Source organism: Schistosoma haematobium, chromosome 3 (genome assembly GCF_000699445.3).
Source record: "Schistosoma haematobium chromosome 3, whole genome shotgun sequence".
NCBI classification, from domain to species: Eukaryota; Metazoa; Platyhelminthes; class Trematoda; order Strigeidida; family Schistosomatidae; genus Schistosoma; species Schistosoma haematobium.
In genome coordinates, this window is record NC_067198.1 from 25,461,480 (window position 1) to 25,735,554 (window position 274,075).

Here is a 274,075-nt window from a genome sequence, read left to right on the forward strand (position 1 = left end):
GAGATAAGCATCTCACACAGATTTTATGAGGAAATATCCTAACTTCCAAAAACAAGGCTTAAAGCAAATTTAGATTAAGAACTTTGTATGCAACCGAAAAGACAGAGTTATAACAAACATGATACTATCGGAATGGGATGTTGTGCAAAGTGGTATGCAGAAACGTACAATACCAAGTCCTTCATTATTTTCCCTCCACGTTAAGGAGCTTCTGAGATGTTGTAAATAGTTTTCAGGCTTATTCGCAGGTGACATTATGATTTGGAGTATAGTGTGTAATGATATTATTGATTTTGATTAGTTAGGAAGCTTAAAAGGTGTAGCTTATAAATAAACTCCAACAGAAAGAATATAATCATACAGTTTGTGATGATAGTACTTTATTCATTATCTGCAGCATAGTGACGAAAACGAATCAAGTGAAAGAAATATGTTAAATTCGTTATCTACAACTTGGTGACCAAGCATGTGTAAATTAAGTAAGAATTGTAATACAAATGTTCTTGGATGAATATTTAAGTTATCAAATTAAGTAGCAAGCACAGTAGTTATTACCAGTCAAAGCATAAGTAGACTGAATTAGTACGGCTGGACTGAAATAATAGTAGTGTGTAAATGACTGCAGAATTAAACCTTTAATTGGTCGTGTAAACTTTATATCGACACGGATACCATAATCACGAGTAATTCTATTAAAGTAGAAATAACGCTACCAATAGATTACCCATTTGTACGATTTCGCGGGGTAGTTTCGCCCAGCATATTCAGGTGCACCCAAGATAGATGTCGAAGAGTTTGAAGTGTAGATATAACAGGCACTTTACACCGGTACCAAACTTTCATACCTTTGTAATATTTTCATATTTGGGGTCATAGTTGTGGGTCTTATCTTGTCTAGTGTGCCTACAATTTGTTGGGAGAGATCAGAGTCCTCGTGAATAACCAATTGAAGCATGTATATTCCCAAAACTGAGTATGTTTGGAACGATGAATAACTGCCTAGATTAGTTTAATTGTACACTATCACCTAGTTGAAACCAAAACAAGATAACTGGGTAAATAGCATTTCCAAATTCCATATTAAATTTGACTGCATATTAATATCTAAACAGATACTGCCACCCAGTCATTCAACCAAAAACTCTTCAACCAGTGATCAAATCGAAGTTACATTGAACAGATAAATTGATAAAGGATATAAGAGAATTCCCATGTGCAGCAAATAAATGTTATTCTATCCTCTCTGGATGGATCACGTACAAATCGTTCGAAAGATAATATTTAATTCCATTATAACACGGAGTGTTTTTATTTCTGAAAGAGTGCTCCATGTCGCAGTCAAAAATGTACAAATTCAGTCAATGCAAGGAACATGGATAAAATGAAGAATGAGTTAATATTATGGCCGCCGTAATTAAATATCGACTAAAACAACATAGATTTGGTCCAGGAAAAATATGGATATTTAGTGAAGACGTAAGAAAAGCAAAGTTTGGAATAAAATGCAAAACCTGCCACACCAGAAGGAATAAAAAAATCAACAAAACGCACATCTGATGGAATCACGAGGAATAACAGTGTAAGTGGAGTGGTTTTTACACACAAGATTTTCAAGGAAAATCTTACTGTATGGATGATATTCAGACAACCATTATTGCACCAACGAATGGAATTGGTTGTTTTTGTTAAGTAAACATGGTTCCGATGCCATTAGTCGCTTTTTCTGGTTTAATGGAAGGTGAAACTTAGCTGTATAGTACTTCGTTCTCAGTTCATCCCATAACTTCTCATTAACAAGGAAAATGAAATAGGGCAACAAGCACCGTAACCACCAAACTCCCGATATTCAATTAGAATACAGAACTAGCGAAACGACGTTTCTTCGATTAGGTCAAACTACGTTCCCCTATATAGCGTACGAAGCTGTTTTGAGTGACAAATTGGATTATATGAAAACGCAAGCTCTGTGTTTGAGGTAAACGGTTTTAATTTTAGAAAGAAAATAACATATATCAGAAGTAAAAATTGCATTAATCAGTACAGTCTGTGCTATACAGTCAAAGATATCTCTAGCACAAAATAACGTGCCAAACAACAAAATGAACACTTAACAAAAAAGAGTTGAATATCTGAGAATCAGTAAAAGTATTCCTAAAAAGATAAAGTTGGATATCTAGCTGCAAGGGTTCCAGAAACTTAAACAGACAGTCAAAGTTTAACAGTCTTATAATGAACTATACTGGTACCTCAGTTTTAGCCAAACATGACCTTATTGTTAATAGCTTGGCAACATGCAACGGCAAAATTAAGTAATTAAAGGTGAATCTTTAAGCAAGGTCAAACAAAAATGTCCAGATAACGAAGATTGAAGTACATAGAGTGTTATTAAAAGACCTGATTGAAGATTAGAATACACGACGAAGGAAAGGACGAAATAAATAATAGTACTATCCAATAAAGTGTTTTGAAGGGATTGTTAGCGCATTCTCTCCGTTTCACGTAGTTTGCGATCGATTGTTAATGATTTGTTTTGTCGCGATTTGATTAGTACACGGCCGATCCTCATTAAATCCAGCTTGTTCACCTCAAACGTGGGTGTCCGGTTATCCTCTTCTTCAATTCAGTAACACTGTCGAAAACTTTATGAACTACTGATAGCAACGTGATGTTTATGTATTCTTTATAACTACTGCTCTTTCTTCGGTATCTTGATGAGCTGTTCATCTTTTCAATTTGCTAATGCTCTTCTCCTCGTAGTTCATCCATATCCGACGTTAGTGCTTCAGTTAGTATTTTGTCTGATCCTGTTTGTTTGCCACTCCTGGTTTTCATTGTTGGTGGGGTAACATCTATAAGAAATTCTGCGGTTTCCTAAAATCACCAATTCGCAAATATACTAATAGACCTAGATGGGAGGATGATTTAGTAACATACCTAAATCCAACTATACCGAGAAACGATAGTGAAGGACAAATTTTGTATATTAACGTAGAAAACTGTGCGAAACATTGTAAATAAACAACTAAAATCACAGCATAAGAATACCATACCTGAAAACACTTTTGTAGCAGATACACATAACACATTTGTTCAGTTATAGAACATTAGGCGGTTCAAGGGTTAAGAAAATGAAATAATTACTTGACAGTTAGTAGGAAAGCTCCGCGAAACTAAACAACGATAGTTTTCCGTGGTATTTGTACGAACGTTTGTACTTGATGGCGCGCTGATTACGATTTTCAAATACAATACATTAAATTGTGTTTCTCTAATTCCACTTACTGTATATTGCAACATTTCAGTATTCTTAGTTGTGCAGTAATTCCAATACTATTAATTATCAAATTAATGTCGCGATGGAGTCAAATCTCGAACAGTTTGACGTTAATTTAAGTGGAGACAACTTGGAAGACTACATGGAGTGGTGCGAATCCTGGCACATGACTTTAAAAGATATCAAAGATGATAAATTCACAGCTTATTTTATGAAGTTCACCTGCCAAAGGTGTTGCTAAGACGCTTTTAAAACTATCGACCTCAAAAATTAAAAAAAGGATTCAGACGTTGGACATAATTGGGACGCTTTATTCATTCGTACAGATGCTGTTGTTACATATTTAGCTGCGAAGTTCTGTTTGATCATGGAACAAGTTTTAGATCCATAAGTCATTTTCTGTACAATTGGAATATGGTGAGATTCAATTAATTTCCGAAATGAAAGAACTTCTAAAAACTCACGGTGTACGATTGAAAGCTTTTGAAAAGCAAAATGATAAGACTGAGGTTAAAGAAACAAAAGAATCATTTCGTACAAATGCCACATTTTCCTCCGAAAAGATATAATACGAGAAACTCCAAAGAGAGCCAAATAAATACAAGATAATAATCATACAGGAAGTGCACGAAACATATGAGCAATGGTTGTTTGAAATAGCAACCTTTCCTGACATTTAAGGGGAGTCAAATCTTATCCAGCCAAGGATGGATCTGGCTAATCACCCAGATTCAAGTTAGACTTCTCTTTGCAGGCCTTCAAATCTGCATCGTCTACTCGTAGTTTAGCTAAAGCTTCGAGGCTGATGTTGTGATTGTGTACCATCATGTTGATATCCTTTCTAGATAGAGCGTCTGCGATAATGTTGGAGGAGCCTTTGATAACCTGGATGTCCGTAGTGAATTGAGAAATATAACCCAGTTGTCTGGCTTCCCGTGGAGAATGCTTGTCGTACGACGTGCTAAAGTAATAGCAAAGGGGTTTATGATCAGTCATAATAGAGAAATCACGGCCCTGTAGCAGGAAGTTGAAATGTTTTACAGCTAAATACATAGCCAGAAGTTCACGTCCGAAGGTGCTATAACGTTCTTGAGTTGGTGATAATCGTTTGGAAAATAACGCTATAGGAGTAATCTTGTCGTTCACACACTGCTGTAATACTGCTCCTACTGCTTTCTGGGAGGCGTCAGTGCAGAGGATGAGGTGCGCTGTGAAGTCGGTGTTTAGGTGCTGTAGCATAGTAGCATTGGATATCATCAATTTCGCTTTGGCGAAGGCCTCTCTGGCCTCGGGCGTTAACGTGAACGTATTCTCTTTTAAGGTCTGAGCTGCGGTTTTATCAGTCTTCAGTAAATCTGTCAAAGGTTGCAAAAATGGCCGCGCAGCTAGGGAGAAAACGTCGGTAAAAGTCGCACATTCCCAGGAACCGGTGTAATTCCTTTATAGACTTGGGCTCAGGAAAGTTGACAATAACTTCGACTTTTTCTTCAAGAGGTTTAATTCATTGGAAATCAATGTGATGTCCCAGGAATTCCAGAGTTCAGACGCCGAATGTACACTTCGAGGGATTGATTTCCACACCATAACTTTTGAAACGTTCGAAAAGTGTTTGTAATAGTTGGACATGTTCTTTAGTGGAAGAACTAGCGATTAAAACATCGACATAGACAAATACAAAATCCAAACCTCTGGTTACTTCGTCCATGAATCTCTGAAAAGTTTGAGCAGCGCTTTTTAGCCCGAAAGGCATCCTCAAGAGTTTAAACAAACCAAAAGGTGTGATTATGGCTGTTTTTTAATATCCTCAGGTGCCATCGGTATTTGATGATATGCTAGTACTAGGTCTAACTTTGAAAAAATCCGTTTTCCATGTAGGTTCGATGAGAAGTCGTGTAAGTGAGGAATGGGATATCGATGCGGAGTAGTCAGGTTGTTTAAACGGCGGTAGTCTCCACAGAGGCGCCAATCTTGATCCTTCTTCGGGACCGTGTGTAGTGGGGAAGCCCATGCGCTACTAGACTGCCTAATGGTGCCTAGTTGCACCATGTGATCGAATTCTCGCTCAGCAATTGTTAGCTTATGTGGGGGCAGTCTTCTTGGCCTGGTGCGTATTGGAGGGCCTGTGGTAGTAATATGATATTGTACGTAGTGGGCGGTGCATTCGCTTCGATAATCCACCCTGGTGATGCACTCAAATTTCGACAAAATGTCAGTGAAGATGTTGTTCACAGGTTTTATCATTCGAACTCCATGAATTTCGTAGTTGAAGGTGATTGTGCCGATGACCTGTAAATTCGTGTTCTTGTCAATTAATTTCTTGTTGCCCATATCTACTAGTAAGTTGTAAGCACTGAGGAAGTCGGCTCCGAGGATGTGTTGTTTGACTTGAGCTACGATAAACACCCATGTGAATCTTCTGCGGAGACCGAGGTCTAAGATTAATGACCGTTCTCCATAAGTTTTAATGTCAGTGTTGTTGGCGGCGACGAGAGATAATTTAGAACACTCAGAGTGCCGCCGTCGAGAGAGATGTAGTGGGAAGATGATGATTTCGGCTCCGGTATGGACAAAAAAATCTGAGCCAGAAATTCGATCCCTGATGTGAAAGAGACGGCTTTGATAATGGGCAGAAACAGGTGCCGCCATCACTGTCTGGCCGGGCCGTTTCCCTGATTCCCCGTATCAGTTGAAAGAAATGTGCACGGTCGTGTGCAACGCCGTGCTTTAGCGCCGTATTTGTTATGACACCAGCAGACTTCGGAGGTTTGTCTAGGAGAACGTGAACGTTGCCGAGATAAAGATCTCCGTCTAGAAGAGGATCTTTGTTGTATAGCTTGAACAGTTGCTATTGTAGTCTGCAGTGACACTAGTTGACTCGTTAATTGTGTAAACTACATTTGGAAAGAGGTTAAGCAACTGGTACCCACTGCTCCAGGTGGTTGCACAGAGTTCACGTGGTGACTTTCATGATAAACTTCCATCATTTTGTCCGCCCTGTCGGCCAAATCATCTAGGGCGACCGATTTCCACGAGACACTAAGGATTTGTCTAACGTTATGTGGTAGTCGTTGAAACCACACTTGTTTTAGGAGGGCTTCATCCAGTTTGTATGGGCCCACAATTTGTTTCATGTGTCGAAGGAGTTGGGAGGGTCTCTTGTCTCCCAGGTCACAAGACGTTAACAATTGTTGAAGTCTTTTTTCATATGAGACTGAAGTGCGTTGAATTACCGCTCCTTTTATCTTATCGTATGGTTCCGACTCAGGCACGTGGTCAATTAAGTCCCCAACCTCAGCAGCAATCTCAATGGGGAGCGCACCGACAACATGCGCGCACTCTCTTGCTTGTGAGCGTATGCCTCTGGCCATGAATAAAGCTACTATTTGCGCAAACCAGATTCTTGGATTATTAGATCCGTATTTCGGGAGTCTGATTCCAGAGATAGCATTACCTTGGCTTAAAATGTTCTCAGTAGGGTTTGACACTGAACCAGAGGTGGTTACTGAGGAGGATCTGTAGAATTATGGTCTACTATGATATTAGTACTGCTCTAATAATAAACCTAATCCTAAATTTGTAGATTTGTCATGATATAACTGCCTAATCTATAAGATCTTACGTGGAAGTCACACCATCGACTACACCAACTCACTGTATCGCATCAATTACCAATACATGGTGTAGAACAAGGTTAGGCTAGAGAAAGAACAATATATTTAATATGAACAGAAGATATAAGGTAACATTCAGCGGAGACCACGCCTGCATGGCCGAGCCATGCCACTCGATCAACTCCAGTCCGTTCAGTTCATTGTTCGCGCCTTCTCCATTCTTAGGTATTTCTCCGTGTTAAATATTGAATATCTATTTTCTGAGTAGTCTTGTGTTCAGCTCTGAAGATTGTATGGTTATGGTCCAATGCCACTACAGATCCATATCAATAAGTTTGGTTGGAGAGGACATTACATGAAAAATGAACCAGTGTGTCGTGTAAAAAAAATAAGCAATATAACAGTCAGAATAAATACGAGGTTCACCAAATACTCCATTATCAACAGGAACGGGAACAAGGAGACCATTTCTATAGACAGAATAAAACCAGCTTCCCACGAAGCTTCTCAAGACAAAGAAGACAACATTGCGAATAAACAATCCCTCCCATCAGTTACTGCGAAACATGAGGAGGATGAAAAACTTAGCACTACACCTTCTTGTTTAACACGTTCTGGTAGACTTATAAAGAAACCTAAACGTTATGTACATTTTGTAAACTAATAAAATCATAAACATTCAATGATACATATTACAACGTTAAATGTACTCAATTTTCTAACAAAACCTATTTCTTTTCTTTACATGTACATATAATTAATTACATTTCTTCACAACCACTTGTTTTGTCATTTTTTTTAATAATAAGAAGAATTGTCATAATAATAAACGGGTGAACTGTAGTTAATTATTCATTAACAGTACATAAAAATAAACAATCCAATCTTCATTTTATGAGTTATTAACCGTTTTGTACTGTATTACTATTAGCTAACCATCTATTGACCATATTTTCATTCCTTTTGTTGTGATTGAGTACATCAACACATTGTATATTTCTGCCATGTACTCCACTTTTGCATTGTTCTTTGTTTTTGTGTTTAACAACCTAGTGTTACCTCCGGACACTCTGGGGGGAGCTATGTGGAGATAAACTTAATAAACCTATTTTGTGAATAGTTTTTGATATCTTTTGCATTTATTTTGCCAATTCTCACAATCTGTACATTTGTCATTAACCGATTGCACTTGCTGTTTAAGTATATATATATATATATATATATATATATATATATATATATATATATATTCTCCCTTCCGTTTTTCAATCCCACATAGCATGACATTGTTAACTGCTCATAATTAAATATACTTTTATACATACGTCTCCCGTTCTATCATGTTTGTGGATGTGATTCTGGTACCAAAATCAACAAGACACGCGCCAACCTGCTGATTTAAGTAACGTCCCTAGACTTTTGTTTGTGTTATTATCCTATGCGTTGTTTGTTGCTACATTAACTTTTGGGCGGAATAACTTTATTGCCGTTTTTCGGTTAATATGCTTTTTGGTCCACCACAACGGTCCTTCTGATCGACCCAATTGTATTAGTCTATCCCCGTTGGGATAGATATTCGATTTCCTAGTTATTGGGAAAGTTTATTATCTTAGATAGTTGAATTCTACATATGGAGCTATTTTATTAGTGGTAATTTCACTTTCTTATACGGGAAATTATTTCAGGGTTGACAGGAACCTTTTAAATTTAAATCAATTTATACTTGATCTTACAAGTTTGCTATTGTGACGTTTGCTGTAACTGCTGAAGAGAATATAGTTCAGCCATAGTCTATTCTATTTGGAACAATATTTATCTATTTAGTAGCACTAGTATACATTGCTTTGTACAGTATTTTACGATGCTAAACAGAATCTGGAGTATATACCAACCTTTCTCCTGATATGCACAAGTGTGTGCGTCACTGTCTTTCTTCCGGTTTACGTCTGTTCGTGTTACTGAGATTTCTGGATTTTGCGAAAGACATAAAAAGTTCTAACTTTACACTTAAGTAGAGATAAAGAGTTATCTTCACGCGAAAATTAACACGTGGAGACTTTGAAGCAAATATTCGCAAAACCAAACAAAAACGGTCTTATGATATGCACTGCTTTGATGTCCTGTGAACTTAGTGACTTTATTCAAGAGTTCTTCAAAATGTTCTAACCACCTGTTTTTCTGCTCTTGAACTTCAGAAAGATGACTCAGAGAAGTTTCGCAACATTTACGTAAGGACGCAGTGGTTTGGGATAATCAAGACTAATTATGACTTCGTTGAGTTGTTTTCTGCGTTCAGACCGAATATTTGAATGTTGGTCGGTACAATCATGTACACAGAAAAGACCGAAGTTTCATGAATATGATCCTCTATAGTTATTGTGATAATTAGAAGTATTTGAATTATTATACGAACTAGGAATCCCTGAAATAATGCAGTTCATACAAACACTACAGTTGTCTCTGAAAGGAACTAACATCTTCACAAATATGGTGCTCCGATATCTAGTATGCAAAAAGAAAAAAATGTTCAGCGCACTCATGACGCTTCTATATGACCGTCAAAGTTATTTTGCTTTCAGAAGACACTATCGAACATTTCCAGCCTGAAGATTTTTGGAGCTTGCACGTTATGTAGAGTTCTAAGACAAATTTGATCATTTTTATAGGTTGAGAACTAAATGAAAACCACTGAATCTAATATTCAGTATATTTATCACGAACTCGTATAAACCGTTTGATTTCTTTTCGCTCGCTTGTTGTTTCGGTAACCACCTTACTTGATAAAATCATCCAAGAAACAATGGTGCTATGGATTAATCTTTTATATCACTGAAAATAACCAGTAGCAAAGCACTAATTTCTCTAAAACATCACCACAAACGGGAAAAAGCTTACTTGTCCTATCGTTGATCAAATTAAGACTACGCATTAGATTTCTGCTATTGTAGACATTTTAGTGTCCACCATTGGTGTGAACTTGTTAGAATATAACAAGTTGCTTGTCTACTCAAGCAAACGATCACTTAATGATAGGAACAGTGGATTGTCCATTTGTAATGTGTCCACTCAAATGTAAGTATACGCCAACTAGTTGACGGAAAGCTGAGAAAGGAGGCTATTATTATATCCTAGAGAAGATTTAATTTCCAGTAACATCTGAGACCTTCTAACGGACTAATATTATCTATGTATTCTTATGGTATAACTGTTCAGTAACTAGATTGTATATAACTATATTCCCCTTATTATAAGCTCCATTTTGACCTAGAGATTGTTATTGTACGATTTACTGTTCCTAAGTTATACTCAGTTTATTAATTACTGTCTCCCACGTTCACAGCCACTTTTGGCTATAATTTGTGCGAGTGTTATTTTTCATTTTATGGTACGTTGCGGTCTGTTTGTTTGGTATATAAACCCAGTATGTCTGAAATAAATGATTCGCTTAGTGGAGGCTGTTATTGGCATTCTGGACGGGCTAGACGAGCAACGGACCAATAGGACGCTAGGCTGATCGGACCGGTCGAACGTCATTGGTTCAGTACAGTATAAGGGCGAATAAGTCGTATTTTGATTGGCAGATAGACTACGTGATACACAAGCGGCTCATAAAGTCACAACAGCTAGAAATTGACTTGTCGAATTTGGGGACTGTTCATCCCGTAAGTGATGTACAGAGTTACACAAGTTCGCTAAAAATGACATTAACTGAATCGTGATTGGTGGCAGAATAAACCCACTTTGGTATTATGAGGGGGCTGATTACTTAAAGTGGGATACTCGGATAGAACAATATGCAAATTTTCGAGACAAATGTATAACCAATCAGACTTTGTAACATTCGGAATATATACTCTAGTTCTCTTTGCAGAATATGACTTAATATTAGCTTTAGTGGTATGAGAATTTTGTTTGATAGATTTTCCAGTGACACTTCCATTAAGTTTGTAAAATGTTATTTTCACTAGATATAGTTCGATAACATGTTACTAAGTAACTTAGAGACGATGGATATAAACTAGAATAGATCAGTTATTCACTGTAATAACTAAATATTATAGTAATAAACTGTATGATGAACTAAAATATTGACCTAAACATTTCCTTATGATACACAAGCATAGTCAGATAAAGACAACACTGAGCAGTAATCAATGTGCTTACCACTAAGTTACCAATCACTATAAAGTTCTCGGTTCCAAAGACTAATTACCACCTCTAACTGACACTAGTTGGTGCCTGTTACCCCCAAGATTGTATATTTGCTTTGCTGATAACTGCAATCTAGTGGTAAATCTAGGTTTAGGGTTTTGTGAGAATATCCTCTTAACCACTTAAAATCTATAAATAATGAGACTTCCTCTATTTCATTGTACTCAGCCAGAATAAGCAAATTCAGTAAAACGAGAAAGTTATCATGGATGGTCTACTCATTCTGTACATTAACATAGAAATATATGAACGAAGAATATTAACAATAATCACTGTTGCCACTGATCTAATGTTTACAAGAAAAAACGATGGTGACTGAAGAATTTTGTAAACTTAAATAGATAAGATAAGAATAGTTAAAATGTGCAGTGATTTTACGACATAATAGAAAATATTCCCGAAAGCAAATGATGAAAAATGATATTTAAAATCCATGGCAAAAAAGAGATTCTTGGTGCGAGAATGGAAGTTTAAAAAGTACTTACATCAAAAGAATTGGTCTTTTGAAAAGTCGGCGAATTAGTTTCAGCTATATTATCATTATTATTATTATGCATTTCGGTGGGAAGTATACTCGGAAATTAGAGTGAATTCAAATAGTATTCATGGTGGTTCAATCCCATCAGAATGACATACTCGCTTCCCATCTAATTCTAGTAGGAAACGATCAGCAGAATCTTGCCATGTTTCATTTTTCAACTTCCGTTCTTTCGCTTTAGCAACCTAACGGAAAACAAAAGTTATAAATAATGCCTTAATTACTGAAGATTTAATGTTAACAACTAAAATATGTCATAAACAGAAATGATGAACTATATAGCCAGTAACTCTACGACATATCACATTGTCTAGGATTTCAATGATAGTATGTGACGTATGAACTTTTATACTATATACTTTAACAATATTAAAACGTAAATATATTCTGAGGATTGGGGTGAAAACTTGATAGCTTCTAATTTATATCTCCTTCAATAAATATTTTTATTTCGTCTCAGTCGTCCAGTAAAATATTTGATTGGTAATTTGGAAATCAAACAGTGACTCAGATTCTTTTTATAGCGCAATTATCATCTGCTATTTATATACACAGAATGAAGTTGATTACATTGATGCTAGATTTTGTAAAAATATCCCCAGTTCACAATACAAGAAAAAGCAGATTTAATTGTTAATAATGCGATCAACTCAAAAAGCAGTACATTATTAGAGTCTTTAAATGAAATAAATCGCAGATTTTCTGTTTTATTTATCTCCGTTTATGTTAAATATCACTGGTTCAGTGAGCTGTAGTTTAGAGAAGAATGTTATGTAAAGTTAGGAAATAATTTGTACAGAGTGGTTAATCCAACTTAATAAAGAGTGACATATTCAATGCATATTCATTACAGGATAATAATTACCAATCTTTTATACAGATATCAACAAGAAAATTTAATTTGTAATCTTCCAAAATTATAAAAGCTTTGATAACGGACGAAATTTATGACAAAGCATTTAACTGTGAAATATATAAATACTAAATTGATAACAGTTTCTAAGACATTTATATTCTTGAAACTGGAGTTTAGTAATATTTCATAACATGCTAGTGAGGATGACATTTACTACAGCAAACATATTAATTATTCTCCTGACAACAAAGACTAGTTGGATTCGCTGTAAGTATTCGACAGTTCAAGTACTTTTGTACATCAAATATATGTTTAAGACAACTGTACCGAGATAATTAGGAACACTATTTTTCGCAATCAAACAAATGATATCAGATATTGAGTCAACTTAAATAAGGCAATGCATGTTAGTTATTGAGTTACATATTTAACCTATCATCAGGTTGTAGAGTTCAACTTTCAACATAGTAATTCCATCGAAATGCAACTTTTCGAACAGAAATAGTATATTCGAAAGTCATTTTTACTACAAAAAAGACCGAAATTGTATGATAACTTACTCTGAATAATATTCAATGAACAAAAGCCGTTGTTTGTTTTTTTTTTGAAAATATAAAAACTCCCATTGTTTACTTAGTAATTTCATTTCTCCTTTTAAATTATTACATCACTCTCCACTTCATTCATGTTGGGGACGTTAGATCCCCAGAACTCACTTGAAAAAGGTCCTAATTTTGTAATTTTATTTCGGCACTTTTGAGCGAAGGGGCTCCGGCACAACCATTCTTTCTCCAAACACCAAACAGTCGTTTACAATGCATAGTGAGTCCCGCCGCTGATACAACTGTTTCATGTCCCCATCAAACTTCTTAGACGACCAACCGTTGGTGACATAGTTCATCGCTATCTTGATGATGGGGTCGTTCCTGGAAGCGTTTCGGATGTCTGTTGCAGACACCGGCAATGCCCGTATTGAGATTGTCAGATAACATTCCACATGGTCTCCCGCTGACAGAGATGCAATTACCATGTTTTCCTCAGCCGCCAATTGATCGTTACCGAGTCGTGAGGAAGCATCTGCCTGACCGAATTGCCAAGTGCGTCGGTATTGGATCTCGAAATCAGACCTCAAGAGTACCAAGGGTCATCGCTGAAGACGATTTGCAGAATGGGCTGGAATGCCAGATCTGGACCCGAATATTGCGAGCAGAGGATTGTGATCCGTGAGAAGCGTAAATCTCCTACTGTACAGAAACTTGTGGAAACGTCGGACGGCAAACACAAGTGCGAGAGCCTCTTTTTCTATCTGACTGTATTTCTTTTCTGCCGGGGTTAGTGTACGGGATGCATGCATAACAGCCTTTTCTGACGCGTCTGGAAACTGATGTGAAATAACAACACCTAGGTCATACGCTGAAGAGTCTGTAGCTACGATAATCGGCATGGATGGACCGTAGTGCGTTAACAACAATCCCGAGTTAATTACGGACTTGAGTTTATAAAACGCCGCACTCTTTAGTCCATCTCCAAGTGTTGTTCTTCTCCAGCAGACGATTCAGTGAAGCGCGAATATCATGCATTGAAGGAACGAACGCTGCATAATGGGTAACAAGTCCCATGAAGGAACGTAGTGCCGAGACATTAGTGGGGGTGGGAATCAGTTTGATAGCTCGAATGTTCTCAGAATCCGGTCTGCGGCCTTCAGCGTCAAAAATGAACGCCAAATACTTTACTGACTGCAATAAAAACTAGCATTTCTCTGGGTGTAACCGGAGCCCATTCTGCGAATCGTCTTCAGCGATGACCCTTGGTACTCTTGAGGTCTGATTTCGAGATCCAATACCGACGCACTTAACAATTCGGTCAGGCAAATGCTTTCTCACGACTCGGTAATGATCGATTGGCGACTGAGGAAAACATGGTAATTGCATCTCTGTCAGCGGAAGATCACGCGGAATATTATCTTTTGCGGAATATACTTCCACGTTCGGACTTTGACTTCTCTCTCTAGTTAGCGGAGCCGGGACGCAACAGAATAGCTAGTTCATTGGTCTTTTGGTCACAAGTCTTTTTTCCGTTCGCAGACTAAGTGAACTCGTAATCGCTTCAAACCTAGCAATTCAATTACTCGTTTTCCTTACCACCATTAATGTAAGGTGGTTGAGCGACACGAGTTAAAGTTAAACATGTAAATTACTGAACATAGGCTAAGTGACCTAAAATGTTAAGCGCTTGCTGTGAGATCTGAAGGTGCGGGGTTTTGATCTACACAGTTGAAAAGTCTAATACTGGGAAGAAACAGCTATTCAATGCTTCTTGGATTTTAATGGTTATTTAACTAAGGTCAGTCCGGGATGTTAACTAAATAATTACCATTGCATTTGCACTCTATTATAAGTTACCACCATAAACTGTAGTGAGGAGCTTTGATGATATTTAGTTGAAATGAAATTATTCCAATGTTTAATTAGAATCGTTGCTTTGTTTACTTAGTTTTATGACGTGACTTAATTATGTGAACTTTGGTGAAACAATAACGTTGAGATTTTGATTTGTGCAAACTTAGTTTAAATGTTACCACAAACAGTAAACGTACAAAAAACTTCAAGTAAAACTATACAAGCAGTGTAAGAAAAAAAGCAACAAGTAATTTGATAGCTTGTATACTCTACTCTTAATTGACTAATTTGCATTTCAATGAATTCATTTACATAGTAGTTAGTGAGCATTAATGAAGGTTCCTCTTATTCACTGAGATTTTTGTAATGATGTAGATAGTACTGTATCTCTTTGAGACACAAATGACTTAAATAAAAGATGCCAATATATGAATGGATAACTAACTCCTTACACATGACGTTAGTTATATACATGTACAGTTTAGATTCTACAGAGATCTGGTTGAACTGTCTACACACTTAGCCAACTGAATAATCAGTTACGACCACTTTTATTTTAATCTATCAAATTAAGTATCGTAAAATCACCTATATACGTAACGTGTGATGGATAGATGAACCCACCAATGATAACACGATACACCCACCACCACGTTAACTTATTTTGACCTTGTATGACTATGTTTTGCTTATTCACCAATCATAAATTTATATTTATTATGAACGATATTAGGTTCGTTGACTCATTTTTCCTATGCTCTAGTTACTGTTCCGAGTGTTATTTGTCTCTCGATTCCCTTTTTAGTAGACTGTATTAATTGTTTATTTTGTATACCAATAGTGTTAATTTACGTTTAAGAAACAAATAAAGTTTATCTAACCAAATAGCTTACTTGTTTTGACTTTGGCTAAGCTAAGACTCTGTGCTCGACAGTCTAGGGAATAGTTTAGAATTACATCTGTAGGAAATTACTGTCTACACTATAATTGTATAATCACTCACAAGTTAGATTAGCTCAAGTATCGATATAGCCCATATTTTACAATGTTTCGAATCAAATTTAATTTATGTTTGTGTTAATGTCTTCCCTTTAAGTGTCGTTTCGTTGAAAAACTTGTCTATTGGTCAATTGTGTTGTCATCTAATATCAGTTCATTTGAAAGCTTGGGTTAATAGTAGGTATTTGTGGCCAATTATCCACTGACCACACCGCATCAATTAGCACTTAATTTAACTATTAAAGAACTTGAACATGTTCATTTATTTATTTGAACTCATAAATATTGGTACAAGAGTGCGCCAAATATATATGCGCCACACAAAACAATGAGAATTCGAAGAGAAAGAAAAAAAGGTAAGGAGCGTGAAAAAAAAGAGAACAATAACGAAGAGGTTGGTGTAAGGTAGTGTAATAATAATAATAGTAATAATGAGGGAACGGAAAGGTACAATCAGAAGAAATCTGTCAGTTAAGGGAGACACAACCACTTTTTACGAAGAAAGTAAAGAAAGGTTACAGCAGGATCACCACTGGCTTCTATTCTAATCTATATCTGATAACGTCTCTAGCCACTGTGTAGCACCATCTCTCGGACCCCAACCAGGGAGTCGTGAAGAACCAACACAAGCCAGTCCTTTGCAGCTTTCTTTCATGCCACGACACCATGTCATACACTGACCATCTCTCCGCTTTTTCCAACCAACCCCAGCGTCGGTAAATAATGCATGACGTGGAATTCTCTGGGACGACATTCGTAGAGCATGTCCAAGCCATCGAAGTCGGTGTTTCAAGATGGTGACACCAATTGAATTATCGTCTCTGTGCCCGAACACACGATGCCGAACCTCTGCATTACTAACATGGTGTGGCCACTGGATGTCAGCAATCCTTCGGAGACAACGACGATCGAACACAGAGAGTCGTCTAACGTCCTCAACTCGGAGAGGCCAGGTTTCATAAGCATAGAGCAAAACTGCTCTCAACGAGGCCTTGTAGATCGGACCTTTTACAGCCAGACTAACATTACGAAGGCGCCAAAGATGGTCCAGTTTGTTATCAGCCTCTCTAGCCCCCACTCTGTGTGAAGATATGATCAATACATTCTCGACCAGAATGAAAACCAGCCTGCTCCTCACCAGTCAATCTTTTGAACAACCTGCGAAGTATGACGGAAGTCAATAGCTTGGAGGCAATCGGAAGTAGACTTATCCCCCGATAGTTGTCACAGAAACGACGTGAACCCTTTTTAAAGATAGGGAAAACTATCGACTCATTCCATGACGTTGGTACACTCTCTAGCTCCCAAACCTTTGTAAACAACGTCGTCAGTTCCTTAGTCAGAAGGTCACCACCATCTTTAAAAAGAACCGGAGGTAAGTCATCTGGGCCAGGTGAGTTATAGTGCTTGAAGAGTTGGAGTTCCTTGCGGACTTCCGCCTCATTTGGTGGATCAGTCGTCACAAGCCATGGAGGGCAGGACAGTCTGACCAATGTTCCTGGGGCATCAGGTCGGTTGAACTGCCCTTCGAAGAATTCTGCCCACCGTCCAAGACGTCGATGGATGTTAGTGATTGGCATCCCATCATCCTCGCAGATTGTTTCGCTCACACCAGACTTCTTGCTGCCAGTGGCTCGGATGAGTTGGAAGAGCTTCCGGTAATTACCAGATGCAGCTGCTGCTTCCAGCTCATTAGCACGCTTCGACCACCAGGCTTCTCGGTCCTTACGCAAGCTTTGCCCAATTTCATTACGTAACATCCTTCGTTTGTGGTCAAACTCACGGTCACCCGGAGTAGACCGACGGGCTTCAATGAGTTGTAAGGAACCTGAAGAAACTCAGTGCTTATAAGCGGGACGTTTCGCGAACCCACAACTGACTGCACCCGCCATTTCCATGGCGTCATGCAATTGCAACCAATGCTCATCTGTACTTTTCGGTGGAATGGTAGCTAGCCTAGAAGCTAGCTTGATTCGATACTTACTTGCAACAGAAGTTGCAACCAGCTTGCTAATATCAATCCGTTGATGGCGGTCACTTCGTTGGCCACTGAAAAGTAGGGTAAGATTGGCGCAGACCAAAGCATGGTCAGAGTCCAGATAGGTACTCCAAAAGGAGCGACAGTCTTGTACACAACCACGCCAGCGGTAGCTGATCGCGATGTGGTCAATCTGAGTCCAGGCTTGAGATGTAGAGGGAGGACGCCAGGTGGCACATCGGCGATGACTGTGCCGAAAGTTAGTGCTAGCCAGAAACAGGTTGTGGCCTGTGCATAGTTGCAGTAGACGGTCCCCGTTATCTGACCTGCGATCAACAAGTCCCCATCGGCCACCTGAACGACTCTCTTCTGTGCCTAGACGTCCGACCTGAGCATTCAAGTCTTCGGCTAGTACTACAATATCTGTCGAACGCACTTTCTGGAGAAGAACAGATAACTGGTGGTAAAACTCATCCTTGATTGCATCCGGACTGCAATCTGTCGGGGCATAGGCGGAGATGACGAAAAGACATCGTTTCTCACGCCGATTTCTTCTCACTTTGATGGAACTTTCTAATCTAACATCACATAACTGACTGCTAATGGGGATCCAATCGATTAGTGCTGCCTTAGCTCTAGCACTTAGTGAGATACCAACACCAGCAAGACCAGACGAAGATGACACAGGGTCCCCGGATAAACGCACGTAAGACAAGCCTTTTGAAGCGACAGATGGAGAGCGAATTTGTAGTACCTCACCAGTCTCGGATAGACAACAAACATCGATATTAAGACTTTCCAAAGACATAACCAACCCCATCTGTTGTCCGACCTGCATAAGTGTGCGAACGTTGAAGGCAGCCAGTTTGAATGGTGCACGTAGTTTCAGAAAAACTGCTTCAGTATTCGTATTTGGTGGTAGCACACAATTTTCAACCAGGCAGTGACTCGAGAACGTTTAGATAGAACCAAGTTTCCACCATAGGCGAGCTGCTGTATAAGTCGAAAAAATAAGTAAAGACAGAGTAGGAATGGAAGAGGATGAATAGTGACATAGTAAATAATAATAATAATAATAATAATAATAATAATAATAATAATAATAATAATAATAATAATGATAATAATTTGAACCACTTGATTGTTAGTCGAAGCAAGAAAAGTTGTTTCCATAAATATAGACAGTTCACCATTTGTGTGGGCTGTGATACTGCCCGGGTGCCCAGACCGAAGCAGGTGGTTATGTTCATAGCAAACTCAAAATATTAAGCCATGACAATCGTGGTCAGTGCTATTCCTTTATCATTACTATTTAACAAGGTAGCTTAACGGTGTCTGTCCTGTTATCTAAAGTGTTATATTATGTATCTAAATGGTTCATATAGCTAACACGCTCGGTTAAAATAGGATACCTGATCAGATTCCCATTTCTTTTGATCTTCTAATTTAGACATGTGATCACTGGAACCAGCTGCCCAAACTTCGATTGCATTTAAACGTATTGGTAGACCAGAATTATATTTCAACTCAGTAAAATCTTCATTTATTTCAATTACAGGCGATATCAGTGGTTGGTGCCCCACAAAAAGACCACGTTTTGATGTTTTCGAAGTAAAATTTGCATAAAATATCCCCGAATCTGTGCCTAATTTACCAGCTTTTAAAATATAAGAAAGAAAAAGTAACGGTTGATACAGAGAGGAAAAAAGCAGAAGATAAATAAAAGACGGGAATATTTATACGGAACATCAAATGAAGATAAAAACAATCTACCATTTTTACAGTCAGTAATGCTTACGTGATCATCAGCTTGGATTCCTAATAAACTGTATCTCAGCTATTTTTAAATAATACTCGATTTTAATGAAAATACATCAGAACACATACCTGTCACTAAAAATCAATTAAACAAGTTAAAAGCTTTGTTTTAGTAGATATTACTTATATAAAATAATTTATTCGTGTTATGTCCTAACGAAGAACAAGCGAATGGTAACTGTTAAGAATTATTACGTATATTCTTATTATTTCAACACATAGATATTGGTACAAATAGGCACCAAATACATATGCACCACACAAATCTCATTCGATATGTGTGAGGGCTGTAATACTGCCCGGGTGCCCAAACCGAAGCAGGTGGTTTTCCTAGGGGGCCACTCCCCGAGCCTTCGACCTGAAGGTCTGATCCACAAGGCATAACTATTAAGTAACTATATTATTTGTATATTTATAGTCCTTTTATTATTATCTTTCATTCGACCTATTGGTTACTGTTATATGATTTACTATTCTCAATCTATTAATCACAGCCTCTCACAACCACAGCCACTTTGACTTGGTCTTGTGTAATTGTTATTTTCTATTTTATGGTATGATGCTATCTAGTTTGTACGTATATAAACCAAGTATGTCCGAAATTTATGATTCGTATAGTGGAGGCTGATTTTGGCGTTCTGGACCGAACATGATGGGTTAAGGGAGAAGCTACTATCTCAGAGGACCAACAGGAACCGTAGGTTGCTCGTACACGTTTATGCGTTGTTGGTCTGGTCGTATAAGTCGGTGTCTATTAGCGATCTTATCACGTGATAAATTAATGGGGTAACAAGTCATGACAATTAGATCATGTAAGTCTTGTTGCATCGTAAAGAATGGATGGATAATGAATTTAAGGAAATGGAGAAATAGTGAAGTTAGATCATGAACTGATTGATGTTAGACCACCATTGAAAACCTGGAAGCACTGAACGGCCGTTTCGTCCTGTTTTGGGACTCCTCAGCAGTGCGCATCCACGATCCCGCTCGCGGAATTCGGACTCAGGGTCTTCAGTCTCGCGTGCGAACACTTAACCTCTAGACTACTGAGTTGGCATCCAACGGTGTTAGTGTCTAATCTCAACCAATCCACGAAATTGCGCGACCATCTTCCATTGTACTGAGGTAGATACCTGTCTCTACTCGACACAGATTAGCTCCACTGGTCACGGCTTCTCACTAGAACTCTGAGAATTCCCTCACGAAGCTAGTCTGTGTGAGTGTTTGATAAGACGATAACCTAGTAAATGTATGTTAGTTGATGTCAAATAACTTATAAATTTTGGACAATCCACCTGCACTGAAGTAATCCTCTTTGGAATGTATTGAAGTGAAAATAATCATATTCTGAAAAGTTGCTTGTTAAGTAATAATGGGTGGTCTTGTGATAACGAAACTGCATAAGCGGTAACATTGATTCTAAGGTTTTATTAACTTTCAGTTAATTGGCCAGGAGAAATAGCTGCTTTTATTTGTTGACATCATAGGGTCTTTGATGGAAAAAATCTGGAATTTTGGTTTGAGCATAGTAACATAATTAGTTGGGAATTGCACTTAAAATGAAGCGAAATGGTTGTTATTAGTTGATATTTATTCATTCCATTCATTGTAATCCATACAAGGCGGCCTGCTTGAATATCTGGGCTACGTGTTCCTCCGATCTAGATATTTCATCAAGTTATCTGTTTTATTGTTTGTTTTAGCACATCATTATGTCTATTGTGCACACAATCTATTCAGGCGCGTTTATGAAAAGTTTACAACCTTTCGCTATACGGGATACAAAAAGGTACAATCAGCGACATCATGGTGACCGGCAATATGCATTGAAACGAATGAACATTAATCAAATGTGGATAACCGAACTCCTAACATCTAACTGGTCATCATTCAAAATTTATCGTCACAATCGATCAAGGTATAAGAAAAGGAAACTTGTTGAAATACTTTATGCTGAGAATTCTATGTTGTACCAAAAATATAATGTTGAATAAAGCTTCTAATAATAATAATATATTAAATTACTCATTTTAATTGGAAATAGTTTACATCACAAACTGATGGACCACCACTGAAAACGCGAGGGGCTGAACAAATGTATCACCCTTATATGAGGATCGTAAACGTGCGTCTATATCTTCGCCAGAGATCGAACCTAGAATATTTAGGACTAGTGGCGAGCGTATTACCTTTATAATACTGAATGAAAATCTGGTAGTTCACGTTTTAAAAATTAAAACGATATAGATGTCCAGTGATCCAAAACTACTAATTGTTGATGACGATCTATGGTAACTCGGTTAGAAATTACCAAGTTTTCACGGTATACACGTGTTCTAGCAAAATAAACTACTCGGGTTGTAACAGGTAAATAAACACGATTAAAGAGAGCAAGAACAAAGAGAACTATGTGTATGAAAACACGATTAAGTCGAATGCTTGCTGAATATTCTGTTTGCTATTGAAGAATTCCAAGTATGCTTCAATTTGATTTCGTCAAACCGATCAATTAACCTAGCGAAGCATTATGAATTTCAGTAAGATAAAAATTGTTTAAAAAGTTTGTTGGAAAATGTACATACACTTACATACAAGTCGAATAAATTTCGGTTGAATCTGATAGAGAAATGAATACTCTTTGCCAAACGTTTTTAATGATTCTCTATATAACAGAAAAGAAAAATTAAACCACTTTGTAATTTATCTAAGTTTATTAAACTGCATAGAAACCATTAGCTACATTCATTATTTGTTGCAGATTTACAATCAGCATTCGATGTAATTAATTAGACGGGAATTTTTTTGTCATATATTTAAATAACAATCTAAAATAACCTCGGAAATAGTTACTTCAGAGTGTTATTGTCTTAAAAATTGTTTTCGATGGAAAACAATGGATGTCGATTAAACAATTTTGACTGAATAACATGTGTTTGCATAAATAATCTTCATCAGTTTCTTTTGGAAGTGTAAAAACAAAGAAATGTATGAGAAATAATAATGACTGTATTATTTAAAATCTTACTTTAGAATTTGTGTTCCTGGGATGTTTCGAAAAGATATGTTTTTATTTTGGGAAAATGTGTTTAAACCAAACTTAATAAGAATGAATGGGTATTGCTAACTTCATTGAGAGTAGTATAGTTAACACATATATATACACACAGTCTACTCACTCAAATTATAGTCTAAACTTGAAACCACTTTCTCTATTAAAAAATTCTGAATTAATAACGAGAATTGACTGAACTACTCGATAAGATAATATAAGAGGTTATTCTCTTGAAAAGCACAAAGAGAAGTAAAGGCCTTGTGCTAGAGTTGAAACAGATAAACATTTAGGAAGATATATAAATAGTTTGCCAATGTTAATATTTACAAAGAACAAGTATACGTATAAAAATGGCGGTATATTCACACTGCTCAGCATTTAACGCCATAAATAAAAATAACTAACACTGAAACCAGTTAGTATATTACGTAACAAATATTTACAAAGAAATTCAAGTAATGTTCAGAGAAATTTAAAGTAAATTACACTTATGAATATCTTACTTTAAACCTTGGTCAGACAATAAACAGAATAAAAATTCTTTAGCTTTGAGAAAGACAATCGTTGGTCCATTGTAATCAAATACCAGTTCTAACAGTCTAAATAATGAAATAAAATTGGGAAAAGTATATGATGATAAACTGTTACACTGATCGATAGCTATAAGAATCGAATAAATTAGATTGAAGCAAAACACTGACTAGTACATGAAAAAAATTCCATAAAGTTGTTTAAATTGGAGAGTTTCGGTTATTGATATAGGTTGATGGATCGTTAAAGAGCAGGGGAATTGATCAATAAAATTCGATCAACAATAAACCACTAAGCAAACATGAGAATAGTCACTGCTCAATCATCGAACAATTTTAAATACCTCAGTTCCGTAGGAAATCAGTTGAGGTCAGCATAGCTCAATGTTAACGTCTCAGGTTGTAAAGTTGGATGACATGGGTTCGAATCCACCAGACAGTATCACTTGCCTTAAGATTGCAGGTATGACTTAGCGACAGGTCCCAGATAGTACAGAAAGTAGATCCAAATAATCCTACTGACTACCTCCGACCACCTGACATCTCATAATAAGGGATGCAATGTTAAGTCATTTTGACATGGCAACTAGATAGATAGAATCCGATCAGAGACAACAGAATAGACAAACATGACATTAGTCACTGCTCAATGATTAATCAATTATAAGATTGTTCTTTTTTAGTTTATGGTCCTACACGCAGGATGTATACTTCTTAAAAATACCGGTTTAAAAAATTGGTGTTTTCATGATTTGGATCATGTCAGTGAAATATATTTAAATACTCGATGTTTTTGCATTTTTCTAAGGAATGTTAAGTGAAGTTGATGGCTTTAATTGAACCGTAGACAAACAAGAGTTAAAACTTTGGGATCAAACATCGGGAAGCTACCGATAAAGTAGGATGAGAAAGTTTTTTTTTAACCACAGCTTTTTTACGTTTTATTATCTAACTTAGTGTACACTAAATTTCATCATAAATGGAATAAGGTAACGCTAGTATTTATAGTATGAATTACTTCAAATAGGGCTGGAATAAATTTTATAATTCACTTTAGGTTTCTTACAATTTGAAAGTGAGAGAAACATGATACAATAAAAAATGACTTAATAGAAGAGTAAGTTATAACAGTAAGAACATGTGTCTATGAAATATACATATATATATTAGACACGTCTTGAACATAAATAATAAAAATTATCGAAACTTTCATTACATAGAATGAAAGAAGCGCAATATTTAGTACACTTTCTAAATCTAAAATCATGGATACTTAATTTATCATATCAACTCCGCATGTAGCTCTTCTAGAGTTACTGCCGGTCCCAAGCCCGGGTAAAGGAGGAAGGTTTGGGATAGGGTTAGCGACCCCATCCCGTAGAAAACTAACTCGCTAAAAAAAGCGCTAACCAGATAAAATAATTCAAACCATTTAAACTCGGCCCTCCGATTTGAACCATCTTCATTCAAAAGAATTATGACGCTTCGTGGTGAAAGCCGAGCTCCTTCGGAAGCCACGAGGCCGATGCCCCTCCTAACAACCAGAGCAACAATTTTTATAGGTACATGGAACGTACGGACAATGTAGGAGACCTGGAAGACCAGTCAAATAGCAACGGAAATGAGGAGATACAAATTGGCAGTACTGGGAATCAGCGAAACCCATCGGACCCAAGCTGGACATCAAAGGCTAAATACGGGAGAGATGCTGCTAAACTCCGGTCAAGAAGATGAAAATGCTCCACACACTCAGGGAGTTGCTCTAATGCTGTCCAAAGTAGCACGAAATGCACTTTTAGGATGGGAATCTCACGGATTCAGAATCAGCAAAGCATCATTCAAAACAAAGGAGGGGATCACAATGAACATTATTTAATGTTATGCACCCACCAATGATAGCAACGACGACATTAAAGATCAATTCTACGAGCGGCTGCAGTCAGTCATAGAGAAGTGCCCAAGAAACGACCTCACCATTCTGATGGGAGATCTAAATGCCAAAATCGGAATAGACAACGCCGGATATGAAGATATCATGGGACGACATGGACTGGGACAGAGAAACGAAAATGGAGAAAGATTTGTAAATCTGTGTGCAATCAACAAATCGGTCGTAGGCGGCACAATATTCACACACAAACGTATACACAAAGCTACATAGATCTCACCGGACCACACCACAGAGAACCAGATAGATCACATTTGCATCAATAAGAAGTTCCGAAGGACAATGGAAGATGTGAGAACCAAGAGAGGAGCTGACATAGCTTCAGATCACCACCTAGTTGTGGCCAATTTGAAACTGAAGCTAAAGAAGGACTGAACAAACAACACTACAAATGTTCAATACAGCCTTCCTTCGAGATACTGACAAACAATGAATTCAAGATAGCTCTCAACAACAGGTTCCAAGCCTTACAGGAACAGCAATCCACTCTTAATGGCGAAACTATGGAAGATGTAGAATCCTTCACATACCTGGGAAGCATCATCGATGAACAAGGAGGATCAGATGCAGACGTAAAGGCGAGGATTGGCAAATCAAGGGCCGCATTCCTACAATGGAAGAACATATGGAACTCAAAACAACTTTCGACTAATATCAAAGACAGAATCTTCAATAAGAACTTCAAGGCAGTCAGTTCTACTGTATGGAGCTGAAACTTGGAGAACTACTACAACCATCATCAAACATGTACAAGTATTTATAAATAGTTGTCTACGCAAGATACTCAACATCCATTGGCCGGATACCATCAACAACAGCCTTCTCTGGGAGAGAACAAACCAACATCCAGCTGAAGAAAAAATTAGGAAAAGACGATGGAAATTGATAGGACATACATTACGCAAATCGTCAAACTGCATCACGAGACAAGCCCTAACTTGGAATCCTGAAGGGAAGCGGAAAAGAGGAAGGCCAAAGAACACATTACGTCGGGAAATATAAGCAGATATGAAAAAGATGAATAACAACTGGAAGGAGCTGGAAAGGATTGCCCAGGACAGGTTTGGATGGAGAATGCTGGTGAGTGGCCTATGCTCCTTCACGAGGAGTAACAGGAGTAAGTAAGTAATTTATCATATCAAGTAAGTATAACATAATAAAAGCCAAACAGAGCAAGCACAAGTGATTGGACTTTCATGGTACTAGATTAGCGAAACTATACTATTTAATTATATATTAATGATAGCTACTGTTTCTGAAATGGCATTTAATAGCAGAAAATAAGCAAATTCATAATTTTACATTGAGAAATGAAATTCCAGTAGTGAGTGTATATCGATTATACTTGTATTCAGTAATTATATAAATCGGTTAACTGAATATGATAGCTGTATTATGTTCGCTTTTTAAACGTGATTTCAGCAAATTTAGAAATCTCATCTACACATAAATGGTTACGGCAGGAGTTTTGATCATGTACAATGATAGTAGCAACCTTAAGAAATTACACGGGATGATATCACGAATACGAATATACTGGAAACATTATTGTCCTTCCATTTAGTCATACCCTTATGGCAGTAGTTAAAAACTTTGAATGAATTAGCACTTGTGAGTGTTATTTTATTGTTTTACGACAATAAGAAGGATCGTGGAACGATTCACATTTAAAAAACCTTTCGCAAATAGAGCTCTCACAGTCCAGACATTCTCAAAAAACAAGTGAATTTTAATGTCATTCAACACTGAAAGATTTAGGCTAAATGGTATATCTAATACTTAGCAAGGATAAGTCGAAAATAAGGCCAAATCACTGAATATTAGCTTCATAAAACTGATTTCTCTGATTAACGCATATACCTCTAGTTCATTTTACCTCTTTTTCCTAGCTAAATTTGAGCTGGATATCAAATGAAAATATACCTTATGCATGTTAATTCACTAGAAATAAACAGTAATCAACCTCGTTTGTTAATATTTGTTTATGTCCAAGCCATTTTATTGTAAGAAACAAAACTCAGTAATGTATCTTTTCCTCAGACTGAAAAAAAACTGTGAGTAAGAATAACAGAGACATTATTTATAGGTCCACAAAAGGGTACAAACTTGAAATAACGAAGTTAGGCTAAATAGATAAGTAGTTGTTAAAACCAGATGATTGACATGAACACAAATATCTAGAAGAAAAATTGTGAATGAGAAAACTAAAAGACGGCAGTTGAATTTATTCCTTTCATCTCATACTAAATCCGTCACCAGACAAAAGTAACTATTCTTCATCGCCATCAGTTTTAGCCAGACAAGTTACATGATCCACCCGAATATGATCAAAAATACTGGCACAACCAGATAGTTGTTTGAAAAATACCATCTTTGCTCTATACAAAAAGCAAATCACAAATTATGGTGCACAACATCCTAGATACCAAGTTCATACTTGAAGATAAGTGATCATGGATGGCATTCCTTGACCATGGTTTTCGGGTAGCTTAACATCATTTTACACCATATCGATTGTTTGGTTTTGACCAGAAGACCGAATACTCCAGTTTTTGGTTAAGTATATGATAATAACATAAGCTAGTATCTTAAAACAGCTGAGAAAATGGATATAGAGTAGTTAAAAACGCATAAATACATAATGTTATTGTTAGTAACTGTGAATTAACAAGACCTTTGTTGATGAGATCGATAAAAAATCCAGCATAATATTTAAGAATCCACAACACAATACCGAAGTAATTACCTGGTCAAACTCATCCCATGATTCGTACTGTCATACAAACAATGTAAATGTGACAACTGCTCCTGAAATATGCATTATTATGTATATGCACTAGTCGGTCAGAATAATATACATACACATTCTAATGGTGTTGTTTGAAGTAGACACGTTTTCGGTGCACGTTTGTATGGATAAGTGAGAAAAGTAGAGAACAACCACTGGAGATCCGACGTTAATATTGTTCCGGAAAGTGAATAAGGGTTGAAATCTGTCTAGGAAATAATAATGGTTTAAATGAACAGGTAAATATATATACATATATATTTGTTTCTGCACCTTACCAAATTAAATGAATGATTATCCTTTAAGAGTTGTAAAAGTATATTGACTAAGTCATTACAAATATCTGGACATAAGCGATTCAAACAGCTGACAATTGTGTGATGCTTGTATGTACCATTTTCATCCTGAGAAAACAGGATTAAAAAGAAAATCAAAAAGATTAACGATTTAACCAAGGAAAATGACTTGTTTAAAGTACATAAACTAGTATGATAAATGATTATCGTATAATACGGAGTAAGTAATTTACTGCAAAATACTATGCGTTAAATTGATAAACTCTACGGTAGCTTTCATCAACAGGACATGTCAAAATTTGAAACGTATGATCACTCTACGCCTTGAATTTTATATAGCAGTAAAGTGAAAACCTATACTGTTCACAGTGACTACATCACCTTCTAATTAAATTATTTAAATCCAGTGATTTACATCACATGACTACTTCCTTTTCTGTATAAAATTATCCAGTCAGTTGTTAGTATACTTCAGGTTTCTATGACGTTTTTCCACTTAATACTGGTCCATGATGAAAAATATCTCTAAATTGGACGAATTTTCACAAATCGCCAGATTCGAAGCGGTGATAGACCCTAAAAACATATGAAATGTAACATAAAATTCGAATCAATGCCCCTGTGAAACTACATTAATTTTGACTCTAGGGTATCTAGATAGTAACAAACTGAAATTATGAATGTTAATTGGGAAAGTGAATCCTTCAACGTTTATGATTTAGGTGTATTATACAAGGGTGCTAGGAATACTCAGATGATGACGGCCAAACAAAAGTCACTTCCCAATTGTAAGTAAATTATGTTGTAGGAAATCAGATAAACTAACAAGTAGAATAACTTAGGATAAAAGATGAATAATATAAAACTAAAAACTTTAAAAACGGATTTTCGATAAATTTGTGAAACAAACCAGTACATTTTATGAAATACTGGATAGTTAGTTGGCAGTTGAATGAGTCAACCTGAGTTCTATTGATTATCTTTGTATCCATTATAATATATAGTTTCCGAACTCATAAACGTGCATATTTTTGCGTACATATGATTGAATGTTTTGATTGCCTGTACGACTAAACAAACTAATGGTTGCTTAAATACAGTCCGATTACTAGAGTGGCGTGTGTTACTGATGTCAACAGATATAAGTAGTATGTATCACCAATCGAAAGTGGAATGCCTGGCGGCAGAAATTTAAGAAAACCGAAGAGAAGAGAACGAGAACAGAAAGCGATTAATATGGAAACGAAAGAACGGCAAAGTCTGAGACAGTTGATGGACATTTTGCAAATGAAGTATTTACTGTTCGGTCCCTAGATTTTAATACGAGATTCTGCAATTTTTTATTTGCATACATTTAATTGTCCCCATTGGTGTTCTCATTTACTATACTAGAACAGATCTTTTTCTCCATGAGTACAAGCATATGAAACAAATATTTAACTTTAACTTAAAGTGTTGAAATACATTTTAAGTATATCTATGTGCTAAAAAGATGTAAATGTTTCTGAAAACAACTCGACATTTTCGAAATACACAAAAGCTTTCAATATGAAAAGAATTGTAAAATCTCGTCAACTAACGAAATATCAAAATTAGAGTTACTGTTGAGATAAATAATGCTTATAAATAAATATACGTTTAATCTAGACTAGGATTTGAAAACCTAATTTTATGAAATAAGAATAAGGCGACCAAAAGGAATTCAAACTGAAGATTTTTAAGGTGCGACGTTCTAGACTAATAATATATGGATCACAGAATACGATTCACTAGACATCGTTTATGAGGCGAGACTATAATTTATGGACGAACCAATCAGATTTAGGACACAAGGTCTTGGATTTTGACGTGGAACTTATTTATCTATTTGATTAAATAGCTCTTTGGCATTTTAGCTAATGTCAGTTTGTGATAAAAACCCTAAGTCTAACTCCTAACGCTAACCACCAACAGTAAATTATAAATCTGATTCCCCACACTGATTTATAATCCTCATTTAACCTTAATTAGTAGATGGATATTTTCAAGGTCACCTTAGTGTCACTCAAAGTTAACCCATAAATTATAGTTTCACCGTTTATACTATAAAGTAATGACATGAAAAAGATAATTGATATATCTATACAAAATAACAGAAACAACTGGGAACTTCTAGCATTGATCGGTGGTGAAATTCTTAATATACTGAATATCCGAGAAGCCTTAAATGACTGATTTGCTTAGAGGAAAAATTACTTACACGTTGCCAAGGGAATTTCAAATATATCACCAATATTTAGTGATACGATAGTGATCCCAGCTTGTGACAAAACTAACTCATAGATGAAAGATGCTGTAAAGAGTACAATTTGTCAAGAATTCAAACTATCGAGAAAATAAAATTTAAAAAACAAGCAGCACGCTAGCAATGTTTAGTTTATTAACTATCACTTCAATTTTATGCTGAAAAATAGCATGTTATTTATTTCGAAAAATAATCTAATAAACAACCTTTGAAATATTTGTCGCACAAACTTTACAGTTCATCCACTTGTTAACCAAGCGGACTTTAAAACATTATCCTAACGATGAAAATATTGTATCTTCCCATGAAACGTGGTTTACAACTTATAGTAATCTGCAACTTAGTTTTGTACATGTAACCCACTTAGTTTACTACAGTGTCGTATGCAGTAAGAAAAGTATGTGAAATAGCACTAACAACAAACTAAATAAGTTTCATGAGCCAGTTAAAGCTAGACCATCATAGAAAACCTCAGTCAGTCAGTCAGTCAGTAACAACGTAGAACTTCGTACGTACGTACATCAGTTCGAGTTGCCACACCACATTAGCACAGAGATTCAGTTGTCGATTCAAATCCCGTAGTGGTAGAGGTAATAAGAGTATAAGCAGTAATCGGGAAGATTAGGGTTTGGAGATGTTATTTAAAGAGTATGATCCAGTGAAATAAATTTGGAAAGAGGAAAAAAGGGACATGAAGAATTCAGAAGATTAGAATTTGGGAGAACACAGAGAGTGGATGCACCTGCGCCATTGCAAACGATTTTGAGCCATGTCATTCAGGGTCTCTAAACATCGGTTGCTATCATCTCGCGGTCCCCAACCAGGTAGTCTACACCTACCTACATGACTCAGTCCACTTGTCAGTGACTTCATGGACTTGTGCCATGTTTTCGTCTGGCCGCCCCTAGCTTTCTTCCAATCTACTCCTATACCACTGACAATAGCACGTCGAGGTAGTCGGTGGTTGGGCATACGTAACACGTCCCAGCCATCTCAACTGGTGAAGTTTCACTACTTCATCAATTGATTTGCCATCCTTACCTAGTACTCGTTTCCTAACAACTGTGTTACTTACTCGATGGTCCCATGATATACGAGCAATGTTTCGAAGACACCTATGATCGAATACTAGTAACCTACGAATATCCTCTACTCTTACCGGCCATGTTTCACTGCCATAAAGTAGGACGGAACGAACTGCTGCGCAGTAAACGCGTCCTTTGGTTGATAGACAGATATCTCGCCTACGCCATAAATGAGGCAAGTTGGCGAAAGCTAGTCGAGCCTTCTGTATCCGTGCTGAGATTTCGTCACACACCAGACCACAAGGGCTGATGAGACTTCCAAGATAAGTGAAGCGGTCGACACACTCAACTACTTCACTCCCTATCACTAGTTCGGGTGTCGATGTAACCCAATCCTGAAGCAACATTTTGCATTTCGAGGGAGAGAATCGCATCCCGAACATGCTAGCATTGTTGCTTAGAGTGGTCAGAAGACTGCATTTTGTCAGCGTCTTCACCAAATAAAACTATGTCATCTGCATATTCTAAGTCAACAAGTGAACCTCCCGGCAGAAGTTCGACCCCTGTAAATTTAGATGAGGAGAGTGTTATCTCTAAAAGTACGTCAATGACAAAGTTGAACAAGAATGGGGAAAGTGGACAGCCCTGACGAACACCACTTGAGGTAATCAATTCTGATGACAGTTCGCCATAAGCTCTCACTCTACCAGTTGTGTTCGAGTAGAGAGCCTTTATAAGGTTAATGTACTTCTTTGGTACTCCTTTCAGTGACAAACACTGCCATAGAACCTCACGATCTACAGAGTCGAATGCCGCCTTAAGGTCGAGAAATACTACCATTGTAGGGCGTCTGAACGAGTGTCTGTGTTCTAGAACCTGACATAGTGTGAATATCTGATCTATACAACCACGTCCAGGTCGAAAACCGGCCTGGTTTTCTCTAATCTGCTCTTCACGAGCTTTGATTAGGCGTCGAAGTATTATTGAAGCTAACATTTTAGACACTATATTAGTCAAACTGATTCCTCTGTGATTGTCACAAGAGGACTTTTGTCCTTTCTTATAGACTGGCACAATCAGTGATTGAGACCAGTCAGATGGGATTACGTCCAGTTCCCAAATTCTACCTAAGACCTCAGTTAATCTCACTGCTAATACTGGACCACCATCCTTAAAAATCTCAGGAGTAAACCTGTCAGGGCCTGCTGCTCTCCCTCGTTTCAGATTTCCTATGGCTTTTTCAACTTCGTAAAGGGACGGAGGACCTACATTAACTTGCCATTCAGGTGACTAGAGATCGTGGGAAACCGAAGTGTGGCTGAAGGCCAGTTGAACTGATCCCTAAAGTGTTCTGCCCATCGATCCAATCTCCTGGATTCAGAATGAATAATATGTCCATCTTTCTCTGAGATTGTTTCGCTAACGGTCGGGTTCCTAATTCTGGTTTCCTTAACGAGTCTGAACAATTGTCTGCTATTACCTATTGCCGCTGCCTTTTCCATCTCTCTTGCTTTCGCTACCCACCACTGTTCGCGATCATTGCGTAGACTTCTTGTCAGCTTGCGCTTAAGCTGACTCCGCTCTTCATTATGTTCAGAGCCAGGTGGAATGAGTTTCCGAGCATCTATCAGTGCGATAGATGCTGCTGGGATCCAGTGTTGCTCCATAACCTTCTGGTTTATCTTACTAGCAGATATCACTGCTGTTTCCACAGCTTTTCGGATATCGTTCCATGCTGCCTCGTGGTGGGCATCACATACATGGCTGCCTAACTGTTTTCCTAGTTGTTCCTGAAATATACTCTTAGCTTGACTATCATTAAGTAGGCCCCTAAGAGGTTTCCTTGCAGCGTCTTTCCTACGTCCAGTAAGACGCAAGCAAATACGCGCTCGCACTAGAGCATGATCTGAATCTAGCATGTGCTCCAGAGTGAGCGACAGTCTTCTATCGAGCCCCTCCATCGGTGGCTGATAGCGATGTGATCTATTTGGGTCCAACGTTGGGACGAATTAGGGGTCTCCATGTTAAAAGATGTTTTTCCTTATGCTTAAAGTTAGTATTTGCAAGGAACAGGCGGTTATCTGAGCATAGCTGCAACAGACGGTCGCCATTATCTGTTCTTTGAGCCACGACACCATAAGATCCACCTAGGTGTCTTTCCCTATCGCTTAGTTTACCTACTTGAGCATTAAAGTCACCGGCCACTATTACTACATCCGAGCGCTTAGCTTTTCGGAGAAGGTCCGAAAGCTTTCTGTAAAACTCATCTTTTACATCATCTGAGCTGCAGTCAGTGGGAGAATAGGCAGAGACGACGAAGAGGCAACGACGAGTGTCCCTATCTTCCCGAGTCCTTACTGTTCCGTTCAGTCGGACAGCGCACAAACGACTGTCTACTGGGACCCACTCTAAGAGAGCTAGTCCTGCCCTAGGACTCAATGCTATACCTACGCCGGCGAGGCCACGGAAAGCAGAATCAGGGCTTCCAGATACACGAAGCGTAAATCGAGTCGGTTCTTTATTTTGGCATGGTGAGGTCAAATGAATGACGCTACTTGGATCCTGTATGCGCGTTTCGGAGACGCAGCACACATCGATGGCGCAAGATTCTAAAGTCCTAGCTAAGGAAGCCTGCTGTCCTATTTGGCACAGTGTTCGGATGTTAAAAGCTCCTACGTGTAGTTTAGAGCGTGGTTTCAGTAGACCAGGGATAGCGTTCCGCGTACTCGAATCGTTTGCCCTAGCGGTGCGAGGTGATAAAGAGACGTGAGGAGGGTCAGTCATGGAGATAAGAGAGGTATTAGGAGGTGTAGGAAGGATTTGAATGTGACCAACTTGGTCTCGTGTGCTGTTACGGGTATGAGGGCTGATGTCACTTCCCGGCTGCCCACACCGTGGAAGGGTATTTCTTGAGGAACCTGAAAAGGAAATTGGATTAGTGTTGGTCTTAACGACCTGGGAGCGTGACCGCAGAGCACAAGGGACAACTGCTTGAGGCCGGTCGCGCACGGGCTTTTTGTGGAAGGTTTTTGACGTGTTAGCTCCGTTCTTCAAAGGGCCTTACCACAGGAGACGGAAATCCGTGAGGTAAGGTGAGGTGTGACATTTTTAGGGTCGACCTTTTCTAACCCCACCCCTCCTTGTGGGAAGGCAGCATCGCTGTCATGCTGGTTGTCCGAAGGAAACACCTTACTGCTGTCACACCTCTCTACAGTTAGCAGTACGACTTCGCCCTCAGACCTTGAGTTGCTGCTTTTAGTCTTACCGTTCACCAATCGACCTGCCTGGCATGGTAGAACCTACAGGAACATATGTTCCAGCCAATATAGCTCAGTTGGGTCATCACGATAGGCAAGCCCGACCACCGCGTCAAGGTAGCAGCTTCGGTCGGGCCATGGAAAACCTGGAAGCACTGGACGACCGTTTCGTCCTAGTATGGGACTCTTCAGCAGTGCTGTAAAATGTGATCGACAGACGAACCCACCAATAATAAAGTGAAACGCCCACCACCACATTAACTCCCTTTGACCTTGTACGACTGTATCTCTTTATTAACCAATCGCAGTTTGATGTTCATTGTAAAACAATATTTGCTTTGTTGACTCATTTTTCCTGTTCTCTGGCTACTGTTCGGTATGTTATTTGTCTCCGTTTTTCCCTGTATTAATAGACCGTACTGCTTGTTTGAACACTAACGATGTTATTTTGTGTTTTAGAAACAGATAAAGTTTATCTAGCCAAATAGCTTGCTTGTTCTGACTTTGGCCAAACCAAGACTCTGTATTCGACGGTCTAGGGAATAACTCAGAATTAAACCTGTAAGAAATTGCTTCCCACAAGTGCGCATCCACGATCCCGCTCGCAGAATTCGAACCCAAGACCTTCAGTCTCGCGCGCGAGCGCTTAACATCTAGACCACTGAGCCGACATCGAACGGTGTTAATGTTTAAGTTCAACCAATCCACGATATTGCGCCGCCGTCCACCATTGTCTTCAGTGAGTTGCTATCTTACTACAAACCCGGTTTAACTCCACTGGTCACGGGATCGTGGATGCGCACTGCTGAGGAGTCACATGATAGGATGAAACGGCCGTCCAGTACTTCCAGGTTTTCCATGGTGGTCTAGCTTTAAGTAACTCATGAACTCAACTATTAAATTACTACAATCTCCACAAAAACCCCTTCCGATAATAATTAGGTTTCGTCAACTCTAATTATTGTAATAGCATGCAGTCAGAAAAATTACGCAGTGTTTTGAGGCAATATCACTAGTGAATCTGAAAGATCATATCTGATAAGATTAGTATAAAAAGACTGTAATTGCATGTTAACAAGCCATTTCCTACCCGAGTAATTTAGAACGCTTTATACAAGCCTTGGATGCCTTCAATGGTGCGCACATATCTAGTTTCACCTGAGAAACATCTTATCACATCAAAAGGAAAGGGATTAGACCAATAACTAATAAAGTACAACAATACAGAATTCGTATAATTAAAAGGACTTACTGAGGACAAGATAGAAGTAATTATTAATTGCCACGTGTCTGGTTTCAAATCTCTTCCCAGCAAGAACCACTTAAATAATGCTTTAACATCTTGAAATTTTGTGAAAATAAGTAATTTGCTAATTACCTGATTCACTTAGTGCACGTAGCTTAAACAAACCTAGAAATATCTCCAGTTTATCCTGAGCAGAAGACAAGTATTCAATTATGCTTTGATATTTTCTGAGAACCAGGAATTCATCATTGGAATTACGATCACCTTTGAAATTATCCCATAAAAGATCGGCCAAATCATAGAAACAGAGGTCAAACTTATTCTACACACAAGTACAAAATTCAAATAAAGAAAACGATGGACGAACTCGAAATGATTCCTTAGAAATAACTAGTTCATTATCCTATACGGAAGTTAGATAACGAGAAAACAGATTATTTACATGGTTTTCAAATCCTGTATACGTTTTTATTGGATTTAGATTTGTTTCAATACGACTATTTGTACTACCCATGATTGAAAGCGACAGCTAGGAAATAAGTTAAAAGAGATGTAAGATTATGGTGGTAATTGACAGAACGATTAAAATATTACAATAATTAACGCTTTCAGGTAAACAGAGTATAGGAATGATACATTAGGGTGATAATAAACTAGAACTGTAATTACCAGTCTACTGATGCAAGATTTGGTATGGCTACCGAGAGTGATAGAATTTACTAGCCTTATTATTACACAGGTAATTAGTATGGAGAAATGGTTAGGGCAAAGAAAAAATTATGTACTTTTGATATCTAAGCTTTTGAGTGACATGGATTTTTGATGATAATCATCCTAACAATAGATATACCGGAAACAGCCAATACTGTAGGAAACTTGTGGTGTAAATTCGGGTAAAACCGGACTTTAAGCCACACTCTTCCCTAGTTCGAGGGCAAACCTACATTTTCATAAAATCCACCCTGATGAATTAACATGATTTCCCTCAAAGGTCTACTCTTCCAAAAATCATTTATTCTTGGAGAGAATTTATTTTAGAACAGAGTACATCACCGCGGCCAACAAACGTTTGTTAACACTTCGTAAGTACAGAACTAAATCATATTCAAATCATATGAATATCTATTATTTATATCAAGTTAAATCACAAGGGTACATGATACAAATCTAAGGCTGTTTCGGATGCTTCACACAGCACACAACGTTACACACGTATTAGAAACTAAGCCCTATCAACCGGATTTTAATATTCGAATCTACATAGTAAACCACTGGTTTGTAACTACTTTGCTGGCGCAAAACACATCTTGAAGACATTTGGACACCCATTGTAGACGACAGTTTAATTACATGATAAATAACGATTTTTACCCAACGAAACTGTTAGTTTATCCGAAGTGCGCTGTCTGTTGTGTATAAAAAGCATAAAATGCATGGTCATTTTAAAACTCATAGTTTGGTCAGTATAACCTAGCATGACCAGTCCCAATTGGGACTTCCTTAAGGAACTGGTCAACATATTGAACCCTATAACACAAAATGAACTGTATTTTCCGCAGAAAAGATGGGATACATAGAACTTATTCTCCAGAAAGTTTAAGTGAACTTATGTCTGGAATTATGACTGAGAACAGAAACATTGTTTAGTAGCGGGATATGATTTTGGTGGTATATAATAACAGATTAGCGAAATTCAATTTAAGTTGCCCTCATATTACCCTAAAAGAGGTTTTTGCACTTACTCTAGGAATATACTTTAAAAATAAAGGACCAGCTCAGCTTCCCCTTTGGTCGATGGCCTTCAAGTCATATTAAGTTGCTTGCCTCAAGGCAAGTAATGAAATTAGTTAGTGAAGCCAAACAAATATTCGGATTTGACATCAAGAATTTTCGCTTCGTAAAAAGAAACGAAACGCCTTGCTCCAATCTATTTAACTGTGCCTTTGCGTGTCTCAGAGGTTCTTTCAAATTATCAGTTTTTAACCTATAGTTCGTGTTTTGGGTCTATAGGCTTAACTGTCTACATTTAACTACTTTGAGTAACATTTCTGTGCAAATGAAATGATAATTATGGCGCCTGTTTAATTTAATATTCTTGGTTCACGTATAATTAACTTAGATCGATCTAATTATACGGAAGTATAGTGCTTGAACATATAGTGAAGCATATCAGTTTAGTAAGTAGAACTGCTCACTCATATCCGTTAGCACTCCTATGTGTCGCAACTACAAAATAATCAGTGTGAAACTATGTATGCATTACAGAGTATATCGCTCCAGAAAGCTGAGGCTGAGAGCTTAGAATATGTGTAGAACAGGAGGAATGATATATTGATCATATTCCCATAAAACCTAACACTTTGTCAATAAGTTACACTTAAGATAGTGGTGATATTGCAGTGAAGGAGAACGCAGGTGAGGACAACCGAGTTGTATTTAGAACAAAATTACAGAGTTGCTTGGTAAAACAGAAAAAGCATATAGTAAATCGTTAATTTGCAAAATATCATTCCATCATATCAATGTTACCAGTGCAAGGTTTGCTCGGAAGGCATTTTTGTCACAGTTAGCATAAGACTTTAAATCGTAGGGCACCAGGACTCCCAAATCTTTTTCGACTTGGGATACTACTAGAGAGCAGTTACCTAAGTTATAACTGTAGTCTGCGACATGTCACAGATGGACTACTTTACACTTTGAAGTGTTAAAGGTAAGTCCGTTATCGTCTGCCCAACTTCGAAGTCGAGTCAGATCCTCCTGAAGTGCCTGTATATCGTCTTGGTTGTGTATCTCTCTCCAAAGTTTCACGTCATCGGAAAAAGTAATAAGTCTGACGTTACCTGTTAAGGAAGATCATTCATGTAGATCAAGAAGAGAAGAGGCCCTAGTACTGGGCCCTGGGGGACCCCACTAGGACATTCCATAGCCTGAGATAAAGTGAAATTAACTCTGACCTTAAAGTGTCAAATTTTCAGGTATGAAGTGAGCCAATCGATGAGAGGTGGTCTGATACCCAATCGTTTGAGCTTATTGATAAGACATGTATGGTTAACTTTATCAAAAGCTTTTGAGAAATCTAGGTAGATGATGTCAACCTTCCTCTTGTGATTGAGGATGTTTGTCCATCTGTCCACCGCAGTCAGCAGGTTGATAATACAAGAGTAACCCTTCCTGAAACCATGCTGTTGGGGTGAGAAGAAATTTAAGGACAGTAAATAGTCATTTATACCATCGCATATCAAGGACTCTATGATTTTTGAGAGTATGGAGAGAAGAACCACCGGTCGGTTACTTGAAGGTTCGCTGGGTCGACCCCCTTTGAAAATTGGTGCGATGTGAGCCAGCCTCCGATTTTCCGGTAGTTTTCCTCGACTTAGCGGGTGTGAGAACATCACGCTAAGCGGCGTTGCCAAGATTGAGGCTGCTTCCCTCAGTATGGCGGAATGGACGATGTCCGGGCCAGGAGAAGTGTCTAATCTTAAGTGCTGCAGTTTCCGGAACACCAAGTCAGCGCATAGGTTCACTTCGGAAAGTTCTGTGGAATTGCAAACGAGACTGTCATCAGTAAAGTTAATGTCAGTTGGTTGAAATGTCTGGGAGTAATGTCCAGCCTGAAGGTTAGCGGCGCCGCCATCGTTGTTGGTCGGGCCGTTAAGACCTACCAGTTGGGAAACTCCAGTTTTGGCTTCACGAAGAGAGACTGCATAACGGAATAAGCTTTTAGGATTGGAGGAAAATTTGTTCATAAGCTTTGTCTGGTACTGAAGCTTATCTTCTCTTATAGCCTTCGTTCATATGTTCCTGATATTTTTATATTGCCTGTACGCTCGGTCGTTGTCAGTTCGTTTGTACTCCGCCCAACAGTGCCTTTTGAGGCTTAGCAGGCGAAGGGTACGGTTCTTGATTATTGTAGGTGGCTTGTATATCACAATACTGTTTTTAGCACTAAATTTTATAACCACACATAATCCCATACACCCAGCTCACTTCTGAATCGCCTCCATTTGTCAGTTGTATGTCCAACCACACCTTGTTTACACTTATTTTCTTTAACCTATTAAAATGCTCTTGCTTAACAAATACCTTAATAAAAGAAAATTAGACTGAGTAATCTTACCTTAAACATTTCTTCATGAATATTGGCTATTCTGCCTCTCGTCCTTTCGTTTGCTTGCTCCCTCTTTCAGCTCCCTTGTGATATGGAACGAAAGATTTCATCCTGCACCATCCTCAAAGCCTTAGACATTCCAAAGGGACATAAGGTTGCGACGTTTAGAAGCTCCCACATTCAATGGACCTATCCTTGACCATCAGTTGCACATTCGCAACGCAACTTTCATGAAGCGCACCAACTGTGATACTGACTAAAACCATGTACATTCATATCTTATAAATTATCGACCCAGCTGAGTAATTTACTAGAGTGTATATTGTATCTTTTATAACAATTTGATCTTGCCTGTAAACTGGCATGCCTCATGTAACAAACTGCTATTTGAGAATAAATTATTATTATTATTCCGCAGACCTATCAATAGGACAATGACGTTACTCAGCAAGACTTAAGCATCCGCGTTGCAAATGATACATAAACACCTATGATCCGACTTACTGAGTCTGTTGTGAGCGTTTGCTATGAGATCTGTGCACGCCTCATGGAATCAACCTTCGCGTTTGCCGCACTGCTTGCCAGATGTGACGGCAAAACGGCACTCAGGTTGTTTGCGTGAATTTTTCATGACTACACTGACGTAAAATGTTTTATAGGTGCTAGCAAAAGCCTAAGACGGTAAAAAAAACAGTACAATAAAAACGGGAAAAATGGATAGAAACGAGTTACAATTAACTGAATTTAGCCTTTACATAAAAAAATGAAAAAAATCGAACAGTAAGGTGAGGCAAAACCACAGTTAACTATTAAGTTGGGTAAAAGTAAAAAATTAATCTAGCAAACGTATAGCTCAGAACAAATTCTTGAGGTCAGAAATGCTACTTTTGTTGCGTAAGAACACAGCAAATGTTTGATAAATGCAAATCACGCTAGGACTAAACTTCCCCTTCGATAAACTCCTTAAACTCCGTAAACAGTTCGTCCTGATAAACGTTTGTAGATAATGTCATAATGATGTAATTATTAGAAGATGGGTACGAAGTGTTGATCGCGTTTATTTTTGCACGACACACAATTCACCGGAACCACAGATTCGTGAAATAAGAATGAAAGGTTAATGCCGTAAAGCAAGCATGTGAGCGTGCAAGTTCGTGAGTCAAAATGGATAGTATCAAAATGTATATATATTTACATAGGGAAATGAGTGAATCATCGAATCAATTAAGCGACTAACATTAAAGCTAGCAGAATTAATATGTGCATAGGAAGCAAGCGATGCACAAGCACACATATTCATATGAGCGCAACAATGATAAAGGTACAATGATATAACTAAGTTGTTATTGTACGTATGACTCTGTCTGCTAAATAAGATAACAAAAAGGCTTAATCAAGTCAAATGTGAACAAAATCAATCGCACGTGATCTGCCATAATGATCTGGACTTCGCAGATGACCCAGCTCTTCCATACCATACACAGCAACAAATGCGAATGAGGACAACCAGTGTAGCAACAGCTTATGCAACAGTAGGCCTCAACATCTACAAGAGAAAATGAAAGATCCTCAAACACAACCAACATAATCACATTTGATAGAGAAGCTCTGAAAGAGATGGAAGCTTTCGCGTACCTGGACACCATCATCGATAAACAAGCAGGAACTGATGTAGACGTAAAGGCAAGGATCGGCAAAGCAAGGACAGCATTCCTACAATTGAGGAACACATGAAACTCGAAACAACTGTCATCCAACATTAAAGTCGGAATCTTCAATACGAACGTCAAGGCAGTTCTACTGTAAGGAGCTGAAGCTAGGAGAACTACTACAACCATTATCAAAAAACTACAAGTGTTCGTAAACAATTGTCTACTCAAGATTCTCAATATCTGTTGGCCGGATACCATCGGCAACGACCTACTGTTGGAGAGAACAAATCAGCTTCCAGTTGAAGAGGAAACCAGGAAAAGACACTGAAAGTGGATAGAACACACATTACGGAAATCGCCAAACTGAATCACGAGGCAAACCCTAACTCCGAATCCTGAAGAGAAAAGGGAAAGAGGAAGATCAAGGAACACATTGAGTCCAGAACTGGGGGGTGGGCAGAAATAAAAGGAATGAATAGCGATTGGAAACGACTGCAAAGGATCGTTGAGAACAGAGTCCAATGGAGAATCCTGGTGTGCGGCCTATGCTCTTCCACGCGGAACGACGGGGGCTGTATGTATACACATTATCAAGCTTATATGTTGAGGCTGTGGCTTATCACTGTCATTGAGTCTAATATCATGGTAAAGTATCTTGGTAGTATTTCTTATTTCTTGGTTTTGGTCTAGCTAGGATTTTATACTATTAAAGTCCTAAGATCTTTACAGAATACTATACTGTTAGCTAAATACGTCAAGGTTCTCCAGTTACACGTTTTGTCGGATTTCAGTGATGTCACATTCCAGAGCAGCAGTGTTTCTAGAATTAGCAGCTGTTATATTTCCACTGGGAATTTTAGTTAACTACAACCTAAAAGATATAAAATTTGGAAGCAAAGGATCTGTGAAGTGACAGTAAGAATAATCCAATAAGTCAACGAATTTGTTGATTGCTTGAACAATTAAGCGGAGATAATAAGACGCTAAATGGGTGGACATGAGATAATGCCATATGATAGTTTACGAGTCATGTACAGCTCGGTGAGGTTTTGGCAGGGTGTTTGTGTCGAAGATGGAATATTTAAAACTAGTTTCAGTTTCAGTTTGGGAAGGACAGGAGGCCCGGTGGCCTGTGTTAGTCCTGGCAATGGTGGTCCCTCAGTTCATCCAACTTTCTTTTGAAAGAATCGAAGGATGGAGCCTCAACCACTTGCTGAGGTAATGAGTTCCACTCGTTGATGATTCGATGGGAAAGTCGATAGTCAGCCGACAAGTAATTTGTTCTCGGCTTGTGAACTTTTTTGGAGTGTCCTCGTAAATTCTCTGTTTTGGAAGACAAGAAAAATGAGGGCATATCAAGTGCAAATTTGGCACTAAGCAATTTGTAGACTGTAATCAAGTCGCCTCTAGTTCTGCGATATGACAACGAGAAAAGGTTCAGCTTGGCCAGTCGAGATTCATACGGAAGCTTCACTATTACGGGGATCAGCTTGGTTGCCGTTCTCTGAACATTTTCCAGGTGCTCACTGTCTTTTTTAAGCAGGGGCTGGCCACTTGTATGCAGTACTCAAGTTTAGGACGTACAAACACTGTATACAAAGTCAAAAACGTCTTAGCGTCGACATGACTAAAAGCCCTACGTATTGACCATAACGTTATAAAACCTTTGGCGGCTATTGCACGGCAGTGTGCAGTAGTCTTTAAGTCTTGACTAACGATAACTCCTAAGTCATTATATGTCTGGACGACAGGTAGCTCAGTGTTATTCATCGTGTATGTATCTGTACCTTGATGACCGATATGCATCACAACACACTTGGAAGTATTTATCGGCAACTGCCAGGCTTCAGACCATTCAGATAATCTCTTCAGGTCATTTTGAAGTTCTAAGCTATCACTCTTACATCGTATCGTTTTCCATATCTTGACATCGTCAGCATGTAGCAAGACCGATAATGATAGGAGACAAGGAAGGTCATTTACATACAAGAGGAATAGCACTGGCCCCAAAACTGTACCGTAGGGCACTCCACTAAGCACAGTTTCCCAGCTAGATAACTTTGAGTTCACCCTTACTCTTTGTTGCCGCCCAACTAAGAAGTCTTTTATCCACATCAATAAATTGCCTCCAATCCCGACTTTTCTTAACTTATATAACAGCCGGTTGTGCGGAACTTTATCAAAAGCTTTACTGAAATCAATGAAGGCGACGTCTACAGGCAGCTTTTGGTCCTTAAGAGCGCACCAGCTTTCACGAGCCACTAATAAGTTAGTGAGACAAGAATAACCTATTCTGAAACCGTGCTGCTTCTCCGAGAGGATCCGGTTTTTATCGAGATACTTAAACAGGTCCTTCCGAATAATCTTTTCTAAGATTTTAACAACCATACTAGTTAGGCTAACGGGGCGGTAATTCTCAGGTTTGTGTTTCGTACCTGTTTTGAAGACAGGACTTACTATGGCGTTTTTCCGGTCTTTCAGCTTTTGATTTTACGACTACTTTCGCGGGGGTAGGATTACCTTTTATATCGCTACTTTTTTTCTTCCTTACAACCTGTACCCACTGGTCAACGGTGCTGGGACAGGCAACGACAGTTGCGTCGAACCTAGTGTTGGATTCTGGAGGGTTGTCGATGACCTGAGAGGTCAGGTTATGTTTACCGCTTGAAACCGATCGAGCTTTGCGATTGCGGCTTCTAGGCGTTTCCTGTGGGATCCCATCTGGGAGACGGGGAACAGAAGACCCTGCTTTCCTTGAGCTTTTGTTTAAGGCAGGTCCCTTTGGAGACTGCTTTTCCTTCTTTGACCGGCGTGAGTCATCTATTATCGAACTAACTTTCATTTGCTTCATTTCGATTTGCGTGTCGACAGATTGAGTGCTGTTTGACGCGTTCCGACTACGCTTGCTAAAACACTTCTTTGCAGCATCAACCAGTGAGATGGCCTCGGTTAACAGGCTGTTTGCATCCGAACAGCACTGTTGACAAAGCCATACGCAACTCTTCTTACTGAACCGTTTGAAAGACGCAGGCGTTAAAATCGTGCAAACTTCGTGGTACCAGCTTTTGCACTCGTCGCACTGCATGCCGCTTTCAACAGGATAACGACAACCCGGACGTTGGCAACTGCTTTATTACAGTGTCCGGTCATTTTCAAAAAGGAACGAGATGCGATGATACTCAGAAACAAAAAAATAATCAATAACCAAAAGTGAAGTACTGTAGATTGTTAGGACCAAATGTACTAACAGATACAATTGAAAATGAGGTACTCAAGAGTACCAACGACAAAACTAATTGAGAGAGCGGTAAAAACGGTACTCTAGTCGAATACTTTAACTGAAATGAATTTAATTAAAGTGAAAACAGTAATCTTGATACGTAATAAACGAACAAAACAATGAAACCTACTCAGCGAGGAACAATACCACTGTCCTTTTTAAATAACGCGGGGAATAAGAACACATTGAAATTATCAAAACAGCAAGTTCTTGTTAACATCATTGAGTAGTAGTGAGGATTGAGGGAGTGTACATTAACTACGTATCAGTGCCTCAGATTCTTTGAGTGTTTGTTTTAATTCAGCCACTAATGTTGCGGATCTTAGTGTGCGAGTTATAACTGAAGGTTATGATGCTGCTTCTAGTTCTTCTCCTACACGTTGTTGCATCTGAAGTGGTTAGGTAATTGACAGTGTATGAAAGTAGCTAAAACTTAGGATCCCTCTTCATCCGTTAAAGTCTGCTCAACGCACTCTTATTGAGTTCGAAACTTCTCTAGAAAATGTTAAGAAGCTCTGGTTATCCAGGGTATCTGGAGTTGATCCCCAACCGGAATACTTGAAAAACTACCTTGATGTATGATTTTTTAAATATAATATTTCTTGCTATAGGCTCAATACTACGGTGACATAACTATTGGTACGCCACCTCAGACATTCAGCGTTGTATTTGATACTGGTTCGTCTAATCTTTGGGTACCGTCAAAATACTGTAGCTACTTTGACATTGCCTGCCTACTGCACAGGAAGTACGACAGTTCAAAGTCTTCCACTTATGTCCCGAATGGTACTGAGTTCAGTATTCGTTACGGTACTGGCAGTCTCAGTGGGTTCTTAAGTATAGATTCCCTTCAGGTTGGTTGTTGAAGCTTTAGTTCATCATATTACTTAAACAGTTGGGTTCGCTCAGCGTAAAGCGACAAACGTTTGGAGAAGCGACAAAACAACCAGGATTGGTTTTCGTCATGGCGAAATTCGATGGTATCCTTGGTATGGCCTACCCCTCAATTTCTGTGGATGGTGTTACTCCTGTATTCGTAAACATGATCCAGCAAGGTATAGTTGAATCCCCAGTGTTCTCCTTCTATCTCAGCAGGTTGGTTGTCGTTTTAATATTTAAATTACACACCAACACTTGACTAATAGTTTTCATAATTATTATCAATGTCTTCAGAGATGATATATTTGAGAACAATAATATTTATTACCTGATATGAGTCTTTTGATTTCTGACCTTCGCCTTTACAATCAAATCTATGTTTTCGTTATACCAGCACTAACTTGCAGCAGTTAGAAGTTCTGGGTTTAAATATTTGAAAAACTACCAAAAGTTGAAATGGACATCTTTGTAGGACATAAAGAAGTCAGTTTTTCTAGTTTTTTGTGGTATCCACCGTTTGCAGCGTTTAGTTTGTTGTACAAATATCGTTTTGGGTCCATTTTAGCTAATAAAAGCGGGTGTAGTTAAGTGGTGGTTGTACTAATGTACAAGGAAAACGTGCTTGTTGTTAAGGAGCACTTCTGATTAGTATTCTAGTCCAAATAGGTATGTATATTTACACGTGACTGACTAACCATCCAGTTTCATAAATTCAAGCATTAGGTCTAATTATTCTATTTTGTGTAGTATCAATATAATCCAGAAATTTGCTTGTCTAACCAAAAGTTTCCGTATTCACAACTTTTCTATAAGCGTACAGGCATTACTCATCCTTAAACTGTTATAGGAGCCTAGATGCGTATGTAATTGTTTATTTTTATTATGTCGACTATGCACTCCTCGTGAACTCAAATTCTCATAGGAATTTAGAAATTAAAGCTTTCTAAATACCTCTAATATGAGCATAATTGTGCTAAATTTCGCATGATTGCGTCCTGTCGATTAGTGTGTATACTACATTTTCTTAGACGGATTTTAAATAACAAGACATGTAAACAATAGGGTCTCTCATATGCACCCGTTCAAGTTTGGACAGTCCACATTACTATTTTAGATCAGTGAAATAACATAATAGATAGATGACAATCCTCAGTACCGGTAGACAACAGTCATCAGGTTGGCTTAATGCCCTATGGTTTTCTCATTCGAATTGCTGGTTTTTAGTGTACGAAGACTATATACTAAGTTAGAAGTAAATAAACTATTCTCGTTGAAATGTTGCTTTACCATCATTCATGAAATGTACGTGCTCGTTAGTTTCGGAGGTAACACTCAAGAAAATCGGCTGTTCAGTTAGTGTTTATCCAGTGCTGTAAAATCCATCCGGGGCATTTCAAAGATTATTTTTCACGGGATGGTTGGACTCGTTAGTGGACCCCTAAATATTTTAAACTGTTCAACGGTTTAAATATCCAATTCTCTGATCAACTGTTGCAGAATTTAATAGGGTTTCTGAATCCAAAATAAACTAATGCTATTTATTCATTGAGTATTTTTCCACCATAACTTGGTAAAAAAATCCTATTATGGCCAATACCGTTTTCCTATTGCATTATTAGTTTCATTAATCAGTCAACTAGTCAATTGAAAAACAAACCAAACAAAATTAGTCGTTTCCATACTGCTACATTCTTTATTGAACCTTATGTTGTAAATATGATAGTTATTGGTGTATCAGTCAATAACGTTACATGTGAAGGTTTATTATTGTCCCGAAGAGTGATGTTTAATCTTTATAATTTAGGAATATATCAGCTGTACTGGGTGGTGAACTGATGATTGGTGGTATCGATGACAAGTATTATACTGGTGAAATCAACTATGTGGACTTAATCGAACAGTCCTATTGGTTGTTCAAAATGGACAAGTAAGCTAAAACTATGGAAATGTTCAGTAAATCTTATCATTTAAAGCCATTTAACTGGTTTCTTATTGATTAGTTATGTGACTTTTTTAAGACAAGTGGTTTACTATCCAAATAATATTTCCCAAACATACGTAGTGAAACATTGGTGTTAATTTAGAAGGCAAAAGGCTTTCCACTAGCTTTATTACAATGTAGATGTTTTTACTGACCTTGTGTTTAAAACTCAGATTTATGACCAGCCAAGCTAATATCACCTGATAAAAAGCGACGTTAGCAAAAGTATTGATGATATAACTTCTTCCCAAAATGCTTACTGGAGTGTTTTTTTATTTTTACAATGCAATGAGTACTATCCAAACCAAATAAATCCCTGATAAAACTGATACGTCTATAACATCAGTACCTTCTCGAATAGTTTATTCCATAAAACGTTTTGTAAAGCTCAGTAGACCAATTTCAAGTAATTGCTTTAATTTATGTGAGCATATAAACATAGGCTCAAAGAGGTACCGAAATATATATGTCACACATCAAAGATGAAGTTGTAAAGAGACAGAGAAAGGAAAGTGAGTATAATAAAAAAAGAAACAAAAATCTTTAAAAATTAATGTCTGAGAGTGAATTAACAATAACGGTGATAATAATAATAGAAGCAGTTCACTTAATAAAAATACGACCAGAAAGAATTCTTGCAGTTAAAGAAGTTACTCATTTATGAAAGAAGTTGCAGCAGGATTGCCACTGGCTTCTATTCTGAGCTATGCCTGATAACGCCTCAAGCCAGTGTGGCGCATATGTATCTAGTGCCTCCTTGTACCAATATTTACGTGTTAAAATAAGAAATAAATAAATGCACCACCTCTAGGACCCCAATCAGGGAGTCGTGAAGGACCAAAAGAAGCCAGTCCTGTACAGCTTTCTTTCATAACACGACGGCATGTCATGAACTAACCATCTCTTCGCTTTTTCCAAGCAACCCCAGCGTCAGCAAATAGTGCACGATGTGGGATTCGCTGGGACGACATTCGTAGGACATGTCCAGGCCACCGAAGTCGGTGTCTCACGATGGTGATACCAACTAAATTATTGTCGTTGTGCCCGAACACACGATGCCGAACCTCCGCATTACTAACATGGTGTTGCCACTGGATGTCAGCAATCCTTCGAAGACAACGATGATCAAACACGGAGTCACCTATCATCCTCAACTCGGAGAGGTCAGGTTTTACAAGTACAGAGTAAAACTACTCTCACCGATGCGTTGTAGATCCGACCTTATACAACCAGACTAACATTACGAGGGCGCCAAAGATGGTTCAGTTTGTTATCAGCCTCTCTAGCTCCCACTCTGTGTGCATTTATCTCATCACCATCAGCATTTACACAGCTACTCAGACGCACTAATTTTTCGACTACCTCTAACAGCTCACTACGAAAAAAGAATGCAAACAGCCCCCTGTCAGTCTTGTAAAAGTATTTTGCACATAAAGGTGCAAGGCGCATGCCATACCTACGGACAATGATTACCAACTGACTAAGTGCGGATTGCATCGCTTGGGTATCACCACCCAGTAAGCCAACATCATCCCCACACTACAGGTCGAAAAGTCTCCAGGCGACAGATCCACACCATTACTACCTACATCCAGTAGGGCTGTTTCTAAAACATCATCGATGGCAAAGTTGAAGAGAAATGGTGAGATTGGGGGACCCTGCCTAACTTCACTGTTTGAAATGAAACAATGGAGAGATGGTTATTTGCTTTCAGTCTTCCTGAGGTACTTGTATACAAAGCTTTCGATATGTTAATAAGCTTATAAGGAATACCTTTCTTCATTAGATAGTCCCAGAAAAGTCCTGTCCAACGAGTCGAGGGCGGCCGTGGTGTCCGGAAACACTATGATCGTTTACCTGTAGTACGGCGGTGTTTCAACATTTGCGGAGAATGAGGATATGGTTAATGCATCCCCAACCAAAGCAAAAACGGGTCTGTTCTCGTGAGTCAGTCTTTCTCGCGTTTTGAATAATGCGTATAACGGAAGCTAAGACTTTGGACGCAATCAGAAATAGACTTATCCCCCGATAGTTGTTGCATAGGTGATGTGAACCCTTTATAAATATAGGGACAACTGTTGACTCATTCCATGACGTTGGTACACTCTCTAGCTCCCAAACCTTTGTAAGCAACGTCGTCAGTCCCTTAGTCACAAAGTCACCACCATCTTTAAAAAGGGCTGGAGGTAAGTCATCTGGACCCGGTGCATTGTAGCGCTTCAAGAGTTGGAGTTCCTTGCGGACTTCCGCCTCATTTGGTGGATCAGTCGTCACCGGCCTTGGAGGACAGAACTATCTGATCGATGTCGCTGGGAGAGAGTAAACTAGCTAAACTGTCCTTCAAAAGAAAGTGCTTGTAGAAGCCTAGTGCTCATAAGCCTCAAGTTACTTTACTCACTATTTTCATGGCGTCATGCAATTGCAGCCGTTTCTTATCCATGCTTTCCAGTGGATTGATAGCTAGCCTTGAACCTAGCTCGGTTTTGTGTTTAGTTGCAACAGAATCCGTAACCAATTCACTGACATCGATTCGTTTATGACGATGAATTTGTTGGCCACTGGAAAGTAAGGTAAGATTAGCGCAAACAGGGACATGGTCAGATTCCAGATAGGTACTCAGACAGGAGCGACCGTTTTCTACACATCCACGCCAGCGGTAGCTGAGTCCAGCCTTGAGATGCAGAGGGAGGACTCCAGGCGGTACATCGGCGATAACGGTGCCGAAAGTTAGTGTCAGCTAAAAACAGGTTGTAGTCTGCTCAAAGTTGCAGTAGACGGTCCCCGTTATCTGACCTGCGACCAACGAGTTCCCACCGACCACCCAAACGAATCACTTCTGTCCTTAGATGCCCGACCTTTGCATGCAAGTCTCCGACTAGTACTACAATATATGTCGAACACTTTCTGTAGAGGAACATTTAATTGGTGGTAGAACTCATTCTTGATCGGATCCGGGCTACAATCTTCCGGAGCGTAAGCGGAGATGATGAAAGACATCGTTTTTCACACCGATTTCTTCGCACTTCGATGGAACGTTTCAATGTAACAGCATATAACCGACTGCTAATGGAAATCCAATTGATCAGTGCTGTCTCAGCTTTAGAGCTTAGTGTGACACCAACGCCAGAAAAGCCAGACAAAGATGCCACAGGGTCACCGGATAAGCGCACGTAACACAAGCTTTTCAAAGCGACAGATGGAGAGCGGATTTGTAGTACTTCACTAGAGTCTTGAATACGGGTCTCGGATAGACTGCAGACATCGATATTAAGACTTCCAATAGACATAGCCAACCCTATCTGTTGTCCGATCTGCATTAGTGTGCGAACGTTCAAAGACGCCAGTTTGAATGGTATTCGTGGTGGTTGCATTCAACTTTCGACCAGTCAGTAACTCGAGATCGTTTAGATAGAACAGAGTTTCCACCATAGGTGAGCTGCTGTATAAGTTGAAAAATAAGGATACACCAAGTGTAAATAAAAGAGTAGATAAGTAACGTAGTATGTAAATAATAAAAATGAGTGTGAATTGTCTGGATTTTAATTGAAATGAGAATAGTATTTCCAGTAATTATCGTCATTTCATTTGTGTATGGGCTGTGATACTGCCCGGGTGTCCAAAGCGAAGCAGGTTGTTTTCTTAGGGGGTCACCCGGAGTCTTCGACCTAAAGGTCTCATCGATAAGGCAATGGAGCAACGTCAGAAGATGCAGTCCCATGGTAGCCGGTGACCAACAATTGGTTCATACGCCGTTTGTTCCCTCAGGATCCAGTAGTCTGGCTCGGATATACTTTGGCCCAAGTTGCTATACCTTATTTAGACGACGAGATAAACGGCAAGTAATCGAAATAATGTTTGTTTCAGAAAGATGATGGAAGGGAATATGTGAAGCAATGTTGGAATTCAAGATGTAGAATAAGATGAAAAGTGGATGCATCTGCTTCATTGCTTCCCTTGCCAAACTACGTCACTCATAATTCATTTTCTATTGTTTGTTTGAATCCTCCAATTAATGTGTAGGACTGCAATTGATCAGTCTCTTATTGACATATGTGTATCCTGTGTGGACTGCCCTGATACTGTCTTAAATCATAAGCACTATTACCAGAGATGGATGACGACTGGCAGTGGGATCCAAGACGCTCGTTCCGTCCCATGTGGTGTATAACACCATAGCGTTTGAAGCTAACGGTAGTGTCCGAGTCCTGGCGTGAACATCAACACTGGCATACAGGTACATCTAGCTGACGAATCCTAAAGAGGACGAAACGCCCGTCCTGGATTCCACTGCTAGGCTTCATCCATTTCTCCTTATGCCACTAATTTTTTCTAATTATTGGTTACGACAATCATACGGACCTCAATCAGGTAATCTGCACCTACTTACACAACTCAGTCTAACTGTCAATTACTTCATAGGCTGATGCTACATTTTGGCTTGGTCTTCACAGCCTACTCCTACACCAGATATCACCCATAGTGGTAGGTTGTGGTTAGGCATACGTGATGCACGTCTCAACTATCTTATTTGTTGAGGATTCACTGCAATGCCAACCGATTTACCATCTTTACCTACTACACTGTATGTCCGACCTCATTCAGTAGTCCCAAACCACGCGAAAAGTGCGTCGGTGAACTGACTGTCAGAAATCTGCATTCTCAGTATGTGCTTTTAGAGTCCATGTTTTTGTAAGTTTATGATGTACATTGCCTAGTTCTATTCTGTAGTTTTTATTGGATTTTTATCTAAATATATGTATCTGTGTTTCTAAAATTCTCCTTCAAACAGATTGACTACTTCAGATATAACGGTTTGTCCTGATGGATGTCTGGCTATTGCCGATACTGGCACTTCGATGATCGCCGGTCCAACTGACGAAATACAAAAAATTAATGCAAGGCTCGGAGCCACTCGTCTACCTGGTGGTATTTATACCGTTTCTTGTGGTAATATAAACAATCTCCCAACGATTGATTTTGTAATCAACGGAAAACCTATGACATTAGAACCTACAGATTATTTAGTGAAAGTAATTTTCATTCTGTTTTTCCTTATACGTATAAGGTGTGTCTGTTTATTTCACCTATATCAATACACTTTTTTTCAAACTAAATATCAGTGAAAATTATTTTATTCTATATACTTGTCCACTCTACTTGGATTTCCTCGTTTATTGTGGCGAATGTGTATTTCAGGTCAATTTCTAACACTGATGTCTAGTTAGCATGAAAGTATATATGTCTGTCAGAGCTCAGAAAAAAAAAAATTCGTGCGGATAAAAATGTTTTTAATATTTGCATTAACTAACCGTTCAATCTTTTCTCCACATTTAAAACCAAACAGAATTGGATAGAGGTATCAAATGACTATCATGGATTTGTTTTACTTATATGTGTATCTGTTTTTGATTAACATATGCCAACATTTTATGGATTCAGAAAGCTCGATTGGCTTTCGTCAACTTGTAAAGTAGGTGAAATGACAGCCGAATAAAGAATGAGTTAAATGCACAGCAGTTTCCTCTATTCCACTTTATGGACTTTAAACACGACCATTGAAAAAGAGGATATTTGTAGGTTACTAGTATTTAATCATAAGTTCACCGGCGCAGTTTGGGATCACTGAATGAGGTTGGACATATAGAGTAGTAGGTAAAGATGGTAAATCGGTTGGTATTGCAGTGAATCTTCAACAAACGAGGTACTTGGAATGTGCATTACGTATGCCCAGCCACTGGAAGGAAGGTGGGTGGATCAAACCAAAATGTAGCATTAGCCTATGAAGTAATTGACAGTTAGACTGAGTTGTGTAGGTTGGTGCAGATTACCTGATTGAGGTCCGTATGATTATCGTGATCAATAGTCAGTGACATGGCTCGGAGCATTCATTCTTTTTCACCATTTAGATTCTGAACCCCGTAATATCCTTCTACTTATTTTTACTGTTTATACCTAATCCTTACTACAACTGATATTGTCACTACTTTTAGTACTTTGGTATTGGTCTTAATAATTTATCTCACTGTGCTAATGTTGCGTGACAACTTCATTCTGTGCAAATATGTACGAGGTTCTACGTTGTGTACGACTTACTGGTTGATATGATTGGATATAGAAGTTGCTATCATTTATAATAATGCCCTGTAGTTGGGAGAAAATTAAAATATACCGAGCGGGTGAATCTCATAACTTGTCTGGTAAAACGTGTATTGGGTGACTACTTATTAATTGGTGTCTTGAATCCTTGTTCTACTCAAATGTTCTTCCACGTTAAACAACTACTCTTATTTACGCCTGTTAATCCTCATAGGCCTCCCACCAGGATTCTCCATCGAACTCTGTTCTCAACGATCCTTTGCAGTTGTTTCCAATCGCTATTCATTCCTTTTATTTCTGCCCACCCCCCAGTTCTGGACTCAATGTGTTCCTTGATCTTCCTCTTTCCCTTTTCTCTTCAGGATTCGGAGTTAGGGTTTGCCTCGTGATTCAGTTTGGCGATTTCCGTAATGTGTGTTCTATCCACTTTCAGTGTCTTTTCCTGGTTTCCTCTTCAACTGGAAGCTGATTTGTTCTCTCCAACAGTAGGTCGTTGCCGATGGTATCCGGCCAACAGATATTGAGAATCTTGAGTAGACAATTGTTTACGAACACTTGTAGTTTTTTGATAATGGTTGTAGTAGTTCTCCTAGCTTCAGCTCCTTACAGTAGAACTGCCTTGACGTTCGTATTGAAGATTCCGACTTTAATGTTGGATGACAGTTGTTTCGAGTTTCATGTGTTCCTCAATTGTAGGAATGCTGTCCTTGCTTTGCCGATCCTTGCCTTTACGTCTACATCAGTTCCTGCTTGTTTATCGATGATGGTGTCCAGGTACGCGAAAGCTTCCATCTCTTTCAGAGCTTCTCTATCAAATGTGATTATGTTGGTTGTGTTTGAGGATCTTTCATTTTCTCTTGTAGATGTTGAGGCCTACTGTTGCATAAGCTGTTGCTACACTGGTTGTCCTCATTCGCATTTGTTGCTGTGTATGGTATGGAAGAGCTGGGTCATCTGCGAAGTCCAAATCGTCTAGTTGCATCCAATCTGTCCATTGTACTCCGTACTTCTCAAATGTGGAGGTCTTCATAATCTGGTCGACCATCAGAAGAAAGAGAAAGGGAGATAGTGAAAAGCCTTGTATGACTCCGATCCTCAGTTGGAATGCGTCAGCTGTCCTCCATGCATGACTTTACGGTGTAGTCCGTCGTATGAATCCGTATGGTGTTGATGATTTTCTCAGGTACACTGTAGTGTCGAATAAGCTTGCATAAGGTCCTCCTCCTGTACTCACTGTCAACCCGTTTCTCATAGTCAAGGAAGTTGATGTATAGTGACGGTTTCCATTCAGTCGATTGTTCAAAATGATCTGTGGTGTTGTCATTTGGTCTGTACACGATCGATCCTTACGGAATCCAGCCTATTGATTCCGAAATTGGGTGTCTATTAAATCTTTCATCCGATTCAATAACACTGTTGAAATCTTTTCCTGGCACTGATGCTAGTGTGATGCCTCTATCAGGCAGTCAGCTACAACGTAGGATCAGGCCCATATGTACATCAGTCCAAGTTGCCACACCTTATTAGCACAACAAGATGAACACCGGATTCATAGAAGTAGTTAATTCAATGGTGTTAAAATTTAAAAGAAAGACTGCATATAAGAGTAGGGTACAGAAAGAAAGAATGATATGAAGCTATTTTATTCGCATAGTTTAAAGGAAGACAGAGAGTGTATACACCTACGCCATTGTGATCGATTCTGAGCCATGTCACCCAGTCTCCAACCATTGGTTATGATAGTCACGCGGACCCCAACCAAGTAGTCTGCATCTGTCAACATGGCTCAGACTGGAAGTTAGTGACTTCAAGGACTGATGCCACGTCTTATTTTGGCCTCCCCTAACTCTCTTTCGCCCGCCCCCAACACTAGTCTGCATTGCGCGTCGTGGTAATCGGTGTTTAGGCCTACTCAACACATGGCCCGACTATTTCAGTCGATGAAGATTCACAACCTCATCAACTGATTTACCATCATTCCCTAATACCCTGCGTCTAACCTCACTATTACTTACCCGGTGATCCCAGCAGACGCCAGCAATATTTCTAAGGCATCTATGGTCAAATACTAGTAGCTTACGAGTATCTTCTACTCTTAATGGCCATGTTTCGCTGCCGTAAATTAAAACAGAACGGACTGCCGCGCAGTATACTCGTCCTTTTATTGATAGACGGATATCTCGCCTTCGCCAAAGGTGACGTAAGCTGGCAAAAGCCAAACGAGCTTTTCGAATCCGTGCTGAGATTTCGTCAGACACCAACCCATTAGGGCTGATCAGACTTCCAAGATAAGTGAAGTTGTTGACATGTTCGACTACTTCACTCCCTATCCTTAGTTCAGGTGTTGATGCAGGTCAGTCCTGAAGCAACAACTTGCATTCAGAGGGGGGGGGAGAAGCGCATTCCAAAAATTCTGGCATTGTTACTCAGGGCTACCAAAAGACTGAATTTTATCAGCGTCTTCACTAAACAGGACTATGTCATCTGCGTATTCTAAGTCAATAAGTTGACCTCCTGGTAGGTCTATGCCCGAAAATTCAGTCGACGAGAGCGTTATTTCCATCAGTAAATCTATGATGAAGTTAAACAAAAATGGAGAGAGTGAACAGCCTTGACGGACACCACTTGAGGTTACAAAAGCAGATGACAGTTCGCCATAAGCTCTGACTCGACTGATCGTGTTCGGGTAAAGAGCCTTCACTAGGTTTATGTACTTGTGGGGTACGCCTCTCAATGACAGACACTGCCACAGAATGTCGCGGTCTACCGAGTCAAATGCTGCTTTTAAGTCAAGAACGACCACCTCTATAGTTCTCACACTTGCTCAGATCTTTCTTCCCATCCTGTTGGCACTTGTGCTTCGTTTCGAATCTTTCTGAATAGGACGTGAAACATGTTTAGAGTCAGCTTCAAGTGGTATGTTGTCTGTTCCTTCTTTATTGTAGTCTTGATATGTCTGATGACCATGCTAATTTCTTCGATTGTTGGTGTGGTGACCTCTATAGTAAAGTCTGTACGTGTTGCTTCGAAACCTGGTGGGTTCAATGGGACTGGTCTATCACAGAGTCGTACGAAAATGCTCCACCCACCTGTTCCGATGTTCTTGAATCTAAGTGACGGGCTTGCCTTCTTTGTTCTTGACTATTCGCTGTGGTTTACAATATTTCCTTGCTAGTCTCTTCGTTGTGTCATATAGTTGTCTCATATTTCCTCCCTTTATAGCTTTTCCCACCGTCATTGCAAGATCTTCCGCGTACTTCTGTTTGTCGGTTCTACTGCCCCTCTTTACTCCCTTATCCGCTTCTGTGCATTCAGTCTGTGCCTCGAGTCCTGTTCAGATTATCTATAGGAATGCATTCTTTATGATGGTCCTCCTATAGACCCAGAACGTTTTCACATGTTGAAGTTAGTGCTTCTTTGGTTCCTTTCCAGTTATCCTACATAGTAGTTCCCTCTCCTTGGAGTAGACCTTGTCAGGTTTGGAACCTTTTATTGAGAGCTATCCTTAATCCACAGAGTTTGTCAGTATCTTTAAGAAAGGCGGTGTGTAACCTTTGTAATGCTGTTTCTCCATTTGTCCAGTGCTTCTTTAGCTTCGGTTTGACCTTGGCAACCACCAGTCACCACCACCAGGTGGTGATCCGAAGCTGTGTCGGTACTTCTCTGTGTTCTTGCGTCTTCCATTGTTCTTCTGAATTGTTTAGTGATACAGATATGATCGACCCGGTTCTCTGTAGTGTGATTCGGTGAGACTCACGTAGCTTTGTGTATGTGTTTGTGGGGGGAATGTATTGCTACCTATAACCATGGTATTGAAGGCATATAAGTTTGCAAATCTCTCACCATTCTCGTTTTTTCTTCCAGTCCATGTCATCTCATGATATCTTAATACCTAGTGTTATACACTCCGACTTTGGCGTTTAGGTCTATCAGGATGATCAGGTCTTTTCCTGATCACTTCGCTATGATCGATTGCAGCCTCTCGTAAAACCGATCTTTATTGTCGTTGTTGCTATCATTGGTGGGTGCATAACATTGGATAACATTCATTATGATCCCATCTTCTTTGTTTTGAAGGATGGTTTGATGATTCTGGATAAATGAGATTCCCATCGTAGAAGTGCTTTTCGTGGTTGTCTGGACAGCATTGGTGTTACTCCTTGTGTGTGCGAAACACTTTCTCCTTCATGAACAGAGTACAACCTAATCTCTTCCTAAGCTAATCTTTCCTGTTCAGCTTGGGTTCAACGGGTTTCACTGATTTTAAGAACCGCCAAGTTGTATCTTTTGATTTCCGCAGCTATTTGACTGGTCCTTTTAGTCTCCAACATTGTCTGGACATTCCATATACCTATAATAAATGCCGCTCTGGTTTTGAGAAGGGACATTAGCCGGTGACTTCCGATGAATCTCGGCTTTCATCATGAGGCGTCATAATTCTTCTGAACGTAGATCCTTTAACTCCCATTACATTGTATAGATTTTTTCTGGTTAGTGTTTTTTTTAGCAGGGTTGTTTTCTATGGGATGTGGTTGCTGACCCCATATCTAACCCTCCTTTTTTATCCGGGTTCGAGACCGGCAGTAACCGTAGAAGAGCTACAGGTGAAGTTAATGACTACTACTCCTTGTGTGTAATTATCTTTTATTGTGTCGCTACGTCTATATGCATTTCTTTTCAGTAAAACATGTTTGATTGTTTCTGTGCATGATTTTGATTTCGATACAGGTATCCAAAATGGGTTCTGAGATTTGTCTAAGCGGTTTCATTGGATTGGACTTGCCGAAGAGGAAATTATGGATATTAGGAGATATATTCATAGGTAAATTTTATACAGTATTCGATATGGGCAGAAACCGTGTCGGTTTTGCGAAAGCTCTTCATCCAGATTCTCTTCATCGTACAAAAACTTATATCCCTATGATGCGATTATTCCCTGCTCAATCAGTTCCACAAGCGGCTTTAGAAACCCCAAATGGGGTGTTCGCCTTTTCCAAACTTCTTTTAGATGAAGTTTGAGAAAATGATTACTCCGTTCCGATTTCTACCGACATGATGCATCTATTTTATTTAAAAAGAGAGTAATATTTATTATTCATCGTTGATAATCTACATTTTTAACTATTATGTGACTTTCCTCTATTATCCGGTTTTTTTCGTCTCATTATTGTCATCATTACCTTTTGCACCTTTTTGTTAATCCCAAAAATGTTGTATTACACCTTATCTAAATCTTGTCGTGTTCAATCGCAAAATTAAACGTAACTTGTTAAATCGCGTTTCGCTAAACTTGCAATAACCAAACTGTCCACTTTCTTAAAGCAATTTTTCATTCTAACTTCAGTCGTATTGTAGCATGGCTTAGAATATTTTCAGGTAGCTTGTACATAATACTCCTGCAGTGAGGTTTGTATTTGTAACTCAGACCTAGACATAGTCTCTCGGATGAACAATATGTAGTTCCCTTGGCCTCCATGCAGAAATAGTGTAGCTTAAAGTTGTGTATGAATCTGTACTGAGTTACATTACTTCTGTTCAGTTGTTTAATTTTAAGGTTCTATAACGGTAGGATTTTCAACAATGGAGCTTCCAATAACTTTCCAGATAAAGTTATCAGCACAAATTTCAGATAGAAATAGGGCATTCGAATCTATGCACAAATGATTAACACCTTGTTCTGTTGACCTTGGGTTTGGTTGGACAATGACGGCAGAATGTTTCATTTCTAAATACTTGTCACGTAGAGTAGTAACTAGTTGGTCAGTGATTATGGTATCGCTTTAGATCAAAGATTATTAATGAAGTTACATCACTACTATGAATTTACATTGTGTTATCTAATGTTTGGCGATACAGTTGTTCTGACGACTTAAATCAACGATCTCAGTAGGTACGGCTTGCTAAGTAAACAAAACTTCTACTTTTGCTTCACGACATTATTACAACGGATTCGTTAATCAACCCTTAGAAGCCAGGTTACACGACTTGGTTCTAAGGATTGGTGAAAGTCGGTCGAGTGACTATTCTGTACATTAACAATACTTTGTGGCTTCTAGAAGTTAAAATCCAACTTCGCTCAATGCTTTCCGTACTAATACTTGGTAGTTGAGATTGTGGTGTGTTTAATCTATCGGGTTATAATGTAAGTTGAGACAGTCTTTATATTGAATGCAGTTGAATTTTGTCAAAACCTCTGGACTATTTCAAGTAGTATTAAATCCTCATAGAAATAACGGTCGTTCTTTTTTGATGATTGTCCGTATTACAGTTGTCCACCTGAATTACAACAGGAGATTAGGTTTCATATGGAACATCAACAAATATTTTTTCCTAACCTAATGAAAATAATATTTTTGTAATATTTCTTATCAGCCAAGCCGGTCTCATGAGCTTTTTGGGGTGTGCTGGGGGTTCACTACTAGTCATTTTGCTTTAAGAGAGTTTTATCGACTGTCGCTTTTTACTGCTGACTTGCACATTTTGACTGTTACTTAGTATTTTCAAAATTTTCCTGGTTTTCGAAATCCGGTTTTTGTTCTAAGTCACTGTTTACGTTGCTGATGTTCCTCACTGTCACACAGTCTCTGATACTGAAAACAACGAGAGAATTGAAATCTAGTAGTCCGAAGTATCCACTAGCTCTCTAACATTTTTAACGGTTGTCCCCGTTCGTATGTATCGTTAAAATGAATTTAACGATTGTTTATCTATACTGTTACTTAGTATATGATATAAATTGTATTCACAAACAATTCGGAATTCCAGTACAAGTTTCGAAATATTTCACGTTTTATGAGGTGTGAATCATTCATAGATGATAAATTTCCGTGTACCCAAATAGTATTTGACAATGTTATGTAGTCATTGATTGACGAATATTCACTGGTTATTGGTATTTTTATATAGTACAAAACACATAGCGATTTCTCGTATACAGTCTGTCAATGCACTGCGGAAAAAAGTATGAGTGACTATGTTGTTAGATTAGCAGTAGATGAAAATGCTTAATGATATTTATGGAACACAACTGAAACAAGGCTTCTGCCGAGTGTTTACATTTTACTATTTCGTTGTTATTTTATTTCAAACAAAATTTGTAGTTATTTCCTTTTAGTTTTAAATTTTAATATGTTGTTTACTTAATTTTATTGTTTGCGAACGGAAATCAGAAAATTTTGATATCAGGACAAGAACTTTATCATTGAGTTGAAATTTCAGTAGTTAACATTGTCGAACTTTAAGCAATCAACAGTGATCTATGATACTGCTCACAATTTTTGCAACCAGAACCTTGTTGACTTCAGTAACCACTGATCATCAAAATAATAATTAACCTGTAGATTTCAATTGATCATTGGGAGTAAGTTAGGCCATATATGAAGAAAAAGGATAGTTACCCACATAGTACAGCTGCGTATTAGGACTCTAACTTCAATCGATGAAGTTTGGAAAATAATAATCACATATGTATGATCTAGTGGATTAGCAGTAACATAAGTACTTTGGGTTTCAAAAGATGTTAAATATGCCAATCAGCGACAACAAGTAGACGTACTTATGGACGTTTTAAGATAATAAGACATCTTGTATCGACTCTTGGTAGTTTCCGACTTTACGGTAAGTAATAGATAATAATTTAATGCGATTAACTGCAGTACATCCTGATAATCATAGTTGTATAACAATTTATACAAAATTGTAGTTTCCAGTGACAACAATGAATTTTGTTCAGAAGTAGCTCTTGTTTCTAAACTTATTTGATAATGTTATGAGGATATCAGCTTGACGATTGTAATGTTTTCAGATAGCCTTCATATTAACCACTTAAACAGAAATATTCTCATTAAAAAATTATTTGAACCAAAATCTTACGGTTGCTGGGGAACAAATGAAAACAATTATAAGATTTCAACATCTATTTACTTGAAAATACTGAGATAACTCTTTTTTTCTCTAAAAATGTAGTTTGTTGAATGAAAAATGAACAAAAAAAATTATAAGCTTCTATACTAGTTTCTAAAAAACAGATTGCATCCTTCAAGACGTGTTGTTAACTGATTCAAAGGTATAGATTGTAATGGTGAATCATTTGGATTAATTTTAAACAACCATTCTAAACTTGATTCGATATCAATCGATAGTGTATACTGTTGCTGTTGTGTTGTGATGGGTTTCCCACTTTTTGGTCTTACATTCAATGTGACAGCAGTGGATGGAGCTATGCATTCGATTGCATGCTTTACTTGAACTGATGTTACGTTGTTGGATTGTACTCCATCTGATCTGCTTGTTTTTTTTCACCAGATTAAAATAAACATGAAATGATAAATAACCATTTATAGTAAATTTGAAGATGGTTAAAGTATTGTACATGAAAATTTCCCACTTTTCGTCATATGTGAATAATTTCGAAAGTCTTGGTCATTTTCAAATATTTATACTTCAAACTGATACAAGACATAAAGACAAAGAAGTCTCAACTGCTTAGTCTGAATCACGAACTATATAGCATTTCGAAAGACCTATCTTTACATAGATAAATACCAAATTTGCAGGTCTGACACTGCTTATCTTCACACTGCAAAATAAAAACCCAGTAAATATTGTTGACAGATTTCCCAATGGTCCATTCACACTAATATTGAACATAGCTGTGTGGCGCCTATATATTTGGTGCGCCCTTGTACCAATATTTGTGTTCAAATAAATGAACATAGCTTACTAATTGTTTAAGTGTGAGAAATTGCCATTTTTACTCAGTCAGCTACAACGTTCGACCAGGCACGTATATGCATTTGTCCAAGTTGCCATACCTCATTAGCACAACAAGATGAACACCGAATTCATAGTAGTTAACTCAATGGTGGTAATATATAAAAGAACGATTGCATGTAAGGATATAGTACATAAATTCATGTTATTCTGAATAGTTTTGTCTCCCAGAACAGCTTAGGTAGCTTTTTATTTCGTTAGTTATTTTTGCGGGATTATATTTAAAGTTTTCCCAGATTCTTCAGCTCCACAGATCCCCATGTTTCTCATTCTTATGATTTGTCAATGTTTTAGTAACTTCCTACCAAATATAATGTAAATTTGCTGTTGTGTGGTGATTATAAGCTTATTTATTCTTCTGTAGCATTTAAAACAAATGTTCACACAATTTACGTACATACATTCATACATTTACTTTTCTTCACTTGACTCTTTAGTAACAGAATATTTTGAGTACCAGTTATTTATAGTCATGCATTACAGAAACATATCACTTTTTATCGTTTGGTATTCAACATAAAAATGGAGTCCTGCCTGTTCTGAATAATATGCATTTTATGATAAGGTTGCTGTTTCTGGTGAGATTTTCGGCGTTAATGCTTTCAGTAATCTATACATTCTTTGTAAACCGAAAATTTCTAATTTTCGTGTATGGATCTATGTTATTCTACGTGACATTCATTTGATTGGCTTTTCCAGTGATTTATTTTTCGACTCTGCTCTTCAGCTGATGTAATTTCGTGATGCAAATTAACTTCACACTGAATCGTTTCTACATGATCCCTATTAGGATAGAAATAATTAGTAGTAAATATAGTTTTTGCTATATCCCAATTTGTAGAAAAAATATATTTCAGAGCATTTACTCTGATGAAGTGGCTTACATTAAGTCACGAAACGTCAGGAATACAATTGTTCTGCTCATTTGGATATAACAAAGATTATATTTATTGCTAATTTTCTATCCTATGCCCAATTTATTTGAAACTATCAAGTCCAATCTTGGCAATAATATCTACAAACTCATTGATAGAAATAATTGTTAGGGCATAACAATCTTGCAGTCATACTGTACTTGCTTTCAGGATAACGAAAAATATTTCAGTGGAACCATCAGTTCAAGCGTTACTCGATCAGACAAACAATATGAAGAAAACTATAGCTAAGAAAATCATTTGTCATGCTTGTTGGGATGATATAATCTCTTACTTTAACTTCTGAAGTTCGGTGACAATTCCATTGACAAATGTTGCTTTTAAGTGTTTATATATTGAAATTAATTCTTTTAAGAATGGATTGAAGTCTTCATCATGTACCTATTTAAAAAACAAAGGAAACAAAATCAAATATGAAGATATTATTGCGATAATAATGCATTTGTATGATATCCAAATGAGTAGAAAATAGTATTTATTATGTTTCGTGACTTAATTTGATTTATTTCTTCAAACTAAATAAATGACCAAAATAAAATAAATAGTGCAGACGAACAAGCTTTCAACACTGGAGAAATATCTAGGGAGGTTTGTTTAACTTGGTAATTTCACTATAAGTACCATATTTTGTACCACACTACAGTATTTCAAAATACCAGTTTAATTGTTTCCTGATGTACATTATACAGAGGAAAAACCTGAGTTGAAATGTTTGTAATTCTTTTAAAGTAGTTGGAACTAAATACAATAGACTTCAGAGTTGTTCTATGTACCATGCTGTTCGTAATGAAATTTGACTATGTAGAATGTTCATTGATTGTACAGCGTTTAATATAATTTAGCTTCTGCTTCATAGTACTTACAGTTTTGTAACTCCACTAACTGGATTCATTGTTCACAATCGTCAAATAATTCCTTAAATGTAGTAATCGCTAATATCTATTAAATTATCTTTATACACCACAAAACACATTTTACAGTCATCTAGTGATCTAGATGGCATAGTCTATGGATAATGACAACGAAAGGGATTGGATTGTTTTCAAGAGCATGACCGATTTGTATCAGTTGTATTCAAACGCGACATTCACATTAGTTTTGAAAATATTTCTCACCAATGATCATTGCAAGAATTGTAATAAGATGACAAGTTCTCAGTATCCAGTAAATATAATAGTGATATCAGATAATATGAGCTGGGTGGTCAGACTATGAGGCTTTAGTTTTCGTTTTGGACAACACCATGAACACTTACTCTAGCTGAGATAATGTAACACCATAGCATCCACGCGAGTCTACCTTATTCCATAAGTGGAAACTGCATTGAAGAACTTCTCTTAATATCGCACTTTTGAGAAACTAGCAATAAAACCTATCGTTGATTTAAGCTGACTGAAATGCTTGTATCGTTTGAATTATATCACAAAAAACAGCATGAAGATATTATCAAGATAAGCTTAAAATTGTTGGTACTCTTACATTGTAGGTTTAAATAAACACGTAATTTTTAGTTCAATATGTACAGGCAAAGGTTTCACATGAAATGTAATTCTTTCTTGTCTGATCATTAAAACGTATTGAGCGTGATTAATAGCACTTTTTTAAAATACTTGGATCTAACACTTGGTCATCAAAACCGTAGGGTGTGGTAGAAGTATGCACTAGACCAAGTTGTCACTGCTTCCCATCAGAATGAAGTGATGATAAGATGACGAAAAATAGTGAAGGGTGAAACAATAATATGAATTTTGGATGGAAAGTTAAGAACTTAAGGGGGTCCAGTAAATCCAAAAAATAGATGGTATTAAACGATACTAAGCAGTGGGTTTTGAAGTGCTTTTGAATAATGTTGCTTTAAGTCTTTAATCTCAGATTACGATTCAGTCAGTCAGTAACAACGCAGAACTTCGTACGTACCTACATCAGTTCGAGTTGTCACACCACATTAGCACAGAGATGCAGTGGTCGATTCAAATCCCGTAGTGCTAGATGTAGTAAAATTATAAGCTGTAATCAGGAAAATTAGGGTTTGAAGATGTTATTCAAGGAGTATAATGCAGTGGAATAAGTTTGGAAAGAGAAAAAAAGGGACATGAAGAATTCAGAAGATTAGAATTTGGGAGAACACAGAGTGGATGCACCTGCGCCATTGCAAACGATTTTGAGCCATGTCATTCAGGGTCTCTAAACATCGGTTGCTATCATCTCGCGGTCCCCAACCAGGTAGTCTACACCTACCTACATGACTCAGTCCACTTGTCAGTGACTTCATGGACTTGTGCCATGTTTTCGTCTGGCCGCCCCTAGCTTTCTCCCAATCTACTCCTATACCACTGACAATAGCACGTCGAGGTAGTCGGTGGTTGGGCATACGTAACACGTGTCCCAGCCATCTCAACTGGTGAAGTTTCACTACTTCATCAATTGATTTGCCATCCTTACCTAGTACTCGTTTCCTAACAACTGTGTTACTTACTCGATGGTCCCATGATATACGAGCAATGTTTCGAAGACACCTATGATCAAATACTAGTAACCTACGAATATCCTCTACTCTTACCGGCCATGTTTCACTGCCACAAAGTAGAACGGAACGAACTGCTGCGCAGTAAACACGTCCTTTGGTTGATAGACAGATATCTCGCCTACGCCATAAATGAGGCAAGTTGGCGAAAGCTAGTCGAGCCTTCTGTATCCGTGCTGAGATTTCGTCACACACCAAACCACAATGGCTGATGAGACTTCCAAGATAAGTGAAGCGGTCGACACACTCAACTACTTCACTCCCTATCACTAGTTCGGGTGTCGATGTAACCCAATCCTGAAGCAACATTTTGCATTTCGAGGGAGAGAATCGCATCCCGAACATGCTAGCATTGTTGCTTAGAGTGGTCAGAAGACTCTGCATTTTGTCAGCGTCTTCACCAAATAAAACTATGTCATCTGCATATTCTAAGTCAACAAGTGAACCTCCTGGTAGAAGTTCGACCCCTGTAAATTAAGATGAGGAGAGTGTTATCTCTAAAAGTACGTCAATGACAAAGTTGAACAAGAATGGAGAGAGTGGACAGCCCTGATTCTGATGACAGTTCGCCATAAGCTCTCACTCTACCAGTTGTGTTCGAGTAGAGAGCCTTTATAAGGTTAATGTACTTCTTTGGTACTCTCTTCAATGACAAACACTGCCATAGAACCTCACGATCAACAGAGTCGAATGCCGCCTTAAGGTCGAGAAATACTACCATTGTAGGGCGTCTGAATATGTGTCAGTGTTCTAGAACTTGACGTAGTGTGAATATCTGATCTATACAGCCACGTCCAGGTCGAAAACCAGCTTGATTTTTTCTAGTCTGTTCTTCACGAGCTTTGGTTAGGCGTCGATTATGTCTCTGATTTCAACTACGATCCTTACGTTACGCAACATGGTTCACACCGAATATTAGAATATTGTTACGCCTTGGCCTGATCGACTATAGATTTTTCCAAATCTACTACTGTACTAGCGGTTATGGCAAACGGGTGTCCACACTGATTTGGCGATTGTAACACTTTCTATTCAACACAGTCAATGAAGGTTCATAGCTTTATCAACCGATTCTCTATCTATACTACTCACCCTACATCTAACCTAAGGAATTCATTATTATAAGGAACTAGTATTTTTCGATAAGTGATGAAACAAAATACAAATCGTGTTTACTGCAGTGATGGGAAAAAAAACCATAATATAATTAACGGGTCATCAAAAAGAATATGTAATGAAAAGCCTAAAAGCATAAGGTGTAAATATTAACATTTATTATTATTCATCTCTTAGTGTAAAAGTAATTTATGAATTGAGAGTCTAGTAGATTATATTCTGTAGCAAGTACTTCATTATGAATAAAGGCATCCTTTCACTCAATTATCAACACATGTTAAGTCTACAAAGTTCCACGTAACTCCTTATATAATACTATTAATTAGGATCATTTACAATAAAACTTGTTTATAATCTCTAACCCCTCAATTAAACACTAAATGGTTCAGAATACCAGTTATTCTAAACAAAACAACCTACATTATCGAATAATTTATTAAAATCAAGCATATTCTGTAAATTAGTCTGTATATTGTCATTATCTTTGCTTTCGCCTTCATCCATATTTGTTAACGATTTTGGAGATGAGTCTTTTATTTGTAAACTTGCATACTCTTCAGCTGATTCAATTATGATATTTAAGTTGTTTAAATCTTGCTGACTGAATATATTTAATAGCGCTTCATGTAAAGTTTGTTTTAAGATTACTTTTTGTTTTTCTTCAGAGTTTTCAGTAGTCGGCATTATGACTATTAATGATAATAACAAAGAAAAAACAAATTATTAAATCGAGTTGATTATACCACCCAGTCCAATAAACTCGCTAGTTGAGGTCTTAAAAGTTTTATTAAAAAAATTTAGGGTCCCTTCAGAATAATTCCAATATACTCGTTCCACTAGTGTCCCTTGGGACTTAGCAAACATTAGGCTGTTCAGATGCTTTGTTGTTTCATGTTTTGCTAGAATCGCATAGATAGACGATTCTCCAAAACTCAGTCGATCAATCATTATCTAGATGCTGCGTAGTTAATCATGAATCATAAGATGTTTTCATAAGTACAGGAGGTGACTAGTCGTTCTAGACTTGCGTCAACCGAACAGTCTTTATTACTTCCAATGACGAGCTTACTGTGAAAAGATCGATTTTTTTCGGCGGGCTGTCTTCATAAACAAGTGTCGATACTTCGCGAATTCTCTGAGTTCTTCGTTTATTTCATGTATTTTGTGTATTTATTGAATAGACCAATTATTTTCTCTTTGTTGGCGTCTGACTTTTCATTTATCACTTACCTGAACTATTATTACTGCTATCAATAAATATTAGTATTTGTTCTTTAATAAATAGTATCCATGATTCCAAGTGCCAATGACATTCTTCATCCATCTAAAGATGAAAAACAGTATTATGAAAACTAACTTGTTGGTTTATCTAGGTCTTTTTGTCGTAATTCTGTAAATTATGCAAAATGATATCTTTGAAAGATTTAGACGATAGAGCATGAAGTCAGTCATAATGAGGAGTAGATTCTTAGGATTTATCCACATGTATATTTCGAAAAATCTTCAATCTTATGCTGTGGGTGTATTTCCATCATTTGTTTTGTATTCTTCGTGTCATTTTTTTAGTATCTGATCAATTTTAATGTCATCATTTTGACTGTTTCTTCACTTCACTCTATGTTGATGTTGTTTCTCTGTTATAATGAAAAGTTTGGGTATTTAAACCTACATTAAACTAGTTTCAGATCCATTTATCTCTTTCCGTTTGTTTGTTAGTCATTTGTTAGGAAATGAAGAGAATAACAAGAGAGAACAAACTGAAAATATACAAGGTCGTCTGGATGTTTAGTATAAATTTTAAAAACTATTTGATATGAATCTTGAACAGAGTAAATATAAATGAATCAGTTGTTTCTAAACAGGAATCTAGGAAATAAAATAGTCAAATCAATTGATCATTTCAATTAACCTCCAAGATAATTCAGTATATATGAATTATTTGATAACGAATTTTGACCATGATTTCAGATGGATCGACCATCAATCTATACTCTTACTTATTGTATTTATTTAATCTATTTAATTGTTATCATTGTCCTAAATACTACCGTATTAGGTTTAATGTTTTTAAATATATTCATATCAATATTATTGTATATTCGAGTAAAGCCTGATAAAGATTTAATCGAAAACAATATCACCCGCTTATATATTCCGAGAAATACTGATTGTTCTAGATGCGAAAAAGAAGAAAAATAAACTTAGTAAAGAGTTCTTTTTCCGGGTGAATTCATACTCGAAACTTTACAATCACAAATATCTACCTTCTAAAAAATTATAATATCAAACTTGACTGTCGAATGGATCATTTAAGTTTTTATTGATTTCAATCCTTCACGTGTTTAGAAATAAAATTTCCTTTTTAGCATCGTTCATAAATTCAGTGACCAACTGTTATAAAACTATCCTACCAGTGTTAGCCAAAAGTTTTTGTTAAATAACATGTTTGTTAGCAATAATCATGTTAACAATAATAATCGTATCAGTGAAGTAAAATATTCAGAAATGCCATTTTTATTACGAAACTGAAAATGTATTTTTTAAGATCTTGAATATTCATCAGGAAAACAGATAAATATTGATGATTCTCAAGGACGGCTGGACAATATGATTAAGTAAACTGTTGAAGTTGAAATAACATTTCATCAGAAAGAGCATGGAAACGAAAATAACTCAACTGGGTCACAAGGCCAATAGAGAGAGAGATAGGAGAAGGTATAACTGAAGATTAAGAACAGGGTGGAAGTGGTTGAATAAGCTTCCTTTTATACTTAATTTTGACTTTTCTAGGTACCTTATGAAGGCTTCTGAATTGCTAAGGAGACAGTAACTCGGTGTTATTGAAAAACTTTCTGTTTGCATTGTAGGAGACTTTAAACATCAGATATATTTTAACTGAATGAATTATGCTCACAAAGTGCTTGATTATGGAGCTTTTTATGAATTTCCGCTTAACTCTTCTCAATCAAGCTGGTTAATATACTTGAAATATCTTATCATGTTATTCAGTCGTTGTAGAGAACATCAATCTTTATCTGTTTTCTTGGTAAATATTCAAGATCTTAACAAATACATTTTCAGTTTTCATAATAAAAATGACATTTTTGAGTATTTTACTTCTCTGATACTATTTTCATTAAATTATTTTTAACATGAATATTGCTAACAAACATATTACTTAGTATTTTGGAAAAAACCGTATATAAGTAAATACTTTAATAATTTTGCTGAAACACAAACCCTTCACTGAACCATACATTCTTGGAATTTATACCCTAACCCTTATATAAACCATGAAATATTCCTTTAGAATTTCTTAATCAAACTATTGATACATAATTTCAGATATCGATTAAAATGTTTTCAGTAGTTGGCTAGCATCAATAGTACTGTGATATCTGAGTTTAAAAATATTTCAGCAAACAGGTTATTAAAATGTTTCTCTTAAGTGTTTGGTCTAAAATAATTTAAAGTTTTAGTCTTTTACAAGTTTTACTAGTCTTGACTGAATTTATGTATATTAAATAAAGTATAAATATCAGTTGTTAAATCTGACTGGTTTGTTTTATAATGAAATAGTTTCTTACGACAGAATTATGTAATAATATTTAGATATATAACATTAACTTGATAAAGATATGTTTTTTGAAAAAACATGATTTATAGGTGAGCACGCTTTCCCCTTAATTCTTCAAAAATGAGATTTTGTGACAGGTTGAGTGTTAGAATGATCAGAACTTTCTTGAGTATTTTACGGATTGCTATTTCTATTTCTATTGTATATTCATTAAATGATTGAATTACTATTTTTCCATTCTCCTTTTATTGTAAACACCTATTGTTGCACCTATTGTCTGTGGTTATACTCGTTATTGTTTGATGGTTATTGTTAACTAATCATGTATTGTTTGCTCCGTTCACTGCCACATATGGTTTGATTGTGCGCAAAGGATGATTTTTTATTTGAATTTCGTTGAGGTCTGAAAATTCATATATATTAACTGATGAATATTCGAGCTAAAAACACTGGGTGTTTGATATGTAGTTAAGGAAGCTTGTGGAACGGTAGAAGTTATGATAACCTCGATCTCAACTGTAGGTTAATTGTGTCAATTCAAATGTTTCGTTTACCAAAGTCAATGATTCCATGATATAAACGAAATACCATTCACGTGGTTTATAAATGTAATAAGATTCTTGTTAGTAAATGTTCTCTATGCATACTGATCGCTCTGTAATTATAATACATTCAATATGAATTATGAAAACGACACAAAGAAAAAAAACCCATATGATTAGATGATCTTTAACGTCTATGAAAATTATTGTTAAATTGAAAAAAAAATAATAAAAGAAATGATATTCAATGATACAATTATTTCTACTATTGATCATTTTATCTTACCTTATTTTCAATAATCATTCTTAATTCATTAAGTTTATAATTATTATTTTCTTTGATTAACATTTCATAAAAACCATATACCCATTCAATACGTATTTGTTCAATACCATAAATTTGTTTAAAGAAATTACATAGAAATTCATCAAATGGTTTTGATACATTTTGAACAATTGTCGGTAATTTTGATTGAATTTTCATCTATATTTTATTGTAAAAATGAAATATAATAGTAAATGGAAAAAAAATTTTGTTTTTTCTTTTTCCTTTTCAATCATTTAGTCAATCATAATAAGTGTGGAAATTAACAAGATGAAAATGGATTATTATTGTTCTTTAATTACATAAGGGAATAAACCAAGAATTTAAATAATGATATAAAGGAATGTAACGTAATAGTGTTAATTTATAGATTTATAAAATAATGTTTTAGTTACTCAAAGGTAGTCATATTTTTAAACGAAGATAATTTACCATGAGTTAAAAGTTAAAAACAGTTTTACTTAAACATCAATACTGGGATTTACTTATACTCAGATAACAATTCTCAATTAGGAAAAAAACACATTTTGTGCTTTCTAGTGTTAGCCATGATCTAACTAGACTAAAATTCACTGAACAATTTATTGTTTGGTATGAAACATACTGAAATAAACATCTTTAAAGTCTATTTTTTTATAATTATGTAAAACGTTTAAGTTTCTTGACTAACAATTCATAACCAAATAAAATATTTACAACTATATTATTTAATCATTTCGTGTTGTTTTAATTGTGTCTTCCCATGGTTATTTAGGGCTGCAATTGATCAGTGTCATTGAGGCGATTCGCACAGAATGCACATATTCCAACATGAGACTGATCAATTGCAGTCCTAAATAACAATAGGAAAATACAAGTAAACAATACCAAATGAATTTAAACTTCACTACATTGCATAAGCAGGTGGCTATCAGGACTCAGTAGCTAAATGGGTAACGTAATGGCGTTCGAAGCGTACGGTACTGGGTAGACATCAACTGTGGGATGCAGGTACATTCAGCTGACGAGTCCCAAATAGGACTAAACGTGCGTCCTGGATTCTACTGCTAGCCACTATTCATCTTTGCTTACATTATTTATGCTTCTTACTAATAAATGTAACTCACTGTAAGGCAGAGACTGCCCGAAATCCTTATCACTAATCATTCAATTAATCTTATCTATTATAAAAGCCATAATCTTAATAGTCACAACTATTGTTTGAGTGCATTTATTTATGAATTACTTAGATTAGCTAATTTAAAATATAACATAACTAATGATTGTGAAAATAATCACTATCTAAACGGAATGATTTAAACAAAATTTAGATCATTTCATGATTTAAACTAAATAAGATTTGGTCACATCATATAATATATAGGTCAGCCATGTGGTCAACCAATGTATATGAAAATAATAAAATGATAAAAAAACAATCAAAACAAAGAGAAGAAAGAAGAAAAGTTAACTTCATAATAAAATATTTCATCAGATTATGTAATGGAGTGTTATATAAAAAGTTTTGAATAATTTAGAATATAATAATTTTTCATATTTTCCATCATCAGTATGTTAAAGATAAATCTCTAGAAATATTCTCCTTTTTTTGCAAGACTTGACTGAAAACATTATCAACTATATCTATGGTTATATATTATTGATTCGAACATTAAAATAAAAGTATTACATTAAATAGAATAGGCTAGAATTGTTAGATTAAGCAATAAATATTTATTAATATAATCATAAAAATGTGAAGATGAACAGCCAATACTGAATAAATCGATTATTCATTTAGTCAGAATTCATCACAACATATGTTTACTATAGGCTTCAAGTTATATGAATAAAAGTCTCTAAAATATGTGAATGAATGTAGAAAGAATTAACTGATCGTTTATTATTACCGAACTTCATTTTTATCTGATCTATAGTGCCAATGAAATCCTATCGACAAAGTTGTAATGTAATCAATTGTATAGATGATTTGATATTGGAATGATTAAACAGGAGGTAAATGTTTTTCTACCTTGTATTGTGATTCATCCCACCACGGGGTTTCAATAATCGTTTTTGGATAGTTTATTTACTTATTCAACTAATCGGTCTATATCATGCAACCCTTTTTTCCGTCGTAATTTTAATTTAGTTAAAAGTGGAAGTAAAGGGTTGTATGTTGACTAGTCCATCGATCAGAAGTTCAATGTTTATTCAGCTTTGTATGGTATAATACACCAGGAAGTGTAATAATCATTGTTGTTGGTTTGCATTCTTCATTACCATAACACCTTAGTCGATCACGTCAGTAAATGTGTTTTATTATTATGTTAGGTAGCATTAAAAACAATTGAGACTAGTGATAATACCATAAAATGCTAAGATGTACAACATTAGTTCTGACTATTAATATTAATGTATCTAAAATAAAGTTTTAATGACAGTTACCTCTGATGTACTCAAAAATCTAGTTTCTAAGTGATCATCAAACACCTTAGACGTAATATTTGTATATATAGCTACCTTTATATACAACGTAAGCTGAAGATTGAGTAATATTAAATAATTACAAATGGAGTTTAAAGAAATCATGATTGGAAAATGAAAAAATCAATGATTATCAATAGTTGAAATCATGAGTCAATTGAAGCTAGACCACCATGGAAAACCTGGAAGCATTGGACGACCGTTCCGTCTTAGTATGGAACTCCTCAGCGGTGCGCATTCACGATCCTGCCCCCCCGCGGATTCAACCCCAAGACCTTCAGTTTCGTGAGCGAGCGCTTAACATGTAGACCACTGAGCTGGCATCGAACGGTGTTAATGTCTAACTTCAACCAATCCACGATATTGCGCCGCCATCCACCATTGTCTTCAGTGAGTTACTATCTTACCATAAACCTGGTTAAACTCCATTGGTCATAGGATCGTGGATGCGCACTCCTGAGGAGTTCCATACTAGGATGAAACGATTTTCCATGGTGGTCTAGCTTCAATCAACTCATGATTTCAATTATTGAAATTTTTAAAATCTCCACAAAACCATTAATGATTATCAATAGATTTATATTTCATTTCACTTTAGAATATATGCAATCTTTCAGATTTAAGTATCGTTCTCTAGATATTATAAACAACTTCCAACGTTTCCCATATTCATTTGGATTGAATTTTATTTTTTTGTTTTGAAAATGATATGAAACAGTAAAATAAGGTTATTTACAACTAAACTAATTGTATTATTATTTTATTATATATTAAATGATAATTAAAATTAAATTAGGGTATCAAATTATATTTCAATAATTGATATTGATTAACTAAATAAGAATGTGAAATTAAATAAATGTTTTAAATTTGTATGTACAACATGTGATGATATGACAAAATATAAAGTACAATTTTTTCAGATTTTTTTTCCATTAAAAAATGATCACAATTATTATTACTATTATTACTACTATTATTATTACTATTATTGGTAACATTATTATTATTATTGTTCAATGACACAATGAGTCATTTTAATTAACTAAATGATCAATAAATTAAATAGATCGAGAATTTGTTTAATTTATAAAGTTTGATTTTTTAATGAGACCAAAGTTGTTAAATATATTAATTTAATCAAGTAATCATTTGGAAATATTATTCTTATTGTTTATTTATGATCTGATTATCTCAAGTACATTCAAATGTAATTTGATATATAATGAAATAATAATTCTGTGTCATTTCTTTTTGTTGTTGATATTTTAAATATTTATTAATCATAAATATGTATTTTTGTTATAACTTAAATGAGTAGAAAAATTGTATTCCTTTCGTTTTGTGACTTAATTTAAGCCATCTTTTTCAGAAAGACGCTTTACTCAATGTTCAATTCATTTGAAATCATTAAAACATTTATGAAGTCTGAATATGAGTATAATTTAATGTGTTTAACTAGTTAACAAAATGGGATAATAGTATGTTAACAGGAGGAATTAATAAAAATGGAAAAAAACGATATTTAAGATTTAACATCAAATTAAAAAAAAACTAGTGACATGTATGACGTAAAAGGCGTAGCAAAAATTACACTTGTAAACTACTCTAAATGGTTAAAATTATAACAAATTTTTTTTTTGTTATCGCAGAGTAAAAATTGTAGTGTTAAACGTATCAAATTGTTAAGTTTCTGAATTTAGATTGTTTCTTGTATGTAGATCAATTCAAACCAGGAATAATTTATTGGACCCCTAAAAACCTATTTACTTCCTTGTTAGAATTCGAAAAGATATGTTTTATAAACATTTAGATAAAATCATAAATTATCTCTTTTAAATATACAGACAAAAAGCCTGGAAAAGATTTTAAAAATTTACGAATTAAGTAAATGCTGTGTACCTTTTGTAATATTAGTTTTTCTATGAACTTTTCATTTACGGTAACTATTTTCTAATTGACTAATGACGGACTAAATTTCTTAGCGGTTATTTTTGAAACTGTTTAAACTGGTTTCTATACTATAATTTTGCCGAAAAACTTAACTCAAATAATTAATTGCTAGACATAACAGTTTCAATCTGATGTCAATCGAAACTATTGATGATAGTCTCTAGTTATTGGATTCTAGAAAACAAATAAAAAAGATGAATGGACTTATTTGTAAAATCTTGAAGATGTAAACGACTGGTTCTGTAGTATTAGCCTTTTCTTAAGTCATTGTATAATATTTGATTTCGATAGAATTAGAAAAAAATCGAGATATAACCGAGAAATAGTTGTTCGAATCAAATTTCATAATGTTCTACAGATATAATTCTGATCTAACGATCAAAATGGATATTCATGCTTAAGGTGAATCAAATTTCAAAAGAGTTTGTGGCAGTGAATTTAGGATTATCATTAAAACAAATTTTCAGAATTTATTTAATGCATTAGATCACATGAAATAATCGAGAAGGAATAGAATTATAGTGAGTACTTCACAAACTATTCAAATACAAAAAAAAATTAAATCAGTTTAAGTTATGAAAATTGAGTGGAAGAAGTTGTGTATACAAGGAGTACTGATTAATTTTCCTAATAGAAATGACTATGGGGCAATAAATATCACTGCTGACCCGCGTAAGAAAACGGGTTGAAAAGGATCGTTGAGATAGTAGATATTTTTTAATAATTATGTCGTTGGAAAAACAGTGACTCTGGAAACATTCAACAGATTTCTCTACAAGTGTTAAATAAATGATAAGGACTAGTTAATTCTGACTTTATGACCCGTATGGGTTAAGTGGATTAGGACAGATCGCGACTGCTACTTTGCTTAGACACTCTGAAAGGTGCTCGATAAGGCTATCATTGGAACGCTCATTACTACATTTCTAGCTGATTTCTAAAACCTCAGACTATTAGTACATGTTTACTTGAACAATGGAGAAAAGGCCCAAAATATGAGAAAAAGCTTTACTTCAGGGTTAGTTCATGTGTTGAAAACTGAGGACATTTCCAGAGTTTAGAACTTTCTGCAGACGTAGTGAATATGATAATAGTGTTGTGTGCTACTGATGTCGATGGGTATTAGTAGTATGCATCATCATTCGAAAGTGAAATGCCAGGTGGCGGAGGGTTAAGAAGATAGAAGAAAGGAGGACGAGAACAGGGAATGAATGCTATGGAAACGAAGGAACAATAAAGTCTGGGACAATTTATTGACATTTTGCAAACGAAGTATTTACTATATGGTTCTCAGATTTTACTAAGATGTTCTGTAATTTTGTATTCAAATACATCTGATTGTCCCAACTTGTGTTTTCGTTCACTACAGTGTGAGTGATTATCAAACCAAAAATGTGACTCATGATCTCCCACTTTCCAGGTGTTTCAGAAAGACTTTTGTTCAGTGATGACTGAATAAAACAAGTGATGTAGCCTTCTGGGCTTTTAGAGGCTTGGACGAAGGACTCTTCTATAGGGCTCTCGTGAATGGAAAATTAGATTCCTAGAAAACTGGGAAAAGTAGTTTACCGCATAAAATTGACCGAATTGGTAGATAGTGGGTTTACACAGATTACTTCGAAGATTTTAAGCAGAAAAACTGCCACTGATTTTTTGGACACGTCTACTGATATCGCTGAGACTTGAAGATAGATTATTTAAGTTAACCAGCTCATTTATAAATGTCTCATTTTTCGCTCTCATTTCCCGTAATGCTAATGCAGAAATGGTATAACAACTGACTTATAAGTATCTTTCCATTACCCAAATAGTGTACTGTTTCAACATCCCATAGTTTATTCTCACTATGGACGTGCATCATACAATTATTTTTTTATTGACCAAAGCTATGAACAACTGATTTCAAGAAATTAATCAAAATAAACACTTTTAATTAATATGCTTAAACGTGAACTAATCTGAAAGACAAATGTAATGATCAAATCTATAAACATGAAGTGTATTATGACAATTCTTTTAACAGGCGAATGCCGTCTAATCAATTGTTATCGCTAATTTCAAATATCTGTAGCTGACAATGTGTAGCAGTGCATCAGGGGAAAGTGCACAGTGCTTTAGTGCCTTAGTGCATATAACAAAGTGATTTATCAGTTATAGATCTATCCCTTTGTTAGCTTTATTTTTACCTGTGAAAGCCGTCTCGATGCAAGTGATCGTCTTCGTTGTTCTACAGAATGTTCCTTAAGATTAAAAATCAATATATGTAGAGATAAGATTTATTTAAAAATCAAAAGGGGCAATAATAAATTAATTTCTCTTATTGACCCACAAAAAAAGCATCAGAAATAGAACATACAAATTATTGTAATTAAGTTCACTGACAAATGCTTAGTCGTATTCAATGTTAATGTTTTTTGTTCGGTTTTATGTATTGGCAAAATTTTTTCAATCAGTTTGGGATTTCGTTAGTAAGTTTAGTGGCTCTGATGTCTCGTCGATTTTTGTTCAATATAATGTGTAGTTGAAAGTGTTATTATTAAATATTTTCATTATTTATCAAAAGATTAAGTCGGTGTCGAAAGGACAGATTTCCTCAAAGTTTATAATATTGATAAAGTTCACTCTACTTAAGATTCTCCAATCTTATGTACTTCCTTCGTGCATCAGGAGTTATTGATGTTCCTCAAAATGGTTATAAAAAATTAAGACTATGTAACATCATTAAGACCTTCCCTATAAGTTATGAAAGCTCATTTTCTCGAAATAAGTTTAAACAAAGCACTATTCTTAACGCAACTAAAGTAGATAACTTTGTATATCATTAAACCTTTTGAGGGTTGACGCGAATCAATATTTTAATATGTATAGACTATGAGAATAATAATTATTGTTGTAAGTTTTTGTATCTCCTTGTTATCTTGACATCAAGAAACCATTTAAATGACACCAATCCCCATAAATTACCTTGGCTTTTAACACTGTTTATTTATAATTATTGTTAAATCAACTTATTTTAATGTCTTTTCTGAAGAAACAGAAAGCTCTCTTGAAAAGTTAGATTTTTCAACCTTTTATAAATGCTTGGGTGTCATCGTTGAAGTTCCGCGACCACTTTCTATTTGCTGTCCTGTTTCAACAATCTCCAGTTGTTAGTATTTTGAACTGTGAATTAGAAACTCTAACAAAATCCTACTGTAAATAAATATTGATTTATTATATTCAACAGCTGACCTTCCATAATTAACATGGTGTCAAACATAACAAGGCATTCATCATTCGAAAGAGTATTCACTAACTGAAAACTAAGCTGATTTATACATTTTCTATTGTACTTTACAAAATGCGTTGATATTTTGATATACCCATATCTGTATGTATTGATTTATTCATTAAACAAGTAATACTGTGATTTGGTTTATAAAACTGTAACAGATTATTAAATAATAAAAATACCAATAGGCTGTACACTATGCATAAACACTCAGTTAACATTATCAATATTTTATCCACACAGAAATCAAACAAACTGGTGGTATAGATTTACAATAAAAATGGTTTAAGCGAAACAGGAAGTATTACCATAGATTAGTTAATAGCGTAACCAACTAAGCCGACAGAGAGATGCTGAGATTATGACGTATTGGACTATGGAACTTAATGTTTGTTAACAGTGTCTTAACAAAGAAGCTAATGTTTTATTATTTCACATTTTCATATCTATTTGAAGTGGTTATGTTTTCATTAGTGGTTGGTAGACTATACTATAGAAGAGTAAAATCCTTAATCGATTCTTAATTTAAGTTTGGATTACATTAAATTCCTATTGTCCAGTCCGAACATAAGTAGGTGTCATTTTTTTTCTCTCTGAAGATGAGACTTACACTGAGTCGCGAAATGTAAGGACTTTAATTTTGTGCTCATTGGGATATGATAAATATCGAATAATTTTAATTCCTATTAGGATTATTTTTATTTATTCTTACAAATAAATGAAAATTTACAACTACTAAGGTTATTTAACATGATTTATAAATTTTCATATATTTTGTATAAGTTTTTATTTGAGTAAAATCGAATCTTATCCATATAACTGTATAATATTGAATTTCTAAAGGCTATATATGGTCATCAATAGTCACTTGATGATCCATTACGAATGGTGCTTAATTCTTTATTCATTTTCTTAGTATTTTGCTTTTTATAATTTTCCTATTAACAATTCACGTCCATCTAATACATAAAATATTTACCTTCTTGTAAAGAAACAAAAAAACTGGCTGAAATCGAGAATAGAAATAGGAATAAAAGTAGTACGAATTAACAACCAGGAATTAATTAACTGACTCAGTTTTGATCTTCATATTTTTAAAAGCCAATAGTACTATTTGATTTCTATAAACATTATAAGATGGATGGGTTTAAAATCAATAACGCACTGGTTAGAACTCAAATGTTTTGATCACTGACTCATGATTGTTAAAATAAATCATTTACTTACCTTCAATGAATCTTTTTCATTCTTCCTAGCTTTCCAAAGTTCATGTGTCAATAATAAACAATCTCGAAGTTGTATTGATCTGGATATTATAACATCAGCTCCAGTCGTTTGTAAAAATGATGGAACAAAATTCAGTTCTTCCTAATAATAAGTAAAGAAATGTCAAAAAGACACACACATATGCACAATTACAAAGGAAATTTATACTAGCACTTACAATTTAAACGATTAAAATTTATTAGAAATATTGAGGAAACAAAAGCGTTCCCCAAATTATTCCTAGATAATAAGTTTCCATTGAAACAGAATGACAAACTTTGATCGATAACAAAAAGAGAACTAAATCCGGGTTGGGCTATCTAATCAGTTAAACATTTAACACAAAAAAGCTTTCATTAACCCTGACAGAGCCTTAAATTATGAACGTGATGATCAGAAATCAGTTATGTTGTGTTTATAGCATCTGTAAGTACGAAGAACTCAAACGATTATCAGCACATGTAGTCGCACAGATTTGATTTGAAGATTTTAAGCAAACTAATTCTTGTGATGTCGATAGAACATGGAAAATTATGAGAAGTAAACTATCTTTAAAAAATTACGAATTTATGAAAATATGTTCTTTTCTATACATGGATTAGATACAATGGAAATAGATAATTACTTATGAAGTAAACTGACAGGAGTGAGAAGTTAACTAATCAATTATAACGTAAATTGACCGGTTTTGAAACGTAGATTGCAGATCATTCTGCAAATGAAATAAATATTCTACGTTTGCAGGTCCGGATGTTGACCATCTATGGAGTTTTAAATGAGCAAGACTAAAATGTCCTATACGAGTAAAAAACTTTTCATTGCCTTCTAATATACAATGTGTACCCATCGAATGTTTATTCATAATGTAAACATTACTTTTAAATCTACGAAGATTTGATTTATATTCATTCTATATTTTAATTGTTTCTATAATACATTATTAGATTATACTTGTGGTTTTCTTTAATTTACCAGTTAGTGTAAACTATTACTAGTCAATAAAATCACTACCAAATTACTTTCATTTTAATCAATGCAATCATAGTGACATAAATGAAACCATCTAAAAAAGGATTATTAAGTGATTATATACATATTAAGGTCAACAAAAACAAAATCTTTAAAAACCGTGCTCCAAAATCACACAGAAATACGAACAATTGCCAATGGATAAATGATGGTAGTAAAATTGACCTAGATATACTACTATCACTGAACAATTGTTTCCGACCTAACTGGTACCATATTAAAATAAACTGAACAATGTTTAATCAAGTGAGATAAATAAAAACTGATATTTAACATGAAACGTAAAGTTTGGCCCTAATCATTTACTTTAGATAAAAGAAAACAAGAGATCAACGTGTATCGTATAACAAAATAAATCCACCTTTTTTATTCATATTTAGAGCTAAGCTAATAACGAGCTATTAGAACTTTTAATTTTATCAAAGAAAAAAACGTTAAATGGAAGTCCTCTAATTCAATTTGCCGGTGCATGAATTAAATAAATTTATAAATTTCATTTGAATTCAAGATAATTAAAACATTTATGAATCAGTTAAGGCATTTACATTTTTGCATGCTGACGTGCTATGCTATGTACATGGATTACACATTTATGATATAAAGCGATGAAAGTCGAATCTCAGAAAACGTTTTTTATTTTAATTTTAATTACAAAATCATAAAAAAGATTAACTGAGAATAGGGAAGTTAGGACTGGATACTGAAAAGGCTATTTACAAAAGAGTGTAGTCTTTGAAAAATTTCTCTTAAGTTTTGAGATTTTTGAATTTCACCAAAAAAATCGAACAAAAATGTTATGAAAGATGTGACCATTACAGCGAAAATTCAATTAATAATTATTTGAAAATGACTTCTAAATGAAACTAAAATAAAAGCTTTTAATTTATTTGTTATGATCAATAAGACGAATTTCTACTGATTATAACAGTTTGTAATGTATCCTATATTCATATATACGTATACAAACTTACTCAAGTTTCCAAGATAAATACAGAACGTTGGGTTTACATGAATGTTTTGAACATTTCTTGAATAGTTTGAAACAAAGTGTGTATAAATCTTTTTTAAGTCTAATTACTTAACAACTAGTTGACTAATGAAAGGTTTTGAATATTTTTATCTACTATCATAGTAACATGTCAGTCAACACTTCGACTTTTTTTATTGTTAGATAACTGGAAGGTACTGTCGCAAAATTATGTTCAACCTAAGTCAGCTTTTAAAATTCAAGAACAATTACTTACCAATCAAGAGTCGTAAAGACGACCGAAATAAACAGCTAACAATTATACTTTTATAGAAATAAGTTAAAATATTTTAGATTTGTAACCATGCAAAGTGTAGTTGACCTTAATAGAAATATAACATTTTCAAAGCTGCTAGTGATAACTTGAATAAAAATAACTATGTTTTTGTTGTGGTTTAGTTTCCTTAATAAATGTACTTACAAACCTGTAAGAATAAATATGTGTACGAAAACTAAATATAATCCGACCTCATCCAGAAGACTTTTATGTATTCTAGTGATAGAGTTAGATAAAAGTATTTACGATGAATATTAAGATAACAAATAAGACCTAGCAAGAATATATATTTATTAAAGTTCCATGTTTAAAATCAGTACATTGTTCAAAGAGGCTGACAGAATAAAATATTGTAACGAAAATAATAACCATTGCAGTGGAACGTTAAACATATGAAACTCTAGTTTCATTCATGTGATTCATTATATTGTCTTGAATCATTTCCTTTATCTTCAATGTTAACTATTCTTTTAAGACCAATGTTCAAGAAGGGTTTGTTATAAATTAGAATTTTAGTGTGCGTATGCGTTAAGTGAACAGGTTTGTTTACGAAATTCAAATAGTCTCTTTCATGAGCCTAGAGAGATATTACAAAACAATCTCAAATTGAAATGTCTTTTCTTTTCTAAAAACATAGCGTCTGCACTGAAAAAAGTTGTTATCCATAACGTTAACTTAATACGCTCAACAACAAACATATTTAGGACTATTTTGCTTACTTGATTCATTTTTGTATTGGTTGCTTAAATCTTCCCAATAATGTTTAGGACTGCGATTGATCAATATCTTATTGGCATATGTGCATTCTTAGTTGATTGCCTCGATATTGCCTTAAATTTCAAGCATTTTAAGCAGGGATGATGGTGGTTATCAGTGAAATCCAGGACCCGCGTTTTGTCCTACTTAGGACTCGTCAAATGGATGTCCCGCGGTGAACACCAACTCTGGGATACAAGTACATCCAACTGACCGGTCCCAAATAGGATGAAACGCGCGTCCTAGATCTCACAGCCAGCCAACGTTTTCGCTGCTTTCATTGCTTACTAAATTTCAATAATTAAATATGGTACAAACCGTCTATAATTTAATCGCTTGTTTAGTATAATAATGTGGAACACCAAGGAAGACAAATGGAAACTCTTTTAAATTTGATTAGATCACTCCAATTTATAGAGTTTCATCTCCATATGTATACGAACTGAAAGAGAAGTTAACTGACGATTAAATCACTTTTGTTTTGATTATCTTAAAGATAAGTTTATCGGCTTATTTAAAACGAAATTTATGGCGTCATTTAGATTTTGCCAGAATTATCTTAGATACAGTAACGTGCAACTGAGTTTGATAATAAAGTTAAGAGAGTAAGAATAAGAGTAAATCAGTTTTTATTACCTTTATGTATGCATTTAAATTGAATTTGATATTTTCAGAATTTCGTGCTGTCACCTGATTGACAAGGAAATGCATTTTCTCTTGAGATGACATTGACGCAGTTTCTTCCAACCATCGAGTTAAACCTCCAGGTAATTTGCGTCCAACTTCATTCCATTCCGGTCTTGAATATACAAAAAATGTATAAAGCATAGGATCGTTTATTAGATAAGCGACGAATTTTTAAAAAAATTATGATGAACATACTAAATAACGAATAGGTTATGTGCCTAACACTATAGTGGATTTGTAGATTCATTCTAGAACTAATAACACTTGTAAAGACTACGTCAAAAATGATTTATCAATACAGTGGGACCAATTTAATTCTTAGGGTTGCAAATTATTTCTGTCAGGATCTTAGTGAGTTCAAGAATCGATTGCCAAATGAAAATCTGTGCTATGTTTTATTTTTTTGTCAAACAAACATTTCCCAAACATTAATTGTTTTCCTTTGATTGAAATAAGTGATTTAACATTTTGCTAGCGTTCGTGTGTAAACAATATAGCTTGATTATACTATCAGAAGCGCTTAGCATCGACTCAAGTACGTTGGATACGATAATCCTCTATCTTATTCCTAGTCTCTGCTAATCCAAAAGACAGATCCTCTGACGTTTTATCGTGAGACGTCAAAAATGATTAGTCCAGTAAATCAGGAAACGGGTGAAAATATATTAAAGATGTCTTTTACAGTAGTGAAAAAACAAATAATGATCAATTAAGAAAAAGCATAATAGGTTGTAAAAAATTTAAAAGATGCCTCCTTGTGAAGAGTTTCGGTGCTCAAAAGAGAAATTAAGATATGTGAAAAGAAAAGAATAAGGTAGCAAGAAAGTAAGAGGCGTTTAATAGTATGACGGTGTTTAAGTATCCTTAACAATGTGGAATGGTTTACTGGGATTTATTGTCGTTTTTCAATGATAATTTCTATCTGATAAGTTTCAATTTAATATTTTGAATAAGATGATATTTGTGGTCGTAAATCAATAAATTTTGAAAAGCTTTTAGTAGAACATGAAATTAGTTTTATACTTTCTGTTTGTTTTTCAATATGATAAAAAATATGGGTCCAAAATCAAGTATTTTCTTAAATAATAGAGGGCTAGTGGGGAGTTTGTTATCATGTTATGGTTAACAGACATAAAGCACTAAAGTGACTGAAGTGATCCAATCTCTAAGTTGTTCACTTAGCGAATCCCAGTGAATAAATATTAGAATACAGAATTTCTAAACAATCAAGCAAATATCTTAGAGAATTAAATCTGTTATTCATACTATAAAATGAAATGATTATTAGGAGGAAGTTATTGCGTAATCCTTGCTGAAAATGAATGTTGCCAAATAACCATTGAAACTTTCATTGTTCCGGTGGTATCAGTTTTTACATAAATATACATTTTCTAAGCTTCTTATTATACTCTTAACAGTTAATTTTCCAAAAGAACTTACATTTCATGGTTTACTAAAGTGAGGATTGTGAGCAGCCGTTTACTCTCGATTATACTACAGCTCTAAAACATCATCTGTAGGGGTCAAGATTTTGATCATAAATGAATCCAAAGCATTGCATGGGGATTTTCGGACCACCAAGTAAGCACTGTTGAGGTCAGGCTTAGGTTACTGGACAAACATACCAACTGATTAACGAGGCTATGAATTTTCACTAACTGTAATATCTAGGACATGTGTCATGTAAAGTAAACTATCACTTACCTTAATATACAATGTTATTTGTAGTAGACGTAGTTTTAAAGAAAGCTAATAAGTGAAAAAAGCAAGACATTGGATCATTTAAGAAGTCATTAGTTGTTGAAGTGATTTGTTTTGGTAGATGAGCGCTCCTGGTTGGGGTCTTTACAAAAACTTCGATCTACAGACTGGGATGTTGGACAACTTATCTCAGACGCATTCACTCTTTATATTCCTCTGAATCTTGAATTCTATTTATTCCGTTTACTAGAATCATAAAAGTAATGTCTACTTTTCTACACTATCAGTGCTACCTACTTTACTAACATGTATATTTTTCTAATTTCACTTCGTTGAGTTAATGTGGTACGGTAACTTAGAATAAAGAATATTTGTGTCCGGCTCTAGGATGTTGATGAATGATTGAATAACTTACAGTCATTTAAATATAGCTTACATTTATAAATTTTAATGATTGTTAAAATAAAAGTTTCGAAACCGATAAATATACATACCACTGTTTTATTGACCAGAAGTTGTTCATAATGTATATGAAAACCGTTAAATGAATGTTACAAAAATGAAACAACTAGGTGACTTAATTTGTTCTTGGTTTTTATCATGAAGTGATATTAATTAGAGAATCATTGAAGACCAGGGAATACTATACATCCGTACATTCTCGTTTAGAACTTATTGATGGCTCTCATTTCAATAAGACAGAATCGAAGTACTTCTAATCCCATTTATTCGAAATCCAGTCCTTCACATGTTGAACTTAAGTGATAATCTCAAATTAAGATATAGGTGAATTCATGATTGTGGTGAAATTGGTTTGCCTGTAGGGTATTGTTTGATTACGATATAGTTTTCGTCATGTAGGGCCAGTGAAATGTCACTGAGCCCTAGCCAAATCATCCGGCAGTTGGATCACTGAATGTCGAACAGATCATCGCTCCCTGCCAAGGTCATGTACAAGCAACGCGCATTAGTTAATCATACGCCATGGACTGGCCCATGCGGCAGTGGTCTTACTTTCGCTTGTATCTACTTTAACTAATATATTTCTGTAATAACGTCCTTTGTGTTGTACAGTCTTCAAAGCATCTATAGTACCTTGTTACGTCAATGGGGGTAGTCCACGTAAGGTGCTGACCACGAGGTGTGACTTCGACGTTAGTTGGTTCGTCACACCATTCACGTCTAACTCGAGTAGGCCTCCAATCATTTCGACATAGATCATCTACGCTGGTGATTTACACTGGTGAGCAAGACTTCGAATAACGCAGTCTATCACTATGATCTTTATTTTTGCATTCTATACTTATTCTTTTTCATTTTTATCATCGCCTATGTTAATCTGTTACTGTGAACTTTCGTTGCTTCATGTCAATGTTGATTAGTATTTAAACTTAGATACTTAGTTCGATCGACAGAACTAACCAATCAACTACGATTACAATCGGCTATCATGGTTCTTTAACAAGCATTAGCAGCATGTAAATGCTCCTGTGTAATATGTCTTTTAAAATATCAACCACTCGTGAGTATAGCCACAAGACAACACAAACGCATATCTTTTTGTACCTTATCCACCGGTATAAATAAGACAAGATTAACTATCGACTATAAATTCATCTTTCTGCTTAATCACTATCCACTAGAATGTTCTGCTTTTTTTACCACTGCCTGCCTAATTTCCAATTGCTGAGTTCCATGGCCAAACAGAGGATACGAATGCTAGAAATTCACGGTGAGTTTGAACTATAAATTTCCTGCGATCTTAGATCTCGTTTAGACTGTTCGTCAGTCTACAACGCTGTGTTAATCGAAAAATTTAATCAACAGTACCTCGTACATAATCCAGATTCAAACTATTGCCTACTTCATTACTTAAAGGCAAGAGTAACCCAGGCGAGTTCCATAATTTCATTAGATTATTTCGTACTATATTTATGATGCGTGATAACATTTCGTAGTTTCTTTCACGTAAACAAATCATATATTCTGTCACTGCCGTCAAGTTTTAGTCGAAATCATGTACATTTATGACTCGTTAGTCGACATACTGTGGTAAAACATATTGCATGTACACGAGCACGCTTAGTCCGTGTCCCAAGTGCACACGTTGTCGTACTTAATATGTCGCTTAACGCTAGGTAATAAGCTCTTTGTATCAGCCTTTTACGAAATGGCCACGTTACCTGGGTCCTCTAAACCTTAGTTACATTGGTGGTTACCATTTTAATTAATGTTTACTATACCCCTTGTATTTGCCATTATTTCACACGGTAAATCATGGCTCGATTTTCATATTACACGACAGTCATTCCAATTCCATTTTCGGTATATTTGTATACAATACGGGTTTGGAAAATATCTAAACGTCCTCGAAAATTCTCCACGAACCCAACCATAGTTTTCGTATATGTTTTTATTCACACATCCAACTGTTACGCTAATAATACCTAAACGACCGTTCAGTGCAATTGTTAGTATACGTAAGAACGATGTTATTTAAACTTGACTTTATAATACATCAGAACTATTGTAGTTATTCTACTTCGACGTCGTACTTTATTTTATGAAGTATTGTTTCCTCGTGGCTGTTATCTCACCGATGATTTCGGTACATCAATCGGTTGTTCAACTACTCGACGATTTACAACCTGTCCAGTTCAATTGGTGGTCTGACGACATTATCATTCGCGCGAATCATCAGTTTATGCAGTCGAGCGAATCTCCTACAAACTGAAAACGATATTGTCGCCTCTATCCCAACACTGACAGCGTTTTTAAGGGTATCATTGACATGAGTCCAGAGTGACACTTTTGTTTTCTTATGTTCTTTTCGATATTTTTCTGTTTACTAACCGAACAAACACGCAGCACTCACCGTTTATCATCTTTTAGAGACTTCATCGTGCCACCTTTGCTGTCGATTTGTAGCCTTCAACCCTTACTAACTGTAGCAGCAGTCATCGACTTTTCAAACTGTGACTACAAGTTGGCCAATAGATTCGCACAATGAAATCACGACCACTCTTCACGGTTATACTTCTGTACTTACGGTTAGTCTGTTAGATATAGATATAACTAGAATTTGACACTAATTAATAGCTGTCAACGACACTGTCCGACTTACAACTTTAAACTAATGACAGTACAAACAAAGACATCGATTGATAATACACTTATCCTACTATCGCTATAGCATCATTACTCTTGCGACGGACTTAACGTTTGTCATCGGAGGAACTGAATTGCTTGTCAAAGCTATATATTTCAGCGCGACTTGATAGAACAATTAAACGCTTTGTTCTTTTCATTATTTCTATGGTTAATCGCTTTACGTTTAACCAACGTCCTACTAACATATTATGACTCGCTGTTTCCCGACCAGTTTCTGCCGCCTCCTTTCCATTTCTTTTACAGATAAGCAATACCTGGAGGATTTATAATATTCGTTTGGCACTCTCTGGCGCGCGACTGCTCCCAACATGTTTGGTACCGATTCAAACGGCCGTTGAATCTGGTGGGGGAGTATTGTAGGGCCAGTGAAATGTCACTGAGCCCTAGCCAAATCATCCGGCAGTTGGATCACTGAATGTCGAACAGATCATCGCTCCCTGCCAAGGTCATGTACAAGCAACGCGCATTAGTTAATCATACGCCATGGACTGGCCCATGCGGCAGTGGTCTTACTTTCGCTTGTATCTACTTTAACTAATATATTTCTGTAATAACGTCCTTTGTGTTGTACAGTCTTCAAAGCATCTATAGTACCTTGTTACGTCAATGGGGGTAGTCCACGTAAGGTGCTGACCACGAGGTGTGACTTCGACGTTAGTTGGTTCGTCACACCATTCACGTCTAACTCGAGTAGGCCTCCAATCATTTCGACATAGATCATCTACGTTGGTGATCTACAGTCATTTATCGACTCCCTGGAGCCACAGATAGTTGTTTCACCCTCATGTTTTAAATTCAACGAAACTGAACAATAATTGGTGAATATAGTTAAAAACAAATATCAATCAGTAGTCATGTATTACAACGCTTATTTATTTGTTTTTTCGTATACTGTCAACTAAATTATTAAGTAAGCTAATAATGACTAAATATTTAATTATTTACCTCGGTGTTGATACTCTTTGTAACTGTTGAACTGTTATTTCTGATTGATCACGTTGTTTCATAACTTCATTTAATTGATTTTTTAGAAGTCTGTGAAAGAACGAAATTTGTTTATTGATGACGTAATTTAGATATTAAAATTAGAAATGTTTTCACAAGTGAATAAATGACTGATAACAAATTATTCAGTATGACAGTTCATTAATTATTTTATGTCATATATGAAAAAAAATCAAATGGTAGGTTATCAAAGATATGTTATTCTGTCCTTTTGTGATACCTGTTTGAATGAAATTTTGGAAATCTTCAGGTGACATGAATGATAAATATTAGATGAAATCTAATGCATAACAGTTATTCGAATATTATAATTCACTACTTAGAAGTGATTAGTTAAGTAAAATCATTGTAGTGATTTGACTTGTACATATCATATTTTTAATTATTCTCCGAGTATTGTCTTAGAAGAGGATGAGCTTTAAGAACTATCAAATGTATTATATTCATTTCACCTTTAAACAAGAAGGTTTCTGTGATATATTGTATTAGAAACTTATTTAAATGTCGTTAGAAGCATTTTTATAATTATAGTAGTCCAATTTATTACGCTGTAAATACTGCTGTCCGGCTTAATCAACCGACGAGCTATCTGAGATTGTTGCTCTCTTATACATGATGCTATGCTTTTTTAATCGGTAACAAATACGCGAGATTTTTGTACAAGTATTATATGACACAATTAAAACATAGAAGTTTATATGATCGTTAATTTTTTTAAATTGAAGCTTATAGTAACAATTATACTAGTTGCTGACTTATTTTACCATCTGACTTAATTTAAGATGAACTGTTAATTAGTTTGTAGATAACATTCTACTGAGATTAGTAAACACAACTTAAATAAATTTGTAACCTGAGAAGTTTGTTTTTGACAATGTTTCCCGTTAAAAGTAGTTTGAGGAGTGAAATATTTGTCTTACTATTGAAAAGTGAAAAAGTAGGTTGTTATGAGCTCTCTATTTCTAGACAACTGCAAACGCTAAAAGCAGCATTCAAAACAGTCACTATAATTCATACACTCATATCACATTTTGAATAACACCTGAAAACGTAAGAGCAATTGTTTCTTATTAGACTTAGACGTAGAATGCAATTCATTAGAATGCTTCTTAATGAGCTTATTGATAATAATGAATCTCTTTTCAAATTGTGTCCGAGTAATACTGAAGAATAAATTATTGGTTGAATTAATTTATTTTACCAAGTTACTGTTCACAATCACTTTTAAAAAGACCAAGTCAAAATTCAAAGACACTAAGTGACTAATGTATTTTATGATGAATTTAATGATTTTGGTTATAACGGGGTTGATATATAAATCCTGCTTTAAAAGTTATGAACTCACATTTTTTAATAGACATTAGTGGGAAGGAGGCCTAATTTCAAAGTTTTTTTTTAATAAAACCAACCAAAACATCAGCAGATGGGTAACAGGATCTTAGACGTTGCTTTTAGGAAGGTATTTAATTTAAAGAACGTATCAAATGATTTTTCATAACCTTTTACCAGAATCTTGGAACAGTTGAGACAAGTACAATCAATAAAGATGAGCGATGACCGTATAATACAACAAGTGAAGCAAGTTCGATAGTGTTAGCTTTTATAGACATCACAATAGTCTAAATAAAACGTTGACTCCTGAACTTGATTCAACTAGTTTAATAAAATAACCTTGATTCTAAACGACAAGGAGTAATTAGATAAAATAAGAAACTCAAGTTCTTTTCTCTGTCCATATTCTTCAGTTCACTAAATTGAATCTTCTGACGTGTGTTAAATAGCATGCAACACAGTTTATTTAGAGGTGCCCGTCTATGGATACCAGCCTTCAAACCTTTCTTAAATAAAATTATTCTGATAACAGGACTGGTGAGTTAAGAAAAAAACGTCAGCTATACAAAATTACAAAGCACTTACTCCCACCCTTGGATAATCATGAATAAAAACAAACTTGAATTAAAGTTAGTAATATACATACTCCAAAGATTCATTTAATTCCTCATTTTCTTTAATCTTCATGTCATAATCGTTTTTTATTTTATTATTTTCTTCCCATAAGGCATCATACCGACTTTTAGGCATAACATTCACGTATTCAGCTTTCAGTCGAACCACTTCAAATTCAGAAGCTGACTGAGCTTTTCTTGCTTGCCTAGAATAGGAAGTGAAAAATATCTAACTATGAACTATACACTTTTTGTGAAAATCCGTACGTTATTCATGAGTAACATAGATTTTACTTGTTTTTATTGAAGGATATAAATAAATACTTTGTCACTTTTTCCCCAATTTGTTATGATATTGGATGTCTTTTGCTTGTTATATCACCTCAAAAAAGGTTTTAACCTAAAATAAATTCTTTTTCTTATAGAACTATGCAAAGTAAAAAAATGCGTCACAGTAAGCCTAGTTTGCATCACGTAGTAAATAATTTTTTAGTCCTAAACTAGATATCAGTGAAGTCGAATCATCAACTAAAAATCCAACATCTTTCACTCAGAAATAGTAGGAAATTTATCATACTTCCACGGTCGTCTGTTGGTGGAATTAACGGATCTAAATACTCTAAACCAAAGAGTTTTGAGAGTTGAGTATTGTCATAATAGAGCGTGAGTGTAAACAAAGACGGTGAAAACAAGCTTTTTTGACAATATGTTTGTTTGATTTTGCGTTAGATAACTATTGGTTATGACTCTTTTTGTGATAGAACAAATTCAAATAACCTTCTTATAAATTGAATATATTTTTGAAATATCTCCAGAGAATAGCGCCTTTAAAACATTGATCGATGGAGTCATACTGTGAGTGTAGGTATGAGGTATGGTGTATTGCTGACCTGGAACACCAAACTAGCTGTTGTGAACGAGAATTCAAGTGGGTGAAATCAATTTGTTACTGAATGCAAACGTACGCAGTGGCTTAGTAAACCATGGAAATCATACATTAAATACATCATTTGCACATGCTTTTTGAGTTGCCCTTTATATACTTCATTATTCCCTTAATTATGTTGTTAACTTGATTAGTTTCCGACTTCCCTTCCTGTTCTCTTCGATTCAGTCTTCTGCTGTCAGACACTCCAATTCCGATTGCAGCTACTTGTCACTTATATCTGTTACCATAAGTAGCAGACACCACTTAGGTGTAATAATTGTATGTTCGTTTCATTAACTCTAGAATGATGAAATAATTATCAACAAAATCGGTTCACGCAGAAACCAGGCTTGTTATAGCATTCTTTATCTTTCTAAACTGCACTTAAGTATTAGATAACTATGAAGTTTACTATAAACAGTAGTTAAACGAGTTTATTTGTGACAGTCACGGTTTGCTTTTTTCTGAAAATAAGTGTGACCAACATTGAGAATATCTCCTGAATTAGTTTCACATGTCACAAATAGCTCCACATCACATGTTGATGAGATTTTTGTATTCATTTCGGTAAGTCGATCAAATTGTAAGACTCAAAATAACCTTAATATTAGATAAATTAGTCATCCTTAGTTCTTTCTTATTTTAAGGACAAAACGTCTCATATACAGACTGTTCATGTACACGGATAGTTTTGTGCTTATATTGTTTAATAAAAGGTTTCCGCAAGCGTTCATCCTTAAATTCGGCAGAGCAACTGTAAAATAAGACGAAATCATTATCTGCAAAGTAAAAAAATGCGTCACAGTAAGCCTAGTTTGCATCACGTAGTAAATAATTTTTTAGTCCTAAACTAGATATCAGTGAAGTCGAATCACCAACTAAAAATCCAACATCTTTCACTCAGAAATAGTAGGAGATTTATCATACTTCCACGGTCGTCAAAATAACCTTAATATTAGATAAATTAGTCATCCTTAGTTCTTTCTTATTTTAAGGACAAAACGTCTCATATACAGACTGTTCATGTACACGGATAGTTTTGTGCTTATATTGTTTAATAAAAGGTTTCCGCAAGCGTTCATCCTTAAATTCGGCAGAGCAACTGTAAAATAAGACGAAATCATTATCTGCTGCTTCTTGGTTATCACTTAGTTTGTTGTTCAACTGTCAATGCAGACATAAAATTAGTGAGCTGAGTTTTTCTGCAGAGAACGTAGAGCATAAAAAAACCTTTTGTCGGTTTCAAAATACAACACTTACTCTAGTGCGATTTTCAACAAGACTGGATCATCTTGTCGGTTAGTTTTACTTTGTAGTTGCTTAGATACCCCATCACTTTCATCAAACTGCATTCTCATTGCATTAATTTCCGATATTAACAACCGTTTTGCATCAGCTTCATATCTAAATTTGTCGTGTTCTTCTTTAATTGACTGAGTTAATTGTTCTACCTGAACAAATAACCGTTGGAAAGTAAATATTAGCGTCAACGCATGAAAAAATTACAAATTGAAATCTTGAGTTTCTAAATTTGGCTGAGATCTGACTAGGAATTTATTTAGTCAACTGCTAGAATTGGTGGAGTAAACCTTTTTTGAGACAAAGTGTGGTGGAGTTTGTGTCACACCCTGCTCTTTATCAAATTCGAAGTGGATAAATGGGTTCCGAACATGTAAGTTAATCGTTAGAAGCCTGATAGTTAAACATATTAAGCACAGTAAATCATTATTGGAGTAATTTGTTCTTATATTGATATGGAAGCTTCTTTGCAACTTTAGTTTCATAATAGAACCTTCTTAAAGTAAAGTTTGGATCACTTAGCAAGATGGTACAGATAAACCTAATGTGATCTATTATCTTGCATGAATATAATCGGATCACTGAATAATTGTCTGTATAGGTACTTATATGCTTATAGAACTCTAAACATTTATTCATTAAGAGCCAACAACAGGTTTTCGTTGTCCAAATTTACCATACTTCGATAGCGTAACATGATAAATTTTAAAAATGAACAGAAGAAGGAAAAAATGTAGTGGAAATGAAAACCTGGAAAATTAAATATCAAAAGTTTATTTCGAAAAGAGTGAGTACCGGGATTGACTGAGTTGCAGGAGAAAATTAACTCACGAGCTTTTTGCATGGTAATTTGCTACAATAACTATGTAAGGAATTTAGCAGCGAACCCTAACGTAAACAGCTAACAGAAGCCTATTTTCGATTGTCACTTGGTTGATCAGATACAGAATCTTGCATAGACGTGTATTGACATAAGTTTTCTAACATTTTCACAGAATGATAAAATTGCCAAGACAAATCCATAAAAGTAAAAGTAAGAATCGGTCAGTAATAGTAGAAGAGTTTAGGAATAGATAGCATGATGTGTGAAGAGAGGATAAATCGATGAAATAGAAAAAGATGCGATAAATTTATTGCTCGAAATCTGACAGATGAAAAGGATGAGTGCATTTGTACAGTCGAACCCCAACCTGAGACATGTGATATAGAGAGCCAATCAGAAGTGAGTGCATTTCATTGGTTAAAAAAACATGTCAAGTTTCTGAGGATAGAGGGGTATATATATATGAGTTAGTACTTGGGATTTAATTCGGTAGCTCTATACACTATCTTGCTTACTCGTGTGTTCTCGCCCAAGTAATCAGTTGGAGGGTTAGCGTGCAACAGACTGTGTATCAATATCAGTTATTTGGACACTGCCCAATGCAATATAATGTCAGTCAGTTTCTCCAGTAGGGCTGACTCAACTAGATGATCTGAACCTATTAACCTAACCAAACACGTCTGTTAGCGGCTTCGTGTAATGATGCAAATATTTTGGCTTGGTTACTCCCAGCATTCTTACAAGCAACTCTTGAATCGGAAAATTTCGCTCGTTGAGGTGGGTGGTCATGTAAGAGTAATACATGTTCCAGCCACCTCAGTTAGTGAGTAAAATAATTCTCAACTTTTTAAAACATGATTGTGAATAAAATTTGATGTTGCTGAAAAAACAGCAGAAAAAAGAGAAGTATTAATGGTTGTTTTGCTTGATAATTCCGTTACCCAAAGATACTTTAAAGTAATATTAATGAAGATTTTAAAGACTAATTGAAATACATTAAGTTGATTTTTATATTTTTCAGTTAAGTAAGATCACTATGGTATTGAATACAGACATTTTAAATGAACATAGCTGCACTAATTTTGAAGTATGATATCTAACTGGACATATGACTATTAAGTGAATTAATTTAATACCATTGGTTAATTTGTGCTCAGTTGTGTGACTGACTCGAAATCCCTTGAGCATTACTTTGTTTGGTTGCAAGCATATCTATCTGTCTGACAGTCGTTTTATCTGTCTTTCTGTCTGTTTATTTATCTATGAACACTTTGGATAGATCAAATTTATCTCAGTACACCGCAGGTTAGACTATTCTAATGTAGTCATGGACGAATTTACTACAGTACAATTGCGAGAGGTTCCAAGTCACAGTGTCAATATGAATTTTATTTAATCACAAAACGGTCTATTTACGTGTTAAACCAATTGTACTATTCCTGAAATCCAATTAGAACGACTCAGTCCCATTAAACTTTGGTTGTTTATTAATACTGTACATCCTAGCCTATTCAACCACTTTAATATGCACTCAAAAACACTTTTATTCTAATTTTTAGTTCAGTTTATTTGTCCTCAGTTATTGGGCATAAATATGACGAATATAACAACCACTTGATAAACCGGAGTAATAAGTGAAAAATGATAAAAATTGAGTCACTACATCATCTAAGTGTGAGAAATGTAGAGCAGTCGACTCGTAAGGATCAAACTGCAGCTAGAGAAGGACTGGTAATGAGTTAAACTTGGTTGCTTTAAAACTCGAAAATCGTAATGACATTTGTTGATTACTAACGGCTTGTTACGTCATTGAAAACCAGCGGTTCTGTGTAGTGATTATTCGAAATGCTGTCAAAAAGTCAACAGTATCAGTTACGTCAAAACTCTTCAATCAACAAGAAAAGTTTACCTTCTCAATATATTTTACTATATATCCGCCAATCTACATACATATAAATTGAGTCATTCTGACAACAGACCTTGTTTGAAAAGGTTTTTTTAATTTGAAATGACCGTTTGTACCACTATATTACTGTTAATCATAATGTGGCACTTTCATTGTCATACAGAGAGTAAATTCTGGAGAACATGCAGTGAATACAGTGACTAATGGTTTATATATCAAGTACGAAGGCTTTTCTAACAAAACTACCACTACGAGAAGGATGATCCAACACTATTAGGCTACATTTACGAACTGAAAAGAAATCAGCACTTTTTAATATAGTTCAAAAGATATTTTGATCAGTTTTGGGAATCCACATAGCTAAACCCAAATTTTGCAAGCATCTAAAAACTGACCAACACATTGATATAAATTCTTACAATTATCACCACATGTGTTGATAAAAAAATCTTTTATTAACCAATAATTATGGATTAGCGTCACTTTGTCTACTTAAAAAATTACAAAAACGAACGCAAATCGCACTGACAGATCATCGAGAGTTGATAAGTTAATGAAGCTATTTTGGGCGACATGGCTTAGAATTAACCACACAAACTCAGGCGCACTCGCTAGTTATCTTCCCTTAGATCATATGTTCCCACATTACCTTATAAATTTTTTTCATCACTCAATAAATTGGTATTTTCTTCTTGTATCTTATCTTCTATGACTAAGTTTTGCTGTTGCCGAGAATTCCGTAGCTGCTTTTACTACTCCGGGAATTGTCGCTAGATTTGTCAGTTTCATCCAGATTTGCTAACGTGTTATGGTAACCTACACACGTGCAAAAATATACCAGGCTCTACGTTGTATTTACTAACTGACTGAGTAACTTGAGTTAATACTTACGCATTCACAAATTCGGTCAAATAAAAACAACAAGCAAAGATAACTCCAAAGAAGAATAATGCGATGCGCAATAATAAGTCAGAGTGAAACTAACTGTCAACCGCAAAATAAGGTATATTACATTTTTCACCATTCATTCTTTGTGAAGAAACCGAGATATAGACTTGATTATCGAGTAACTGAAACTGTTTTTCGATACAATCAATAGCGTCACACGGTTGCAAACATTTATTCAGTGGCTCACCTGAGTTTCTAGACCAATCTTATCCTCCTTTAATTGTGAAACCAATTCTCTCAGTCTTATAATTTCTCGTTTCAAACTATTGAGTTCTTGTATGTTGCTAGACTAAAAAGTAAACGGTTACCCGGCCTTTCTCGCTTTTGTATTTTCAATATACGTTCATCGCACTCTTGAGAGATTGTCCAGAGGTATTCCTATGCGCAGTGACAAATGATAGTAATAAACATATTATAAGTTTCACCTTGACTGGTCTAAGCTTTTGTGCCTCAGCCTTATAAAAGTTTAAGTATTCTTCATATTCCTTGTTGATGACGGAAAGAAACGTTCTGTATGTCTTGAACTCATGGATAAATGATTGAAATGCTTCTTTGTAAATCTGTCAGTCGAACAAGTGAATGCAACTATAAAGAAAACTAACCTGAAACCTAAGGTCCCTGTCATCTGACTGTATATTTTTTAAACCACTGCATATCTTCTTTTCGAGTGTATCAAGGAATTTTGGTTTGGCAACAATGTTAGGTATTTCTTTTCAAATTACAACTATTAAATAAGTAAAAAGACACCAACTTGTTTCAACTTCTGTCAGTGAAACTAATTTATTATTGATAACACACGCATTTGACTTTGCAAACACCCTTCCAAGGGCATGTGCTGGCCACTTTTCCAAAAAATCCTCTAAATCTCCCATTGTTCAAAACCGTGTGGTAAGTTGTTATGACAACATATTGAGGATTAAACATATAAATGGAAAATATAACGTCCTTCTGTCATTAGTGTATCGAAGATGCATATACGATCATAAAAACATATTGAAATCTGAATTATGATAAAGAAACAGTCGAAATAGCTTGTTATTTTTGCAAAATACACAGTTAGTGTCTACAATCTATTTTCCTGTGTTGTGTCTCTAGATTCTGGGTGTTATCTCTTAAGTTTGTGTCAAAGCTAAACTTAATTAGGTGTTTAAAGGGATGTAAAGAAGTGTAAACGATACTGTTAGCGATTAGGTCACCTCTAAGGCGCCTATACTCCAATGGGTAAAGGTTTAGTGATTGGAGGCGCTCCTCATAAGGCTTGAATTCGAGTCCCCGAACTGATTTCGCGGCTCGCCATCGGATACGCTCCAGAGTGTCCTAATCCTTTTGGAGTGAGGGAGAAAATACCGTTTACGTACTCTGAATGGGGATGAATAAAACTGATGAAGATTATGTGGAAATTCTTCCGTCGAACTGGCCAAAAATGCGCTTCAATGTTACCAGTGTAAGGTTTGCTCGAAAGGCATTTTTGTCATTGTTGCGTGAGAACTGAAGACATTTGACTGATTAAAACCTTTCTTGTGGTATATTAATAATTTCACTGTGTTTTTGGATGTATTTGTTTTACTCAACTTCTGAACTTGCTTGTTTATATCATTATTTTTGGACATTTTGGGTCAAGTTTTCCGGTCCTATTGGTCGATTTCGTTTGGATTAATTCAGGTTTGCTTTGGTAACCGATTCTTTAGAACAAAGGTATACTATGGAAACGCGAAGCAAAAGGCCGAAGGAAAATGACGAAATGGAAGGCAAAATTTCTAAAGCTGTTCGTGGTATGTCTGATGTTAATGATGATCAACATGACCATATTAGTGTTAATAATATGTGTTGTGAGGTTAATGCAAAGAGAGGAAGGTATTTGGATCGTGATACTGGCGGTAATAATCGTTCCAAGGATACATACCATGTTGGTAAGCATGGCTCACTTGAACCAAAGGTTTTTACAATAGTGGAACTAAACGAAGAAATGTGTTTGTAAAATTCGCTTAATAAACGGCAATACAATGCTAGTGTTGATGGGACTCAAAATGAATCTTACGGAAAGGTGGTTGACACTTAATTCGTATTTACAAGAGATTTAATGTTTATACTGAATTTACGTGACAATACTACCAAGGAGTGGTTCATACGATTAGATTTGTGGCTAACGATCATGGGAAAAGGGCTTTATGTTCTTCTGCGGACTTAAATAGTAGTTTGCATGTGAATCTGCAATTGTGCCTGAAGCCATGTATTATGGACACTCATTTTCTTGAAGAGCTAGAAGAGTCTAACAGTGTTGTGATTTGGAATCAGAATAAGGAGTTCGTGATAAATAAATGAGTGAGTGGCTCAATACTGGTATTCTGAGAGATGCAGGCAGGAGAACCATATGGCACAAGTATTTTGGAGACGATTGTCTAAGGATTATGTTTCCTTGTTGCAACGTATATACAAATGGACCCCACCAGAGACGAACATAAGAGAGAGTGACTTGGTGACATGTTCTGATTTCCTAGAGAAAGACAAATGGCTATTATATCTGGTGAGGAAAGTGATACATAGTAATGATAGACTATGACCGAAGGAGTTGAAGACAAGAAAAAGATTCCTAGTAAGAGATATTCTAATACTGCGTCTTGAAGGCGTGGATGTTAGATAGCTACTCGGATTCCTCAGCGTACTGCTGTAAGTCCTGCGAATCACGAGGTTGTTGGTACATTGAATGTTTTTTGTTGATTTTTTGTGATGCACATACTTATATCCTTGCTGCCTATCTATTTGTCTGTGAAAAGAACCAGTGTTCTTCTGGCCGGGAATGTTACGGGAAAACTGAGGAAATTTGACTTCAAATCGTAAGGTACCTGTACTCTTGAATCTTTTTCAACTTGGGATACTTCTAGAGAGGAGTTCCTTAATCTGTAACTGTAGTCTGCAACATGTCTCAGATGGACTACTGTACACTTTAAAGTGTTACATGTACGTCCGTCGTCATCTGCTTAACTTTGAAGTCGAGTCAGATCCTTCTGAAGTACCAGTATATCCTCGTGGTTGCGTCACTCTCTCCCAAACTGACTTCTCGGTTGATTAGTTTGTAATATGCTTAATCATGCATCCGTCTTTCTTATTTCTAATTAATGGGAACATTTAACATGAATATCCTGATGGTATACTTCAGATGAATTAGTAATGATCAAAATGTGTTCACTGATTTATTTTGTGGCGGTAAATCGATCCTAAGAATTTATAGTTGTGATAGTCTTTGATATTTGTCTTGACCTTAGTTTTAAGTAGACATACCTCTATGTGAATTTTCTTCGCAGAATATTCCCAACAGATCACGTTTGTGTACACTGTGCTGCTAAACTCTTACTGCAGTTATACTGTTTAGATTGAAGACATCTCAACGTCATCCAAATATATGCTTGCACACATTTTCTCTCTACTTTTGGTTTGACTGAGCACAAGAATTTGTGTATAAGCAGAGATAGCAGAAAACGACGTTATTAAGCACTTTATACCTTTAACTCCTTCAATTTCTCTAGTTTTTACAATATCCAATAACTTTGTGATGAGCTGATATAAACCGTTAATTCTTTTGTGTCATCTGTTTGACAGGTATTTGGAGTTCGACAACACTTTGACCATTAACACCTAATATGAATCGTAGCTCAGTAGTGATGGTCCTAAGACGTGGTAAGCCAAAAGTTTAGACCCGACGAGTTTGTGATTGGTAAACACTCATCCGACAGCTTGCTTGGTTTAGCAGCGTTTAGTCGTCATTCCTTACTATAAAATACCATGTAGTACAATATAGTAATAAGAAAGGTACAATGAACTTTTCGGTTCCTCGTAAACTTCGTCGTTTTTTCGTTTTTTCCAGCCGTCCTGGAAAAGAAAAAAGAGATGTGTGAGTGTTGAAATACACTCGTACGCGCGTAAAAACACAAAGTGGGCGAAAAAGAGGAAAATAAACTCATGCACTCGTGATAGCATAAAAAGGGTTTTTACAAAATGCTTTTTTGATTGTTTGTATTCTTTTGAAGTAAAAATATAAGTATATAAGCATATTAAAATTTTTTATTATATATAGTAAAAAGGAAAATCGAAATGATATAAAATGTAAAATGGTATTTTACGTGCAATAGTCATTCAAATGTTCTAGAAATCTTACTTTTCTTCTAGAGTGCGTTGTTTTATGTTTATTTTCAGATACTGTCGAAGTATCATCGCGCTTGTTGGATGTCGGATGAGTTTGCATATGTGTGAAAGTCATGTCGTTCGCTTGTACAGAAGGAAAATCGATATGAAGAGGATTTCTTTCTAAAATCGCAGCTTCGATGCGATAGATGGTGATCCTTGCTGGGATATTCAGGAAAATATCCCAAAAATTATTTTATGAAGTCTAATGCTATTCTTGGACTTCAGATGGTAACATTTTCTTATTGATCAATATTTATTTCATGTGTCATTTTCCTACTGGTCAATACTTATTTCATGTGTCAAATGTTATTTGCTATTTTATGGTACGGTGTCGTCTGCTTGTTTGTTATATAAACACAGTAGGCTTGAAATATAACGATTTATATTGCAGAGACTGAGACTTGCGTTCTGGACTAAACTTGCTGGGCTAGACAGGAAAGCAGGACCAATCAGGACTCTAGGTTGTTCTCACGTGTTTTACGCGTCTTTGGTCCGATCGATAATTCACTGCCGTCTAATCTGCAGTCCCAGTTAAAAAATGCTATCGTTCGTTCCGTTCTAATCGACTGTATAGTACTAAAGTTCGCGTTGAAGATCATTGAAGGGTTCTTCAATTGCTGACTCAAGAGGTCGTCGATATGATTCGCGACGAACGAAGACTTGTGCACTATATCGTATGTCAGGTTGAACAAAAACATCAGTTGATTACGGTCGAGTGGAAGCATGTTTAACTGAACGCATTGCGTTTGTGAGCCTGTTCGAGTTGGGGGTAGATCCATGTTCATTGAAGAAGATGAAGGATCCACGAATTATCCTGGAGGCCTAAGTGTCAGTCCATAAACGAGCTGAGCCGCAGTGTATCCAATGTCAGCTTTCACTGCATTGCGAATACCTAGTAAGACGAGTGGAAGAGCGTCAGTTCACTGAGAAACGTTTGCAGCTGATAGTGAAGCTTTAAGTGGTGGTGAAAATGTCGCACAGCACAATACATAGCTAGGAGTTCCTTACAGAATGTGCAGTACCTCGATTCCGTGTCTAGCAACCGTCTCGTGAGGAATACAGAAGGTTGCCCGGAGTGGATAACCCAGTGTTGTAACAATCCTCCGATAGCTAAGTCGGATGCGTCTGTGAAAATATGGTCCACTATGATATTAGTGCTGCACAAATAATAGACCTAATCCTAAAATTGTAGACTTGTCATGATATAACTGCCTGATCTATAAGATCTTACGTAGAAGTCATACCATCGTCTACACCAACTCATCGTACCGTAGCAATCACCAACGCATGATGTAGAACAAGCATAGGATAGAGATAGAACACTATATTTAATGTGAATAACAGATATAAGATAACATTTTGGTGGAGTTTTGTTCTGTCGTGTAATAGGGAAATCGAGCCATGATTTACCGTGTGAATTATCAGCAAATACAAGGGGTATAATAAACATTAATTAAAATGGTAACCACCAATGTAACTAAGGTCTAGAGGATCCAGGTAACGTGGCCATTTCGTAAAAGACTGATACAAAGAGCTTATTACCTAGCGTTAAGTGACATATTAAGTACGACAACGTGTGTACTTGGGACATGGACTAAGAGTGCTCGTGTACATGCAATATGTTTTACCACAGTATGTCGACTAACGAGTCATAAATGTACATGATTTCGACTAAAACTTGACGGCAGTGACAGAATATATGGCTAGTTTACGTGAAAGCAACTACGAAAGAATGAAGAGAAATACCTGAAGGACATATTTCAAAAGAACGGCTACCCAATCAACTTCATCAAAAAGCACCGACGGCGCACAGCATCAGAACCCAGGTCAAGCACAAAAATCAACAAAAGGATCACTCTACCGTACATATAAGGAATATCAGAAACCGCAACGAGACTGCTGAAAACCTTCGGGATAGGTGTGGCACACAAACCAACAGAATCATTACAATCAATCCTATGCAAACCAAAAGATGAAATAACAAAGGAAAACAAATCAAACATCATCTACAAAATAAATTGTACCAACTGCGACAATCACTACATCGGACAAAGCGGACGCCCCCTCCACCTACGCCTACATGAACATCAATTAGCAGTCAAACGCCATGATATCTCTTCACTTATATCAATACACGTTGATAACTACGGACATTCATCCGATTGGGAAAATGTAGAAATGTTAGACAGAGAAAACTCCAAAAACACCAGAGAATTTTCAGAAGCTTGGCACTCAGGTCAATCAGCAATCAACAAACGTATTGAAATCAATCCAATTTATCAACCAATCAAGAAAATCATACATAAATATAGAAACAAAAATCAAACCGATGGGAGACACAACCAAAACAAAGAAGTAATTATGATAAATTTAAGGTCAACAAGAACCAATCAACATCGAGGTGCGCAGAACAAGCTGTGAAACACATTTGGAAAAATTCGAACACTTCACTTCTATCTGAAGTTTGTGCTGATGATGTCGTTCAGAAGAACGATGAAAGCTCCACGACCAAACCATCCAGCTCAGAGAACAAAACTCCACCAAAACCATCCACCTGAGCTACAAATCTTCTCCACCGTCTCGATATAAGATAACACTCAAGAAGTACCACGCCCGCAAGCCCGAGCCATGCCGTTCGATCAACTCAAATTAATTCAGTTCCATTTTCCCGCCTTCACCATCGTTAGGTATTTATCCGCGTTAAATAATGAATATGTATTTTCCGAGTAGTCTGGTGTTCAGCTTCGATGATTGTGTGGTTAATTCTATATGTCACTACATGTTTACAGCGAAACTAATGGGCGCTTTAGTTTCTTTGTGTGCGAGCATGTTTGCCTTTTCTATGAGTTCCTTATATGCGGTGAATGCTTGACTCTGTGTCGTCCAGACTGATGGATTTCGCATTTCCACGAGGTTGCTCGGTTAGCGAATTCATAATTGACTCACATTTTGGTATGAATCGTCTATAGAAAATTACGAGGCCGTTTAATGTGCGTAATTGCTTATTGGTGTTCGGTTCTGTGTAATCCAGAATGGCCTCCACTTTGCTTCTAGGAGCTCGGATGCCTTGCGCATCAATAGTGTGTCCTAGGATATCTAAGGAGTCAGTTCCAATTTGGCATTTTTGAATGTTTACAGTGATGCCATGCTTTTGTTGTCGCTCGAACACAAGATCCAGATGCTGGAGATGGGATTCTCTGTTCGGACGTGCTATCAAGCAGTCATCAACATACTCATGTACGAAGTTGAGACCTCGAAAAACGTCAGCTATGAACCTTTGGAATGTTTGAGCAGCGTTTCTTAGACCGAAAAGCATTCGCGAAAATTCGTACAGGCCAAAAGGGGTTATGATAGTGGTTTTCAGGGTATCGTCAGCAGCCATGGGGACTCGGTTATACGCTTTAACCAAGTCGATTTTCGAAAAGACAGTTGAACCTTTCAAGGTAGCTGTCATGTCGTGAATGTGAGGCGACGGGTAACGATGGAGAACGGTTTTAGCATTCAATCGCCGGTAGTCACCAGATGTACGCCAATCATTACTCTTCTTTTCGAATTCGTTTTTAGACAACCTCAGCTTTTCGGGAGCCAGTCTGCGCGCTTTAGAGTATACAGGTAGTCCGGTAGTCGTGATGTGATGTGTAACATTCCTGGTTACACGAGGCAATGTCAGTTGTGGTCGGTATATCCCAGAATACTTATCGAGAGAATGGGCCTATCGTATGCGTAATTGTGACTGCAGACAATCTGCAACCGGAAAATGAAGTACGCATACAGATAAATTGGTGTTTCCGTCTACTAGCCTCCGTTTGCGCGTATCGATAAGTAGATTATGGTGTGGTAGAAGGTCTATACCGATGATTGGCATAGAAACATCTGCGACAACAAAGATACAGTGGATGTGTTTGCGTAAACTCACGTTAATGTAAACGTACTTTTTGCCATACGTAGCGATAGGCTTTCTGTTTGCCGCCCGTAGGTTTAAAACCTATTCGTGAAACCGGTCGTCAGAATTCGCTTGAAGAACGCTTACATCTGCGCCAGTATTGATGAGGTAGAGAAATTTGGTTATAACATCTGTGACGTATAACATATGGCTATGTTCTCTGGCGACGGTTGCTGTTAACGCATGCCGCCTTGTAAATTTCCCGAATTGTTTTTCGTGTCAGTCGATTTTGAGTTCGAAAAGTTGCCGGGTTTCCTGAAATTTCTGGAAGACTTTCCTTACTAGTTATGGTCCCAGCACCAGTTGAGGTTATCCGTCTCTCGTGGTCTGAAGACAGATCTCCTACGTGACGTGCTTCGTCGCGCGGCATGTGACCGTTTACGGCCATAACGAAATCGCAGATAACGTGCCAGCGAATGACGTAGTTCCGTGATGTCACTCTGGGTCGTTTGAGGTTTTTCTTTGGCTGAAAAGACCTCTGCATTAGAAGATTTCATGATTTCAAGGATGAGATCGGCAGATGAAACCAGCTCGTCTACGGCGTTATTTTAAAACGAGACCAGCACAGCTGGCACCTGTTGAGGTAGTTTGGATAAGAAAAGTTGTTTGAATAGGCCATCATTGAATGTTTTTTGGCCGATAATCTCTCTCGTTCTTTGCAACATGTCTGCCGCAGAACTGCTTTGCAGGTTGATGTTATTAAGAAGTTGGTCTAACCTTTGTCTATGGGTTAACTCTCTGCTTTTATGTGTTTCGTAGGGTTCTGAAACATCACTAGTAAACATTCCAGATGTTGTGTACCTGCCGAATTCGCATGGTAGTGTCTTGACTACTGTGAGGAATTGTGCACGTGCGTCGATCACGTCGTGTTCATAGAAGTCAGCTTCTGAGTAGCAGAACCAGGCTTCGATGTTATTTGGCCAGAAGGGCATTAGTTGAAACGAAGGTGGAAACATAATCTTTAACTTAAGTACACTGGGTGGCTGTTTGGTCATGGCGAAATATCAAGTACGAGAATAAACGCAGGACAAAATATATATCCAAAAACACGGAATAAATATCACAATGTATAAAAAATTAAAATAAGGCAATGATTTACAGAATCTTAAAAAGGAACAGACTCATAGTTTATGATTTGGTGTACAAGATCACGTCGGCTTCACCACTTAAGATGCCACAGGTATTCAGAGTTCGACAACGCTTTACCCAGTAAAACCTTCTAATATGAAGCGTACCCACCAAGTGAAATCAAAAGACAGAAGCGAGGAGGTTCGAAGATAAATTTGATAGGCTATCAATATATCGAGGATAGTCTGATCTAATCTGGCTAGTGATTGCAGGGGATGTTGTGCACGGCGTTCCGAGCGCCTTCACCTAGGTGAGTCCATAAAAACTAATGTGGTCAGCATCCAATGTTGAAAACTTACAGAGCTATTTTTTGGGGATTTATTTACCGCTACGATATCATGTCTTTCACAAAGTTCAGTAAAAGTAACCTAACCACTCGTTTGCAGTCTCAATAAAGGACTAGTCAGTTTATTTAGGGTTACGGGCAGGAAAGTGTTGTCATGTCTCTCCTTATAGCTGTCAATTGAGGGGGCTGTAGCCATGCCTGATGGGAACGCATTTTAAGTAGGCTTGACATGTGGAAAAAAACTTGTGATCTAGGTGTTAAGTTCTTGATGGACTTTGTAATGTGCTTCACGAAGTACAGTGTTGAATTTGTACTCAGGTTATGAATCACTTGTCCTATCTGCTGAAGACGATGCAATGTGCCTACCTTCTATAACGTGTCCGGATGTGTTTGTTTAAAGGCTTGACTCAATCTGTAAAGTTTTTGTGATTTCGTTTCTATACATCAAATTTATGGTGCAAAAAAGAGCAGAGAATCGGAAGGACTGATATAGATCAATAGAGGCAAGGCGATTTCGGTAACTGATATGACGAACTTCTCAAACGAAGGCAAATGGTTCTTTCTATTAGTTAGAAAATTCCTAGGCGGTATATTACGGTCAGTAACAACACAGATGTCTGATGACAATAAACTGAGAACTGAAATCTGAAATTGTTACCTCAAAATTTCGTATGCACTACAGTGTAGTGTCAGCGAAATGTCACATAACCCCAGACAAATCTTTCGACAGTCGGGTTAGTGAATATCGAACAGTTCACCGATCCCTGTCAAGTTCAAGAGGTTAATAACAATGTTTGTAGTATTAAAGTTATAGAAACGTGAATAACAGCAAAACTTTTATACAAACAGATTTTTTTCACTTTTTCAACTTTGATTATATTATCGAAACATTCTGGCGTTCCTTATGTTTGTATTTCTCAAAATCTCGACCTTAGTGGACTTAGTTGCTAGCGTAGTTTCAATTAATGGACAACCGACAACACTGTGCGACAATCATTCAAAAAGCATGGTTCTCTTATCACAACAAACAGATATTTAAGATCTTTAAATTTGTAATAAAAATCTTGGTTTGTAAACATTTTTTACATTAAGTTCTAGGAAAATCTGCCAAAAAAACATCTCCTTAAAATACTTCTACCTGAGGACTACCGAATTTTAATCTCAGATAGATTATGTGACACGGCTCTTTTATTTAGGTAACTAATAGTATTATTATTACTTCGAAAATTTTGGTTGGATGGGGTAAAATTTCCTCCGGTCATATGTTTCAAAGTAAATGTGAAGAATATTTCTTGTTCATTTACTAATATTTCTCCTGTGAGTTTGTTTAATGCAAACAATGTAAGATTACGTAAAACGTTTCACGTGTTCAGATTACGAAGTGTATCGTGCAATCAATCGGTAGAAGAAAATACCTCGATCTAGTGTTTGAAGATTCAAGTGCTTATTTCCAACCTCATTTTATGAAAGAGAGGTGTCTTTCAGATGTTCTAATTACACGAAAGGTAAAGCAGTTAAGGTTCTTACCCAAGCTTCCGATTTTGGGGAAAATTTGACCTATTTTGGGGAAGCCGCTCTAGTAAATTTTAGGGAAATGGCACAAGAACCCCAAAATTTCCCCAAAGTTAGGAGCTTGGGAATAATGACTAAAAATAAAGATTATCAGTACACAATCACTTCTCGTTCTTTGATATGATTTAATTATTATAATTGCGCGTTGTCTCACAAATTGTTAAGACGTAGAACTAACTTCCTACTCACATTTTAAACTCGACTAAGTGTGTTACCATTCGTAATAGAATATGTACTAATTGCTTGAGTTTATTGTTTTGACGATGTGATCTATAGATGCAGTGTATATTCTAAAACGTATAATGGACACAGCATTTGAAGTCTCTGTTAACTGACCACAGCTTTCAAACACCTGTCATTCTGCACAAAAGCCCTACATTAGACAAGTCATCAAATGACTGACTAAGTCTCTGAATATTGTACTAACAAGCAGACTGTTGTTATGGGTTGCTGTACGAGTAACATATAAGCCAATCAAAGCAAACAATAATGGTGGGTTTATAAGATATAGTCAAAATGTTTCTTTTACTCTCTGAGTATTCTTCCTTTAAACGAGGTTTCAGAGGAAGTCGATATGAATGTATTTTAAACTTAAGTATTCAAACGCATTTTAGTGAATAAAAGCGACCTTTGTAAACGATATTGGTTACACCGTGCAAGGAATTGTGACGTAACACTGTGCAGTAGACTTTTGAATTACTATGTATTTTTCCACAGTCATTAAAATAAATTATGTGTTCAAGCTTATTGGGAATGTCGTTTTAGGACTTAAGTCTCAAAACCGGGTAAATTAACTGTATCTCCATTCTGTATGATTATTTTTCGGGATTTGATTTTTCACCAACGTATCTAGTCTAATAACAGTAAGTGCTTTGCTTGTTCCTATTGTAAATTTACCCTTGTTGCTGTTCAAAATGGTTTCCAAAATATGGTAAATAAAGAAATATGCTTTCAATTTTTATTGTTATTTTCTTAAAGTCCTCATTTGATAGACGGCTGACGATTGACTCTTTTTGAAGCGAATAAACTAATTGGTTTAAAATGTTTTCTGATCGTAACTAGGGAATGATTTTCTTGTTATTTCTTTATCACGATGCTATGTTGGTTATTAATTAAAAAAAGCTATGTCGTTCAGTCGATTCACATTAAGATGCTGAAAGAATATTTGAAATGAATTTACTTTGATATTTCTGCTCCAATATGTACATGAAGTTACAGATATCTTGATAGAATCATTGATGATGTATGTTAGTGCTTAACTTAAAGTATATTATTCTCCATATTTATTTGTGTAAAAGCGTTTCATTGAAGAACTTCCGGCTGCCTACGGAGGGCATCAGAATCACTGGCGTCATTTGGATGGTAAAGGTTTGTTTCAATTTTATCTCAGGTAGACAAAAAATGTTAATGTCTTTATCTCTATTGGGCTAAAAACCACTTACATAATTCAGACCTAGTAACCATGTGACATGAAATGATTTGATTGAGTTCTGAGTACACTTGCAAGTGACAGGAAATGTAAATAACGCACTAAATTACTACTAGTTAACAGCAGTAAAGGTACGATTGCACATAAAATAAATTAGTGTTCTTTGACGCCAAAATAAATCACTTCATTATAGTGGCGAATAAATATAAAAGCAACAAACTACATTCCGTAATTTATCTTTTATAAGATTACAGCAAGTTGTTTTAATATACCGAGCAAAAGTAAGACTTAAATGACTGAAAGGCATCTAAGTGCACTGATTAGGAGAACGGAAATTACCATCCGATTTGCAAATGTATTTAAACCAACAGGGTTAAAAATGCCTGGTCTACATGACCAACTATTGTCCCATTTAAGGAAACCATTATTTCAGTGCAATGTATAGTTTAAACTTAACAGAATGACCCATAGACAAATGGATTACATATATAAGGAACTTGCTATTAATCTATTACTGGCAGATTTTTCATGTCCACTTTGGGAAAAAATTAGTTAAAGATGTCTACCAAACATTTTCACCTGCATAAAAATTACCTACCAACAAGCGTCGACCAGCGGTAAAGCTGAAAGTGAGTTCAGTTTCTACTTTCTCGATGATAAAATATCAAGAAAACGTTTTGAGACAATAAATATCTGTTTTTAAAAGACCAATAATGGGTAACTGACTATGAAAATTGCTAAACTCAATTTATAGTGCGATATGCGCTACTTATACGGACATGAATAGGTAGTATGTAGTAGGAGATGGAATCGAATTGTTTATTAACACAAGAATGAAATAAATAGAAGGAAAACAAACAGCAATCAGAATAAAAGCAGGATCGGAATTATGATAAAATATGTAAAAGACAACTCAATGAATACCTGCAAATGATGTATTCAATGTATGATTTTTATGTTTTACAAAGGCACTGTGTGATCTGATGTAAAACAGTAAAACTATTTAACGTACCTGAATTCTTGTTCACTAAAATAGTAGTACAAAGGGTTACTTTATTATATCTCTCACTGTATGAGTTTGCAGTTTTATGTCAAATATAAAGAATTAGATCTATGAAAATGTGTATCGAATGTGGTTGTTCATCAAGATTTAGTGTTAAAAATGTGTAAGTTAAAACTCAAGAAGTACCAATGACCTCTGTATCGAAGAAAAATTTTCATGAATGTTAATTTTAAAAATAATGGGTTCGCGAAAATCTCGAAAGGAAGGATTAAGAGACATTGTTACTCACTATGTTCAATTATTTTATATGTTAGTAACATTGTTTTATTGTATGACAGAATCGATATCATTGATATGCACCCTTTTGCCTGCTTCATTTTGAGAGCAAACTTTCCCATAAAAACCTTTTTCTTGACATCGAAAAGGCAGTCAATTTTGTGAGTTGTTAAGAATTACAGCAGAAAAGCAAGATTTTCTTGGAGGGGTATTTATGTTTGTTAGAACTATTTCTAATTTTCAAAACAGTTTTGCATTTTTATATGTTTAGTTGTCGAAAGGTTGGATTATTTATCTGATGTACTTGAATTACCATCACTGAACTGCAAGCCAAATTTGAAGCGTATTATCAACTTGCTTACTACAACAGTACAGCCTGAAGTATTAGGTCCGATGTCACGATACAAACTGCTTCAAATGAAACAAAAATTGGTTCAATGTGGTAAGGCACAGAATAAATTAGAGCAACACAGAAAGAAAACCCAAAAACAGATGAATTATTTTAATAGTTACAGTAAAGTCCCGAGAAATATGAATGTAAGTTAACTGAAATTGTATTCAGTTTCATTGTTATTAGTTTACTCCGACAGTCTGATATTTAATGTTTGATGAACGTATTTACATATATTCGGATCTATTCTTACTTAGTTTCTGTCTCATTATCTGCGTAAAGTGTGGGAAAATTCAATTTTTGTGCCCCAACACAATACGAATTGACAATAATTGATTGTTCTCTGAGATTCTTCACAAATATTGTTAGGGTAGTATTCAGTGCCATATTTTCTCCGATACTAGAATAATTCAGTTTTGTAAAGTATTCACTAGGGCCATTTGTTACTAAAATGATAATTTATTTATTATAATTAGCTATATAAAAGTGATCTCATCTTTGTTTTTAAGCAAACTCGTAAAATTCAGCAAACTATTGAATTAGTTTACAGCCAGTATTTGAATGAACTCGTGATCATTTATCAACTGAACATTTTGGAAGCCATATTCGCGACTTAGTTACTCCTGTAATTATTACTTCATAAAATCAATGTTTATTTATAAGTTTTAAACCTATTTCTGTTCAGAGTTGTAACTAATGAAGACATGCGTCAGAAAGGTGTCTTCTCAAACTGTTGTGTGCATATCAACTCAGATTTAAAGCACGTATACAGCGAATTATACCTATTAACAACCATGTCAAGTTATTCAGTATTTCAATAGAGATATTTATGGATTGCCTGGTTATGGTGGTAACGCAATAATGTTTCTTACAGGAAGTAACGTTAGAAAATAATGCATAGTATTATTAAGAGATGCTGAAACGATTGTTGGCAAACATGTATGACAAAACATATTATATTGGAAGGTTGAACATCAAATTCTAGGTTTCAAGGGACCGCGATCTATGTAACAGCACTTACTTTTTATTTGCCTTAACAATTTGTAAGATCTAAAGTCGCTTATTATTAGTTTAAAGGATGATTTATTAATTAGATTCAGTAAGGTTACGTTCGTATTATCACATTTAATATTAGTAGTAGGGATCATGTAATCCTACACATTCGTCGACCTTTACATAAGAAATTTATATCTATATATGTTTTTTTAAATAGTGTATACAGAACTCACTCAATAAAAAAACCGATCTGCTTGCTCATGAATATTTGGATGAAATCTCTGATAAACTAGAAGAAGCAGAACAGTTGTACAAATGGAGTCAATGTCTACCTCAGTTGTGATTTAAAAGAACAGACTTTGTTTACTAAGAGTATGTTTTGAGTAAAAGAGAAAAAAATAGAGAAATAACTTTAATAAATGTCAATCATATGTTTGATACTTGTTCTGCCATGGTGAATATTTACACTAGTTAGTGTTATTTCTAGAATTTTCTTTTTAAATCTCGCTTAGTCGATCTCTCAAAGTAGGCTGCAATTTTTCTGGTATATATACCCTATCCATATATTGTATTTAAACTTGCCTACTATGAATAAAAGCAACCAAAATACCGAATTGCACATAAGAGTCATGAAACTAAGGGATAAAGTATGTCTCAAGAGCACTAAGATTATGAACAATAAAAGTTACTCAGTGAACAATCTAACTTTCTGTCGTAGTGTTCTAGTTTTAGTGAGAAAACATCATATGACTTTCCAATGAGAATATCAGAATTTAGTGCGATTACAATAAAAACTGTTTGTTGAATGGGTAACGTGTCCAAAGTAAACAAAGTTTTTCAAGTTGAGAGCAATAGAATGTCCAGCTAGAATAGTTGATGAACTGGTGGAATACAAAGTAAAATTTATAGATGGATGGGGACAGAAAGTCTGTTGCAACAGAATATCACATGCTCGTGCAGGTCTAGAAATGCTCAGCTTATAATTTAGACTACTTATAATTACAAAGTAGCGTGCAAACAACAAATTAAAAAATGAATGAAGGTCGAGAGTCGTTAACATTTGACATACTTCTTGGGATACTACTGTTACAGATACTCCAGCCTTATTATATTTATTAACTTGAGGTAAAGATATAACACAGTTGTGCTCATGGGTGCGTAGCAGCTGGAGTATAAAAGTACACTGTTATTCTGGAGACTACATTGGAACATTCGAGAATAATTTATAAGCAGATGGTTAAGTTAGTTTTGTCCATAGAAAGCCGTACATTTCCGAAGTACCAAATATTTTTCTGATGATAAGAAGGACTAGTGGACGAAGAGGGTCCAACGAATATTTTGTCATGGAAAAGTAAGAAAACATCCTCAAATTGGTTTCTGAGAACTTCGGATTTAGAGGAAATAATGTTCCATTTCAGAACCGCACAAGTGGATAACTAGTTTAATTGAAATGAGAATAAATGCCAGGATTAATTTTGTTACAATCGTTGTATTAAGTTTAAGTAAAACTTATCATTACTGGCCAAATAATTCTACCACCCTACACTGCTTTTAGTATAAACAGATAACTTTATAGTTTAGAAATATTGCTTTGATTATATACGAACATTAATAATCATAAAGATGGTATTCGTTGCAATTTATTCTCAAAATATCACTTAGTAAACTATGTTCGTATACGCAGTGTCCGAAATATGATTCTGATACACAGTGTGCTAAGCGCTAAAATCCAACTGATCGCTTGAGTGAGAACACAATGGTGAGTAAGAAAGTGTATTGAGATACCGAATCAAATGCACAAATACTCATTCATATATATACCACTCTATCCTTAGGAATTTGACCTGTTTCTTAGCCAATGAAATGTACTTTTATTAGATCACTCCTGGTTGCCAACGTTCGACCTTCTCATTAGGTTAATTTTGACTGAATCTCTATATCGAATCATTTGATGCTACTCCTTTTGATGTGAAGTGTGTTAAACGTTTGAAATTCCGTAACATTCTGTGTTAACAATAAAGTTCTTTATTAACACATTTACTGATTTAAGGAAAATCCTTATCAGTGTTTTTCAACGCCTTTGATTAGATTTTAATCACGATGCACCGAAATTTGATTCAGAATGAGTTATTTGTATCATATGCAAAAGCAATGGTACATCAGAGGCTGGTTGGTTATTTAAGTTCTTCGATCGATACAAACAACTAGTACAAATATCGAGTTCTTGCTTAATTTGTAATTTATCTTTGGACTAACTAATTATTCACTAGATAACTGATTTAGTTAAATTATGAAGACGAATAGTAAGGTAGTTTAGATAGTAAAAGTATCATTGTTAGAAGAAAAGATTAGAAATGGAGAATATGATTCAGGATTGAATAAGGAATTGGCAGACTAAAAAATGGATTGGTTTTTAGGCTGAGGATTTAGAAGAAAATATAAATTGGATGCATCTGTTGAATCGTGCCCGAATGTGAGTCAATTCAAACAAGATTTTCAATCGCTGGTAGTAATAACTGCGCATATAGCAACCAGGTGATCTACGCCTAGTGATACAGCTCAATTTAATAATCAATTGCTTTATGGTCTAGTACAAAGTTTGATCTTGAATGCCTCTATCTTACAACCTTGATTGGTGGCTTTTTTTAAGTAAAGAGAGTAGTCATTGTCATGACCATGTGACTAAATCGCCAATCAGAACAAGACTTATATGACCTTGACACTGTGTCAAATCAATGACGCATAAAAACGGTGCGAGCAGTCTAGAGTCAACTATTAGTCCTTATTAGTTCTTTTCGTCTACTCCGGGCCATTTGAGTCCAGAATATAAATCTCAGCTCCCACTGTATGAAACAAGTGTTTCAGATATACACAGTTGATATACGAGTAAATCGAACCGCATCATACAGCATCAAGCCAAAAGTGGCTGTGATAGTGAGAAACTGTAACTAATAGATAGGGAATATATCAAGAATGGTAAATCGTATAACTGCAGCCAATAAATCAAATGTAAGTTCATGATAAAGGGAATATGAATGTATATAATCCAGTTACTTAACACTTATGCAGTAAGAATATATATAATGACGGTCCATAAATAGTTTCCTGATGTTACCCATAATTTAATCTTCGTTAGAATATACCAGTCACAATAAATGTTATCATAACTTTATTATCATGAAGTGATTAGTATGGTCCAGCCTTTAAATAAGATTGCATGAAATAATGACGATAATCAATGTGGATATCAGTAATAAAATATCATTTTAAGGTCCTGGAATGTTGAACTATTGATAGTAAGGATGTAATGGTACGTGAGATTATAACTAAATACTTTACTACCCTAGTATGGTACTCTTCATCTGGTGAGGACCTATGGCTCTATTAGGGATAGAATCCAGGACTACTAAGAATTACACATACCAAATCGAAACAACTGTCTAGTGCCCATAAATTTTCAATGCTACCCCAACTGAGGCCAATTAGTAATAAATACAACCTATAAATTTAACATATCTTCACAAAACTAATTAAAAAATCAACAATAATAATAAAATAATTCATTTAAATCTATATAACAAAATAAAATAATCCAGTATATTGGCGAAAACAAAACAGTTGAGAAACTAACAAATATAAAATTCATACAATAAATATAAGACAAATCATGAGTAAGAAAACTGATCTACGCAATTAGCTTGCTTACATGATATATCTTTAAATATTTCATAAGCTGAATCTTAATTTGTAACAGAACGAATTTCACAAAATGGATCATCAACATTAAAACAATAATCGTAATAATAATACTGAGCACATTGTTTAAAAAGTTAGCCGGTGAAAAGGTCTGTAATGTATTTATATATTCTGACTATAATATATTTTATTTATTTTTCAGTGATGAATTCTATAAGGATGGCCACATGGTGCACGATCACTAAATGTCGAGTTCATCTGCTTCAAAGTTCTATATGATCGATGCGAATTTCCTGAATTTTTCAAATGTTTTGCTTCATTCAAATATTTTTGTCCCTGTCATTTAAAATTCGATTAAAAGTGTCATTACATAATTAGTAGTAACTTCAGTATAGAAATATAATTGATAAATCTTAAAATTAAGATGAATTTTTAAAATGATCGAATTCATATTACTTTAACAGTAAAGAATAGATCAGACGTACTTGTACAATTAGAACAAAAGAAACGTTGTATTATTTTTTAGTGCTGGAAACAAAGGACAAATAAAACCACCATTTGAATCGGAGTATTTATTTAAGTGATCGTTTTATTTGATACACGACTAGATCAAATGTTAATGTAAATCAGCTATCGACTTCATGTTTATTTACCCGGACGCAATCGCAGATTGATGTACTACTGAAGCATCAAAGTAACATTGCAGTTTGCTAGATGATATAGTAACCAAGAGTGTAGGCTTACCTGCCAAAAATGAATCTAATAATAGTAATCAGGAATGACCAATGAAAGATTATGTTTTAATGCTATTCAGCTTGATATTTGTAGTCATAATTATCCGTAAACTTCTAGATGTGAAGATATTGCCTCATCATTCTATATGAATTAGTGGATTACAAATTCTCTACAATCTTAGTTGTAACCAAATGTTTTTCCGGTCATCAAAAGATGAGTACACCATTCAGCAATCTGGTCCGTATTAGTTTATGCTTAAGAAATATCGTCTTACAAAATTCAAAAGCACTACAGTTCAACTGAAAATGTCTTGGAACGATGAAATCATAAAATGAGTAATGTTTAAATTAGTATTAGGAGACTAAATAGAATTAATAAAAAAGCTGATGAGATTTAGAGCATTCATCAGCTGAAACCACTGAGATGTGAACTACTCGTGATCAGACCTCGCTTATCTCCATATCCAATGGTTGTTAACAGTGGAAAGTTGATTAGTGGTGGGTAAAATATAACTCGATGTGAACTGATGAAGTCACTGCTTATTGAACTGGGCTGTTTAATAAATTATAAATTATCAGGTTGAAGTTCATAAGCGATAACTTTAGTCCAATTGCATAGCACATATTCACTCTCGATGGAACGACTTCACTAATTACTTTCCTTTCCCAAAAACCTAACTTTTTTATTATGCATTTTTAATTTCTCGGCAACATTCTTCCTTGCCGTACTATGTTTTTTACGATCAGCTTTCCTACTGTTATTAATAGTTCTATCATTGTCATCTTATCAATTTTATTAAACCTTAATGTTGTGAACTATAAAGACCCGATCTTATCTTCATTTGTGTCAGGTCCCATGCTGTTTAAAATCAAATGATTGAATGATTTTGAATATCAGTAAATTCAAAATGAAATAATCTATAAACATAATCTACTTCAAAATCTTGACTATAAAAGCAGAAGATAAATGAAGAAAAGTATTTTTTTAATATGTCAAAAGTTTGTATACGAAATTTACAGAACAACTTGTATACAATGCCATATTTGTTGAAAGGAATGTAGTGTGTTGATCAGTTGATACGACTATCATACTGAAGGATTGTTTATAAAACTTTATAAAGTGAATAAGAATTTTTGTTAAAATTTTTCATTGACTTTATACAATTTGTTAAACATATCTAATGACAATTCAACGAATTTTGACTTCTTTTAAATTTTCCAAGGTGGATGCTTCTAATGTTGTCGAGTTCTCTAACCTATTTCTTCACGAAGTAGGCTCAGAAGATGTCCAGAATGACAATAAAAGCTTCTCATCCAACTTGAAGAGCTCAACATCACTGAATTAATAAATGTATTTTTTGATACGCCTGCTAATTAAACAAAAAGACCCGTCATTCAGTCGCAACGCAGAACCTGGTGCATATGTACAACGTTTCATCAGTACACAGATAAAATAGATTGTTAGGCCAAATCACAGAATAGAAGAGGTAGTAACAGTACCAGCGGTGATTACGTGTTGAACATACCATTCGGAAAAGAAATTTAAATTAGTGAAAGAAAAACAGAAGAGAACAGTTATGAATGACTCAGAAGCTCAGAATTTGAGGCAGGAAAACCATTAAACACCTGGAATCACTGAATGGCTATTTCGTCCTAGTATGAGTCTCTTCGGCAGTCGGTATTCATAAACTGCTAGGGTTGAAGCTATCACGAGTTCACTTAATCTGAAAACGAGGAAAAAGTCTCGGTGACCAAAGACCAGTAAGCTAGCTATTGATGAAGTCCAAGCTTGGAATGGGGAAGTATATTCTGCAAACAGCCAGAAAAGAGCGATAACAACAAACACAATTCAAAACGTATATATACAGTACAAAACCGCCCTTGGGGAGAGTTACCAAATAGCATACTAAAAGATTCAACGGACAAATAGCATTAAAGATATTTCCCATTGGGAAATACGACATGTAAGGTGACATGAGCACCCTTGGCGCGAAAACAAAGAAATTTAAATTTTCTAAATAAAATTATAAAATTGGATCCTTTACCAAGTGAGTTCTGGGGATCTAACATCCCCAAAATAAACCTGGATGCGAAGATCAAACACAAGATTGATTGAAGTTACACTCTTAAAAAATTAGATGTCAACTCAATGATCCAGAGGTTAATCGTTCGCAATCCAATATTTTATCTACGAGCTTGTTTTAGCATCATCGTTCCGAATCTGAGTTTGCTTAAATAATAATAAACTAATACGTAAAGTATTCACATCAGATTTGTTTGATTTTTGTTTTATTTTTTGTAAGCTGGTTAGAGTTCATTAGGTCATTATTCGTTCCAATGAAAGCTAGTACGTGAAAAATACCTACATGGTATTTCAATAACAGCCTTGAAAAAAAGAAACTCAACTAATGTTTACTACAGTACATACCATATCAAGTTCATTTGTTAGTAAATTAAATTCATTTTGAGGAAATGGCCAGTTATTCTTTTCAAAAGTTTTCAATATATTCGCATAATCTTGATACCAACATAGTTTTGACCGCCACTTTGTATACTTATCAAGATTAACATCTTTACGCAGATTATTTAAAGAATCATTATCGATATATTCAAATATTATTTCAATTAGTTTTCTATAAGAGAAAAGAAAAAAAATTCATCAAAAACCCAGAAAATGGTTGTAAATTTCGATTGAACAAAGAAACACTATTATATACAAATGTTTCTAAAAATTCAGTATAAAAATTAAGTTTGGTTATTTTCCCACATAGTTTTCTATTTTGCTAAAATGTCATTATTTAATAGTCGTTCATAGGATTACATTTACTGAAATTTTACTTTCTCATAAAGCTGGTTACAAGAAACTCATTAATAAGATTCTTAGAAAGTTTATTCTATTTTACATAAAGCTGCATCTTAAATAACCACATTAACTTATATGAATGACAAATTATTAATGAATTTCCTGGAGTTCTAGTGAGAAGCCATGGCCAACGGAGTTCAACTGTATCTGTTGTGAGGCAGTTACTCATTGAAGACAATGGTGGACGATCGCGCAATATCGTGTATTGGTTGAAGTTATACATTAACATCGTTTGACGCCGGTTCAGTGATCTGGAGGTTAGGCGTTCGTGCGCGAGCCTGAAGGTCCTGGGTTCGAGTCTGGTGTGCAGGATTGTGGATGCGCACTGCTGGGAAATCCCATACTAGGACGAAATGGCCGTCTTGTGCTTCCAGGTTTTCAATGGCGATCTAGCATGGATTCATTCCTGATATCAATTTAAACTCAACAATCTCCATAACCTTAAACTTGCATAAATAATGGTTGATTATAAAATATGAACTGCTTATACTTTAAAAAATTGTTACCAAAGATAAAACAATAAATTCCTTTCATTCTCTTGTATTGTATACATAAGTCATTTCTATCAAGGTTTAAAATGTATTAGTTATCAGGTTAAAGGAAATAATCCAATGACTTTAGTTGAGTTAATACATCGCGAGGATATCGTATCTCTTTTGCAAGACTGCATGAATTCGTTGGCTTAGGACACTATAACGTATAGATCACAACCCCAGTCAATGAAAACCATTAAATAAGCTTATTTTGTTTTCCGCCTAAATACTGGCAACCAATGCATTACGACTTGGATTCAATTTCAATTCCTCTCAATAGTTAATTTGTCTTAAAAATTAAGTCGCTTATTATGCAAATATATTTATGATTTACAATCAGATATTACGTTGTTAACGTTTTGTTAATATGTCATTTATAAATGAGAATAGTTATGCAAAACCTAAATAAACGTACATTCAAACAAATTTATTCATATTTTGGTACAAAAATGTATCTTTAATGAAAGATGAAACACTATTATACCATGCGCTTACTTCTCAATTAGGAATAATGCATTTCTTAGATCTTTTTCATATTGTTCAAAATTAATTGCCAATGGATTGAATAAATGAATCTCAGGGGATTTTGTAGATTTTTTTTTATTCACATATGCTATTGGTAGGGTTTGTTTTAATACTTCAGATACAACATGATGTCTTAATGCTGGTATATATGTTGGACGTAAGCGAACTGTGAATGATTTTAAGAGATCAGTTAAACGAAGCTTTTTTGCAGTTAGACCATGATTAGATAACCAGTTAGGAATTGTATAACTAAAAAAAATATAATCAAGCATTCAGCCTTGTGAAATTTCAAGATTTCCAACTATTTAGTTCAAATGGTGGATTTTGATAACACTGTATAGCTAGACAAACATTAGAAGTCAGCTAGTTCTTCATAGATGTTTTGTTCTTATTTGGAAATTTGTAGTAGATACTTACGAACCCGTACACAGAATATAGATTATGACTCAGAATTTGATATGGGTATGATGCTTTAAATCAATTAAGTCAAAATGTATTTAGCCAAATTTTCAACTTCAGTTGATTTGTGATACTAAACAACTATTATTGACTTATCAGTGAACGTTCATATCTTACCCTTAACATGGTTGAACACCATGAGTAACAGATTCTCACTAGAACATTAAGAATCTATTTCAATCCTAATCAATATTTATAACAGACTGTGGTGAACATCACCACCAGATATAACATTTTTACTGAAAACGATCAGCCATACTGTTTGTTGAATAACAATATGCTTAATGATTGATTGTCATTTGATCCTCCTCATTCATCATAACCGACAAATTACAATTGACCTTAACATCGTAGTATTCAAACTATCAATAAATAAATGAGATACACGAATATTACTCATTTTTAGTGGTCACTTTATTGATGTATGTTATAATACCAAAAAGTCAATTTGTTTAAAATACATAAATTCTTTTCTGTTTTCTATTCGAAAACTTTGAATAATGAAATGAAATATCGATGAAAAGTGGTAACTGTCGTTGAATTTTATAATATCTGTTGCCATCTCTTATAGTGCTAATGCAATAATCGTCTGAATTTTCATTATTGCTATTATATATTTAAATTGATTAGATAGTCAGTCAGTCTGACATTTAATTCCATTCTGCATTTGTCATACAGCTAACTTCAAAAAAAATTAACAAGACATTTTTATTACTCATTTTAGATATTATAAGATGTGTTGAGTCGCCTTCCGAGAAATACAACGGAGCCTGCAGAGGCCCTAAAGGAGCCGAAGAGTTCCAGCCAATCAGAACATGATGGAGCTTTCTAGAATATCAACGTGACATGCTACTATTGGTCAGTAGCATGATTGGCCAAAATGTAATGTTGATTTAACAAATGTTAATATCTTTAAATACCCATGATTTTCTGTACACTTTGATTCTTACCAAATAAACACTTCTCCAGCTTTCCTTCTGTCTTCTGATTTGCGACGGTGAAGTCCAACGTTCGAGTGTCGTAGCCGTAAACTGTATTCTGCATTATCAAGTAGCGAACTTAACAAGATGTTTGAATCAGCCATTATGTACTTCGTTTTTTTCGTTCCGAAAGATAATGGACAATCATTGTTGACTGTCGATCTCATAACGATGCGAATTTATTGATAAAGCCTTTTCAATACAATGACAGAGTTTATTCAGTCAGTTCATAATATAGCAGCAATACGACTCATTTTAGTCAAGGTTTCTGTTCAGATATCCTGTATATTCCGTTGAGTATAAGACCGTTGTTAATTTTTTCATATTAATTCACAGGCTTTAACTTTATCAAAGCCAATAATGTGGAAAATAGTAAAAATATACTTACATTATGTCTGACCCCTCACTTGGACTGACTTTCTGCTTTGTTTTATTGAGAAGGATTTCGTCTGTTACATTGTTGCATGGAAAAAGCGTTAGGAAAAAATATATGTTTAAAGATACTTATTTTTGAAATATAATAATGATAATATTAATAATAGAAGCTAGCTATCAAATTTTCAGCCTCAAGGAAGGGAATAGAGGAAATTTTGAGGAAGGTGGGTAAATAGGACCCTGAATGGATCGGCTCAAAGTTAGCAGTGCTCGTCAGGAGTATAACTGGTCAAGTCTGGGACACTCAGTTATAGAAGAAATAACAAACGCAAAACAAACAAAACAAGAAAAGTACAACAAAAGTTCATGTATTTGCTCAAACTCTGTAGAAGAATTTTTTATCTGCATAGACAATTATTAGTGAAATTACCTTTTGTTACTTAATACTAATCAAAATGTTTTATCTGTGGGTTAACTCTCAAAAAGACTAAAAGAAAAAACTTTGGTCTTCAAAATAAAATGTTCATAAAATAGCCAATATTGAATAAATTAAACTTATTAAATAAACACTAATTAGTGAGATTAATTCAACTATGTATTCAAGAGTGATATTTTAAATTCACTGTTGTTTACCTGTTATAGCCTTATTGAACCGCTGACTTTGCCTTCCTAGTAATTGTTTAGTTTCATACAGTAGAAAATCTTTCTCATCCAAAGACGTTTTATATAAATTTTGTAAATTTGGATAATAAGTATCTGTTAGGATATAAAAGACATTTGTAAGTATCTTTGTAGATGCGTCAAAATCACAGATCAATAATACTTATCCGTAAATCATATTTTCATGACTACTTCTAGTTATTATTAAGTCCTAATAATAGTATAATCCCAAACGCTGATATAACTATTGAATAAATTTATACAGAATCATCTTTTTCAAGCATTGTCGGATTAACATGTAAAGCAGTTGTTATGTGAATGAAGAAACTTAAATAAGGGAAAAAAATAGTGATATTTTGTTTGAACTTCTTAGTATTTTTAAAAAATGTGACTCACTGAACTAGAAGATACAAAAAAACTTCACAGTAATTTATCACAGACATTTTGTTTCAGAGGTTTTTTCATAACTCATGTAGTTATTTAGAGTAATAATAATATGATAATGAAATAATAACCTAGTAACTGGAGGCCATCATTGAATAGTCCTGAATATTTATTTAATTTTCACTGTTCCTCATCCATAAAGAGCACCTGAAATGTAAAGAGAACTTATATGACTTCTGAAACTCAACACCATACCATTCAATATCACATTCACACTTCTTGATACTCTATCATTTGAATGGTAAACGAAGAAACGTAACAATGATTGACACGTCAATGATGATGACTGAACAGTATTCTGATAGCTTGTAGAAATGCAGTTGTTGATTAGAGCGAGAGGAATCTAATGAAAGTAGTTAATTTATTCGAGTAATTTATTCATCTGTATTAACTATCAGATTTTAAGCATCAATCTACATCGGAAAAATTTTGAACTTATGAACAACTCCTGAAGTCCAATTAAAAAAAACACGAAGTATAATTTCTTATTTCCTTTGTCCAAAAATATAATAACATACATCTTGTATCAATCAGTAATAAAATGAAAAATGGCGTTACAACGAGAACAACAGTTAATCTGGTACTTAACATTCGTCAAAATGACACTTTCAAAAGTTAAAATCAAACATCCTAGTGTAATGTAAAACATTCTTAAGATGCATGAATGAATGATTCCTGAGTACAAACATTGAAACCGATTCTTCAAATTTTATTGTCTACCTTGATCTAATTACTGATATCATGAATTCTAAAATGTTCACATTACAAATAATGAAAAAAAAGAAAATTTCCGATTTACCATTGAACATTTTCTCAATAGATTTCTTTTTTACTGTAGACTTTTGTTGCTTAACTATATTCGAATGATTAGTTAAAACTATTGGATAGCGTACAAATTCAGCTGGATTATTGGTGATGGTAGAAATAATAGAGGTAGTTGTAGTATTCCATTTAGATTGTTTCTGTTTTTCTGAACAAACTGAATCTATTTCAGAACTTATCGTATCTGTTGAATTATTAATAGTTTGTGATTTATTTGATAAGATGTATTGATTTTTTTCAGTTAATTTTAATTGTTTATTTTTATTTTTTGAATGAATTAATGTGGCTTTTTCATTATTCGCTTTCATACGTAATAAATAACATTCATCTTTTAATTGAGCTAATTTTTCTAAATTATCTAAACCAAGCTGATATTCATTTTCTAATAATCTAACATCTTCACTCTGAAATGATATAATTGAATTCATTAACGTATTGAGTAGGTTGAAGTGTTAATAAAATATATTGAAACGAAATTTGGTAGTTAATAATATATAAAGAAAATAAATTGATTTCACGTTGATTTTTCTATCATTCTATTTGTTTATTTCAATTGTATCAACCTCATTTGATTTATATTGCCGTTTATTTTCTTTCTTGATGGTGTAACTCATATTCTGTTAGGTACATGTGATTTATAATCATATAATTAGTGTAAAACGAGTAAGTTGAAACTGTTCTTCAATTGTAGGCTTTAACATTAGTTCGTCCAATTCGATTCAGTTGACCAGACAATATTGATATTTGCTATGAAAAGCATAAACCTTGTAGTCAGGTTTATATTACCCTATACTTAGTTACTAAGTATTTCGTGTTATAAAAAGTTTCTGTTACATTTTTTTATGTGGCAATCCTTCAGAAACTTGACAAAATCATTTCGTCTAAAAAGTGTGGATGAATGTTGACTCAAAAGAAGAAATTATTACTTTCTTTGAAATTGAATATCTTACACACATATATTTTTTATAAGAATGTACTACTTAAAAAGGTCGCAATTCATAAAACAGTTAAAATTATTTACAAATTGGATTTTGTAAAATATGTGTATAGTGTCGTTTACAGTTACGAATATCTGAATAGAATTTCTAATTGTGATAAGGTATTTCATGAAATCTAACTAAAATGAGCTTACAGTGAAGATCCAGTATAATAATTCATTATTTCAATATGATCAGGAAGAAAAATACTGCCTAACTGATCTAATTGTTTCAAGTATAAAATATAGTTACATAGGTTATGTCATTCTACTCATTCTGATAGGAATATCATCTATCGTACGGTTATTTTTTAATTTTTTTATTAAAATAAAATTCAAATGTAAAAATACAAATTTTGATATCTAACCAAAACAGTCTATGGCACTTTGATTTTAAAACTAATAAAATTAGAAATATGCGCAGCAGCCAATAAACAAATTATTACAGACAACAAAATATTTGTTCTTGAACACATGAGTACACATTTTCAAAACAAGTTAACCAATCACTTTTAAAATTTTCTAATCATGCCCAAAACATTTTCATCAATAGGGGTCAGGAAACACAATAACTGTGCAATAAATGTCGACTGTTATGACCAGTGATACGTATTTGTAATCAATATCAGCAATGTTTGGTGTTTATTTTCAAAAGTTTATCGACTTAAATGTTTGAACACTGTTGACATTGATTACAAACACGTAGCACTATCCAAAACAATGATCTCATTATCTGAAAGTTGACTCTCTGATTCGTGGTGATAGCTTTATCTAACTAATTCATTTCGTTATAATTTTCACATGGATTGAAAAGTACACAAATAATCTTTGTAGCCTTCCTTCGAGGTACTGACAAACTAAACCAATTCAACACAGCTCTCAACAACAGGTTACAAGCCTTACAGGGTCTATTCAAAGAAGAGCAAAATACTATGAAGGACAACTGGAAACGGATCAAAGAACCACTATCTTCAACGTGTCAGGAGGTGCCAGGCCATAAGAAGCATCATCATAAAGAATGGATCTCCATGGAAACCCCGCACATGATTCAAGAAAGGAAGAACAAGAAGACAGCAATTAACAACAGCCAAACAAGAACAGAGAAAGTCAATGCACAAGCTCAACATACAAAAGCAAACAAGAGAGTGAAGAGGAGCATTAAAGCAGACGAGCAGAAATATGTGGGAGACCTAACAACGACAGCGGAAAAAAATTGCAATAGAAGAAAATATGAGACAGCTATATCACACAACGAAGAAACTGACGGGGAATTATATCAAACCAGAAACACAAGTCAAGAACAAAGAAGGAAGATCAAGCACTGACAATCAAGAACAGCAGACTTCGTCACAAGGCACGCCGTAACTTGGAATCTTGAAGGGAAACGGAAAAGAGGAGGGCTGAAGGACACATTGCGTCGGGAACTGGAAGCAGAAATCAGACAGATAAGAAGAAACTTGAAACAACTGGAGAGAATCGCACAGGACAGGGTTATATGGTGAATGCTTGTGTGTGGCCTATGCTCCTCCATGAGGGGTAACAGGCGTGAGTATGTAAGCAAGCAATAGTCAGTTCATAATGAATTATCATTCGAAAGATCACATGATGTAAACACGTATACTTAATTACTTTACCACTGAATGGAGGAAACTTACGGTTTTTAGTAGTAAAATAAAACGTGAAATTAGATTGTTAGCGGGACATAGACTAGATTAAAGCATGCTCAATGCATGATTGCTTTGGTGCACGCTGATTGGCTAATTCTTATCCAATCAGCACTAGTCGATAGTTGGAGAATACTCTGGAATCTTCTTATGTAAAAACGATAAATATACTGACGTTTTCCCTATTGTGCTTCTGACTTGCTTCTTGCTTCCATCTAACCTTGTTATTTGGAATATAATCTCCTTCCTGTTCAACCGTGTTCTGATTTGGGGACTTGTCGAGTGAATCGGTGTCCGAGAATACTAAGCAATAGGAATAGCTGGGTCATAACCGTAAGAAGAGAGATTATAACATAGATACAATTATTTTTTAAGTTATTATGACACATACATCAATTTCGAATTTTTTTATGACGCGTCCATATTGGTCAATTATTTAATACATCATGAGGCTCATAATTAAGCATGACAACACTTCGAACTAGTAATTAAGATTTTCACAATTATTATAGTATATAATAGGCGTTATTAATATTGGTTAATCAATTAACTGACAAACATCATTCATACCTCCCATTGTTTTGGTTTATTTATATTATTTGGAAATTCATTATAATAATGAAAACGTCCACCACTTTCTTGAGCTAGTCGAATCAGAAATTCGTTTGCTTCAGGATCATTACAGTTAAAACTGATTGTGTGTATAGGTACACGATTATTCAATTGCATACTAAGTAGAAGAGTATGCGTTTGTTGATCTGGTCGACCATCTGTTAATAAATAAATTCCTTCAGTTAAATTATCTTCCAAAGCGAATTGAAGTGCTTTTAATGTATTTGTCGTACCACCACATGTTAATTTTTCAATCCATTTTATAGCAGACTGATTTGGATTAAAGAAACGACAATATAAAATGCAACAGTAGAATGACAGATTAATGGGAGAAAAAGAAAAAAACAATATGCATACCGGAAAATGAATCAGATTACGGGACGAATAAAAGACCATTTATAGTTAAACGTTCGATTTGAAGGATCTTAAAAGGAAATAAGAATAAAATTAATCGTGACATACTATAGCACCTTACCTACATTTAAGTCTGTTTACGTTTGGTTTTGTTAAGCCCACCAATTAACTTACCTAACAGACAGTGTCATTCGAACAATAATATTCGGTGTATCTTTGTATTATTATTATTATCTGTGCATACTCAACTATATGTTATAACCTACACATATCTCTTTTACTGTCTAAACTATTAATTGGTTAAATCGCTTTCCTATATACGTGCTTGAATCTTATAAATTCATACGACCTTCAATTTACCTCTGCATTTCCTCACTGAAATTTATATACTATTGGGATATATTTAGGAACGGTTATCAGACCGGTTGATATATGAAGCTTTGAAAATTATCTAGGAAATAATCCACTATAATAGAATCCACTTGCGGACGATATGTTATTGAAAAGAAATTACATCAAGAAAAATTAAAACCAACTAAAATAAAATACGGTTTATGAACCGTAAGTGATTATTGTTACTCAAAAGTTAGCTCAAATCAACAGAACTCTGAATATATTAGTCAAAGATAGGAGATCAATGAACAAAATCAATCGTAAAATGACTTCAGTGAATTAAATATCATATACTCTCTCGATTTCAAATCGACGAGAGACTGTTCATCCGAGATATCATTTTAGGATAAATTTTGTCGGGTCAGAAACTCTAACACAAACGTCCTCTAAAAGCTTCTGTAAGTAACTGAAATATATTTGGAAATTGTTTGATCGCTACATCAAATTTTAACTTAGTATTTGGTAAATACCAAATAAATTCAGTTAATGAACAATTAAATAATAGCATATTTTGTATTACAGCTCTTTACACTTTCTTGGGATTGTAACTGGTTAAAGGTACCAAATAGCGAGTAATCAACAGAAAAAACCGACTGTCAGATCAAATCCAATGTTCTTGTCTGATGGGTTTTATAACAGTGTTTTTAAAATATTTGAAATTAGTCACGCAGACGAGCAGATAAAAGTGGTCTTACTGAAGCCGTCTATATCTAAATTATGTTTATATATTTAAAGACTGTAGTTCTGTAATCAAACAAACTGAAATATTGTGTACATTAATTTAAATGATAACTCGTTACCATCGAGTAACAACAAGTTGATAAACGTTAATTTTGGCAACGAAGAATGAAATGAATAAAATCAAACAATAAAATTTCATAAACATAAAGAATAACTAATCCATACTAATCAAATAGGCAGTTACGTTGACAATGATCTAATGAAATCAGATATAAATTGTGTTTCCAGATTATCTGAAAAAAAGTTGAAATCACTGCAAAACTTACATCGTGAAAAATACAAAAAAATTATTGTCTGTCTTTGAGGAAAAATGACTCTCCTTAAAACTTTATTAGAAGTTTTCTCTTATGATATAGATCCTTTTATCAAGTGGATAGGGAAATTACGAGATCCAGCAATTCGTCTAACCAGTATATTGAAGGATATTAATAAAATCAGCAGAAGAGGTTCAGAATCATGTTGATGATATATTTAAAAATATGGGTTTCAAATTACATTTCTTTTGATTATAGAACTCTAATTGGTCATGTGAACAGTAATCTACTGTCGATTTTAAACCACGACTGACTTTTAGTTGATAGAATAAAATAAATATGAAACAGTTCAAAACAGTATATATTAAAACAACACGAAAAGTAAATTCAAATGTAGAACAGAAAGAGATTATTGAAATGGAAAGCAATAAAAAACTAGAAATATTTTGACATAAACTATAACTATGAAAATGTTCAGAATCTAAGCGAAAACCGTATGTCAAAACGATCATTAAATTTTGTTGAATATCTACATATAAATCTTTAATTTATATAAACTGTTTACTAAAATGGAATAATAAATACCAGGACAAACTCTACATCCTACATGGGACTAATTAGCTATTCACATTGTGACTAGAACAAAAGTACCTTTTGCTCCAAACGCTAAAGCTTTGTTCAATGAGTATGAATATCATTTGTAAAGCCCTGCATTTTTCATTTATCTATGTTATAATCTATAAATGAAGCCAATATAGACTGGTCACTTACAGACTGTAACATCAACAAATTTGAAATACGAACCTTTACAAATAATGTTTTTTTATTATTTCACATTAAAATATAAAAACTAAATGAAGTCTACCTTTAAATTACATTCAGTTGTACTTTGTAAATGATTATGCCATGCATTAACATTTGAATTGAATGAAATAAAATTAAGACGATTTTTATATTTCAACTGTTCATAAATTAATTGTAACAATTTTTCTTTAACAAATTTTATACAAGATAACATTGATGTACTGGTATCAATTAAAATATATACCTAATTTATAATAATAAAAAATACAAAAAAATGAATTAATAATTGTTGTTAATGGCATCATACTATCAAATTTAGAAGAATAGTAGACTTGCATTTTTATTTATGACAAGTTTTGTCAACAAATTTCTATGATTTGTATGAAAAGGAATTTCCATCATTGATATTAGTTCAGTTATAAATTAGTCGGTCATAAATAATTTAGAGCCTGTTTCATTTATACTTTAGCTCAAGTTGTCACATTAGTACACAAGCATGAAGACAATAACAAATATATTCGAGGAATAAAGTGTACGAAATAATATGAAATCTTGGAATTTGGTATGAAATAAAGTGGGAGAGTGATCGATTTTCAGTCTTGTTTTCAACCGTTGATATCAATTATCCCTCGTACTCTAGCAAAATAGTTTCCATCGCCTAAAATGGTTCAGACTAAAACTCAATCACTTCGTTAAACGATGCCATGCGTTGACTTGACCGTTTCCATCTTTGTTTAAACCTACTTCAGCCAGCAATGCGCATTGGCGTAGACAACATTTACATATAAATTCATTGTGAATGGTAAAATACCTACTTTTCAGACCTGATATTACAATTTATCTCATATAAGTTGAACAGTTTATTTGCAACCAACAATAGTCTTGCTATTTCAATTTTACGCCTATCAACTCTAACCAACAAGGTTACTTACTTACGCCTGTTACCCTTCATGAAGGAGCACAAGTCACTCACCAACACTCTCCATTCAAATATGTCCTGTGCAATCCTTCCCAGTTCTTCCCACTTGCTATTCATCATTTTCATATCTGATTCCAACTCCCAACGCAGTGTGTTCTTCGGCCCTCCACTTTTCCGTTTCACTTCAAGATTCCAAGTTGGGGCTTGCCTCGTGATGCCTATTCACTTCCAACGTCTTTTCCTAATTTCCTCTTCAACTGGAAGTTGGTTTGTTCTCTCCCATGGTTGGTTGTTGCACATGGTATCCGGCCAACAGATATTGAGAATCTTGCGTAGACAATTGTTTACTTCTTTGATGATTGTTGTAGTAGTTCTCTTATCTCCAGCTCCGTACAGTAGAACTGTCTTGACGTTAGTAATGAATACTGTGATTTTGATGATCGCTCACAGTTGTTTCGAGTTTCATATGTTCTTCAATTTTGGGGATGCTGTTTTGCTTTACTAATCCTCGCCTTTACATCTGCATCGCATCCTCCTTGCTTATCAACGATGCTACCCAGGTACGTGAAAGTTTCCACATCACCAACAAGACGTATCAGTAAATGAGAATGTAGCTTTGATATTACTGAGACAATAAAAGCTGCTTATCAGTATGAAGTTTATATAATTCAAGGAATTCAGATTTATTATACAACAAATTACAAAATAATATTGATAATATGTTGAATTAAATGTAAATGCACATCAGTTCATGTAACTGGTTTAACAACAATACGAGCTTACATTATCTTCTGTTATGGTTCCAAATAATTCCCTTGAACCTTGTCTTAATAGATCTAAACGATGTTTAATAGCATTTAATCTAGAATGCATACGTCGAGAGTATGAACGATACATTTCAGGTGTAATTTGCACATGAACTATATTACCGTTTTTCCATCGAACATGTATAAAATTGCTACAATATTGAGCATTGATCAACTTTGGTTGAATAATCTTCAAAATGCGCATAAGTTTTGTAAAGTATAAGGAAAAACAATGAATAATTTACTATATTGAAAAATTATGGTATTTAGCCACATAAGGCATTTTTAATAAAATGGTAACTAATGTTATGAGAGAATTATTTGTACTGATCAGTGTCTAGCGATACAACTATCACGTTAAGTAACTCGGTGTTATGATATGCCATGACTGTGATTATATGAACAATAAAAATCATTTGTAAGGTTCATATTAACAAATGATGAATATTAAGAAAGACGAACATAAATTCATTGTTTTTGACCCGAATATTAGTATCATCAAAGTAAAAAAGGCCCTGTCGATAAAATTTGTAACAAATTAGTGGGCATATAATGTACGAACACAAATCTACCGGCATCATCGCAACTACCTCCAACTGTCTAACAGCTCTTTATTTAATTATGATTCTTTAAACTTGAGGCCATTCTACACCATCTCTTCTTCGATTTCATTAGTTTTTTTCCGATTTTTTCCCCACATTATTATGACTTATTCTCTCTCTGTCTAGATATTTAATCTGTAGCAACTTGAGCTAATACACATTTGTGTCAGATTTTAAGTCGTTTGAAAACATCTTCCTGTCAACCAAAATAAATCGTAATTAAGTATCACAAAATAAGGTTATGATGCAGTGTTAATAATAAAATTAATAAGATTATTGGAACATTGAGAATCATAGCTCACTTGTTAGAATGTAAGGATATATTACTTTAAACCTAACACTTAGTCAATTAATCATAGAAACCTATTTTTTAACGCAGAATTCAAGAACGGCATATTAATTTTATTCGTAACATATGTACAGTATACTGCACATAATTTAAACCGTGTAATAATAATCGTTATTAGCATTTACGATGGATGATAAATAATATCAATACGAGGAACCACATTTTACCATACGAGTGGTACATTACATGAGGTAATGAAACAATTGTATGTGACTAAAACTGTGACTAAAATTAATTCATTAACAATAGGTTATATTATCATGACGTACTGCACTTGAAGACCATATTTGTGAAGAATCATTTGAATTTGGTTCCGAATGATTGGATTTTCCAAAATCATCATAAATCTTATTGCATTCTCTTTCCATTGCATCATTGTTACTAACATTTAATGGGGGCTTCAAAACATTTACAACTCCATCACAGTGTTTAAATGAAACACTAACTAATAAATCATAGAAATCCAAATGTTGAGCTTTTAAACCATAAATACTTAACCATTCTTTTGATGACATATACTCTTCACGTTTCCAGCCGAATTCACAACTACTTGTTATAGGTGCAGGTTGACTACACTCAGAATTAGAGTCTGAAAAATGACAATATAAAATAAAATAGATCTTTATAATTAAAAATTGCAATCACTGCCATTCATATTGATCAAATAGTCGATTACTTGTTGATGATAATGTGAGACTGAAACTGTTATGTTCAAAGTTACAAATTGGTGGGTTAAAGTAATTTTATTAGCTTTAGACTTATCTTCTTTAAATTATAGCACATATTTAAGTTACAGGATATTTAAAAATAGTGTTAGGAAGATGAAGTTAGGGGGTAAGTTTGGAATGGTTAGTGTGTACTCACGTAAACAATAGTCTTGTGTAAATGGAGCTATTCAACTAACTATTCAAATAAACTGTGTCTGAACAAATATGATCTAAAAGTGATTGGTCAGTTATGCATTTCAGTTATTTCTATCTCTATATTTGAACCTATACGAAAACTCATCATTTTGAGTTACCACAACTAACACAACAACAAAGTGGAAGAAAGTCTAGCAATAGAAAAGTGAACTAGAATAACATTGATTAGAATATAATTAACACATTCCTAGGAACCTACAGCTGAAAGGAAGTAAAGCCTTCACAGGTCAAGAGAATTCGGAATACTGAATATGGAATGAATGTAAGTAATGGATTTAAACTAATTCATAGATAAAAACACCAATCTTACTCCATTATGTAGAGACAACGCCATCAGAAGTTTCCAACTTGACATGTGCATACAGAAGGCAAGTGTAATGAACTTTTCTCTAATATGTTGATTTTATGTTGAACAAATAACTTTAATTACATCCAGATGACAAACTCTAAATAGGGCGAAACGCGAGTCCTAGATTCCACTGCTAGCCTCCACCCATCTTTGCTTATAATGCTTGTGACTTAACAGGAATGTAGACGCAATTCGCATAGGTTTCACATATGCCAAAAAGAGACTGACTAATTGCTGTCCTAAACATAAATGGGGAGGTACAAACAACCAATACAAGTACAAACCATTGATTTTTTTAAACCCTCTTACCCCTGTTTTTCGTCTTCTGACATTTGTCTCTTTCATAATCTTATTGATCTTCACATATTTGCTTGGTCTATCATATTGAGTGATTACTTGATCTCTTATTAATTTTGTTTCTCTTACACAACTTCGTATATCATGATTGTGGCTACTGGTAGCCTGTTGTAATCCACATTGTTACTTTCTAACATATAAGTACACGTCGGTCTTAATTATGCTTGTTCATACAGTTTGTTACCCTATTCTTATTATTATTATGATTTCGGTTACATTTCGAATATTTATCTAAACTTCACAAACTAATGATTTGTAAATAATTATGTCCATAATTATAATTTCAGTTTGCACACAGCCGATGAAAAACCATGAAATAGAATGAATTCATTTTATACTGCAAACCTTGTTCTTGCTTTTTTAAATAAAATGAACATATTCAAGTAAAAATAGAGAAAATCATTTCCTTTGTGATGAATTCATTCACCAATGTAGTATAGTAGTTACAGTATTTGTAGTTATTCAAAATCTATTAGTCCGTTGAAAAACACAGAGATATGGTGTCATGATATGTTTGAAAACTCAAAATATCAAGAGGTTATGTAATGATCCAACGGTTAGTCGAAAGTAGTAAACTGGACATAGCCCTAATGTAATTGTCTTGCTAGATGTATAATTAAAACAGATATATAAGTGATTGATATTATTTCCAGTATAAATTATTCCTAAGCTCTATAGTTATAATTTAGAATTAAAGGTCGAAGTGAATGGCCTAGTTTGGGATAAGTACACACTTAAAAATAATAGCCTACGAATTTAAAACTGTTTGATGGACATTAGATCACTGTACTACGTTCACTACATTTATAACAAGATTTTTTAAATTATTGATTTGCAACAACTTGCAAACCATATTTTGGAGTATGAGTCAACGTAAGAATAAGACCAGTCGTCAATGCCCTCATAAACAGGGTGTCACGTGTTAAACCAATCACTTTTATTCAGTATTTTAACCAGTTGTTACTTTGAATAATATAGTAAAGATTAGAGAATAAAGTAAGTATGTAATATATGATATAGTCACTTTAAATGGTTGAAGTTTGCAACCCTACCTTCTGATCTAGCGACTTTCCAAACATTTAAAACTGAAACCAGAATATTGTTTGACCGATATTCCCATCAACTCCGCCTGTAGCTCTTCTGCAATTACTACTGGTTCAAAGCCCGAGTAAAGGAGAAATAGGCATGGGGTCAGCAACCCCATCCCGTAGAAAAATATCTTGCTATAATCGCCAACCAAGATAAACAAATTAAATCATTTAAAATCTGCCCTGGGAATTGAAGGAAGAATCATGACGCCTCACGTTGAAAGCCGAGATTCTTCGGAAGTCATGAGGCTGATGTCCCATTTAACAACAACAATCAATGTAGCTACATGGAATGTACGAACAATGTGGGAGACCGGGAGGAACAATCAAATAGCTACGAAAATAAGGAAATAAAACATGGTGGTGCTCGGAATGGACGAAAACCATTAGACCCTAGCTGGAAGGCAAAGGTTAAGTACGGGAGAGATGCTGCTGTACTCCAGTCACAAAGAGGAAAATAATCCGCACACTCAGGGAGTTGCTGTATTGCTGTTCAAAGAAACATGCACCTATAGGATGGGAATATTACGGATCTAGAATCATCAAAGCATCATTCAAAACAAAGAAGGAGGGAATCACAATGCATGTTATCCAATGTTATGCACTCACCAACGACGACAATGAGGACCAGCTACACAAGGGGCTGCAATCAATCATAGCGAAGTGCCCACGATAGGATCTCACCATCCTGATGATATACCTAAACGCCAAAGTCGGGATGGACAACACCGGATATGCAGATATCGTGAGATGACATGGACTGGGAGAGAGAAGCGAAAATAGAAAGAGATATGCAGACCTGTGCGCATTCAACAAATTGGTTATAGGTGGCACAATATTCCTACACAAACGCACGCACAAGGATACATGGGTACCATCGAACCACACTACAGAGAACCAGGTCGATCGTATATGCATTACTAGAAAAGTCGGCTTCAGATCACAACCTCGTTGCGGCCAAGATGAAACTGAAGCTAAAGAAACACTGAACTGCTAGGGAAACAGCATTACAAAGATTACATACAGACTTCCTTCGACATACTGAAAAACTAAACCAATTCAACACAGCTCTCAACAACAGGTTACAAGCCTTACAGGGTCTATTCAAAGAAGAGCAAAATACTATGAAGGACAACTGGAAACGGATCAAAGAACCACTATCTTCAACGTGTCAGGAGGTGCCAGGCCATAAGAAGCATCATCATAAAGAATGGATCTCCATGGAAACCCCGCACATGATTCAAGAAAGGAAGAACAAGAAGACAGCAATTAACAACAGCCAAACAAGAACAGAGAAAGTCAATGCACAAGCTCAACATACAAAAGCAAACAAGAGAGTGAAGAGGAGCATTAAAGCAGACGAGCAGAAATATGTGGGAGACCTAACAACGACAGCGGAAAAAAATTGCAATAGAAGAAAATATGAGACAGCTATATCACACAACGAAGAAACTGACGGGGAATTATATCAAACCAGAAACACAAGTCAAGAACAAAGAAGGAAGATCAAGCACTGACAATCAAGAACAGCAGGATAGTTGGTTAGAACGATTGGAAGAACCCTTGAATGGACCAGCTTCACTGAGTCCACCGGATATCAAAGTAGTACCTACAGACCTTCCAAAAGATGTCACTCCACCAAAGATAGAATAAATCAGGATGGTCATCGGACAAATCAAGAGCAGGAAAGTGGCAGGACCTGACAATATACCAGCCAAAACACTGAAGTCAGACATCGAAGTAACTACAAGTATGCTTCACGTTCTGTTCGGGAAGATTTGGGAGGAAGAACAAGTGCCGACAGACTGGAAAGGATGACACCTCACCAAAATAACAAAGAAAGATCTGAGCAAATACAAGAACTACAGAGGCATCACACTGCTGTCAGTACCAGGGAAATTTTTCAACAGTGTTGCTGAGCTGGTCGAAAGACTCAGTAGACACCCAACATCGAGATCAACAGGCTTGATTTCGTAAGGACCCGTCGTGCACAGACCAAATTGCGACACTACAGATCATCGGTGAACAATCAGTTGAATGGGACTCGTCACTATACAGCCACTTTATTTACTATGAGAAGTCGTTTGACAGTGTGAATAGGAGGAACTTATGAAAACGTGTTCGACAATATGGTGTACCTAAGAAGATCATCAACATTGACCGGACTTCATACAACCGACTATAGTGCAAAGTCGAGAGTGGGGGACAGTTGGAACATCCATTCCAAGTAAGGACTGGAGTTAGACAAGGCTGCCTACTCTCTCCCTTTGTTTTTCTTCTGGTGGTCGACTGGATTATGAAGACCTCGACATCTAAGGAGTAACACGGAATATAATGGACAGCTCAAAATCAATTAGAAGATCTGGACTTCGCAGATGACCTGGCCCTTCCATCCCATACACACGAACGATTGCCTCTGCATCAACAGGCCTCAACATACACAAAGGAAAAAGCATGATAGTCAAGTACTACACGAAGAACACCAACCTAGTCACACATGATGGGAAAGCTCTGGAAATTGCGGAATCTTTCACGTACCTGGGTAGCATCGTTGATAAGCAAGGAGGATGCGATGCAGATGTAAAGGCGAGGATTAGTAAAGCAAAACAGCATCCCCAAAATTGAAGAACATATGAAACTCGAAACAACTGTGAGCGATCATCAAAATCACAGTATTCATTACTAACGTCAAGACAGTTCTACTGTACGGAGCTGGAGATAAGAGAACTACTACAACAATCATCAAAGAAGTAAACAATTGTCTACGCAAGATTCTCAATATCTGTTGGCCGGATACCATGTGCAACAACCAACCATGGGAGAGAACAAACCAACTTCCAGTTGAAGAGGAAATTAGGAAAAGACGTTGGAAGTGAATAGGCATCACGAGGCAAGCCCCAACTTGGAATCTTGAAGTGAAACGGAAAAGTGGAGGGCCGAAGAACACACTGCGTTGGGAGTTGGAATCAGATATGAAAATGATGAATAGCAAGTGGGAAGAACTGGGAAGGATTGCACAGGACATATTTGAATGGAGAGTGTTGGTGAGTGACTTGTGCTCCTTCATGAAGGGTAACAGGCATAATTATATGAGTAAGATATTCCCATCACACGTGAGTATTTTCTGAAAACACGGTGAAGACGTTAGTATTACATTTTTGTTACGTTCGCTTTCAAAGCAGATATTCTATAGCACAGATTGGTGTTTAAAAAAATCAAGACTCTTTTTCACTTTATTTCGATTCTATTATTACTAGTGCTTTTAACTGAATGTTTCCAAAATGACAACATATTTAACAATCATGAAGTTTAGACACTATTTAACCAAACGTAGTCCGTTTTGTGGTCAATATTGATTACCCAATTTGAAGCTAAACCTAAGTAACTAGATTACAAATAAAATACTTTTAATTCTAAATTAACTACAAGTTATCATTTACAATATCATCCATACCTTTGAGTACCTCATCAGGTATACGATCAACATCATGTAGTACTTCTTCGATACGTTGTAATAAAGATCGAGCTTCTTCTAACTCTTCAAATATTAATACACAATCTTCATGTTGACCCCAACCTTTAGGTGGACCACCATATTCAACTTTGTTAACACGAATTGTTTGTTGAAATTGTTCTACATCCCAACAGCTTGGTGAATATAATGGAATATGTGTATTGATGCAATAAGCATGAAATCTGTTTGAATATTTTTCAAAACAGAAGTCGAAAAGTTTAGAATGACTGTTGAATCTGTAAATCTGTTTCAAAACTCATTGGATTTAATAGATTAAATTTAAAAACTTGAATGTGTTATTTAGTGGATTACGTTATTAAATCATCAAAGAGATTAATATTTCAACCACCAAGTCCAGTGTTTGACATCGCGACAAATGAATTCACTGGGGTTAACCAGTTGAATTAGTCATCTAAGTTAATTAATTAAAACGAAAATATATGGGACCAAATGGATTACCTTCAGTTACCTCATTGTGATATGAGGGTCAAATAACTAGATTTAGCCAAGCCCCAAAGTATAATAATTATTTGCATTGGAAACTAGACTATTATCACCAAAAATTGCGTTCTACTTTACAAGAACTATTAACTGGTGTAAGTAGTGATGTATATCTGCTCTTGATGCCGCCAAATGAGAACGGCAAAACATTATTTCTGATCCGAAAACTATCTTACCTCAAGATACATTGTGCCGAACATTTAACAGCTGTATTTCATTGTATTGTGGAATTTTCATCTCATATTAGTAACTTGTATTATAATTTTGAATATAAAATTTCAGAACTTAATTATCAACTATGTCTAGCTAAAATAAAAACATCAATGTTACGGACTCAGAGTTCCTTCGAAGGTCACGAGGATGATTCCCCTTCTGACAACAAGAACAACCATTAATTTAGGCACATGAAATGCTAGTACAATGTGGGAGACCGAGAGAATCATAGAAATTGCTGCAGAAATGAAAAGATATAACTTGGAGGTAATTGAAATCAGTGAAATACATTGGACGTAGGTTGGACAACAAAGACTAGCTTCAGGTGAACTGCTGTTATACTCCGGCCATGAAGAAGATAATGCTCCACATACACAAGGAGTTGCACTGACGCTACCTTTTAGCTGGTCATCTTTTATATATTTTTCATGGTTTAAGCAGTACTTCTTATTTGCTTTATCATTTGACCTTCTTCTTGTGAGCTTATCTCCAAAACTTCGTTTATCTTTACCGGTTCGTCCATTTTGGAAACAAAGTGCCTAATTTGTTTACGTTAATTGCAGTTATTCCCGATTGAAACAGTCTAGTGTCATTTTTATTTACGAGATGTCCTAGGGTTTTATAGTTTCTAGATTGTTTTGTTGATGGTTTTTTTATGCCTGGGTATCTCATGACTAGAGACTTGAGTTCATAATGTTTTCTATAAGGTACTTTGACGAATTTCATTTTTTGGTTCCGAGAATTCACGCGTAACTTGGTCACTCAGAATTCCCGAATGAAGCCCATAACAACAATTCAGCACGTGATAATTAAAACATACATATTTCAAAACTTGTCCAATCGCAAAAATTATTGCCTGTTACATGTTTCTCCCTACTTTGTTTTGAAAGTTAAATAATTATACCCTAATTATTTGTCCTACCGACTGTAAATTAGGGAGCAGTTGGACATATATCTCTAGAGCATTCGAGGTAATAAAGTGTTATTAAGTAAAAAGTCGAGAAAAAATTTTAATTGATAGTATAAAAAGAGTAATTCAATAAAATATTAATACAAATCCTAACTTTCATTGTTTTAGTTTTTGCGTTCCCATATTTACCTAATGAAAGCGTTCAAAAAATTCATATAATTCGTCCTTAGTTTCTCAAGGCCAAATTAACTATTTACTATTTAAATAGAATGAAATTCCACCACTGAATCTTGGATGTCTTAATATTCTATGTTTATCTACTACTTTTTCAATAACGCTTGTTTTATTGTTCATTTTAATAAGTTCTTCTCCACATTTACTTTATTTTGTAGCGTCAAACGGATTAATATTTGTGAACAGTACTAATTTTATAATTGTTTGTTTATTGAGAAGACATTATTTTTTTCACTTTCCAGTTTCACGCACTTTTTTATGAATAAAAATCAACATATACACAACGTAGTATTCAAATATTAAGCATTTGTTTGCTTGATCTCATGTGATTGCAGTACAGTTTCCTAAAGACTGAATCCAGCATGAATGAGTTAGTGAAGATTAAGTACTTGGAGTGTCATTCCCGTCACTTTTTAAAACGTTTTATCAATTAAAATATATAATTTAAAGTAAACAAAAGTCTTAAGATGTCGTTTCCACCTACCACTTTTATGAAGAGTCTTTCTAATTTTAGCCTGTTTCTTTTTTGTCTAATCAGAGACAAGAAAACTCAACTTTCACTAGCCCTTCCAAATAACTAAAAAAGACTGATTCAAGCAAATGGTGTAGTGAATACTCTAATGATACATAGAATGGCGTTGTTAGCTCTCAGCCAGTCAACAAGTCAGCCGTAAAAAGGAAGTATATAAGTTGATTCAAGTTGTTACACCTCATTGAAAAAACTAGACAAAATTGTCAAGATAAATCCCAGAGTAAAAGAGATAGCAACAGTATTAGTGACAGTGAAAGAGAGTAGGCAGAGAAGATATGATTAGAGGAAATAAGGATTTCGTGGAATATAAAAGATTTACGCAGAAATTGAGAAAGGTATGATCTAAATGAAGGCAAATAGTGAATGCACCTACGCGAATGCGAACGATTCGTAGCTGTGTCACCCAAATTCTTTAACCAGTGGTTGCAATAATTATGTCGACCCCAACCAGGTAGTCTGCATGCAACTACACAGCTTAGCTCCTAGATTTCTTGAAATCTACTCCCACACCAGTCACAGATAGCTGATGAACAGGTATTAGTAATATATAACCCATCTCTGATAATATCTGTCATATGAGTCGAGTTAATCAGTTCAACAGGTTATAGCGTTTATTGTTAAAACTGAAAGGTGATCTAATTTCAATTTATGAGGCATGGATGAATTAGTCCGAATTTCTACAATAGAACCAAGCAATTATTTGATGTTAATTTGTATATACCGATGATTACAACTGCATCAAAACAGACTGGAGGTAGGAAAAATATGAATATTCTAAAATTTAATTAGTTTTAATTTATATCTTACCGTCCACCAGTATAAGTGCATAAATTGTGCAAATAGTCTATTGTTTTCATATCTTCACAACAATAAGATACAATATGAAGTGGATGTTTCATATTTTTGACAATATTTTCAAGTAGTTGCGGTGACGTCATTGTTGATTCACCTTCAGTGATTAAATACACTGATTCGAAACTCTATATGTTTGGAAATAATCACAGTAATAATCTTCAAATTCAACGTAGTATTTATTATTTTTGAGGTAAGATAAATTGATTTCGGTTTATGCTCTCACACGAACAAACGAAATAAAATAAAGAGTGTATTTCATTTGCAAGACATGTATGACATATATTTATACTGAATTATCTACATTTACTAAATTGTGGTAAAATTATTGATCCAGATGGTGGGCCCTGAACTTTTATATTATGAGCTACAATCCATAATGCCTACTTCAAACTTATTGTTTAGAGGGACATAAATAACCGCAAGATAATAAAACTGGCTTATAGTTTAGAAAGTGAATAAGAAAGTATTCAGTTCAAATTTATTCTCTCAGCACTATTTTTCTAAATTTGGATGTGAAATGACGAAGAATATTAGCAAAGGAGGTAGATGCTTTTGTTGTTGCGTTCTATGAATTAAACGACTTAATCAGCTAGTAGTAGAGTGACATGGAAATAACTTTGCGACCCATACGGAATAGGTTAAATAGTTATAAAGCTAGGGGTTAACCAAAAAAGACGGACAACATTAATTCAAGAACAGCTGAAGGTAAAAATGACCTACACAGAAAGTCAACTGCAAATAAGGTCATCTGAACGAACCAGTGTAAAACTTGCTAAGTGACTAAAAAGCATATTTCTGTATAAATATTAACTAATAACGTTGTCCAGAACAACAACCAAAGCTCCATAGTAAAATCTCCTAGTATAGAAAACAAAGCACAATCAAAAACGCTTTCATTCATATAAAAAGCCACTGTCAACTCTTGATATGTATGCAAGATTCTGTACTGAATTGTTTAACTAGCATGTGTCTTATTGCAGTTAGTTTTTGTAATTGTCTTCTTGTTCCATATTATACCGTAAATCTCAATATTTCTACTTGATAACTTTTCATAGACTATTGGCATTCTTTGTATTGCTATGACAGCAAACTATAAACTTTAAGTATTAATTTTAAGCACATCACGGTGTGCTTAGAACAACCAGAAATATTCAAAAACGTCGTAACTATCAAATCAAAAACTTTATTCCTACTAATGTGTGGTATTTTAGTGGTAGATATCAACGGAACTCAAGGTCCTTAGTGATATTAGTTGGGTGCAAGATTTCATGATATCGTCCTGGTGCTCATAGTGAAATTCAAAACTCAACCCCTTCAGTTAAAAATTTGTGACTTTATCTAGCTGCACAGTGACTTTTGATATCCACCTCTTTGGCAGCAATTAACTAATACAAATAACTTCCTTCATGAATTTAAATAAAGCAATAACAACAGCCGATACTGAATAATATAATATTATTTTTATCTCAAAGTCCAGCATAAGCTACCTACAACCGTATTCATATTGAAGTATAATATTGTATTACGTAAGATATTGATAGCTAAAAAGATCGGAACGACAAAAACTATCAGTACTATAGGTATTTATGTACAAAAATAAGGCCAAATGAAGATAGATATCAAAAAAACTTTTGTAAGGAATCAATCATCCAGAAAGCGAAAATCCATGGGACGATTTGTGTAAAATTCAAAGAGGTTTGAAGAATTTATATAGGCTTGAGAAATGGGTGAGCAAAACTCGCAGACGAGTAGAGAGATCATTTTTAAGAACATGAAATGAGGAAGAAATGAACAAAGAAGCATAAACAATATTACTGATAATAATGAATGGTTTAATCAAAATTATCCAATCACGATGGCTGTGATAAGTTACAACGATGGAGAATATTTTCACTCCAAAGAAGTAGTGATAACTTGATAGCTTTTTAATTACCGATTTTGTTATTCGACTTTAGGTATATTTCAAAGTGAGTAGTTTTCCAAACAATTGATAAAAACAACTAAATAAAAGCAATTATGCATCATATTGTATGATGTAATGTCTTCACTTCAACAATTGATTTGCGAATTGTGGCTTAAAGCAGTTTTTAGAAGATAACCCATATCGATATCATTAAAGTAGTATTATATATCAGTGGAAGTTCATTTTAAGGACAGTACATTCGCCGGCTTTTTTAACGGATGCCCTGTAACTAGGCTTAATAAAAGAAGTATTGATTTATGGTGGCAGAACCATTACATAATTTAAAAGATAACTTATTGAAACTCCGTTATAAAAAATAGAACTATGTGGATCAACATTTGTTCTAGAGCCTATGAGTGTTTGGTACTGAGTTTCTATGTAGATCCAACTTCTACGATTGATAGTAACAGTGCAAAAACAGTTCATGTCCCTTTAGAAATTTTCGATCCTTACTCAAAATAATTTTTTCCTTTAAGCGCTGCTTCATCCAGATCTAAGAAGATTATTTCGTCACCAGCCTTTGAAAACTACTTTAAAACTAAAAACATCAAGGAATAACTCGCCACTCACTAATATGGAGTGCATTTGATCCTCTTGGTTTAAGACTTAGTCACAACTATTAGTTTAATCTGTTATCACAGCCGTTAGACCGATCTACGCTAAAATGGGTTAACACTGCGACTCGATTTTAAAACACTCGAACGTTTTCTAATTCCAGATACCTAAATTATCGATAGTAGGATTTTAGTGTATTACTGGTTATTAAGTAAACGACAAGGAGTGGAAAACATTCACAACTAAACGTAATTGACAAGTAGTTCTATAAAATGTTAAGAGATACTAATAACTACTACATAGTTTCATGCTATCAGTTCAAATACAAATAAATACGTATTTATTAAATATTATGGACGAGAGCATAATATTTAAAGACCTCGCGTGTCTGATAGGCTTCCATGATTAACGGTGATAGCATATCGAACGAAAGTAATCTGGTATGTTAGTTTGGTTGAAGAAGGTCAAGTTTAAAATTCGCCGATAGATCTTACCTGATATTGTAAAATTCGACTTTGAGACTTTCTGTGTTAAATTACCTCTCTCGCCAAAAAAACTGACATCCTCTAATGCTTAGGATTTGTAATGTGTGTACTGGGGCACTGATAGTAATTCAGTTGGTGTTGTTACTCTGAAACACCTAATTCCGTATCTTGAACATGTTTCACGAGTATCATCTCAAGGGCTTCTTCCTCGCCCATTAGTTGCTAACGCCCTGATGGGATGCAAATAGCGAAAGAGTTAGTTTATGGCATCTTATCAGTTCATTTGTGACGTAAGTTTGGTGTCTTGTCGTAGTATATTATATGTAATGTACATAAATGGATATCGACATTTTTTATCAGTCCTTCCCACCCCCAATACAAAAATTAATTTTGAATACGTACATTCCATGCCCTCAAATGCCTTGGTACGGCCGAGAGTGGGGAGAGTCCGCACTTCCTCTCGAAATACTCTCACACGGCCACGCGTATAAAGCCTCTGCCAGGGAAGTCCTACTCACTGCCTTCTCGTGGCATGGGTGTTGTTTTTGAAAATAAGAGGACGAAAAGCGAATGTCCAGCGCTTTACCCGGATCCCAAACCAATGGTGCACATGGGCTCCAGTATCCTGAGGGAACAAATGGCCTATGAACCAATCGTTGGTCACCGGCTTCCATGGGACTGCATCTCCTCACGATGCTCCACTGCCTTGTGGGCTAGACCTTTAGGTCAAAGGCTCGGGGTGTGGCCCCCTAAGAAAACCACCTGCTTAGGTCTGGGCACCCGGGCAGTATCGCAGCCCACACGCAAATGATGAACACTCTAGATCTATGGAAACTACTTTTCTCGCTTCGAATAACAATCAAGTGATTCAAATGATTATTATTATTATCATTATTATTTTTATTTACCACATTATTCACCTTCTTTTATACTTATACAGCGACTCGTCTTTGGTGGAAATTCGACTGTATCTAAACGTTCTCGAGTCACAGTCCGCTTGAAAATTCTATGTTACCACTGAATATGAGTACTGAAGCAGTTTTTCTGGAACCACGTGCACCATTCAAACTAGCTGCCTTCAACGAACGCACACTTATGCAGGTCGGACAACCGATAGGGCTGGCTATGTCTTTGAAAAGTCTTAATATCGATGTCTGCTGTCTATTCGAGACCCGTATTCACGACTTTGGCGAAGTACTACAAATTCGCACTCTATCTGTCGCTTCGAAAAGCTTGTTTTACGTGCGCTTATCCGGGGACCCTGTGGCATCTTCATCTGGTCTTGCTGGCGTTAGTGTCGCACCAGGCGCTAGAGATGAGGCAGCACTAATCGATTGGATCCCCATTAACAGTCGGTTATGTGCTGTTAGATTAGAAAGTTCCATCAAAGTGAGGAGAAATCGGCGTGAGAAACGATGTGTTTTCGTCATCTCCGCCTATGCCCCGACAGATTGCAGCCCGGATGCAATCAAGGATGAGTTTTACCACCAGTTAACTGTTCTTCTCCAGAAAGTGCGTTCGACAGATATTGTAATACTGGCCGGAGACTTGAATGCTCAGGTCGGGCGTCTAGGCACAGAAGAGGATTATTTAGATGGTAGTTGGAGGTAGTCAACAGGAAACACTGGACCCGGGTTTCGTGCTACTTGGCACTCGTCAGCAAGGTGTACCTGTAATCTTGGGGGAACTGGTGCTACCTGGCGGATTCGATCTCGTGTCACCTAGCTTCACAGTCAGAGACGTTAACATTGAGCTATCCGAGCCGTTACATGACATTGATCACCACCCAGTGATCATTCAATTGTGATTACATCTCAGTCCTACAGGAGGTTAGTCACGGCTCGGATAGCTCAGTGGTAACGTCTCTGACTGTGAAGCTAGGTGACACGAGATCGAATCCGCCAGGGAGCACCAGTTCCCTCAAGATTACAGGTACACCTTGCTGACGAGTGCCAAGTAGCACGAAACCCGGGTCCAGGGTTTCCTGTTGACTACCTCCAACCACCATCTAAATATCAATACATAGTGCCCGCAGTGTCGAGTCACCTAGACTGGTGGCCACATTGCAACATGATCGATAGCATTCGATCTGCACTAATAAGGACTAGACAAGCATGACATTGATCACCACCCAGTGATCAATCAATTGTGACAGAACAGGATTGTTTAGGTGGCCGATGGGGACTTGTTGATCGCAGGACAGATAACGGGGACCGTCTACTGCAACTGTGCACAGACCACAACCTGTTTCTGGCTAACACTAACTTTCGGCACAGTCATCGCCGATGTGCCACCTGGCGTCCTCCCTCTGCATCTCAAGCCTGGACTCAGCTTGATCACATAGCGATCAGCTACCGCTCTCGTGGTTGTGTACGAGACTGCCACTCCTTTTCGAGTACCTATCTGGACTCTGACCATGCCTTGGTCTGCGCCAATCTTACCTTACTTTTCAGTGGACAACGAAGTGACCGCCATCAACGGATTGATGTTAGCAAGCTGATTGCAACTTCTGTTGCTAGTAAGTATCGAATCGAGCTAGCTTCTAGGCTAGCTACCATTCCACCGAAAAGTATAGATGAGCATTGGTTGCAATAGCATGACGCCATGAAAATGGCTGGTGCAGTCAGTTATGGGTTCGCGAAACGTCCCGCTTATAAGCACTGGGTTTCTTCTGGTTCCTTACAACTCATTGAAGTCCGTCGGTCTACTCCGGGTGACCGTGAGTTTGACCATAAACGAAGGATGTTACGTAATGAAATTGGGCAAAGCTTGCGTAAGGACCGAGAAGCCTGGTGGTCGAAGCGTGCTAATAAGCTAGAAGCAGCAGCTGCATCTGGTAATTACCGGAAGCTCTTCCAACTCATCCGAGCCACTGGCAGCAAGAAGTCTGGTGTGAGCGAAACAATCTGCGAGGATGATGGGAGGCCGATCACTAACATCCATCGACGTCTTGGACGATGCGCAGAATTTTTCGAAGGGCAGTTCAACTGGCCTGCTGCTCCAGCAACATCGGTCAGACTGTTCTGCCTTCCATGGCCGGTGACGACTAATCCACTAAATGAGGCGGAAGTCCGCAAGGAACTCCATCTCTTGAAGCGTTACAAATCACCTGGCCCAGATGACTTGCCTCCGGCTCTTTTTAAAGATGGTGGTGACTTTGTGACTAAGGAACTGACGACGTTGTTTACAAAGGTCTGGGAGTTAGAGAGTGTATCAACGTCATGGAATGAGTCGATAGTTGTCCCTATCTTTAAAAAGGGTTCACGTCGTTCCTGTAACAACTATCGGGCGATAAGTCTACTTCCGATTGCGTCCAAGCCATTGGCTTCCGTCATACTTCGTAGGTTGTTCAAAACCCGAGAAAGATTGACTCGCGAGGAGCAGGCTGGGTTTCGTTCCGGTCGAGGATGTATTGATCATATCTCCACCCTCCGCCAAATGTTAGAACACCGTCATACTTATCAAAGGCCAACAATCGTAGTGTTTCTGGACATTAGGGTTGCCTTCGACTCGTTGAACAGGACTGTTCTCTGGGATTGTCTATTGAAGAAGGGTGTGCCTGAGAAGTTTATTAACACCCTAAAGGCCCTATATACAAACACCTCAGGCAAAGTGAGGGCATACAACCACCTCTCTCCATTGTTCCATTCGAGCAGTGGGGTTAGGTAGGGTTGCCCAATCTCACCATTCCTCTTCAACGTTGCCATCGACGACATTCTGGAAACAGCTCTGATGAATGTAAGTAATGGCGGTGTGGATCTGTTGCCTGGAGAAAGACTTCTCGACCTTGAGTATGCGGATGAAATTGTCTTACTGTGTAAGAATGTACAAGGCATGCAATCTGCACTTAATCAGTTGGAAATCAGTGTCCGTAAGTATGGTATGTGCCTTGCACCTTCGAAGTGCAAAGTACTTCTACAAGACTGGCAGGATTCCAATCCTGTACTCACCCTAGATGGTGAGCAGATAGAAATAGTCGAGAAGTTCGTGTATCTGGGTAGCTGCATAAGTGCTGGTGGGGGTGTGAGTGATGAGATCAATGCACGTATAGTGAAAGCCAGAGCAGCTTATGCCAATCTGGGCCATCTTTGGCGCCTTCGTGATGTTGGTCTGGCTGTAAAAGGTGGGATTTACAACGCGTCGATGAGAGCAGTTTCGCTTTATGCTTGTGAAACCGGGCCTCTCCGAGTTGAGGACGTTAGAAGACTCTGTGTTCGATCATCGCTGTCTCCGAAGGATTGCTGACATCCTGTGGCAACACCATGTCAGTAATGCAGAGGTTCAGCATCGTGTATTCGGGCTTATAGATGATAATGCGATCGATGTCACCATCTTGAAACACCGACTTCGGTGGCTTGGACATGTTCTCCGAATGTCGTCCCAGAGACTTCCACGTCGTGCATTATTTGCCGACTCTGGGACTGGTTGGAAGAAGCGGAGAGATGGTCAGTGCATGACATAATGTCGTGGTATGAAAGAAAGCTGCAAAGGACTGGCTTCTGTCGGTCCTTCACGACTCCCTGGTTGGGGTCCGAGAGATGGTGCAACACAGACGTTAGAGACGTTATTAGATATGGCTCCGAATAGAAGCCAGTGGCGATCCTGTTGTAACCTTCTTTTACTTTCTTCATAAAAAAGTGGTTGTCTCCCTTAATTGAAAGATTTTTTCTGATTGTACCTTTCCGTTTCCTCATTATTACTATTATTATTACTACACTACATTACACCAACCTCTTTGTTATTGTTCTCTCTTTTTTACGCTCCTTACCTTTTTTTCTTTCTCTTCGAATTCTCATTGTTTTGTGTGGCGCATATATATTGGCGCTCTCTTGTACCAATATTTATGTGTTCAAATAAATAAATATAATAACGTACATTCCATAAACTCATTAGTTCAGATAGACAATCAGAGAAATAAATTGACGAAAGTGAAGTAAAATAAAACGAAGTGATGCGCAGTGGAGAAGGTGAATGAGCTAACTCAATTTAATCACATGTGACTCAATATTTTTAGACAGACCAAAGACTAGTTACAGACATGTAATGAGTAAGGTAAGCAATTAACAAACGTACGATCATATGAGAACAGTCAGAGTTAATAAGCAAGGTCAAAATATGGCTTGAAAAAAATGAATAAACTGATTTGTCCAGAAGCTAGAATAACCTATGTGGGCTTGACATAGAATCAACCACTACAATCATTTAAAAACCATGATGGAATAAATTCAGGTCAAAAACTGTAAAAACTTGTCACATTACGTTGTGATGACTCCATTAGTTAAATTTCAAAGATAAGTTGGGTATTTAACACCATGGGCAAATGCAGGTTAGCTGACCCACTGGCCTTATTTCTGAGGACTGAAAAATGGGCATGAGCGGAGGAATAATGCATCCTACTTCGCAGTGCATAAAACGTGAACTTTTTGTTTTATACAATGTCTAAGCTTAATTGTGCATAAGCTGCAAAATAAATTACGACGAAAAATCACCTTTTTAAACTGGCCTATCCTTAAAATGCAATCCGTTGTACAGTTCGAACTGAAGGGCGAGAGACGTTCTAGTTTGTTTATCCACTCTAACAGATTCTTCAGTGTAGAGGTGTCCACAGATACCAATTCTTCTGAAAAAAAATAAGGTTCATCTTGACATCTAATACATCAGGCTAAAAGAACAAGAGTTACCTGATCATGTTGACCATCATCATATTTGCTACCTGTTCCGATATCAAATATCCTAGGGAATTAACAAAATTGGAGAATATTTCTAGAGACTGAGTCTTAATGTCCAAAAGAAAAACTGCCGAATGCTCTTGGATAACACCAAATATCGATCGACTCCCAGAAGTAAGCCAAGTAAGACGATTGCGATAGAGATCTACAGCTTGCATAATCTTCATCTTTAGTTGTTTAATGTAGCCTTTCTTAGCAATAACCTTTAAAAATTAATAAACAAAAATTGACATACATTATAGACGTCTCCAGTCCTATCATTCGTCATCCTTACAAACAGATTGTCACCGTAACATGATTTAATGTATTTTCCCAGAGAATGATGATATTCTTTAGAATCCGAAATTTTCATAAGTTTCAGCTTACCTCCTCTCACTGGGAATCCAATGTTCTGTAAAACGGATGACCTATCGATTTTATTGGTGTTTAACCCATATATATTGAGCCATGCTTTTGAGCTTAATTGTCTATTCACTGCAGAATCACCTTTAAGAAAGGATTCTATTTTATTGAGCTCTTCATGCATATTCGTTTATTTTGACTGGTATAAAATAAATTATAGAAAGTATTTCCTCTAAGTATACATAACTCACTCTGATTTCAAATATACACTTGGTTCATTGAAGTTTGAGATTTATTTTTCAGCCCAAAACAAACGGATTTACACCAAACCATGAAATCCTAACATCTCAATAAAAAGCCTCCAGTTTGGAATAGCGCTGGAACTCTAATCACTATGACGGTTCAATATCTAATATCTATGACACGGACTCGTATAAACCAGCCAATTTGTTGCGATTGCTTCGTCTCCTTTCGGTACGGTTCTCAGTATTTTTTTATGTTAAATGAGTAGTATTCCAGCCACCCGACTGCATTAATTCTTGTCAGTTTGTTAGTTATTTAGGGATTTGCGTATCTTATAGTTGAGTGAGTGCGTTTTTATAAGGGCACACTACCAGTCAAAATGTTTGGTTAACTGCAGTTTAAAAGCAGTAAAGTGATAATTTCACTGCTAAGAGAAGAGGATTGCTTCACATATAATAAACAAGCTAATTGTATGATAATGTAAAAGAAGAAGAAATCGAAGAATGTGCGGAAATATGCAGACAATAGTAAAAGAGATGGAGAGCAGTTACTCTTATGTTCTAATGACAACCATGGTAATTTATAGGACATGAAGTAGACACATCCGGCTTAGGATGCTCTGGAAAGAGTTAAACAAGAAGCTTGAACTTCCCGGAATACAGCCTATGACGGATACACGGTTCACTCGGGGAAAAGACTCCAGGCATCAAACCACCCGAGGCTACTTTGAGTAACACCCACTAATGCTACCAACGTAGAGGATATCCTGCTAGCTATTCACTTACTGAAATCTGATCGGAACGTAAGAATACTGCCCGATATACCGTATTCTGAGCGCAATCTCATCCGGAACATGCCTAAGGAATTTCACAAGAAGAAATATCATTGTGCGAATTGTACCGGAAAACACAAACCCCGGTCATCAAGCAGTCCTTGAGGCTCAAAAACATACTGACTCAACAAATGACGAGACTAGCCAAGAAGGACGGATATTCTAGACCCCGGTTAATAAGGATAACTTTCCCATCCTCCCATATGGCGGCTGCAACTGTGAAAACATTTCGTGCCAACAGACGTCGGTTGCCAACTGGAATCCATATGCACGTGGTTAGATCACACGACGCCAGGATCAAGCACAAAGAAAGTTTGGGCTGACCACTCCACTTGTGGACTGTCTTGGTCATAAAATAACGCGTAAAGAACAGGGACTATCAACTCGGAAAACCTTGTATAGGTAAGCTACCCGTCCATTCACATATGGCTCATACAGACAAACAGGACGCGTTTCAAATTGAAAGTATAAACTGCTTATACATGAACGCCGCGAATTTACCAAATCAAATGGATGAGTTATGTGATCTCAGCAATGCTAATAATGCTCATCTGATAGGAATATCTAAAACTTGGATATCTCAGTTTACGGGCCAGGATGTCTTTGTTTCGCAATAACAGGAAAACAAGAATTGGGGGTGGAGTATCCTTATGCTTTACGATCTAACCTGGAGGCACATCAAGTGCACAATCAAGAATTTATCAACCTTGATGAATTCGTATGGTGTTCAGTAAGATTGTATACCACCATATGGTGTCTAGTTAGGGTCATCTACAGGAAGCCCAGTGCTATCGTGGAGTACGACAACCGTATGCTAGAAGAATCTTCCCCTTCTACTCGTATAGGATTCCCTCATATGCAGATTCTGCGGACTTCAAACTTCCTAAGGTCAATTTCGCGGCACACATGTACATTGGCGGTGAAAACTCGACTGCAGCTCGGTTCTCCAACCTCGTGATCTGTGACCGTTCGAAAATGTGAAATCGACAGCTCCTTGGAGGAACAGTCAGACACCGTCGCGCTCAGACTAGATATATGCAGAAGAAGAATCCCTAGTTAAAAACCTCTCAATTCTGGCTCCTCTGGGGAGAAGCGATCATGCCGTCACAGTCTTCAGTTTTATCAGTGAAACTGAGCTAAGACATCCCACCAATAACAGGCGCTGGAATTTTAATGGGTTGAATGTGTCAGTTTAACAGGACTATCTATAACAGGTGGATTAGGATGTTTATTGGATGCTTATTGGGACTGCATACTGCACACCCCCTTATGTGCTACAAAGTAATCTATTCCTACAGTCATCACAAATCGCACTCTTTGTTTGCTAATCCACAAAAGGCACTGTTGAGCAGAATGCAAACGAACTGATAATAACGGCGCATACAGGCAATACAAACATATAAGGAACATATACACAAAGGCCATAATGGAAGACAGGCTTCAGTCACCAGATAAAGCTTATCGATAAACTTGCCCCCAATCCGGAAAGCTTATTCCGTTAGGCAGTCTCATCGACAAGCCACAACTGGGGTTTCCCAACTGCTAGGTTCGAATGGCCCGACCAATAATGACGGTGACGCCGCTAACCTTTTGGTTGAACAATACTCTTGGACATTTCAACCGACCTACACTAACTATATTGATGAGAACTTCATCTGCAACTGCACAGGACTTTCCGAAACGAACGTGAGCGCTGACTTGGTGTACCGGAAACTGCAGCACGTAAATAAAGACACTTCTCCTGGCCCGGATATGGTTCATTCTGCTATACTGGGGGAAGTCATTTACCTTGACTTCTAAAAGGCTTTTGAATGGGTCAACCATATATGTCTTGTCAATAGGCTCAAACGATTGGGTATCAGAGCATCTTTAATTGACTGGCTCACTTCGAATCTAAAAAACCGACATTTCAGGGTCAGAGTTAACTTCACTTTCTCTGCGTCTATGGAATGTCCTAGTGAGGTCCCCCAGGGTTCAGTATTAGGACCTCTTCTACAACAGATATCATCTGACTTATTACTATTTGCTGATAATGTGAAATGTTGGAGAGAGCGGTTCAGCCGACAGTGTGCTGATAGGTTTCGCGCTCTGTTTCAGGATTATTGGTCGGATTTATTCACATCCTATCGACTTTCCTGGGTTCGGGGATTTTAGTCTATTTAATACAAACCTGGAAAATGGTCGACTATCACCCAGAGCATCAATTGGCATTAGACTTAAAAGGTGTTTCGCGTTTGTAAGCCCCTGGTTTAGTAGGTCTGTGAATTTGGCACTAAAATTTTCCCCATATTACAGCTAGTGAGATCTTACCCATTTTTCCCTTTAAAAGTACAGACCCCCTGGTTTGATGTCTATCCCCTGATCATGAAGATACAATGATACTTGGAGTTAGATTGCGTTGTGGCTGCTAGCGTGGCTTGAAAACATCTATTGCCCAGAACTACGACGTTGCCAGGCTCTTCGTTTGGTTTTTAGCAAACTTTCTGTGGCTCACTCAACCCAGAATCTTTGTTCTCCACATGTGCGCTTACGTGAGGCACATTGTGTTGGATGGTATTATCAGTGATGTCTCTTACTTTCTCCTAGTTGTCATTCACTGATAGTCGCCACCGCTCATGATCATTTAGTGGCATTGGACCATAACCACACAATCCTCAAAGCTGAACACGAGACAACTCGGAAAATAGATATTCAGTATTGAATGAATTGGAGTTGATCGAATGGCATGGCTCGGCCATGCAGGCGTGGTCCCTATTAAATTTTACCTTATATCTCTTTTTCATATTAAATATATTGTTCTGTCTCTAGCCTAAGCTTGTTCTACATCATGTATTGGTGATTGTTACGATACGATGAGTTGGTGTAGACGATGTAATGACTTCTACGTAAGATCTTATAGATTAGGCAGTTATATCATGACACGTCTACAATTTTAAGATTAGGTCTATTATTAGCGCAGTACTATCATAGTAGACCATAATTCTACAACCATGGGGCATGTTGTATATGCTCTCTCATGGCTGTGTATCAGCCTTAGTATATTTAAGGTAGGAATCGACTCCATCATTTTCACGTATCCAGTTTGTGGTCACGTCCAACGCGTCTGTGTCATGGTCAATACTTACTATTAGTGCGTGGACGTATACATCCCCAACTAGAAACCGATCATTTATCGGTAAGTAAATCAAGCATGAGGTTTTTCCGTCTGTTTTCTATCGTGGCGCTACCCACGTGTTCCGCCAGTCTTGAACTTCTACTGGTTTAGGAAAGGCTTTTTCACAACAACTTCATAGGACTGTATCCTGCTAGTTGAGTATTAGTGATGCAGGGTTGCAGTTATCCAGTTAGTAGTATTTAGTTGGAACCCAGGTGCGGTAACTTTAGTATCCCCTATGCTATCTTATCTTCCCGGGTAGTAGAACATGTGGGGGGGGTGTATTCGACCAGTCAGGTAGGCCGCGCCGCTCACTCTCAAGCAACACATGTTCGATTCTCCTATCTCATTTGGTTCACTAATCTGTGGTTTCGAAGCTTTGAAGTAACAGCGAATGTGTGCATCATATCGTGCCGAGAAAGTATCATGGCTTGCAATCCCACTTATTCATCTGTGTTATCCGTTGATAGTCTTCTTTCACTGAAGTCTATCACCTTCATACCATACGGCGTGGTTCACTGTATAACTGCTTACCTTTGACTGTCTGCTTAGAACGATCGCTGGAATCCCTGAAGATAGATATTTGATCCCATCTTGTTGAAAATATTTTTAATAATTCTCGAGTATTGACCTTTTGTGTATTGCTTATTCCTTTTGTTGTTTAGCACTCTAGTTTAAGTTAGAGAAACCCTTGACTATATAATACAGACTGTACCATTTGAGATACTTTGTATTTTCGATAAAATATTTTTTCTTTCTTAAATTAAAACCGTCTTAATTCAGCACAAATTTGTGTTTTGATATAATATAATACGAGTAACTCAAGATACTTTTGTACGCTATACAGAGAAACGTAGTCTGTTCTAATTGAACAAATTTTGGTTCATTAGTTCTACGTTCAAAGCGAATATTGGTGTCTCGGTTGTTACACTTGTTCTGAGTTCACAAACATGCCTCATAAACTATTTACATATTCCGCGTTTCACCTGTTTCTTCCTTTCCTTCTTTAAAGTCAACTCAATACTCTTCAAATATTCTTCAACTACAGAGAACTTGTGTGTTTAGAATATCGCAAATATTATGCTCACATTGCTGAAACATATGTATTATTGGATTTTCGAAGAGACCCAAGATGGTTTCTTCACAACATTTAGATGCTCATAAGTCGTTTGTGAATAACATTAATAACTATTGTTATTCCACATATAGGATGAGCATCTCTTGCATCCAGAATAAACCATCCTTCGAAGGAAAGTAAAAGGGGATCCTATTGATTGTTATCCCATGCTGTGCACCCAACAGTCGTAACAATGAGGATAACAAAGATCAGTTTTACAAGAAGCTGCAGTCGTTCGTAGAGATGTAATAATGGATGGACCTGAACATCCTAATAGGAGGTCCAAACGCCAAAGTTTGTATGGATGACATCGGATGTTAAAATATCATGTGACGACATGAACTGGATGAATAAATCAACAGCATTACTCTGAGGAACGAAATGAATCGGATTCAACCAAACAACGATATAAACCATTCAGTAGCAAATGCGCTTGAGGGTTAAGAGCAGTAATTCTGAAGCTGTACCATTTTACAAAATACTCTTTTGTTCATATAAGCTCATACGAGTTAACATAAACATGGGCAATTGGTCCCAAATCAAATATCAAACTACCGTTGCCTTTTGTTAGCCGAGAGCCCTTCGAACTCCTCTTGCTTTGTCATTTTTTAAAGACAAAATCCTAGGCTATCTTCAAGAGAACAGTAGATTCTCTTTATCTTCATTGCCAATATTATTAGCAATATTAACATAACTACAAAATGTTTTGCCAAACAGCTTATAGTCTGCAGGCACTCACATTAATTGTGGTAGAAATCAAGGCATACCAGAGTTTCACGATTCGAAACAAACATTGGAATAGTTGTATATCACCGATATTATCAATATATATCGAAATTGCTTAGCTGATAATTCCTCCTTCTGAATCCACTGATGCATTGAGCTTTTTAGAGTGTCTGAATCCGAAAACCATTTATATTCAAACCTACTGAGCTCATTGATCTGCCGTTTTACCACTCATTGATCTATGCTCAAAAGTATGTAACACAATCAGATACTATTAAAACATCCAGAAATCGTTAATACAATCATGGAGAATCCTGGGTCTCATAGTAATTAATGCACAGTCTTTGGTAAACTGATTTTAAACCATTACACGATCATATTCTTCTAGTTATCTGGGCAAATGAACAACTCAGAGACTTATCGTCGTGCATATTTGTGAATCATACACGACCGATCAGTTGAGTCTCTAAGAAAACAGATGGTCTTTCCACTCATCAATAATAGTGTAGCGATAAATAAACCCACAAAATAAATAGCTATGTAAGTCTTCGACATTGGATGTTGACCACATTAATGCTAATAGACTCACCTAGCTGAAGGCACTCGGTCATGTACCCGCACCAGATCACGAGTGTGAACGCCATGCCCAACAACCCCTGCAATCGCTAGCCAGATTAGATCAAACGATCCTCGATATATTAATAGCATATCAAATATATCTTCGAACCTCCTCGCTTCTGTCTTCTGATTTCACTTGGTGGGTACGATTCATATTAGGTGTTACTGGTTAAAGCGTTGTTAAACTCCGAATACATGTGGCATCTTCAATAGTCATGATTTAAAGCGCGTAAACAATCGCCTGGTAGTCAGGTAGATATAAGAAACATAAACATTCGTTCTCTCATCGTCAATACACATGAAGCATCAACCAATATTCTATCTGATTAATTAGGTGACATATGTATAACAAAACAATATTGTCCATAATCAACTAAATTTCTCAAACCCCATTTTTTGTTCAGTTCCAAAGTTGTTGCAAATTTTAAATAAATTGGACTATGTTTATCATATTGGTCCGTGTAATGACCAAAATTCCAGAATACTATCTGTACCCAGGGCTTACGAACAAATGTTTACTTAATTGGGCGAAAATATGTTCTTCTGCATAACAAATGAAGCATTTTTGAGTGACTCATAATAGACTATATCAAAGCACAGATTGTGTGCTGAAGCTAAACCAGTGTTATTTGAGAAAACAAGCAAACAATATGAAAAGTATAATATACCACAAAACGTACAGCCACTGTTATTCAGTTAAATGTTCCCTTAGCACAAAATAACATACATAACAGCAAATAAAATGGTTAATAAATAAACATCCAGTACTTGAGAATTCACTAGAGTATTCTCAACAAATGAGACCAAATATCTATTTGCGAAGATTCGGCTTATCTTTCCCAGCAAAAAATCAAATGCCAACAATTATGAGCCGAGCCACACCACAACCGTGCACCTAGTGAAACACAATCTCGTTGTGAATGGTTCGGTAACATGCAATAGCAAAATTAGGCAACAAAGGTTAATTCTCACACAATTCAAGTAATAAAAACCCTAAACAAAGAAGACAGAAGGACATGGAGCGTGATTACAAGAAACCTGGGTAGAAGTTGAAATACATGATAGGGGAAGATCAAGAAGAAATAACAATACCGTTCAATAACAACTTTCGAGAGTTTTCAGCGTATTCTTTCCATTACAGTATTATGAGACTCATACACAGACGACGAAATTACTTCTGTTTTGACATAATCCCCTGAAGAAATCTCGACTACATCTGAACTCACTTCTGTATTAAACGTAGATGGAGGCCAGTCTCACTATTAGCAGATAATTCAGTCTAATTTCACCTCAGCAGCGCAACTGCCATCTAACAAAGCAAAGAGACCACAATCTGTTTAAAAGCCCGCCTTCCTCAACAGAATGTTTTTCAAGTGGCTTATTAAAACGCTCGTACTCATACATATATAAACATTCTAGATCGTGTAACACATATTGGGTTTGAGAAAATGTTACTTGACTTGAAGTACTAGTCCATTTTGTTACCCTAAGACTCAACCAAACAAGTAGCGTACGTCCACCAAACGTATCTTTTCTACCTCCCAGACATTGTTTCAGAACTCATCGTGCGTCTGAAGTATCACATTCAATCAAAACTATTACTCGATTGCTTCGCAACCTCGGAAAACTTGTATCTCGTAAATACTTCCACGGTCCCAACTATTGTTCGGTTCGTAGGTTTGTGTCATCTGTCAAAATGCTGTTGACCGTATAAGCTCTGCTGATTGATGTATGACACACAACCATGAAATGCCATGCTTAAGAAACCTTTGTATTGTTTACAAAATATTTGTGTCTTTGCATTCGTAAGCGAGGACTAAAGGCAACGACGTTCGTTCTTGATAATCGCTTAAAACTATCTGCGAATTTAGTGGTCATACGGCTCCATTGTCATCCGAGGTATCTACATTTTTTGAATCGGTAACTTGGTTAAAATGTTAGGCGGAATTCTTGATGCCTCTATAACTGCGCGTCGTATGGAATCCAGCTTATTCGTCTCATTTGCTCCACAAATCTCTTTCATTTAAATTGTAATCAAACGCTTTTGAGTTTTAACAAATAATCATTGTGTGTTCCATTATTAAATGTCGAAAATTATGTTTCTTCGAAGTGTCTAGATTTTGTATCTCTCGTTCACTCCATTTATCTTGATCATAGCTTTACAACTTAGAACAGGTCATATTGCTATCGAGGTCAAGTTATTTACTGTAGTCTGGCCAGAAAACATTGAACTATGTCCCACAAATTGTCTGCTCATATTGTCACATGCGTTAATTATTCAAAAGTTCGGCGTCGCTCATAGGTCGTCCATAAACTATAGTCTCACCAAAAGTTCTAGTTTAGTACTTATCACTTGCGTAGAAAGTCATATTCAGGCTGTAATTCGATCATAAGTGGTTCCCATTTACTTTTTCTGACCATCGTCCTTTTTTTCCATTTTGCAGGTTTTATATGTTTGGATAGATCATTTCGGTAGCTAATGCAATATCTCCTAATATGTTTTTATCCTGCGACCTATGCTGTATTTTAGCAATGAGGTATACTTTGTTTCTCGCGTCCTTGGTCTACTTAATAAAGTTCATATTTATAGGCTCACACGGTGTCTATTATTTCATATGGTTCTTTAGATTCTTTTCAGAAGTTCCCAGTATCCCTCCATTTTACCGTATTTTACGAGTCTCGAATAAAATTTTCAAAGGGATTCTGAGTTTTCTTAGGAATGGGTGATGGGCAGCGAAAGTAATGAAAACAGTTTTGAACTGATATTTCTAGGTTCACTTTTAAGCCTCTCAAGAGCACTCCCAAAGCGACCACTCCACGCATTTCGAGCTCAGTATGGATTACAATTTCTGATTAATAAATCTTTAAAGGCACCCAGTATTCCAATGCATAGACCGCTTTTCACGACTTCTGATAACTCCCCAACATGCAAGGATGATAATTCAACAAAAGTTTCAGCTAAGTTTCTCCCTACAGCTACAGTGACTCCAATTAGGTGAGTTTTATCATTCGTATGCTTAGTTACAGGAACAACAATGATGTAGTTAGGTCCCCATCCCCTGATCTCGACGTTTCAATTCACGAAGAGTCATTAGGTAGGTTTGTTAATTAAATATAAAAGCTATAGAAGTTCCTTCACCCTCCTGGTTTGACGAATCTGAACCAACAGAAAATCCCAGTTCTACACCCACCAAAAACTTAACACTCCATAGGCCAACAGATAAAACATCACCGGTCTCGGTTATTCCTCGAACTTCTAGCTTGGAGTCTTCTACTTGTATGAAAAGTGTATCTAAACCATGTCTGCAAAATGAGTCTCGAATTTTTCAAGCACTCAGCACAGAAAACTCAAATTTAAGGTCTCATGATGACTCTGTTTCAATACCTCAGTCATTTTACAGTTCAATCTGTAAAGCATGTGACTTATTGGAGAACTTACCAATGAACAAATTAATGTATTGTTTTGGAGATGAATTATCCGTAATAACAAAATTACTGCATGAAAGGTTGGTCATTTTCAAGTTAATAATACTTTTTGTAGAAGCTCAAACCCAAATATTGTGAGCGGTCACCCTCCCTCAGGAATGGTGAAGAAATTAACCAATCCGATTTCTCCTACATTCACATCTGATCAACACATTCGAAACACAAATACCTCTAAAAGGATGTTGGTCAGTACAGTTTGGTTATCTGATTATTTTGGTTAAGCTTCATTAAAACTGTAGCTACTGTTTTAAGAAGTTATATTATGTTGGTTTCGTGTAAGCAAGCCTCCTGTCTCATTGCCAGTTATCTCGCTCATCTGCTATTTCATTTCTTGCCTAGATGGGCGTTACCTCATATGCACTTGGGAATATCTTGTCCGATGATGACAGTTGGGCCAACATTAGCACTAACTCATCGAAAACCCGAGCCTTGTCGGATGTTCCTACAAAATGTTCAAGCACTAAAAAGTCAGCTACACAAAAAACAGATGATAATTGCACCATACGGCATTCGACTATGACTTTTGACTCTGGCGAAGGGAGTGCTTTCCTTCCACTTCAAGCTCAATCTAAATGGGGTAAGTGCCAAAGTTTCTTAAAATTCGCTCTTTGAATCATAAAGGCATAAAATTGTAGTAAACAAGTTTATGTTGTTACAGTTAAAAATACACGAGAGCTGTAAGAGAAATTGCGTCACTTAGCAATCGAGTTATTGTCCTAATCATTGTGATCACGCATTTTTGACCATATTCATTTTCGATTAGATGTCCAGACCCATTGTGACGATCAATATAATCAGCCAGATGATGGCTCAACAGGCGAGTTTGATGGAGATGATCGTTTTCCTCATTCTAAACGCATGATGGAAGCATTCTCAAAAATGTTTGGTCTACGATCCTTCAGACGGAATCAACTCCAAGCAATCAATGCAGCTCTTCTTGACCGTGATTGCTTTGTAATCATGCCCACCGGTAAGTTATCATTATCTTCTGTCATTAGACTTTGTTTAGACGTTGCTGTGATGTGTGCTTTTTGCTCATATTTTTGAATCAATTGTGTCACGTTTTTAAACATGAACTTGGTTTGTTCCCTCAATAACATTACATCACACCTTATGTATGCGATTATTGAGAAATAGTGTTCTTAAATATTAAGTGACAAGCGCTTAATATAAAGAAGAATATAAGCAATAATGGTATTTTGCTGAAATTCCAAACCTTGTTATGCGGAAGACATTATCTCTAAAGCCATGGGTTTAGGTCTACAGTCACTATATTGTATGTGGATTATTGTACCAACTTATTTCAAACATTAGTGCACTGTAGACATCGTCAACGACTGCTATTTACTTGTTTTATGATTTTACTCGAAGTAATCAACTGTCATGAAATAAAAATATAGGTGATTCAACGGATAATATTTTCTTGATGAAATCATTTCAGCTGTATGATCGTAAATATTTTTGTTTGATGTAAACTGACCTGATATTTCAAATATTAACAGTTTGTGTAATGATCCAGAGGTTGAAAAAGAGTAGGAGGATGAATAGGAAGTGAAGACGGAGGTTGGTTATGAATACAGTGGTCTTGAGTGCTGTTAGAGGTATGAGGGCGGTTATCACTTCCCGGTTGCCCACACCGTGGAAGGGTTCTTCTGCAGGTACCTGAAAAGGAAATTGGATTAGCGGTGGTCTTAGTGACCTGGGAGCGTGACCGCAGTGCCCAAAGGACAACTGCTTGAGGTCGGTCACACACGACCTTTTTATGGGCAATTTTTGTGTTAGCTCCGTACTTGTTGAGACCTTACCACCGGAGACGGATATCCGTGGGATAAGGCGAGATGTGCATTTTTAGGGTCGACCTTTTCTAGCCCCACCCCTTCTTGTAGGAAGGCAGCATCGCTGTTATGCTGGTTGTCTGAAGGAAACACCTTACTGCTGTCACACTCCTGTACAGTCAGCAGTACGACTTCGCCTTCGAACCTTGGGTTTGTTGCTTTTAGTCTTACCGCTCTTCAACCGACCTGTCTGACATGGTAGGACCTTGAGGAACGGTTGTTCCAGCTAGTATAGCTCGGTTGGGTCATCACGATGGGCAAGCCCGACCACCACGTCAAGGTAGCAACAACAGTTAAGTTCTGGAACATAGGCATACTTATCGGCGTCCGACAATGGTGGTCTTTCTTGACTTGAAAGCAAAATTTGACTCGGTAGACCGCGAGATTCTGTGGCAGTGTCTGTCATTGAAAGGCGTGCCTCAGAAGTACATAGACCTTGTGAAGGCTCTTTACTCGAACACTACCAGTCGAGTCAGAGCTTATGGCAAACTTTCATCTGCTTTTGTAACCTCAGGTGGTGTCCGTCAAGGCTGTCCACTTTCTCCATTTTTGTTTAAACTTGATCATAGACCTATTGATGGAAATAACATCCGCATCGACTGGATTCTCAGGTATTGATCTTCTTCCAGGAGGTCCACTTATCGGCTTAGAATACGCAGATGATATAGTCCTGTTTGGTGAAGACGCTGATAAAATGCAGAGTCTTTTGGTAGCACTAAGCAACAATGCCAGAATGTTTGGAATGCGCTTCTCTCCCTCTAAGTGCAAGTTGTTGCTTTAGGACTGGCATGCGTCAACACCTGAACTATGGATAGGGAGTGAAGTTGTCGAACGCGTTAACAAATTCACTTATCTTGGAAGTCTGATCAGCCCAAATGGGTTTGTGTCTGACAAAATCTCAGCACGGATTCGAAAAGCTCGCTTGGCTTTTGCCAACTTACGTCACCTTTGACAAAGGCGAGATATCCGTCTTTCAATAAAAGGACGAGTATACTGCTCGGCAGTCCGTTCTGTTTTAATTTGCGGCAGCGAAACATGGCCATTAAGAGTAGAAGACACTTGTAAGCTACTAGTATTTGACCACAGATGCCTTAGAAACATTGCTGGCGTCTGCTGGAATCACCGGGTAAGTAATAGTGAGGTTAGACAAAGGGTGTTAGGGAATGATGGTAAATCAGTTGATCAAGTTGTAAATCTTCATCGACTGAGATGGTTGGGCCACGTGTTACGTATGCCTGAACACCGATTACCACGACGTGCAATGCTAACCGGTGTTAGGGATGGTTGGAAGAATGTTGGGGGGGTCCAAATCAAAACGTGGCATCAGTCCTTAAAGTCACTAACTTCTAGTCTGAGCCATGTTGGTAGATGCAGACTACTTGATTGGGGTCCGCGTGACTATCGTAACCAATGATTGGAGACTCTTGGTGACATGGCTCAGAATCGATCACAATGGCGTCGGTGTATACACTCCCTGTCTTCCCTCAAACTAAGAGATTAAAATCGCTTCATATCTTTCTTTCTACGAACTAATTCTTTCTTCCTATACTATATCCTCATTGCAATCTTTCTTTTATATATTACCATCTGTGAATTAACTACTTTTGTGAATCCGGTGTCCATCTTGTTATGTTATTGAGGTATGGCAACTTGGACCGATGCATATATGTGCCTGGTCCTACGTTGTAGCTGACTGACTAAGGAGGATGAATTTACTTTTCTGGTTAAAATGTAAATGATGTGTCCACTTAACAAATATGCTTGTGGCTGCTACCTTGATTTGGAAGTTAGACTCGCCTATCGTAACGACTCAACCGAGCTATATTGACTGGAATACGTATTTCTCTAGGTCCTACTATGCCAGGCAGGTCGGTGGGAGGGTGGTACAACCAAAGACCAGCAACCTAATGCCCGAGGGCGAAGTTGTACAGTTGACTGTAGAGGTGTTTAACAGTATTAAACTGTTCACCTTGGAAAACCAACATCTGAAGCAATGCCGCCTTCTCACAACGGAAGGAAGAGGTCATGAAAGATCGATCCCAAAAATGTCACACCTCATATTAACCCATAGATTGCCGTCTTCGGCGGTAAGGTCTGAATTGCGGAGCTAACACATGAAAAGCTTCACACAAAAAGACCGTACGTAACCGGCCCCAAGGAGATGTCCGTCGAGTTTTGCGGACACACCACCACTAACTCAAATTCCTTCTCAGGTTTCAAGAAGAAATATCGTTTCACGGTGTGAGCAGTTATGACAACCGCCCTCTTACATCTATCAGTACCCGAGATCTTGTTCTCACTCAGATCCCTCTTTCATCTCTTAATAATTCTCCTATCCCCACGACTAGGCTTTCTCGTGTATCTTAGTCACCAAACGCCACCATTGCTAATGACTCGGGTTCATGAAATGTTGTTCCTGATCCCCTGAAACCAGGCTCTAGACTACATGTTGGAGCTAACAATATTTGAACCTTGTATGAGATAAGACAATAGGCTGTCCTTAGCTAAGACTCTAGAACCTGGCGCCATTTATGTGTTGCATCTCCGAAACCTGCATATAGGATCCAAACAGTCATTCACTTGACCTCAACTTGTCAATATAAAAAATCTGTGATTTACTGTTCGTGTATCTGAAGACCCCATTGCTGCATTCCGTAGCCTTCCTGGTGTGGAAATAGGATTAAGTTTAGAAGCAGAACTGACTCTCCTAGACAGGATTCTAATAGATAGCCACTTATACACTGTCCAACTAAACGGAATAGTAAGAACTCGGAAAGATAGGGACCCACGTCGTCACCTCGTTGTCCTCTACCTATGCACCCACTGACTCTAGCTCGTATGAAGTATAGGGTGAATTCTACAAGAAGCATTCCAACCTTCAAAAAACTAAGCACTCTGATGCAATAATAATGTCGATTGATTGTCATGTTCAAGTAGGTGGACTAAAGCAAAGAGAAAGGAACTTAGGTGAACCTCATGGTGTCTGAGCTCATCGAACAGATAATGGCAGCCATCTGTTGCAACTATGCTCAGATACTCGTTTATTTCAAGCGGGCATCACTCACAATCAACTCAACGGTAGATTCAAATAGACCATATTGACATCATCTCTCATTGGAGAGTCTCAATGGAAGAGTGCCTCTCATTCCGGAGCACACGTATAGATTGAAATCATGCTCTCGTTGGAGCACGTATTTGTCTGCGTCTGATTGGACAAATGAAAGCCGAAGCAAGAAAACCCCTCAGAGTTCAACTTAATGATGAAAATGTTAAGAGTATATTGCAGAAACAACTAGAGAAGGAACTATTCAACCATGAAAGTGATATCCACCCCGAGGTAGCTTGGTATGATTTCCGGACAGCTGTGGAAACAACAGCAACATCTTCCAATAACCTAAAAATGGCTTAGAAAAGTCATTGGGTTTCAGCAAAGTCTACTGAGTCGATAAATACTCGCAAACTTAACCCTTCTTGTCCTAAACACGAAGAGGAGCGGACACAGCTTAAACGTAGATTGATAAAAACCTGTGTTATAATCGTTAGCGGTAGACGAGATTGAAAAGACAGAAGGGATATGTGACAGTAGACAACTGTTCAGACTTATCAAGGAAATGGGTTGTAAAAATGCAGCTGTTAGTGAAACTATTTTGGAACAAGACGAGGGTATTATTTACTCTCAATCCGGAAGATCTGATCAATAGGGAGAACACTTGAGGAGCAGGTGTGCCCAGACCGAAGCAGGTCTAATCCTGTACTCACCCTGGATGGTAAGCAGATAGAAGTAGTCGAGAAGTTCGTGTATCTAGGTAGCTGCATAAGTGCTGGTGGGGGTGTGAGTGTTGGGATCAATGCACATATGGTGAAAGCCAGAGCGGCTTATGCCAATCCGGGCCATGTTTGGCGCCTTTGTGATGTTAGTCTGGCTGTAAGAGGTCGGATCAACAACGCGTCGGTAAGAGTAGTTTTGCTCTATGCTTGTGAAACCTGGCCTATCTGAGCTGAGGACGTTAAATAAATAAATAAAACACTTGAGGAGGTAGTTCAATTGACTTTCAGTTATCCATCATCTTCAAGCAAGTTGATGTAAATCTTCCAAATCATGGGTTGAAAAGGCTACAAGTGATTTAAAGTGATGGAGACCAGCAGATCCTAGTGAAGTAACCCCTGAGATTTTTAAGAATAATGGTGCAGTTTTAACATTCGGATTAACTGAAATTTTAGCTAGAATCTGGGAAGTGAACATAATTCCATTTGACTGGTCTCGATCGCTGATCGTCCCAGCTTATAAGAAAGTACAAAAGTCCCCTTGTGACAAGCACAGAGGGATCAGTTTAAGTAATATAGTGTCTGAAATATTAGCCTCAAAAGTGCTTCAACGTCTAACTAGAGGTCGTGAAGAGTAAACCCGAGAAAATCAGGTTGGACCGAATATTCACCCGTAAGCAGGTTCTGGAACATAGACATACTACCGAGTAAGCAATGCCTGTGTTATGGATAGGGTACTAGTTAAGGATGACAAATTGACTGATAAGGTGGTTATTGAATCTTCATCAGCTGAGGTGGTTGGGACATGTGTTATATTGCCAAACCAAAACATGTCATTGGTGGATGAAGTGATTGAGGATTGTACTGAGCCATTTTAACAGGTGTAGATTAGTTTGTTGGGGTCGGGTTGATTACATAATATTGGGTAAGATCATTAGTAATGATAATAAACAGTGGTTATGTACTTTGGTCGAACTGGCTCGAAATCATTTGGAGTAGAGCAGGTGCATCCATCGTTTGTCTTGCCTCAAATTCTGAGCCTCTGAATTCATCATACCTGTTTTCTTCTGTTTTTCTTGCACTAATCTATATTTTCTTTTCAAGTGGTATATTCGACACATGATCACCACCGATACTGTTACTACCTCTCCTATTCTGTGATTTGTCCTGACAGTTTATTCTATCTGTGTGCTAATGAGGTATGGTAACTTAAACCTATGTACACATACGTACCAAGTTATTCGTTGCGACTGACTGACTGAGGTATGAAGATGAAACGCAAACCTCAACGATCATTGTAATAAATTAATACTAGTCATGAAAAATTGGCGAAGGGACTTAGGTTTGTGGAATGATGGGAGTTGGGACCTATTACTTTTTACTTACAGTTCAGGCTTGAAGTGCTGAATTATAAATGTCTCGGCAGTGCATAAGTTTTTGATCCGATCTACTTTCAATTCAATTCTTTTGACTGTGTAGATTTTTTTAAAATGACTATTCCTCTGGGTACTGTGCAAAGCATTGATCAGGTGGTCCTGTATTTCTTTAGTGGTAGTCCTGCATTCCGCTGTTATTATCTGTTCTGAGTATTTTTCTGAGATGCGTTCGGAAAGTGTCCTCTTTGTGCTGTCAGTGTAATCTGTTACTCAAAAACAAGCAAACTTATACATCCATGAATGTCAGACCGACTGGCGAAGACAATTCAAACCTTAGCTGAATAGAAAGTTTTTCTCAGGGATTTTGAAATTTGTTTAATTATAGTTACCACAGGTGTACCTCATTTAAGTTCCATATTCATAAAAGAGCTTTTTTGAACTACCGGTGATCTTAAGTTTCCATCGATAAGCCTATGTGGATAGTCATTTCTGACCAGCATTTGTAGGAGTTGAAATAATTTGTCGTTTATCCGCGTAATCTTCGAGAATAAGGATTCAGTTAGGTTTTGTCTTTCTGCTCAAAGAGACTTAAATATGAAAATTTGTATACTGATAACTCCACGTTGGCTATGTATGCACAAATCCTTATAAAGAACCATCTAACTTTCTCAACAGGAAATTGAGGAAATAAATTTCCACGTTCACTCCTGCTTCTAATTCAAAGTTTACTATATGATAACAGTTGTTGAATTCGTCCAAGATTTCATTATGGTCCATATTTTCTTCAGGAATAACGAAATATGGGATCTTTTTATGATGTAATCTATCTTGTTCTTTTATAGACTCAAATATTTATTGAACAAGTATGGATACGAATATGTAGCTTAGGTAAATAATTTCATCGAAAGGAAAATTTTCCCCACTGAATTCTCTATAATTACTATCCTTGAAATTCTTATTTGACAATTGTGTTTCACATTTTTTAATCTTAGGTGGCGGAAAGAGCCTGTGTTATCAGCTTCCAGCTGTTGTTCAGTCTGGCTTAACGGTCGTAATTTCTCCTTTAAAAGCACTAGTGTTGGATCAAGTTACAAAACTCCAGTCACTTGGTGTAAGTCCCATTTTTAAGATGTATTTTCAGTATAATTAGTGAGAGTGGTGCGAAAACTAAATAAAACGATTAAAAATTAAAATAAGAGCTGTAGTGTCAAGTATCATGCTAAATCCTCTGTAGTTGTAATTTTCTTAAACGTTTTTACCGTACTCCCTTATTGTGTTTTCTGGCTTATCATAAGAAAAAACGGCCTTTTGCATTTTTTAACAAGTAATAAGCTCTCTGGCCAACTTTGTCACACATTTTTTTGAGTTTGTATAACTTAGTAGTAGAATTTTACCTTTACTCGTGTTGAATAATAGTGAATTTTTGCTGCATTTTTCGAAGTTTACAAAATTTCTATTTCAGCAAATATTCTGTTACTGCTAGTTATATTGCTTTTTGTATTTATATTTTACTATGCTTATTTCCTCATTGTTTCTTTTGCGTAGCTCTGCAGTGATGTGTAGTTTGATGTGGCCCGTTGATCTGACTCCATTTAGAGCGTACGAATGTTTGTTATCGCCAATTCTCGTTTATCATCGTCGACTTAAATCGCGTTATCCAATAACGGAATTAAATAAGTCGAATAACGAGAATTCATTTGTGAATACATATATTTCGTACATGAAGCGAATGAAGCACAGCAGAGCAAAAATCACACGTATGGAAGATGGCTGGGAAGCCAACTCCCTTTTAATTAAGCGTTACTCAGTATTTATAGGCAGACAAAATAAACTACAGACATACAATGAGTCATGGGAATATGATGTGCACACACATATACGCTCATGTGAAAACAGTCAAGGCTAATAAGCGGATAATTGACAAGGTCAAAATATGGTTCAAGTAAAATGAATAAAATAGGATGTTCGGAAGTTAGAATAAAGGTATATGGGCTTGCCATAATAACTGACACTACAACTTTTTGAAATTTTTAAGGTGCAGTTTTTAAACTTCTCATCAGGTGGCTTGCAACTACTAAAAATTATATGATATTACAGATCGAAGTTGTCTTGTTTTATCTTTATCTTAGTATCTCGGATTTACTGTGGGATATTTTTTTGAGAACTGGTTAATCATTTTGATTACAATATATATTGCATACACTTAGTTCCCCTTATTATCCTGATGATAGCAAGAACGAAGATTGATGCAGAATAATATGAATTCATAATATTTCGTTAGGTTCTCGTCAGCTGCCTACAACCTTTTTTATTTTTATTTTACCACATGGATATTGGTACAAGGAGGCACCGAATACATATGCGCCACACAAATCTCATTCGACATATGTGAGGGTTGTGATGCTGCCCGGGTGCCCAAACTGAAGCAGGTGGTTTTCTTAGGGGGCCACACCCCGAGCCTTCGACCTGAAGGTCTGATCCACAAGGCAGTGGGGCATCGTAAGGAGATGCAGATCCATGGAAGCCGGTGACCAACAATTGGTTCATACGCAATTTGTTCCCTCAGGACACTGGAACCCATGTGCACCATTGGTTTAGAAACCAGTTAAAGCGCCGAACATTAGCTTTTCGTCATCTCGTTTTCGTAAACAACACCCCCACCACGAGAAGTCAGTGAGTAGGACTTCCCTGGCAGAGGCTATATACACGTGGCCATGTGAGAGCATTTCGAGAGGGAGTGAGGAGTCTTCCCACTCTCGGCCGTACCAGGGCATTTGGGGGCATTACAGATAGTGGCATTGATTTTAAAATATTATAGGTTGTAAGCAGCTGACGAGAACCTAACGAAATAATATGAATTCATATTATTCTGCATCAATCTTCGTTCTTGCTCTTTCTAATATAATATATTGCTAAATTTGATTTAAAACATTTTTAGTTTTTGGCTTGTGTGACTAAATGGGAACATTCCATTACTTCTAATTCGTTTTATTGTGGTAGATAACTGTAGCCGTGTATTATAGACATAAGCTCTCCTAACTATTTATCGAGATTACTTTGTTTACGATCAATTTGCCTTTTCTTCTTGTAGTTTCATTCATAACAATTTTGTTGTCAATACTACCGATTTATTAAAAATTATCTTGGGATTAGAAGTGTACTCACCTTTGCTTATTTTTAGGTTCCAGCGGCTCATCTGACAGGTGAGGCCAGTCTCTCCGAAAGTGACCAAGTATACACTGCTTTACATATGGCCAATCTCCGCTTAAAACTTTTGTATGTAACACCAGAGAAAGTATGTTCTTTTTTACGTAAATAACACACTCCTTGATATAAGTTTGTGCTATAATACATTGAAGTATATTTTAACTGTTGTTAAATTATGTCTAACACAATATACATATCATCATATAGTAACCGAAAAATAATGTGGTTATTAGCCTTTAGGTACGTAAAAGTGAAGTATAATCACTGTGTTAAGCGTCAGCTTTTTGGTTAGGGCTCACGGATTTCAACCTTTAAGTCTTATATCTGAACCCTGTCTCACTCGTTTTATTTAGGAAAGTTGGGTGGCATCATTAGCCTTTATGCAGACGTTCTGCTCAAAACCGAGTATACCAAGCTGTTTGGTAAATAAACTACATTGTCTTAGTATTAAGGATGTTGATATTCTGCTCTGCATTTTCTTGAATGTATGTTCCTCACAGTTCATAAAGTTTTTCGTTTCAACCTGATCTGTAGTACTCGCAGTGTTTATAAGTCTCTTTAAAGTTTTCATGGTGCTCTCAAAAGGGAGACGAAATAATGTAGGAATAACCGTTTCAATTACCAGCAGTAGCTACTATATACTGTTCCAGGACCCAAAAGGTTGACTTGGTTCAAGTCATTTATTTGGTAAGTAGCATATCTCTAGAGAATCTCCAAAGAAATCAGTAACATTTAGTGGAATACTTCGAATGGTATTTCTTCAACATCTTAGGTGTTGATGAGTGTGTTTCGGAAAATCTTCGATTTCTACTAAAGAATTCCTGCTATGTCTGTGTCTTAGTAGCACCATTACTTTTTATTATTGATGGTGTAGTTCTTTTTATTGTGTTAACGTCAGGTATAATTACCTTTACCACATAACCTATGGTATGAGACTGCTTAAATAGTAACTTCTCAAATTTTTCGTAATAAATTTCTAGATCGCTGCTTCTGATAAGCTGAAAGGATGCCTAGAACAACTGTACAAACGTAAACGTTTAGATCGTTTTGTGATCGATGAAGCCCACTGTGTCAGTCAGGTGAGTCTTTTAGTAACAATACAGTGGTTGAGATCCACAAAACTCCTGATAACAATGCATTGCACGCAAGTAAAAGCTATCCGCATGTTTTTTCTCACAGTTTTCTTTTCTTTTTGTGAATCAATCAATCTGTTTATTTTTTGCTGTCTGATTGTACTTTTTACTATTGATAGTGGGGCCATGATTTTAGACCGGATTATAGAAATCTAAGCATTCTACGAATCAATTTCCCAGACGTACCGATGATGGCCATGACTGCTACAGCTACACCAAAAGTTCGTAGAGATATTCTACTTCAGCTGAAAATGACAAATACTAAGTGGTAAGTTATTTTTGTTCATAATTTCATCTCTATGAGCGGTTCAACAAATTATAGTCAATAAAATCTTATTGAGTAATGTAGGGCCCCCAAATGCCCTGGTACGGCCGAGAGTGGGAAGACTCCTCACTCCCTCTCGAAATGCTCTCACATGGCCACGTGTATATAGCCTCTGCCAGGGAAGTCCTACTCACTGACTTCTCGTGGTGGGGGTGTTGTTTACGAAAACGAGATGACGAAAAGCTAATGTTCGGCGCTTTAACTGGTTTCTAAACCAATGGTGCACATGGGTTCCAGTGTCCTGAGGGAACAAATTGCGTATGAACCAATTGTTGGTCACCGGCTTCCATGGATCTGCATCTCCTTACGATGCCCCACTGCCTTGTGGATCAGACCTTCAGGTCGAAGGCTCGGGGTGTGGCCCCCTAAGAAAACCACCTGCTTCAGTTTGGGCACCCGGGCAGCATCACAACCCTCACATATGTCGAATGAGATTTGTGTGGCGCATATGTATTTGGTGCCTCCTTGTACCAATATCCATGTGTTAAAATAAATGAGTAATGTAGGTGTATTGTTATCATATGTTGTATTCGGTTACCTCCGTCTGTGTCCTCGTAACTCAAGACTTCCATTATTACTTGAAATCCGAGTCTTACTGTTCATCATGTATAACTATTTAGAATTTTGGGTAGGAAAATAAATTGGTAAAGGTCTATGCTATCGCAAGTTTTTCTATGAAACAGTGTCATTAAACATATGTTGCTTACTGTTAAAGTCATGGAGTGATACGTATTTGAATATTTTGCAACTCCCGCGTATCGTTGGTAATCAGATTGGTGACTGGTTCAAGGCTTTCACATCGGGTTGGAATCTACGGAATTCTATAGTTCATTTATTCCACTTGTTTCATAAGATAGCAGTGATATTGTGGTGTGTGCTACTTATATTGAAATAAGTAGTATATGATGTTAGTCGTAGACAGGAGGTCTGGAAGCAGAGAGATAAGAGGATTGAACAGTAAAGAATGGAAACAAAATCCAATTTGTATGAAAGTGCAAGAACAATGGAGTCTGAGTCATTTTGAGACAATCGATGAACATCTTGCAAATTAAGCATTTACTTTATGATTGCTAGATCTTATTAACAAGTTCTGTAATTTTGTGTTAGATACATTCGATTGTCCCCACCCGTGTTCTGTTCACTACAATATGACCCAGCAGGTTATAGTCCGATAATCTAAACGAACTTATATGTTTTTTTTCATGTAACATAACATTGCAAATCAATCAGCATTCGTTTCGACGATGTAGCATCTGTCAACCGATCCATCTTTCAGCAGATATCGATGCAGCGGTGCTTAAACTTGTTAAATTCACAAAAGAAGTTTTATTTAGTTTAAGATAGTTACTTTCAGATGTAAATGTTTTCGTCACATCTACAATGTAAGCTATTAGTTTGGGACCAATACAACTCGTCACTTGTTTTCACTAACTGTTAACCTTAGTCAAGTACAATCAGCGTTCTATGTGAATACGGTTTGTGCATTTCTTTGTAACAGTTCATATCACGTCCAATATCTGGATTCACTCACTATTTATCTTTATTTTCTCGAATATTAAATATTTTACTATTATGGACCTTGATATACCTTGTCGTATTACTTCTTGTTTTTAACTATCACTAATGTTTTTGTCATATCGGGTTGTTACTTTCTGTATAATTGCTTGAATTGGTTTTGCACTCTATTGGATTATTTTTTATTATTATTTATTATTTATTTTAACGCATGGATATTGGTACAAGGAGGCACCAAATACATATGCGCCACACAAATCTCATTCGACATATGTGAGGGCTGTGATACTACCCGGGTGTCCAGACCGAAACAGGTAGTTTTCTTAGGGAGCCACACCCCGAGCCTTTGACCTAAAGGTCTGATCCACAAGGCAGTGGGGCATCGTAAGGAGATGCAGATCCATGGTAGCCGGTGACGAACGGTTGGTTCATACGCAATTTGTTCCCTCAGGATACTGGAACCCATGTGTTCCATTGGTTTGTAATCAGGGTTTTCTAACTCCCCTAGGTGAACTCTTCGTGTCCACCAACCCGGTTAAAGCGCCAGACATTCGCTTTTCGTCCTCTCAATTTCTTAAAAAAATAACCCCCACCACGAGAAGGCAGTGAGTAGGACTTCCCTGGCAGAGGCTATATACGCGCGACCATGTGAGAGCATTTCGAGAGGGAGTGCGGAGTCTTCCCACTCTCGGTCGTACCAGGGCATTTGGGGGCATTCTACTAGATTATAAGTGCTTAAGTTCATCAATTTAAGAGGGTCGGCTCTTTAAGCTTGCGTTCATCAGTTACAGTACTTCTAATTAGTTGGTATAAAAGAACTTATAAAGTTTTAGTTTAACTTGTGCTCAGATATTCGTTGCTCTTGTCCTTCTCTATTTATAACTCAATAATTTACATATTCTATTTTCGTTTAAAATCACCTCTGTCTGCTATCTGAGCAGCTAGATTTTGTAAAGAAAGTTCACAGTCTCAATTGGAAAATTTTTCGTGAACAAAACGTTTTTACGCACAGTTTTAAGTTTTCTACAACTTACTGAAACATATTTTATCCTAGCTATTTTTAATACACAGGTTTATTCAAAGTTTCAACCGTGCGAACTTAAGATTTGAGGTTCGACCAAAAAAGCTTAAAAATTGTACAAAAGAGATTATTGATGTTATACGTAACGAGTTTCCTAAACGATCAGGAATCGTTTATTGTCTATCACGTCGAGAATGTGATGTCGTAGCTGAGGAGCTGAAGGCCGCTGGACTCCAAGCTTCCGCCTATCATGCTGGAATGACAGATGCTCAGAGGCGAAATGTTCAACAGGCGTGGATACAAGAAGATAAATGTAAGGCAAGTACTCTTTTAAGTCATACCACCTAGTTTTTTTCCGAAAACAATAGATTTAAAAATACATGCACTTAATATGTTCTTGATTCACTTCCGAACTAAAGAATTTCAAACCCTGTGTAGGTTTGTCTAAAATAAACTACTTTTTAGTTCTGTTTAGATGCTTGTGACTCTTTTCCTCTATTTATTTTTTAAACAGAAAGCTGTGAGTACAAGCTTTTTACACAATAGTTTATCGCTTTTTCCCTAAAAAAAACGAGAAACCAACAAAACTAGAAGGCAATCTGAATTAACGCAAACACGAAAACTTGTAGAGTATCAGGAATTCCTGAGTTCATAAATAAAAAAGATAAATGTAATTATTTGACCGTCAATCGTGTTTTGTAAAGTTCTCGACCACTGTGTCTAGTAGAATATGTTTGACATCAGACAAAGTTTACTGCCTGACCGATTCAACGCCTTGTAGATGTCTATTTACGTCTCTTAAGGATTCACAAAACCTTCTTTTCATAAGCATTATGTTTCTACAGGCTCCCTACAAGGTTTGTTTAAGGATCGATGAACATTGTGGTCAGAGTCCATCAACGGTTTGGAAGCAACATCTACATCTGGTAACTACCTGAAGTTGTGTCAACTCATTCAAACCACTAGCAGCAAGAAGATTAATGCCACTGAAACGGTTTATGAAGTTAATAAGACACCAAAATAATAATATTCAAAGGCGTCTGATACAACAGACAGAGTTTTTCGAGGAGCGGTTCAGTTAGTCTATTTCCCCGGCAACGTCAATCAAACTGTCCTGTCTTCTCTGACCGATCCATTTTTACGAAACGGAAGTCCATAAGGAACTCTAATATTTAAGGCGTCCCAAACTACATCAGTTAGTCAGTGAGCTACAACGTAGCAGCAGGCATATATATGCATCGGTCCAAGTTGCCATACCTCATTAGCACAACAAGATGAACACCAACTTCATAGAAAAAGTTAATTCAATGGTGATAATATGTAACAAATGGATTGCATATAAGGATATAGTACAGGAAGAAAGAATTAGTTGATAGAAAGAAAGATATAAAGCGATTTTATTATCATAGTTTATGGGAAGACGGAGAGTATTTGCACTTACGCCATCGTGATCGATTCTGAGCCATATCACCCAGTCTCCAACCATTGGTTAATATAGTCGCGCAGAACCAAACAGGACTATGTTATCTGCGTGTCCTAAGTCAACGAGTGGACCTCCTGGTTGGAGATCGGTTCCCTGAAATTCTGTGGACGAGAACGTTCTTTTCAGCAATAGACCTATGATGAAATTAAACAACAATGGAGATAATGGATAGCCTTACCGGACACCACTTGAAATTACAAAATCGGGTTTAAATTTTCCATAAGATCTGAGTTGACTGGTAGTGTTCGAGTAAAGAACTTTCACATGTTTTATGTACTTCTGAGATACACCTCTCAATGACAGACACTGACACAGAACCTCTCGGTCTACAGAGTCAGATGCTGCTTTCAAGTCCAGAAAAACCATCTTTTTCAGACGCTGATAAGCAAACCTGTGTTTTCAGCTCTGACATGTAATCAGTTCAGCCACGATCAAATACGAAGACAGCCTAATTTCCTCATATATTTAGTTCATGAGTCTTTGTTAGACACCCGATAATTATTGAGGCCAGTATTTCAGACGCTATATTAGTCAAACTAATCCCTCCATGGTTATCACATGATGATCTTGATCCCTTCTTATGTTTTGGGACAAACAGTGGTTGCGACCAGTCTGATGGGATCACATCTAGTCCTCAGATTTTAGCTGAAATATTAGTCAGCCTAGTCGCTAAAACTGGACCACCCTCTCTTGAGAACTATGGAACCAATCCATTTAGACTCACTGCTCTTCCGCGTTTCAGATTAGCTGTAGCCTTTTGAACTTCAGGTAGAGTCGGAGTACCTACTTCAATGTTCCATTCAGGCTATCTGGGAATGGTGGGTAATTGTAGAGTAGCTGAAGGCGAGCTAAACTGTTCTCTATAGTGCTCCGACCATCGTTCTAAACGTCCGGACTAGGTGGGAGCAGATGAGAGTGTCGTCTTTTTCCGAGATAGTCTCACTTACATCGGACTTCTAAATTCCGGTTTCTTTTAGTAGTCCGAAAAGCTGTCCTATGTTACCTACAGCCGTTATTTTTTCCATCTCTTTTGCTCTCGTTGCCCACCACTAGTCAAGATCGTTCCGTAGGCTTTTAATTAACCTAGATCTGATTTGTTTTCGCTCTTCATCATGTTCAGACCCTTATGGGATGAGTTTACGAGAGTCTGTCAGTGCAATAGATGTCGCGGAAATCCACTGGTTTATCGTAACCCTTTGGTTCAAATCACCAATAGATATCGCTGTCGTTTTCACGGCTGTCCCTAAATCTTTCCGAGCAACACCTGGTTCAGCCTCGTTGTCGGAATTGCCTAAGTGTGACTTCCGTTGTTTCTGGAATTTGCTTTTTGCCCTACTCATCGCTGAAATCAATTCTAGTGGATTTACTCAATATGGTCTTTCTATATCCAATGGGGTGCCAGCAAATGCGTACTCGTTTTAGAACATAGTCGGAATCTAAACATGTACTCCGGAACGAGCAACAGTCTTCTATCGTGCCTTTCCAACGATGACTGATGGCAATATGGTCTATTTTGACCCATCATTGGTTTGGTGTAGGGGGTCGCCATGTTAGACGATGTCTCTCCTTATGTTTGCTAAAACCAAACGTTTGTCTGACTACAGTTGCAGCAGACGACCACCATTATCTCTTCGCTGAGCTCAAACTACGTAATCCGGAGGATTTGACCTCTACTCTTAAGGACGATAGTGGACTGCTTGCTAGGGAACTGATTGAGTTGTTTGGGAAGAATTGTCAAATAAAAACTGCTCCAACATCCTAGAATAAAACGACCGTCGTCTCATTTAAAAAACGACTACATCATTCATAAATTAACTCATGTATATTGGGTTCGAAATATTGGCTTTCACTTTAATCTGGAGATTGTACAAAACCTGTAAAAGACTGACTGATAAGTCTTGTTGATTGAACGCTATACTCGTTTCCTAAGCTATTCTGGTAACCCGCAAGCTAGAACTACACAGTGACCTGAACACCAGAGAGAAGTCACAAGTATGAGAGAAATACTTTACTCCAAGGTTCGTTTTTGTACAGAAAATCATGGGTATTTATAGATGTTAGCTTTTGTTAAATCAACATCATTTTCCGGCCAATCCGTTAGCGACATCTTATGCTACTGACCAATAGTAGCACGCCACGTTGGAATTCTAAAATGCTGCATCGTGCTCTGATTGGCTAGGACTTTTCGGCTCCTTTTGGGCCTCTGGAGGCTCCTTTGAAGTTCTCCGAAAGCCGACTCAACACTGACCCTCTGGAAAATGTCTGGTTTTGACCACATTTTCACCTTCTACCAAATGTAAGAATACTTATTTCAATCCCCCAATTATTGTGTTTCTTGATATCAGAGTCGCCTTCGATGCGATGAGACTATTCTCTGAGATTGGCTGATTAAGATAGATGTACCTGAGAGGTTTAGAAATATCTAAAAGCTATTTTATACAAGTAATTTAATCAGAGTGAGAGGGATTAACCATCTTTTTCCACTATCACGAACTTCTGTCCACAGATTCACCGGGCTTAAAAATCTCAAAACTACTGATCATTTACCCCTGCTATAATTTAAAATTACGTTACATATCATCTTGCTTAGGATACCAGTATGTTGATTTTTATAATAGTTACCCATGTTAATCGTTGTTATCTTAACATTCTTACGATACAATACACATGTCTTACTTTCAATATATGAAAAAGGACCAACAACAACGATGTAACGACAAAAAGTAGGCTGGTTTTGCAAATACTCATTGTCATATTAGATACATTAATATTGTTAAGTTACACCGTCATGTCGTTTAGTTGTTTAAGTTTTCAACAATTCCAGAGGTATAAATGCAAATAATCTAAATGCATTAATGAATCCAATGTTGATGTCAGATTCATCTTGATCAATTTTTAGCATTAATAAGAACCGCTTAACAATAATCTATGATCAACTTCTGATTTACATTGTATTCATAAAAGTTAATTTTAGGTAGTCGTATTTTAAATTTGTAGATTGTATGCGCAACTATTGCTTTTGGTATGGGGATAGATAAACCAGATGTTAGATTTGTTATTCACCATTCCTTACCAAAATCAATTGAAGGTTATTATCAAGAGGCTGGACGTTCAGGAAGAGATGGATTACCCTCGACATGCATTCTTTATTATCATTGGCATGATGTTGTCAGATTACGGAAGCTAATACAAGGTTATGTTAAGTTGTACTTGAGAAAAATTTCAAATTTTATTTAATCTAAAATATGCCTTAAACCATTTTTTTCTCAAATGTTTATCCATTTTCTTATTGACTGAAAATTATATGTTTTTGTTCATGTCTTGCAAGTTTATCAACTACATGTTAAGAATGAATAATATTCCACGTTTGACATATGTTACTGTTGCACGTCAATATATAAGTCCAGTTTGCTTAACATATAAGCTGAAATTCAATATTGTGATCCCACTGTAAATTCGAAAAAATATTGTACTAGACAACCATTAAGTATTACACAATATTCACTAATCCTTCAATTGATATTGGATTATAATGCAAACTAAATTAAAATGTATTGCAGACATTTTTAAATCATTAACCAGAAAACCTTTGTACAAAATAGATAGGCTGTATTTCCCAGTGTAATAGGGATGCACGCTTCATTGTCTTTAGAACTCATTAGCTAGATGTATCTAAATGCCAGAGTTGATGTACATGGTTCTAGTCCCGGAGCAAACATCAACTCTGGGATGAAAGTACATCCAGCTGACGAATCCTAAATAAGGACGAAACCTGCGTCCTGGATTCCACTGCTGGCCTCAGTTCATTTATCGTGAACCAACTTGTGTCTTAATGGTTATATTGAGATATTTCGCACAGAATTCACATATGCCAACTAAGACCAATTAAATATATATATGCATTTGTCTTGTCTTGTAAATTTTTTACCAGCATATTGCAGCCATACTCGTTATATGTAGCTGATTGTACGTAAAATCGCATTTGGTTATTGCGTTACATTATTTTTTTGTTTAACGTAAAATATAGTTCTGATTAATTGGTTGATTACTTTAGCAGTAATATACTGTTCCTTGCTAAGCTTTGTGGGGAATTTAATATTTGTAAAGTAATTACTTTTACTATAGTCTGACATTGACGGTTACTTCCTATCTGATAGCTATTTAACAATCGTAGATAATTTCTATTGAAACGAAATGATAAGAATGTGAAATTCAGCCTTGTGATTTCATTATTTTGATTTCTTTACATAAAATGTATTATTTCGACTTGATTGCTAGTCACCTATCAGTTATTCTACGATCACTTACTGATCATAATAAAATCCTACATTGTTCAACTAGTACCGTTGTTTTTTAGGTAGTGTTTATCATTCCCTAGCTTTCATACTGGTTAACTAATAGTTTTGTAAACACTACTTACTGTATTCAAATGTTTCTTAATAATCCAGGCGATGGATCTTCTTCAGTAGCTAGAGGAACTCATCAGTTTCACGAAGATGCACTTTATCGTATGGTTTCTTATTGTGAAAATCAAATTGACTGTCGTCGTAAACAAATGCTATCACATTTTGGTGAAGCATTCGATTCAGCTACTTGTGGAACTATAGTTGGTTGTTTGTGTGATAATTGTCAGTTGTCTGATCGAAGACGTCTAGAACACAGAGATGTAACAGAAGATGCTATTAAAATAGTTCATACAGTTGAATTGCTTGTACGATCACGACGCAATGTGACAGTGAATTATCTTGTGGATATTTTTCGAGGTAGATCATATTATAAAACGCGATAATTCTTGTATGTTACATTATTTGTTTGATATTATTACATACTGATACATTAAGTCTGTAGAATTTGTGTCATCTGATTTATCCAGTGTGGTCAAAATCAGAGTATTATGGCTTTAACTGAACTGTCTAATATTTATGCGTTCAGTATGTTAGAGAGAGAAATACTTATTTTTCGCTTTTGCAACAAGACCAGTTAAATTGTTGTTTTCTGAAATGATGATTATTAATCTCAGTTTGTGTTAATGAGAAAATAGAATACAAATAAGATAATAACAATCAGGATAAATGGGAAAACTTATTTTTAAATTAAAAGAAATAGTTCTTACGTTTTAAGTTACATTGTGTGACTTGAAGTTAATTCAACGATAAAAATCTTCGCTATCATAATAAAGAGTGCTGTGAACATCAACTAAGCAATTTGTTTTATTCTTATAATCATCTCAACTTTTTAGTAACATTACTATTGTGTGAAGTGAGAGACCAATAAAATTATAATAAAGAGTACACATCTTCCTATGTCAATCTGAAACATGTCATTAATCTTTTCTTTTTTTATCAGGAGCAAAAACCAGTCAAATTCAAAAAAGTGGTGATGAATCAAATCAAATCTATGGACAAGGTTCTGCTTATTCAAAAACAGATGCTGAGAGACTATTCCATCGCCTTATTTCCGAACGTATCTTGTATGAAGAGTTGGCAGTTACGCAACTAGATCATGTTGTTGCCTACGTTCGTCTTGGATCAAAATCAACAGGATTACTAAATGGTTCTATTAAAGTGAGTTGTTTTTAGTATTATTGATTGATATAAACTTCGAGATTATAAGAAGTAATGGACTATTCCTTTAAAATCTAGAATTGACCTCAATTAAAGGAAAGTTGGAAACCAGGGATTAGGGAACGATTTCTACATTCATTTTACGAACTATTTTTGGAAGCATGCATCCTCAACTTCATGCACCTATCGAACTAGTACTTCCCGTGATGAGCGGACTGCCATTTTAACATTGCATCAAAATTCAGTGGTTTACATTTTGGCTAAGTAATGTGCATTTTTAAAATCAAAACCTGAACTGAACAATCATTTTTGTGCTCCCTTGTTTTCAGTTGTTTACCAGGTAGTAATAATAGTTAGTACATTAATTAATTTTCATTAGATTAGACCTTCACAAAACCAACCAGCTGAGTTGGTGCATTAGCTGTTTAGGGATCAGTGTTTATAAAATATTTAGAAAAAACCCTCATATAGATACTTTTAACGTTTTGAATTCAGTTTACAACTCAATTCAGCTAAAGAAAATTTAGTATTTTTGAGTTGGCGGATTGAGTATTTATTGATTATTGTAATTATTTATTGTCTCATTTTTGGATCAACAAACACATTACCTGATTTTTATTTATAGATTACTTTACCAGTTTCTATACCGAATCGATCAGGACATAGTGAAACTAATGTTGTTGGTCGCCCACCGGAAGATCGTTATGCCAGTGTTCGTAATCAATGCTATGAGGAATTAGTCCAAGTAGCAAAACAACTTAGTAAGTCATTGTTCTATCTTTGCATTTGTGTAATTGATATTAAATTGTTCTATTAACGTCTTTTTGCTTTATAATGAATAGTCTTAATTTTTACTTTGTTGAAACAATCTATAGTATTTGTTGTTGTGTTTATGAAAAAACAGCCCTGTTTTTTTAATTAAAATCCAGTTTGTTTATTCGCTACCTCTCGGTTCATTTAGTCGATTTTCGGTGAGTAGGCTATGGATAGTATGTTTTACAAGTCTACCTCATTTTAAATAGTCGAATTATTTGAACCACCCGTTAAATGTCTGAGGGCTTCGTAGTCCTCTAACTCACTCTACAGATGTGAGTTATTGTAATATCTCGGGTGGATGCACCAGGTTAAAAATGGACTGTAAATAACACGGGTTACTTCTGGGTTTTTGTATACTTATTTGCTTTATTGATTAGTTTGAGAAGTAGTTGTGATTAAACTGAAGGGTTTTTTATCAAGTATTCAATTCATTACCTAATAATACTTTTCTATTTAGAGGATATTACAACTAGTTAGTTTTGTTAGGACTTGTTTTTGAGGATATAGTGTTTATTGGCTTTGTTATGATATTCCATTTGTAATATACTATAGGGCTTACCACTGGGATGCCTTGTTTAACCTTGCATATATGTATGTAATATTTTATGGGGGAACAAACATTTTCTACTGTTTCTCTGTAACTACGTACATGGAATTTTATTCTTGTTTTATTGTCAACTGTTCAATTGGTTTTTATTATTATTGTTATTTTTACTATACAGCGTCCGCTCAAGGGATTTCAAATTATGCTACTGTATTTCCAAATGAAATGCTATTAGAAATGGCTTCAAGTTTACCAGCTACTCGTGAAGAATTACTTCAAATACCCCAGTGTACGGATTACAAATTGAATTGTTTCAATGCAGAATCATCATTTTTAGAAATTACTTTAAATTATCTTTCAATTCTTGGTGGTAAGATACAATTGAATTAATTGACTCAGTATTTAATTTATTTCTTGAGTGGTTTTTTTTTCATTTCATTCAGATTATCACTTTCGTGTGTCAGATGATGAGCCTTATGAAATATAGGTAACAGAAATATTTATCTTCTATAGTTTGCTTAGTGATAAAGAAAGTCACAGATCGAAATTATATACCAATGATTAACATTAACCTTTATTTTCCAATAGCAAGTAACTGTTTTATATTGTAGTTAAGCATATTGCCATCATGTTTATTCCATATGATTGGTTTGTTAGTTTCATAACCTTACTACGCTTTGAAAACTGTGGATATAACTTGTTTGTTTGGGTCACACCAATTATTATTCCTTGTTTTAGGATCATTTATAGTACGATCGGAGAATTTTTGCCTATAAGTAACTGTTACTACGTCGTTAACAAAATAAAAAAAATTAAATTAGAATGTTGGAAGACTGGATAAGGTATTGAATAACAAAGAAAAGTTTTCACCAAACTAATTCTTATTCTTTATACTTGAAGATTATCACTTGAAGGAGATATCTTCGTCTTTCATATTATTTATTCTTTCTGTGAAAGATTAATCCAGTGCTTTGTTCGTGTATGTCTTGCCTAAAATAAAGCTTCCTTACTGTTTTGATTTTTGAGCCTTAAAAGCTGAAGAAAAAGAACAAGAGGAAATGAACACTCCTCAACAATCTTTACCACTAACCAGTTCTATTCGCGGTCGAGGACGTAGTAATTTCGCTAAACGTGGTCGTACAAAGGCTTACAGTACAAAAAAGGTTTGTAAACTTTATTTGTTTGTTATTTTGTATTGATTAAAAAATGTATCCACCCACTGTTATTATTATTAATAGCCTTATTCAATATTATACGTTTAGTACAATATAAAATTATAAACACGATATTTCCACAAGTTTCTTTTACATAAACTACCCGAAATTAAATGAAATGCTTTTTAATAAGATTAGAATCTGTACAAATTTTAATTGATTAAAATTCAGGTTACTGACCTTTAACAATCTGTTCGTCACATACTACATTTGCTAGATAAAGTGTTGTAGAGCTTTTATACCTTTGCTCGTGTGCATGGATTTTAATGTATCGACGTCCCGTTCTACCAGAAGATCAACAACAAGACATAAATAAAGTGGATGGTTAGTATCTGATAACACCTAACGGGAGTTTGCAAGATTTTAGATGTCTATCCGTAATCATATTAATAATGACCTTAAAATATCCACCACACACCTTACTAACTACCTTCTGCACTCTCCGCAATATAGCAGAGTCTTCTCAAAAATCCAGGGAAGAATCATGGAGAACAGTAATGAATAATAAGTAATATGCAAGAATTAGCAAATCGTAAAAGCAAATGTCTAATAATAATAGCATGCTACCTTCTATAACAATAAAACACGACATGGCCAATAGAGATCAGAGTAAAAACACACACCAAGATAAATGACTTTTAACACTTTATTAAAGAATCGCCAATAATACATGATTTGTGGGATCCCAACAGTATGTTTAAATGCTGTTTATGTCTCAGGCTATGGTTAACAATTTGAAATTTTGGAGGATTATGTGTGAACCCATCGTTCAATAAGAGACGAGAACGCATCCATTTCAGGGGGATATGAGTAGGTAGAAATCGGCGTGCATACAGTAGGTCGTACGCATATTTAACAAGTGTTTCCTGTCGAAGATGGCAGGTCATACAGAAAAAAAGAAGGAAAGGAACAGTCCCTTGTGGCACACCTTTATCACTCAGTAGAGACATTGAGAACTTTCGTTTAAACACAGTATACTGTTTTCTTTCAGAAAAGTAAGAGCACAGCCAGTTGGTTATCTAGCTGACGAAGTTGACGCTGATAAACTTGTTAATTAGTGGTTGTCTTAGAATAGATTCAAAACCAGAAGTGTAATCTAGAAATGCTGTACACTATATTATGATTCAGAAGAACAGCATCATCTAAGGTGCTTCTTTTGCATTTGTAAGCAAACTGATATGAATTATTATACTCTTTTTGTGCACATTGAAGTCGGAGTAGCAATATTTTTTCTATAATTCTGACACAAGGTGAAGTTATTGCTATGTGTTTAAATTCTACATTTTTATCATCAGATACTTTCTTAGGTATTGGAATTATTTTTCTCTTTCTCCACATTTTCGATATGAGATTAGTTGGAAAGGATTTGTGAAAGATGCTTGTCAAACATTAACAAAGAATGTCAGCACACTTCTTAAAAAGAGGTTTGGGATTTCGTCAGGTCTTAAGCGTAGGAACGAGTTAAGTGGCCGGAGACATTTTCGGACATCAGTTTCAGTGAAAATTGGAAAACAATTATTCTTCAAACCTGAGGATATAGGATATATTACATCAGATGACTGACGTACGAAAAACTTATTTAGGTCGCATACATTCATCTGGTTATCGCCTCTCACATGTAAGCTCTCTAAATATTTTTCCTTCGCTTATTGGTCTTGGATTTAACTGTATTGTACCAATAAGGTGCTTGTTTATTTGTCATCTTACTCATTCTTTTCAATTCGCATTGATTCCAGGATAATTTTAACATGAACCTTTTTAGTATTTGGTTATTGGTATCAATGTTTATAAGCTTTTTTTCCATTCAATCTTGAGCCTCAGTACTTTTTATGTTGGTTATACATCAAAATCATAAATGGCACCTTATTAATCGAATATTTTAGATAACGCCAAGTGGTGGAGGCGAACGTAAACGAAGTTATCTTTTTGGTAAATATCAATTCAAATCCAATCCTAGTTCGTCAGCGTCATCCAGTAGCTCAGCAGGCTGGAAGCGGTAAAAACTTTATTCTCAAAACATGACTTGACTATTATTTTCATCTGATATTATTTCTATACATTGTGAAGAAATAAATAACAACATTTTTACTAATTTTTGCGTCCTATCCAGCTACCACTATTCAAACGGTTGTAGTTATGCGAATCGACCTAATTTCACTCACTATTTCATGTTACTATTAGTGTTCTAGTAATTTAACGTCAAGTTTAACAAACTAATTGTTCTACTCCTTTATATTTTAGTCATGTGACCATCATACATTCTTTGGACTTATTATTTATTGACGTATAATACAATTATCATTAGAAACTGATATTATTTTAAGAGCTGCTATATATGAAGGAGCGTTTCGTGTGGTTATAAATTTCATTAATTTTGTCCCTGATCAAATAAATGCACAAGCTTCAATTATTGTAATGAACAAGTCTTTTTTCAACCTATCCTTTGTAGTCCATTAGTTGCATGTTTTTGAATTTAATAAACTTGCTACTTAGTGTTGTTGGATAAAAGCATTTTCCCTCTTATTGCTAGTTCCAGGAAATACATTAGTCTCTTTGCTCACAATATCGTACTGATCTGTGTGTAGTAGCCATTATTATGTACTTGGCATCACGGACTGATCTTAGTTAATCAACCATTGAAACCGGAAAATACTGGTCAGATATTTCTTTGTAGTATAGGACTCCTCAAATTTGCGCACACAGGAGCTTTAAGTTTCTTAGCAAGCGCTTAACGTTTAGATTACTAAGCCGACATCCAGTACTTCTCTAACTTTAATCAATTCATGTACGTATGTCAGTTAATTCCACAATATCATTTTTTCATTTCTTATAGAAAAGCTCCAACAAGTACGTTCAACTCAAACACATTTCAACCAAAACTAATGAAACTTTCTGTAAAGCGAGATTAATTAGACGTTTTTATCGGTTATTTGTAAAGTTACTTATTGTTTTTATGCATTTTGATGTATCAAAAGAATATTTGATTTAAAAATATTCGTGTTTCCTTTTTTCTTTAAAAAATATATCTGGGTTGAAATGTTACTTAAGACAAGTATTTTGTAAATTTAAATGCAAAAAACTCAAGTCTATCAAAGATCCTTATGATTGCAATGTGAGTGGACTTTTAAACTCACATTCTTTGTTTTGACAAAACACTAATACCTTACACCAGTTAATGTACTATCATATCAGTGTGCAGTGTCTGTAAGATGGTGATCAATCAGATTCTTCTACTTCCTCTCTGGAAAACAATCTCATGGATAGGTTACTTTGCCTGTAAACGTCAGTAATGATGCTTCTATCTGCGTGAAAAAAGTTAAAAATACCTAGCTAACATATTTAAAAAGTAAAATGCAATGCAGATTGTGTTCGTAGTGTAACGTCGTTTACACGTTCCTTTATTTCGTTTTCATCTCATTTCTCTCTGAAATAATGCTTAAGTTGTTTTATCATTTATAGAAATTACTTTACTAGTGCAGCGAGCACTTATTTCACGAAGTTTAAGAATTACATGCCTCACACTTGACACTGTCAACATAATGGGATTATTAATAAACTTGTTTTGTAAGATATCCGTCAGTAAGAATCCATAGTCGATTAGATAGTTAATTTTTGATGCGTTATGTAAAGTTGATAGTCATTATAATTCCAGTAAAACAATAATATTCATAACTAGGATACTGAAAGACCAGTATAAATTTCTTAGTATGATAAAAGTTCAAATGAACTATCATAGTTCAGTAAATAAATACCAATACGATTTTAGATCATTTCTGGTTTAAATATTTAGATCTATCAGCTAGTTTTATATCTTGGTAAACGTGGTACTATCATTCAAGAGGTGAAATTCAATTTGTTAGTAATAAATATATTCTTAAGTATGGCTTACTGATATACAATTGGTCCCTGATAGATTACTTGTTTTACCAGTAACAACATACAAGTGTAAGAATACCGTGCATTCAGTGGTAGGGCTGCAAGAATTAAATTACTATTTCAGAGAAGTGAACATATGAAATGTGACTGTTGAACATTTAGTACTTTATATTTTTAAACTAGCAATACAAACTAAATCTCTGTATTGATGGTGCGGTGACCTATATCTTAAAAAAATAAATGATTCAAAGTGAGCAACCTATCTTCGTGGGAAAGTGTTTCGTAAGTGCGCTCACACTACTGAAGACACAACAGTTGATGATAGGAGAGATACCTCTTGAAAAATTCATACAATACATTTAATAGAAAACCGAATAAGTGTACACTTCGTTTAATTAACTTGTATGTGTATTCAATATGGCCGCAATGTCAGACTTAGTTATGAAATGAATAAGTTAACCCAACATATTTTCAAATAGTGATGTGAGAAATTCGGATTGAAGAAACAGAGTGTAACATCTAAGTCATTGATTTCCAATGTACATCTCATGATTCGCTAACACAGTTGGATGTAACAATCCAGTTATTATTGCAGATATATCGATATCTTGTACAACTTTGTTTCTTCATATTTACCGATATATTATCATTTAGAAAACCTTTGTTTGTTATACATAGCATTACAATAGTGATTTATTCTCAGGTTTTGCGCTCTATTTTTTCCAAAATTGCGTAATCAAAATTTTAGGTAAATAATTATAGGATCATCATATCTTATGATTGAGGTCACCACAAGTATGCTAATGTTCATAACGTTCCTTTGCTATGTTTAGAAATCCACGAATCCCGCTTATTTATAACTAGTAATAAGAGACATATTTCAAACGATTTATTTCTGAAGGAAACACGGGTAAGGAAAACATTTTTCATGTGTATGAGGATTAACTAAGCTCTTTAATGCTGTATACTGATTGAAAAGTCACATAGGTGTAAAACAAGACTCCCAAAATGGGTGAACTACCTGAAATTTTTGGCTAAAATTATTAATACACAATCTTGCATGTTATATAATTTGTACATGTGTATTAGTCAAAATATCATGAAATCAACCATCATGCTGCCTTTAACTAAAAATAATCAGTTGAAGTTATGAAACATAAAAGATGAGAATAATAAAGAGTTTATTCCACTTTTCAACAACTGATCTATAATGAGGCTAATTCTGGTGGAAGTTCAAGCTGTGATAAATCACGGAAATGTAGTAACAGCGCCATCATTTTTGTCAATCGTGGTACAGTGGATGAGACACCGGAATAACCCATAGAGTTCGCAGTCACAGAGCCTTTACCCTCTTCTGATGTATCGATTTCATCTCCTGATGATTCGATATGTCGAAGTATAGCTCGATTTAGTGCTCCTGCAACCACTTCAGCGTGTTGAGGACTAAGCAGCTTGCCATAAATACTTTCAGCAGGATTATCAAAAGCTAATAGTGCCATAGTATTTTGCATTTCATTCAATAACTGAGGATGTTCTGATAACCGTTTGGCTACTGGATCCGCTAAATACGACTGGGCAAATATAAGGGCTTCTTCTAAACGCTTGTTCCGAATAAGTTCTAGCATTTGCAGCTGCCGAAGCTAGTCGTAAAAACAAGAATTTTTAGATATTATTTAGAGATAAAGAGTGGGATAATGGATAGAATTCGGCCAAGGAAACCAGTCAAGATACAGAACATGACACTACTATTTTGTGATGTAAATATGTAAATTATCAACAATAAATTACATCTTACCTATTAAATTAGTGTGTGTGTGTGTGTGTGAAAATTCGGAGGATACAAAATAAAGCAAATATGCTTCAGCTTACAACATTTGTTGTCCCTACCTCATAATGGAACTGTGAGAAATTGTTTGATATTGACAGTGGCCATTCGATTAATCATTATGAGTAATCTGTCAGATAATCATTACACTGACCTGTTATAGGCTTTTAGAAACAACGTACCGATAAGTATATTCGGCTTTAAGAGTCCAATTATATTAAAATGATGATGAAATATATAAATTAAAGCATGTGAAAATACAGTTTATTGTGACAAAGGTCTTTCATGGAGTTTAGTAACAACTCCGTTCTGCATTACGTTCTATCTATTACGATTTCGGAATTGTAAGAACACAGAAAGATTATAGTACCTACGCTTAGTTCTATTGACAGTAGTTCAAACAGTAAGATTTGTACCTAGAGCTTTCTGGCACTTTGATCAACTGAGATGACTGAATGTGTCATGCATTCTCAGTCGTTGGTCACATTTATGCACTATTCTGGAATAAGCTTACAAGTCCTCAAGGGCAATCAGAGAAATACATGATATAAGCTTATGAAATTAATTATCAACATATTCTGGAGAAAAATGTGGACCTTTACGACATGGCAGGCGAAATCGTAGTGAATAATGATTGCTTACTTTAGGTGACATAGATCATGATTGTACGTAGATGTTCAACCGTGTTCTGATTTGGGGACTTGTCGAGTGAATCGGTGTCCGAGAATACTAAGCAATAGGAATAGCTGGGTCATAACCGTAAGAAGAGAAATTATAACAATGTGCAAACGAACTTATTTCGAATCTTTCCTGATATTTTCGAAGTATTATTATCCAGTATTTTTATTCCTTCGAACTTGTTTGCCTTTAATGATATTTTAAACCATCCACTTTCCCGCTGCTTGGACTGATATATGTGCAAAGATTATTAGAGAAACCGATCTCAACAGCACTACTGAATCTCAATGTTTACTTGGTTTCCTTTTATTTCAATAGTTTTCTACTTTGGTTATTTTCTATACTCAAAGCGTCGATGTTGTTCAGTTGTTACTTTGAGCTGAGGTATATTTAACCAGTCCACTACTTTTTTATGGAGTTTTGGATTTCTTTAGTTTATATGTGCTATTCATCACAGACTGACCCTAGTTGGCGCACCACTGAAAAGCGAGAAACACTGGGGAGCTTCTACAGTTCCAGCTAGTGATTAGTCTAGCATAGCATATGGATGATCCATCAATTATAAACATGTATGGATAGTATTGAGACTTTACACAGGTAACGCGTGTCAAATATTATATTCAAAGGATTGACATGAGATAGGTAGTATATCTTACCTGAAAGTAGATAAAAGGGTTTTTATCAAAGAGTTCAGGCCATAATCGATTCACTGTATCAATAACGTCTTCGATTTTCCTTAACAAAACTGCTTCACGAATCCACATACGATCATTCAAACTTGCACCTGCAACTTGCAACTCATTTAAAGGCTCTACAATTCCCGTCTCACGACTAAATTTTTCAGCAACATCTTTGTAACCTTCAACGACTAAATACTCCAAGATGAGTCGATTTATTTCTTGTCTAGTCAAACTGAGTCCATCTTGCCCTTCAATGGGACCAAGAGTGTGAAGAGGGACACCAATCGATAATGTATTACTTGACATATCAGTCCCAACTGTACTAATCGGTGCTAATTCAGTTTGTCCAGAGTTCACTTCTGTATGTGGAGTAGACATAGGTCTTAACAATAAGGTTAATAACAGGAAAAATTATGCCTAAATAGCGATCACCAGAATGTAAATAGGCGTATTAATCAATAAAAATCAATTCCACATATGCCAAAAACCTAATCAAAATTTAGCTATTCAAAATTCTAAAAATATTTGAGCATGTAAAAAGTGTGCAAGAATACACAACATTAAAAAATATTTACTTAAAAAAATTGAGTAGATAAGCTTTTAAAGTTTTGATTACGAGTTATGACTTAAAGTTGCAAACTTCGTATTGCTAAACAAAATAATATCACAGATTGAAATCATGATAAAAATAATATCACTCATGTACCCTATCACGTAAAACTATTTGTTAGGATCAGTAACGGTTTCTGTGAAAAAGCTTTTTGTCTGTATTTTAGGAAAAAATCGGACTACTTCTGCAGTACATCAAAAGTTAAATTAATAGTCATCTAATAGGATGTCGTTATACATTTTGTGCCAAGAATTCTGTCAATTAGATTAACTATAATAAAAAATATTGCAACATCCATGTACCTAAACGTACAGAAATACAACGGAGACCATAAAAAGTAACGTAACTAGCTACGAAAAACGTTGTGAGCACATTAATCTTTGAAAGCTAGAAGTTTATTATAGTTAGTCAACTCCACCAAACAAATACGTGCGCCAACGAGAGCATGATTTCAATCTATACGTGTGCTCCGGAATGAGAGGCACTCTTCCATTGAGACTCTCCAATGAGAGATGATGTCAATACGGTCTATTTGAATCTACCGTTGAGTTGATTGTGAGTGATGCCCGCTTGAAATAAACGAGTATCTGAGCATAGTTGCAACAGATGGCTGCCATTATCTGTTCGATGAGCTCAGACACCATGAGGTTCACCTAAGTTCCTTTCTCTTTGCTTTAGTCCACCTACTTGAACATGACAATCAATCGACATTATTATTGCATCAGAGTGCTTAGTTTTTTGAAGGTTGGAATGCTTCTTGTAGAATTCACCCTATACTTCATACGAGCTAGAGTCAATAGGATTTGATTTTTAGGATCGAGCTTTCATGACCTCTTCCTTCCGTTGTGAAAAGGCAGCATTGCTTTAGATGCTGGTTACTCAAGGAGGACAACTTACTACTGTTACGCACCTCTACAGTAAGCAGTACAACTTCGCCCTCTAACATTACAGTGCTGGTTTTGGTCGTACCACTCCCCAACTAACCTACCTGTTAAAATTGGACCAAAAGAAACACGTGTTCCAGTCAATATAGCTCAGTCGAGTCACGTCAACGCGCAACATACTACACTGAGGAGTTACAAAATATAAGAAATCGAAAGCCAAATTAGCTGATAAAATCCGTTGAATGAGTTCACGAGCCAGTGCCTTTATTTACATTCTATAATAATCCATCATTTATTTGGAAGCTACTCGTAAGGTAGAAACCACGAAATCAAGGTAAGGTTTGTACCTTTACAAATCTTAATTTTGTATGGCAAGGTAACAGAAGAAAGTCACCGAAGTGCTCAGGTACAGTTTTAAACTTGCTAATACTTTAAATGGTATGATTTAAGTTTAGCAATAAATGCTGTAATCCAATGAAAACGTTTTTTGCTTATAATACGTGCTTTTATAAATGCTACGGGTAACAGATCGAAAATAAAGAAAGCAAGAAAGTTTTTGTGATTACTATCCCATAAGTGAGTACCAAACAGAAATGTAGTCATTCAGTCAAATAGAACGTATGTATATCGGTTCAAGTTACCATACCTCATTAGCACACAGATAGAATAAACTGTCAGGACAAATCACAGAATAGGAGAGGTAGTAACAGTATCGGTGGTGATCATGTGTCGAATATACCACTTGAAAAGAAAATATAGATTAGTGCAAGAAAAACAGAAGAAAACAGGTATGATGAATTCAGAGGCTCAGAATTTGAGGCAAGACAAACGATGGATGCACCTGCTCTACTCCAAATGATTTCGAGCCAGTTCGACCAAAGTACATAACCACTGTTTATTATCATTACTAATGATCTTACCCAATATTATGTAATCAACCCGACCCCAACAAACTAATCTACACCTGTTAAAATGGCTCAGTACAATCCTCAATCACTTCATCCACCAATGACATGTTTTGGTTTGGCAATATAACACATGTCCCAACCACCTCAGCTGATGAAGATTCAATAACCACCTTATCAGTCAATTTGTCATCCTTAACTAGTACCCTATCCATAACACAGGCATTGCTTACTCGGTAGTATGTCTATGTTCCAGAACCTGCTTACGGGTGAATATTCGGTCCAACCTGGTTTTCTCGGGTTTACTCTTCACGACCTCTAGTTAGACGTTGAAGCACTTTTGAGGCTAATATTTCAGACACTATATTACTTAAACTGATCCCTCTGTGCTTGTCACAAGGGGACTTTTGTACTTTCTTATAAGCTGGGACGATCAGCGATCGAGACCAGTCAAATGGAATTATGTTCACTTCCCAGATTCTAGCTAAAATTTCAGTTAATCCGAATGTTAAAACTGCACCATTATTCTTAAAAATCTCAGGGGTTACTTCACTAGGATCTGCTGGTCTCCATCACTTTAAATCACTTGTAGCCTTTTCAACCCATGATTTGGAAGATTTACATCAACTTGCTTGAAGATGATGGATAACTGAAAGTCAATTGAACTACCTCCTCAAGTGTTTTATTTATTTATTTAACGTCCTCAGCTCAGATAGGCCAGGTTTCACAAGCATAGAGCAAAACTACTCTTACCGACGCGTTGTTGATCCGACCTCTTACAGCCAGACTAACATCACAAAGGCGCCAAACATGGCCCGGATTGGCATAAGCCGCTCTGGCTTTCACCATATGTGCATTGATCCCAACACTCACACCCCCACCAGCACTTATGCAGCTACCTAGATACACGAACTTCTCGACTACTTCTATCTGCTTACCATCCAGGGTGAGTACAGGATTAGACCTGCTTCGGTCTGGGCACACCTGCTCCTCAAGTGTTCTCCCTATTGATCAGATCTTCCGGATTGAGAGTAAATAATACCCTCGTCTTGTTCCGAGAGAGCTTCAATAACATGGCTCAATCCAATCCTCAATAACTTAATCCACTGAAGATATGATTTAATTTGGCCGCCCCTAGCATTCATTCAGTCTACTCATACAACAACTAACATCGCCCATCTAGGTAGACGGTGGTCGGCCATATATATAGAACATGTCCCATCCACCTCAGTTGATGGGGATTCACGAACCACCTTATCAGTCAATTTGTCATCCTTACAGTGTACCCTATCCCAAACACAAGTATTGCTTGCTCTCTGGTTCGAACTAAAAGAGCAATGCTTTGAAGACATCTACGATCGAATAGTAACTTATAAATATCCTATATTCTTAATAATCATATTTCACACTCATAAATTAGAACCAAGTGAACTGCTGCGCAGTGAACTCGTCTTTTAGTTGACAGACAGATAACTTGCCTTCGCCACAAGAGAAGTAACTTGGGAAAAGCAAACCAAGCTTTCTGAATCCATGTCGAGATTTCGTCACACATTATACAGCCAGAACTGATGAAACTCTCAAGATAAAAAAAGCAAAGTATGCATTCAACGAGTTCACTCACTGTCAAAAAATGCAAACGTGAAAACACTGCTATACTGGTGACCTTGAACAACCACAACACACTGGCTGGCTATATACTCACTGATAATAAGTGAAGAAATTTCAACAATACGACATGGTTGGTGAAAGTTAGTTTAAACTGCTTATTACTGAGTACGGAAAAGGGTAATCGGCAAAAACCAGATGTCAATTTACGGTTAAGAGTTATGGGTAAGAGATGAATCTCTGGGTTAGCAATTATGGTTAGGTACAAGAGCCGACTAACGGATGGTAAATATTTGAGACACAACTTACATCAAGATCATGTATTTTTCGTAAGTAAATATAGGTAGGATGTAAAACTTATTGTATTATCATCACGGCTACAATACACAACGTAGAACCTAACACACATGCATCGGTTTAAATTGTCATGTCTTACTAACACAGCCAGACAAAATTATTTCAGAACTAATTCCCGCGTAGTAGTAGTAAAATTACCAATAAAAGTAAAAGAATATTGTGTATATAAAAAGGAAAAAGGTACTGCAGCAAAATTTTAAGCAACTTAGAACTTGATATAGGTTATTTTGATAGTAAAACTGTACCACAAGGGCGAGAAGATTGCAAATGCGAGAGCCGATTTAAAGTCACAATGTATACTTTTACGCAGCACCTCTTCTAGCGAATAAGGACTCACTTAGTAATGCTTGTTTATTCTAATGCGAATAATCCGACTCAGGAAGACATTTTAAATTATTCAAATGAAAACAGTACCCCAAGATGTCTCAGTAAAGATTTATGACCGGCATCTATGTCACAGGGTAAAAATGTAGAATTTAGAATCATGGGTTATAGTTGTAATTAGATGTAGGACAGAGTTAGGAGTTTGGATATGGAATTTCAGATTAGCATTTATTTGTGGGATCCAGAGTTCAGGACTTGACGCTAGGTTTGGGATGTAGCCTTTGGTTCACGATTAAGAATAGGTTTTAGACTACATACCGATTAACTGCCAAGTCAAATACCGCTCTTTACACTATGAACATACCAAACCATAATACTGAGCTGTATATTGATATTTGTTGCGTTTCCATGGTCTATATGTTGATTTAATCACAATCATTCAAAGACTTGATCAAGCTAATGCATCGGTCCACATTGCCATACCACATTAGCACAACAAAATGAACACCAAATTCAGAGAATCAGTTACTTCAATAGTAGCAAAATATCTATAAAAAAACATTCCAGATAAACATAAAATACAGGGAAAAAGAATTAGTTCGTACAAAGAAGGGTATAAAGTAATTTGAGGGAAGACAAAGAGTGCATACACCTACACCATTGTGATTGACTCTGAGCCATGTCACCCAAAGTCTCCCACAACTAGCTACGACAGTCGCGTGCACCACAACCAAGTAGTTTACATCTACCGACATGGCTCACACTGGAAGTTAATGACTTTATGGACGCCAAATTTTCGTTTGGCAACCCTAACGTTCTTCCAGTCGTCTCCAAGTCAGTCAGTCAGTCAGCTACAACGTAGGACCAGGCACATATGTGCATCGGTCCAGGTTGCCATACCGCATCAGCACAACAAGATGAACACCGGATTCAGAGCAGTGGTTAGGTCAAAGGTAGTAATATGTAGGAGAAAGATTGCATATAGAGATATAGTACAAGAAGAAAGAATTGGTTCGTAGAAAGAAAGATATGAAGCGATTTTAATCTCTTAGTTTAAGGGAAGACAGGGAGTGTATACACCGACGCCATTGTGATCGATTCTGAGCCATGTCACCAAGAGTCTCCAATCATTGGTTACGATAGTCACGCGGACCCCAACCAAGTAGTCTGCATCTACCAACATGGCTCAGACTAGAAGTTAGTGACTTCAAGCACTGATGCCACGATTTGGTTTGGCCGCCCCCAACATCCTTCCAACCATCCCTAACGCCAGTTAGCATTGTACGTCGTGGTAATCGGTGTTCAGGCATACGTAACACGTGGCCCAACCATCTCAGTCGATGAAGATTTACAACTTGATCAACTGATTTACCATCATTCCCTAACACCCTTTGTCTAACCTCACTATTACTTACCCGGTGATTCCAGCAGACGCCAGCAATGTTTCTAAGGCATCTGTGGTCAAATACTAGTAGCTTACAAGTGTCTTCTACTCTTAATGGCCATGTTTCGCTGCCGCAAATTAAAACAGAACGGACTGCCGAGCAGTATACTCGTCCTTTTATTGATAGACGGATATCTCGCCTTTGTCAAAGGTGACGTAAGTTGGCAAAAGCCAAGCGAGTTTTCGAATCCGTGCTGGGATTTTGTCAGACACAAACCCATTTGGGCTGATCAGACTTCCAAGATAAGTGAATTTGTTAACGCGTTCGACAACTTCACTCCCTATCCATAGTTCAGGTGTTGACGCATGCCAGTCCTGAAGCAACAACTTGCACTTAGAGGGAGAGAAGAGCATTCCAAACATTCTGGCATTGTTGCTTAGTGCTACCAAGACTCTGCATTTTGTCAGAGTCTTCACCAAACAGGACTATGTCATCTGCGTATTCTATGTCGATAAGTGGACTTCCTGGAAGGAGATCAATACCCGAGAATTCAGTCGACGAGAATGTTATTTCCATCAGTAGGTTTATGATGAAGTTAAACAGAAATGGAGAGAGTGGACAGTCTTGACGGACACCACTTGAGGTTGCAAAATCAGATGACAGTTCGCCATAAGCTCTGACTCGACTAGTAGTGTTCGAGTAAAGAGTCTTCACAAGGTTTATGTACTTCTGGGGTACGCCTTTCAATGACAGACACTGCCACAGAATCTCGCGGTCTACAAATTCAAATGCTGCTTTCAAGTCGAGAAAGACCACCATTGTCGGACGCCGATAAGTATGCCTGTGTTCTAGAATCTGACGAATGGTGAATATGTGGTCGATGCAGCCACGACCAGGTCTAAAGCCAGCTTGGTTCTCTCGTGTTTGCAGTTCACGAGTCTTAGTTAGGCGTCTGATAATTATCGAGGCTAGTATTTTAGATATTATATTAGTTAAACTAATCCCTCTGTGGTTGTCACAGGATGATTTTGACCCTTTCTTATATATTGGGACGATAAGTGATTGCGACCAGTCAGATGGAATAACGTCTAACTCCCAGATCTTAGCTAAAATATTAGTCAACCTAATCGCTAAAATTGGACCACCATCCTTGAAGACCTCTGGAGCCAATCCACCTGGACCAGCTGCCCTTCCTCGTTTCAGATTAACTATAGCCTTTTGAACTTCAGCAAGAGTTGGGGGACCTACTTCAATGTTCCATTCACACTGTCTGGGAATGGAGGGTAGTTGTAGAGTAGCTGAAGGCCAGCTGAACTGTTCTCTGAAATGTCCCGCCCATCGTTCTAAACGTCTGGACTGGGAGCAGATGAGAATATCGTCTTTTTCCGATATAATCTCACTTACACTTGACTTATTAATTCCAGTTTCTTTTATTAGTCTGTAAAGCTGTCTTGTGTTCCCTATAGTCGCCGCCTTTTCCATCTCTTTTGCTTTCGTTGCCCACCACTGCTTACGGTCGTTTCTTAGACTTTTTCTTAACCTAGATCTGATTTGTTGTCGCTCTTCATCATGTTCAGAACCTGATGGGACGAGTTTGCGAGAATCCATCGGTGTGGTAGAGTTTGAGGAAATCCACTGGTTCTTTGAAACTCTGTGGTTTAAGTCGCTAATAGATGTCACTGCTGCTTCCACAGCTGCTTGTATTTCATTCCAAGCAACATCTGGGTCAGCCTCGTTTTCAGAACTACCTAATTGTGACCTCAGTTGTTCCTGGAACCTACTTTTCGTTTCTTCGCTACACAGTTCGGTTCTAATGGGTCTTTTTACTGTGGCATTTTTGCGTCCAGTGAGGCGCAAGTAGATGCGTGCCCGTATTAGGGCGTGGTCGGAGTCCAAGCACGTACTCCAGAATGAGCGACAATCTTCTACCGACCCTCTCCAACGATGACTGATGGCAATATGGTCTATTTGAGTCCATCGTTGGTTTGGTGCAGGCGGTCGCCACGTTAGACGATGTCTCTCCTTATGCTTAAAATTTGTGTTTGCTAAAAATAAGCGATTGTCTGAGCACAGTTGCAGCGGACGGTCACCATTATCTGTTCGTTGTGCCGGAATGCTAAAATATCCACCTAAATGCCTTTCTGTTTGGTTTAAATTACCTATCTGAGCATTAAAGTCACCCCTACGAGTACTATGACTGAGCGTTTAGCTTTCTGAAGAAGTTCGGACAGCTTTCTGTAAAATTCATCTTTCACATCATCTGAGCTGCAGTCAGTGGGAGCGTAGGCAGAAACGACGAAAAGGCAACGACGTGTGTCCCTATCCTTCCGAGTTTTTACGGAGCCGTTTAGCCGAACAGCACATAGACGACTGTTGACGGGGATCCACTCTAGCAGTGCTTGTTCCGCCCTCATGCTTAGTGCTATGCCTACACCTGCCAGTCCACGAGAACTGGCCATCGGGTCACCAGATACACGGAGGGTGTATCTCGTTGGCTCTCCGTTTTGCCGAGGTGAGGTCAAGTGAATGACCACATTGGAATCCTGTATGCGTGTTTCGGAGACACAGCATACATCAATGGAAAGAGACCCTAGGGTTTTAGCCAAGGAAGCCTGCTGACCGATTTGACATAGAGTGCGTACGTTGAAAGCTCCAATGTGTAGTTTGGAGCGAGGTTTCAGTAGACCTGGGTTAGAGTTTTGAGCACTAGAATCGTTGGCTATGGTGACACTTGAGGAGGAAGCCGAAGGAGGAAGTTTAGGGTTGAAAGTCGATGTAGGAGGAATAATAGGAACTGAAGAGGAAGGTTGATTATGAATACAGTGGTCTTGGGTGCTGTTAGAGGTATGAGGGCGATTATCACTTCCCGGTTGCCCACACCGTGGAAGGGTTCTTCTGCAGGTACCTGAAAAGGAAATTGGATTAGAGGCGGTCTCAGTGACCTGAGAGCCTGACCGCAGTGCCCAAGGGACAACTGCTTGAGGCCGGTCGCGCACGGCCTTTTCGTGGGAGGTTTTTGACGTGTTAGCTCCGTTCTTCAAAGGGCCTTACCGCCGGAGACGGAAATCCGTGAGGTAATGTGAGGTGCGCATTTTTAGGGTCGACCTTTTCTAACCCCACCCCTCCTTGTGGGAAGGCAGCATCGCTGTCATGCTGGTTGTCTGAAGGAAACACCTTACTGCTGTCACACCTCTGTACAGTCAGCAGTACGATTTCGCCTTCGGACCTTGGGTTTGTTGCTTTTAGTCTTAACGCTCTTCAACCGACCTGTCTGACATGGTAGGACCTTGAGGAACGGTTGTTCCAGCCAGTATAGCTCGGTTGCTTCATCCCGATAGGCAAGCCCGACCACCACGTCAAGGTAGCAACAACGGTCGGGAGCCGTCTCCAAAACTAGTCAGCATTGCTCACCGTGGTAGTCGGTGATTAGGCATGTGTAATACGTAGCCTAACCATCTCAGTTGATGTAGATTCACAACCTCATCAACGAATTTACCATCATTTCCTAATACCATGCGTCTAACCTCATTATTACTTACCCGGTGATCCCAGCAGATGCAAGCTATATTTCTAAGACATCTGTGATCAAAACTAGTAGCTTACGAGTATCTTCTACCCTTAATGGACACGTTTCGTAGCCGTAAAGTAAAACAGAACGAACTGCCGCGCAGTATACTCGTCCTTTAGTTGATAGACGGATACCTCGCCTTCTCCATTGGTGATGTAAGTTGACAAAAACCAAACGAGCTTTCTGAAACCATGAAGAGGCTTTGTCACACACCACACCATTAGTGCTGATCAGACTTCCAAGATAAGTGGAGTTTTCGGTGTGGTCGACTACTCCACTCCCTATCCTTAGTTCAGGTGTTGACGCAAGCCAGTCTTGAAGCAACAATCTGCATTTAGGGAAGGAGAAACGCATCACAAACTTCCTGGCATTGTTGCTCAGTGCTACCAAAACACTGTGTCTTCGCCAAACAAAACTATGCCATCTGCGTGTTCCATAGGATCTGAGTTGACTGATAGTGTTTGAGTAAAGAGCCTTCACAAGTTTTATGTACTTCTGAGATACGCCTCTCAACGATAGACAGACACAGACCATCTTGATCTACAGAATCAAATGCTGCTTTCAAGTCCAGAAAAACCATCTTTTCAGACGCTGATAAGCAAACCTGTGTTTTAGGATCTGAAGAATGGCGAACATGTGATCGGTGCAGCTACGATCGAATTCGAAGCCAGCCTAATTTTCTCGTATATTCAGTTCATGAGTCTTTGTTAGACACCCGATAATTATTGAGGCCAGTATTTCAGACGCTATATTAGTCAAACTAATCCCTCCATGGTTATCACATGATTTTGATCTCTTCTTACATATCGGGACAATCAGTAGTACCCCAATACGATTGATAGTCTTCTATCGTGACTTCCCAGCGATGACTGATGGCAATATGGTCTATTTTGGCCCATCATTGGTTTGGTGCAGAGGCTCGTCATGTTAGACGATGTGTCTCCTTAGGTTCAAAATTAACGATAAAAATAAACGATTGTCTGACCACAGTTATAGTAGACAGTCACCATTATCTGTTCACTGAAGATTCCCACTTTTGCAATGAAGGTCAAACAGGTGACAATCTAGTCTCTCTAGTCCTTAGAAGGGATGATTTGACACTCATAAAATCGTTTACACTGAAATTAATGACGGCGATGTATTTAGGAATAGTTTCATCACCACAATACCAAACGTCGAAATACATAACACCTACTTGAGTCGACTACCGCTAATAACCACGACCTAAATATTAGTAAATTATAACAAGCAAGATAGAACGTTAGGATCGTTCGTTAAAAACGTTCATATATCCTAGGTAGTGGATTCATTGAATCTTATGAGTGAAATAATATTCACGTGGAAATAAAGAAGAAATGTATACGTAACCGAAAAATAGGTACCCCGTTACGTTCGTTAAATGACTCAGCCGCATTTAGTACTACTGATAATATTATCTGCTTTAGTCAGGCTTGTTTGGTCCTGTCGATCTGCATTAACCAAATGCAAATGTCTTTTTATAAATCTTATCGGGTTTTTAAGATTTGTACATCTTAATACTGAGGATTTCGCAATAGTAACGAATGTGGCGCTTACTTCCTAGTTTTCACTATGTATGTCTTAGAGTTTGGAAAAAACGAGGCGTTATTAAATGTGCCTCTTAACTTGCGCGTAGTCTCGGACGCAATTACCTAAACATTCGCTTAATTTGCCGATCTTTTGTAAAATCAGATTAGTCGAAGACATTGGATGCCAACAAAAAAGTAGTGAACTTTGAGTCATCCACAGAGACACCCGGGGAGTCAGTAAAAACGCCCTAATTCTTGGTAACTGATATGTTGAACAAAAGCTTGACATGCTCTCTATTACTTTAGCTATGTAACTGTTTTAAAAACTACAGAAGAGCGCTGTTGTTGATTCAGTGAGAATACCAATTTGGCTATGCGCTCATGTATTCCAACCTGCAATAGTTAATTGCTTTATTTCATTAAATTAATTTATATGTATAAATAATGTTCGAAAGTATTTGAACTATCGTATGAATTAAGAATCTCAGAATTAACGCGATCGAATCAAGAAGTATTAGATGAGCACAAACGAATGTACTTTATTTGGAACTCCAAATCATGCATTCAACAAGTACAAAGATATCAATAGTTCATTCAAACACCACATCCGCCACAGCTTAAATAGGAGTATAAGTGTCTGTAATCGGTTGCACGTCTTTTCTTAAGTTCACCCTGAGTCTGTCCGACATTGTATTGAATAAAACTCGGTATTATCTAGAATTTGCTCATTAGTATTGGAATTAACAACCGAAATCGGAACAGACTCACCTGAAATTGTACACAATCAGAATGTTGGTTTTGTACTGAAATCATCAATATCTAGAATTCGAACCATAGATTTTCAACACCACCCTCCCCACGAAATAATGTTGGATCTTTATATCCCTAAGTTATGAATGATGTGGCTTCATTTAAAACATATTTCTCACATTGTTTAGAGTAAACATTAGAGGTGGTTTTGTGAAAAACGTAAACAACAGTTGATATGAAATCATCCGAATTGTAATCAAAATCGAGCTCATTTAGTACTCGTGCTTCGCATTAACAAGTTTTTTACAAGGAGCAAATGCATTGTGAGGATAGGTAATATATGATATGACATCAGGATTTGATTCTTCTGAAATATTTTCATGAAATTTATTAGAAATATCATTGCAGAGTAAAGGATCATCAGAAAAATCAGCATCTATCAAAACTACATCACGTTTTTGATCATGACTAGGTTCATTCAACATATTTTCTTCAGATTTGTAAGAAATTTCATCAGAAATAAGTGAGTCATTAGGAAAAACCATATCTAGTACAATAACATGAGAGATGTGATAAGTTGGTTGATTAGAAACTGTTGTCTCACAAGGATTCTGAGTTTCATTTAACTCTGAATTGTTATATGACTCTACACTATCTTTTAAAATCTTTGATAAGGATAAATGATCATTAGGGTCATCGGACCTTATAGAATCGGAATTGCAAGACTTAATAGTAGTTGCAGTAAGATGAACAGTAGTATTACAAACTGACTGAATATGTCCAAAATCACTACATTTAAAGCACTCAGAATTACGAAATTTACACGAATTAAAAGAGTGGAAATTGCCACAGGACAATCACTGACAAAACTTGTGCCCATCTTCGTGAAATGCATTGCAACTCCTCAATGAATTATCTGCATAGCCTTGAGTATGCACTGGGTTGGGATGACGCAGTAATGTAGTGGGATTTTTATATCCTTATGAATTATTTTACGAAATCTTTCTCCATTACCACATTCGAAATTTGTATAATTAACATAGTCTAGCAGTAGTTCCTTGAGAGCTGCATAAGGAAGCGAAATAGGCTTTTCCGGCATAGCCAGAAATTTTTGATAAGCTATATGCTTCTTTTCCGATGAATGTGAGGAAATGTGCTACAATATTAACATCCTCATCATCTTCCTTGGTCATAGCCCAAATTTCGAAACATTCAAAGTAATCCTCAAAAGCTCCAGAAGTTGAATGAATATCTAACTTCCTCATCGCAGGCTCCATCGCGACGCCAATATAATGTTTCAAAGTATTTCAACTATCGTATGAACTAGGAATCTCAGAATCAACACAATCGAATCATAAAGTACTAGATGAGCACAAACGAATGCACTGTATTTAGAATTCGAAATCATGCATTCAACTTGTACAAAGGTATCATTAATTCATTCAAACACCATATTATACTATCTAATAAATCATTTTCTTTGCAGCTCCAAACGCAGATAAGTCAATGAACGCATCTCAATATAAACTATCTATGAACTAAATGACCATTAAAAACTGATAGTTGTTGCTGATTCTGTAATTATGTACGTAATCCGTTTGACGGTCGTAATGTGTAGCATTCAAGGCAGGAAAACTGAGAACTGTGAATATAAATGATCGTTGTAGTCTAAAACCTAAAGAACATTTTGACGAAGCAATAGTTGAGATATATAAATCACAAAACTTCTGAAGTATCTTTGTCTTTATATTCAGCATAAAAATTTGAACGGTATTATAACAAGTTTTTAACAATTTTTAAAAACAAAATTGTCACCATCTACAAAATGTAAATAAAAGTAATTTGTATCAAGATTATTTTAACTATTTTAAGGTGGATGATAATGAAAAGATGGAATGATGAATATTGTTTTTTTCTTTTTTTCTTTTTTAAGATCATGGATTTAATTAAAATAAATTAAATATATCTGTAAATCTAATTTGATTTGCAAATATATTTTATGCGAATTAAAAACATTGAATAATAATAATAATGGTAATAATATGAATGGAATGAAGCTTAAAATTTTGAATGTACACTGCTGTAGAGTCCTACAATAGGGCGAAACCGCCGTTCAGTGTTTCTAGGTTTTTAATGGTTAGCCTAACATCAATCGGTGATTAATGATTTTAATCAAAAATTTAATACTCTCCACAAACTTTGTAAAATCTTTGATTATTCGGTTGAGATTTGGCCAGAAACAACTGAATTATATGAAAGCACAATAACAGAAGTAGTCATTGACATTCGTGTTTAACGTAGGCATTAAGTATACTAATTATGTATAATGAATTTTGAAAAGTTTGTGTAATCAAAATGGATAACCTCAGCCTTAGCTTTTGCGATCTGAATAAAAACTATTAGAACCTAAGTCTTGTTTCCTCTATAACGATATCACGAAAGGGGTGTACCGGTGTGAAAAACTCTTAACACAACATTTCAAGCTTGCTATAGCATACCTTGAGAAATGCTGAGAGGTTTTGCGTCTTCGCCCTGAGAATCACCCAACGTTGATTATTTCAATGTATTTATATGTTGATTGGTGACACCAGAAAATTTAATTTAATAGGCGTGTAAATTGACCATTTCGTTATAACACAGACGATACATCAATTAGTTTTCTCTTCAGGCTTATATTCACAAATCATTTTTTCACCAAGTTGTTTCGATTTGTCTTTACATGTATCCCGGATAAATTGACCCTCCAGGCACTGCATAAGGAACAGAACCAGTCGAGAACAAATATTAATTATCTGGCAGGCTTGGGAAATAACAGCGTTATGAAACCTCCAAAATCATGTTATGCAGACATCGTTTCGTATAAGATTATTAGTGAACGTTATTTCTATGATTATTTTTTACTAGAATAAAATTCCTGATGTAGTATAGGTTGATTGGGCATTATTTAACGGTCTTGACTACGTTATCCTTCGCTGAAAGTTTACCACTGATAACTGTGCGTTCTGTCATAAGGTAAAACATTTTGAGGAGCAAAGAACGCGCTCTACTAAGAAACGAAATTTCTAGAAAACCTAGGGTAGGCCACAACTGCTGTTAAGAGCCTTTGAACAACGAAAGGCCATTTTAGCTGAGCTGCAATTTCATTACGCGGAAACCATTATATTCATATTTTAGGAAAAACTGCCAGCTGTCATTGGACTTCGAGAATATCCCCAAAATTGTGAGATTGAGGTGGAAAGATTTGATATCGGCGCAGGACTGGAAGAAATATCAAAAATGACAAACCCACAGCTCACTTTCTGACATTCATGGGTAAAGAAGCTTATAAAGTTTTAGCGGTAAATAAATCCCCAAAATAAATAGCTCTGTAAGTTTTCGATATTGGATGCTGACCATATGTTTTAATGGACTCACTTAGCTGAAGGCGCTCGGTTATGCATCCACATTAGATCACGTGTGGGAACGCCGTGCTCAACATCTACCGCAATCGCCAGCCAGATTAGATCATACGATTCTCGATATATTGATGGCATATCAGATGTATCTTCCAAATTCCTCGCTTCTGTCTTTTGATTTCACTTGGTAGGTACGCTTCATATAGGTGTTACTGGTTAAAGCGTTGTCAGACTCCAAATACCTGTATAATCTTCAACGTGCTTTGAAGCTGCCTTTCTCCGAGAAGCCGATTTCATTCTCATATCAATCTCTCAAGAAGTTACTAGATACCAATTGCAATGTGCTAAATGAGAATGCAGTTGGAGATCGAATTTTCACAAAACGATGAAACAAAATGATCAGAAAGGTAAAGACTTTACATTTTAATTACAGAAACAGGACGCTTTCGAATGAGAGAGAGATTAGAGACTTAATTTCGTGATCGGTTGTTTGCTGGTATATATATTCCGAATTTAGAAATGGATTTAATTCAGATACCAAAACGTTTTATTCCAAGATATAAAAGTGGTATCTATTGATCAAGGCTGTGAATCAGAATGATTTTCAGTCATCAAAAATTTCTAATACTTCGCCTAGTTGTTTTAATGAACTAGTTTCTCTAGTTCATCCAATCCTGCGTTTGTTAAATAATGATACCTGTTCTCGTGGTATTATGAAAAGTGAATCAACATGGAATTGTAAAACAGATCACAGGAACGATCAAATCTTTTCGATTTTTCGTTTTTACTAAATTTTACTCATGCACTTGCTTTGAATTTCAAAATGCTGAAAGTTTTAAATGTTGTAACATTGGACTACATAAATGCAGTCACTGAGCCCCCAATTGGGGGAAATGACACCGAAACCCTGAAATTCCTTATTAAAATGGGTGGAGGTAATTTGATCTAGGAATTTCTCCAAAATGTCACCAAACTTGGGAGATTAGGCAGTTTTCAAATCTACTGCTCATTTTGCCGCTGATCATACTAAAATTTGTCATATAGGTCCTTCTTTAATAACAACTCTCAGTAATTGATGTTATGTTCAAAAGCAATCAAATCTCTCCAGTGGTAATTTTAACGAATTATCTGTTGACCCGAGCTCCCTATTTCTGGAAAATGTGACCCGTTTCGGGGAACTTTGGGAGAAGTCGCTATAGTTAACTTTTGAGAAATTTTAGTTTTGGTGCCATTTTCCTTAAAATTACCTTTTAACCTTAGTCAAGGTCATTTGTCTTTGAGGATTTCCTTGACTTTACCTCGAAGTTCTTTTAAATTTCGGGTTTTTCCCCAAACTTTGGTGAAGGTCATTAAGCTTTAGAGGTTTACCAGTGTTTACTCGAAATTTCACAAAATTTTCTCAAACTTGGGAGATTGGGGATGTTCGCATTAGATAATGCAAATATCAAGTGTTCTACCTTCAGCCTCGAATGTTCATGGATTACGTTGACAGATATGGTTTGCAACTGTATTTGCGTTCCGACACAACATTATGAGGTTATCATTCCTCTTTTACATACATGATAATAAAAAATGTGACATCAGTTCTCGAGGCCTGTCGCAAACATAGTACTTTATGAACTGTTCTCTGAAATGTCCCGCCCATCGTTCTAAACGTCTGGACTGGGAGCAGATGAGAGTATCGTCTTTTCCGATATAATCTCACTTACACTTGACTTATTAATTCCAGTTTCTTTTATTAGTCTGTAAAGCTGTCTTGTGTTCCCTATAGTCGCCGCCTTTTCCATCTCTTTTGCTTTCGTTGCCCACCACTGCTTACGGTCGTTTCTTAGACTTTTTCTTAACCTAGATCTGATTTGTTGTCGCTCTTCATCATGTTCAGAACCTGATGGGACGAGTTTGCGAGAATCCATCGGTGTGGTAGAGTTTGAGGAAATCCACTGGTTCTTTGAAACTCTGTGGTTTAAGTCGCTAATAGATGTCACTGCTGCTTCCACAGCTGCTTGTATTTCATTCCAAGCAACATCTGGGTCAGCCTCGTTTTCAGAACTACCTAATTGTGACCTCAGTTGTTCCTGGAACCTACTTTTCGTTTCTTCGCTACACAGTTCGGTTCTAATGGGTCTTTTTACTGTGGCATTTTTGCGTCCAGTGAGGCGCAAGTAGATGCGTGCCCGTATTAGGGCGTGGTCGGAGTCCAAACACGTACTCCAGAATGAGCGACAATCTTCTACCGACCCTCTCCAACGATGACTGATGGCAATATGGTCTATTTGAGTCCATCGTTGGTTTGGTGCAGGCGGTCGCCACGTTAGACGATGTCTCTCCTTATGCTTAAAATTTGTGTTTGCTAAAAATAAGCGATTGTCTGAGCACAGTTGCAGCGGACGGTCACCATTATCTGTTCGTTGTGCCGGAATGCTAAAATATCCACCTAAATGCCTTTCTGTTTGGTTTAAATTACCTATCTGAGCATTAAAGTCACCCCTACGAGTACTATGACTGAGCGTTTAGCTTTCTGAAGAAGTTCGGACAGCTTTCTGTAAAATTCATCTTTCACATCATCTGAGCTGCAGTCAGTGGGAGCGTAGGCAGAAACGACGAAAAGGCAACGACGTGTGTCCCTATCCTTCCGAGTTTTTACGGAGCCGTTTAGCCGAACAGCACATAGACGACTGTTGACGGGGATCCACTCTAGCAGTGCTTGTTCCGCCCTCATGCTTAGTGCTATGCCTACACCTGCCAGTCCACGAGAACTGGCCATCGGGTCACCAGATACACGGAGGGTGTATCTCGTTGGCTCTCCGTTTTGCCGAGGTGAGGTCAAGTGAATGACCACATTGGAATCCTGTATGCGTGTTTCGGAGACACAGCATACATCAATGGAAAGAGACCCTAGGGTTTTAGCCAAGGAAGCCTGCTGACCGATTTGACATAGAGTGCGTACGTTGAAAGCTCCAATGTGTAGTTTGGAGCGAGGTTTCAGTAGACCTGGGTTAGAGTTTTGAGCACTAGAATCGTTGGCTATGGTGACACTTGAGGAGGAAGCCGAAGGAGGAAGTTTAGGGTTGAAAGTCGATGTAGGAGGAATAATAGGAACTGAAGAGGAAGGTTGATTATGAATACAGTGGTCTTGGGTGCTGTTAGAGGTATGAGGGCGATTATCACTTCCCGGTTGCCCACACCGTGGAAGGGTTCTTCTGCAGGTACCTGAAAAGGAAATTGGATTAGAGGCGGTCTCAGTGACCTGAGAGCCTGACCGCAGTGCCCAAGGGACAACTGCTTGAGGCCGGTCGCGCACGGCCTTTTCGTGGGAGGTTTTTGACGTGTTAGCTCCGTTCTTCAAAGGGCCTTACCGCCGGAGACGGAAATCCGTGAGGTAATGTGAGGTGCGCATTTTTAGGGTCGACCTTTTCTAACCCCACCCCTCCTTGTGGGAAGGCAGCATCGCTGTCATGCTGGTTGTCTGAAGGAAACACCTTACTGCTGTCACACCTCTGTACAGTCAGCAGTACGACTTCGCCTTCGGACCTTGGGTTTGTTGCTTTTAGTCTTAACGCTCTTCAACCGACCTGTCTGACATGGTAGGACCTTGAGGAACGGTTGTTCCAGCCAGTATAGCTCGGTTGCTTCATCCCGATAGGCAAGCCCGACCACCACGTCAAGGTAGCAACAACGGTCGGGAGCCGTCTCCAAAACTAGTCAGCATTGCTCACCGTGGTAGTCGGTGATTAGGCATGTGTAATACGTAGCCTAACCATCTCAGTTGATGTAGATTCACAACCTCATCAACGAATTTACCATCATTTCCTAATACCATGCGTCTAACCTCATTATTACTTACCCGGTGATCCCAGCAGATGCAAGCTATATTTCTAAGACATCTGTGATCAAAACTAGTAGCTTACGAGTATCTTCTACCCTTAATGGACACGTTTCGTAGCCGTAAAGTAAAACAGAACGAACTGCCGCGCAGTATACTCGTCCTTTAGTTGATAGACGGATACCTCGCCTTCTCCATTGGTGATGTAAGTTGACAAAAACCAAACGAGCTTTCTGAAACCATGAAGAGGCTTTGTCACACACCACACCATTAGTGCTGATCAGACTTCCAAGATAAGTGGAGTTTTCGGTGTGGTCGACTACTCCACTCCCTATCCTTAGTTCAGGTGTTGACGCAAGCCAGTCTTGAAGCAACAATCTGCATTTAGGGAAGGAGAAACGCATCACAAACTTCCTGGCATTGTTGCTCAGTGCTACCAAAACACTGTGTCTTCGCCAAACAAAACTATGCCATCTGCGTGTTCCATAGGATCTGAGTTGACTGATAGTGTTTGAGTAAAGAGCCTTCACAAGTTTTATGTACTTCTGAGATACGCCTCTCAACGATAGACAGACACAGACCATCTTGATCTACAGAATCAAATGCTGCTTTCAAGTCCAGAAAACCATCTTTTCAGACGCTGATAAGCAAACCTGTGTTTTAGGATCTGAAGAATGGCGAACATGTGATCGGTGCAGCTACGATCGAATTCGAAGCCAGCCTAATTTTCTCGTATATTCAGTTCATGAGTCTTTGTTAGACACCCGATAATTATTGAGGCCAGTATTTCAGACGCTATATTAGTCAAACTAATCCCTCCATGGTTATCACATGATTTTGATCTCTTCTTACATATCGGGACAATCAGTAGTACCCCAATACGATTGATAGTCTTCTATCGTGACTTCCCAGCGATGACTGATGGCAATATGGTCTATTTTGGCCCATCATTGGTTTGGTGCAGAGGCTCGTCATGTTAGACGATGTGTCTCCTTAGGTTCAAAATTAACGATAAAAATAAACGATTGTCTGACCACAGTTATAGTAGACAGTCACCATTATCTGTTCACTGAAGATTCCCACTTTTGCAATGAAGGTCAAACAGGTGACAATCTAGTCTCTCTAGTCCTTAGAAGGGATGATTTGACACTCATAAAATCGTTTACACTGAAATTAATGACGGCGATGTATTTAGGAATAGTTTCATCACCACAATACCAAACGTCGAAATACATAACACCTACTTGAGTCGACTACCGCTAATAACCACGACCTAAATATTAGTAAATTATAACAAGCAAGATAGAACGTTAGGATCGTTCGTTAAAAACGTTCATATATCCTAGGTAGTGGATTCATTGAATCTTATGAGTGAAATAATATTCACGTGGAAATAAAGAAGAAATGTATACGTAACCGAAAAATAGGTACCCCGTTACGTTCGTTAAATGACTCAGCCGCATTTAGTACTACTGATAATATTATCTGCTTTAGTCAGGCTTGTTTGGTCCTGTCGATCTGCATTAACCAAATGCAAATGTCTTTTTATAAATCTTATCGGGTTTTTAAGATTTGTACATCTTAATACTGAGGATTTCGCAATAGTAACGAATGTGGCGCTTACTTCCTAGTTTTCACTATGTATGTCTTAGAGTTTGGAAAAAACGAGGCGTTATTAAATGTGCCTCTTAACTTGCGCGTAGTCTCGGACGCAATTACCTAAACATTCGCTTAATTTGCCGATCTTTTGTAAAATCAGATTAGTCGAAGACATTGGATGCCAACAAAAAAGTAGTGAACTTTGAGTCATCCACAGAGACACCCGGGAGTCAGTAAAAACGCCCTAATTCTTGGTAACTGATATGTTGAACAAAAGCTTGACATGCTCTCTATTACTTTAGCTATGTAACTGTTTTAAAAACTACAGAAGAGCGCTGTTGTTGATTCAGTGAGAATACCAATTTGGCTATGCGCTCATGTATTCCAACCTGCAATAGTTAATTGCTTTATTTCATTAAATTAATTTATATGTATAAATAATGTTCGAAAGTATTTGAACTATCGTATGAATTAAGAATCTCAGAATTAACGCGATCGAATCAAGAAGTATTAGATGAGCACAAACGAATGTACTTTATTTGGAACTCCAAATCATGCATTCAACAAGTACAAAGATATCATTAGTTCATTCAAACACCACATCCGCCACAGCTTAAATAGGAGTATAAGTGTCTGTAATCGGTTGCACGTCTTTTCTTAAGTTCACCCTGAGTCTGTCCGACATTGTATTGAATAAAACTCGGTATTATCTAGAATTTGCTCATTAGTATTGGAATTAACAACCGAAATCGGAACAGACTCACCTGAAATTGTACACAATCAGAATGTTGGTTTTGTACTGAAATCATCAATATCTAGAATTCGAACCATAGATTTTTCAACACCACCCTCCCCACGAAATAATGTTGGATCTTTATATCCCTAAGTTATGAATGATGTGGCTTCATTTAAAACATATTTCTCACATTGTTTAGAGTAAACATTAGAGGTGGTTTTGTGAAAAACGTAAACAACAGTTGATATGAAATCATCCGAATTGTAATCAAAATCGAGCTCATTTAGTACTCGTGCTTCGCATTAACAAGTTTTTTACAAGGAGCAAATGCATTGTGAGGATAGGTAATATATGATATGACATCAGGATTTGATTCTTCTGAAATATTTTCATGAAATTTATTAGAAATATCATTGCAGAGTAAAGGATCATCAGAAAAATCAGCATCTATCAAAACTACATCACGTTTTTGATCATGACTAGGTTCATTCAACATATTTTCTTCAGATTTGTAAGAAATTTCATCAGAAATAAGTGAGTCATTAGGAAAAACCATATCTAGTACAATAACATGAGAGATGTGATAAGTTGGTTGATTAGAAACTGTTGTCTCACAAGGATTCTGAGTTTCATTTAACTCTGAATTGTTATATGACTCTACACTATCTTTTAAAATCTTTGATAAGGATAAATGATCATTAGGGTCATCGGACCTTATAGAATCGGAATTGCAAGACTTAATAGTAGTTGCAGTAAGATGAACAGTAGTATTACAAACTGACTGAATATGTCCAAAATCACTACATTTAAAGCACTCAGAATTACGAAATTTACACGAATTAAAAGAGTGGAAATTGCCACAGGACAATCACTGACAAAACTTGTGCCCATCTTCGTGAAATGCATCGCAACTCCTCAATGAATTATCTGCATAGCCTTGAGTATGCACTGGGTTGGGATGACGCAGTAATGTAGTGGGATTTTTATATCCTTATGAATTATTTTACGAAATCTTTCTCCATTACCACATTCGAAATTTGTATAATTAACATAGTCTAGCAGTAGTTCCTTGAGAGCTGCATAAGGAAGCGAAATAGGCTTTTCCGGCATAGCCAGAAATTTTTGATAAGCTATATGCTTCTTTTCCGATGAATGTGAGGAAATGTGCTACAATATTAACATCCTCATCATCTTCCTTGGTCATAGCCCAAATTTCGAAACATTCAAAGTAATCCTCAAAAGCTCCAGAAGTTGAATGAATATCTAACTTCCTCATCGCAGGCTCCATCGCGACGCCAATATAATGTTTCAAAGTATTTCAACTATCGTATGAACTAGGAATCTCAGAATCAACACAATCGAATCATAAAGTACTAGATGAGCACAAACGAATGCACTGTATTTAGAATTCGAAATCATGCATTCAACTTGTACAAAGGTATCATTAATTCATTCAAACACCATATTATACTATCTAATAAATCATTTTCTTTGCAGCTCCAAACGCAGATAAGTCAATGAACGCATCTCAATATAAACTATCTATGAACTAAATGACCATTAAAAACTGATAGTTGTTGCTGATTCTGTAATTATGTACGTAATCCGTTTGACGGTCGTAATGTGTAGCATTCAAGGCAGGAAAACTGAGAACTGTGAATATAAATGATCGTTGTAGTCTAAAACCTAAAGAACATTTTGACGAAGCAATAGTTGAGATATATAAATCACAAAACTTCTGAAGTATCTTTGTCTTTATATTCAGCATAAAAATTTGAACGGTATTATAACAAGTTTTTAACAATTTTTAAAAACAAAATTGTCACCATCTACCAAATGTAAATAAAAGTAATTTGTATCAAGATTATTTTAACTATTTTAAGGTGGATGATAATGAAAAGATGGAATGATGAATATTGTTTTTTTCTTTTTTTTCTTTTTTAAGATCATGGATTTAATTAAAATAAATTAAATATATCTGTAAATCTAATTTGATTTGCAAATATATTTTATGCGAATTAAAAACATTGAATAATAATAATAATGGTAATAATATGAATGGAATGAAGCTTAAAATTTTGAATGTACACTGCTGTAGAGTCCTACAATAGGGCGAAACCGCCGTTCAGTGTTTCTAGGTTTTTAATGGTTAGCCTAACATCAATCGGTGATTAATGATTTTAATCAAAAATTTAATACTCTCCACAAACTTTGTAAAATCTTTGATTATTCGGTTGAGATTTGGCCAGAAACAACTGAATTATATGAAAGCACAATAACAGAAGTAGTCATTGACATTCGTGTTTAACGTAGGCATTAAGTATACTAATTATGTATAATGAATTTTGAAAAGTTTGTGTAATCAAAATGGATAACCTCAGCCTTAGCTTTTGCGATCTGAATAAAAACTATTAGAACCTAAGTCTTGTTTCCTCTATAACGATATCACGAAAGGGGTGTACCGGTGTGAAAAACTCTTAACACAACATTTCAAGCTTGCTATAGCATACCTTGAGAAATGCTGAGAGGTTTTGCGTCTTCGCCCTGAGAATCACCCAACGTAGATTATTTCAATGTATTTATATGTTGATTAGTGACACCAGAAAATTTAATTTAATAGGCGTGTAAATTGACCATTTCGTTATAACACAGACGATACATCAATTAGTTTTCTCTTCAGGCTTATATTCACAAATCATTTTTTCACCAAGTTGTTTCGATTTGTCTTTACATGTATCCCGGATAAATTGACCCTCCAGGCACTGCATAAGGAACAGAACCAGTCGAGAACAAATATTAATTATCTGGCAGGCTTGGGAAATAACAGCGTTATGAAACCTCCAAAATCATGTTATGCAGACATCGTGTCTACATACAAATGACCGTTTCGTATAAGATTATTAGTGAACGTTATTTCTATGATTATTTTTTACTAGAATAAAATTCCTGATGTAGTATAGGTTGATTGGGCATTATTTAACGGTCTTGACTACGTTATCCTTCGCTGAAAGTTTACCACTGATAACTGTGCGTTCTGTCATAAGGTAAAACATTTTGAGGAACAAAGAACGCGCTCTACTAAGAAACGAAATTTCTAGAAAACCTAGGGTAGGCCACAACTGCTGTTAAGAGCTTTTGAACAACGAAAGGCCATTTTAGCTGAGCTGCAATTTCATTACGCGGAAACCATTATATTCATATTTTAGGAAAAACTGCCAGCTGTCATTGGACTTCGAGAATATCCCCAAAATTGTGAGATTGAGGTGGAAAGATTTGATATCGGCGCAGGACTGGAAGAAATATCAAAAATGACAAACCCACAGCTCACTTTCTGACATTCATGGGTAAAGAAGCTTATAAAGTTTTAGCGGTAAATAAATCCCCAAAATAAATAGCTCTGTAAGTTTTCGATATTGGATGCTGACCATATGTTTTAATGGACTCACTTAGCTGAAGGCGCTCGGTTATGCATCCACATTAGATCACGTGTGGGAACGCCGTGCTCAACATCTACCGCAATCGCCAGCCAGATTAGATCATACGATTCTCGATATATTGATGTCATATCAGATGTATCTTCCAAATTCCTCGCTTCTGTCTTTTGATTTCACTTGGTAGGTACGCTTCATATAGGTGTTACTGGTTAAAGCGTTGTCAAACTCCAAATACCTGTATAATCTTCAACGTGCTTTGAAGCTGCCTTTCTCCGAGAAGCCGATTTCATTCTCATATCAATCTCTCAAGAAGTTACTAGATACCAATTGCAATGTGCTAAATGAGAATGCAGTTGGAGATCGAATTTTCACAAAACGATGAAACAAAATGATCAGAAAGGTAAAGACTTTATATTTTAATTACAGAAACAGGACGCTTTCGAATGAGAGAGAGATTAGAGACTTAATTTCGTGATCGGTTGTTTGCTGGTATATATATTCCGAATTTAGAAATGGATTTAATTCAGATACCAAAACGTTTTATTCCAAGATATAAAAGTGGTATCTATTGATCAAGGCTGTGAATCAGAATGATTTTCAGTCATCAAAAATTTCTAATACTTCGCCTAGTTGTTTTAATGAACTAGTTTCTCTAGTTCATCCAATCCTGCGTTTGTTAAATAATGATACCTGTTCTCGTGGTATTATGAAAAGTGAATCAACATGGAATTGTAAAACAGATCACAGGAACGATCAAATCTTTTCGATTTTTCGTTTTTACTAAATTTTACTCATGCACTTGCTTTGAATTTCAAAATGCTGAAAGTTTTAAATGTTGTAACATTGGACTACATAAATGCAGTCACTCGAGCCCCCAATTGGGGGGAAATGACACCGAAACCCTGAAATTCCTTATTAAAATGGGTGGAGGTAATTTGATCTAGGAATTTCTCCAAAATGTCACCAAACTTGGGAGATTAGGCAGTTTTCAAATCTACTGCTCATTTTGCCGCTGATCATACTAAAATTTGTCATATAGGTCCTTCTTTAATAACAACTCTCAGTAATTGATGTTATGTTCAAAAGCAATCAAATCTCTCCAGTGGTAATTTTAACGAATTATCTGTTGACCCGAGCTCCCTATTTCTGGAAAATGTGACCCGTTTCGGGGAACTTTGGGAGAAGTCGCTATAGTTAACTTTTGAGAAATTTTAGTTTTGGTGCCATTTTCCTTAAAATTACCTTTTAACCTTAGTCAAGGTCATTTGTCTTTGAGGATTTCCTTGACTTTACCTCGAAGTTCTTTTAAATTTCGGGTTTTTCCCCAAACTTTGGTGAAGGTCATTAAGCTTTAGAGGTTTACCAGTGTTTACTCGAAATTTCACAAAATTTTCTCAAACTTGGGAGATTGGGGATGTTCGCATTAGATAATGCAAATATCAAGTGTTCTACCTTCAGCCTCGAATGTTCATGGATTACGTTGACAGATATGGTTTGCAACTGTATTTGCGTTCCGACACAACATTATGAGGTTATCATTCCTCTTTTACATACATGATAATAAAAAATGTGACATCAGTTCTCGAGGCCTGTCGCAAACATAGTACTTTATGCAGTAAGTATATCTGTTGGTTAGTGCTTTGGCCTCGTACATCAGGTAGTTTTAATGAATATTCATGAATGTAATAAATTTTCAATTTTTAACGCCTTGGCACTGATTTACAGCATCAGTCAGGACGGTACATCTTAGATAATGATAAGAAGAACAAGCAAGTTCTTGTCATTCCCCAAACATGACTGCTAAATAGCGAACATTTCATTTATTGCGATGATGTGACTGTGACCAATATTATTGATAGTGTCGATTGTGATAGTCGCTTTACTTTGAGAAAATGCACGGTACTGCATCGTTTTAGCTATTGTTAATCACTTTTATTTCATTGTTTTTAGATCACTACTATGTAGCAAAGTAAATGAGAGTCTTTCACCGCAGTACTTGGTTACAATAAAAAAAAATATAACAGATGATGAAACGCTATCGTGTGGAGCGGAAAAGTCGAGAAGGTGAATTGTTCAACTTAAGAAATGACTTTTTATTATGACTGCTAAACGAAAATTTGACGATCATTTATGCACCTCTGATGAACTAGAGGTTGCTGAGGTTAAAGCTGGATTCACCGCAGAGGACTTACCAGGTACCAACGTGTTGACAGGAAACTTTTCGCCCATAGAGAAGTAGGTGCCTATTTAATAATGATCATAAAGTAGTTCATCAAAAACAGAGGTTTTGTTACCATCGCCTACATGTACTTGAGCGGCAGTTAGTGAACCGCAAGTTGTAGTCTATGTAAACATGACAGTCAAAGGTTCTGAAGTTGTTAGGATATTCGGAAAAATATACCAATAATTATCATGTTAAGTCTAATGATGTCCTTGGACGTTAAATGGACATTCCCTATTGGTCGATATTTGTTTCACTTGTTAAATATTGTACAAATGTTGTTTTCTATTTTGTGGTACGATGTGGTCTGTTTGGTTGGTATATAAACAGAGTATGTTTGAAATATAACGATTCATAACTCAGAGGCTGAGACTTGTGTTCTGGACTCAACTGGCTGGGCTAGACAGCGAAGCAGGGCCAATCGAGAATCTAGGTCGTTCGTACGTGTTTTACGTGTCATTGATCCGATCGATAATACGCTGCGCATCTAATCTGCAGTCCACACGTTACAACAGAAATGCGGATAAAATGATGCTAAAAGCAATGACGGATATTTCTACGAAGATTGATAAATTGATCGCTTACGTTCAAAGCTAATTCATGGGTGTCAAGGTCAGGTGCACCGACCAAGTAAACACTTGTCATTAAGAATACATGATGAATTGCGTTCTTCTGAAGTTGCTTTAGATGATCTAACGTTCCGTGATCAGCTCGTAAGTTGTAACAGCTGTTTGAACAAATTTTAGGTGGCCAGATTGTGCGATGTCATATGTGATGATCCTCGTAAATCAACAAAAGCCTGTCTACGTTACTTGTTGTCGCGGGAACTGACAGACACGTACATTTCACACGGAACGATAAGTAAACTCGGTATTAATAAGTACAAATTTTACTGGATCATTCAAAGTAAGTCCACACTAGAGTAATAATATATTTGTAGGTGTTCTGTGTTCCCGATCCCAAAGTACAACCTATCCCGAAAAAGAAGTAGTACACGCCATAGATTTTGCAAGCCAGGTTTTCTTGCCAGACGCAAGAGACAAAGTCAAAAGCTTGGATGGCGATCCAAAGAAAGGATGAGCTAAATACACTTTGGAAGTTTGATTAAAAATCAGATTTTGTTAACATTCCAGTTTGTGATAGATATTTACACCAAAAAAATTATTTCTCGTCCATCTTATTTTCAGATGGCTTCTCAAGTTTTAACAGACGTGACTGTTAGGATTTTGTTTGCATTATTAACAACATTGTTATACCTTTGTTACGTCATCGACGTTTCACATATCATGACGTTGGGTTGAAAACTGAAGAATATTTTCTTGTTTTTGTATAACATTGTGAATGATGGTTCAACGTCTACCTAACGTGCGTACGTTACTAAGAAATGCAGGGAAGATGTAGTAATGAATGATTTGTAATTTTATAAACTGTAATAAACATTTTCATGTGTCAGTCTTTTCATTACAGCGATAGGTGGATTACGTAAAGTTTCATTGGCTCTGCGTAATTTACTGAAAATAGTGAGATATCGGAGTAAAGAATCGTGGAAGTTATTCTCGTCTGGTTTTTTCGTGAGATCTGTAGAAATTTGTTGGGAAATAATGCTTTGAAACGAATTCGAAAAAAACTATAATATGGTTATGGTAAAATTTTGAAGAAAAACGCCAAACCCAAAGGGACTGTTGAGGAAGAACCACAAACTGGTGAAATTTTGATGAAAAATGCAAAATTCAGGGAAGAATTATGGGAAACATCTGAAACACGGGGGAAACGTTGAAGAAAAACGACAAACATAGAAGAAAAACCCCAAACACAAGTGAAATGATGAAGAAAAACGCCAAACACGGGGGAAACTTTGAAAAAAACGCAAAATTCAGGGCGAATATTGAGGAAAAACACAAAATTCAGGATGATTTTTGGAAAAAAATTAAAAACAAGGGAAACTTTTGCCGAAAAACGAAAAATTTAGGGGAAATTTTGGATATAAAACTAAACACATGGGAAATTTTAGGGAAAAACCTCAAAGTCATGCAGAAATTAGGTGAAAAACGCAAAATTCAGTGAATATTTTGGGGAAAAACGCATGTAACGGGGGAATTTTGAGGAAAAGTGCAAAATTCCGAGTAAATTTTGGAGAAAAACTCTAAACAGGGGAAATTTTTGGTTAAAAGAAAAAATTCCAAGGAAATTTTGGTGAAAAACGCAAATTTCTGGAGAAACTTAGGGGGAAAACTCACAATTCAGGAGAAATTATGGGGCAGAACGGAAAATTCAGTATATATTTTGGGGAAAATCTCCGAGCTCTGTAGAATCTTTGTGGAAACACCCAAACGTAGAGGAAATTTTAGGGAAAAACCTCAAACATAGGGAAAATTTGGGTGAAAAACGCAATATTCAGGGAAATGTTTAGATAAAAACGCAAATTTCCGTGCCAATATTGGGGGAAATCGCCGAACTCAGTAAAAACTTCGTGAAAACACCCAAAACGTAGGGGAAATTTTGGGGAAAAACGCAGACTTGAGAAGAGATTATGTAGAAAAACCACAAAGACAGGTGAAATTATGGTTAAAAACGCCAAACATAGGGGAAACTTTGGAAAAAAGACGCAAAGTTCAGTGGAAATTTTGGGTAAAACCGCAAAATTCAACAGAAATTTTGGAGAAAAAACGCCAAATACATGGGAAATTTTAGGAAAAGTCTCAAACTCATGTAAAATTAGGGAAAAAAAATTTCATTGGGAATTTTGGGGAAAAACACCAAACAGTGAAAATTTTGCGGGAAAACGCAAAATCTAGGGGAAATTTTGAAGAATTACATCAAACGTAAAAAAATCTCTGTGGAAAATGGCAAAATTCAAGGTAATTTTCGGAAAAAACCCCAAACAGAGGGTAAATGTTTGGTAATAATGCAAATATCAGTGGAAATTTTGTAGAAAAACGTAAAATTTAGGAGAGATTTTAGGGTTTCAATAACAAATATAAGCTTATATCCCAGAAGTGTAATAAGATTGTTGGGAAATTTCGGGGTTTAGTGCCATTTCCCCAAAACGGGTCAAATGTTCCTCGAAATTGCATGCCCGGGATCAAGTTCATCATTTAATTTAGGTGTTGTGATTATTCCGACTGTGCTGTCACACTATGCTTAGTTGTATTAATTTGAAAATAAGTTGTCTTAAAGGTTGTAAAGTACTTTTATCCTCTTAAAACAAATTAATTGAAGACTGTAACTATTAGGTGAACGGATAGTTTTCCAATTAAATACTTCAGAGATAATGAAAATATTGGAAAGAAAAACAGTTCAAAAGTAATTTTAATTTGACTTTTAAAGTAGATCTATTCTGTTAGACTTTTATTCGTTTTTTTAAGATGATTAAACGCCTGTTAAGTAGTTAAGTCCAAACAACTATTCACAATGTTATCTGTCCGGTACCTTGTGATCTGGAGTAAAACAACTTACGATTAACGTACAATTTCAACTCGTCATTTGCATATGATATTATGTGAGCCAAAAATATAGTCAAACTGCAGTTCGTTACATAGAGTTAACAGACACACCACAAAGACAGCACACGGTATATACAAATAACTTACATACGGGTTCTCTTCAGTATTAATTTGATTTATTACAGATGACCATATGAAACTTATTTGTATTGATTTTTTTCATAATTTATCATTCATGTTTACATAAATACATTTTAAAAATTTCAGTCGTATTAAGGGGTCATGTCCTCTATCTGGAATAAGTTGACGTATAAAGAAAACAATGTTCATAAACATACAAAGTGCTGGATACAGCTTATTGATTTTTGGGCTTCTTTTTTACCAACTTAATTGTTTTAAATCTGTATCAAATATATGTTTTCATTAGGTATATAAAATTTAAAAACGCATTAGAATTTCCAGACAGGAATTCTTTTATTCCTCGACATATATGAATAATATATGGTATTTTAAACAGTCACGGATTAATTTACAACAGAATAGCAAACATGATGTTTAATGATATCATGTTTGGTTATCCAAAACAAACTTAAATATTTGTTTATAAACGTCCAGTTGAAGTTCAGAAAACAGACATTGTTGATAACAAATGACATTCTCGTGAAATACACTTGAAATATGTCTACTTCCTCTCTCTCTCTCTCTATATATATATATATATATAACCATAGGAAAATAGCTTCGAATGCCTTCACCACATAGTCATCTCTTACAACATATAGCAAGAAATCTAATATGTAATTGCTGATATTTTGGACTGTTAAGCATGTTCCGAAAAACCAACGATTCAAAAACTTACAAATCCATGATTGTGTAATAGCTAGTCATTTAATTTATAATGATAGCATCATCACTATTTTAACTCGGTTTACCAAAAACCCAACTTGACTTCATAGCTATTAAAAACTGAACCATTTGGGATAGTTACTTGATAAGGCTTGCTGATTGAACGCAATATTCGGTTCCTAAGCTATTCTCGTAACCCCAAGCTAGAACTACACAGCGACCTGAACACGAGAGAAAAGGCGCAAAATATGCGAGGAACATTTTACTCTAAAGGTTCGTTTTAGTACAGGAAATACAGGGTTTTTATAGTATTTTAGATGCCCTTGGGTTTCCCGAAGATTCTGGAATGCCACTAAACATAGTAGCAGTATAGCAATCAGCCAATCAGAAACTCTACATGTGAGTTTTCACTTTCTTGACGTTTCTGGCTAAACTTCAAGTGAATGCTGATTAAATGAAATGATTCTTAATGTTTACTGAGCCTTTGTTGTCTTTTGCGAGTTTTCTGGAACACCACAACATTACTAATTTATCACTATGATAGTGGACTGGATTTTCGCTCATTTTCCACATGCTTTCTTCGATCTTTAATTAATTGATTGGCAAACTGTCCACCTCAAAAAGTAATTTTCATTGATCCTCACTAACTCGACCATTAAAACTCGAGTAAATCATTCTGATTTTTCACAATTATTACGCACCGCAACGAATTCGTACTTGGGAGACTGAAACTGGTTCTTACTCTAGTAATTACGTGCGTCTATTAATATGGTTCAACAGTGATCATGTTAAGTACACAAACGAAGGTAAAACAGCTAACAGATCAAAGATGATTGAGGATAATATAATATTGCAGGATCACAACGTAACTCTGCCTTCCAAATGGTATTCATCAAATTACAACAAAAAGAGGGGAAGCTCAAGGTTATTCTAGAACACATGCCTTCAGTCCAAAAGAACCAGTCTGAGGCTTCGATACTTATCTAGATCTATTTGTAAACATGCTTGAAAATATAAACTTTCATTGATAATCTTCACCATTCCAACCACTCATATACATCATTTTCGATTATGTTGTGTTAGATAATTCCTTTGTACGGCTTCAAAATATGATGACCGTTAACTGTGTATTTTAGTAGGTTAATTCTCCTGATATCACTACAGCTTTACTCGAATATTGAGAAAACCTAAAACTAATAGTTGGGATAACTAGTAAAACCCACAAGCGTGGGAAAGGAGAGCACACCGGAAAGTGAATGAGTAAAAAGTACAAGCATTTATGTGTTCCAAGTGTTAATCGATACATGGATCAAGTTATTGACTGTTTTAGTTTACAACCATTGAGAGGCTAAAGGTTGAAGTGCAGAAATACATTAAATCAGACTTACATTATGCTTATACACAGTGGATCAATCGTCTAAGTTACTACACGTAGGTAGTAAAAATATAAGACGGTTACTGTTATGTTATATTATGTCACCATTTGATGAGTGCCAATAAATGCAAAATTAAAGAATTACACTGATCGGTATTACTTTTCTACAATTATATGTCCTCATTAGAACGAATCGTATAAAACTTTCGCGAGTGAATCCACACGAGGTTTTGATGAAATCCCTGAGAATTATCACGCATATTCAATAGACAACAACCTAAATATTCGGTGTTTTGAGTTAGTTGTACACTGTACTATTATCACTCATATTAAACATGCATCAAATAGTAGCACAAATGATTATCCATACATACATACCTCCTGATGGTTTTAGGAAAGCAGGAATAAATTCGATTTGCTCTCAGATTTAAATCTGTTAGCCACTAAAATCAATGGAAATTAAATTAAAAGTATCTGAATTGAGCGATAATACTCAACTGCTGATTGCCTCTGTTTACTTAGTTCGTGCTGTGATTAAAATCATATGAATATCAATTTTTCCCAGCCTACTTTCGGTTCTAAAAATAATGAGTTGTATAGTAGACGCATATGAATACATAAGGACAAAAATGCCGAACGCATTCATTCTCACCAAAATCATCGAATGCAGACATACATAAGTTTTTAAAGAGTAGCAGCGCACGTGCAACTGAGTTTGTTCACATTTAATTTGGTTAAGCCCATTTGTTAACTTGTTTAGCAGATAGTCATTCGTACAATAACAACATATCCATACCATTGCACATTTATTATTGATGCACGTGTATGAATATGCGTGCTTGAACATTGCTTACTGCCTACGCATATATTTATTCTGTTAGCTTTAATGTTATGTCACCAACACTTCGTATTCGCCTTCTCATTAATAAACCATTGAAGCATTATTTAGTGACGTTTATCAGGACGAACTGTATACGAAGTTTAAAGATTGTATTGAATACCGACCACCACAAATGTTATTATGAACGTGTTATAACCCACCTAAAGCTGTGTAAATTCAGAAAATCAGTGTCACAGTCAAGGCGAAACAACATTTAGGCGATCTTGCACTGCATCCACGACATCTCGACCTAGCATCCTACGATTGATGCAAAGAGATTTTTAACACACCCAATCTACTAACCACCAGCAGAACGCGTAAGTAACCACACTATTTTGTATTTCCTTAATAATTAACCGATAAAGTGAAACGTTAGACTGAAAAATTACGACTGTACGCCATTTGTTAATTTTCGGACTGAAGGGTAAGATGTGTAAACACAGTTCTTAAAAACCGAAGAAAATTTATTTCCAATATTGACCGAAGATATCAACCATAACAGTGTAAAATATGATCCAATAAACAAAACAATATGTTTAATCTATGCAAAATGTCGTAAAAATGCCATCAAATAGAGTGCAGTGAAACATGAAGAGAGGATTCGCACACAAATCACCAGTATCACTGATTTCTCTCCTAAGAATAATATTGAGATATTCCTAAAAAGTAGATATTGTGTGGTGATCCGGAGTTAAGAACAGTACGTGAGAACAATTTGTACAGTTGCAGTTGAATCACATATAAACTAGTTGGATTATTCGTTAAAAGGTGATTTACAAGAGAAATTGATGGCGAGACTATAATTTATGGACGAATCAATCAGCTTTAGGATAACATGTCTTGGATTTTGGCGCGAAATTTATTCACATATGTTTAAATAACGCATTGGCAATTTAGCTGATGTCAGATCATGATGAAAACCATAGATCTAATTCCTAACTCCCATAATCAATTTTAAATCATAATCCTTATTCTTCAAACTGCTTCATAGCACTCATTTAGCACTAGTAAGTGGACATTTTCAAGGTCATTTTAGACTCGCTAGGAGGTCGCCCATAAATTATAGTCTCACCAAATTGATTACTTATCGATTGAACTGCATTTTTGTACAATCAAGTTATAAAACATTTTTACAATTAATGGATATCGCTGATTATTTGGTTGAAGATGTGCCAAAATAATGTCATATTTTACTCATTAATCGAGGAAGAATGACAAATAAGTTTGTGCTTTTCTACTGGCTGAAACAGAATTCTAAAACGATATGATTAATTATGAATATTTAACCGCTACTTTAAGACATCTGTTATTAATGTGTAACTTACCACAGATTTTGGCAATTTGGTTGTAATGATGTCCCATCTAGTGAATTAGATCAAATCTCATCTAACTATGCATGAAATCACTCAGCATTGAAAACACGTAATACAAAACACGCAAATATATGGAGAAGGCATTTTCAGCGTTATATATTTTTGTTGAGTAAAAGAAAATAATACAATCGCAATAATTAGAGCTCTAGATTACTTCGGAAATATTCCTTTTTGATATGTTACATTTTATGCGAATTTCTCTCATTACTTTACTGGCAAATAATAATGACAGAGTATACACAGAACCAAGTAATAGAATACAGACACGTCATTTACAAAACATGACGAAATCAACAATGTAAAAGGTAATAAAGCATGTACAAAGTGGAGAGGAAAATTACACTATAACATCATTATCATCATCGTTATTTGAAAGCTGGGAACAGGAAAGGAAATAATCCAATTACGCAAACAGAAAGAAAACACAAGTTAGTTTACACTAAACTAAATATGGACAAAGAAAAAAAGACATAAAAATTGTTGAATGACAATATACAAAGGAAAGAAATCAAAATATTAGCAAAACAAAAAGTTATCTGGCTAACTGAAATAAGTTTTACGTCATTATTATCATGACCCAATAGCTCTACCAGAACAGTAGTATGTTTTAAAAAAAGTGGAAATGTTTTCAAGTTAGAAAAGTAAATTACCTTGCTAGTGGTGAAAGATTCGAACATCCACTATCTTAAGATATTTTTCAAAGCTGCAGCCTGTCTTCTTGTAGTAATGATAGGTTCAAAAGGCTGTTAAAAGGTACAGAAGATAAAGAATCAGTAATTTACGAAAGGCAACTATATTGAAATGTCTAGTAACCTACAACAATGTCGATCAAATACAAGAAATATGAAAGATGTGGCTGGTGCTACGGAATATGCAGTAACAATCGTCATCCGAGTGAACATAATATATAAAATGGTAAAAAAAAATATATTAAGGAAATATAATGCTTAATAGCCACTGATGATTGAAAATGGTTAAAATAAATCATATATATATACGACATAGTACAATCAACTGAGACTCAAACATTTTCGGTTGAAATTGAAATGCTGATGTTCAGTTACTTATTCTTCTCATTGCCGTCAATGTTTCAACTTAGTATGACAAGACCAATCACGCTACACTTAAGTGCGCATGCTACAATTGAGTAATTTGCTATTAAATAATCATGGTATGGGGATTTTCTTAGTGTTTATTAGGCGCAATCAGTCTATTTCTGTTATATCTAGAAGGTTGTTCTTGATATACCGCGTATAACGTGATCACTAGAACGCTAGAATTCTTCCAAGTCGCAATGCGAAAACAGAAAACTAATGAAAGGAATATTATTCCCACACAGTGTCAATTATAGTACAAAATTGTCAGGTATTTATAGTTTTTAGTAAGAACGAGCCTCCTACAGCTTCCTCGAGTTCATCCGTGGTCCGTCGTCACACCTCCTTCCTTTAAAGTCTGTCGTGTAAGACTTGTATTTCTTGGAGTAGTTTCGAAGAATGTCGTTTATGGGTTCTTTTCCTGCAGCTGTTTTCTTTATGGCCCTTCCGATGACATTTGCTATAACAATGTTCTTTATATGGGCAGAACCTCTTATAATGCCAACCTCCATATGACCAACATGGAGATGAGGGCTGATTGTTTGTGTGCGATAATCTTCTTGAGCAGAAATCTTTCTTTCCGCTTACAGCATGAACGTATGGCAACTGGCCATTATTTTCGACCATGGAAGTGTCATGCTTTAGGTTTACCAATCTCTGGCACTCTGTGGTTACTTCTTGTAGTGTTATATTCGGACATTGTTCAATTTCACTCGAAATTCTGGTTCTAATATCAGCATCTTCGGGAGACTGGAGGCTGCACACAAACACGAGACAATTAAACTGGTCTTCTGTCATTGCTGATAGTTTGGAGCGCTCACATTCACGGTTTACTAACCCCGCATGCTTCACCCAGCCATCATCACCTGCTTTTGTCATCTTGAGACATTAATAAGGAATATTAAACAAGGATGGCTGTTCGGCAAAGATTTGCGACAAAATTTCAATCGTTGCATCAAAACAAAAATCTCTTGGATTCTTTGGAAGGATAAAGTTAATGTAACGTTCATGTTCACCCGTTCCAAATTTTCGTAAGAGTATTCTGACCTTAGCGGCAGCATCAAGTTTTTTGAGGTCGACCTTGAACAAGTCTTCGTATTTCTTGAACCAGGTTTCAAAAGTAATACCAGCCGAATCATCGAAATTAAATTCATGGACAGAATTAATGTTGTCATCATGAGATTTGAAGGGATCATCTGTAACCTTTTTTGATCCAGGTTCATTTTCTGGGTTAGCATCTCTATCATGAGAATCTGGAAATGTCCGAAACGTTTTTCTTGATGTTCCAGCAAGGCTTCAAATTGTTCAAAGGTAAATGACATCTTGGTACGATAACCCCGTCGCCAGTTGTTATATCTAGAAGGTTGTTCTTGATGTACCGCGTATAACGTGTGCACTAGAATGCCAGAACCATTCCAAGTCGCAATGAGAAGACAGAAGACTAACGAAAGAAATATTATTTCCAGACAGTGTCTAATTCACTAGTAAGGATTATGAAATATTCAAGAATAAATGAAAATTGTAATAATTACACAAGACATTTACATGATAAAGGTTAAGTCTTTGCATAAACCCATGTAAAATGCCTGTTCATGAGTATGCCAAAAAATTACATTTGAATAGGTCACGTCTACAACAAATTTAAGTTTCGCAATGTTGAAGCATCACGTAAAACAAACATTTCGGCAATGGATGTACACTACGCCTTTCATGGAATACAGTTTTGGAGCATACATTACTGTTAAAAATTGAGCTGTCATGCTACTGATGTGCCGTGGATTGTGTTTCTAGTATAACCATACAGACGAAGAAAACCTCTAATATTTACTACTTTCTGGCAATTTGAAACTTCAAAACCAGAGGATTAAGGTGAATAAGACAAACAGAATGTCTCAAAGCTTTAGAAAGCTATAACGAAGAAATCGACATGGTAATATTCAACCATAGTTTTACTATTCGTTTGTAAGCTGGTACTTCACAATGAATGAATCAAGTGATAATACATTTTGAATTAATGTTAACAGGACAATGCAATAACAAAAACGTACCAGTTTTTCTTCACTCGTATTTTGATTTTTCCGAAATGAAGAATCTTTAATCTTCGTTGAAGATGTTCTTGAATTGCTTTCAGCTGATATATCTACAGGTTGAGAAGTTTCAGGAATTTGATTTTCGTCAGTTACGAAACCAGATTCGGCAACATTCTTATTCTCGGAATTGATAAGATCTGAATTAACCTGTTCACTACTTTCCCTTTGATTTATAATCGTAGAAGACGATGCACAGTTCAAGGAAACAGAACTGTCTAAATGTTCAGTTGTATTTAAATCTAAATCACTCTGATTTGTTTTTTCAGCAATCAAAGAATCACAGTCATGGATAGGTAGCTCAACCTCTCTACGAAAAGTACCAGGTGATGATTTTATATTATACAAATTGTAATTAACATTAGGTGATAAACTGATAGGTTGATTCATAGTACTGTTTGAAGTGGCAGATGTTTTTACTAATGGAGATGCTGTTAAACTACTGGAATCAAAAGATCTATTTGTCGGACTTTCTTGAGATAAAGGTTTGGAAAGTCTACAACATAAATTAAAAAAAGTGAGTCATAAAAGCTAAGAGCAGTAAATGTAATATTACTTATGCATTACACAATTTAAAAAAATTTCGTTGGAAATCAAAAGCAATAAAAATGACGGTCAAATATTGATGTAGAAACGCTCCAATTTTCTTTAAATGTGGTATATTTTTTTAAAAATCAGCAACGTAATTATTTTTAATTTCAGGTTATTTCCAGAAAAGCCTCAATCAATGCACATAATATGTTACCAACACAGTACCTTGTTCAAATAGTGAGTGAGTAATGTTAGTATTCCTTTTATTTTACTAACAACTAATGTAAATTACTCGGATACAACAGTTCATCGAAAAAATTGACAAATGAACAATTAATATATCATCAAAATTTACAGCTTAATTTTACTAACATTTGGAAACAAAACTCACACTCTGAGCTGTGATTCAATATATTTGCTATAATCCAAGTTGGGCACCACTTTATTTCGAAGCAATTTTCGTCGCCACTTTAGAACGGGACAACGAGATCTTGCACAAGCACAATCCAAAGGATAACGACACGCCCGGTAGTCCAAGTCAAAAGGTATGGTTAACTCAGTCCCAGGCATTACTTCAACAGACGTACGAATTACAATTTTAAGTTTATTTTGAACAACGTAATGCTCGAGCTGCAGAATATCAGCAAAAAAAATAGTACAGAACATCCAATTACGTAAATATATAGAAAGATGAGATATAAACACACAAGAAAAGAAACTATGCCAAACTATACAAAAACGCTTAAGAAATTCTGAAACGTAACATCATCTAGCAAAAACACCACATCCATCTACTATAGTGAGTAGCTAAATATTACTTACACCTGTCACCTCTAGTGGAGGACAGGCCGCCAACCAAGATCTTCCAACGAAACTAATATCGGCAATCCCGTCTAGTTGTTTCTAAATGCTATCCATTCTTTTGATTTCTTCCCCAAAATCCACAGTGCAATATATCATTTTGTCTACCTCTTTTTGATTTACCTTCTGAATCCCAAGTTGAAGCATGGATTGAAGTGTATTTTAATTATCTCCGACTCAGTGTGCTTCTTGGTTTCCTTCTTTCCCTTTTCTCTTCAGGATTCTGAGTTAGGGTTAGCCTTATCATTCAATTTGGTGATTTTCGTAATATATGGCCTAGTCACTTTCAACGTCTTTTACAAATTTCCTCTTCAGCTGTAAGTTGGTTTGTTCTCTCCCACGATTGGCTGTTATCGATTGTATTTGGCCAACAGATATTGAGAATCTTGCGTAGACAATTGTTTACTTTGATGATTCTTGTAGTAGTTCTCTTATCTCCAGCTCCACACAGTAGAACTGTCTTACGTTCGTATTGAAGATTGTGACTTTATTGTTGGTTGACAGTTGTTTTAAGTTCTATATTATCTTCAATTGTGGAAATGCTGTCCAATCCTGGCCTATATATCTACATCAGATCCTGCTTGTTTATCGACGATGCTGTCCAGTTACATGAAAGATTTCACATCTTCCAGAACTTCTCCAACAAATGTGAATGGGTTGGTGCTCTCTGTGTTGTATTTAAGGATCTTGATTTTTTCTTGAGGATGTTGAGGCCTATTGATGCAATAGTTGATGCTATACTCAGTCAGTCAGTCAGAAAGAACGTAGAACTTCGTACGTACGTACATTAGTTCGAGTCCCCACATCACATTAGCACACAGATACAATTGTCGATTCAAATCCCGTAGTGGTAGATGTAGTAAAAGTTTAAGCAGTAATCGGAAACATTAGGGTTTTAAGATGTTATTCAAGGAGTATAATACAGTGTTATAAATTTGGAAAGAGAAAAAAAGGCCATGAAGAATCCAGATTATAATTTCGGATACCACAGAGTGGATACACCTGCACCATTGGAAACAATTTTGAGCCATGTCATTCAAGGTCTTCAACCATCGAGTGCTATCATCTCGCGGTCCCCAACCAGGTAGTCTACACCTACCAACATGACTCAGACCACTTGTCAGTGACTTCATGGATTTGTGACATGTTTTGATCGAGCAGTCGAGGCAGTCGGTGGTTGGGCATACGTAACACGTCCCAGCCATCTCAACTGATGAAGTTTCACTACGTCATCAATTGATTTGCCATCCTAACCTAGTGCTCGTTTCCTAACAACTGTATAACTTACTCAGTGGTCCCAGGATATACGAGCAATGTTTCGGAGACATCTATGACCGAATACTAGTAATCCACGAATATCCTCTACTCTTACCGGCCATGTTTCACTGCCATAAAGTAGGACGGAACGAACTGCTGCGCAGTAAACCCGTCCTTTGGTTGGTAGAGGGATATCTCGCCTACGCCATAAATGTCAAAAGCTAGTTGAGCCTTCTGTATTTGTCACACACCAGACCTGAAGCAACATTTTGCATTTCGAGGGGGGGAATCACATGCCGAACATGCTAGCACTGTTGCTTAGAGTGGTCAGAAGACTCTGCATTTTGTCAGCGTCTTCACCAAATAGAACTGTATCATCGGCATATTCCAAGTCAACAAGTGAATCTCCTGGTAGAAGTTCAACCCTTGGAAATTTAGATGAGGAAAGTGTTATCTCTAAAAGTACGTCTGAACGTGTGTCTGTGTTCTAGGACCTGACATAGTGTGAATATGTGGTCTATACAACCACGTCCAGGTCCAAAACCAGCCTGGTTTACTCTAGTCTGCTCTTCATGAGCTTTAGTTAGGCGTCGAAGTATTATTGAAGCTAATATTTTAGAAACTATATTAGTCAAACTGATTCCTTTGTGATTGTCACAAGAGGATTTTGTCCTTTCTTATAGACTGGCATAATCAGTGATTGAGACCAGTCAGATGGGATTACGTCCAGTTCCCAAACTCTACCTAAGACCTCGGTTAATCTCATTGCTAATACTGGACCACCATCCTTAAAAATCTCAGGAGTAAACCTGTCAGGGCCTGCTGCTCTCCCTCGCTTCAGATTTCCTATGGCTTTTTCAACTTCGTAAAGAGTCGGAGGACTTATATTAACTTGCCATTCAGGTTGACTAGAGATCGTGGGAAACCGAAGTGTGGCCGAACGCAAGTTGAACTGATCCGTAAAGTGTTCTGCTCATCGATCCGGTCTCCTGGATTGAGAAAGTATATGCCTATTTTTCTCTGAGATTGTTTCACTAACAGTTGGGTTCCTAATACCGGTTTCCTTAACAAGTCTGAACAGTCGTCTGCTGTTACCTATTGCCGCTGCCTTTTCCATCTCTCTTGATTTCGCTACCCAACACTGTTCACGATCATTGCGTGGGCTTCTTGTCAGCTTGTGCTTAAGCTGACTCCGCTCTTCGTTATGTTCAGATCCAGATGGAATGAGTTTTCGAGCATCTATCAGTGCGACAGAGGCTGCTGAGATCCAGTGTTGCTCCATAACCTTATGGTTTACCTTGCTAGCAGATATCACTGCTGTTTCCACAGCTTTTCGGATATCATTCCAAGCTGCCATTGGGTGAGCATCACTTACATGGCTGCCTAACTGTTTTCCTAGTTGTTCCTGAAATATACTCTTAGCTTGACTATCAATAAGTAGAACCCTAAGAAGTTTCCTTGCAGCGTCTTCACTACGTCCAGTAAGACGCAAACAAATACGCGTTCGCACTAGAGCATGATATGAATCTAAGCATGTGCTCCAGAATGAGCGACAGTCTTCTATCGAGCCCCTCCATCGGTGGCTGATAGCGATGTGATCTATTTGGGTCCAACGTTGGTATGAATTAGGTCTCCATGTTAAAAGATGTTTTCCTTATGCTTAAAGTTAGTATTTACAAGAAACAGGCGGTTGTCTGAGCATAGCTGCAACAGACGGTCGCCATAATCTGTTCTTCGAGCCACGACACCATAAGATCCACCTAGTTGTCTTTTCCTTTCGTTTAGTTTACCTACTTGAGCATTAAAGTCACCAGCCACTATTACTACATCAGAGCGCCTAGCTTTTTCAGAGGTCGGAAAGCTTTCTGTAAAACTCATCTTTTGCATCATCTGAGCTGCAGTCAGTGGGAGAATAAGCAGAGACGACGAAGAGGCAACGACGAGTGTCCCTATCTTCCCGAGTCATTATTGTTCCGTTTAGTCGGACAGCGCACAAACGACTGTCTACTGGGACCTAGTCTAAGAGAGCTAGTTCTGCTCTAGGACTCAATGCTATACCTACGCCGGCGAGGCCACGTGAAGCAGCATCAGGGTTTCTAGATACACGAAGTGTGAATCGAGTTGGTTCGTCACTTTGACATGGTGGTGTCAAATGAATGACGCTACTCGGATCCTGTATGCGCGTTTCGGAGATGCAGCACACATCGATGGCGCGAGATTCTAAAGTTCTAGCTAAGGAAGCTTGTTGTCCTATTTGGCACAGTGTTCGGACGTTAAAAGCTCCTACGTGTAGTTTAAAGCGTGGTTTCAGTAGACCAGGAGTAACGTTCCGCGTACTTAAATCGTTTGCCTTAGCGGTGTGAGGTGATAAAGAGAGGCGAGAAGGGTTAGTCGTGGAGATGAGAAAGGTATTAGTTGTAGGAAGGATTTGAGTGTGACCAACTTGATCTCGTGTGCTATTACGGGTATGAGGGTTGATGTCACTTCCCGGTTGCCCACACCGTGGAAGGGTATTTCTTGAGGAACCTAAAAAGGAAGTTGGATTAATGTTGGCCTGCGTGACTGCAGAGCCCAAGGGACAACTGCTTGAGGCCGGTCGCGCACGGCCTATTCGTGAGAGGTTTTTAATCTGTTAACTCCGTTCCTCTAAGGGCTTTACCGCCGGAGACGGAAATCCGTGAGGTAAGGTGAGGTGTGACATTTTTAGGATCAACCTTTTGTAACCCCTTCTTTCCTTGTGAGAAGGCAGCATCTCTGCAGATGCTGGTTGTCTGAGGGAAACACCTTACTGCTGTCACACTTTCCTACAGTCAGTAGTACGACTTCGCCCGCAGATCCTGAGTTGCTGCTTTCAGGCTCACCGTTCTTCAATCGACCTGCCTGGTATGGTAGAGCTTACAGGAACATATGTTCCTGCCAAAATAGCTCGACTGAGTGATCACGATAGGCAAGCCTGACCACCGCGTCAAGGTAGAAGCTACGGTCACGAGCTGCTATATTATTTGTCTTTATCTGCATTTTTTGCTGTGTATGGGATGGAAAAGCGGGGTCATCTGCGAAGTTCAAATCGTCTCGTTGCATCCAATCTGTACAATGTACTCCGTGCTTCCATTCAAATGTGGAAGTCTTTATAATCCATTCGACCATCTGAAGAATGCGAAAGAGAGAGGGCAAGCAGTCTTGTCTGACACCAGAGTTCACTAGGACTGCATCTGTAGGCTGTCCTCCATACATGAATTTGCAGTGTAGTATATCGTATGATATTGACGGTCTCGCCAGCTACGCCATAGTGTTGAATACGATTGCGTAACGTCTTTCTCCTATCCATACCATTAAACGCCTTCTCATAGTTAATATATAATAACGGTTTTCAATAAATTGATTGTTCAAAAATGACCTGTGGTGTGATTTGGTGTGTGTAACACCGATCCTTACGGCATCCAACCTGTTGATCTCGATGTTGGGTGGCTATTGAATCTTTTACCGGTTCAGAAGCACTCTGTTGATTACGTCTCCTGGTATCGATGGCAGTGTAATGCCTCTGCAGTTCTCACACTTGCTCAGATATCATTTCTTGACGAAATATCCTACATTCTAGTCTGTCGGCAGTTATTCCTCCTTCCTGAATAGAACGTTGAGCGTGTTCGCAGTCAGTGTTATGTCCAACTCCAGTGCTTCAGCTGGTATGTTGTCTGTTCTTTCTACATGGCACTCTCGATTTGTCTGCTGATTTCCTCGATCGTTGGAGGAGTAACATTTATAGGAAGGTCTGTGTGTGTTGCTTAGAAATTTGGTGGGTTCAGTAGGGTTGTCTATTCAAGAGTTACTCAAATTGTTTTGCCCATCTGTCCCGCAATTCTTAATTTGCCCTCTTTGCCTCTGATTTTCAATATTTCCTTGCTAGTTATCTCATATTTCCTTCTCAGCAACCTTTTCCGCTGTCATTGCTAGGTCTTCCACGTATTTCTATTTGTCGGCTCTAATGCTACTTTTCACTCTTGTTTGTTTCTGTGTATTCGATCTAGGCCTTGACTCTCTCTTCTCTTTTCCGACTGTTAATAATTGTTGTTTTCCACCTTTCTTGAGTCCTGTCTAGGGTATCGATAGAAATTCATTCTTTATGACAGTTCTTCTTGACATGTTGAAGTTAGTGCTTCTTTGGTTTCGTTCGAGTTATCCTCCAAAGTAGTTCCCTTCCCTTCGAGTAGATCTTAACATGCTTAGGACCTTTTATACAGAGCTATCTTGCGTTCGCTAAGTTTGACAGTATCTCTAGGGAAGGCTGTATGAAACCTTTGTAGTGTTGTTTCTTCATTTTTTTCAGTGCTTCTTTAGCTTCAGTTTGGTCGTGGCAACTACTAAGAGGTGATCCGAAGCTGTGTCAGTATCTCACTTTGTCCTCACGTCTTCCATTGTCTTTCTGAATTACTTAGTGATACAGATATGATCGATCGAATTTTCTGTGGTGTGATTCATATACCTTTGTGTATGTGTTTTTGAAGGAATATGAGTTTGCAAATCTCTCACCATTCTCTTTTATTTCTTCCAGTTCATGTCGTCCCATGATATCTTCGCACCCGGTGTTATCCATTCCGACCTTGACGTTTAGGTCACCCATCAGGATGATCAGGTCTTTTCATTGACACTTCCCAACGATCGACTGCAGCCCTTCATAAAACTGATATTTATCGTCCTCATTGCTGTCATTGGTGGGTGCATAGCACTAGACAGCATTCATCGTGATACCGAAATTCTTGATTTTGAAGAATGCTAAATATTATCAATAGTCTAAACACAATGCTCTTGACTCCAGGTTAACAAACGGAATCACACTGATTGCTGATCTATAAGGATTGAATAAGTGCCGTTTGATTAGTCTTTCTAAATAATAAACGACCTGTTTCGAAATTCGCAAATTAGGTGATACACAGATTTTTGTAAACAATAAATATGGTTAAAAAACCTTGATTCAAACCTACTCTACAATTTGGAATACATGAACGTCGAACAAATCGTGCACTATTTCCATATTGACTAGAGTCAATGACAACCGTCCGATCGCCAAACCCACGATAAAACATAACGTAACGATTATAGCTGTTAAAAGAGATAAAGAAATTTATGTGTTATTACAGTTTTTAAATCTTCCCTTTACCATACAACAGTGGATGAACGACAATCAATCAACTAGATTAACTTTTTAACTAAACGAATTAAATATTATATATATATATATATATATATATATATATATATATATATATATATGACTGAAAACTAAAAAAATGCGAAGAGAAGCAAAACATATATAATATGAGAAAATATGTATGGCACTAATAATAAGAATTAAAAATTAGAAAAGAATTTCTATGATATACTTACTCGGAAACAGGATCTACATAGTGTTCATATTCTTCCATCAGTAAGAAATGACCTCGAACTTCAGTCACAACTTCATTCGGTGCTAATCTGATTGATGCTTCTAAGCCCTGTTGACAGAATAACAATCAGTTAATGTCCAATGCTTAAGTGTAGAATATATAAATGCTAATTGGTACAAGTAAAATAACGGGAGCAAAAGTAAACAATCTGAAGCGTTTGGGGTAATTTCATTTCTCCACAACGAATACATGGGGTTTGAGCAAAATATGCCAAAGTGGTTGCATTATGAAATCAAATGCTTAAAGAAACATACGCGTGACCTAATATATTAAGTGTTTGGAAGCAACTGATATCTGTGCAAACGCTTATTGAAAGAAATTAATAACATTGATTTTTATGCGAATGCTATTATTTATTTACTAAGGAAAAGGAAGACAGAAGTTTATGAGAGGAACACTACCAGTTATTTTGAGCTCACGATTTATATAAAATATTTTAATCAATACAGTCGAATAGGATTTAGTATCACACTGAAGGTGTTGTGATCTTTAACACTATTAACAAAAATAGTGAACCGAACTAAATTGGACCAATATAGAAAACCTGGAAGTAATGAAGGGCTTATATAATGATCCTAGTTAAATAAAAGGAATTCACACAAGCTTTTGTTATATTTTACTGAAATGACATCTGACGAATTAAACAGGATACCAAGCCGTTTAGTCTTATTCCACGAATAATCAAAACATTGGAATACTAAACGCTTGAGACTAATTAACTGACTGTTTTTTGACTGTCATTAAAACTACTATGGTCATTTTTTTCTCCTACCGATAAGTTTTGAGAGTATGACCATAAATACTACGAAAATAGTGATTGGTTCAAGGGTTTTCGGAATATGTGCTCAAAATGGGCTTACGTTAATACTACTTTTCGCTCAAATATCTAAAGATATAGTATATAGTATATATATAAACAATAAGAAACGATTACATCACTTTTGGAATTATTAGTTGATTAGTCAGCAGACTTGAGAAATGGAAAGTTGTGAAGAAAATTGCTCATTATTCGTCTTTCTAGGCTACTCAGATACTCAAAACATAAATATCTTACGCCCATAGATTTTTCGCCTCTAATGTGTGCCTTGCTGGAGTGATAACCTTTAGTTTATTTTTATATAGTAGCTGTCAATCCTGCAGGTTCTCTTTGTTCATACAATGGATTTCACAAACTTGTCCAACTGTAGCAGGTTAACATTTATTGATGCATTATAACTATATCCTCGTAATCTTAGAGAATTCTCATTTTTCGATTATTTGTCGCTTACTTGAAGACACATAGGTAAAAAAAAGTAGATAACATTTCTAGTGTGTTTTAAGTTTCATCAGTTGTTGACCATTTATATAATCATTTACCTTTTCCCATTTGGCTTTTAAAACGATGTGACAACTTATATATAATCCAAAAGAAAAAAGTAATCATAAGACGACGAAACTAGAGGCCTGTTAAACATAGATTGGAAACACATCACTACTACTATTATTTGTGTAGCAGAAGTACCACAAAATACACAGGTCAACAGATCCATCATCAATCAGTTAAATATTTTAAATTTAATAAAGGCAATGACGTAAATACGACTAAAACTGAATTATATTCATTATTATTATTATTATTATTATTATTATTATTATTATTATTATTATTATCGGCTTTATTCAATATTATATTTTTGGTACAATATAGAATTCTCAGCGCAAAGCATTTCAACAAGTTTCCGTTTCTTTCTTCTTGGTCGGTCCTGGCGATAAATATTGAGTGATCGCCAGTTAGATGTTAGCAGTTCACTAAATGAGCATCTGAATAATGTACATTCTTTTCGTTGTATATTGCCAGCAACCACATTGTCTCTTATTGAGTTTTTTGTAACTTTGACAACGAAAGGTTGTACACTTTTCAGAAACGCAGCAGAATAGGTTATGCGATCAATAAACATAATGATATATTAAAACAAACAAAAGTAGATAACTTGTTGAAATATCTAAATGGCAGGAACAGATGGCCCAGATGCTCGAGCAGGCCGCCCTTTATGAATTGAGAGAACATATTACTCATCAACATTGCAGATTAATCAGTTAGAACAAACTAGAAAGTGTTTACAAAGTGAACACAAACCATCTTGCTTATGTTTCAGTATGAATTTGTTGAGAAATATAATCATATTGTGTAGTAAATTACCTTATCATTATGATCAAAAAGGACAACTCGACAAAGCGAACTCCGAGTTAAGCATGCCGGGGGGATTTTATGATTTCGCTCGACGCTAGCAGATCTACAAGTTGAAAATCAGAACTGATACAGTTTAAACTGGTCAATAATTTTTTATTCTTAATACCAAAAGAAACGACAAACATTTTACAAATAAAAGATATAACATTTAAGGTGGGAAAGTTTATTGAAGATAAGGTTTCAAGTACACTACGATCAAATACAGATTCGTGTAATATGACCCTGGAATCACACTTTAGCATGAAGGTTAGTGATATTCTGTTGGTTGAATTTAAGTAGGACTATGGTATAGTCAAACCATACTTAACCTAACCTTCAGTTTTAATTTAATAGGTATTCAAAAATTCAGAAACGATATTATTACTAAAACAAAAAATAGAATTACGTAGGATTTGATACGTAAGGTTTAGTTAACTTAATAAAAAAGAACCATGATGAAAATATAAATAAATGTTGACTATACAAATTTAACTCAATAAACATGGCGATACAATGTGAGTCGAATTTATATGGATATTAAAGTATGTTTTATATCCTGTTAACTAGCTCATTGACACGTTCGTGCACTGTGACAAAACTTTCATTAGTTTGAATTCAATACCATGGATGATAATAATTTATATTCTTTTATCCCCTACCGCTAATTAAAGTAAGAACACCCGTTTTGTAGATGAGTTATTTTTGATGTTCGCTAAGTGTAACCAATGAAAAAAATATCAAGTCTGCTAATTGTATTATCAATAAATAGTGATTAGAATATTTAAAATGAGTGATTGACGCAATATATTGTGAAAATGCATTGAAACGCCGTGAATTGTTCACACTGAATAACTTACTGTAGTAGTATTTGAACGTGAACGATATTAATTTGCTTTTATTAAGTTGTAATTTGAGGTTGCATATCCCCAAAATTTATAGAGAGCGTCAGATGAAAGGTTAAAAGATCCTCAGGAAACTTAGCAATAGCAATCAAACTGAATATCAGTAACTAAAAAACAAGCTAAACTATTCGATTTTGAACTAAAAATTTGGATAAACTCTGTGATATTGTTTGGTTGCCCAAACGGAAGCGAAATTCGTATCTATAATTCAGGTGCTTTAATAAATAAAACCCCCATTGAAAGTGGTACATGGGGTTTCAAGATTAAACATTTAAAAACAATTAACATTTGAAATCTGAGAACCATGATATATTATTTTTATTTATTTATTTCAACACATAAATATTGGTACGAGAGGGCATCAAATATATATGCACCACACCATATTTGTGTGTGTGGGCTGTGATACTGCCCGGGTGCCCAAACTGAAGCAGGTGGTTTTCTTAGGGGGCCACACCCCGAAGCTTTGACTCATAAGGCAGTGGAGCATCGTGAGAAGATGCATTCCCATGGTAGCCGGTGACCAACGATTGGTTCATACGCAATTTGTTCCCTCAGGATACTGTAGCCCATGTGCACCATTGGTTTGGGATCCGGTTAAAGGGCTGGACATTCGGTTTTCGTCCTCTCATTTTCGTAAAAGACACCCCCGCCACGAGAAAACAATGAGTAGGACTTCCCTGGCAGAGGCTATATACACGTGGCCATGTGAGAGCATTTCGAGAGGGAGTGCGGAGTCTTCCCACTCTCGGCCGTACCAGGGCATTTGGGGGGCGCTGTGTGCTTAGTGAGTTACTCAGTTCGGAAACTGTAATCATTGTAATCGATCAACTTAAAAGTATTCTTAATGTTATTAAAAACATCATCAACAGAGCTCCCATCATATTGATTGATCCTGGGATATCGTCACCTTTGAATTGAAGTTGAATAAAAATAGGCTTTTTATTTGCTGTAATTTCTTTGGGTTTTTTATCTTCACGTTTGCCACATTTCTCAATAAATTTCAGTGAGTATCGGTTATTCCTTAAACATTTTTTAATATTCATAACTTCCTCTTCTAGTGCACCGTATGTATATATTCTTTCTGTTCTGTGAAACAGTGTTTTGACCAGTGCCTTTTTATAACTGATTGGACAAAAGCTATTGAAATTGAGATAACCACCATTCCATATGTCTTTCTTATAAACTGCACTGACAAGAACTTATCCTGCAGCGAAATTGATTGTCCTGTCCAAAACAACATGTTCTTAAACACAATCAAAGGTCGACAGGTATCCGTTTCATGTTACCACCAACTGTGTATACAAATTTACATGTATCTGCCAAAGCAGTTACATTGGTAGAACAGAAAGGAGAGCCTACATCCGATTCAAAGAACATATTCCGAAAAGTTTAAGATTAAATGGATTGAACGCATTCAACAGTGCCATCGCAAGACATCTCCTTGATACAGGACATGAAGTTGATATACTGAAGTCCTTCAAGGGGATTAACAAACAATCAAACTCCAACCTTTTGAAATTTGCTGAAGCAATAGCAATCAAACGTTTTGTTATGAACGGGGAATTAAGAAGCCCAGACAATTACGAAAGCTATTTTCTTGGGACGTTATTGCATTTCATTCAAAACCTGTAAAACACTTATATTTATTTTTGTCCCTATCTTATTCTACATAACACGAGCTTTCGTTCTATGTATCATTCACTAGCATACCCTTTTTTGTTCCAAAAATATTGTAATTTAAACATTATATTTTGCACTATAATTTCTACCCTAATTCCCTGTTTCGGGCATAACTGTATTTTTCCAAATTATCCTACGTCGTGGTCAAGATATGCACTTATTTATTCATGTACATTTTTGTAGTAATCCGAATTCAGAGAATCCAGAGTTTAGTGTTCCAACTGTCTTGTCTTCTTTCACTCGCGTGCTTGCCAACCAATCAGGATTTAGAATAGTTCTCTCTACCCCAATCGAACTCACGCGTATTAGACTCAAGGTTAAGCCACTCAGCCTAACGCGTCAAGGTCATAATTTAGACTACACAGACCAAGGTCAAGTCATAACAAGTATCACGGGGTAAAAGCGATCCAAGGTCATAACACGTTTAAAACCAGATCTATGCATACAAAAAGAGACAGTAATAAATCTTTCTTTACCCTGGTAACAATAACCCCTTTTATTCATTTATTTCTCTATTTATTTATTGCGTCATTAATCCAACTCTATTAAATTACATCATACATAAATGATTGATTTCAATTCATATTTTCTTTATTACCATTAATCTATTTTCATGAGTTCTAATCACTATTTCAATGTTCTGGAACTTTCCCTCTCTAACTTTATTTATTTATTTGAATCAAACATTTTATGAGCTCATTAACTCTATCTGAATCTTCGCTACATCATGAAACACATGTATTGATCCTTAATCACACTCTTGTATAAATATGTCAATATCTGTAATAATTTGAATTTCAAATAATTTAGGTTGTAAGCAGCTGATGAGAACCTAACGAAATAAAATGAATTCATACCATTCTGCACCAATATCTGTTCTTCCTCTCTGTAAGTACATATTTATTTACCCAAACTTCAGACAAACTGCTTGTGTGCGAACTAGTGAAATTACTCGGCTCCCTAAGTAGAGGTTTATGTAGCACCATTCAGAATTGCAGCAAATAAGTTGGAAGCTGACAGTTTTAACAACTAAGGGAATGTTCTACTGGCTAAGAACCACCACTAAGCCTCATCAGATATTCTTAGTAATTATCTACAAAGCAAGATATACTAGTACCAAGAGAATGGGAATAGATAACATATGCACATAGTAGCATTAGCGATTGATCGATTCGAACCTAACCTCAGAATCCAAAATTTAATCGCAAATATTATTCTGTCCTCAGCCCTCTCTAATTCTAGTCGGTCAGTCATCTACAACGTAAGACCACATAAAGTTATGCATCAGTCCATATTGCCATACCTTATTAGTACAACAAAATGAACACCAAATTCAGAGAATCAGTTACTTCAATAGTAGAAAAATATCTAAAAAACATTCCATATAAACATAAAATACAGGGGAAAAGAATTAGTTCGTATAAAGAAAGGTATAAAGTAATTTGAGGGAAGACAAAGAGTGCATGCACCTACACCATTGTGATTGACTCTGAGCCATGTCACCCAAAGTCTCCCACAACTAGCTACGACAGTCGCGTGCACCACAACCAAGTAGTTTACATCTACCGACATGGCTCACACTGGAAGTTAATGACTTTATGGACGCCAAATTTTCGTTTGGCAACCCTAACGTTCTTCCAGCCGTCTCCAAAACTAGTCAGCATTGCTCACCGTGGTAGTCGGTGATTAGGCATGTGTAATACGTAGCCTAACCATCTCAGTTGATGTAGATTCACAACCTCATCAACGAATTTACCATCATTTCCTAATACCATGCGTCTAACCTCATTATTACTTACCCGGTGATCCCAGCAGATGCAAGCTATATTTCTAAGACATCTGTGATCAAAACTAGTAGCTTACGAGTATCTTCTACTCTTAATGGACACGTTTCGTAGCCGTAAAGTAAAACAGAACGAACTGCCGCGCAGTATACTCGTCCTTTAGTTGATAGACGGATACCTCGCCTTCTCCATTGGTGATGTAAGTTGACAAAAACCAAACGAGCTTTCTGAAACCATGAAGAGGCTTTGTCACACACCACACCATTAGTGCTGATCAGACTTCCAAGATAAGTGGAGTTTTCGGTGTGGTCGACTACTCCACTCCCTATCCTTAGTTCAGGTGTTGACGCAAGCCAGTCTTGAAGCAACAATCTGCATTTAGGGAAGGAGAAACGCATCACAAACTTCCTGGCATTGTTGCTCAGTGCTACCAAAACACTGTGTCTTCGCCAAACAAAACTATGCCATCTGCGTGTTCCATAGGATCTGAGTTGACTGATAGTGTTTGAGTAAAGAGCCTTCACAAGTTTTATGTACTTCTGAGATACGCCTCTCAACGATAGACAGACACAGACCATCTTGATCTACAGAATCAAATGCTGCTTTCAAGTCCAGAAAAACCATCTTTTTCAGACGCTGATAAGCAAACCTGTGTTTTAGGATCTGAAGAATGGCGAACATGTGATCGGTGCAGCTACGATCGAATTCGAAGCCAGCCTAATTTTCTCGTATATTCAGTTCATGAGTCTTTGTTAGACACCCGATAATTATTGAGGCCAGTATTTCAGACGCTATATTAGTCAAACTAATCCCTCCATGGTTATCACATGATGATCTTGATCCCTTCTTATGTTTTGGGACAAACAGTGGTTGCGACCAGTCTGATGGGATCACATCTAGTCCTCAGATTTTAGCTGAAATATTAGTCAGCCTAGTCGCTAAAACTGGACCACCCTCTCTTGAGAACTATGGAACCAATCCATTTAGACTCACTGCTCTTCCGCGTTTCAGATTAGCTGTAGCCTTTTGAACTTCAGTTAGAGTCGGGGTACCTACTTCAATGTTCCATTCAGGCTATCTGGGAATGGTGGGTAATTGTAGAGTAGCTGAAGGCGAGCTAAACTGTTCTCTATAGTGCTCCGACCATCGTTCTAAACGTCCGGACTAGGTGGGAGCAGATGAGAGTGTCGACTTTTTCCGAGATAGTCTCACTTACATCGGACTTCTAAATTCCGGTTTCTTTTATTAGTCCGAAAAGCTGTCCTATGTTACCTACAGCCGTTATTTTTTCCATCTCTTTTGCTCTCGTTGCCCACCACTAGTCAAGATCGTTCCGTAGGCTTTTAATTAACCTAGATCTGATTTGTTTTCGCTCTTCATCATGTTCAGTCCCTTATGGGATGAGTTTACGAGAGTCTGTCAGTGCAATAGATGTCGCGGAAATCCACTGGTTTATCGTAACCCTTCGGTTCAAATCACCAATAGATATCGCTGTCGTTTTCACGGCTGTCCCTAAATCTTTCCGAGCAACACCTGGTTCAGCCTCGTTGTCGGAATTGCCTAAGTGTGACTTCCGTTGTTTCTGGAATTTGCTTTTTGCCCTACTCATCGCTGAAATCAATTCTAGTGGATTTACTCAATATGGTCTTTCTATATCCAATGGGGTGCCAGCAAATGCGTACTCGTTTTAGAACATAGTCGGAATCTAAACATGTACTCCGGAACAAGCCAGTTTTCTGAGTCATTGTTAACTGTTTGTCTCTTCTGAAAAATTTTTATCTTCATCAAGTCGACATTTATCATCCATAATTCTTATATATGATTTACTGCTTATCATTACCATTTGAATAATCACAATGTAAAAATTTCGATAACTGAATTCTTTAAATGTCTGTTATTCAGAAGTTGAATTCATGAGTCAGTTGAAGCTAAACCACCATGGAAAACCTGGATGCATTGAACGGCTGGTTCGTCCCAGTAAGGGACTCCTCGGAACGGCGCATCCACGATGCTACTTGCGGGACTCGAATACAGGACCTATTGATCTCGCGCAAAGGCCTAACATTTAGACCACTCTGTAATTGATGAAATACTATTATTTCTTGAATAACTATAAAAACACGAATAAACAACTTTAATCAATGAAATAATATACATATTAGAGATCCAAAAAATCATTATTAGGCTTACTTTACTCTAAACACTGATCGACCAATTACTGCACAACCGGTGTACCGGACATATTGAGTTTTAAAATCTACAGATATTGAATAACCTACTTAAAACCCTTATCATAAAAGAGTGTATTTTTAAATGATCTTCATGTTTTTCGTTCGTATTTTTTTAAAAGTAAAGTGTTACTTACCAAAACATAATACACGTTTCGTTTGTCGTTTGTTTACTAGCCGATTTAAGCTCATTTGGAAACTGTGTACCTAATTCACTCTTCATGAGCAACCATCAATATGATTCTTAAAGTAAAACTGTGCTACAGCAATCTTGGTAGGCATGTTAACCGTTTTAAAACAATGTAGAGACTCTAGATCACGTTATTACCTTTTCATATCAGGTCATTATTCCATACTCCAGACCAGACAAATATTACAAAATGTTTCCAAGCGCACAGTAGACAACATCAATTATTTTCAATATTGTATATAAGCGTGGTATTATTATATATAAATTGATGAAAGGTACATGGTTTTTAATTATTATTTGGATGATTTCAGTCATTGATATTGATGAAAATGTTTAAATCAATCAAATTCCACAAAGTCTTTTACTGAAAGAATTTATATGGGTTACATGGGACCAAATTTTATGTACATGTCAAATATGAGGTTTGTTTTATCATTATACCGACTAACTGAGAACAACAAACAAATGACTGAACTAAAGTCCCGTAAAACTAGGAAGTTAACGAACATAACCAGTACCATTTTATGACTGTTGGTTAAGTAACAACAATATACTTACATTCTACTCTGTATACGTTCGAGCAGAGCTTTCGTATAAACATTATTTTCAGCTTCCTGATAGTCCTTAGCCCAAGCTGCACCAAGAGGATTAGTTCGAGCGTCAAAACGACGCTTCGTTGAATTGGAGCCATCGGAAAACAGAACTCTTCTACAGATAAAAAGAAATCGAATACAATAAACAAAGGAACAAACAACACAAAAACTATTGAACAAGACCATAGAAATCTATATTGATGGACTGAATCTTCATGTAAATGTGGCATTATTACCATTTTGTTGCTAGAGTCAATCAGTAATCAATTTTGAATAAAACAATACGATGTTGACTATTACTCAGTGGTCAAACGGTGTTATTAGTTTATCTTATTTCATTACACTTCGATTAGATTTAGTATTTTTTCACACTTGTTTTCTCAGAAATAAAACTGAATGATTACTTCTTGTTCGAAATACTGAAACGGCAAACTATTTTGGCAAATAAGCAAAGATGGATAGTGGCTAGCAGTGGAATCCAGGACGCGCGTTTCGTCCCATTTAGGACTCATCAGCTGGATGTACCTGCATCTCAGAGTTGGTGTTCATACTGGGACTCGAAACCATTACCACTCGCTTCAAACGCCATCAGCAGCTGAGTGGATATCGCGATGGCGTTTGAAGCGAGTGGTAATGGTTTCGAGTCCCAGTGTGAACACCAACTCTGAGATGCAGGTACATCCAGCTGATGAGTCCTAAATGGGACGAAACGCGCGTCCTGGATTCCACTGCTAGCCACTATCCATCTTTGCTTATAAAGCTTCTGAATTAAGACAATATCGAGGCAATACACACAGTATGTACATATGCCAATAACAGACTGATCAATTGCAGTCTTAACACTCAATGGGGTGATTCAAGCAAAACAATACCAAGAGTATTTTGGCAAATATTTACTTTTTGGTGATTTCAGGAATCATGAGACAAATATTTTAAGGACTTGATATTTAAAATCAGATTAACAACTGATTTCACATTTAAGGTCAACATAACTACCGTGCCATGTTGTAGCATGGACATTATCATACACATTCTTATCAATCAGTAATCATACTTTAGATGCTTCCAATAAGCTGGCAAGTGATTCCTACCATTAATGGATAATAAACGTGTAAATACATAAAATAAATGATGAAAAAAATGATTACCCTTATTCTACATTTCAGTGATATACATCAAAAAAATGTTTATCTACTATGCAATAAATATTCAGTATTACTCAGACTACTTCAATGTGTGGGAGCGTAATATCCCAGAATGAAGAATTATTAAGAACATTTGATATTGTTATAAACCCATACATTGGTCAGAGTACAACACAGGTGTAATCAGAAAAATGACCTGTTCAATTCAACATTTCTTTTAGTAATTAAATATGAATATTATGCAAAAAGTTAGTGTTCGGATTTCAAATAGTTACAGAAATGATAGTGAAACAGCATTAAAAAAACTTCCTGAGCGTTTCAAACATTAAAACTTATAGCAGATGTAGAGACTAAAACTGATGAATTTCACTTTCAACAGAAAACTTCCTTCAATTTACTGAAAAAATAGAGTAAATAAATGCAGTATGAGTTACCTGACTTTATTAGTTGAACGATCAATACCTAGTCTGTGACGACGTGGACTGCCTTCTACACCTGAAGAACTACTGTATCCAGAACCAGGTGTAAGCGTGCCACCAGGTGTACTTGTGGGAGTGACAGGAGTGAGTGGTAAAGTCCCTGGTTTCATTGGAGTATTTGACGGTGTGCTCGAAGGTGTTACATCTACAGAAGATGACTCATCACCACTATTTGGTAAAATAACGGTAGTGTTGGAATTTTGTTCAGAAGACGAATCGGCTGCGGCAACTTCTGTGTCATTATCTGGAAAAGTAAGCATGAATAAGAGAAACTAATTTAATAGGACCAAAGTTCTTCTCAATGGAACAAATTGAGGTGATTCCTTGAAAACGGAGAAATGTTTCGAGGAACAACTCGTAAACTACACTAAACAAACGATATCATTTATTTATTTTAACACATAGATATTGGTACAAGGAGGCACCAAATACATATGCGCCACACAAATCTCATTTGATGTGTGAGGGCTGTGATACTGTCCGGGTGCCCAAATCGAAGCGATTAGGGATTACATGCATATTCAAAACAAGCGAAGACTGCTTTCAAAATCCTAAAAAAACGAACACAGGTTTAGAAAGATAAGTTAAAGAACAACATGTCATGTATTATGAGAGGAATAACGAATTATGCAGAAATATGAAACAAATAAATATAAAATAATGCTACTAAAATATGTGTGGTCAAACATCGTCTACACAGTTTCAACTAACGCGGAATAAAGGCTTTGTGGAGACATGTATATGGGAAATAGAGACAACGATACAGATAGTACTAAATTACAACATTAACAAGACAACAAATCAAAAAGAGAGTGAAATCACTTACACGATGTAGAAGTTAGGTCTTGCTTCCGCTTGGATGCTCTTGGAGGAGATGGCATTCTCAAATTGACATCTGTATCACCATGATGCCTGCGACCAGAACGAGAAATTTCGTTCTATGTAGAAAAATACAGAATTGTCTCACGAGTAATGAAAACTTCAACGGAAAATGAAAGTTCACGCTTAAAGAAACATGTTTTTTACATACCGAATATATAATCTCCAAGAAAGCACCGAATGTATGTAATTTATTAAAAATCAGAAAGTAGTAATACTAAATAACAAAATATACATGAATGAGATGATGTAATTTAAGGGGTACAGACTTATATACCCAGGCCTTTGAGCTAAATACTACTTGTGAGAGTCAGCCAAAGTGTAATTAAGTGAAGCAGGACTTTGAGCCTGTGACCTAGTGGTTAAAAGTTGAACGTCTCGGCAACTACTGTCACCGCTCCACAGAACAAATAACAGGGTGCAGTGTATACACATAGCATACAACCGAAAAACCAAACATACTGAATTTACAGAATTTTAGAATGTTTATATGTGATTGAAATTCCGAAATTCTACACTAGTAATCAGAAAATATTGCTATCAAAATTATTCGCCTATTTTTTTGCACATAATATATGATCACACTACGGTTGAGTAGCAGTAGGGTATATCAGTTTCAAAACCAAACCCATAGTGAAAATTTGGTCAATAACATACACAGTCAGATACTAAATGTCTAGTTTTCTATAATTTTTGTTTCAAAACAGTACTTGGGCTTCGGCTGATCATCGAAACTAATATCTTGTACTGTATTAGTCAGAACTTTTTCTCTGTAGTTACTACAAAAGAATTTGTCTCTTCTTAAAACTAAGACGACAGACTATCGAGATATGTCAGATAAAACTGCGTCCAACTACTAGGTTTAATCAAAGATTTTCATTCATCTAACTGACAGCATTCGACCACCATTGCTAAAAATAATTAGAGTTAAACACCAGAATATGGTACTGTCACCTGCTTAAAGTTAAATGAGGCTATTATTGACTAAGTTGATGTTAATGAACATTAGATTTTATGAAGAACTTACATGTTAACGTAAGTTACAAACTGAAAAGACAAATACTACCATAAACTAAAATAACAGGAATATGTGATTTCAGTGTTTTTCTCCAAGTTCTAGAAACCCTACAAAAACAAGACTTTAAACAGTTTATCAGTTTTCCTAATAAGATTTCATATTAACCATTCGACATTTTTAATTTTGTTTCCTTATCATTTAAATTGTTCCTAGCCTCACCAATTTTTCCCAATTCACGGATGACCAACCAGAACGTCCAGTAGTATCATGTTCTTTTACAACAGAGTGACCAGACCAAGACCCAGAAAACGTAGAACCATCAGCATCCAGTTTGCAGTTATTCGACAAAAGACCCAATCTTTTCGCTCTATCAGCAGCAACTTCTACATACTGAGCTCCAATGTTCCCATCAGAAGATTGAGTCAATTTTATTGACGAATTATTAGCAGCATCAATAAAATTCGTAGTATCATCATTTAGAGCAACACAATCCTTGTTTGCATTGGCATTTGTTGTTGTGTCCGATGATTGGTTAGATGTACCTTGAAATTCAGTATTTTCATTTCCACATACATTGCAGGTATATCCATCACTCAATCGAGGCATAGTAACATTGTAATATGACTCCATACACTGTACATGTTGACAAGTACTAAAGTGAAACATTCAATAAAAAAGATAAAAATAACACAAACGAAACTCTTCAATCAAATGAAAAACATTAAACAATTGGCTTGTAAATTACTGGATGTTTATCACATCAATTTTGCTTGATTATAAATCGATAGCTAATTATTTACATAAAGTGGAGAGGAAATGAAATAGACAAATTTGTTATTGTAGCACAGCCAAAACAGATTACTGTTTGATAATACGATGCTAAATTGCATACTAAGATAGCTTAAAAGTAAAATGATAAATAAGTGCTTATTGAAACTAATTACTGAAATCAAGAGCAATTTTGCGTCACACATTTCGATATGTAAATAGTGGGTGCACTAGTTTAAGCCGGGAAACTTGCTTTTCATTAATACGTTTCTTTTTATCATATGAACGACATATTTTACGATGACTTGTACAAATTGTATCACGACAGATATACTAGATTGTGTCGATTAAATCATTAACACTTGATTCGACGACGTGCGAAAACTTTTATGTTGTTTGAATAGATAATACATCAATAGTATTCATTTAATGTAAAAGTTTTATAAACTATTATTAGGAAACTAGATTTTCCAGACCACACAATATTAACTGAGATGAAAGTTTTACAACCGTGATGCTATTCAGGGAACATTCAAAATGTTTAGTAATCGCAAAAATAATTTTATTTATCACTTTATGTGATACATTTGATCAAACTTGAACAATTTCTCTAAGATTTATCCGCATATTACCAACCAGCAGAGGAATACTAACAAGATATCCAGACCAGTTTACGCTTCACAAACTACTGGATAACTTCAAAATATAGAAGGCACCTGAACAAATGCTATTCTAATAAACGTGAATTTTAACAAAGGAAAAAATTAAAAAAACTACAGAATACCGAACAAAATGAACTTCAGAGTTAACGTTTTAGGTTAGTTAGGCCACGTCACTAGAATGTCGGTAAAACAAAATAGTAAAACAGTAAGCTTCAAATCACGCATATTTATTTCAGTATTTTGTCAACGTCACTCATTTGACCAACTACAGGTTAAAATAACCAATGGCTGAAAGCTGAAAGGTTTAACTAGTCACTCAATCACTGTTTTACATCTTTCTATAATAAGATTTTATGCTTATTTGAAAAATATAAAGACCAGACAAACCTGCATTTGGGACATCGTATAAGTCCGGATTTAGGTTGAGAGTGACCACATACACAGCGGACATCAGCCCATACATTATTACCGACCCAAGCGTTATCAACAGCCGGCTGAATATATGAGCCATTGGAAGAAGGAATAACGATCTGAAATACAAATTTAAGGAACGTTGATGCAAAAACATTTATTTTGTTCATTGTTTTAAAAAAGTAACTTATGATTGGTATTTTCTCCAGCTGGAAAGTAGTCAATTTCAGATAACACCAAGCGTGAACGATAGTATGAATGTTGGACGACAAAAGAAACAATAATTAGACACCGCTCTATTAATACATTTAGCGCAAATTTAAAAATTCAACCTAAGTAACAAAAGCAACATTGTATGAAGTCATTAATTCGACTAGTACTCATCGGTCGACAAAAGTCCTAAAGAAACAGATCAACTACTCTGCGTAAACGTTAACAAGGTATAGTTTGCTACTTGGTTACAGAAGGACAATTAAATAAGCAGAGAATTTACGACATTGTATGTGCATTTGCAAGCAGTAAACAACTCAGAGTAAGTAACAGCAGTGATAATCAACACATTGCTTGATCTCAGAAAGATAGAGAATGCAAAATAAGGACATGTACATCAAATTTTATTGGCTTGTTGAAAATGACTTGAATGTCTGCCACAAGATTAAACTCATATGCTTGAAAATATTTTACCTACAAACTCTTAGATATAATACAGCTAGTTGGCTAACCTATTTTATCCAAACAAATTCCAGTTACTTAACATGAAAATGCTCTACCTAGATTTAAGTCCATCTACAGTTTTTAAGAGCTCTTAAGTAGCTTCAAATTATGTTGAATGAAAAGAATCATGGTTAAGCAATCTCAGTGGCCATGTGATCACGTCTGATGTAAAATGTAATCATTAATAAACTGTATTACCATAACAAATTGCAAAAATGACATACTGAAATAGTGTATGAATCGTAAAAAAATAAGATTACCTTTGCAATATAATCCACTTCTGATGTGTCACTATCCAAATCACTTAACTGAGAAGGTGAAACAGCAAGTTCTTCGGGCACTTCAATGACCTACAAGATGTAAAAGCTCATGATTATTAACGAATCGCCTACTTACTGCAAGCTTTAAGTAGTATCGTAACGAATCGCGACATATTAAGTAGGAACTTAGTTATCGCCACAGTTTGGAAGTAAACACCCGTCCCATAATGAAGCAGTGATCACACAACTATCTGTAATTACTATGCCTCAGATGTGGGTTCCATACGTTTTGTGTTTGAGCAACCGAGGCACTAAAGAAGGATATGAACATTATGACGACACTAAACCAACACTATAAGCAGAAGCACGTGGCTGTCGTCTGAACAGTCGAACTTAAATGTTCGTTAGGTTTGACTGTTATTCCCATTATCACGAAATTTCACACACACATTTATTCCCTTAGGAATTACACTTTCCATTTCAGCGTTTCACGCGTAGACCTTTCTAGAAATTTTCATTTTTTATTTATATTTTTATTTGAATACAAATATTGGTACAAGAGGGCACCAAATATATATGCGCCATACAAAACAATGAGAATTCGAAGAGAGAGAAAAAGGAGGTAAGGGGCGTAAAAAAAGACCAGATTAGTGTAATGTAGTGTAATAATAATAATAATAATAATAATAATAATAATAATAACGGGGAAAACGGAAAAGTATAATCAGAAGAAATCTTTCAGTTAAGGAAGAAACAACCATTTTTTATGAAAAAAAGTAAAAGAAGGTTACAACAGGATCGCCACTGGCTTCTATTCTGAGCCATATCTCATAACGCCTCTAGCCACTGTGTTGCCCCATCTCTAGGACCTCAGCCAGGGAGTCGTGAAGAACCAACACAAGCCAACCCTTTGCAGCTTTCTTTCATACCACGACACCATGTCATACACTGACCACCTCTCCGCTTTTTCCAACCAGTCCCAGTGTCGGCAAATTATGCATGACGTGTAATTCTCTGGGACGACATTCGTAGAACATGTCCAAGCCACCGAAGTCTGTGTTTCAAGATGGTGACACCAAGTGCATTATCATCTCTGTGCCCTAACACACGATGCCGAACCTCTGCATTACTAACATGGTGTTGCCACTGGATGTCAGCAATCCTTCGGAGACAACGATGATCGGACACAGAGAGTCGTCTAACATCCTCAACTCAGAGAGGTCAGGTTTCACAAGCATAAAGCGAAACTGCTCTCACCGATGCGTTGTAGATCCCACCTTTTAAAGCCAGACTAACAACACGAAGGCACAAAACATGGCCCTGATTGGTATAAGCCGCTCTGGCTTTCACCATACGTGCAGTGATCTCATCACTCACGCCACCACCAGCACTTATGCAGCTACCCAGATACACGAACTTATCGACTACTTCTACCTGCTCACCACTCAGGGTGGGTACAGGATTAGAATCCTGCCAGTCTTGTAGAAGTACTTTGCACTTCGAAGGTGCAAAGCACACATCATACCTACGGACATTGATTGCCGACTGATTAATGGCGGATTGTATGGCTTGGGCATTATCGCGTACTCAATGTCGAGAAGTCTTTCTCCAGGCAACAGATCCACACCACCATTACTTACATCCATCAGAGCTGTTTTCAGAATGTCATCGATGGCAAAATTGAAGAGGAATGGTGAGATTCGGCAACCCTGTCTAACCCCACTGCTCGAATGGAACAATGGAGAAAGGTGGTTGTATGCCCTCACTCTACCTGAGGTGTTTGTATATAGGGCCTTTAGGGTGTTAATGAACTTCTCAGGCACACCCTTCTTCAATAGACAATTCCAGAGAACAGTCCTGTTCAACGAGTCGAAGGCAACCCTAATGTCCAGAAACACTACGATTGTTGGCCTTTGATAAGTATGACGGTGTTCTAACATTTGGCGGAGGGTGGAGATATGATCAATACATCCTCGACCGGAACGAAACCCAGCCTGCTCCTCGCGAGTCAATCTTTCTCGGGTTTTGAACAACCTACGAAGTATGACGGAAGCCAATAGCTTGGACGCAATCGGAAGTAGACTTATCGCCCGATAGTTGTTACAGGAACGACGTGAACCCTTTTTAAAGATAGGGACAACTATCGACTCATTCCATGACGTTGATACACTCTCTAACTCCCAGACCTTTGTAAACAACGTCGTCAGTTCCTTAGTCACAAAGTCACCACCATCTTTAAAAAGAGCCGGAGGCAAGTCATCTGGGCCAGGTGATTTGTAACGCTTCAAGAGATGGAGTTCCTTGCGGACTTCCGCCTCATTTAGTGGATTAGTCGTCACCGGCCATGGAAGGCAGAACAGTCTGACCGATGTTGCTGGAGCAGCAGGCCAGTTGAACTGCCCTTCGAAAAATTCTGCGCATCGTCCAAGACGTCGATGGATGTTAGTGATCGGCCTCCCATCATCCTCGCAGATTGTTTCGCTCACACCAGACTTCTTGCTGCCAGTGGCTCGGATGAGTTGGAAGAGCTTCCGGTAATTACCAGATGCAGCTGCTGCTTCTAGCTTATTAGCACGCTTCGACCACCAGGCTTCTCGGTCCTTACGCAAGCTTTGCCCAATTTCATTACGTAACATCCTTCGTTTATGGTCAAACTCACGGTCACCCGGAGTAGACCGACGGGCTTCAATGAGTTGTAAGGAACCAGAAGAAACCCAGTGCTTAAGAGCGGGACGTTTCGCGAACCCATAACTGACTGCACCCACCATTTTCATGGCGTCATGCAATTGCGACCAATGCTCATCTATACTTTTCGGTGGAATGGTAGCTAGCCTAGAAGCTAGCTCGATTCGATACTTACTAGCAACAAAAGTTGCAACCAGCTTGCTAACACCAATCCGTTGGTGGCGGTCACTTCGTTGGCCACTGAAAAGTAAGGTAAGATTGGTACACACCAGAGCATGATCACAGTCCAGATAGGTACTCCAAAAGGAGCGGCAGTCTTGTACACAACCACGAGAGCGGTAGCTGATCGCGATGTGATCAATCTGAGTCCAGGCTTGAGATGCAGAGGGAGGACGCCAGGTGGCACATCGGCGATGACTGTGTCGAAAGTTAGTGCTAGCCAGAAACAGGTTGTGGTTTGTGCACAGTTGCAGTAAACGGTCCCCGTTATCTGTCCTGCGATCAACAAGTCCCCATCGGCCACCTAAACAATCCTCTTCTGTGCCTAGACGCCCGACCTGAGCATTCAAGTCTCCGGCTAGTACTACAATATCTGTCGAACGCACTTTCTGGAGAATAGATAATTGGTGGTAGAATTCATCCTTGATTGCATCCGGGCTGTAATCTGTCGGGGCATAAGCGGAGATGACGAAAACACATCGTTTCTCACGCCCGTTTCTTCTCACGTTGATGGAACTTTCTAATCTAGAAAGGGTAGCCCCCAAATGCCCTTTCTAAAAAGCTTACTTGCTGACCAGCAATTGGCTTATAAAATAGTTGTTTGGCGATGAAATTAACGAAACATATTGACTTAAAGACCTTGTATAACAATGTAAGGAAGTTCGAGATCTATTCCTATCAGTCTAAATGTAAAATGTAGCTTCAAGACAAGTCACCATCAATGCCGTTTGACCATACCATAGACAGTGAAGTAGATGAGATCATTGGCCGCTTTGACTATCTTGAGAGTTTCATCAGTTAAGATGTTGCTATCTGACGGAATTTCGACATGGATAAATTTTGCTTAGGATTTTCCCGTTTGCACCACTTACAGTTTAGGTGAAACATCCGTATGAATATTCGAGAGCAAGTGTACTTTTCGGCAGTACGCTCTATTTGACCATAGTACTTTTTAAGGATTGATGGCATATAATGGAGCAACGGAATGTGCAATAATGAAATCGGACTTGGAATACTAGGCAAAGATGCTAAATAGATCGCTTTCGACTAAGTTGAGTGGAAGATGTATAAGTATTTCTGATCGTCGGTTACCCTGACGCGCAATGTTGGCTGGAATAGGATCAAATTTAAGAAAAACCGAGGTGATGTTTGCCCATGAAGTTATTGACTAATGATAAGTTCAAACTACTTGATTAGCCTAGGTGTGGTAACCGTGACTAGTGACTAAACGTTGGTTAAGATGACTCAGAACCGGTCACAGTAGTGCAAATACACTTACTCTTTAACATCTTGATCTTGCATCCCAATATTCCTTTATTCTTAACTTCTGATTTTGTCTTCTTGAACCAGTTTAATGTTTAGTATTTCGTATTGTCGATGCTAGTCCCACTATTTCAACTTCCTCTCTGTTCATTGCATTAATTTCATATCTTGCTGATTAAATGGTGACAACTTAGGCTAACGCGCAACTACGCAAGGTCTTACGATAACTATGATTGACTGAAATTAATACCTTTGTTATACTGACTAATTTTCTTTCCTTGTTATCAAAGTAATATATCAGCACTGAATTTTAGTAACTTGAATAAATGCACAGTTTTGCCTTGTAGTACGTTGAGTAGGATTGACATGGGGTCCCTGTCTTCTTTATCACTAATTATTTCCCAGTACCGAGACTTTATAAGGAATCCGAAGGTGGTCAAGTACATAAATGCAACTGTAAATCTAAAAAGATATTAGTTTTGTTCTTGGTATTTTAATACCACCGATTTCTTTCTTATTAAATAAGTTCCTGATCCATTTCATAATTATTGCCTATTTGTCTTATATTGAGTACTACGCAGTATATAAATGAAATTTAGACCATAAGCTCACTGTGTAATAAGAATGGTGAAAGGAATCATTTTTTCTATCTAGAAATCCAAATAAACACTGATCGTTTATTCTGGAAACTAACTAGGCGTATGTCAATATTAGTTGCGTAAACAGCTCAAAACCGATGGTGTTAAGCGAACATAATCAAAGCTAGCGAAAACACATAAAACATTCATTCTAATCTTCATAAGTCTACGAAATTAAGCATTTTGAAGTGCACAGCATATGAACGTTTGTGAAAATATATTAACTCAACATACCTTCAACTCAGGTTCACACCGTAACTCCATTTGTTCATAATTGGAAATTTGTGAGCCAAATCGTGAAGGTATATACTGATCCTTCGAATCACTATCCGCCAACGTTTTGTCGTCGAGATCTATGGATTTAGAATACCATAGCCCACTAGAGTGTTTTTTACCATCACTGCTGTACATACCATTCCCTTCGAGTGTGGAGCGTTTAAAAGTAAGTGAACTTTGCCTATCGAAACGCTTATCAATATTATGTTTTTGCTCATTATCTTCAGCCCCTAATTTACAGCCTGACTTTTGGGCAAACAAATTTTTCGAGCAGAGATTGTTCAGCTTTGTATCTGAAAATTTATTTTTCGGCACTTGAAGATCCATTAAATGGGGTGCCATTGAGGGAGGAGTTAATCCTGAAGGAAGGGCGTAATTATGATCGTTATACTTCAGGCCAAATGAACAAATAGTTGGGCCAAATGAAAGTGATGTATCCGGATACATCGTTTCAAAATCTTCCTCACTAACAAATAGAACAAAAAATAAATAACTTGATATATGGTATGGTTATGGACAGTTTAGTCAGCCAGTCGAACCAAACGTAGAACCGGGTACATGTGTACAAACATTGAAATTGACATACCTCATTCGCACGACGAGATGAAATTGTCAGAGCAAATACCAGGGTAGTAGCGGTATCAACAGTGTTGATAGTAATAGAAAAGATAAGCATCGAAGAAGTGATCCAGGGAAATATGGAGTCATGGAATAAAAACAATTAACAGGATAATTTACAAACTAAAGATCTAAGGGGAAGCAAAGAGTGAGGGCACATTTCAGAAGTTTTCTAGTCGTCATTCAAAGTCTCTAATCATTGGTCACGATAATTACGAGGACTCCGACTAGATAGTCTGTACCCTCCCATATAAACTTAACGGAAACATGTATGAGTATTAGGGATTAAGCAGTTACACTTTCTTGACAGCTATTGCTGGAAAGAATCCTCCTCAGACTGATTATAGGTAATCTAAAATCTCTGTCCTAACGTACTGCTATTATAATCTGGGTTAAACATCCTTAAGACTAAAGAATAAATGGCTTAGGTCGTTGGTAAGCAAACTTAAATTCCAGAACTCAGTGTAGACTTAGTCAGTATACCCCAAACAATTTCTAATATCTGTTAAGTATTTGCAATATTGTTATACTCAAGCTACGAAGGAGTCATATGGCTGCAGAGCAAGTTACCTTACTCAAATCCTTTCGCGAATCACATCAATTCAGTGGATATTAAAACGTGTCCTCCAGAAAAATGCAAGAATTTCTGAAAGGGTTACGCAAAAACTGAGGTGAAAACACGTTCCTAAGGATAGGACTGTTACCAACTTGATGGGAAAAGGATAAATCATGCCTAGGTGGTTTAGTTCGTGTAGAATAGTCCAGGATCACGCGTTAAATCTGTGCTTCAGCTAAATCAAGTGTTTCTACTAATTGAAATTTGCAAATATCTCTATAAATTTCGGCTATAGCACAGCAGAAATCAAACTGTCAATTGAGACCCCCGAAGTGCTATTTCGTGATCACTAGTCTAAATGAAAATGTGGAACTATGGAACAAGAAATCTTGATAATGTTAATAACATTGTCGGATTAGTGGACGTGAAAACTGACAAACAAAACATCTAGTCGAGTCTCAACCCTAGCGCAGGTTGCTAAACTTCAAATGTAATGGAAATTTCACTAGACCCCCTTCCAGGTTTCAACACAAACTGCGTCAGGAGTACTATGAACCGAGCATTATTATTGTCCGTCTAAATCACGAACACTCAGTACCATTCCACGTTATATAACACAGACCAAAACTAAAACCACACAAGTGGGTATTAAGCTCTAGTCTAAGGGGCACATTTACTGGTATTACAAACAACCCGTTTTAGCTATCTCGAGAACTACCTATAAGTGAAACTTGTCTCCTAGTCTTTGACTTAATTTGTTGGATAACTAGGATACCTAACGACATTATCCAGTTACATTTATATAAGCAAGACAAAACAAGATCGCTCTCATATGAAAGCATTCCTTAGAAATTGAAGTGGGACATGGGTGTATTCCGTGTACATTTCAATAACTTACTCTCCTTTAAGCTCTACACAAGCAGTTAGTTCAAACATTGGTCCAACGAGACGAATACCACTTTCAGGATCTGCATTGCAATATTTTTTCTGTGCAGATTGAAAAAACGAACTGTAGTTGTGCGACGGACGACCATCAGCGCCTCGAGACAAATAGGTTGTCCTCCTTCTAATGTCCATATTTACAATAGTTTTGTACAAGTGATATATGAGGATTATAGATTAGTGATAGTCGAAAAACAGCTGCCAAGCATAGTGAAGAGACGTCCACAAGTCGATAGTCGCGCACTGTACCTACCTATTGTGCAGATTGGATGCAGACAAACACTAACTTCTAAACACTTTTACCACCCATATAGAGAATGTTTGACGAAATTTATTATACAAAAACTCTATTCCAATACTTCTACCCTAAATTAAGAAGATATCGTACTCTGGATTTTTTTAATAATTATAGGTTAGTTGTACAACATAGATAGTTATGATATCAATTGTTTGTCTGTGATGTTTAAGTATTATTGTGTGTATGCGTAATCTGATGTTGTTTTGTGTTTATATTTTCGACCAGCTTCAACGTGACCTAAGCGCTCGTTTCAAAAACGGCAGTGATTTTTGTACTTGTTGTGATTATACTTGCTTTGGGTACTTATTGCACCAAAAAGCACTCTTGGTCTACTTTAACTAAAAGTACTTTGGTTAAAGTTTGAAATTTTTTCGCTAATTTTTGTCCTAGATACCCTTTTTTCCTCCTAGACCAACACTTGTGTTCACATCGTGATCACTGTGTGTTTTTAAACCTTTTAAATCTAATTACAATGGTTGGTAAGACTCACAAATGTGAGCAACCAAATTGTTTGTTCCCCGTTGAGGAGGGAATCCAGTGTGATGACTGTAAAAAGTGGTACCACACAATGTGTACACGCCTAAGTCCGATGGCATACAAAAGATCCTCGAAGCCTAACTCGCATTGGCTTTGTATGTTCTGCTGCACGGATAAGAAGGTACTAACTCAGGAGGCTATGGGCCTATTGGCTTTGGCCTGCAAGAAAAACGATGACACATGCGCTGACAACACCGGCAGTGACAGTGACTTAAGATGACTCAGGTATTCAGTGTATGACAACGCTTTAACCAGCAACACCTTCCAATATAATTTGTACCCACCGAGAGAAATCAAAAGACAGAGTCGAGGAGATCGGGAGAGTATATTTGGCGATGACCAATATATCGGAATTCTCTGATCTAATCTGGCTAGCGATTGCAGTAGCAGTTGAGCACGGCGTTACCACACGTGATCTGGTGCGGATGCCTGACCGAGCGCCTTCAGCTAGATGAGTCCACTAAAACATATGGTCAGCATCCAATGTCGAAAACTTACAGAGCTATTTATTTTGGGGATTTATTTACCGCTACAGATCACTCCCCCCCCTAGTGTGTTCGTGGTGACCCTAAGACGTGGCCAGCCAGAAGTTTAAACCCAGCGAGTTTGTCGTTGGTAAACACTCTTCTGATAGCTTGCTAGGATTAGCAGTGTCTGTTCGTCTTTCCTTACTATATGGGACCGAGGTACAACATAGTAAAAAAGAAAAAGTACAATGAAAATTTCAGCTCCTCATAAACGTCATCGTTCTTTTCCAGCCCTCCTGGAAAAGAAAAAAGAAAATGTAAGCGCATGTCGAAATACACTCGTACGTGCGTAAAAACACAATGTCGGCGAAAACATTGGAAAATAAACTCATACACACGCAATAGCGTTTAAAAAATGTATAATATGTTTTTTTGTTTTTTGAAATAAAAATAAAAATATATAGGCATATTAAAAATTTTTTTTAATATATTATACATCGTAAAAAGAAAGTTCGAGATAATATTAAATGTCTAGTAGTGCCTTACGTGCAATAGTCGTTTAAATGTTCTGGAAATCTTACTCTTCTTCCAGAACACGTCGTTTTAAGTTTATTTTCAGATACATTCGGAATTATGAGTGGAGTCGTGTCGTTCGATTGTACCGAAGGAAAATCGACGTGGATAGGATTTCCTTCTAAATACGCTGCTTTGAGACGATCGATGCTGATGCTATCGTTGGTTCCGTTCTTATCGATTATATAAACTCGACGAACGAAAACGTGTGTACTATATCGTAAGTCAGGTTGAACGAAAACATCAGTTGATTGAGGTCGAGTGGAAGCAGCTTTAACTGAACGCATTGCGTTTGTAAGCCTGTTCGCGTAGGAGGTTAGATCCATGTTCATTGAAGAGGATGAAGGATCCACGAATTCTCCTGGAAGTCGAAGTGTCGTTCCATAAACGAGTTGAGCCGCAGTGTATCCAATGTCAGCTTTCACTGCATTGCGGATACCTAGTAAGACGAGTGGAAGAGCGTCGGTCCACTGTGAAACGTTTTTAGCTGATAGTGAAGCTTTTAGTTGTCGGTGAAAACGTTCTACCAACCCGTTTGCTTGTGGGTGGTAGGCAGTCGTTCGGAAGCGAGTGGTTCCTAAAAGTGTGGTCAGACGACGGAAATGTTCAGATTCAAACTGACGTCCGCGGTCTGTGGTGATGGTTGAAGGGCAGCCGAAGTTTGCTACCCATCGTTCGAAGAAGGCGCGGGCCACTGTTTCAGCAGTGATGTCCTTGATAGGTACTGCTTCTGGCCATCGAGTGAAACGGTCAACGCAGGTTAAGAGATAAGAGTATCCATTTGAATCTGGTAAAGGTCCTACCAAATCCAGATGAACATGGTCGAAACGAGCATCGGGAGTTTTAAACGAGCCTAAGGGACATTTATTGTGTCTGATAACCTTAGAGTTTTGGCAGCTTACACAGGAGCGTGCCCACTCCCTCACGTCTTTATTCATTTCAGGCCAGCAAAACCGTTCTGCTATAAGCTTGATGGTTGCACGAACACCTGGATGCGAAAGTTTGTGCGACGTATTGAAGACATTGCGTCGATAATGTTTAGGCACGATTGGGCGATCCCTACCTGCAGATGTGTCACAAAGTAAGGTTTCCTTACCTGTTCACATCTGTTTGATGCGTAGTTTAAGGGTTGTGGACGATAACTCGTGCTGAAGATCAGTGTCTTCTTTTTGAAGCTGAGCGAGTTTAAAAAGGTCGAGTCCTTGGAAACTGTTCAAGGAAGTTATGCGAGATAGGGCGTCTGCAACTACATTGTTTGCTCCAGAAATATGTTGAATATCTGAAGTAAACTGCGAAATGTAGTCCAGTTGTCGAGACTCACGAGGAGAGTACTTGTCAGAAAGAGAGCTTAACGAGAAAGTGAGCGGTTTATGGTCCGTGAAAAGAGTGAATTCACGGCCTTCGATATAGTGTTGGAAATGCCGTACAGCACAATACATAGCTAGGAGTTCCCTACCGAATGTGCTGTACCTTGATTCGGTGTCTAGCAACCTTCTAGAGAAAAATGCCAAGGGTTGACAGGAGTTGTTAACCCAATGTTGTAAGACTCCTCCGATTGCCGAGTCGGATGCGTCTACTGCGATACTAATGGGTGCTTCGGTGTCCTGATGTGCGAGCATTGTCGCTTTAGCAATCAGTTCCTTAATTGTGGAGAATGCTTTTCATGAGGTGTCGTCCAAATTAATGGATTTCGCATTTCCACTTCTGCTCCAGTGTCGACGAGGTAGCGAACTCTCGTTGTCACATACGTGACGTATAACAGACGGCTATGTTTGCCGGCTGCGGTTGCCGTTAACGCGTGCCGGCTTGGAGGTTTCCCGAGTTGTTTTTCGAGTCAGTCGGTTTCGTATTGGGAAAATTGCAGGGTTTTCTGCAATTTCTGGAAAACTTTCCATACTGGTTATGATACCAGCACCAGTCGGGTTATCTGTCTCTCGTGGTCTAGAGACAGATCGCTTACGTGAAATGCTTCTACGTGGGGTGCACGAGCGATTACGGTCGTTGCGAAAATTAAGATGACATGTAAGTGCATTACATAACTCGGTTATGTCGTTCTGAGTCGTTTGAGGCTTTTCTTTCACTGAAAAAACCTCGGTAGTAGATTTCGTAATTTCTAAAATGCAGTCGGCAGATGCAGCTAGCTCGTCTAAGGCGTTGTTTTGAAACGAGACAAGCACAGCTTGCACCTGTTCAGGAAGTTTAGACAAGAAAAGTTGTTTAAACAGGCCTTCGTCGAAAGTTCTTAGGCCTATAACCTCTCTCATCCTTTGCAACATGTCCGTCGCAGAACCGTGTTGCAGGCCTATGCTACTAAAAAGTTGATCTAACCTTTGTCGATCGGTTAGGTCTCCTCGTTTAAGAATCGAACGCTTTAAGGTTTCGTAAGGTTCAGAAACATCACTAGTAAACATACTAGGTGTTACGTACCTGTTGAATTCGCGCGGTAGTGCCTTGACTACTGAGAGGAATTGTGCACGTGTGTCGATCACGCCGTGCTCGGAGAAGTCGGCTTCTGCGTAGCAAAACCAGGCTTCGATGTTGTCGGGCCAGAAAGGCATCAGTTGAAACGAAGGTGGGGACAAAGTCTTAAGCTTGAGTACTTTAGGTGTCTGTTCAGTCATGATGAAGTATGATAATGAACGAGGGGAAAATATATATATATCCAAGAAGTAACACGAAAAAAATCACAATGTTTAAAAAAAATAAAAAAATAAGGCAATGATATATAAAAATCCCAAAAAGGAACAGACTCACAGTTGCAATTAGGTGTACCAGATCACGTCGGTCTCACCAATGATGATGTCACAGGTACTCAGTGTTTGACAACGCTTCTACCAGTAACACCTTCTAATATATTTCGTTCCCGCTCAGAGAAATTAAAAGACAGAGTCGAGGAGATCGGGAGAGTATATTTGGCGATGACCAATATATCGGAATTCTCTGATCTAATCTGGCTAGCGATTGCAGTAGCAGTTGAGCACGGCGTTACCACACGTGATCTGGTGCGGATGCCTGACCGAGCGCCTTCAGCTAGATGAGTCCACTAAAACATATGGTCAGCATCCAATGTCGAAAACTTACAGAGCTATTTATTTTGGGGATTTATTTACCTCTACAAGGTTCTCAGTTGAGTTGTTGACATCTTTGGTAATAGTCTTTGTTATCGGAATACCCCAGAACAGCTTTGGTGAACTTTCTTTGAACACCTTCAATTCTAGTCAGGTCATTATGTCTACAATTACTGTAAACTAAAATACCATATTCAAGAATGGGTAAGATACATTTTCTGTATAGTAACAATCTCGATTCGATATTATTGATGTTTATCATTATCAATCCGATGAGCTTTCTAGCTTTGGATACTTGAGATATAATGTGTTCAGAAAAGTTCAGACTATTGCTATATGTTAAACCCAGGTCACGAACAGTGTTGAGAGGTTTGAGTGTATGTGTCTGTACAGTCAGATTTAAGTTAAGACAGCGACCAATGTGAATAAATCCACTTTTGTCAACATTAAGTGGCATATTCCACGAAATAGTCCATTCGTACAACTTGTTTATTTCCTCTTGGATTACCGCTGAAATATCGCTTTCTTTCGTGGGAGAAGAGAATGAATAAACTACTTTCAGGTCATCAGCAAAAAGGAAAGGCTTACCATACTGAAAGAGGGAACACATATCATTGATAAAAAGGAGAAAGAGTTATGGACCAACCACACTTCCTTGTATAACCCCACTGGTTACATTCACAGGTTTAGAGTAGCAAGATCCAAAGCGAACGATTTGGCTACGTTCTTCGAATTGGACAGGTTGTGAGTCACTCACAGGACTCTGTTACAATAAAAGCTAATCGTAAGATACCAGTAGTTAATATACAGGATCTATCGCCACGGTCGAAAGCTGTTAACACAATTTCAAAGGAGGCTAAACCCCTTCCTAGTTTAATTATTTGGAATCTAGAGGAGTCAAAAGATAACGACCCTGCTAGAAGACATGCACATGACCTGCAGTTAGTGAAGTCTGTGGTAAGGAATGTACTACCTGAAGAGGTTTCAGGGGTACATATTACAAAAGTAATACGACTCGGTAAATGGGTCGGAGGCGAGACCCAACCAAGAAGAATCCTGAAGCTGGTTCTTGGGAGTTTCGAAGAAAGAGACATATTATTGAAAAACGCACCAAAAACTCGTGACTCAAGCATCCGTATTCGACCAGATTGGCCGCTTGAGGATCGAATCAAGTGGAAGAATGCTCTTACGGAGTTGAGGACTCGCAAATTAAATGGCGAAAATAACCTTACCATTAAGGGTTTTCGGGTAGTCAGGTCTTGGAAGCCAATGCTTCCGAGGCCTGTATGGGTAGAACGGTTGATTGCCAAAACACCTTAAGCGTGTGCTACACGAACGCCCGTAGTCTTCGAAATAAAACGTCCGAGCTAAGTCTGATGGTGGAAGAATTATGTCCCGATATAATCGTTGTTACAAAAACTTGGTTCACAATAGATATAGACTGTTCTCCGTTCATTGCAGGCTATATCTGTATTAAAAGTGATAGAGTTTCAAGTCGCAAAGGGGGAGGTGTAATATTTTACGTTAGGGACCACTTTCGTATACAATCAACAACATCGGAGGCTCATATCAGTGGCACATGTGAGGTTGCATGTTGTAAGATTAAATCTAGAAGTGGGTTGGTGACTATAGGGGAATGTACCGCAATCCGTTTTGTCTTGCTGACGAATTTATCCTAAGACACATCTGTTCTTGGAGTATGGCAGAATGTTGTCTCATCATTTGGGACTTCAACGCACCTCATATCAACTGGATAGAGCCTTACAGCTCCAGTTGGTGGTTTCGATAGCGACATTTTATCAACCGTTATTCAGTGTTCACTTGTACAGTGTATCGCAAAACTGACACCTAGTGGCTTGAAACATAATCCGTCACTGCTGGACCTCGCCCTCACCCACCACTGTGTGTATGTCCTAGATATTCAGCACCTCCCCCCCACTAGTGAACAGTGATCACGTTGTAATTCACTTTAAGTTTGGGACACATGGTATACAATTTTGTCTGCTCCACCCCTTCCCAATATCTGACGAGCTAATATTCCGGCAATCAGAAACTGTGCTATCTCGACTGATTGGTCGGTCGACGCGGATGGATTGATCGAAGATGAATGGAATACGTTTAAGGCTACATTCGAGTCCGTCACGTCGCGTTTATCCCATGGTCAGCACGTAAGCTATCACATTGCCCTCCATGGATTATTAAGGAAACCCTGAAGCTGTTAAAGCGTAGGGAACATTTCTGGGATTTATTCTTGTTGACAGGTCATGCACCATTTAAGCGTGAGTACCGAAAATTCCGTAATATTTGTAAGAAAACCATAGCCAAATCCCATACTACTTACGAACGACAGTTAGTATATGATAGCCGTACTTGTCCGAAACGATTGTTTTCGTATATTAAACGGCAAATGAAACGCACTGATGGTATTCCCCTGTTAATGTTACACGAAAATTCAGAATTACTAGCTGAATCAGATCGAGCAAAAGCTGAGACTTTTTCAGATTATTTTAGCGAAGTCTTCTCTACGTTTATTGTAACAAATACTTGTCCCACTCACACCGAGATACCAACCATGGAATCTGTACAGGTGACTGAGGAAACTGTCCTTCCGTTGATAACTAACCTCAAACCTGATAAGACACCGGGCCCTGACGGGTTACATCCACGACTGCTGTCATCTCTTGCGGACATTATTTCAAAACCGCTTGCGACACTCTTCAACATGTCCCTCTCACTCGCTCAACTCCCTAGAGATTGGAAGGATGCTATAGCCAGTCCTATATTTAAGGATGGTCAGAGACAGATCGTATCTAACTACCGGCCTGTCAGTCTAACTAGCATAATCGTTAAGTTACTTGAAAAGTTAATTCGGGTTAGGTTGCTAAGCCACATAGTTTTACACAATCTGTTAGCTCCTGAGCAACACGGATTTCGTAACAAGCGTTCATGCTTGACTAACTTGCTTATTGCGAGGGAGGATTGGACAACAGCCCTAGATAACGGTTTGTCAGTCGATATGATATTCATAGATTTTAGCAAGGCATTTGATAAGGTTTTACACGTAGGTCTTATGCAGAAGCTCACGAGCTTCGGAATAATAGGTACTGTACATGAGTGGATAGGAAACTTCTTATGTGACCGCAGACAGAGAGCGAGGGTCAATGGAACGCTATCCGATTGGAAGCCGGTCAAAAGTGATGTACCCCAAGGCACCATCTTAGGCCATCTGCTCTTCCTTCTCTACGTTAATGAATTACCGCTGTTGCTTAGGTCGTCGACATTATTGTTCGCGGATGACGTAGAAATCTGGAGAACAATAAAAAGTGCGGCTGATCATGTGGATCTCCAAGCTGACTTAGACGATTTAGTTAGATGGGCTCGAGAGTGGGGCTTAGAAATGAATGCTAGGAAGAGTGTGCTAATGCACATCGGTCACGGTAATAGTTACCGTTACACTATTGAGGGTAAACCTCTTCCATGTGCTCAAGAACATAAAGACTTAGGAGTAATAATAAGTCATGATTTAAAAACAACTACAGATTGCAACGCAGCCACTGTCAAAGGTTTTCGTGCGTTATGGTCACTTCGCTGAGCGTTCAAATCTTTTGACGAGGAAACGTTTCGAATTTTATATACCATCTATGTAAGACCACACTTAGAGTACTGTATTCAAGCAGCTAGCCCATGCCTGGTAAAGAATACTAACTCCCTTGAGCGTGTCCAGCGTGTGGGAACGAAATTAGTGAAGGGTCTTTCTAGACTCCCTTACGATGAGCGTTTAAAACGCCTAAATCTTTTTCCCCTTGTCGTATCGTAGGACGCGAGGTGAGCTTATGCTGGCATTTCGTATCTTTAATTATGATTTGGGTGCTAATATGTCCCATCTTTTTGCTCCCTCCACCACTAATAATCTCCACGGTCATAGCAAGAAGGTTCACAAACCGCGACCTAATAAACTCAAAGTGGGGTTCCGTTTTTCTCATTGAGTAGTCAATGACTGGAACGCTTTACCCGAACAAGTGGTACCAGCCCCATCAGAAAATATTTTCAAGGAGAAGCTAGACCTTCAATCGAAAGCAGTGTGTCAGGATTAATACAGGTTCATCAACCGACTATCCTTATTACTGAAGACTGAAGACCAATCCAGTTGTCGTGCTTATCTCCACAATGTCACCCCAATTTAGTTATATTTCTTTTTTGTTTACTTCGTATAACTAGGTTCATACCTGGAAACATCATTGAAAGCTCCTTCTTTTCCGTCTACAACGACAGGAACGTTTGGAAAATAGGAGGGATGTTGGACAGACTATTTACTGTCCTTAAATTTCTTCTCACCTCAACAGCATGGTTTCAGGAAGGGTTACTCTCGTATAACCAACCTGCTTACTGAGGTCGACAGGTGGACAAGCATCCTCAATCACAAGAGGAAGGTTGATATAATCTACCTAGATTTCTCAAAAGCTTTTGATAAGCTTAACCATACATGTCTTATCAATAAGCTCAAACGATTGGGTATCAGACCAGCTCTAATCGATTGGCTCACCTCATACCTGAAAATTTGACACTTTAAGGTCAGAGTTAATTTCACTTTATCTCAGGCCATGGAATGTCCTAGTGGGGTCCCCCAGGGCCCAGTACTAGGGCCTCTTCTCTTCTTGATCTATATGAATGATCTTCCTTAACAGGTAACGTCAGACTTATTACTTTTTCCGATGACGTGAAACTTTGGAGAGAGATACACAACCAAGACGATATACAGGCACTTCAGGAGGATCTGACTCGACTTCGAAGTTGGGCAGACGATAACGGACTTACCTTTAACACTTCAAAGTGTAAAGTAGTCCATCTGTGACATGTCGCAGACTACAGTTATAACTTAGGTAACTGCTCTCTAGTAGTATCCCAAGTCGAAAAAGATTTGGGTGTCCTGGTGCCCTACGATTTAAAGTCTTATGCTAACTGTGACAAAAATGCCTTCCGAGCAAACCTTGCACTGGTAACATTGAAGCGCATTTTTGGCCAGTTTGACGGAAGAACTTTTCATGTAGTCTTCAATAGTTTTATCCGTCCCCATTTAGAGTACGGAAACATAGTATTTCCTCCCTCACTCCAAAAGGATAAGCACACCTTGGAGCGTATCCAACGGCGAGTCACGAAATCAGTTCAAAGACTCAAAATTAAACCTTACGAAGAGCGCCTCCATTCACTTAACCTTTACCTATTAGAGTATAGACGTCTTGGAGGTGACCTTCTGATGGCTTATAGTATCCTTAACACTTCTGGACATCCTCTCAAACACCTACTTAAGCTTAGTTCCAACACTAACCTAAGAGGTAACACCCGAAAACTGGAGACACAACATAGCAGAACGGAGTGTAGACACAACTTCTACTCCTTAAGAGTTGTCAAAAGCTGGAATTCGCTGCCAGCCGAGCTAGTCCAAGCGACTTCTCAGGAGTCCTTCAAGAGGCAACTTGACCTATTCTTAAGAACCAAGGACAGCATCACACTATGATTTACCAATTTCTTTTCCTCTTTTATTGTTAACATACCTAGGTTCCTGCCTGGAGGATTTGGTGATCCCCTGCTACTAGACACGGAAGCCTGTTAAGCGAAAGCTTCTTCTATTCCGTCCACAACCATTTGAACCATTTGAACCGTTTGATCAAGGTCACGGATTTGCAAAGGCAGCGCTCCAGGGGTATCGCGACACTTTTTTGCGCTACTTTTTCATTTCTGCTTTGTGCACAACCAAATTTCGAAATACATTATGAATAAATTTGAAAGTCTATTTTCCGTTTTCATAATTAGGTGAAAACGGGTTTTTTCATTTTGCGTTACATGGTATCGCGAAGTCCTTGAAAATTCATTATTCAGGTGCTGCTATAATAGTTTTTTCGTGTTTGCATCGCAAATTAGCAATTATTTCTACTTAGGTATACACTGATGGTAAACAAATCTTTTATTC

At 36.6% G+C, this 274,075-nt stretch overlaps 9 protein-coding genes across 14 annotated transcripts; 4 read left to right on the forward strand and 5 right to left on the reverse strand.

Moving 5' to 3' along the window:
• Positions 1-10,979: 10,979 nt before the first annotated feature.
• On the reverse strand, positions 10,980-37,936 carry MS3_00005347 (uncharacterized protein). Of its 3 annotated transcripts, XM_051213400.1 has the most exons (12): positions 37,854-37,936; positions 36,554-36,640; positions 36,479-36,514; positions 36,244-36,433; positions 36,118-36,206; positions 28,282-28,407; positions 28,078-28,212; positions 27,962-28,023; positions 23,241-23,336; positions 22,274-22,347; positions 19,280-19,524; positions 10,980-11,820 (listed from the first exon to the last, which is right to left on the reverse strand). In XM_051213400.1, exons 2-12 carry the CDS (start codon positions 36,623-36,625, stop codon positions 11,701-11,703), a joined length of 1,245 nt encoding a protein of 414 aa, XP_051069378.1. In that variant the 5' UTR covers positions 36,626-36,640; positions 37,854-37,936; the 3' UTR covers positions 10,980-11,700. The 3 variants fall into 3 exon arrangements, with proteins under 3 accessions (XP_051069378.1, XP_051069380.1, XP_051069379.1); XM_051213402.1 differs by having other exon boundaries at positions 11,298-11,820; positions 27,962-28,212; XM_051213401.1 differs by having other exon boundaries at positions 11,298-11,820; positions 28,078-28,407; positions 36,118-36,433.
• Positions 37,937-45,315: 7,379 nt separating this feature from the next.
• MS3_00005348 (uncharacterized protein) lies at positions 45,316-59,424 on the forward strand. 3 transcript variants are annotated; one of them, XM_051213403.1, is made up of 7 exons: positions 45,316-45,553; positions 45,589-45,727; positions 45,763-46,005; positions 46,047-46,246; positions 47,835-47,957; positions 52,801-53,041; positions 58,836-59,424. In XM_051213403.1, exons 1-7 carry the CDS (start codon positions 45,501-45,503, stop codon positions 59,124-59,126), a joined length of 1,290 nt encoding a protein of 429 aa, XP_051069381.1. In that variant the 5' UTR covers positions 45,316-45,500; the 3' UTR covers positions 59,127-59,424. The 3 variants fall into 3 exon arrangements, with proteins under 3 accessions (XP_051069381.1, XP_051069382.1, XP_051069383.1); XM_051213404.1 differs by having other exon boundaries at positions 45,488-45,553; positions 52,801-53,076; XM_051213405.1 differs by lacking the exon at positions 47,835-47,957 and having other exon boundaries at positions 45,488-45,553.
• Positions 59,425-61,801: 2,377 nt separating this feature from the next.
• On the reverse strand, positions 61,802-99,268 carry TSNAXIP1_1 (Translin-associated factor X-interacting protein 1). Its single transcript, XM_051213406.1, has 14 exons — positions 99,109-99,268; positions 98,960-99,081; positions 98,783-98,917; positions 98,545-98,735; positions 94,642-94,832; positions 92,486-92,659; positions 90,448-90,537; positions 84,580-84,742; positions 80,816-80,956; positions 71,860-72,057; positions 68,685-68,778; positions 67,875-68,143; positions 64,089-64,195; positions 61,802-62,390 (listed from the first exon to the last, which is right to left on the reverse strand). Exons 5-14 carry the CDS (start codon positions 94,737-94,739, stop codon positions 62,117-62,119), a joined length of 1,608 nt encoding a protein of 535 aa, XP_051069384.1. The 5' UTR covers positions 94,740-94,832; positions 98,545-98,735; positions 98,783-98,917; positions 98,960-99,081; positions 99,109-99,268; the 3' UTR covers positions 61,802-62,116.
• Positions 99,269-108,823: 9,555 nt separating this feature from the next.
• On the forward strand, positions 108,824-113,996 carry MS3_00005350 (uncharacterized protein). The gene is made up of 5 exons (XM_051213407.1): positions 108,824-109,237; positions 109,270-109,401; positions 110,767-110,836; positions 112,448-112,713; positions 113,781-113,996. The coding sequence occupies exons 2-5, from the start codon at positions 109,360-109,362 to the stop codon at positions 113,904-113,906; spliced, it is 504 nt and encodes a 167-aa protein (XP_051069385.1). The 5' UTR covers positions 108,824-109,237; positions 109,270-109,359; the 3' UTR covers positions 113,907-113,996.
• Positions 113,997-116,765: 2,769 nt separating this feature from the next.
• VWA3B (von Willebrand factor A domain-containing protein 3B) lies at positions 116,766-153,057 on the reverse strand. The gene is made up of 17 exons (XM_051213408.1): positions 152,930-153,057; positions 152,703-152,877; positions 152,572-152,666; positions 152,289-152,539; positions 152,097-152,256; positions 143,557-143,729; positions 140,300-140,541; positions 134,398-134,717; positions 133,155-133,367; positions 131,514-131,696; positions 128,865-129,176; positions 125,632-126,058; positions 124,362-124,484; positions 123,742-123,802; positions 121,885-122,163; positions 120,422-120,626; positions 116,766-117,595 (listed from the first exon to the last, which is right to left on the reverse strand). Exons 2-17 carry the CDS (start codon positions 152,860-152,862, stop codon positions 117,458-117,460), a joined length of 3,342 nt encoding a protein of 1,113 aa, XP_051069386.1. The 5' UTR covers positions 152,863-152,877; positions 152,930-153,057; the 3' UTR covers positions 116,766-117,457.
• Positions 141,162-142,396, forward strand: MS3_00005352 (uncharacterized protein). The gene is made up of 2 exons (XM_051213409.1): positions 141,162-141,340; positions 141,374-142,396. Exons 1-2 carry the CDS (start codon positions 141,281-141,283, stop codon positions 141,614-141,616), a joined length of 303 nt encoding a protein of 100 aa, XP_051069387.1. The 5' UTR covers positions 141,162-141,280; the 3' UTR covers positions 141,617-142,396.
• Positions 153,058-161,301: 8,244 nt separating the features above from the next.
• On the forward strand, positions 161,302-189,644 carry MS3_00010614 (uncharacterized protein). 2 transcript variants are annotated; one of them, XM_051219001.1, is made up of 23 exons: positions 161,302-161,398; positions 161,813-161,905; positions 161,946-162,107; positions 162,141-162,201; positions 162,239-162,363; positions 162,396-162,463; positions 162,496-162,874; positions 162,910-163,039; positions 163,194-163,431; positions 163,618-163,824; positions 170,823-170,941; positions 173,012-173,125; positions 174,018-174,116; positions 174,290-174,438; positions 177,082-177,349; positions 181,512-181,707; positions 182,963-183,277; positions 183,861-184,078; positions 184,704-184,839; positions 185,617-185,808; positions 186,465-186,601; positions 188,536-188,648; positions 189,486-189,644. In XM_051219001.1, exons 3-23 carry the CDS (start codon positions 162,088-162,090, stop codon positions 189,559-189,561), a joined length of 3,360 nt encoding a protein of 1,119 aa, XP_051069388.1. In that variant the 5' UTR covers positions 161,302-161,398; positions 161,813-161,905; positions 161,946-162,087; the 3' UTR covers positions 189,562-189,644. The 2 variants fall into 2 exon arrangements, with proteins under 2 accessions (XP_051069388.1, XP_051069389.1); XM_051219000.1 differs by having other exon boundaries at positions 161,308-161,398; positions 162,499-162,874.
• A 1,645-nt stretch (positions 189,645-191,289) lies between these two features.
• GID8_1 (Glucose-induced degradation complex subunit) lies at positions 191,290-204,570 on the reverse strand. The gene is made up of 3 exons (XM_035733057.2): positions 204,545-204,570; positions 193,688-194,093; positions 191,290-192,168 (listed from the first exon to the last, which is right to left on the reverse strand). Exons 2-3 carry the CDS (start codon positions 194,015-194,017, stop codon positions 191,734-191,736), a joined length of 765 nt encoding a protein of 254 aa, XP_035589591.2. The 5' UTR covers positions 194,018-194,093; positions 204,545-204,570; the 3' UTR covers positions 191,290-191,733.
• A 20,531-nt stretch (positions 204,571-225,101) lies between these two features.
• On the reverse strand, positions 225,102-263,581 carry GID8_2 (Glucose-induced degradation complex subunit). The gene is made up of 15 exons (XM_012944641.3): positions 263,121-263,581; positions 261,007-261,514; positions 255,968-256,057; positions 254,970-255,112; positions 253,372-253,804; positions 252,082-252,193; positions 251,211-251,499; positions 249,597-249,746; positions 242,222-242,315; positions 239,984-240,090; positions 239,581-239,698; positions 232,875-233,113; positions 231,914-232,448; positions 228,724-229,514; positions 225,102-228,057 (listed from the first exon to the last, which is right to left on the reverse strand). The coding sequence occupies exons 1-14, from the start codon at positions 263,297-263,299 to the stop codon at positions 229,452-229,454; spliced, it is 3,060 nt and encodes a 1,019-aa protein (XP_012800095.1). The 5' UTR covers positions 263,300-263,581; the 3' UTR covers positions 225,102-228,057; positions 228,724-229,451.
• Between the last annotated feature and the right edge of the window lie 10,494 nt (positions 263,582-274,075).

What these genes read in the sequence shown, in the direction of transcription:
- MS3_00005347 (XM_051213400.1), bottom strand. Translation starts at nt 36,625, where the DNA reads ATGGGTAGTACAAATAGTCGTATTGAAACAAATCTAAATCCAATAAAA. An exon ending in TTTCTAAGGAATCATTTCGA is followed by an intron (nt 36,434 to 36,478) that starts GTTCGTCCATCG and finishes ACTTGTGTGTAG; the next exon opens with AATAAGTTTGACCTCTGTTT. An exon ending in AGAAATGGGAATCTGATCAG is followed by an intron (nt 11,821 to 19,279) that starts GTATCCTATTTT and finishes GTTTTCCGTTAG; the next exon opens with GTTGCTAAAGCGAAAGAACG.
- MS3_00005348 (XM_051213403.1), top strand. Translation starts at nt 45,501, where the DNA reads ATGATGCTGCTTCTAGTTCTTCTCCTACACGTTGTTGCATCTGAAGTG. An exon ending in GTTGCATCTGAAGTGGTTAG is followed by an intron (nt 45,554 to 45,588) that starts GTAATTGACAGT and finishes GCTAAAACTTAG; the next exon opens with GATCCCTCTTCATCCGTTAA. An exon ending in ACTTGAAAAACTACCTTGAT is followed by an intron (nt 45,728 to 45,762) that starts GTATGATTTTTT and finishes TTCTTGCTATAG; the next exon opens with GCTCAATACTACGGTGACAT.
- TSNAXIP1_1 (XM_051213406.1), bottom strand. Translation starts at nt 94,739, where the DNA reads ATGAGAATGCAGTTTGATGAAAGTGATGGGGTATCTAAGCAACTACAA. An exon ending in GAATTAAATGAATCTTTGGA is followed by an intron (nt 90,538 to 92,485) that starts GTATGTATATTA and finishes GTTCTTTCACAG; the next exon opens with ACTTCTAAAAAATCAATTAA. An exon ending in CAAAGAGTATCAACACCGAG is followed by an intron (nt 84,743 to 90,447) that starts GTAAATAATTAA and finishes TGTATATTCAAG; the next exon opens with ACCGGAATGGAATGAAGTTG.
- MS3_00005350 (XM_051213407.1), top strand. Translation starts at nt 109,360, where the DNA reads ATGAAAGAGAGGTGTCTTTCAGATGTTCTAATTACACGAAAG. An exon ending in ATGTTCTAATTACACGAAAG is followed by an intron (nt 109,402 to 110,766) that starts GTAAAGCAGTTA and finishes TTTGTGTAAAAG; the next exon opens with CGTTTCATTGAAGAACTTCC. An exon ending in GCGTCATTTGGATGGTAAAG is followed by an intron (nt 110,837 to 112,447) that starts GTTTGTTTCAAT and finishes TTATATGTTTAG; the next exon opens with TTGTCGAAAGGTTGGATTAT.
- MS3_00005352 (XM_051213409.1), top strand. Translation starts at nt 141,281, where the DNA reads ATGTGGGAGACCGAGAGAATCATAGAAATTGCTGCAGAAATGAAAAGA. An exon ending in TGAAAAGATATAACTTGGAG is followed by an intron (nt 141,341 to 141,373) that starts GTAATTGAAATC and finishes CATTGGACGTAG; the next exon opens with GTTGGACAACAAAGACTAGC.
- VWA3B (XM_051213408.1), bottom strand. Translation starts at nt 152,862, where the DNA reads ATGCATGAAGAGCTCAATAAAATAGAATCCTTTCTTAAAGGTGATTCT. An exon ending in GAACCATAACAGAAGATAAT is followed by an intron (nt 131,697 to 133,154) that starts GTAAGCTCGTAT and finishes ATTATAAATTAG; the next exon opens with GTATATATTTTAATTGATAC. An exon ending in CAACTGAATGTAATTTAAAG is followed by an intron (nt 129,177 to 131,513) that starts GTAGACTTCATT and finishes AATCCAAATCAG; the next exon opens with TCTGCTATAAAATGGATTGA.
- MS3_00010614 (XM_051219001.1), top strand. Translation starts at nt 162,088, where the DNA reads ATGGGTGATGGGCAGCGAAA. An exon ending in CTCCACGCATTTCGAGCTCA is followed by an intron (nt 162,202 to 162,238) that starts GTATGGATTACA and finishes AAATCTTTAAAG; the next exon opens with GCACCCAGTATTCCAATGCA. An exon ending in TCAAGCTCAATCTAAATGGG is followed by an intron (nt 163,432 to 163,617) that starts GTAAGTGCCAAA and finishes ATTTTCGATTAG; the next exon opens with ATGTCCAGACCCATTGTGAC.
- GID8_1 (XM_035733057.2), bottom strand. Translation starts at nt 194,017, where the DNA reads ATGTCAAGTAATACATTATCGATTGGTGTCCCTCTTCACACTCTTGGT. An exon ending in ACCCTTTTATCTACTTTCAG is followed by an intron (nt 192,169 to 193,687) that starts GTAAGATATACT and finishes TTTTACGACTAG; the next exon opens with CTTCGGCAGCTGCAAATGCT.
- GID8_2 (XM_012944641.3), bottom strand. Translation starts at nt 263,299, where the DNA reads ATGGACATTAGAAGGAGGACAACCTATTTGTCTCGAGGCGCTGATGGT. An exon ending in TATGTAGATCCTGTTTCCGA is followed by an intron (nt 239,699 to 239,983) that starts GTAAGTATATCA and finishes CTCTTTTAACAG; the next exon opens with CTATAATCGTTACGTTATGT. An exon ending in ATACGAGTGAAGAAAAACTG is followed by an intron (nt 229,515 to 231,913) that starts GTACGTTTTTGT and finishes ACCTTTTAACAG; the next exon opens with CCTTTTGAACCTATCATTAC.